The 272,578-nt window shown below is 53.0% G+C and overlaps 14 protein-coding genes and 1 non-coding gene across 34 annotated transcripts in view; 10 read left to right on the top strand and 5 right to left on the bottom strand.

Moving 5' to 3' along the window:
• Window positions 1–2,841: 2,841 nt before the first annotated feature.
• Window positions 2,842–18,542, top strand: C15H8orf48 (chromosome 15 C8orf48 homolog). Of its 5 annotated transcripts, XR_015773893.1 has the most exons (9): window positions 2,848–2,869; window positions 3,520–3,608; window positions 3,726–3,963; window positions 4,469–4,612; window positions 9,965–10,176; window positions 11,608–11,760; window positions 12,785–13,047; window positions 16,821–16,938; window positions 18,448–18,542. XR_015773893.1 is itself a non-coding variant. In XM_014256415.2 (7 exons), exons 3-7 carry the CDS (start codon window positions 3,735–3,737, stop codon window positions 12,893–12,895), a joined length of 849 nt encoding a protein of 282 aa, XP_014111890.2. In that variant the 5' UTR covers window positions 2,848–2,869; window positions 3,520–3,608; window positions 3,726–3,734; the 3' UTR covers window positions 12,896–16,809. The 5 variants fall into 5 exon arrangements, 3 of the variants coding, with proteins under 3 accessions (XP_014111893.2, XP_014111890.2, XP_014111891.2); XR_001331769.2 differs by lacking the exon at window positions 18,448–18,542 and having other exon boundaries at window positions 16,821–17,055; XM_014256415.2 differs by lacking the exons at window positions 16,821–16,938; window positions 18,448–18,542 and having other exon boundaries at window positions 12,785–16,809.
• A 27,388-nt stretch (window positions 18,543–45,930) lies between these two features.
• On the bottom strand, window positions 45,931–46,002 carry TRNAE-UUC (transfer RNA glutamic acid (anticodon UUC)). Its single transcript has one exon. It is a non-coding gene; the product is annotated as a tRNA-Glu (tRNA).
• A 330-nt stretch (window positions 46,003–46,332) lies between these two features.
• LOC102102093 (ras-related GTP-binding protein A) lies at window positions 46,333–57,042 on the top strand. The gene is made up of 10 exons (XM_005527382.3): window positions 46,333–46,455; window positions 46,901–46,934; window positions 48,772–48,871; window positions 49,805–49,871; window positions 50,492–50,714; window positions 51,141–51,236; window positions 51,969–52,091; window positions 54,410–54,501; window positions 55,309–55,424; window positions 56,574–57,042. Exons 2-10 carry the CDS (start codon window positions 46,908–46,910, stop codon window positions 56,669–56,671), a joined length of 942 nt encoding a protein of 313 aa, XP_005527439.1. The 5' UTR covers window positions 46,333–46,455; window positions 46,901–46,907; the 3' UTR covers window positions 56,672–57,042.
• Window positions 57,043–60,242: 3,200 nt separating this feature from the next.
• On the top strand, window positions 60,243–65,720 carry KLF8 (KLF transcription factor 8). Of its 2 annotated transcripts, none has more exons than XM_088062613.1 (5): window positions 60,243–60,275; window positions 63,325–63,871; window positions 64,468–64,594; window positions 64,699–64,832; window positions 65,005–65,720. In XM_088062613.1, the coding sequence occupies exons 1-5, from the start codon at window positions 60,249–60,251 to the stop codon at window positions 65,184–65,186; spliced, it is 1,017 nt and encodes a 338-aa protein (XP_087918739.1). In that variant the 5' UTR covers window positions 60,243–60,248; the 3' UTR covers window positions 65,187–65,720. The 2 variants fall into 2 exon arrangements, with proteins under 2 accessions (XP_087918739.1, XP_087918740.1); XM_088062614.1 differs by having other exon boundaries at window positions 64,492–64,594.
• Window positions 65,721–69,568: 3,848 nt separating this feature from the next.
• On the top strand, window positions 69,569–97,917 carry LOC102101725 (Krueppel-like factor 5). Of its 3 annotated transcripts, none has more exons than XM_088062611.1 (5): window positions 69,569–69,743; window positions 84,258–84,305; window positions 87,274–88,177; window positions 91,095–91,154; window positions 94,734–97,917. In XM_088062611.1, the coding sequence occupies exons 1-5, from the start codon at window positions 69,720–69,722 to the stop codon at window positions 94,910–94,912; spliced, it is 1,215 nt and encodes a 404-aa protein (XP_087918737.1). In that variant the 5' UTR covers window positions 69,569–69,719; the 3' UTR covers window positions 94,913–97,917. The 3 variants fall into 3 exon arrangements, with proteins under 3 accessions (XP_087918737.1, XP_087918736.1, XP_087918738.1); XM_088062610.1 differs by lacking the exon at window positions 69,569–69,743 and adding an exon at window positions 72,329–73,857; XM_088062612.1 differs by lacking the exons at window positions 69,569–69,743; window positions 84,258–84,305 and adding an exon at window positions 86,666–87,002.
• Window positions 97,918–116,165: 18,248 nt separating this feature from the next.
• Window positions 116,166–137,461, bottom strand: LOC102101542 (BTB/POZ domain-containing protein KCTD12-like). 3 transcript variants are annotated; one of them, XM_088062836.1, is made up of 6 exons: window positions 137,336–137,461; window positions 134,781–135,649; window positions 124,796–124,852; window positions 122,583–122,705; window positions 120,340–120,435; window positions 116,166–116,854 (listed from the first exon to the last, which is right to left on the bottom strand). In XM_088062836.1, the coding sequence occupies exons 2-6, from the start codon at window positions 135,625–135,627 to the stop codon at window positions 116,370–116,372; spliced, it is 1,608 nt and encodes a 535-aa protein (XP_087918962.1). In that variant the 5' UTR covers window positions 135,628–135,649; window positions 137,336–137,461; the 3' UTR covers window positions 116,166–116,369. The 3 variants fall into 3 exon arrangements, with proteins under 3 accessions (XP_087918962.1, XP_087918963.1, XP_005527436.1); XM_088062837.1 differs by lacking the exon at window positions 137,336–137,461 and adding an exon at window positions 135,894–136,006; XM_005527379.3 differs by lacking the exons at window positions 116,166–116,854; window positions 120,340–120,435; window positions 122,583–122,705; window positions 124,796–124,852 and having other exon boundaries at window positions 133,255–135,649.
• A 23,231-nt stretch (window positions 137,462–160,692) lies between these two features.
• On the top strand, window positions 160,693–163,513 carry GLOD5 (glyoxalase domain containing 5). Of its 2 annotated transcripts, XM_005527378.3 has the most exons (4): window positions 160,693–160,769; window positions 161,890–162,047; window positions 162,177–162,332; window positions 162,533–163,513. In XM_005527378.3, the coding sequence occupies exons 2-4, from the start codon at window positions 161,907–161,909 to the stop codon at window positions 162,683–162,685; spliced, it is 450 nt and encodes a 149-aa protein (XP_005527435.2). In that variant the 5' UTR covers window positions 160,693–160,769; window positions 161,890–161,906; the 3' UTR covers window positions 162,686–163,513. The 2 variants fall into 2 exon arrangements, with proteins under 2 accessions (XP_005527435.2, XP_087918808.1); XM_088062682.1 differs by lacking the exon at window positions 160,693–160,769 and having other exon boundaries at window positions 161,883–162,047.
• Window positions 163,514–164,773: 1,260 nt separating this feature from the next.
• LOC102107906 (cis-aconitate decarboxylase-like) lies at window positions 164,774–172,122 on the bottom strand. The gene is made up of 6 exons (XM_005527502.3): window positions 172,025–172,122; window positions 171,415–171,469; window positions 168,592–168,779; window positions 168,372–168,464; window positions 167,621–167,826; window positions 164,774–166,832 (listed from the first exon to the last, which is right to left on the bottom strand). Exons 1-6 carry the CDS (start codon window positions 172,043–172,045, stop codon window positions 165,914–165,916), a joined length of 1,482 nt encoding a protein of 493 aa, XP_005527559.1. The 5' UTR covers window positions 172,046–172,122; the 3' UTR covers window positions 164,774–165,913.
• A 353-nt stretch (window positions 172,123–172,475) lies between these two features.
• LOC106628390 (uncharacterized) lies at window positions 172,476–185,230 on the top strand. The gene is made up of 11 exons (XM_014256381.2): window positions 172,476–172,505; window positions 175,911–176,071; window positions 176,470–177,918; window positions 178,712–178,804; window positions 179,378–179,482; window positions 180,072–180,181; window positions 181,007–181,201; window positions 182,367–182,529; window positions 183,706–183,871; window positions 184,013–184,107; window positions 184,755–185,230. Exons 2-11 carry the CDS (start codon window positions 175,915–175,917, stop codon window positions 184,838–184,840), a joined length of 2,619 nt encoding a protein of 872 aa, XP_014111856.2. The 5' UTR covers window positions 172,476–172,505; window positions 175,911–175,914; the 3' UTR covers window positions 184,841–185,230.
• Window positions 185,231–194,137: 8,907 nt separating this feature from the next.
• Window positions 194,138–203,134, bottom strand: LOC102107728 (uncharacterized). The gene is made up of 9 exons (XM_005527501.2): window positions 203,039–203,134; window positions 202,066–202,179; window positions 199,303–200,988; window positions 198,602–198,701; window positions 197,838–197,986; window positions 197,558–197,670; window positions 196,958–197,047; window positions 195,831–195,953; window positions 194,138–195,662 (listed from the first exon to the last, which is right to left on the bottom strand). Exons 1-9 carry the CDS (start codon window positions 203,097–203,099, stop codon window positions 195,492–195,494), a joined length of 2,607 nt encoding a protein of 868 aa, XP_005527558.2. The 5' UTR covers window positions 203,100–203,134; the 3' UTR covers window positions 194,138–195,491.
• Window positions 203,135–206,111: 2,977 nt separating this feature from the next.
• LOC102101042 (putative glutamine amidotransferase-like class 1 domain-containing protein 3B, mitochondrial) lies at window positions 206,112–210,359 on the top strand. Its single transcript, XM_005527376.3, has 4 exons — window positions 206,112–206,245; window positions 208,054–208,225; window positions 208,443–208,644; window positions 209,625–210,359. Exons 1-4 carry the CDS (start codon window positions 206,138–206,140, stop codon window positions 209,815–209,817), a joined length of 675 nt encoding a protein of 224 aa, XP_005527433.1. The 5' UTR covers window positions 206,112–206,137; the 3' UTR covers window positions 209,818–210,359.
• A 683-nt stretch (window positions 210,360–211,042) lies between these two features.
• On the bottom strand, window positions 211,043–214,132 carry LOC102100678 (centrin-2). Its single transcript, XM_005527374.3, has 5 exons — window positions 214,083–214,132; window positions 213,676–213,834; window positions 212,834–212,962; window positions 212,117–212,254; window positions 211,043–211,770 (listed from the first exon to the last, which is right to left on the bottom strand). Exons 1-5 carry the CDS (start codon window positions 214,128–214,130, stop codon window positions 211,681–211,683), a joined length of 564 nt encoding a protein of 187 aa, XP_005527431.2. The 5' UTR covers window positions 214,131–214,132; the 3' UTR covers window positions 211,043–211,680.
• A 272-nt stretch (window positions 214,133–214,404) lies between these two features.
• NSDHL (NAD(P) dependent 3-beta-hydroxysteroid dehydrogenase NSDHL) lies at window positions 214,405–222,875 on the top strand. 2 transcript variants are annotated; one of them, XM_005527375.3, is made up of 8 exons: window positions 214,405–214,470; window positions 215,055–215,105; window positions 217,206–217,367; window positions 218,026–218,172; window positions 219,160–219,288; window positions 220,590–220,732; window positions 221,316–221,418; window positions 221,969–222,875. In XM_005527375.3, the coding sequence occupies exons 2-8, from the start codon at window positions 215,085–215,087 to the stop codon at window positions 222,302–222,304; spliced, it is 1,041 nt and encodes a 346-aa protein (XP_005527432.2). In that variant the 5' UTR covers window positions 214,405–214,470; window positions 215,055–215,084; the 3' UTR covers window positions 222,305–222,875. The 2 variants fall into 2 exon arrangements, with proteins under 2 accessions (XP_005527432.2, XP_014112009.2); XM_014256534.2 differs by lacking the exon at window positions 214,405–214,470 and adding an exon at window positions 214,567–214,595.
• Window positions 222,876–228,194: 5,319 nt separating this feature from the next.
• On the top strand, window positions 228,195–257,975 carry ZNF185 (zinc finger protein 185 with LIM domain). Of its 8 annotated transcripts, none has more exons than XM_088062741.1 (32): window positions 228,195–228,242; window positions 233,944–234,005; window positions 234,262–234,397; window positions 234,958–235,017; window positions 236,332–236,370; window positions 236,588–236,662; window positions 237,129–237,197; window positions 238,112–238,192; window positions 239,352–239,435; window positions 240,265–240,303; window positions 240,808–240,891; window positions 242,441–242,518; window positions 243,225–243,305; window positions 243,701–243,769; window positions 244,225–244,296; window positions 244,493–244,537; window positions 244,840–244,923; window positions 246,046–246,129; window positions 246,499–246,582; window positions 246,731–246,838; window positions 247,543–247,635; window positions 248,030–248,110; window positions 248,863–248,964; window positions 249,446–249,598; window positions 250,172–250,282; window positions 250,509–250,604; window positions 251,559–251,636; window positions 252,898–252,966; window positions 254,118–254,192; window positions 255,014–255,116; window positions 255,671–255,769; window positions 256,494–257,975. In XM_088062741.1, exons 2-31 carry the CDS (start codon window positions 233,981–233,983, stop codon window positions 255,767–255,769), a joined length of 2,457 nt encoding a protein of 818 aa, XP_087918867.1. In that variant the 5' UTR covers window positions 228,195–228,242; window positions 233,944–233,980; the 3' UTR covers window positions 256,494–257,975. The 8 variants fall into 8 exon arrangements, with proteins under 8 accessions (XP_087918867.1, XP_087918866.1, XP_014111855.2 ...); XM_088062740.1 differs by lacking the exon at window positions 228,195–228,242 and adding an exon at window positions 228,442–228,710; XM_014256380.2 differs by lacking the exon at window positions 228,195–228,242 and adding an exon at window positions 228,442–228,710 and having other exon boundaries at window positions 250,175–250,282.
• A 1,429-nt stretch (window positions 257,976–259,404) lies between these two features.
• Window positions 259,405–272,578, top strand: part of LOC102107372 (SLAIN motif-containing protein-like) — a 22,431-nt gene continuing 9,257 nt past the window's right edge. The window contains exons 1-4 of one of the 2 annotated variants that reach the window (XM_014256408.2): window positions 259,405–259,675; window positions 262,398–263,089; window positions 270,978–271,111; window positions 272,533–272,578. The exon at window positions 272,533–272,578 is cut by the window's right edge and continues 104 nt beyond it. In XM_014256408.2, the coding sequence (XP_014111883.1) occupies window positions 262,413–263,089; window positions 270,978–271,111; window positions 272,533–272,578 (857 nt within the window). In that variant the 5' untranslated portion in view covers window positions 259,405–259,675; window positions 262,398–262,412. The remainder of the gene's footprint in view (window positions 259,676–262,397; window positions 263,090–270,977; window positions 271,112–272,532) is intronic. The other variant, XM_014256409.2, reaches the window with a different exon arrangement.

Below are 272,578 nucleotides of genomic sequence, written 5' to 3' on the forward strand. Positions count from 1 at the left end.
GATGATTTATGGTGTCTGGGGGCTCCTTGGCAGTTCTTTCTGTGCTGATAAAGAGGAAAACCTTGACTGTACCTTAAATTGTCAACAAATGCTTTCAAATTTCCTAAGAGTTCTTGTGTTTGTCCTTCATATTTCCAGAGTTAAAAAAAGCATTCCAGCCTGAAACTGCCCTTTGTGACAGAATAATGCCCATGAGCATCTCATTATTGAGCCTCGTGAACTTCCCCCACAATCAAAATGTGCTTAATCCCACTGGCCTCACCCCGTAATTCCCAACTGGATACACAGCCTCATGGTGACAGCCCAATTAATTCTGCTGGCATCATTAATGAGAGGCTGATTAATTGAGAAACACACCTGGCAAGAGCGAGTTTCACGGGCTAAGATATTACAACTTCAATAGAAGGAGAAATCAAAAAGCCTTTGCCCACAGCAAGGAATTCAACAATTGTGTTTAAATTGAATATAACATGTGATAAAGAGTTGAGCTGCAGTCAGAGTCTGTCACTGGCTCTCACACAATTTTATTTATGGCTCTATATAGGCCCAGCTCCATGACTTTAGCAGGCAGAAACCTTAATACCTTGTGACACAACTGGGCTGAGCCATCTAATATCACCCACAAATCCTTGAAAAACAAACACTCCTTCAAATAATTATGCTGTTCCAACATATTAACTTCCCAGGCACTGATGAAATGTCCCTGTTTTAGGGAAGACCACTGAAAAGCCTTGTCTGTATCCCGGGCTTCACATCAAAAACCTTTAATATTAGGATCACACTCTGCTCTGAATAAATGTCAGAGAAATAAACTTGACTGAACAATATATTTTTCATGCTCTAAAATGAATTTTAAAAAGGACCTAGAACAGGAAACTACAAAGTCTTTAACCTCCAAGGGGAAAAAAAATCAAATACCACTCAGGTCACTAATAATCTAATGTCAACTCTTCCCATAAAAAACGGGCAATGATAAATAATCAAAGCATTTAGTGGGAGCTGTGGGGATCTGGGTTATTCTCAGTTATTCTGTGTTATTCTCTGTGCATGTTCATTAGAATTTTAAAGAAAAGGTAATGTTTCTCCCAGCCCTGTTTCCCCCCGATTTACAACCCAGAGCATGAAATCTCTCACTTTATTTTCCAGATCCTTCCAGACCCTGATCTCCCTCAGCCTGGCTGCCACGTTATCTTCTCGAGAAGGAAACACCTCAGAGCAGCCAGTGCAAGGTGAACCTCTGGGCTGGAAAGTTTTAGGACACAAGGGAGCTTTGGCTGATCTAAACTGCACAGAATTCCATCATTGCATAATTCCAGATTCCTTCCTCCATGAGCTCCTGGCATTGAGCTGACTCCCACCTCCTGCAGTGAGATAATTGCCCTTCCACTCACACCTCCCTCTGATCGCTGCTCTCATTTGTATGGGCAGAAAAGGTAAAAGAAATGTTTATGCTATGTGAATTATTTTAATTTCTTGCAGCAAACTACAAGAAAAGAGCCGGCCCCGAGCAGCCTACTCAGCAAACAACTGAATTTTAAACGTGAACAATGTGTAGGCAGAGCTGTTTATTCCACTCTGCTTTACACTCCACTGCAGCAATGCATTTATTACTCTCCTGCATCCATCTCACGCTGGCCAATCCTTCTTTGTGTTCAATGTAGAGATCAGCACAAGAGCTCTCTGTTCCGAGAGACACAAGATCACTGCACTTCATCAAATGGGAGAGAAGACAAAACCTCTGTCCTTCAGCCAGGCAGTCCAAACTCAGCATGAGGATAAAACCCCAGCGACAGACAACACACTCTGCATCCCAGGACTGAAGAACCAGCTTTTCTTGCCAAAAGAGACTTCACTGAAACAAAACAAACAAACAAACAAGTTGTATTAGCTAACCAGAAATAGCAATTTTAAAGCAAGATCCCAGGAGTTGCTTTTATCATGATGTAACCTATAGAATACCTGAAAATATGGGAAGATTTCATGCCCTGGAATATTTTTTGTATCTTATTTCCATGAAGTGTCACATCCAAAGCCATCCGCATTCATCTTTTTGGATGTAATACACTGTCCTAAAGGTAAAAAGGGCAATTTTAAAATCCCCATGTGTTTCTCTTGCCTTTTCTGTCCTTATGGCAAAGCAGAGCTGTAGCAGCACACGATATATTTCACAGAAGCCACTGTCACACCTCCATCCAGCCCTTTGTGAAAAACAAAGTTCACTCTTTAGAATTTTAAAAGTTTAATAAGGGATAAAAAGGGACAATATCCAGCACTGGGTTGGTTTTGGTGATCGGCTGAAAACCACACCGCTATACTGTGCACACATAAACTGATAGATTCTATTACATTATTATTATTATTATTATTATTATTATTATTATTATTATTATTATTATTATTATTATTATTATTATTATTATTATTATTATTATTATTATAAAGGAATTGTAAATTGCACCGGATAAAAATACTTATGATCAGTAACAACACGCAAAAACTAACACGTAAATGCGAAAGCCAGTATTATATTGTCACTTGTAAAACCTTAAAACAGTGTTTTTGCAATGTATTGCCCAGATCCTTGTGGGGATTAAACCTACGCATTTCCCTCAGCCGTTCTCAGCCATGTTCTCCCAGCCCTGAAACGCTCCAGCTCCCCAGCTCCTTTCCAAACCCAGGGAGCTACACCTGGGAATCCATGTGGGACAGAATTGGGGTTTGATGTGAGGGCATAGCACCGATCCTATAAAATAAATAATATAAAATATTTCGGGCCCGGATTTTCCGCCGCGGCCGGTCCGGGCTCCCCGCCCCGCTCCGCCCTCAGCGCCCGGGGCCGCCCCTTCCCGCCCGGGGAAGCCGGGCCGGGGTAAGGAGCGAGCTCCAGAGGCCGAGACGAGGAAAAAGCAGCTCCTGGAGCCCGAAGCTGAGGGCCGAGAGGAGGGAGGGAAGGGCAGAGCAGCTCCCGGCCCTGGCTGCGGGGAGTGACCGGGCACGGAGCTGCTGGAGCGGGGCTGGGGGAGGCCACGGAGCTGCGGCGGGGCTGGAGCCCTCAGAGCCCCTTCCAGAGCCTGAAGGGGCTCCAGGAGAGCTGGAGAGGGACTGGGGACAAGGGATGGAGGCACAGGACACAGGGAATGGCTCCCAGTGCCAGAGGGCAGGGATGGATGGGATATGGGGCAGGAATTGTTCCCTGGCAGGGTGGGCAGGCCCTGGCACAGGTCCCAGAGCAGCTGGGGCTGTCCCTGCATCCCTGGAATGTCCCAGGCCAGGTTGGATGTTGGGGCTTGGAGCAGCCTGGAACAGTGAAAGGTTTTTCCCCACTATCTCATCTAACCATACTCTCTTTCCATTTCAACTCATTCCCCCTTGTTCCATCACTATCTGCTGCTGCAAATAGTCTTACCTCATCCTTCCTGTAAGTTCCTTCTAGATAATAGAAAGGGGAAATTTTGCATTCATTTATTTCTTTATTTTTAATGAAGAATTTTATCCAAGCATTACTGTATTCCACTATAGGTTTGAAAGGAATGCTGCTCAGATTTCACAGCTAATGATCAGTGCTAACTGCTACTGTACATTTACCCTGTGGATCTGGATGTGCTTTGGTAATCACAGCTGTGCTGCGATTTTCCCCACCTGTTGTGGTGTGACAGCCCCATGTATATCCCGTGTTGCTTTAGGTAATCCTGTGACACTGACCTTGTTTTTGTTTTTATTTGCAGGGCTGCCCCATGGCCACTGACCCAGCAGAGAGCTCCGGGAGCCACGGGAAGAGGCTGGGGTTGAGCCAGAGTCACAGCAGCTCTGCTTTGGACTATTCAGGAGACACCTTTGAGTCCTTCAGCGGGGAGGAGGAGAGCGAAACACCTGGATCCAGGTGTCCCACAGAGGATTTGGAGGGGGAGTCTGTGTCAGAGGCGTTGCAAAGCTCATCATCACTGGCAGGCCAAAGTCCTGTAGGTAGGCAGAGCTCTCCCTGCTTGAGGCCTGTGTTTGACAGCTTCAAAAAGTGCAGTGGGGGCTTGAATCAGCAAAAATAAACACGTGAAAATTGCGTACAGTGTCCTTGCTGTGCAAAGTGCAGGTCAGATCCATGCTTCAGACAGCTCCACAGGGAGGACTTGGCCATGGAAATCATTCCTTAGTAATCCTGTGATGTTGAAATTCTGTTGGCATCTTAAAAAAACAATTCTCCAAGCTTTTTACTATGTATGAAAAGTAGCTGGGCCATAAAACAATTTTTCCATGGGATAGTTCCAGGATTTAATACTGAAGAGGGCTGGGTAGGACCTTAAAGCTGCATCAGATGAGGGATAAAGCAGAAGCTGGAATCTGTGGCCTCCTCTGTGGCCCAGAGTTTCCCCTCCCTCAACAGGGAGAACTGGCACATTCAAGTGGATAATTATTTGCCTCTCACTTTGCTTTCCTCACAGTGTGTGTTCAAAGTTGCCTTTTCTCCTTGCAGAGGAGGAGTCTGAAGCAGTGGATCCTGCAGCAGTGGAAAGAGCTGCCATAGGAAAATGGATGGATGCCATGGGAAAATGGATTGATCTGAAAAATAAAGACACTGGGATTGGGCCAGATCAGTCTGTGAGCAGAACTCCTGCTGGTGAGTCTGGTAACTTCAGCAGACGTTGTGTTTCTTTTGGGAGGAGGTGTAAACTTGACCTAAATTTTATTCACAGGCTATTAAATTAAGCCAGCTAATTAGCCTGGCTTAATTAGCCAAGTAATTAAGTACAAAGTTTCTCTTTTTATGCTTTCCTGGAGAACAGTTTGTGTCCCATATCACACGTGGCTTTAATGCTCCCCCCAATGAAGTGGTGATGCATTACCACCAAACCTGGGAAAGTACATTAAAAAATGTCCCCACATTTGACATTTAATTGTTTGATTTAATCCAGGTTTTTTCCTCTCCAGCTGTAGAGGTACTAGGAAATTTGGGCATTTTCCCTTCCAAGATAAACATGACTTCAGAATTTATGGCATGAAATGGGTTTTCCCCTTTGTTATTCAACAAATTACTGATAATTGAATTATTTGTTTGCCCTGTTTTAGTTCCCTTCCCAATCTGAGGGAGGCAGCAGGGCACCAGTTTTGGCAGGAACAATGGAGCAGCTTTACCCAAATAATGATGGGGTGTAGGGAGGAGGAGGAGAAGGGAAAGGAGGAAGGAAGGATTCATTTCCATGTACTGGTTATGCAAGGAACTGCAAGAACAGATGGTGGGATGCAAGCCCTGCTAAAGTCTGTCAAAAAGTGTGTCAGAGGTGCTATTTTTAATTAAGAAAAAAGAGCAAGAAAGCTGTAATTGAGCAAAAAAATAATGGGAGCAGACGGGGAACCTTCCTCAATCTGCATGTTGATGGGAAGTGAGCAAACTTGGAGTTTTGTAGGTCATTGTAGGACCAGTTAACCAGGAGATCCTCCTGCCTGGGCGCTTCATGGCACGGGATTTGTGTAGCAGCATCCTCAAAGCACCCATCTGTCCTGAGAAAAGCAGCACCTCAGGTCACTCCTAGGCTGTTGGGAATGGCAGAGCTCCTTCCCCACAGCCCTGGGTCAGTGCTGGGGGTTCCTGACTCATCTCCTGCATTTCCCTGTCCTGCAGGTGAGGGGAGGCAGCTTGTGTGGAGCAGCTCTGCACTGGGGAGGGCTTCTCCTGGCCTGCTCCTCCAAGGGAAACTTCCTGAAATACATCAGGGACCTGCTGAGTTCAGAGGCACTGAATGAATGATGAACCACAGCTGAAGGCTGAGGATGTTTTCCATCTCCTCAGGCTTTTCCCTTGAAAGTTGTGCTTGGAGGATTTCATTCATGGGATCACTTGCAGATCCTTGGAGTTCTGCACCAGGGAATGCTCAGCCTCAGGCTGGTGGATGTTGATGGCAGGGAGGGTCAGAGTGGTCACTGAGGCTGGAGCAGCCAGTTCTGTTCCATGATCTTGAGCTGATGGGTGCAGAGCTGGCTTGGCTTTGCTTGTCCTGTCCCTGCAGCAGCCTCAGGTACATCGGTGCTTCCAGTGATCCATATGAAGAGCCCAAAATATGGTTCATGCCTTTCTTTGATGCAAACACAGTACCCATCCCCAAATCAAGCATAATTAGCCATGCACTGCATTTTTTATTGCAGAACATTACCATAAAATGAGCCCAGCAACTTTCATCTTCTGGTATCTATCAATGCTTCTCTTGGACTTAATCCTTCAGCACTTGGTAGCTCCTAAATCTTGTATTGTTTTAGCAGCTTGGAGATTTATTTTTTATTTTCTTTACTGCAGTAGATGAGCTCACCTAGAAGTGGATTGCTGCACAGTGAGTCCCCTCAGAACACCCAGCTCAGTGAATCGAGTGCTCTGAGCACACAGGGTACTCTGAATTAGGGTTTGTTTTATTGCCTCAAGTCTTCACTTCTCATCTTACTGCTAATAGGGTTAAATGTGATGGGGTGAGCAAAATGTTTTGGTTTGCCTGTGGGAACACCCTGGAATGTCATTTTTATTTTTCATGGTTTTCTTTGTGGGCTGAAAGGAGAAAAACACGCTGGCCTCGGGAGAAGTGAGAAATTTTCATCTTTGTCCCTCCACCCCAGTGTTGTAGCATGAGCTGTTATTAGGCAAATGCATCACAACACGACTATAAATTCTCAGTTCCACAGAGATTGCTCCATGTTAGTCATCTTTAAAATGTACTCAGGAAACTGCAATTCTTCAGCTTTGATGTATCTGAAAATTCAGATGGGGCTCTTTAACCCCCTCGCTGGTGCTGTGCTCACAAAGTTGCCTCTCACTCCTGTAATGTGTCTCTGTGAAATGCTTTGCCTGTTTTATTTTTCTGCACCTCTACCACTGCACTGTTCCTGAAATTGTTCCCTGGCAGGGTGGGCAGGCCCTGGCACAGGTGCCCAGAGGAGCTGGGGCTGCTCCTGGATCCCTGGAAGTGTCCAAGGCCAGGCTGGATGGGACTTGGAGCAGCCTGGGATGGTGAGATGTGTCCCAGGGTGGCACTGGATGGGCTTAAAGCTCCTTCCAACCCAGGTTGTTGCGTGACTCTGGGATGATTCACTGTGCTGGAGGAGTTTTACTCACTTAAAATTCCCATTTGTGATGAACAGCCTGACATTTCAGCCAATTTCTCTCAGTTCTGTTTTATCTGCAGGGGTCTTTCTCATGCTCTTTGCTGGTCAGGCTGTCAGCGTGTTCATCTGAACTGTAAAATCAATTTATGTCATTATGAAGATGTTATCTGGAGCTGCAGAGGTAAAACCTTTCTGAGGAGCAGTTATTGATTATTGCCTTTCACAGTGATCTCTTTTGACTTTTTATCTTCTTTAAAATAGAGTATTGGTAGGGAATAGTAACAACAAAATGCCTGCCAAATTTCCTATTAAATCAGAGTTAGACATCAAAGGAAAAGGAAACTCAAAGATTTTCCTCTTTTACTCCCTCCTTGTGGATTTCAAATGTCAGGACAGCAAAACCTCCACAGGTCACTGAGTTCCAACCCCCTCAGCAGGGTTGGGGCTGCAGACATGGGGATTAGCTCATCTCTCCTGGGCTGCTGGAATCCCAGCAGCTTCCTGGTGTGCTTTGGGGGGCTTTGCTTCCTAAATATTCCACGTTTTGTGCCCTTCCTGCTGCGTCAGACGTGGCTCATCTTGATGAGGCTGGTGTCACTTGGGCTGCTCTCGTCACCTGCTCTGCCTTACTCCAATGAAGAGATTTGGATTTGGAGCAACCAAACCTGAGGAAAACATCCTTGTGGAGCAGTCATTGGCACTGGCAGGGAGGTCAGGGAGAAGGAGCATTCCAGCGTGCCTGGATCCCACGTGGAAAAGTTGGGAATAAACCCAACCCCCAAAGCAAGAGCTGAGATTCCCTGGGCAAGAGAACCTCCCACAGCTGGGGGAAATCTGGTTGTGTAAATACTTCAGTTACAAGACAGACTTTCCTCGTGGTTTTTTGGGTTTGTTTCAGTAAAATTCTAGCCCTTGATCCCTGATTCATGTTCTTGCTGAAGTTCCTGTTAAGCATGAGTTAATATGAAGAAGTAACTCCAGCACTGAGTCGTGCACTGAGGTTTAAAAATTCCCTTTGCCAGTGTTTCTGCTGGAGTCTGGAGGTGCAGATGAGCAGATGGGTGGGTGTGTGGCAGCACAGGATTTATGCATTATTAGAAACCAATTCTTAATAAAATTGCGCTTGTGGATGTCAGGAGAACCTTAAGTGAATTATTCGGGCTGGTATTAAACTGTCACTAAATGCTCAGTGGACCTGATGTGTTTTACTTCTCCCTTTGAGTACTCAAATGCTTTTGTTCTGGATTTTTCCCCCCTCACAATGGTAACTTTTAAAATCTTTTTATTCATTCTATCTTCAGCATAAATGAACCTGCTAGGAATATTTTATTAGTGTGATTAAACCCAGTAGTGGCACATAATTTCCACTTTTTTTCACGATTCTTGTAAGGAAAATCACCTGATGACTGAAATGGTTTCCACTGAGATATTTGTGATGCTCCCTCAGAATTTTTTTAAATTGACTTTCATTTTCTTAGGAGGAGTAAATTGCTCTGTGATGCTCAATTCTGAGCTGTGGTAATTGCACTTAAACGTATTTTCCATGTTGTCCATGAGGCCACAAAATTCCTGCTTTGCTTAGTTTTAATTATGGATTCCCTTATCCTTTATAAAAACTGGATTTCTGAGGAGATGCTCCATTTCTTTGCACAATTCCACAACTGTGTCTTGTGCACTCAGGACTAAATAAATCCCAGGGAATTTAGGGGAAGTTTTATATTCCCATTGTTCAGTGTTTCGAGGATTTGTGTTGTGGGACTGGAATGCCAAGTGCCTGTCTGGAAATTGAATTTAATCCTGAAAAAAGAGAATGTGGAGGGGTTAAGTGATATAATCCAAACTCCCAGCAGGAATTTTGGGTGTGAATCCTTGGAGTTAAACTGGCCACACTTTGGAGTCATCACCTGCCTGACTTTGGGCATGGAAACCTCGAGAGTTGTGGTGTCTCCACCTCACCCAGCCCCATCCCCTGCTGCTGTCCATGAAATACTGCACTGATTGTGCTCTAAGCCTCTGGAAAATCTCCCCAAAAGCCCTGAATGAAGTTGTAAATCCATCCCAACCCACCCAGCTGAAGTCTAATCTCTATTTTATTTATTTTTACATGCCACTGGGAAGGATAAGAGAAGATGAAAGAGGGAATGGTATTTTAAAAATAAGATCTTAGAAAGAATTTAGGAATGAATTGTTGAAGATTTAGAGGAAATGTATTTTCTAATTACGTTTCCTCCAAAAAAATTGCCTTTCTGTAGTTTGTGGAATTTATTGGAGGTATTTCCAGAGTGACTTCAGTGGACACTGCCTCTAATTTTTCTTACAAATTGCTCCTTAGAGTTATTGATCAAGAGCTCTCTTGAAATATTAATTAATTTGGGTTTAGCAAGTTGCAGTTTCAGGTAGTGAGATGCTAAATCTGTGTTATTGACAGCCAGTTTATTTAATGTCATAGTATTTAAGTGCTTGCTTTGCTAATCTATTTATCCTGTGCCATTAACCTTTTGTCTTTTTATTTCCTCCCATCTTTGGAGCCTGTTTTAGAGCCATTTATTGTGCAGATTCCTATAACTCCCATCCACATTTGGGTTTAAATTCTTCTTTTGGAGCTGTTTTAGAGCCATTTATTGTGCAAGTTCCTACAGTTCCCATCCACATTTGGGTTTAAATTCTGCTTTTGGAGCTGTTTTAGAGCCATTTATTGTGCAAATTCCTACAGCTCCCATCCACATTTGGGTTTAAATTCTGCTCTGCTGTTGCTGCAGGCTGGGCCTGACCCTGTCTTTGGGTTTTCCTTGGCTGACACGAGGTGACACAGATAAAGAGCAGCAATTCCCCTTTCCCTGCCACAGCCATTGATGCTCTTGTCCTGTTGATTTATACCTGGCAGGAATTCCTGCATTACCCCACGGAGAACTGGAGGCTCTCAGGTCTTTCTGCAGCAGGAGGATCAGCAGGATGCGGCAGGAGCAGGCAGAGAGGTGCAGGAAGCTGCAGTGGGGAGTCCCAGCCAGGCAAACTGGGACAGGAGATTCCTGTGCTGTTCCTGCCCAGCTGATGAACAGGATCCTGCTGGAAAACACCAGGGAGGCTGTGAGACAGGTACTGAGGGAGAGAAAGGGACATTTCCCCTAAATTCTGGGAGAACCACTGGAGAAAAAAGCCAAAAGAACAAGATAAAATCAGGCAGACCTTACTGATGCCAGGCTCTGGAGGAGGTTTTGGGTTGATATCACAGGATTTATTCTTCTCATTTCTTAAACACCACTGTAGAACTGTTGGTAGCAAATAACCATCATAAAATATTGTCTGCTGATAAAATCCTGATTTGTGTGATTGAGCAAGGCTGGGATCATCATTTATTTTACAAGAAACCCTGGATCAGCTGAAGGAAAAAAAAAAACAACTTTTATTTTCTGGTTGTATTTGCCCCAATTATTTATCAAATTATTCTGCATATAATTTTATTGTGAAGTCTTTGTGACTCCAGGATTAAAAGAATTCCAAAGGCAAAAACCTGCCTGTGCTCCCAGCTTTCTAAGGCATTAGATAATATTGATAAAAACAGTTCCAATAAAATCTTGCTGACCTCAGTCCCTCATTAAGAAGCCTCTAGCTCATCTTTACCCAATTCAAATCTCTTTTTTTGTCACCAGCCCAGTGGCTTTTTCCCACTACAGGATGGGTTTTATGCCTCAGCTCCTCCCCTCAGCCCTGCACCTAAAAATAACGCTTTAAAGTCAGCTCTGGTGTGATAATTATTTCAGGCTTCCTGTCTTTTAAAATGATTTTGACATTTCAGCCATCTGCTTTTTTGAATTTCTATTAATGCTAACCCACCTTGCAAGTTTTGTGGAATTTTTATTTCCTCTTTATTTATGTTACATTGTGGGAATACATTCCCTAAGAAAAGTAACTTTATCTGCTCTTCTGCTTGGTTCTGTCTGTAGCTCCACACAACATTTTTATCCAGAGGAGGTCAGGGAAAAGGGGACAGAGAGGCCTGGGATGGGACTTTCTTCGGTTGATTCTCCTGCTTTTGTAGCAATTTAATGTGTTTCTGGAGCCAGATGGAATCTGAGTCAATTAAATCAGATAAAACCATTGATATTTCATCAAAGCACAGACCCTGGGATTTGTGTAATGCTGTTAAATAAGATTTCATGGTGGATAAACTAACCTAGGAACCCCTGAGTAGCACTGATTATCTCACAGACAGAACTGCAGAGTCTGGGTTGGATTCTGCCTGTTTGAACTCATTGCTCCAGAGTTTATTTGCCTCTCAATTTATTTATAAAATGTATAAATATAATTTATATCATAAAATCATAACCCCTCTGGTTGGTGCTTAAGGTCTTGCACCCAGTGAGCATAGGAACAGTTATAGATGATGGAATTGTGACTCTGAATTATTTTACCACTGCCTAAAAAGCCAATTTTTGTCTTTAGACAGTACCTCTGTGTATTTTTATTAATTGTTCTCAAAGTTGCCAGGCCAGACATTGCTCATGGCATCAAAGTTTCCTCTTCCAGGTGACAGAAGCTGAAATCCACGAGGCTTCAACATGTCCTGACTGCCAGCAGAAGGAAGCAGAGCTGGCCAAGGTTGCCTTTCTCAGGCAAAAAAAGACTCTGCTGGAAGGTGCTTTACTCCAAGAAAAATTGGAAGAACAGTTTTACTCCAGAGTAAGCAAATATTGTTGAAAAAAATTTGTGCTGCATTTTATAGATGCTGTAATGAAAGAATCTGTAATTCAGATTCCCCCTGATTTATGGCAGTGAGATCAGTGCAAAACCAAAACAGAATTTGGGTCCATATTGTGAACAAAAATGCTTGGGGCCGACGTTCTCCTCAAGCCATTTGAGCTTCCTAATTTCTGGAAGCTGAAGGTCATTCCCAGGATGTCCTGGAATTGGTTTTGGGTCCCTTTTGATTCTCTCTCCCCAGTTTTTCTTTCTGCTGGGCTGCCCAAGCTGAAATGGCAAATTAAATGATGTGATAGGAGGTAACTTCCCATACTGGGATTCCTTGCTCATCCTTTGCCATGGGAATCTTGGAATATGACACTGCAATGTGTGATGGAGGCTGAGGCCTTGGGACACTCTGAGATTTCTTCTTGGAATTCTGTGCCAGTGTCCCAAAGACGGAAGTTTTGTAGTAAGAAGTGCCTCTGGAGCAGCTGGGGGAGCAGTGAAATGTGCAAAATTCCTTGGGTCTCCTGTGGCTGTTCTTCAGGAGGATCTTCCTGAAGGGAGAGCTCTCCTCTGCCTCCTTGGGAGGGGTCAGAGTGAAGGCAGGAGCTTTCCTGCACCTCCCAGCTCTCTTCCTGTGATGATGAGCAGGAGTTCGTGCTGCTCCACACATTTCTTTCTTCCCTAATAATTCCAGTCTCCAGAGTTTTGACTCTTCCTCACTCCATACCTAAGGTCTGAGAGCTTCAGGCTCAGGTGAGGCTTCACTTTTCCCCACTTTTCCCCCCTGCTTTCCTGCAAGACCAGCTGCTTTTCCCTGTCCCTCCTTAGGGAACAATCCTGCTTTTTGGGCCATGCTGTTGGACAGAGCTTTTAAACAGAATCCTTTCAAACCCACCAAATTGTGTGGATGGGTGCTGCCCACCTGGCTCCTTTCAGGGGCTGGGTGTGTGATACAGGCCATGAGAAATGGCAGGAATGCAATCCTGAATAATCCCATGTCTCCTTTCTGTTCCAGGACATGCTCACACTTCTAGGAGAAGCTCTCAGAAGCTTTCCCAAACCTTCAGAGGATCCCAGGGACTTGTGGCAAAGGCTGAAGGGTCAGGAAATGGAGAGCCTGGATTAACCATAACTCCAGTAGCTGAAGAACTGGGAGAGCCTCCTGTGGGCAGTCACCTCCAGAATTCCAATGATTTTGGATCTGAGCTGCTCTGGCAGTGATGGATTGGGTGCTGGTTAATATTCCTGCAGGTGGAAGCAAATCTGCCTGGCTGGGGTGTGAGTCAACCCTTTCTCCTTCCTCAATGCAAATGTTGCAATATATTGTAATCCATCTCCATAGGTTTCTCAAATTCCAGAAGCCAACACTTTCCATTATTAATCTGACAAGCCAGAAGTATTGTTTTTTTTTTTGTGGAATTGCTGTGGGATTGCAGAGCAGCTCCCAGCTGCTTCCATCCATAAGGAAAATAAATGATTCTGTTTGCCAGGGTAGGGAGGTGTAATTACTGCATTTCAGCTCAGTCTTTGCCCACTGTCTCATGGTAAATTGAAAGTGAGAGCCCCAGGTGGAGGACAAAAAGCAAAGTTAACTATAGAAAGCAGTAAAATGAAATGCAGTATTTATAGAAGGGAAATATGAGGCTCTAACAGAAATTAATCAGCAGGAGTGGGGATGCCAATGGGATGAGAAACGATAATAAATTAATCATGGAATCTATATAGGATAGAGAGAAAAAAACAACAGATTAAAAGTGGAATAAGAATTATAAGGAAATACTTTGGAATTTATTGTAATTTTTCAAGATGACAAAATCACTGTTGTTCAGAGATGGATCTGGGGTTCAGTCCACACCCAAATAAAATGGAATTGTGCTGGGAATCTTTGGGTTAGACAAGGAAATCATCCTCACTGTGGCCTCCAAAGCTCTGTGGGCACCTCAGGGCTCAGCCATGGCCTGGCTCTCCTCAGCCTCCCATTTCCTGACTTCCCTGCATTCACATCTCCGTGGAAATCTTGGAGGAATATCCCTGTCTGTGACCCCACACTGTGTTCTTGTGCCAGAGCAGAGACAATTAAATCCCCCTGTTGCATTTTCCTCCCCCATTCTGGGACAAGAACCCTCACTGCCGAAGTGGGGTTTGCATTTCATCTTTTGTTTATCAGAGTCTTTGAGGGCTGTTTAACCTCCTGTTCTCACTTCCCAAAATCCAGTGGAAAACTTGGAGGGAAATGCTGGGATATAAACAGAAGTGTTAGCAAAGTTCTGCTTTCTGCTGCTTAAAAATCTGCTCTGGGTGATTTCCCTGGGAGTGGATCCTGAGGAGATCAAACCCCGGGTGGGAACCCAACCCAAACCTGAGTTACTCAGTGCTGGCTGTCCTTGCAAACAGCTTTAATAATCCATCAAAATACTCCCCTACAAACATCCCCTTTTAAACCGTGCCTGCAGAGCACCTGGATAATGAATAAACCCTGCTTGTTCCCTCCTGTTGCTCTGGAATCCTTTAGAAATGTTCAAATCCCTTAAATCCCGAGCCTTCCAATCTCTTCATGGACACCCCACCTCTGCTCCTTACTTGTTAGGAGCCTTTGGAAGTCTCTGCAAACACTGGGAAAAGCACCCAGAATTTCTGCTGGAGCCCTGGAAGGGCTGTCAGGTGTAGGGGAGACAATCAGGAGCTGAACCCTTTGAAAATGTCATTTTGCAGCACAGGTTTCAGCCTTTGCAGACCCACAAAAAGTGACTTCCATGCACATGTTGATATTTTTGTTTTCAGAACATAGAAGCTTCCTAGAGCTACTGAAATTTCTTGGTGTCAAGCCTGCTGTAAATCCTGAAGTTTATTGTGAGTTATTTGGGTTATGTGTCTGACAGTATTTGTGGAACAGCATCCTGCTCACACACAGTGCCTGCACAGCTCTTGTTTGTTTGCATAAATGTTACAAACAGAACTCGGGTAACTCCTCAGGAAAATCAAAGCAGATTTTGCTGATGGCTGTTGGATGCATTTTCCTGCTGCTCACTACAGTTGTTTCATTCTTTTATCAGCAGTGAGTCTGAGTGTTTTTCTTTAGCAGCTCTTAGAGATAGGCAGTGGAATGAATTATCCTAGTCCTTAAATAATTTATTTTCTAATCCTGCAGTTTTTGAGGCTGGAGATCCAAAACTTTGCCAGGGATGTGGGAAAGAGGGTGGATGATGAATCTTCCTTTTTCCCCTTCCAGGAGCTCCTCCCTCCAGCAGCAGATTTTTCTTTTGATCCAAAGAAACCTCAAAACTCTGGTCAAGGAATATTGACTCATCTGCTGCCTGGTTTGTGCTTGCTGGGGCATAAAAGGAGCAGGGTGGCTCAAAAGGGATTCCTTGGGAAAAGCAGTGGCTGTGAAACAAATCAGTCTGCCTCTTCAAAGTGCTCTGCAGCTTTGCCTTTGTGGCTTTCTTGCCACCCAGAGTTGCTTGATTTAATCTTCTGGATGATTGCTGATGTGGTGGGGTTCACTGCTCTGAGCTCTGTGCTAACAGAGAGGGTTTCTCCCACCTCAGCTGGTCCATGCTCTGTGTGTGCTGATATTCGCTTTTGGGATATTTGGATTTTATAACTGACCCTTTGGAGAAACTTCCATTCCTCAAATTGTCATTAAAATCAGTTTCCCATGGCCCTCAGCACTGTAACTAACATTTAGCTTTATAAAAACCACCCTGCATTCCAGGCTCCCTCATTCCTCAGTCTCCTTTCCATCCATCTCTCAGGCTCAGGGAATTTGTATCTCTAGGAAAAACTTCCATCTCAATCCCACCAGGCTGCTAGCCCAGCTCTGAGTGGGAGTGAACTTTTAATGTCATTAATTTCCCTGGATGTGAGCTGGCAACAAAGCTAAATATTGACAAATGACCCGTTCTGGTGGAGGGTGGCCCTGCCCATGCCAAGGGATGAGCTTTAAGGTCCCTTCCCACCCAAACCATTCCATGATTCTGGGATATTTGAATTTGGATTTCCTGAGGAAATCTGTTGTGGTCCCAGTGGTCCAGTGTAGGATCATAGAAGAGTTTGAGTTGGAAGAGACCTTCCGAAGGCCACCTAACCCTGCCATGACAGGGACACCTCCCACTCTTCCAGGCTGCTCCAGCCTGGCCTTGGGCACTTCCAGGGATCCAGGGGCAGCCACAGCTTCTCTGGGAATTCTGTTCCAGGGCCTCCCCACCCTCAGTGTAAAATCCTTCTTGTATCTGATCTAAACCATCCCTCCTTCAGGTAAAACCATTCTCCCTTGTCCTGAGGGCCCAGGCCCTGCTGAGAGCTGTGCCCCATCTTTCCTGCAGCTCCCTTTGGGTACAGGAATGTTTCCCTGGATCCTTCCCTTCTCCAGCTGAACGCTCCCAACTCAGTTTTTCCTCACAGGAGAGGAGCTCCAGCCCTTGGAGCATCTTTGTGGCCTCCTCCCATTAATCCTGAACCTTTTGTCTGAAGTTACACAAGGATCTGAAATGCTCCAGGCTCCCCTGGGGTCCCTCAGTGCCTCCTAAGGAATTCCCCTCATGGGGTTGGGGTGTTGTGAGACTTGGGGTTTTTTTTTAGTTTTATTTTTTTACCACAGTCCATTTGATCAGGTTCCAAGAAGAGGAGCTGAACCCATTGATTCATAGTGGGAACTTGACAAAAAATGTTCAGCTGGTGGCACCAAGGACCAGGTTTTGGTGCTGGGAGGGCTCGTGTTGCCCTGTGGAACAATAAAACCCTGAGCCAAGTGCAGTTCCTTCAAACCATCCACGTGTCCTCCTGAAGAGCTGCAGTGCTCCCAGCTCTGCATTCTTCCAGCATTTTCCAATCTCCTTGCATTCTTCAAGCTGTAATTTTATTACCACTGGATGTGATTTTCAGAGAGTGACTTTGGATTGTGCCCCTGAGGAAGGCACAGGGTGTGTGCAGATCAGCCCTGCCTGCTTTCCTGGGGTTTAAATGATGGCAAAGCAGATCTCAATCCCACAAACACCACATTTCCATTGTTTTCATGCAACTAATTGTCCTTTTTTTCTTTCCCCCACAAGTGATTTTGAAGATTTTTGGCAGCACTGACAACAGCAGGATGCGGATGGGAGATGAGGGGGAGTGGATTCCTTCTGTCAGGATCCTCCATCTTCCAGATTACCTAAAGAACTGATCAGGGTACTTAAAAAAAAAAAAAAACAAAAAACCCCAAACATTTTCCAGCTTCTGGGCATGGATATTCACTGCTTATTTATTCATTTATTTATTCTGTAATAAAATAGTACTGTTCTCACAGACTAGGCTGTATGATCCATAAATACCCTTGTAAAATAGATTTGTAGCATGTGACAGAATCCTTTGGAATATTCTGTGAAAATTCTTGGGTTTTTTTTTGTTGTTGTTGTTGATAGCACTTTCAGAACATTTACATCCTTCATCCTGACATTTTGAAATAGAACATTTTTTTTGCCTACAGAGGTAAGTTTACAGCATCATCACAGTATTATAGCTCGTTTAAAAATACATACAGCAGTACTGGTAATTGCAAGCAAGCTGTAGACTCGAGCAGGGGGCTGGTGGCAACTTCACATGGTTTCTGCTTTATAAAACAATGACATTTACTAATATTACATCCATCACTTGGTTAGAAAAGATTACTTAGATGTGCTACTCACAATAAATCTGTCATTTCTCTGTGACATGGAAATAGAAACACACCGTGGTATGGGTGGTTTAAAAAGGATTCGATGCCTAATTAAAAAAAAAGGTTTAGGCTGTCTCTTCCCTTGGGAATTCAAGTTCCATTAGGACTGGATGTCCTTAATCCACTTTGTGGGGATGCCACGAGCACCTCTCAGCACAAGGCTGGTGTGAAGGGAAGGTTGAAATGTCTGAGCTGCTGCTGGGGGCATGAATGACCTGGCAGCCCCAAGTCCGAGTGGATTCCAACTCCTCCAGCCCCTTTGGGATCACTGCAGCACAACTCCCCTGGTCTGGATCGGCTGGGCTGCTTTGGGATACCCCAAATCTGCCTCTTCACCTTCCAGTGGGGTTTTGAAAGAGCAAAAGCAACAGGTTGAGGTTTACTGGCTCAGTAATGCACAGAAAATTGGGGTTGGGATGGACCTAAAACCTCATCCCATTCCACCCCTGCCACGGCGAGGACACCTCCCACTGTCCCAGGCTGCTCCAGCCTGGCCTGGGACACTTCCAGGGATCCAGGGACAGCCACAGCTGCTCTGGGAATCCGTGCCAGGCCCTCCCCACCCTCACAGGCACTGCCACAATTTGCCCAGCGAGGATTAAAACGGCAGAAGAGATTAAAAATACATCATTGCATTGGTTTTACTTGGCACAAATGAGACTAAATGTATAAATATATATATATATATATGTATAATAAAGCTGTAGGAAATCTCCAAACTGCTAACAACTCTTAGAAATGAGATAAAACAAAGATGTATTCGCTTGGAAATTTCAAATTCGCAGTTCTCTTGTGATTTTCAGGTAATTCAAGAGTACTTTGTGGTGGATCCTGGTTTTCTCTTTTTATGAAACGAGTCCAGGTGTGCTTTGGCAAATGCTCTTTTCTTGGTCTCTCTGATACTCCTCTTGTGCTTTCTGCAGTCTTTTCCCTCTGAGTTTCCACTTGTGGAAGCAGTAGGTGATTAGAGATGTCATCACCAGGGAGAAGATGATGACCAGCACGACGATGAGGGCGATGGTGGACGAGAGGGACCCCTCCAGCTGCTCGCTCTCCGTGTCCCTGGTGGAGTTCAGGTCAGCAAAGTTCTCATAATCTGCCGAGGCCAAAAGTGCAGCTCCGGGAGCCTCCTTGAACTTGGGCCTCATTGGGGCTGGGGAGGAGCTGTCAGAATTCCTGGAGAAGCAGAATTAGGGCTGTCCTGTCATCCAGGAGCCGGCTTTGCCCCCGGCTGCTGCGGGCATGGGGAGGCAGCGCTGGGGTGCACGAGCAGCAGCGTGTGGCACACAGTGCCCAGCACAGGGCAGCTTTATCCCGGGTTCTGAGCTCAGCAATGCCTTGTCTTCTTCATCAAGGGGCAGGGAAGGCTCAGCCAGCTGCCACTTTGGGATTCTTTGTTTTCTGCAAGAGATAATTGGAGAAAATTCAATCAGTTTGTGGTGGCAGAGCTTGTGCTGGAGCTGAAAGCAAAGCAAGTGCTGCAACAAGTGTAACTTTCTATCTGAGGAGTTGTTTCAGTGAAAGATTTTCTTTTTTTTCTTTCCCAAAATATTCCCAGAAGAGAGGGAAATCAAAGGCCTGTTCTGTACATTATACCCACATTAACAAAATCAGCTGCAAATGGGAGTTCTCACGTTCCTGAAGGGGTTTAATTTCCCCTCTTCTACTTATCTGCTCTTGGACTGGGCTTGAATTTGGGGTTCTAATCCTCTGGAGTTTTAGTTACGGTGGAATTGAGGAGGTTTCCTCGCTGATTGCAAATCTGGGACCTGGAGAAAGGTGCTGGCTGAAAATCCAGCCCGGATTACTGGAGAGGTGAGCTCTCCTACAGACACTGAGCTGTAAACTAGAATTTAACCCCAGACCTTCCCACAGTTCTGATGGAATTTCAAAGCCTTTTAAGTCATTTGCCTTTGATATGTGCTGTGTGTGACAAATCCTAAAGAATTCACTCATCTGAGCAGTTCTGAAGTCCAGAGCTGCTCTGCCCTCCCCGTTCCCTGCCCTGATCCAAATCCCATTTTGGATTTAAAGCTGAGGAACAAGGCTGCTCTGCTCTTGATTCCCGATTCCAAACGGGACAGGAGGATTTGCCCCGGGGTGTTTTCCTTTGAGGAGCTCCAAGTACCGTTCAGGGCTATTTATTTCAAATAACAGCTTGCTCCAAACCCCCTCCACCCTCCTCCCAAATGCTTGGAGGCCAAAATTAGGTTTCAGAGATCTTGGAGCATCGTTGTTTGGAGATGCTGTGTTTGATAGGATGCAGTTCATCCTCTTTACAGAAATAAAGCTCATCCCACTCAGGCTCACAGAGAACTGAGGCTCTCTCCTAATTAACAGCACATTCTGATTAGTAATAACCACTGTTTATACAGCTCAGCATCCTGTTGGTGCTAAAAGATGTAAATAACATTTCCTGCCAGTTTGGAACAATATGTTTGGAGGGAAATGGGGATTTTGAAGGAAGTTTAGAGCTCAGGTTTTGCTGTGGTTGAGGGAGAGCTGATTGAAATCTCATTTCAGGTGGCTGATGAATGTCTGCGAGTGGCGCTGCTGGAGGGGTGACAGAATATTTTAGTGCTCCTTGGCCGTGTGTTCAACATCTCTCTCGAGTAGCCTGAGGAAAGAAACTGCAATAAAAGCACTGGAGAAGCTGAGAAATGCCCCTCTGATTGATGGAGCAGCCAAGTGTCCTCCTCCAGTGCGAGTCCAGGAGGGGAAAATGTCCCTGGGGGAAATCTGATCTTGTCATTGTCACCTTAACCTGGATCTCATCTCATCTGTGTCCACAGCTGTCACATTCCCGTGGGGAGGAGAAAATAAAACCACCAAGAGCCAAAGCAGCTGGTTCTGGAAGGGCTGGGGTTTGTGATCTCCCTCGGGGCCGGGAGCTGGAGCTGCCAAACCAACCCAGGAACGCTTGAAAGTCTCGGATCTGCAAAGCTCGGCTTGGGCTTCAGCTGAGTTTAGGTAAGGACGAGGCTTTATGGCAAATCCCTTCCCAAAAACCTCAGGGCACTGCTCTGGCACTGCTGGGACCTCTGGAGGGGCTGGCACCAAACCTGTGTGTGACAGCAGTGTCACCTGTGATCTGTGTGTGACAGCAGTGTCACCTCTGCTCTGTGTGTGACAGCAGTGTCACCTGTGCTGTGAGTGACAGCAGTGTAACCTCTGCTCTGTGAGTGACAGCAGTGTCACCTGTGATCTGTGTGTGACAGCAGTGTCACCTGTGCTGTGAGTGACAGCAGTGTCACCTGTGATCTGTGTGTGACAGCAGTGTCACCTCTGCTCTGTGAGTGACAGCAGTGTCACCTCTGCTCTGTGAGTGACAGCAGTGTCACCTCTGCTGTGTGTGTGACAGCAGTGTCACCTGTGATCTGTGAGTGACAGCAGTGTCACCTGTGCTGTGAGTGACAGCAGTGTCACCTGTGCTGTGTGTGACAGCAGTGTCACCTCTGCTGTGTGTGTGACAGCAGTGTCACCTGTGCTGTGTGTGACAGCAGTGTCACCTCTGCTGTGTGTGTGACAGCAGTGTCACCTGTGCTGCCCGAGGCCAGGATTGCTCCAGGGTCATTCCAGGATTGCTGGGCTGGGCTGGGCTGGGCTGGGCTGGGCTGGGCTGGGCTGGGCTGGGCTGGGCTGGGCTGGGTGGGAGCCTCCCCAGAGCTGCCAGGGCTGGAGGTCTCACCCCGCCTGGTGCCAGGGAAAAGCTCTTTCCTGGGAATGTCTGGCAGGGCTGGTGGCCCCGGGGCTGCCGGGTGCAGGAGCCGCTCCTGCCGCAGTTCCAGCCGGGAAGGGAGGACAGGGACTCGGGGCTGGAGAGGAGCAGAGGAACCCCCCGAGGTTCCGGCTTTGGCGTGATCAGCTCACATCCCATCCACTGGAATCTCCCTGGCACCTCATCCTTCCCATGAAACCTCCCAAACCTCTTCCCTTGCCATGCTTCAGCTGAATTCCAAGAGCAGGGAATAAACAAAGCCGAGATTGTTTGGGTTTGTGGCTTTGGCCTGAGCCTTGCAAACATTGCAATCAGCAGCTCAGGGCTGGGCACGTTTAATTCCCATTAAAATATATTAGAAATACAATAGAAACATTCAAGTATTGACAAAAATAATGTGATTTTTTTTAAACCTGGAAATGTGTTTGAATAAACTCGTGCAAGCACATTGGAATATCTGGAAGTTGAATTATTTTTTAAAGCTTTTAATGAAATAATAATGTTTTGCTCTGGTATTTAAACAAGCTCAGGCTCTTGGTGTAGCACATCCTTGCCTTGGGATGGACTTTTCGTACCCTGGCTCACGTTCCCTTGTCTTTTTTAGCAAGTAAATAAACTTGAGCAACTTTATAAAGTAAAGTACAACTCGGTACAAGATGGGGAGGACAAAATCTGCTCCTTGGTTTGTAATATCCCTAGGACAGGCACTGTCTTCCCTTTGTTCTCCAAGTCTGACCTTTGAGGGCCTTGGAGAGAAATAGATTTTTGAGGTTTTTTTACAATTTTTGAGGGTGGAAAGTAAGAGAGGGTTGGTTGCAATTTATATGAGAGGAACAAAAGAAATGACAGTAAAAAACCCCAGTGTCTCAAGATGAATTCAGGTTATTGGCATCTGTCAAATACTGAATTACTGAAGAGAGATAAGAATGTTCATCAACAGCTTCTTGATTTCCCTGAGAGCTCTCCCTTTTCTGAAGGCAAACCTCGCCTCTGTTTGCCAGACTTGGTAATAATGATGTTATCAGCATTACATTCCAGACAGAAATGATGATAAAATCCCTAAAAACAAATTAATTAATTAGAACCCCAAAATACTGTGTGGAAGATCAGTTTTCCTGGACATGGTTTGGGGCTTTGATGCAGTTAGGAGAAGTCTGGTTTTGATTTCAGTGCCAGAGTTCAGCAGTGTCGGGGATTTTCAGGTTTATTGGAAGGATGAAGGGCAGGAATCCCACGGGAGCTGCTGCAGCTCCTTGTTCCAAAGGGAAGCTGCTGGCACATCCCTGACCCTCGGGAAAACTCCCCCTTCCTGCTGGGGCTGAGGAAGAACGGCTGATGAGGACATCAAAGGCAGCAGTGAGGAAAAGGAACACAAAATCAGCTTTCCAAAGGCAAGGTGACTGCCCTGGAAGCACAAACCTGCTCCCTGGGAGCTGATAGAAAAATCTCTTTGATAGCAGGAGAACCTTTGTGTCTCGTGTCCCTCCACTCACCCTGCTCTTCCCACTCTTGAATCACTCCCTGCATTTATGGAACCCTAAATATATATTGATTTTTATTTTTTAAGCATAGTTTCGGGCTTGCTTTCTTCCCTTTTGCCTTCAGCTTGCTCGGAACTCTCCCCGCTGCCTTTCAAATTGCCTCTTCCATTTTAATTTTGTTAGGGAAGAACGGAGCTTCTCTCTCTCTCTCTCTCTCTCTCTCTCTCTCTCTCTCTCCATTTGCATCTTTTTGATGTGGAAACACAGGGATGAAAGGTGTCCCTCATGCTTAAACCTGATATGGAAACGGTTCTTTCTCCTCCTCCCCCAGAGCTGGGCAGCGAGACATCAACTCCAGCACTTGTGCTCAGATAAAAGGCACAGTGGGAGTGGGAGCAGCGCAAGGAGGAGGAAAGGAGAGGAGGAAGGGATGGGAGAAGGCAGAAGATGCTTGGAAAAACAAACTCAGATGTTTTAGCCTGGCTGCAGCTCCTATAAATTCACAGGAACAAAAGGCCAGGCTTTGGGAGTATTTAAAATAGGTCCATAAAGATATATCTGTGTTTATTTTTGGAGGCTGAAAATACTTTTTGGGAATCTGCAGGTTTCAAGTCCCCCAAGCGCTGCTCAGTTTAATTCCTGGCAGGTTCTGGATCCTTTGGGATTAAAAACCACAGATTTACCTGCAGAGTCCTCACCTTAAACCTCTTTATGCCTCTTTCTTCTGCATTGCTCGTCTCCAAAGAGGAAACGTGATCTGGATTTGATTTTCCCATGTGCTCACCCCTCGGAATGTTCTTTGCCTGAGCCCCTTGTGATTACACCCAGTGCTAGAACTGGCACCTTACACAAAGGTTGGAGCAAGGCAATTAATCTTTTAATTAAGTGGACAAAACCCTGCTTTTATCCCAGTGAACAAGAAATCTCCGCTCTTCAGCGTGTCCTGGCTTTGTTATTCCTGAAGAAAAGAAAAAGGCTGGGAGTTTTGGGATCACTCATTCCAGCCCTGGCCAGAGCCACCAGCCAGGGGAAAGTTGTGTTCCTACAAAAGGATCAAAACCTGGTGGGATCCTGATTCTCCCCGGAGCTGCTCTGGGCTTGGATAACTTGGATAACAAAACCAGAGCAGAACCCGATCCCACCTTCCCTCTGCCTTGGAAGATCCTGAGCAAAACAATCCCGTGCCACTGCTGGGGACATTTTTGGGATGCAGAGGAGCTGCTGTGCTCAGCAGGGCCATAAATGCAAGGTGCTGCTCTCCTGGGCATTTGTTTGACAGCCACGTGAGGTTAATTGTGATTTTAATCAAGTAATCCTTGAAGAGTTGATTAATTAAAGCCACAGGTGTGTTTGGCTTCGGGCTCTCTCTGATTTCCCTCCCACTGATTTTATCCGTGGTCTCTGCTTGTTTAATGTGTTCATTCAGCCTAAGTGTGATTTGATAAACAGTTTTGATTTGATGAACAGCAGCAGCTTTTGGGGTGTGATCGCAGCCTCCTCGTCACTGCCTGTTCTGGCAGATCTGAGCTCTGCAAAGTCCAAATCCTCCGGGAATGATCCTGCTCCCAGGAGCAAACTGCGCTCCAGCCCCAGCTCCTGATGGATTCCCTCCTGGAAGGTGCCTGGGATGTTCACTTGAGCCTTCTTGTCCAGGAAATGTGAGGAAAGTTCTTATCCTGAGCGCTGGAATCCTTGGATGAGCGGTGAGAGGGAAGTTGATTGTCCTGACCTTTGGAATGTTTGGGTGCCACTTTTAGGGTGGTTTTAAATCTCCATGAAATGCTCCCTGAGGACTGAGCTGGCACAAACATGTGAGGAGGAGACACTGGGGCTTGTTCCTTCCACAGGAATAGTAATAAAAATAATCAGAATAATAAAAATAATAATAAAAATAATTTCTATCTAGGAAAGGGTCTGGATTTTTTTCCCTTTTAAGCCTGGAGAGCAGAGCTGTATCCAGGTGTTCTCTGAGCATCTTCCTTCCAGGTGTTCCCTTCCAAAGAGGCTCCACTGCCTTCTAAAAGCTCTGTTGAGGTTTTTTTTATTTCTCCAAGCAGCACCACAATTCCTGGCTTTGGAGGGTGGATTTTCCTGATCAGCCCAGAGCAGGTTTCCATCATCAGCTCGAGAGCCCACCCTGCAAAATGGGGATTTTTTGTCCCTTTGAAATGAGAATTTGTGGTTCACTCATTGCTGATTTAGTTCAGACTCGTTTTTTGTGCTGCTCTTCCCCCTCCAAAGTCAGGGGCAGTTCCATCCTTTGATTCCAGAGGCAGCCTGGGAATTTCCCCTTGTCCATATTTCAGATGTTATTCTGTGCAAACGCAAACCCTGGAGTCCCCAAACCTACACTGAGCTTAAATTGCTCAGTGATTTGGGGTTTTTTTTTCACCCATTTGGTGTTTTTAGGCTCAATTTTCCCAAAAGTTACAGGATTTTTGGAGCCAGGACAAGCAGTGCAGGTGCAGGTGGATGATTAATTGTTGAGTTAGGAGGGAAAACTGAAAGCTGCTTAGAGCTGAATTCAAATAAATTCAAATAAAAACCCCAAATCTAAGAACCCTCATAAAATGTAACCTTAACCCAACCAATGGCCTTTTTGTTCAATTCTCATTTTGTGTGCAGGTCAAGGAGGGTTTTAATTCTGGCCTAATTGTGAAGGGATGAACAAATTAAATCTGTTTTTGTGTCCCCCTCACTGTTTAATCTCTCCTTTCCCATTTTCCCTGCCCTACCACGAGCAAGAAAAGCCATTTCAGCTGGGACACTGCAGCCTCTCTCTTAGATCTAAAATCTGACTGAAACTCCTGCAGGGACAGATTTCTTTTTTAAAAGATAAAAAATGTAAAGAGCAAAAGATTGTTTGAACATTCCAGTTTTCATCCATCTCCTTTCAAAAGCAAACTGCTCTTGATGAGCAGGCCCAGTCTAGGACTGCAATAAATTCACTCCTCAGGGAATTTCACCTTTAAATTGTGCAGGAAAAGAAGAAGTTAAAGGGTGGGAGGGAGCAGGGGCTGGGAGGGGGAGTGATGAGTGTCAGTGGAGAGGCAGCTACTTTGCACATTTCTGCAATAAAATCACATCTCTTTTCCCTCAGCACAGACCGGGAATAGTTTCTGTGGGATTTGGGAGCTGCAGGTGAGCAGGAGCACCTTTCCCTCCCCGGCTGCAGCCAGGGCTTCCAGCACTGCCCTTCCTTCGAGCTTCCAATGCCGTTCCCGACGGGAGAGATTTGGGGATGCGCTGGGGCAGGGAGGGGATGGGGACACCCCGAGGGGCTCAGCAGCAGGAGCAGCAGCCGGACGAGCTCGGGGTGCAGGAGCGGGAGGGATGGGAAGGCTCAGGGATCCCTGGAGCCCCGGGATGGGGGAAGGTGCGCTCGGGGCTGCCCGGAGCAGCTGGGGGAGCTGGGGATGCCAATCTTGGGGAAAGGCGGGGTGCGGGAAGCCGGGGAGGGAGGATCACACCTGGCACAGCGGGGACAGAGCGGGGCCTCTCGGGCCGGGCTGGGGACAGCGGGGTGGGCACGGCAGCCCTGGAGCCTGGCACGGACCGTGCCAGTCCCGCACGCTGGCCCCGTGCTGTGCCAGGCGGGCCCCTGGATGTCCTGGTGCTGTGCCAGCCTCCACACCAGGGCAGTTCTGTCCTGCACACCAGGGCAGGGATAACCTGCACACCAGGGCAGTTCTGTCCTGCACACCAGGGCAGTGATAACCTCCACACCAGAGCTGTGACATCCTGCACACCAGAGCAGTGATAACCTCCACACCAGGGCAGGGACATCCTGCACACCAGGGCAGGGATAACCTGCACACCAGAACTGTGATAACCTCCACACCAGGGCAGGGATAACCTGCACACCAGGGCAGCGACATCCTGCACACCAGAGCAGTTCCATCCTGCACACCGGTGCCACGCTGCCAGGTGCGGTGCCGTGCCAGCCTCACAGCCCGGGTATCACCGTGCCATGCCAGCCTGGCAGGTTGGCACCACGCTGCCCGGTGCTGTGCCAGCCCAGTGCCAGCCCAGTGCCAGCCCAGTGCCAGCCTGCACACCGGTTCGGTGCCAGCCCAGTGCCAGCCTGCACACCGGTTCGGTGCCAGCCCAGTGCCAGCCCAGTGCCAGCCTGCACACCGGTTCGGTGCCGTGCCAGCAGCAGCGCCGTGTCCCCCGCGGGGGCTGCGGGGCCGGGATGCAGCGGAGCATCCCCGGGCTCTGCCGCAGGCGCTGCCCGTGCCCGGCGATCGCCGCTGCTCTCCGGGAATCAGCTCCAGAGGCGCATCCCTCCGGGAAGGGGCGGGGGGCTGGAGCCATTTGGGAATCGCCCCCTCTGCCCCTTCCCTCCGTCCCTCCCGCACCTCCCGCACAAAGGAGCCACCGCAGCCGCTCACTCACCTGCTCCGGCCGCGTCCTCCCGGCTGCCGGGGGCTGGCAGCCCGGACACGGAGCCCCGAGCCCGGGCGGTGATGCCCCTGAACCGGTGATGCCCGGAGCCGGCCGGTGATGCCCCGAACCCGGCCGGTGATGCCCGGAGCCGGCGATGCCCGGAGCCGGCGATGCCCGGAGCCGGCCGGTGATGCCCCGGAGCCGGTCGGTGATGCCCCGGAGCCGGTGATGCCCCGGAGCCGGCGATGCCCGGAGCCGGCGATGCCCGGAGCCGGCCGGTGATGCCCCGGAGCCGGTCGGTGATGCCCCGGAGCCGGTGATGCCCGGAGCCGGCGATGCCCGGAGCCGGCCGGTGATGCCCCGGAGCCGGCCGGTGATGCCCCGGAGCCGGCGATGCCCGGAGCCGGCCGGCGATGCCCCGGAGCCGGTGATGCCCCGGAGCCGGTCGGTGATGCCCGGAGCCGGTGATGCCCGGAGCCGGCGATGCCCGGAGCCGGCGATGCCGCAGCTGCAGCGAGGGTGGAACCGCTCCACACCCCCCCGGCAGCACCATCTGAGCCCAGCCGAATTTGTCAACTTTATTTAGGGGGAAGAATGGATCACATGGGGAGCCTCAGCGGGCTGGGAGGAGCGTGGCGGTGCAGAATCAGGTCACAGGCAGAAACCCGAGTTAGTCACGGCCAGCAGCGGCGAGAGGCAGCGAGAACAGCCTGAGACAAAGGCAGGGGACGCTGATGGGAATCCAGCCGCTTTTCCCCCTCCTCTGGCCATTAAACAGGGTAATTTCGCGCTCCTTTTATCGGTTGACTTTTCCTCATCAGGTAAGAAATAGAGTGGAATGTGAAAGAAATGTTTTCACATTCATCCTGTCGAGCATTTCCACAGCCTTTTCTTTTCCCGTGTCTGCCTCTGTCCTGCTGGGCTGTGTTGGTGCAGCCCCAGAGAAATGGGTGCTACAGACCCGTTCCAAAGCACCACATCCGATATTCCAGGTGGAATATTTGCCTCTGTGGCAGATCTTTCATTTGCATCTCCTCCTCAGACAAAGGCTGCAGGCTGCTGCCTGATCCCTATTGTCCCAGGAGCTGAGGAATCCTTGTGGAACAGCGTTTCTGCAAGGAAAAACACCTTTTCCTGCTCTTTTCTCATCCATTAACCGCCAGCAAAGCTCCCAAGCACAGGTAACACAAAATTTGTCCCCTGCTTGCTGCCAGGACCCGTGTGACTTTTAATATCATTGTTTATTTCATCACCACACACTCCCAAAGAGCTGTGATGGGTTTAGGTTACTCAGAGGCCAGAATGCAAGCGTGGATTCCCAAGTGTGGATCCCTAAATACCCAAGAATCTTGTGAAGGAGTGGGCCTGACTTTTATAGGTGCTAAGCAACTGTTCTTGTGCGTTTCCATCTGCCTTGGAGTCACATCCCACCCTCTCCACCTTCCTCATGTCCACACTCTGAGACAGAAATCAGCTTTGCAAAGTAGGCTGGCTCCTTCCTCTGCTGCCAGGAGCTTTCTGCCCGAAGGAAACCCCATCCTGCCCCACAGAAAATCCATCCCGAAGCAGGGATGGCAGGGAGGTGGGAACCGGGGAAAAAGCCACAGATGTGCCCAGGGAGGATAAAATCCCAGGGGAGGGCGGCTGCTGCAGCCAAAACCGGCTCCAAGAGCCATGGAACGAGCGGCAGCTGCCCACAGAGGGACTTCCCTTCCTTCAGCTTGCAGAAAAAACATCCAGCCTTGGCACTTAAAGGCTGGAACAGTCCAAATGTTGATTCTTGGCAACTTCTTAATGAAGCCTCTGGATTAGAGAGGATGTAAATGAGGATATCAGAGAGGGAAAACAGCCCTGGAATCGGAGAGGCAAAGCCAAGTCCCTGGGTGAGCAGAGCAGTCCTGGCTGGAGCAGAACTTCCCATTCCTCGCCTTCCTCTCCCCAGGAGAAGGGAGAAGCCGTCCCAGGCTCTGCTTCCCTTGGCTCCCAGCGAGGGCAGGAGGGAGAATTCAGCCCCAGGTTCTTTGTGGGGCAGAGCAAGGAGCAGGGAAAGCTCCAGCGCAGCTCTGCCCTGCTCCTGGCCCAGGGAAACGGGAGATTTCCGCAGGAAAACTCCGGGATTGTGTCCTGGAGACTGAGCTCGGAGGGGAACTTCCCTTTGGATTTCAGCAGGGGAAGGATCCACCCTCTGCCCAGCAGCTCCGGGAATTTGGGGCTGTTTTGTGACAATCTCTGCGTTGCCAGGGAGGAACAGACCTGCCCAAGGCTTGTACTCCTCGTTTATCTTTCATCCCAAAGTTCTTTCTTCCTTGCTGACTGAACTTTTCTGTCTCCTGCACTTCATGAAACTTTCCTTTTATATTTTTATACACTGCTTCTCGCTGAAGTGTCTGATGTCAAGTGAAAATCTATATATAATGTGTGTCTAAATGCATATTTATATAAATTCACCCATATACATATGCAAAGACCCTGGAATGCAAATCCCTCCCTGTTTGCATTGGTGCAAGGGGAGTTTTTCCTCTGCTTTTATTAAATTTCGCTCTCCCCAACACTTTCCCAATGAGCTAAACCCATAAAGGAACATCTGAAAAGATTCTAATATATTTTTATGCTACATTTAAGCTTTTCTTCAAATGCTTGCTCTTAATCCTCTGTGACTAATCCACTCCAATTCCTCACACCATCAGATTCACCATTTCCTGAATCTCCTCTGTTTTAAGGCTTGCAACAGGAATTGTATCAATAATCTGAAGATTGAGGCTCTCAGGGAGCTGCAGACCAGGGGCAGGGTTGAGATGGCACAGCTCTGTCTCCTCCAGGAAAACTCACAATTCCCAGAAAATCAGGAAAACCTTGGTTTCAGTAAGACTTTAGGAAGGAATTCTGGGGTGGGGAGGTCCTGGAATAGAATTCCCAGGGAAGCTGTGGCTGCCCCTGGATCCCTGGAAGTGTCCAAGGCCGGGCTGGAGCAGCCTGGGATGGTGGAAGGTGTCCCTGGATGCAGGTGGGTGATCCAAGGAGATGATTCCCAGGGAAATGTTGGTTTTTTCCATGTCCATGCTGTTGTCAAGAGCTGTGCAGAGCTTGGAGAAGGCTCCTCACCTTTCATGGGTCCCCATCTCCTCCTGGAGCAGAGAATGTGGCTTTTCCTAACCCCAACTGAGCAGGGAGGCACTAAAACCAGAATTATTAAAAGCAAAGTTTCCCATCAACGCCAAGCCATCAAATTCCTCCTCGCTGGATAAAGATATAAATATTGACTGCAGGGGAAGAGCAAAATTTAGAGGCAAACAGAGGGAAATGAAAGCTCCTGGTGCAGAAATTTTGTGTGGGGTTGTTGTTCCCTTCCATCCTAAGTGGAAGGTTTGGCTTTATTAGGAGAGATAAAATTGACTTAATAAAAAAAATCACTTAAGAGCTCCTAATGTAAAACTGGCTTAGCCAGCACTGCTGATCCATCAGTCTCACTCATTTTAATTTAAATTCATTTAAATTCAGCCTGATCATGAAATGTGGGATGAGGGCTGAGGTTTTCGAGGCACTGTTGGAATTCTCAGGCTGCTCCCCGAGCTCTGAAATGGCTCCTGAGGAAAACCAAGAGCTCTGGAATTCTTTATTCCAGGAAGGAGCGAGGCAAGGGGGGAGTGCTGGGAGCACGGAAAATACAGAAACCTGAGGGGGGAAGGCAGAAATTCCCAATTGCCAAGTCAGAAATTCCCAAATTTCTGCCTAATTTGGGGAGAGTAAGGAGAAAAGCAGAGGAATTGAAAGGTGTTACAGATAATGATAATGATAATAATAATAATAATAACAATAATAATAATAATAATAATAATAACAATAATAATAGTAATAACAACAACAACAATAATAACAACAACAATAATAACAACAACAATAATAATAATAATAATAACAATAGCAATAATAATAATAACAATAATAATAGTAATAATAACAACAATAATAACAATAATAATAATAATGACAATAATAATAATAATAACAATAATAATAGTAATAATAACAACAATAATAATAACAATAATAATAATAACAACAACAATAATAATAATAATAATAATAACAATAATAATAGTAATAACAACAATAACAATAACAATAATAACAACAATAATAATAACAATAATAATGACAATAATAATAATAATAATAGTAATAACAACAATAACAATAACAATAATAATAATAACAACAATAATAATGACAATAATAATGACAATAATAATAATAATAGTAATAACAACAACAACAACAACAATAATAATAATAATAATAATAATAATAATAATAATAACAGAAATGCACAGGGCACAGAATTCCCCCAGCCTTTCCAAACAAACCAAAGTTTGCTGCTAAATAAAATTGGATATTGAAAAATGAAAGAGACACTGAGGAAAAACCGTAAATTCCATAAGAATTAATAAAAATGAAGAGGGAGGGTTCTTCATTAAAGGGAAATCTGAGATATTCCAGGATGTCTGTGCCTGTCAAGTACCTCAGACTTTATAAATAAATATAAATAATAATAAATCTATATGTAAATAGAAATAAAATTAAAATATAGAAATAAAATAAAGATATAAATAAAAATGAAATCATTTTATATTTCTTTCTTTTATTTTTATATAATGGAAATTATAAATGATTAGTAATAATTTAATGCATCATCTTAACATTATAATAAGTAATTATTAAATAATAATAATGTAATAAGTAATTATTAAATAATAATAGTATTTATAATAATAATTAAATTATATAATTATATAATACATATTATATTATAGATAATTTTCTTCATCATCATAATGATAATAATGATAATAATGATGATAATGATGATAATGATAATGATAATAATAATGATGATAATAATGATAATAATAATGATAATTATAATGATAATAATAATGATAATAATAATGATAATTATAATGATAATAATAATAAAAATAATAAAAATAAATAAAATAAAATATAATAATAATAATAATAATAATAATAATAATAATAATAATAATAATAATAATAATAATAATTTTATTTTTATTCCCAAGTGCTTGCTGGGAATAAAACCACACTTTCCATCTGCTGGGTGTGCCCTTGGCTTGGGATTCACAATCCTGGGGGTGGAAAAGTCACTGCCCCTGAGCTGGAAAAATCCCTTTTTTTCCTGGTGTAGCTCCTGAGCAGATCTGTGTTAATTCTGTTACCCAGGAACAGGGAAAGCTGGGAGGTGCCCAAGCCCCTGTGTCAGCAAATCCCAGATTTTGTGGCGTTTGCTTTTCCCCAGCACAGTTTGATTGGATTTTGGCTGCTGCCAAAATGTAGATATTCCATTATTATTAATTAATTCCATTATTAATTACGAGTTCTACCGATAATAATAATTAAAATGTATATTAATACAATAAGATCGGGATAAATCCTTTCCAGAATGTACCCAGAGAAGACAGATCTCCTTTTCCCAGAGTATTTTTGGATGTCCTGAACTGGGATGCAGACCCAGAACTTTGCAGGGGAAGCTCCTGCAAACAAAGGTTAATGAGTCAAAAATAAAAATCCCTGTCAAAATTCCGCTTCTCAGGAGTGGTTTGAGGTTTATTGGGAGCTAAGGAGAGGTTTAAGATTTAAGATTTGAGATTTATTGGGAGCTAAGGAAGGCTCCATCCTGCCAGAGCAGCTCCTGGCCAGCATCTGCTGAGCACCTGAAATAAATAAATCATCTCCAAATTCAGCCCTGCCCAGCAGCTCGGGCCCTGCTCGCATTTCCCAGAGCCTTGGAGCAGTTTCAAGCCCTGATTCCTCCTGCCCCTGTCCAAATTAACAGCCTGGACACTAATTGGCGTCTCCCCGGAGCTGCAAAGAAATGAACTCTAGAGCAAGGCAGGGAGGGATGCTGGAAACAGGGAGCAAAGCTGCCAAAAACTGGGTGCAAACAACTCCCAACACCTCTGGAAGAGACACCTGGAGTGTGGAGAGGGGGAAATTGTGGAGAGTGAAATTGTGGAGAGGGTGGAATTGTGGAGAGTGAAATTGTGGAGAGGGTGGAATTGTGGAGAGGGTGGAATTGTGGAAAGGGTGGAATTGTGGAGAGGGTGGAATTGTGGAGAGGGTGGAATTGTGGAGAGGGGGAAATTGTGGAGAGTGAAATTGTGGAAAGGGTGGAATTGTGGAAAAGGTGGAATTGTGGAGAGAACGGTCCTGCCGTATCCTGATGGCTCAAAGAGAGGAGCTGCAGCTGTTTGGATTTTGGAGGAAAACAGTGGGAAAGCCTGGAACTGGCTCGGGAAGTTGAAAGAAGCTCCAGCCCAAGCCTGAGACAGAAGCAGGTGCCTCTGGCTCAAGAGGCAGCCAAACTCATTCCCGGTTTTCCTTTCCCAGCAGGAGCTGGGATTTGGCTTTTCCAGAGGATCCCGGGCAGAGCTGGCTGTGCCTGGCTCCCCTGTGCCAGAGGAGATTCCAGGCGGTGCCTCCTGTCCCGCACATCCCTGTCGGACTCATCCCTTCGTTCCTGCGCTCCCGGAATTCCAGGGCTCCTTTCCCTTTTCCCTGGGAGCTGTCTCGGAAGCTGGAGCGGTTCCTCCTCTCCTCGCCCTGCTCTTTGTCTCCGCTCCCTCTGGCGCTCCCGGGCAGCTCCTGGCTCTCCTGATCTGCTGCTGAATTTTGGATTTCTCTTCCCTGAGTTTCCCAGGAGCTGGGAATGCTGTCAGCTCTCCTGTCCCCCCTTTGGAGAGGAACCAGAGCAGCATCCTCCCCTTCCCCTCCTGGAGCCAGCACCCGAGGCCAACTCCAAACCCATTTCCCTTCCAGTTCAGATGAATTCCAAGTCATGAAATCATTCTCAGTTCACGGTTTGGGGATTTCTTTTCCAACCATTGAAGTTCCTTTCTAATTCAGGGAGCTGGGAGTTTAATGGGATGTGACACCTGGCATTAGAGCCACCAGATTTTGGTGCCATTCCAACAGCATCCATTGATCCTGAGCACCGTGCTCGAGTTCATTTGAGACTCAGTCTAACTTTGATTAAGCCCAAAAAAGCTTTTGGAGCTGTGAGATGTTGCCTGGAAATCAGAAAATCCAAAAGGGGGACCGGAGACCCACGTTGGAATCACGGGATCGCTGCTGCAGAGGGAAGGTGGAATTAAAAACACCCCACAAACAGATTGCTCCCAGAGTTTTAAATTTAAAAATTGTGTGTTAGTTCATAGAAATATTCCATTTGCATGAGAATATCTGGGAAAAAAAGCTTTGGGATCATCAAGCCCGATGTTCAACTGGCACAACCACCTCCGACCCCCATCCTCCAGTGCCACATCCTCGTTTTTTGAACACTTCCAGGGATGAGGATTCCAGCCCTGCCCTGGGTTCCTCACCCAGGGACACCCAGGGACAAGGATTCTTCTGCTTTTGCAGGAAGAGGGAAGTGGAAGAGCTGGAATGTGTTCCACGGGCTCCAGGAGTGGGTGAGTGACAGCTGAAGGCTGAGCCACGGAAAGCAGCACAGCTAATTACCACCTAATCTAATTAGCACCTCCCTCAGCTCACCCAGCCGCTTCCTGGAGGCTTTTTTGGGGTTTTTGTCATCCAGAGTTGGGCTGTTGCACAGCTCTGTCCTCCACGTGCTCATCCCACCTGGAACTGGATGCTCCAGGATGGAAAGCGAGGTGGTTCCCATGGGACTGGGGTCTCCAGCACTTCCCTCCCGCTGTGCCCTCGGCCTGGGGTCCCCAAGGCCAGGGAAATGGAGTGGGTGACGACATCCCCCAGCTAATCCTAAAGATTTCTCTCCAGGAACACTGGGAGTGTTGCTCCTGGCTCAGTTCCTTGGCGGCAGACGCTTCCTCACACGCAGGGAAAGGTGGAAAGCTGAGGCTTTTCCCCAATCCCAGAATATCCCCCCATGTGGCAGCCAGGAGCTGAGGGCTCGGGCACCTTGCCCTGCTGGATGGGGTTTTTTTAGTGCTGGGGTTCCTGCAGGGCCAGGAAAGGTTTTTGTGTCCCGTTAACCACGCAGGAAAAGCAGAAATTCCGTGAATTCCTTGGAGGCTGCACTGCAGGAGAGTCCTGGGAGGGAACTGGGAATGGGGATCCATAGGGGGATTGATTTCCAATTAATTCTGACAGAAACACTCCAGCCACCCCAAACCACCTCCCAGGAACTCACCCCACACCTGGAGACATCCAAGGCTTCCTGGGGGTGTCACTCACTGGGAATGTCCCTCTCTGCTGTCCCTTCTTGGGGCCAGAAATGTTCCCAGGAGGATAAACCTGGAGGGAAATGATTCCACCTGGCCAAGTGAGGCTGTTCCCACATCATCCTGCTATTTATTCCATGAGGAATTTCAACATTTCGGTTTTCTGCTCCAGTCAGGGCCAGAGGAAAGTTCAAGCAGGAAAAAGAAAAAATAAAAAGAAATCTGAAGTTGAATCAGATCTTAAGCCTGGATTTCAAATGGATCACATTAAAAGAACCAAAAAAAAAAAACCAAGAAAAGAATAAAAAAATCCCCAATTCTCCTCCTGATCTCCCTCTGCTGCATCCCTGTCCTCCCATCCACTCTTCCCATCACCTTCCCTTGCTCTGCTCCAATTATAGATCCTCCAGGCAGGGACCTGCCAGGTTTTCTGTCAGGGAAGTGCCAAGCCCATCCAGGATGCTTTACAAATAATCACAGGGATCACATATTTTGTGAAACATTGAAGCTTTTCCTGTTAAAAAAAATGAAATCTCTCTGCCATATCAGACACGATGAAATGTCAGTGTGCCATCCTTCCTAAATTAACATCCTTCCCTCTGTCACTCTCGCTTTGGCACATGGCAGCCCAGGATCCATCTCCTCCTTCCCACAGGGAAGAATTTGCTTTTCAATCTGAGACTCAAACTTGTACAAAATGGAACGTCTGAGGTGGGTAAGAATAAGGGAAAATCACCTCAAATCTTCCTTTGCTGCCTTTGCTTGCTGCCCTTTAACTCTTCATTCCTGAAATCACCCCAAATGCCTGGAGGATGTGGGAGCTGTGCTAAAGGCTGCAGAATTCCCCGTTTTCCCTCCTCTTTTCCAGGACCTGAGCGTGTCAGGAGCCTTGCAGCCCATCCCAATGCTTGACAGCCCTTTCCATGAAGGAATTATTCCCAATATCCAGCCTGATCCTCCCCTGGCACAGCTTGAGGAGCAGAGAAATCCACTGATGGGAAAGATCTCATGGAATTGGGAACTCAGAGGAGTTTCCCTGCCCAGGAAGGTTCTGCCCCCCGAGATGGGCTGGGATTGGCAATATTTGGGGGGAAGGATTGATCTCCTGGGGGCTGAGATGCTCCAGCTTTAATGTCTCAGCACTCTGAGTTTATTTCCAGGCTGGAAATTGTGCCTGGGATACGCGTGGCCAACAGGGATGTCGAGGATTTGAGGTGACAGCTGGGAAAGAAATCTGCTGCTAAAATTGCATTGGAGGTTATTTCCCTCTTTCTGTCATTTCTCTCTTTTAATTAAGAGCCCAGCCTTGTCCTGGGCTGGGATTGAATTATTTGCTTTCACCTCCAGTCTGGTGGAGGTGGAAGGAGCTCCACTGGAGCTGCCAAACACAAATCCCATCTCCACAGGGTCAAGGGGTAGAATTGTGTTTCTCTCAACCCCTTTTGACCAGAAAGTTGGGATTTGATCCCTCTTGCTCCTTCCTTGAATCTTGAATTGTCTCGGGGAGCAGAAGGTTCAGGGCTGTGGCCCCAAAGCAGCTCAGGCTGTGTGAACACAGCAACTTTCTGCAAGTTAAATCTGCTTCTATTTCTGTATTTGAAAAGGAGCTGAAATGCCAGTGGTGATGTAATGTTCATTTACATTTAGAGTCTGTTTCTATTTATTTTTGCTCCTATTAACTGCATCTTGATTCCAACAGTTGGGGGTTGGTTTGTTTTTTTCTCCACTGAGGCTCTCTTTGCCACGAACAGCTCATTTTTTTACCTAAAGCCTGCCAGATTTTGTGCCTTATTCAGTCCATAAATGAAGAAGAATGACAGGTAGAAAGGGAAATGGAAGTTTCCTCCCCAAGGGAAGGCTCCTAAATTTGATAGGAGCTATTTCTCTAGGAACTGCTGCCTCTGATTGCCCCTGGAAGGAGCTGGGAGGGGATCATTCACCTCGGGTCTGTCCTGGATGTGCAGAGCTGGGGAGATGCTTTGGGGCTGAGAGATTTCCTGTGCCCTCTTCCAAAAGCGTGGAGAGAGATGGATTAAAAATACCTGCAGAGCTCTGACGTGTGCAGCCTGTGGCTCCTGGCTCCCAGTGCTGCTCCAGCCAAGAGGTTTCTCAGCCCCAGAACAGGAGAAAAAGGCAGAAAATCCTGGAATCACAGGGTTGTTAATGCTGGAAAAGATATTTAAGGTCATCAAGTCCAAATGTCAGCCAGCACCACGGTCACACTCATCCATGTCCTCAAGTGCAGTGGATTTATCCATGGATTGCCAGCTGCAACAGTGCAGGTTTATTTTCCTCCCTGCTTTTATCTCCTTCAGTTTCTGGGCTGACTTTTGTTGATGCAGCCTTCTGGGGTGCCTTTAATTAATGTTGTTCAAAGGTTTCAGGGACCACTGCCTTCCCTAGTGTTTAATTTGTTTTCTAAAGGGTTAAATATCCCAGCGTGGCTTTTTGATACTGGCCAGAATTGGAGCTCTCACTGGCAGCAAGAATTAAACCACAAGAGTTCAGCTCTGCCTCCAAAGTGAGCAGGGGCTGAAGGATATTGAAGGATTTCACTGTTTCTATGGCTATAAAATCCTTGGGAAATACAAGCCAGCAGCTCTCTCGGTGCTCTTGCTCAGCAGAGCTGCAAAGAAATTCTCTCAAGCCCTTTATTTGTGTTGAACAAGGAGAGTGCAAAATTAAAGAGAGGCTCAGGATCCGTTCTGGAGCTGCTTTGGCCCCAGCAGATCCTGCATTTCACAGCTCATCAGCCTAAAAATGCCCCAGTGAACCAAACCAGGGGAGAGCTCTGCTGCATTTTCCCCTCAGGTGGAAGTTTAAGGTTGTCCAGGTAAGCCCAGCTCATCTAGAGCTGAGGAAATGTGCAGAGAAACATCCTGAAATCAGTTCTGTCCTCAAGGCTGGGCTTAACTCTCCTGTCAGGTGTAGCTGGGATTGTTTTTTTTTTTATTCCTGAAGGACAGAGCTCAGCTCCTTGATTGAAGATCAGGAGATAGGCCAGGCTTAAATCCGTGTGGGGAGGCAGAGCTGGAGCTGCCGGGTGCTGCTCAGCTCCAGCTGCACTTGGGGTGATAAATGAGTGGGAAATGCAGATCAGGGACGGGAGGAGGAGCTGATTTATCTCCCCCTGGTTTAGAACTGATTTATTTCCCTCTGTTTCAGAAGTGATTTATTCCCCGCTGAGGGTTCAGTGGATCAGCTCAGCTTGGAACAAGCTGCAGTTAAGAAGAGGGCAGGGAGGGAGCAGGAATGTTCCTCGAGGAGTTCTGCAGACCCAGGGAACCTCTGGCTCTGTTTTCCACAGGCTTGGGGGTCTTTCTTCACCCCACCCTGCACAATCATTCATTTATTCCCTATTTCATACATTTAACAATCTCTCTTCATCCCCACAGTGGGAGGGAACAGGATGAATCCAGTCCTGGAGCCATCTCAGAATATCTTTACCACATTGTCCTCTTTTGTCAAATTGTTATTTTTTTCCCCCAGTTTCTCATTTCATAGGTTTGAAGCTGAAGCTATTTCGAGCCTTCCCTTTTCCTTGCTTCTCTCTAAATATATTTTAGGGCTGCTTGAAAGGTTAAGGAAACACACAGACATCCCCTTATGGGGAAAATGGGGAAACACATCCCAGCCTCCTGCTTTTCTCTTTCCTCACAGCCACACACATTTGCCTTTTGCCATTATTGTCTGGTCATTGTGGGGAAAACAGAATGAAAACAGGCAAAAGAGAGCGGAACAATACGCTCCAAACCCACTTTTAAAAAATTATTTAACATGGCCATGGGAGCTGGAAGTTGTAGGAGAGGAAGGTTTTCATATTAAAAATGTATAAAAAACTGGGAATCTGCTTTCTTTCACACTTCCAGCAGTTCCCTTGGACAATTAAACCTGCAGCTGCATTTATTACATCCCTCATTTCCTCATTTGTGTCTCATCCAGGGGTGATTTTCATCAACAATTGGGTTTTTGCTTTCCTGGCCAGCACAGCTAAAGGAATGTAAATAGAAATATAAAAAATATAAATATAAATATAAATATAAATATAAATATAAATATAAATATAAATATAAATATAAATATAAATATAAATATAATTTTAATCCTGATTATTGCAACTCATCCCATTCAGATTTGGAGGTCTGGGGTGTTTTTGACTGGAGGAAAAGCAGCAGAAGGGGTTTTGCCATGGCCAGAGTTGTTCTCACACCGTGGGAATCAACAGTGTGCTAAAATATTTTCTTAAGGAAAAAGAAAAAATGAATAGAAAAAGGTAAAAAGAGGAGAGAGAAAGAGAAAGGGAAAGAGATGGTAAAGAGAAAGGGAAAGAGATGGTAAAGAGAAAGGGAAAGAGATGGTAAAGAGAAAGGGAAAGAGATGGTAAAGAGAAAGGGAAAGAGAAGGGAAAGAGAAAGGGAAAGAGAAGGGAAAGAGAAAGGGAAAGAGAAGGGAAAGAGAAAGGGAAAGAGAAGGGAAAGAGAAGGGAAAGAGAAAGGGAAAGAGAAAGGAAAAGAGAAGGGAAAGAGAAAGGAAAAGAGAAGGGAAAGAGAAAGGAAAAGAGAAGGGAAAGAGAAAGGAAAAGAGAAGGGAAAGAGAAAGGAAAAGAGAAGGGAAAGAGAAAGGGAAAGAGAAAGGGAAAGAGAAAGGGAAAGAGATGGTAAAGAGAAAGGGAAAGAGATGGTAAAGAGAAAGGGAAAGAGAAAGGGAAAGAGAAAGGGAAAGAGAAAGGGAAAGAGAAAGGGAAAGAGAAAGGGAAAGAGAAAGGGAAAGAGAAAGGGAAAGAGAAAGGGAAAGAGAAAGGGAAAGAGAAAGGGAAAGAGAAGGGAAAGAGAAAGGGAAAGAGGAGGGAAAGAGAAAGGGAAAGAGGAGGGAAAGAAAGGAAAGAGGAGGGAAAGAGAAAGGGAAAGAGGAGGGAAAGAGAAAGGGAAAGAGGAGGGAAAGAGAAAGGGAAAGAGGAGGGAAAGAGAAAGGGAAAGAGGAGGGAAAGAGAAAGGGAAAGAGGAGGGAAAGAGAAAGGGAAAGAGGAGGGAAAGAGAAAGGGAAAGAGAAAGGGAAAGAGGAGGGAAAGAGAAAGGGAAAGAGGAGGGAAAGAGAAAGGGAAAGAGAAAGGGAAAGAGGAGGGAAAGAGAAAGGGAAAGAGGAGGGAAAGAGAAAGGGAAAGAGGAGGGAAAGAGAAAGGGAAAGAGAAAGGGAAAGAGGAGGGAAAGAGAAAGGGAAAGAGGAGGGAAAGAGAAAGGGAAAGAGAAAGGGAAAGAGAAAGGGAAAGAGGTGGAAAAATTAGATGTAAAAGTAAAATTAAAACCAAATGTAAAAACGGGAAAATAGAAAGAAAAATTAAAAGAAAGGAAATAAAAACAGAGAGAAAAAGAGAAAAGATGAACAGGAAAAATAAGGTGGTAAAAATGATGCTTAAGTGTTATAGAATCTCATTTAATTTAAATTAGAAGTTTATGTTTGCTCTAGAGATGGAGCCAAGGGTAACAAATGGTGTCAGGTGACAGGAGTGGAACAGGATTTTCTGAGTGATCCCTGGTGAAGTGGATAAAATAATGGAGCAGAAAGGCAGTTTAGGGAATATCACCAGAAACTCCTCCAGAAGGAGGAAAAACCCTGACTAAATTCCAGCTTTGGGATGTTGTGAGGTGCTCCTGCCTCACTCTGGGCCGTGGGGTTGGACAGAGCCAGCCCTGGGCACCCGCTGAAAAGGGAATTTTTCACTAAAAACTGCTAAATGCCTCTTTTGGTGAGGTGCTGGGACATCGCCGAGCCCAGCTGTGGCCAGATGTGCAGGGCAGCTCCGGCAAAGCCTCTTCCTTCTGCTGCCTGTGCTCATTCCTGGCTTGGAAAACCCTTCCCAGACCCAGCAAGCGCCTCCCGGGCCTGATCCCGCTGCTTTTCCCGGAGACGGGAACAGAAACTGCCCGGCTTTGCCATTTCCTGCTCAGCAGTCACAAAAATGTGCCTGTCACCAGCGGTGACATCGAGCAGCACACTGCCTGCAGCACGGGGACCTCTGGCTGCCGCCGGGGGAATTCCTGCTCTTCCAGGAGGGAGGGATGGATGATGGATGGATGGATGATGGATGGATGGATGGATGGATGATGGATGGATGATGGATGGATGGATGATGGATGGATGATGGATGATGGATGGATGGATGGATGGATGATGGATGGATGGATGATGGATGGATGGATGGATGATGGATGGATGGATGGATGGATGGATGGATGGATGGATGGATGGATGATGGATGATGGATGGATGGATGGATGATGGATGGATGGATGGATGATGGATGGATGATGGATGGATGATGGATGGATGGATGATGGATGGATGGATGGATGGATGATGGATGGATGATGGATGATGGATGATGGATGGATGGATGATGGATGGATGATGGATGGATGATGGATGGATGATGGATGATGGATGGATGGATGATGGATGGATGGATGGATGGATGGATGATGGATGGATGGATGATGGATGGATGATGGATGGATGATGGGTGATGGATGATGGAAGGATGGATGATGGATGGATGGATGGATGGATGGATGGATGATGGATGGATGATGGATGATGGATGGATGGATGGATGGATGGATGATGGATGGATGATGGATGATGGATGGATGGATAGATGGTGTCCAGGGAAGGGAACGGAGCTGGGAAAGGGCTGGAGAATTCCTGAGGGAGCTGGGAAGGGGTTGGAGAATTCCTGAGGGAGATGGGAAGGGGACTCAGTCTGGAGAAAAGGGGGCTTAGGAGGAATTTCTGGCTCTGCAAAACTCTCTGGCAGGAGGGGACAGCCCGAGGGGTTCGGGATTTCTCCCAAGGAACAGGAGGAGAGGGAACGGCCTCAGGGTGGACATCAGCAGGAATTTTCTCATGGAAAGGGTGGTCAGGCCTTGGAACTGCCTAGCGAGGTTTGGAGCGTCCATCCCTGGAGGTGCCCAAGGAATCGCCTGAAGGTGGAGGTGGCACTCAGCGCTCCGGGCTGGTCCCCCGGTGGTGCCAAGGTTGGATTTGACGATCCCGGAGCGCTTTTCCAGCCCCAGCGATCCCTCAGGGATGTGAGGGGCTCCCGGCGCCGCTCCCGCCCCGCGCCTGAGGGGCGCCGGCCGCGGCCGCCAGGGGGCGCCAGGAGCAGCGCGCCTCACGCACGCGCAGCGCGCGCTCCCGTGCGCACCGCCTCAGGCACCGCACGGGCGGCGGAGGGAACAGCGGGAGCACCGGGAACGCCGCGGGCACCCACCGGGAACACCGCGGGCACCCACCGGGAACACCGCGGGCACCCACCGGGAACACCGCGGGCACCGGGAGCGCCGGTGGCGGCCCCAACAACCCGGAAGCGGCGTCGCTTCAGCCGCGGCAGTGAGCGGGCGCGCGGGCAGAAGCGACCAATCGCAGCCGGCGGCGCGGCGGTGACGTCACAGGGGCTGTGAGGGGGGGCCCGCTCCGGGAAGAGGCGCCGAAAGAAGCGGGAGCGGTTTTGGGGTCCGGGAGCGGTTTTGGGGTCCGGGACTTGCACCAGGGGGTCCCAGAGTGGCTTTAGTGGCCTTTAGGAGTGTCAGATGGAAGAGTCGCTGGTTGTGGGTGAAAGATCTCCGTTGAGGGACGTGCCGTGGGAGAGCCGGCTGCGGCCCTGTGGGTGTCCTGGAGCTGGGGGCAGCACGAAAAGGACAGAAAGCCGGCCGCAAATCCTCTCCAAAGGAAGAGTTGGAGGTTCAAGAGAAGGAGCTGCTCCAGGCTGTGATTTATCCATGGATGAACTTCCCCAAATCGTGTTCTGCTGCTGGCTGACAGCTGCTGCCCCTCTTCCCACACTTGCCAGCCCTGCCCCTGAGCTGGAGTGAATATTGTGCTGATTTACAGCCGAATTCACGCTGAGGCTTAAAGCAGACAACTCTGCTTGGCATCCGGATCTTGACAAGCTCATTTGCAGCTCTGTGCAAGCTCCACCTGCCCTGTGTAATCCTGACAGCTTTTCGGAAGGGTTCTGCAGCCTTCAAAGAGGGAGATAAGACAGGAATGTTGCAGGAAACGAGGATGATTAAGGCTGGGGACGCAGAAGAGGCACGCCTGGCTTTCCAAGCAGAGCTGGGAATGGAAGGGAATCTAATCTCCGTGTGCTCCTGGAGGCTCCCTCTGACAAGGCTCCCCCCTGTGCACACACCTCTGATCATTCCCCGATTCCCTCCTTTTCCCCTGCACACGCTGCTTGATCCTTTGGAGTTACTGCAAGACAAGACATGAAAGAGCTGAAAAGGGGATTACAGGAACCGTGAAGCAGCAGAGGAGTTCCTGTCAGCCTGAGCTCCCTGCACAGCTCTGTGACATTAGGGAATGCCACCCGGGCACAGTGGAAGGTGTTCATAGAACTGGATGAGCTTTACGGTGCTCCCAACCCAAACCACTCTGGAATTCCACAATTAATGATTTTGTGCTCATTATCCACAGCAGCGCTGGCACAAAGACTTCACCCCCTCAAGCCCACCTCATCTCCTTCAGAGGATTTTGCTGATTTTTGGGGCGTTGGGAGGACTGAGTGCTACACACAGGGGCTGCCCTAGATTTAAATAGCATTTTTTGATCCCCTGTAGTTAGGGTGGGGCCAAAGAGACAAAGCAAGGCCTGGCTGACATTTCTCCTGGTTTAAAATTCCCCAGAGCTCTAAAGGTGCCTCATTTCCCTTGGCATGGATAGGTGGGAGCACTGACAGCCTTTTGTGCCTGTGTGAAACACCCTCCAGCTCATTTCGTGGCTCTCATTTTCATCATAAAACACATGAAAATGTTCAGTGTGTGAAAAAAACCCTGCGGGGAGAGCTCTGGAACAGAGTCTTGGGGTTTGCTGAGGCCCTGAGTATAACTTTTACCAGAGAGCAGTGAACCCAGACTGCTTTTTGGACACATTTTACACAAAATGTTTCAGTCTTCGAGGTTTGGCAGCTGAATTTGGGGTTTTTCTCCTTGACAGTAACGATTCTGAGGGGTCACTGATTTATTTCAGAGCAGTGCTTCGGCAAATTAAACAATACCTGGTAATGAAGCTATTTTTGTCTTGTGGGCTGAATTTAAAAATCTGGATATTTTTGGGAATGAGCACAACTTCCTGCCTGCTTTCCTGTGGTGGTGCTGCTAAAATGATGGGCGTGCTGGTGCTTTTATCTTTTTATCTCTGTGCAAACAGCCCTAAATCCCAAATCCAGGGCGGTTTGTCAAGGAAAAGGTGGAGCTCCACCTCTTTCAGCTCTTTGTGGTCTGCCACAGTCATAAAAACAGGAGTTTGAAGTGCTCAGTGCTCCTTCAGGGGATTTTGCAGTTGGCTCCTGGAGCGCGAGGTTACCTCTGCACAGCCCCTGAGCTGCACTTTTTACAGCTTTTGGGTTGTTGAGTGAAAATTTGGCCAATAAAACTTCAAAAATGAACAGCTTGAGTGTAGAGGATATGTGAGCAGAAGGCTCTTGCTGAACAGGGACAGCTCAGAGCAGCTGCTGGCAGCGAGTGAATGTTGTCATTGTGCAGCTCACTTAGAAACCGAGTTCCAAAATTGGAGACAAGTCGTTCTTCTGCAAGAACATCAGGGAATTAGACAGATTTTATCAGAATATTCTGACTTTGGACCATTTACTTCAAAAATCTGCTTTAAAAATAGAGGAGAGGTCCAGAAGGAAGGGGGGTGGGAAAAAAAAAAACAACATTTTGTTCTCTTCCCCCTTCACAGCTCATCAGACTTGGATTTTTTTTCTGTTTAATTGGGATATCTGAGAGTTCAGCAAGAGGAACAAAGAGGTGAAATGGCTCCAAATTCTCGTGGACCTTGGCACAGTTTTAGAGGACACAAAATCATTGTCACAGCTTCTCCTGGGATTTGTTTTGCCTGAATATAAAATGAGCACACCCAGAGTCAGACAAAACCCTGCAATTTGGGGTTCAGGGTCTGACAAGGATATTTGAAAATGTAGATTGAAATGAGGGAGGGAGGGGATGAGGTGCCAGAGCTGTGGAAGGGGTGATGAGGCTCAGAGGGGACACAGAGGGTGACAAAACTCTTGGGGGGACACAGAGGGTGACAAAGCTCTTGGGGGGACACAGAGTGATGGCTCTGAGGGGACACCTGAGGTGATGACCCCAGGTTCTGTGGCAGCAGCAGCAGCTCTGGAGCTCCCAGGATCTCAGGAAATCCCAGCAGATCTCCGAGTCCCGCAGGTTTGGGGGAGCTGCCAGGAATCCCTTCAGCAATAAATGAGCCCCCATATGTATAAATCTATATATCATATATGGGTTTCTATATATGTATCTTCAGCACAATCCTATTTGCCTTGAGCAAGGCAGGGCGCTTTAAAACGCACCGTGGGACACAGGCAAGAATTTTCTTGCTTGTTTTAGAGAAGAAGCCAATTAACAGCATGTTAATTAGCTGGGGGCTCTGTGCTGCAAAGCGCTGGAACGTTTAAAACAGGTGGGAGGTTTAAAACGTTTGCAGTGGCAAAGCGCTTCAGGAGGTTCCTGGCGCCGAGAAATTTTGCCGCAGAGATGTAAAAAAACAAAGCCCGAAGGAGTTTTGAGGGAGAACGTGCGGAAAAAACGGGAGAGGAGGGCGGGGAGTTTCCTTATCCGGCAAGGATAAAAAAAGTTGAACTTCCCATACCGGGAGTCGAACCCGGGCCGCCTGGGTGAAAACCAGGAATCCTAACCGCTAGACCATATGGGAGGCGCTGGTGGGTAGTGTGCTCGCGCGCCTCAAAGCGCTACTGCCCGCCCTTCTGATCGCCAAACCGGCTCCACCGTTCCATGGGAGTCACCGGGAAACACCGGGACTCACCGGGAATACCGGGATTCACCGGGACCTCCCCCAACAAACAACCCCGGCCTTGCCAGAAAGGCGCTGCCCTCACCCAACATGGCGGGCGGGGCTTCTGGCGCGCGCGCGGGGCGGGCGGGGCGCGCGCTCACGTGACCGAGCGCTGGGTCCCGTGAGCGCGGGGGGCGGGACGGGGGCACCGCCACAGGCCCGGGACAGGCCCGGCCACCGCCCCCGGCCCCGCCGAGCCGGGCACCGCCCCCGCCTCCGCCCCCGGCCAGCGCCCCCCGACCGCCCCCGGCCAGCGGGCTCACACCGGCAGCGCCTCCCAAGCCGGCCCCGGGCCGCCCATCGCCGCCGGAGGTACCGGGGCGCGGCCCGGCCGGGGGGCGCGGGCGCTGCGGGGCCGGGGGCGGCTGCGGGGGATGCCGGGGGAATCCCGGGGGAATCCCGGGGATGGGGCTGCGGGGAATCCCGGGGGAATCCCGGGGGAAGGGGCTGCGGGGAGTCCCGGGGGAATGGAAGGACATCCCGGGAGAAGCGGCTGCGGGGAATCCAGAGGAAAGGGGGCTGCGGAGGGAATCCCGGCCCGGCCGCAGCCATCCCGCTCGGGCCGGGGGATCTCGGGAACGCCGCATGTTTCCCGGCCGCAGCGGGAGTTCCCCATGGCCCGGAGCAGGGGGAGGGGAGCTGGAGCTGTGTCAGCGCTTCCCCAGTACCGGGGGTGGGATTGGGACTGGGACTGGGGTCGGCGAGCGGAGCCTGTGCGTGCAGAAAGCTGCGATCCAAGATGGGCTTCTCTCGGCAGGTGTGTGATGCCAAGCACAGCCATGAAGAAAAAGGTAAGGACGGGGAGGAGGATCCTGCGTTTTCCTTCCCCATCCCCATCCATGGACAGCGTTTGTTGTATCCGTCCCTCGGCCTGGGGCTCCGGTGCCTCGGAAGCCTCTCGGAGTCAGCGCTGCATCCTCTGCTGGAGGTGCCAGGCGCTCAAACCGGCTTCATCCTGGCCTGGCCGTGGGCTGGGTTCGTGCAGAGCCTTCCCCGGCTCCTGCTGTTCCCCGGGCGCTGCTGGGGCTGTTGCAAAACCCTCTGCAAAACCCTGTGCACGGCCCCTGCTCGGGGAGGAGGATCTGCCCCAAGCCCTGTCCTGTCCCTGGGGCACCTCCCGAGGTGTTCTGGGTGCCCCAAACTTGCTCAGGGCTCCCGGGAGGATGAGATTTGACAGGTGGGGAAGGAGCAGCAGCTCTGGGAATCACAGGGGTGGCTGTATCCCAGCAGGAGCACATCCAGAGCTCTTAAAGGAATATCTCCCTGCTTTTCCGCGGTGAGGTGGGATTGGGTTCCCTGCTTGGCTGTCTGACCCCTTTGCAAGGCCTCTGCAGCCCAAACTTTGGGAATTGGGGCTGGTTTGGGCTGTGCCTCAGAGCGGGATCGAGTTTCTGCTTGGGATTTTGTGCTGGTGCTGTGAAATAAGAGCTTGGCTGTTCCCTGGGATCAGCTCAGGGGGCAGGACAGGACAGGGCAGCATCCTGGGGTGGCCTCCCCAGCCTTCCTGGATGTGGAACAGCCAGGAACTCTCCTTCTTGCTAAACCCTGGAGCCTGTGGGCAGCTTCCCTCTGGCTGGAGCTGCTGCAGGAATAACCTGGGCACGCAGGTCTGGGGAGTGAATTCTGCCTTGGTTTTGTCCCGAGGCTGTGGCAGCCCCTGCCCTGCTGTCCCAGGGTGAGGGTGGGAGGCTGGGCAGGCACTGTTTGGGCTCTTCTCCTGAAATCCCTCCTGGATGGGAGACTTGCAGGGCTGCTGCCAAAAGCTGGATTTGGTTTTGTAACTGGAACTTGTTTAACAGCTGGGTTTTGTGAGCAAGGCTGTGTTGGCTGCCACTGATGGGTTTGTTTGCTTAAATTTTTATTTTTAGATCACAATGTAAAGCTTTGCCTGGTGTGACTGTCTCCCCTCATCCCCACCCCCAGCATTCCCTATTTTTTGGCTGCCTCTCCTTTCCCCTGAGGTCTGCAGGGATGGGACATCATGGAGCCAAGAGTCTCCTCTGGAGAGGTGTCACTGGAGCCATAAAAAGTCTCCCCTGCTCTGGGGACCCTGTCCTGGGCTGTCTCATCTGCTTTTCCCTTTTTTTTTTTGGTCTTCTACCTGGAACTGGGAATGTCCCTGGTGTTTGGGGAAAAGAAAACCAGTCACGTTGTGGGAAGAGCAGTATTAGAAGATCTTCAAGGTCCCTCCCAACCCTGTCTGGTTAGGACAGAGTGTTTGGGGTGAAAAAATAGGGGGTGAGGGGTTGTGGCAAAACTGTTCCTCACCTTTAGCATCCTCTGGTGCCACCAAAGCCAGCAGGTGGGAGGGGCTGGGAATGGGCAGGCGGCTCCTGCTTTTCCTAAGTCCTGTCCATGTGCCTTGAGGAAAGTGTTGGATCTGACCATGGCCCAGTGACCCAGGACAGCAGGGCCGGGATGACCAAGGACAGCAGGGCTGGGATGACCAAGGACAGCAGGGCTGGGGTGTCTGTCCTTCCCACCTGCTCCTCTCTGCCTCTCTCAGCAGCTGGAATTCCCAGCTGGAATGTGCCAGTCCTGTGTTTCGTGCCTTTGGCAATAAGAGCGAGCTGGGAAGGACTCAGTGCTCTGTGGGAGTTCATTTTTTCCTTCTTTCCCTCTCGGCAGGTGCTGCTGATGGGTAAAAGTGGGTCTGGGAAGACCAGCATGAGATCCATTATCTTTGCCAACTACATCGCCCGGGACACGCGGCGCCTGGGGGCCACGAGTAAGGAATTCCCGACACAATTCCCGGATCCCAGGGCTCCAATCCTTCATTAGAGGGTCGGGTGTGTCCCTGCAGGTCCTCCCAGCTGCCACACCCCGCTGGAGCTTCGGGATCAGCCAGGGACAGGGAGGAAGTGGAGGGAAGGGAAAGGCAGCACTGGGATCGGCTTTGCTGCTTTATTGTTCAATTTTTATCCTCAACTCCCTTTTTTTTGGGATTAGGAAGGAGCCTTTGGTGCAGCTACACCACTCAGAGCCTCCTCTGTGTTGATGGAACATCCCTGCTGTATCCAGGGATCTCCATCTGCAATGCCCCCGTGGTTTTGGCAGGATGTTGCCCTGGGCTTTAATAAATGCCTTTCCTTTTTCCTTTTGTTGGGAAAGAGCAAGAAGTGATTCCTCTGGAAGAGGGGGATGAGTTGTTGGGATGTGGTGCTTCTCACTGGGAAGGGCCTGTGAGGATTTAATGTCAGGGATCGGTGTAAATTCTCTCTTTGCCATAAATTTGGCTCTTCCTGAAGTTTACATTCCCAGTGTTCTTGGTTTCTGTTTTTAAGGATGGCTTAAAGCCCTGCAGAGTCATTCCTATGATATCCCAGGGAGTGTGTGATTGAAGGGGAACACTTGCTGCACTTCTCAGGAGAGCAGTGGCCAGGGAGGCCTGAATTCCTCTGGGAAACGCTGTTTTTCTGGGATTTTACAAACTGGGGCTGCTTTGTGAGGAATGCCCATCCCTGGAAGTGTCCAGGGCCAGGCTGGACGGGGCTTGGAGCACCCTGGGATAGTGGAAGGTGTCAGAGGCTGGAATGAGGGCTTTAATCCCTTCCAGGCCAAACCATTCCATGATTTTGTGCTGATTTCCGTGATTTTTGGCTGCCCAAGCTCTGCCCCAGGTGTGTGGTGCAGTCAGTGAGCTCCTGCTGTCTCTTTGCAGTTGATGTGGAGCATTCCCACGTTAGATTCCTGGGAAACCTGGTGTTGAACCTGTGGGACTGTGGAGGGTAGGTACTGATTATTCCTGGCCTTTTCCAACCTCTGGGGGAGGCTGAGGGGAGTCAGGGATGGAACAGAGTGGATTCTCCTCCCCCTGGAATGAGGGAATGCCCCTTCTCATGCTGTCCTGAGGTGCTGGAACTGCTCATCTCCAGCTCCATCCAGGTGGGATTTGTGCAGAGAGGCCGTGCTGGAGGTTGATCCTGTGGCTCCTGGGAGCAGCTTTTTTCAAGGAATGCTGTCCCCTCCTCAGCTCCGTGGCCTCTGGATCATCTCAGCCATGTTCAGCCAGAGTTAAAGGAGATTTAAATCCCAGGATTTAAGGCTGAACTGATGCTTTGGGTCATGTCCCACCCATTCCTGCTGCTGTGGGGTTTCACAAACAGCTCCTTAGAGCCAGCCAGGAGCAGCAGGACACGAGGGAAGCTTCAGCTTCCTGTGGGACTGGGGGGGCTGATGCTCTCCAGGAGCAGCCAGCTTTCCTTGGGAACGCTCAGTGGGAAGTTCCTTGGGGATGCTCCAGAGTGGGAGCTGCAGTTCCAAATCCCAGCCTTGCCCTCCTGGCAGGAGGCCTTTCCCCCAAAGTCAGGAGCTGCTTTAAAGGAAGTCTCCTGCTCTGCTCCCTCAGCCAGGACACCTTCATGGAGAACTACTTCACCAGCCAGAGGGACAACATCTTCCGCAACGTGGAGGTGCTGATCTACGTGTTCGACGTGGAGAGCAGGGAGCTGGAGAAGGACATGCACTACTACCAGTCCTGCCTGGAGGCCATTCTCCAGAACTCCCCCGATGCCAAGATCTTCTGCCTGGTGCACAAGATGGACTTGGTGCAGGAGGACCAGCGGGATCTGGTGAGGAGCTGGAAGTGGCTGTGGAAATGTGTTCCTTGTGCCACGTGGGTCACAGCTCAAAGGCAGCCCCTCAGGGCTGTTCCTCGAGGGCTTTCTCAGATGTTCCCAGAGCTTTTCCTGCCTTTCTTTAAAGTGTGTCATCCTAGAATCCGGCAGAGAACAGCAGTGATGATTTTTAGGGACAAAAAAAAGCCTTTCTTGTCTGTTTCCAGAGCTCCCAGCACACCTTGGCTCCTTCCAACCCAAACAATTTTGGGATTCTGCAGCAGGACATCCCTGGCCCTGCTGCTCCCTGGGAGGGTTCCTGGCCAGTCCCCTGCTGTATCCAGAGATGCACGTGAAACTCATCCCATAAATCCAAACAGCAATCCACAGCACAGGCAGGAACATTTACACTCAATCCCTAAACTCTCTTTTGTTTCCCAGATCTTTAAGGAGCGTGAGGAAGACTTGAAGCGCCTTTCCCGGCCCTTGGAATGTGTTTGTTTTAGAACTTCCATCTGGGATGAGACACTTTACAAGGTTGGTGCAGCTCCCTCTCCACATCTGCCTTCCCACTTGGAGCAAGAGCAGGAGGAGGATCCCTGTAGCTGCTGCTGGTGTGATCAGCTCTGCAGCAGCTGCTTCTGCAGGCTGTCAGTTCAACCCAAATTAACCCTGGGTTTAATTAATTAACTTTAAAAAGTCAGGAGAGTGTGGTAAATATCAGGAACTTGCCAGACAGGCATCCCAAATATCCCCCTGGCTCTTGGGAAGGGTGAGGTTGGGCACGGCTCCACACCTGGGTCAGCAGCTGGGCAGGGAGGGCTGAGCTTGGAAAATCCGAGTGTGGATGAGCACAGATGTTGATCCCAGCGCCCCCAGTCCCTCCTGGGTTTGTTCCTGGCCCGTTGGGATAAGGTGGAGCTTTGTTGGCATCAGGGATGAGCTGCCAAGTGTCCATCTGCGTGCTGACCTTGCTGAGGATTAAAGATCTCTGGAAACTTGTGTGGGAGAAGGAGACAGAAGCATCCCCAAGTTAAACCAGGGATGATTTTGGTCCGTTCAGAAGCGATGCAGTTCCTCTGCCTGCTGGAGCAGAACTGGAGCCAGGGAAGGGCCTCCTCAGGTCTGGGCTCCCTCTGGGAGCTGGAGAAGCTTCTCAGCCTTGCCCAGGCTGTCAGCACCCACAAGGGCCAAAAATATTTCTGGAGGCACATTTCCCACAAGAGGCTGAGGAGGAGAGGAGTTGACGGGACCTTTCTGTGTCTCCAGGCCTGGTCCAGCATTGTCTATCAGCTGATCCCCAACGTGCAGCAGCTGGAGATGAACCTGAGGAACTTTGCTCAGATCATCGAGGCAGATGAGGTGCTGCTGTTTGAGAGAGCCACGTTCCTGGTGAGTTCCTGGGATGGATTCCCTGGATGGAGCCTCCCTTTCCCTCCCCTCTCCTCTGCAGCCAGGCTGGGAGAGCTGGGAATGTTCACCTGGAGAGGAGAAGGATCCAGGGAGAGCTCAGAGCCCTTCCAGGGCCTGAAGGGGCTCCAGGAGAGCTGGAGAGGGACTGGGGACAAGGGATGGAGGGACAGGACACAGGGAATGGCTCCCAGTGCCAGAGGGCAGGGCTGGATGGGATTTGGGGCAGGAATTGTTCCCTGGCAGGGTGGGCAGGCCCTGGCACAGGTGCCCAGAGCAGCTGGGGCTGCCCCTGGATCCCTGGAATGTCCCAGGCCAGGCTGGACAGGGCTTGGAGCAGCCTGGGACAGTGGGAGGTGTCAGGTTGGAACTGGATGAGCTTTGAGGTCCTTCCAAGCCAACCCATTTTGGGATTCCATGGAAGTTGGGAGGTGCCAGCCCCAGTGCAGAATGTCCTGATCCAGGCTTTGGGATTCTGAAAGCAGCCACTGGGACCCCCTGGGCCTCAGGACCATCCCAAAATTCCCCTGTGCAGCAGCTGAGCTGCTGAGGTTTTGTTGGGGTTTCCTCTTGCAGGCTCTGGGAGTGTTTCATGTCCCCATCGTGGTGGGACTGCCCTGAGAATCCCTCTCTGCACAGAGCAGGAACCTTTTGGAGTTTCAAAACCAAACTTTTCACTTCCTTCTTCTGGGGTATTTGAGCTGGACCTGATTTCTCTTGATTTTTGATGTTCTGCAAAGCCAGAGCAGGGATGGAGGATCAGCCATGGGATTGTGATGCTTTTCCAGGTCCTTGTGCTCCCAGTCCCTCAGCCAAGGTGCTGGATAAAAGCACTCTTGGTGCTTGTCCATATTCCTGATTGCTGGGCTGGGCTCCTCACACTTTGCACCAAACTCTTGCTGAGCTGAAGGAAATATTTGAATTTTTTTGGAGTGTTTTCCTTGCTGGTGATTTGGAAATGATGGAGGGAATTTGGGAAAGGAGCCATGACTTTTCTTCCTCCTTAAACTCTCAGAAACAAACACTTGCCATGCCTGGCAAGTTCTGCTTTTTGACCTTTTGGAGATAATAAATAGTTCCACCTTGGGGTGTGTGACAGTGTGATTGTTACAAGGACATTTCTAACTGAAAGAAATGATCTTTGCTACAAAAATTCTGTGCTTAATTTAAATGCAACGGTGACTTCTTAAAAAAACTCTTCTCTTTTTCTTTTTTTCCTATATTTTAATATTCCCAGGACTCTCTTCTCCTGAAGGGAAATCTTCCTGTGAAAATCTCTTTGGGAAATCTTACTCTGAAAAGTTTTTTCTGAAATTCTGTTTAAACTGTAGTGAGAAAACCTCATCTGGGAAGTTTAGGAAGGAAATTGAACACTGGGAATTGCACGTTTTGAATGTGGCTAAAACTGTGCTTGTGGGAATAATTGGGCAAGTTTAAAAAGTGATGGGTTTAAGGTAGTTAAGGGAAAAAAGAGGGGGAAAAGTCCCTAAAAAATCTGTTAAATGTGGCTCCCTGAATAGAGCAGTTTCACATCCCTCCTGTCACATCCAGAGAGAGCTGATTTGGGAATTGTGAAGAGCTCAGAGCAGCTGGCCTAAGGTTTTGGAGAGATTCCTGTCAGCTTTGCTGGGGATGGAGCTGTTTGGGCAGGAAACGCAGCTCTCGCTCCGTGTGGCTGAGGAAGAAAGGCCTGGGGCCACCAGCTGGGTGGGAATGTTTCTGGAGATGTTCTCAAGGATTCCTGAAACCCTTCAGGTGCTCTGGGTGCTGGCATCCAGGCACTCAGGGCTGCTCCTGGATCTCTGGGGAGGAAGAGGAGGGAACTGCTCTGAGCTCCCTCTGCTCTGACTGGAGTCACGGAGGAGGAATTCCCAAGGAATCAGCTGCCTTTGAGCTGCTCTTCTTGGGGAGGAACAGCTTGATTTGACTTTGGGATCACTGCCCGTGCAGGATGGGGAATATCCCAGCAGCACCTTAGGAGGGAAAATCTGTCACAGCACTTGGCACATTCCTGAGGTGATGGACACACTTTTTTCCTGTGTTTCCACCCTATTTTTGGATCAGGATTGAAATTGCTGCTGAGGTGAAGCTCTCAGCCCTCACCTGGCAGATCTGTGCCATCCTTTGTGTGCTGACCCTGCCACTGAGCTTCTCAAAGCCCCACAAGAGCTGCTGTAACCACCTCCCATGATCCAGTCAGCCCAAGGCAAAGGGAATCCTTTCCCTGCTCTCCAGGCAATCCCAGAATTGCTGTGGGAGAGCTGGGCTGGAATCCCTGACTGGCTGTGCCCCTTCTCCAGGTGATTTCCCACTATCAGTGCAAGGAGCAGCGGGACGTGCACAGGTTTGAGAAGATCAGCAACATCATCAAACAGTTCAAGCTGAGCTGCAGGTGAGCTGCTCTCATCAGCACTGGGGAGATCAGGGCTATTCCAGCTTTTCCCAGAGAATCCCAGTTTGACTCCTTGGCAGCTGGAATGCCAGGATGGAATATTGCTGGAAAACAAACCTTTAAATGTTAATTTAACTCCTCCTTTGCTCGTAGGGGGAGAGGTTTGGTGCTGTTTTATTCCAGGCCTTTTTCTCCTGGATCAGAGGAATTCCAGGGTTGAACTGATCAAAAGTGTTTCTCTTGGAAACTGGGAATGGCAGCTGGAGAGCTCTGCTCCAGCCCAGGCCCTCAGGGCTGGCTGGGAAGGACAGGGCTTGCAGACACTGTTTATCCTTATTTTCAGTGGAAAAGTGGGAAGCTTGGCTTTGCACAGCCCCAGGCTCCACAGTCAGGTTAATCCTGAGGGTGTGTGGAGCTGGATAGGATGGAGAAGTTTCTCAGGGGGGTTACAGATGTTCAGATGTCTTCAGGTATTCCCATTTTATGCTTATTTCTGCTGCTCAGAGTATCCAGCTGGGAATGGCTGAGCCCTGGTATCCATGGGGAGCAGGCCTGGTCAGGGGGGTTGTGTCTGGAATTTCCTTCATTTAATACACAATCAGCTGATATTGATCTCATTTGGCCCAAAGCTGAGGAATTTTGCCTTTAAAACCAAGCCCAGCCAAAGCCCTGCTGCAACCACACCTTGCCAAGTGGGAATTCCAGCTCCTCCTTGTTCCCAACAGCTCAGATCAGGGATTTTGGCCATGTGGGCACAAAAGCTCTTCATTCACTCTTTTTTTCCCCCTTTATTTCCTTGTTTTTCAGTAAGCTGGCAGCCTCTTTCCAGAGCATGGAGGTCAGGAACTCCAACTTCGCTGCTTTCATTGACATCTTCACCTCCAACACCTACGTGATGGTGGTCATGTCAGACCCCTCCATACGTGAGTCAGAGCCAAGAGAAACCTGCTTGGGACAAAAAACAAACCAGAAAAACCTCAAAAAAAGTGAAATTAGTCCAGCTTAGACCATGTTTCTCTTGGAAAATGAGTTTTTAGTTAAAAGAAGTGATTAAGAGAGGGGTTGAGGGGGTAAGCAGGACCCTGCAGAGGTGGTGGCACAGCTGAGCTGCTGTTGCTGTCACAGGGAGCCACCAAACCAGACCTGGCTGAGCAGGTCATGCCTAAAACCTATTTTGGGCAGTTGGGAGCTGGCAGCCCCGCTGTTTTTTGGGGAGGAAGCAGAGCTGGCTCATGTTTGGGTGTGCTCTGGCTGCCTGGGCTGTCTCGGGTGGACAGGCTCTAATTTTAGCAGCATCTATTTATCCCAAGGAGGAGCTGCAGCAGTGCCAGCCCGCAGCCCCTGGGAGCAGATCCCTGTTTACACAGCTCCTGGAATTGCTGCTGGGAGCTCAGGGGCTCCAGGGACACTGCCCAGGGCCTGCTGCTGTGTTTTCCCTGCCCTCCTCACTTTGGGAATTAGGGACAGTGTGGGATCCTGGGCATTGCTGGGCTGGGGAGCAGCTCTGGGATGAGCAGCTCATCCTGGGAGAGGTTTTTCCTCATTGTTCTTCTGGGATCAGCAACAGCCCAGACCTACCCACATCACATTTGCCCAGACCTTCCCACAGTAAATTCTGCCCAGACCATTCCATGCTGAATTATTCCCAGACCTTCCCATGTTTAATTTTTACCCATCCCAATTACATCTTGCCCAGACCATCCCACATTAAATTTTGCCCAGACCTTCCCAGATCAAATTTTGCCCTGACTATCCCACACTGAGTTTTACCCAGACCATCCCACATTCACTTTTACTCAGGCCTTCCCACATTAAATTTTTCCCAGATCAAATTTTTCCCAGATCTTCCCCCATTGAATTCTACCCAGACCATCCCACATTAAATTTTACCCAGCCTTTCCCACCCTAAATTTTTCCCAGCCCATCCCACTGTGGATTTTGCCTGGTTTGGGAGCAGCAGGGTGCACCCAGAGCCTGCAGAGAGAGCTGTTGAGGCCAGGCAGCCCTGAGGACGTGGTGGTTCTCACCCTTTTTAACTTCTTTTTATCTCCCCTGTCCCTTTTCCTTCGCAGCTTCCGCAGCCACGCTGATCAACATCCGGAACGCCAGGAAACACTTTGAGAAGCTGGAGAGGGTGGATGGACCAAAGCACAGCCTGCTCATGCGCTGATCCCAGGCACTGGGCCTTTGGGGGGAGAAAAAACAGATCGGGACTACTTCTTTTTAGGAGAATCTAACACTGTCCATGTCTTTGTTGGGCTTTGAAATGAGTGTGCTGCTTGTTTTTTCTCCTTATCACATTGGACACTAGAGCTGGATCTGCTGTGGACCTTCCCGGAATTTCCCTGGCACGGGAGGGTCGGGAAGGAGGCAGGACAGGTGATGTGGCCGCAGGAGGTGTGGCAGAGCCCTCGTGGATTCACGGCTCCGGGTGATGGGATGTTTACTGTATCCTTGGAGGGTTGCTAGAATAAGTTTATAAATTTCTCCTCGTCTTCGGTCATGGAAATAAATTTTTGCTACAAGGGGTTTCAGATCCGAGAGCTTTGCAAAGAGGGTTTGCTTTCTCCCAAATCCCGGGGCAGCTTTGGGAAGCAGAGCTGTAGGAGCTGCATGCTGGTGGTTTTGGGGGGGATTTGGCTGAAAGGCGTTCCAGAGTTTCACTGGGAATCGCTTGGCAGCATCTCCCTCCCTTTTTTCTCTCTTGCTGCATCAAATTACTGTGTAAAAAAGGGTGTGGTGCCTCCGTGCCTGGCTCTTCCCTGCATCCCTGCCCACACAGCCGCTGGGAGGGGAGAAATCCACCGGGATGAGTCGGAGGAGTGGGGAAGAGGAGCTGAAAGGGCTGGAGAACCTGGGGGCTCCGCACAAAAGCTCCCAGCCCTGCTCTGTCCTCCTGGAAATTCAACACCCGCGTCTCGCACCGCCCACCCGGCAGCTGCCGTGCCTCGGGCTGGGGGAGTTCCAGTGGGAATCACCCCCGTGGGAGAGGGGCTGTTCCCAACGGGAGCCTCGAATGGGCGCCTGGCTGAGGTTGTGTTTGCCGGGATGCAGGTGTGGAATACCTGGAGTGGGAATCGCGGACACAACCGCTGTTTCCCCGAGGAGCTGCCCCTGCTGGGAATGTCACAGCTTCCCACACTCTGACCCTGCCCTCGGAGCGAGAGGATCCGGGTGTTGAAGCCTCTGGAATACCCCATCCCAGTGGGAAGGGCTTCAGGAGAGGCTGCAGCTCCAGATGTGGGCACGGAATGCTGCCTCATTGCCATGGTGACAGGGGTTGCCTCTGGGTTTCCTCAGGGATGAAACGGCAGCACGTGGAATTGGGGTGATGTCAAAGGGGGAATGTGGGGTGGGGGGCAGGTGACAAAGGGCTGGGAGGGACAAGTGGCCGGAGCTGTCAGGAGCCAAATCCTGGCTGGGCTGGAGCCTCCTGGGGCAGTGACCCAGTGGGGGTTGGGGTAAAAGTTCTGCTCTTCTCCCGCTTCAGATCCCTTTTCCTGAAGTGCATGGATCTGGGGGCTCTTTGGGAATCAGCCTGGTCCTTTTGCTGTGGCCAAGGTGCCACTGTGCTCGTTGAGTGACAGCCTGTGACAAACACGGGTGGCTGTGCCAGAGCACCTGCCCTGCCTGCTCCGACGGCCCCGTTGTGTCCTTTGTCCCTTCCCAAAGCAGATCCCAGGCCTTTCTGGGAGCCTGGGCTTGGTGGCTGCTCTGGCTCCTTCCATTCCAAGCAGGGAGGTTTGGGAGATCAGGCTCAGCACCCTCATCCCACCTTCTGGAAAACTCTTCTTGCTTTTTCTGGCACCTCCTGCCCCCAGAAAAAAAAAAAAAAATAAAATAAAATATTGATGCCTGCTCCAGGTGTTTCTCACACAAACATCATCCCAAACCCGGATGAGGTAGCTGTGATCCAGCCTTTTCCTTCAGCACTTGACCTTGGAATGAGGAGAAACTTGATGCCATGTGTCACTGAGGTCCTGCATAAATCCCCCCTTGGCCCAGTTCCTGTCCCCTTGGAGCTGCTGGGGGGCCTGGGATGAGTTCCCTGGGTCAGCTGTGCTCCCTGGGGTTGTCTTGGAGCTACTTCCAGGTTTTTTGACCATTTATTTCTTGCTTTGGAGCATGGATGGCTCCAGTGGCATCAGCAACAGGATGTGCTGTTTAGGGTCAGCAATTCCTGAGGGTCTCCCTGGGGATGCTTCCACTTGTTTTTGCTCCTTAGTGGCACAGGATTGTCCCTGGGGGCTGCTGGGGGGGATGGACACGGGGCTGTGGTGGCCACACGCTGCTCTGCAGCTGGGACCAGCTCCTCCAACACATCCAGGGGGTCATGGATTCTCCAGAGTCACCCTGAATTGTCACTGCTGAACTGTGGCTCGTGGACACCTCGTGAGGAGCACCCGCAGCATTCCCTGCCCAGGGTCCAACCCCTCCTGCCCAAATCCATCCTTGGGACAGCAGGAGAGGGGACCTTGGGGGAACCCCTGCTCTGCTCCCCCCTCTCTTCTGGGGGTTTTGGGAGGTCACCTGTGCCTGCTGTCGGTCCTTCAGCTCGGTGACATCAGGGTGGGGGTGCCTTTGGGTGCAGGGCCCACTCATCCCCCAAAAGCTGGTCCCCAAAATCTCCCCAGGGGAGGTTGGCCAGGGGAAGGTCCCTACCTGAGCCTTTCCTGGGTGTTTCCTGGGGAGGAGAAGCGTTTTTTTTGCCAAAAGGAGGTCAGTTTGGTCCTGGTTGAGGTGTGGTGGCTTGGCAGAAGTGTGAGGGGGTCACAGGGTCACTCTGCACCCCTGGATAAGCTCTGTGTGCCACGCCTTGGTGGCCGTGACCTGCTCCTGGAGTCACCTCTGGCAGGGACATCGTGAGCAGGGGACACCTGGCTGAGTCCCCATCCCCAGGATTTCCCATCCCTGGGGATGAGGTCAGGGCTGGGGATGGGGGTCCTGCATTTGGGGGGTTACAGGGTGGTTAACCCAGCCTGGTCCTGCCCCTTGCACACCCAACGCAGGGTGGCCATCCGGGGACATCTCAACACTGGGGACAGCCCGAGGCTGGGGACACAGCGCTGGGAGCAGCCAGGTCCCCTTGGGATGTTGGAAAACTACTGGGATGAGCAGGGGGTGGATTCCCACTGGCAGCTCCAGGCCAGGGGCTCCCCCAGACCCCCCCAGGAAGGGGCCAGGGGACCCCCAGACCCCTCCGTGGTTGCAGCCCCTTGCAGAGGCTCCCCCAGCTCTGCCAGGACCACCCTGGGGGACCCCACATGTTTGGGGCGGCTTTACCTGTGTGGTGAGGGGGGCTCGGGAGGCAGAGATTGGCACCCGTGGGTGCTCGGATTTGGGGGTGCTCCACGCTCCTGTGGATGGGGGTGCAGGGGGACCACAGGACCCCAAATGGGGGGGTCTCTACTCCCCCTCATCACTGCCCCAAGGTGCCCAGTCCAGCAGCACCCCCCACCCCTATTTTGGGGCTCCCTCCGTGTGGGGGGGGGTGGGAGCAAATTGGGGGTCCACCCCCCTCCCCCAAATCCTGCGCATTCCCATGGCAACGCCGGATGCGAGGGGAGCCGCCCATTGGCTGCCGATGATGTCACCTCAAGGGCGGGGCACCCCCCCCCCCCAAAAAAAAAGAGGGTGGGGGAGGGGAGCTCCGCCCTACGCGGCCCCTCCCCGCCCGTGGGGGCCCCACCCCGCCCCACCCGGCACCGCCCCGGGGGCAGCGGCGGCGGCGGCGGCGGCGGCCGGGGATGCGCTCGGAGGAGGCGCGGGGGCCGGTGCGTGGGGCCGGGGGCGCGGCGGGGGCCGAGGGGGCGCTGGGGGGGCGCTGGGAGCGCGGGGAGCGGCGGGGGGAGAGGGAAGGGAGGGATGGAGGGGGAGGGTCCCGCCCCCCCCCACCCCGCGCCCCCTCAGGCCTCCCCGCCCCCCCTCGACCCCCTCACGCGGGGGTCGCGCGTGGGGTGTGTCCCTCCCCCCCCCCGCCCCGTGCGCCGCGCGCGCTTCCGGGGAGGGCGCCCCCCCGCGGCTGGGAGGTCCCACAGGGCGGCGGCCCCGCCCTTCCCTCCCCCTCCCACGCCCTTTGCTCTTAAAGGGCCAGACCCCGATCGGGCTCCGGACCCCCCCCCCCTCCCCCACGGGCAATCCTCCCCACGCTGTATTCCCTCCGTGCCTCCCCTTTTCCCCCGCCGTATCCCGAGCGGCCGCTGGCGGAGGGTGGAGCGCGGAGGAAATTCCACGGGGGGGTGTGACGGCGGGGTGTGACCCCCCCACGCCCACGGGTGGGGGACCCGCAGCGGGGGGAGAGGGTGGGGACACGCAGGGGACAAAGCGGGGGTGGGGGTGGGGGGCTGTGGAAGGCGTTTTCCCACGCTCCCCCCCCCCCCCCCCGCGCCCAAGGTCACCCGAAATCCCTCCTTAAGCTATTTAGGGCTAAAAGCGGGGGGCACTAATTATGGCACTAATTATGGCCGGGGTGTTGGGGACATGAAGTGTTGGGAGGGGTGCACAGCACCCCCAGATCCGTGGGTTTGAGGAGGAGCCCCCCCGAGCTCCACTCCGCACTCCTGGCTGAGTTTGGGGTGCACCAGGCTGAGGATGGAGGAATTCAGTTCACCCATTAATGGGGAGGGGGTGTCACCAGTGGTGGAATTTGGGGGACAACGAGCCCCACCCCCGCCCACTCTCTGCCCCATTCCGCACCTCCTACCCCCGCGGGGCTTTGGGGTGCAAAGGACGCCCAAATTTAGGTAGGGGAGGGTCCCACAGGTGAGGACAGGGCGTCCCTTTTAATCCCCCCCTCCAATGAGCCTGTTTGTGGGGACCCCCCGGGTGTGAGGGGCTGGTGCTGGGGGGCTCTGGGGGGACATTGGAGTCCCCAGGAGCGGGGGGCAGGAGGGTGTCCGTCTGGGGGTGTCCCCTGGTGTGTTTTTGGTGGGGGTCTCTCTGAAGGGGTTGCTTTGAAGACCTGGGGATGTGTTTGGGGGGGACCATGACTGAACGTGGGGTGTTTGAGGGGTGTCTCTCCTTGTTGGGCGGGTGTTTTGGGGGTCCTTGGATTTGGGAAGGGGGGCTATGGGGGCCCCTACCTGAGAGTGGAGGTGTTTTGGGGGTGCTGGTAGTTTGTGAGTGTGTGAGGGGGGTGTTTTGGGGGTCCTTGGCTGATTACGGGGGTGTTTGGTGGGGTCCCTGGCTGAGTGTGTGTGTTGGGGAGGGTCCCCCCAATATCGGCGTACTGGGGGGGGGGGTCTCTGTCTCTGTTTGGGGGTGTAACGTGTGTTTGGAGGGGGCTCTGTGTGCTGGGGGGTCCCCAGGTGAATGGGTGGGTTCTGGGGAAGGGGGAATGGCTCTGGCTCTTTTTGGGGTGTGTTTAGGGGGGCTCCCGGCTGTATCTGGGGGGGAGCCCGTGGTGATACGTGAGGGGCTGGGTTTGGGGGTTCCGTGGCCCCGTGCGTGTGTTGGGGAGGTGCTTTGGGGGGGTCCGGTTTTATGGGGACGGGGAATTCGGGGCACCGTGTGTGAGCGGGCGGTTCCGTGCCGGTGCCGGGGGGGTTCGGTACCGGGGACTCTGTACCGGTATCGGGAGGGTTCGGTACCGGGGACTCCGTACCGGTATCGGGATGGTTCGGCACTGGGGGCTCCGTGCCGGTATCGGGAGGATTCGGCACTGGGGACTCCGTGCCGGTATCGGGAGGATTCGGTGTCGGTGCCGGGGGTGGTTCGGCACCGGGGACTCCGTGCCGGTATCGGGAGGATTCGGTGTCGGTGCCGGGGCCCCTGTGCCGGTGCCGGGGGGTTGGGTGCCGGTGCCTTGGGCTCGGTGCCGGTGCCGGGGGTGCGCCGTAGCCGCCGCCCCCCCCGGGCGGGGCCGGGCCGTGTGCGCGGGGCGCGGCGCTGGGTGTGGCGGGGCGGGGCCGCCGCGCGAGGCCGGTGCGTGGGGGCTCCGCGGGCGGGGACGGTCCCTGCGTGGGCAGGTACGTGCGGGGGTCCGGGGGGAGCGGCGGGGGGCCCGGGGGGAGCGCGGGGGGTAGCGAGGAGCTCGTTGGGGCAGGGGGCCCCCCGTGCCCGGTGCCCCCACGCGTGCCCCGGCACCCAGAGCGAGGTGCGGTGAGGTCGGGGGGGATCCCGCTTGTCCCTCGGTCGTGTCGCGGTCCCGCGGGGGCGCAGCGCCGGCCGTGCCGCGGGTGGGGCCGTGCCCGGTGCTTCCCGCGGGGGCCGGGCCGGGCCCTTTAAGAAGCTCCCCCCGCGCCCGAGCCCAGGTGGAGCCGCGGGGCCCTTCGCACCTCTGTCGGCGCGGGGGGGAGATGGTGCTGCGGGCGGCGGGGGGAGTTGCGGGCGCGGTGGACACGCGTGGGAGCCCCGCGGGCCAGTGCGTGAGGGACCCCGGCCGGGGGGGCGCGGGCCGGGGGGGGTGGGGGGGAGGGCGCGGCCCCTTTAAGGCGCGGGGGGAAGGAGCGGGGCGGGGCCGCCACCGCCCCGCGCGCCGGACACGCCCCCGCCACGCCCCGCGCGCGGGGGGCGGGGCCGGGCCGGCACAAAGGCGCGGGCGGGGGGGCGGGGCCTGCGGTTCCCGCCCTCGGCGCGCGCCGCGGCCGCCGTGAGGGGCCGGGCGGGGCCGTGAGGGACGGGCGGGCCCGGCCCCGCCTCAGGGCACGGGCGGGCCCCGCCATGCCCGGCCCGGCGACCCCCGAGTGGCCCCACGCCCCGCCGGTGCCGCCCCGAGGCGCCGCCCCGGTCGGTTGGTTGGTGAGAGCCCGTTAAAAAAACCCCTTCGCCCCCGCCCCGTGCCTCAGTTTCCCTGGATCCTCACGGACTGCGGGTCTCTTGCAGGGCCAGGGGAAGGCGACGCCCGCCATGAGCTCGTCGGCGCTGCTGGCTGAGGGCCCCCTCGACCCACCGGTGCTGCTGGCCGACATCAAGACGGAGCCCCCCGAGGAGCTGCTGGCCAGCGACTGCAGCCAGCCCCAGGCCGAGCCCGTCGATCTCTCCCTCAATAAATCCAAGGTGGCTCCAGCCTCGGCCCCGCCGCCACCGCCCCCCACCTCGGTCCAGTCTTCCCCCATGCTGGTGGCTCCCCCGGTTCCTGCTCCCACCACCGTGTCCATCCCGCCCTCCGGTCTCAGCTCCACCTCGGCCATCCCAGCTGTTCTCTCACCCGGCTCCATCCTGGCCTCCACGCAGGGCAGCGGCGGGCAGCAGATCCTCCACGTCATCCACACCATCCCCTCTGTTAACCTGCCCAGCAAGATGGGCAACCTGCAGACCATCCCCGTGGTGGTGCAGTCCCTCCCTGTCGTCTACACCACCGTGCCCACGGACGGCGTCACCGCCATTACCGTGCCCCTCATCGGGGGGGACGGCAAGAACGCTGGCTCTGGTAAGGGCACCTGGGGGGAACCTTGGGATCTGGGGGGTGGAGGGTGTCTGTCCTGCCTCGTGGAGGGGCACCCTTGAAGGGGATCTTGTTTTTCACTGTGGACTGTCCCTGGCACCACCATGTGCCACTTTGATACAAAGCCCCTCTGCCCCCAGCCTGTGCCCCCCAGGGGACATGGGGAGGGCAGGGACACACAGGGCATGGCACTGCCTGTCCTCCACCCATCCTGCTTCTGGCAGCCTGCCCTGCCCTTCCCACTGGCTGCCTGCTGCCAGCAGCTCTGGTTTCAGCTCAGCTGCTCCCTGTGCCCCCCACAATCGCTTTTCCCAGGACATTCCCAGCTTCCCACCTCATCTGGGGTGGGGGGCCTGGATCTGCCCTGCTCTGGGCAGGAGCAGGCAGCCAAAAGTGGTTCCCACAAGCTGTTTCCTCCCTTTGGGGGTTCTCCATCTGCCCGGTTGGGTTTGGTTCTCTGGAGGGACAGACAGTGCCTGGAGCACTGCAGGAGCAGGGGGAAGGCTGAACCCCTGATGTGGGGTGGAGTGTTTTTGGGGTCTCTGTTCTGTGCTCACCCCTTGCCTCTGTGTGCCCTAAAGCTTTCCTTTCCCGGACCCCTCCAGTGAAAATGGACCCTGGCTCCGTGTACCCCATGGACATGAACAGCGACAGTGAAGACAGCGCCTCAGAGAGTGGCCCAGCACCTTTCCAGGACCTCCAGAGAGAGTGAGTCTCCTCCTGCCTGTGCCTCCCCACCCTTTATCCCCCTGAGCCCCCCGGGAGCTCCGTGGCTCCGGGGCTGTGGCTCCAGCTCTCCCTGCTCCCGGCAGGCCAGCGGCACGGGGGCCCAGAGCCGATTCCCCGGACCTGAAGAAGCGGCGCATCCACCAGTGCGACTTTGAGGGCTGCAATAAAGTCTACACCAAAAGCTCCCACCTCAAAGCCCACCGGAGGATACACACAGGTAGGGCTGGGGTTGGTGTCCCCGTATTCCCCGTGGGCTGGGGGAGGAGTGGTGCTGCTGTGTCCCTGGGCAGAGGGGCGGCCCTTTGGGAGTGCTGAGGGATTCCCCGTTTGGAATTCCTGTGAGGGGTTTGTTGTGGCAGCGCTGACCCCTCGGTGCTCCTCTGGCACAGGCGAGAAGCCCTACAAATGCACGTGGGAAGGCTGCACCTGGAAGTTCGCCCGCTCGGACGAGCTCACCCGGCACTTCCGCAAGCACACAGGCATCAAACCCTTCCGCTGCTCGGACTGCGACCGCAGCTTCTCCCGCTCCGACCACCTGGCCCTGCACCGCCGGCGGCACGTCATGATGTGAGCGGTGCCCGCCGGGCTGGGCCGCGCCGGGAGCCGGCAGCGCCTCCCTCCCTCCATCCATCCCCACCCCGCGGCTCCTGCGGGGCGGGGACTGCGGGAGCGCCGGGGCCGAGCCGCGCCCGCTGCAGGAGCCCCGCCGGCACGGGACGGCAAACAATGGATTCTGGACTGCTGCCCCTTCTCTCCTGTACCCAGTTGTTTTTAGTCCTGGGTTTGTCCTCGCCTGGAGGCTCCTTGGCTCCTCACCTGGAATGCACCCAGCAGCTGCCTCAGGCTCTTCAGCCCCTCGCTGTCCCCTGCCCCTCCCAGTGCCAAAATCTGGGAGCCGTGGTGAGGACGGGGGGCAGGGGGTGATGGGCCCTCGTGGAGAAGCTGTCCATTCCCTCTCCATCCCCAGACTGTCCCAGCAGGAGAGGGGACATCACCTCTGTGCATGTCCCTCAGCACGTGCTGGGCTTCATGGGAAGTGCTGGGGGCACAGAGAGCCAGGAGGAAAAGAGGAATCGAGAAGGGGGAAACACAACCCAACAATGACCCACAAACGAGACCATCACCACCACAAAAAGGGAAATTTTGTGGAACATGGAACTTCTATTTTATGGAATTCTACGAGGGGGTGGGACAGGGTGGGGGGACGAGGGCCAGCAGCTCTCGGGTTTTTTGGAAGACTCTGGGCCACTTGAAGTGTTTCTAAGTTAAACCAGCAGCTGTGGCCACACGCTTTGCTTTTTAATCATGGTTTTTGTGGAGTGTTTCTTCCATCCCCCTTCAGCCAGCCCCCAGGTTGCTGGGAGGGTGTCAGGATTTGGGGTGGGATGCTGTGAGCTGCTGTGTGATGGGGACCACGACACCTGCCATGCTCGGGGCAGTCCCTGTGGGGGCTGCTTGGGAGAAGCTGCCCAGACTCCCCCTGAGCTCTGGGGACACTTCAGGGACCTGTGCCCCCTGAGAACAACTCACACCTGCTTGGGAAAGTGCTTTTTCTCAGCTTCCCATCCACCAGCCAGGGTGTGCCGTGGGCAGAGCTTGTCCCTGGCCTGAGGTGGTCCCTGGCCATGACCACCCCAGCCAAGCTGCAGGCCTGGGGCAGAGGGGGCTGGAAATTCCCAGGTGGGGAATATGTGTTCAAATCGATTCATGGCAAGAGGCACTGTAGAAATACCATGGATTGGCGTGGTCAGGGTGAGGATGTCACCTTCCCAAGGGGACAGGGACAAGGCAGAGCTGTTCAAGGCGTTCTGTGTCCAGAGGATAGACCAAGGGGCTCCCAGTGCCCTGAGCTGGATGAGCAGGACTGCAAGAATGATCAGCTCCCTGAACTTGTGCAGGATCTGCTGTTCCAGCTGGATCCCTCCAAATCCCTGTGGGACCTGCTGGGATTCATCTGAGAATTCTCCAAGAGTCGCTGATGCCATCACAAAGCCTCTCTTGATCATTTTCAATGGTCTTGGGAATCCAGGAGGTCTCAGCTGGCTGGAAACTGGGGGCTGTTGTCCTGATTCTGACCCCAGAGCCCACAGTCTCATTTCAGTGCCCAGTAAAATCATGGAAAAGATTATTCTGGGAAGTATTGGAAAACACCTGGAGGACAACACGCTCATTGGTCACAGCTCCATGAGTGGAAAGTCCTGCTTGTCCAACCTGATTTCCTTCTGCAACAGGCTATCCCACCTGCTTGATCAAGGAAAGGCAGGAGATGGAATTTTTTTGGACTTCAGCAAAGCTTTTGATCATGTCTTTCTCAGGGTCCTTCTGGACAAAATATCCAGGCCACAGCTGGATAAACACATCCTGGGATGGGGGAGCAACTGGCTCATGGGGTGACACCAGCCTGGCACCTGTCATTACTGGGGTTCCACAGGGCTCCAGCCTCATCCCAGTTCTCTTCATCATCCTGGTGAACAACCCAGATGCAGGGCTCCAAGGAATATAAGGGAAAAAAAAAATCTCTAAATTCTTCAATTGAAGCTTTTTGGGGATTTTCATGAAAGCAAAAAAAAAAATTCCAGAGTGAAAAATTACAAAGATACAAATACTCCTTGCAGAAATGAGAAAAAAATATACTTTTGGAGGGTTTGGGAATTCTGTCACCTTTTGAAGGTCCCCGTGGCACTGCCTGGGCTCGACTGAGGGTGGAGCTGCTTAAAGGGCCTGGCCCAGCCCCCATGGGAGTCACTGAGGGACAACCGAGGGACAGCCGGGACCCCCAACCCGACCGTGCTCTGTGCTGGGTCCCAGGGCACTCATGGGGTACCCGGCCTGAGCCACCACGGGGGGACCCCAAACCAGCTCCTCGTCACCCCCGGCACTGCCCCAGGACCCCCCCGGGACCCCTGAGCTCTCCTGCACGTACCTGTGGGTACCCTCAGGAGTGTCATTGGGGTGCTGGCACTCCAGCCAGAGCCCGGGGGTCCCTTGGGGGGCACAGGGTGCTGGCAGTGTGGGTCAGGGCCGGGGTTTCCTCTGGGGGGGCTCTTGGGAGGTGCCCTTTGAGGGGACAGGGCGCTCTTTGGGGGTACCGTCACTCTGTGTTAAGGTTCAGGGTGGTGCTTTGGGGCACTCTGTGCTCGGCCTTTTGGGGATGCTGGTAGGCAAAGCCGTGTTCGGGGGGACCCTCCTGTCCTTGGTCCCCCAAGTTGTGTTATGGGGTGCAGCCCAAAGCCGGCCGGGCCGCGCTGCCGTCACCGCTGGCAGCGCTCGGGCACCCGGTGGCGCCAGCGGCCCGCGCTGGGCCAGGGCTGCCCGAGCATTCCGAGGGATTCCCGTTCTTTGGGAATTTCCCCGGCGGCCGCTGCGGCAGCGCTGATCCCTCGGTGCTCCCCCGGCACAGGTGGGAAACCCTAAAAGCGCCCGTGAGAGGCTGCACTGGAAATGCCGCAAGCCCAGGGGCATCAAATCTTCCGCTGCTCGGGCTGCGGTCGCGGCTTCTCCTGCTCCGAGAGCCCTCGGCAGGGACTGCTGGCACAGGGCTGGGCAGTGGGAACAGGGACACAGCCCCCAGATCCCGGGAGGAGCTGCAGAGGGTCGGGGATCACACAGGATCCTGTGTCAAATGCCCGTAACAAAGGGACATCGATGTGTGGGCATCACTCTGCGGCTGGAGAAGATGCCGAGGTCCTGCCACACAGGCAGCAGGTGCCAACCCCTCCTCAGGGGCTGGAACCACCATCCCAGGGGCTGGAATCATTATCCCAGGGGCTGGAATCATTATCCCAGGGGCTGGAATCATTATCCCAGGGGCTGGAATCATTATCCCAGGGAGCCCAGGCTGTCCTTCCAGCCCCCTCTCCTGGGTGAAGCCCTGATTGCTCTGAGCAGAGACCCCCCACCCACATTCCCGGACCCATTTAAGCTCAGCCTGGGGCCTCCAGCTCCTCGCTGTGCTGGAGCTGTCTCAGCCCTTTCCACGGACACCCCTGGCTCTCAGCTTGGACTTGTCCCATCCCTGTGACCTGGGACTGTCCTGCAGCTTGTGCCAAGGGCAAGGTGAACTCCAGGGAGGGCTGTGCCATCCCCGTTCTGGGGCCAGGTGAGCTCCAGCAGAGCCCCTCGGTGGCTGCCTGATCCCGTAGCATGAGGGGCACATCCAGCTCCACATCCTCTGGGAATTCTCCAGAGCCTGTGTGGGATTGGGACCCTATGGCACAGTGGGGACAATCCAGCTCCACATCCCCTGGGAATTCTCCAGTGCCTGCAGTTGTGCTTGGTGGGAGCCCAGAAACGCCTCCCGGTTGTTTTCCAGGCTTTGCAAATGCCCAAGGCTGGATTTTGGGGGAGAAAAGGCTGATACCATCCCCTTTGTCCTGGAAACGCAGGCCTCAGGCTCTTCTGCTTCCTCACCCCCCTCCTCCTCTCCCAGGAATGCCTGGAGGAGCTGCTCCATCTCCCCGCCGGGGGCTGTGGTGCCTCCCAGTGCTCCCGCACAGCCCAACTGGGGGCACTGGGGGTCTCCCCGGGGCTCTTTCCCCATCACCCACCCGCACCCTTCCGTGGCTGGGAGAGGAATTTCGCAATCCCAAGACTGCTTCCCTGCTGAACGAGCGGTGGCTGCGAGGGGCTCTGCAGCCTGCTGGGGGGCCCTGATGGCACCCCCGTGTCCCCGGGGTGGCACTGGGGTGGCGTGTCCTGCCTCTGGGATCAGCCGCGGTCCCTGCGGACTGTCCCTTGTCCCTGTCCCTGTCCCTGTCCCTGTCCCTGTCCCTGTCCCTGTCCCTGTCCCTGTCGGGGGTGCCGGGGCCTCTCCCGCCCGCCCGGCCCGCACTGCTCAGACTGGTTTAGCAAGTGCACGGGATGAGGCGGCTGCTTTTCCTTTGAAGGGCTCCCGGGAAGCATTTGGTGGCTGGAAAGCTCCCGAGGAGGAGAAAGGAAAAGACAGAAAATAGGTGGTTTTGGGTTTCGCTTGGGGGAGCGGGGGAGGCGCGGGGCTGCTCCGGTGGCTTTGCAGAGCTTTGTGTGCCGGGCTTGGGGACAGAAGGGTGTCCCCGTGCCCAGAGGGATCCCGAGGAATTCCCGAGGAAGCCGGAGCGGACTGGGGATGTCCACCACGGCCCCGAGAGAGGTGGGTGCTCCAGCATCGCTCCGGGGTGGCCGCGGGGGTTTGGGGTGGCAGCAGGACCAGGGACCCCCAGGTCTGGCCCCTTCCCCAGCCCCCTGAGTGGGGTCCCTCGGGGGTCCCTGAGGGGTGGGGGGCGCTGGGGGCAGGCTGGGGGTGCCTCATCAAAGGTGATTTGGGGAGTGGGAGCTGAGCTTTGCTTCCCAACCTGATCCGGGTTGCATCAAACTCTGGCGCCTCTCTTGCCTTTTAGCTCAAGTGTCTGTAGTTCGGGGTTTCACCTGCCTCCTGCTCCCTCGTGAGAGCAGGGCCTGCCTGTCCGTCCTCACCATTCCCACGGACCCGGCGTGCTGGGATTTGGGATCGGGGTTGGCTCCCCAGTTCCCCCCCAGCAGCCCCAGCCCCTTTCCCCTCCCTGCGGCCCCTCCATCCTTCCCTGTGCAGGTTCCCCCTTCCCGAAGCCACTTCAGCCTCTCTGTGTCGGCTTTTCAGAAGGGAAATCCGCGTGGAACGACGGGGGAAACGTGAGGAACGGTGGGAGGTGATGGTGGCCGGGTCACGGGGAGCTGCTGCTCTGTCCGTGCCATCGCGGGTGGCACTTGGGGACACAGTGGGACCGGCGGGGCAGAGATGGGCTCAGGGTCATTGTCCCTGGGCAGAGATGGGCTCAGGGTCATTGTCCCTGGGCAGAGATGGGCTCAGGGTCATTGTCCCTGGGCAGAGATGGGCTCAGGGTCACTCTCCCGGGGCAGAGATGGGCTCAGGGTCATTGTCCTGGGGCAGAGATGGGCTCAGGGTCATTGTCCCTGGGCAGAGATGGGCTCAGGGTCATTGTCCCTGGGCAGAGATGGGCTCAGGGTCATTGTCCCTGGGCAGAGATGGGCTCAGGGTCACTCTCCCTGGGCAGAGATGGGCTCAGGGTCACTCTCCCGGGGCAGAGATGGGCTCAGGGTCACTCTCCTGGGGCAGAGATGGGCTCAGGGTCATTGTCCCTGGGCAGAGATGGGCTCAGGGTCACTCTCCCGGGGCAGAGATGGGCTCAGGGTCATTGTCCCGGGGCAGAGATGGGCTCAGGGTCATTGTCCCTGGGCAGAGATGGGCTCAGGGTCATTGTCCCTGGGCAGAGATGGGCTCAGGGTCACTCTCCCGGGGCAGAGATGGGCTCAGGGTCATTGTCCCTGGGCAGAGATGGGCTCAGGGTCATTGTCCCTGGGCAGAGATGGGCTCAGGGTCATTGTCCCTGGGCAGAGATGGGCTCAGGGTCACTCTCCCGGGGCAGAGATGGGCTCAGGGTCATTGTCCCTGGGCAGAGATGGGCTCAGGGTCATTGTCCCTGGGCAGAGATGGGCTCAGGGTCATTGTCCCTGGGCAGAGATGGGCTCAGGGTCATTGTCCCTGGGCAGAGATGGGCTCAGGGTCACTCTCCCGGGGCAGAGATGGGCTCAGGGTCACTCTCCCGGGGCAGAGATGGGCTCAGGGTCACTCTCCTGGGGCAGAGATGGGCTCAGGGTCATTGTCCCTGGGCAGAGATGGGCTCAGGGTCACTCTCCCGGGGCAGAGATGGGCTCAGGGTCATTGTCCTGGGGCAGAGATGGGCTCAGGGTCATTGTCCTGGGGCAGAGATGGGCTCAGGGTCATTGTCCTGGGGCAGAGATGGGCTCAGGGTCATTGTCCCTGGGCAGAGATGGGCTCAGGGTCATTGTCCTGGGGCAGAGATGGGCTCAGGGTCACTCTCCCGGGGCAGAGATGGGCTCAGGGTCATTGTCCCGGGGCAGAGATGGGCTCAGGGTCATTGTCCCTGGGCAGAGATGGGCTCAGGGTCATTGTCCTGGGGCAGAGATGGGCTCAGGGTCATTGTCCCTGGGCAGAGATGGGCTCAGGGTCATTGTCCCTGGGCAGAGATGGGCTCAGGGTCACTCTCCCGGGGCAGAGATGGGCTCAGGGTCATTGTCCTGGGGCAGAGATGGGCTCAGGGTCATTGTCCTGGGGCAGAGATGGGCTCAGGGTCACTCTCCCAGGGCAGAGAAGGGCACTGCCTGGATTCCTCCCATCCCTGCAAGGAGAGGCAGCTCCACCTTGAGAAATCATGGATTGATCCCTGCTGGGCAGGAGCAGCCTGGTGCGAGCCCTGCTCCAGGAATGGGATTCACAAAGCTGCAGATGGGATGGAGAGAAAGGGAACTGTTTTTGGTTTTGTAATGGAATCATGGAATGGTTTGGGTTGAAAAGACCTTAAAGCCCATCCAGTGCCACCCCTGCCATGGCAGGGACACCTTCCACTGTCCCAGGCTGCTCCAAGTCCTGTCCAGCCTGGCCTGGGACACTTCCAGGGATTCAGGGGCAGCCCCAGCTGCTCTGGGCACCCTCCCCACCCTCATTATAAATTCCACCTCGTTATATATTCCTTCTTTCCACGTGTGGTCCTGCAGGGTTGGTGACACATCCCCTGTCCCTGGCACGGTGGTGACAGCAGCATCCCTGCGTGTGTGGGATCCTGCCTGGGGCACACAGGGAAGTGGGGAACCTGTCTGGGGCTGATTTGGGAGGATCCACAGAGAGGGGGCGGATCCAGGCTCTTCCTTGGGGAGGGGCTGGGGACAGTCAGGGCTGGACTATCTGGAGCAGAACGGCGTTTTTCCTTTTTAGTTCTTTGCCAGAAAGGTGATTTTTATTCCCTTGTATCCCTGGATCTTTACACTCCTTCCTTTCCAGAAGTGAAACCCAAACAGAGTTGCCTGGTGTCTCCATATGAGCCCTGTGCCCTCCTACCTGTCTGTGCTTTTCCAACTGTTGCTTTTCTTTTCCTTCAGGGTTTGTCCCTTTTATTCTTGATCCTTCCCTTTTATTTTTGATCCTTCCCTTTTATTTTTGGTCCTTCCCTTTTATTTTTGATCCTTCCCTTTTTCTCCCTGGGAATGAGAAATGTGAGCAAGCAGGAATTTCCTCTCAAAAATAGTTTTGATGCAAAATTGACCCATTCATGGAAAAAAAAGGCATTTTCTTATTGAAAACTATCCATGTCTGTCAAAAACTGGAATATTCACCTTGTTTCAGTGCAGGGGACTCTGTTTGGGGACAGTGGCCCAGCTGGGGGTGTTCCAGGCCTCAGGACTGGGGACTGATCCCTCCATCCTGGGGGTGCTGGGGCTGATGAGGCTCCTGGAAGGGCTCAGATTTTGGGATTGGGATTGAATCCTGGAGCTGGGATTTCCTGGGAGCATGGCTGGTGGTGGATCTTGGGGTTGGGGATCAAATCCTGGGCTGTGGGATCTTGCTGAGCTCCGTGTGGGAGTGTGGCTGGTGCTGGAGCCGCCGGTCACCTGCTCAGGGTTGGGATTGGGGTTAAATCCTGGGGTGCTGGGGATTCCTGAGCACTCTGTTGGAGCATGAAATTTGGGGTTGGGATTGGGATCAGATCCTGGAGTGCCAGAGCTTCCTGAGCTCCGTGTGGGATCACGGCTGGTGACAGAGCCTGGGCTTGGGGATCAAATCCTGGGGTTCTGGAGCTCCCCAAGCACCTTGTGGGACCGTGGCTGGTGACAGAGCTCCTGCCTGGGGTTGGGATTGGGATTGAATCCCGGGTTTGGGATCTCCCCATCAGATCACACCTGCTGACAGACCCCCAACCTTGAACTGGGCATTAAATCCCGGGGTGCTGCAGCTTCCCGAGCTCCCTGCGGGATCTCGGGGCCCCTCTCTCCCCCTTTTATTCCCGGCTGTCCCGGTGGAAGCTCTGCCGGGAGCCTGATTGGCTCCACACCCTGCTCCGCTTCCAGCTCGGCGTTTCCTCCTCCCGCGGCCAGGTAAAGCCTTCCCTCGGCCAGGTAAATCCTTCCCCACCCTCCACCGGCCTCCCACCAGCGCACCTCGCTCCTGCTCGCCTCGGGGTTGGTTTTTTTTCCCTTTCCCCTTCCTTTTTCCCCCACTTTTTCCCCACTTTTTTCTCCGTTTTCCGGGCCCGTCCCCGCTCGGGGGGATGAGCAGCGGGCTGGTGGACGCCGCGGTGTTGGCACCGCTCAAACCCGTCAGCATGTCCGGGGACCCCCAGGAGGACACCCCGGTCTTCGAGGACATCAAAGCCCCCTCCCGGCCCCTGGAGAACCCTCCCGACCTGGCGCAGGTAAGCCTTGGGAAGGAGCCTCTTCCGCCCGCTCAGGTGCCCGAAAACCTCCGGATTTGGCCTCAATTCTGCTTTGTTTTCCCCGTCCTTGCTGCGACACCTCCGTGGCTTTATCGGCTCCCGATTCCCCCTCGGCCGGGTTTTCTCCTGGGCGTGTTGGGTTTCGTTTGGGAATTTTGGTTTGGGTTTTTTTTTTTTTGGTTTCTTTTTTTATATCCTGTCTGCCGTCACAAACTCCCTGTGGGCTTTGCTCCCACTCCGGGGTTCAATCCGTCCCCCCTGGAATTGCCAGGCCAGGGGCTCTCCCACCGGGCAAGGTTTTGGGATTTGGATTGCTGCGCCTGCGTGTCCTGCTGGGGAAACAGAACCTCATTTGCCATTTTATTTTATTCTCTGTGTTTTTCCGCCACCACTGTGGGGAAGGAATGCTCCTTGAGATTCCCTGGCAGCATTCCCCCCCCTAGATAAAGACCTGGGTAAGGCTTTGGGATATTCCAGCCAGGGGGACGAGGCTCCGTGTCCCACCACCAGAACCTCCAGCCGCTCTTCCTGGTGGGAAGGAGGGTGAGGCAGGCCCGGCCCCACCCTGGAGCTGTGCTTTCCCCCTTTTCCTGCTCCGTGGGGCGCGGGGTGCCCGGGATAATGATTAATCCTGATCCCCACAGCCCCAGCGCCATTTTGATCCGGGCGGGAACGCTCCGGGCCCCGGCTCCAGGGACACGCTGGGACCCCCATCCCGGCCAGTGCTCCTGCAGAGACCCCCGGGAGGGAATCCTGGGGCTGTGTGACCCCTTCCCTCATCCCCACAGTGCCCGTGTTCCAAGGGCCATCCCGGGGCTGTGTGACCCCTTCCCTCATCCCCATGGCACCCATGTTCCAAGGGCCACCCTGGGGCTGTGTGACCCCTTCCCTCATCCCCATGGCACCCGTGTTCCAAGGGCCACCCTGGGGCTGTGTGACCCCTTCCCTCATCCCCACAGTGCCCGTGTTCCAAGGGCCATCCTGGGGCTGTGGCCTGCAGAAGGCCGTGTCTCCACCTCTGGATTTCCTGGAGATCCAGGATCCACAGGGGCTCGTGGATGTGGGGTCAAACAGGGCAAGCTGTCCTTCCCTCCCCTGCGCTGTTCCTGCTCCTCCCTGTGGGGTTTGGGGATCCCCTGGAGCAGAGCTGGGTGGAAAAATGGGGATTATCTGCGGGGGAAAAGCTGTCAGCTCCCTCCAAACCTTCCCCAAAGCGGGCTGGGGGAGGGTGAGCTTGGCTTTTTCCCTTTTTCCATCCAGGTGGGATGAGGCAGCGTGACCATGGCCAATGGGGCAGTGTGGCCATGGCCAAAGGGGCAGTGTGGCCAAAGGGGCAGTGTAGCCACGGCCAGTGGGGCAGTGTGGCCATGGCTGTGGCCAGTGGGGCAGTTTGGACATGGCCAGTGGGGCAGTGTGGCCATGGCCAGTGGGGCAGTGTGGCCATGGCTGTGGCCAGTGGGGCAGTTTGGACATGGCTGTGGCCAGTGGGGCAGTGTGGCCAAAGGGGCAGTGTGGCCATGGCTGTGGCCAGTGGGGCAGTTTGGACATGGCCAGTGGGGCAGTGTGGCCATGGCTGTGGCCAGTGGGGCAGTTTGGACATGGCTGTGGCCAGTGGGGCAGTGTGGCCATGGCCAGTGGGGCAGTGTGGCCAAAGGGGCAGTGTGGCCATGGCTGTGGCCAGTGGGGCAGTGTGGCCATGGCCAGTGGGGCAGCGTGGCCATGGCTGGCCCTGAGCCCCCTCTTGTCCCCCTCATGGGGACACCCATGGCTGGAGACCCCTTCACCCCCAGCCCATCCCTGCTGCCCTTCCATGGGAAAGTTTCCTCCCCGCAGTTTGGTCCCGCTTTGCTCTGGGGTGGCCTTGGAGTTGTCACCCCTTTGCCACTGACCCTCCCGTGTCCCTTTCTGGGCTCCTGGGAGCTGAGCAGGTCCCACGGATCCCCAAACCCACCCCACAGCCCTCAGGGAGGAGTTTTCCATGCCCTGCCTCATCTCCTGGTGGATTCCAGAGGCTGCAGGGCTGGGAAGCCTTTGCTCCAGAGGATTTTTATCGGTTTGACAAGGCTGGTGCCAAAGGCTGTGACCTGTCAGGCTCCAGCTCGGGGCAATTCCCGCTGCTCTGGCTGCCCAAACTTGGGAAGAGACAGCAGCAAACAATCCCTGTGGTTTCAAAGTCCCGTTGCCATATATCCCCCTAAAATTGCTTCTCAGGTGGGAGCTCTTTGCCGCCAGAAATTTTGTTGGATCTGACTCAGGTGGAAACAGATAATTTGTGGAATTTCCGATCAGTTTTTCCCTTTCCTTGGCTTTTCCAGCCGAAAAAAAAAACCCCAAGAAATGGAGAGAAGAGGAGGGAAAAGGGTTTGTGAGAGGAAAGGACTTTTCTTTCCTGATTTGAGTCAGATCAGCCAGAAAAAGCATTTTCCTTTTTAAACCTCCAGCAGCTGATGCTGAAGGGAATAATAATAATAATATTAATAATAATAATATTAATAATAATAATATAAACAATGATTATCATTAATATTTATTATATATTACATATTATATATGACATATTATATTTTATATATTATATATTAAATGTTATATACTCTATATTCTATATCCTATATAATATATTACATTTGTATATTTATATATTTTACATTATATTTTATTATAAATTATTATTTATTTATTATTTATTAATTATTAATATAATAATATAATGATAATTATAATGATGATAATAATATTTATTATAAATTATGATTTATGATTTATGATTTATTATTAATATAATTATAATGATAATAATAATAGTAATAATAGTAATAATAATAATAATAATAATAATAATAATAATAATAATAATAAGCAAAAGTAAGGCACATCCAGGGAAGATTTCAGGAGAGGAGGAGCTGATCCCTTTGTGTGGCTGTCGGGTCCCCTGGATGAGTGAGGGGCCTGGGGGATTTATCCCTGCTCCCGGCAGGAACTGGGTGAGCATTTGGGAAGGCAATCCCTGTCTCCCTCCGTGGCTCCAGCTGGGAATTGCGGTGTTGGAGCCTCCGGGGCTGTGGAGATGCTGCAGGAGATGCTGGGGAGAGGGAAAGGACAAACCCCCAGCGTGTCCCTCGGTTTAACCCCTTGCTGCCCGTGCTGGGGCTGAGCTCCCACGGCAGAGCAGCTCCAGAGCCCGCAGGAAACTCCGGCTAAAACCAGTGAGCCAAAACCCGGCAAATTCGGGGTGGGATTCATCCACAATTTTTGGTAATTTTATTTTTCTGGAGGCCTCAAACCCCGCCGAGTTCCCCGGGAGCGGGATGGAGCAGCTCCACGGAATCGCTCGGCCGAACTTTGCGCTGTCCCGCTGGGACAAAGGCTGATTGTTCCGCCCGGGGACGAGGATTCCAGGTGTGCTCGTCCTCCTCCCTGCCCTCCACGTGGATTCGCTGGAAAAGCGCCTGGTGTTATTTTGTTTTCCCTTTTTGGAAAGCTGGGAAAGGAGGGAATGAGCCGGGCGCTCCGGATTTCCCTCTCTCGCTCCTCCCGAGCCGTGTGCGGGGAGCAAATCCCGACCCCTGAACTGGCTCCCCGGGCTTCGGGGAATTCATTTCTGGCCCGAGCATCCCCGCCCGGGAGTTTTCCCTCCCTCTCAAACCTGTTCGGTCACCTCCCGGCTCTGTTTTGTTCTCCTTCCCTGCTCCAGTGAGTTCTTTTATCCAACCCATCCACTGCAAATAATCGCACTCACGAGCGTCTTGTGAGCTTGATTACAATGTTTGCTTTCCTCCTGCTCCATTGGCGAATTCCCGCAGTCACAGGGTCCCGCCGGGCTCTGGGGATTGGAGAACTCGTGTTTACAATTCAGATGTTCTCAGAACTTGAGCTAGCACGAAAACCCTCCAAAAAAACACCCCGTGGGCTGTTTACCACATCAAAGAGCTTCAGCCCCGGCCGAGCTCGGCTTGAAACTCAAACAAAGAATCTTTCATTGAGTTCAGAAATGCTGCGAGAATTCTTGGAAATTTATTATTTTCTCCTCTCGGGAGGCACCTTCAAGTTCCCACCCAGAGCAGGATTTGCAAGTATGAAAATGAGCTTCAGGACCTCGCTCTTTGTAGGATTTTCAGTGGAAGCTGGAGAAGGGAATGGCGAGGAATTCATCCCAGTGTAGCTGCTCTGAAAACACAGGTTTATCCCAAAAAAGCAGGATATGATCCATCCCTTCTCAGATTCCCTCACACCTCAGGTAATTTATCTCATGGATCTGAACCCATCCTTGGAGAGGCCAGAGGAGGAGGATGCTCTCCAGCCCATTCAACCATGTTTTTTTTTTTGTTGTGTATTTATTGACCCCAAACGTTTTTACGTTGTCTCTACGAAATCATCATTTTGCTGCTCCTCGGGGATATTTCAGGGAGGTAAACACAGGAATGGCTGGAAATATTAAAATCCCTCACAATGAACAGGTTTGATGTTCTTTAAACTGTGGAAAAAATCCCGAATTTGTTGGGAAAAATCAGGGCATCTCCCCAGCTGCTCATCCAAAACACTTCTGAACATTTCCTTCTGGGCAGCTTCCAGCATTTGGGAGTTTCGTGGTGCTGTGGCATGGGAGGAACTCAAATTTGGGGTTTGCCATCCCCTTGGGGGTCCCAGGAGCGTCACAGTCCTCGTGTTTCCCAGGGCTGGCAGTGCCCAGGCTCCCAAATGCTCCTGCTGGAGCTTCTCCAGGGCTCGGAGCCTTCTCCTGGGAGCTGTTACTGGCCTGTGCCATAATTAGCCTCCCTTAATTAGCAGCACTCGGGGATTCCTTAATGCACAGGCAAAAGGTGGAAGGCCCTGAGGAAACTCCAGATCTCTGCTCCCAGGAGCGGAGAGCTCCCTGCCCATGGCAGGGGTGGAATGAGGTGAAGGTTGAGGTCCCTTCCAAGCCAAACCATTCCACGATTCCATGGAATACGCAGCACAGGACACGGGGACAGGAGGGGACCTGCTCCAGTGTCCCCCACATCCCCAGTCCCTGTTTTGGCAGGATCTTCTTGGCCTGGGGATGTTGAGGCTTGGAAGAAGAGTTGGCCCAACACAACGTTCCCAGCTGCCTCAGGCTTCGTTTTGTTTCCTCAACCGCTCTGGGAGGAAGTTGGGGCCGCAGGGATGGGGGGAATTTGCTGTCTGCAGGTGAAACCTGACCTTGCCCAGGGTCTGCCCGGTGGTTTTCCTGGGAAGAACAGGATTTGTGGCCTCTGATGGGATCTGGATGCCAGGAGGGCACCACAGGCCCCGGCAAGCAGGCAGTGACTCATTCCATTGGCAGCCTCTGGGAATGTGTGAGCTGCCACAGGGATGAGGGAGGCAGAGTGAATCCCACCAGCTGGGGAGGATCCCTGGCAGCTCCAGAGCCTCTCCTGTTCAGGACTTGGGGCAGGGATCTGTAACTGGGGCAACTGGAAGGCTCAAAGACAATCCCAGTGTCCTGTGGCCGGGAGCAGGTGGATAAATTTGTCCAGGTAATCCTGGGACACCCAAGGGTCAGGGAGAGGCAGTTCTGAGATGGAGCTACAGGGACCCCCTGCTCCTGGCTAATTCCGAATCCAGCGCTGATCTGTGCCGTGTAACCCAGGGTTCCTTGAGTTCCGCCGTGTTTTGGCTGAGGCTGGAGCAGCTCCAAGCCTCTCGAGCTTCCAGGAAGCAAATCACATTAAACCATTTCATTTCCCCCCTAAAAAACCACCCAAGGGGCTGTAGCAGCTCACAGCAGGAATCGGCCCAGATCGACCTCCAGGAGCTTTGATGGAAAACCTCCCCTTGGCTTTGATGGAAAACCTCCAGGTGCTGAGCAGGAGCAGCTCAGAAATCACAGAATGGGAATATCCTGGAAAGCCTTGGAGGTCTGACTCCCTTGAACCCTCACGTCCTCCCGCCCCACGCTTTGAGAGCTGTCCTCACAGCGGGTGCAGCCATGGGAGAGGCCATCCCTGATTCCCACCTTCCTTCCAGCTCCATCCAGGGCTGAGGTGGCTCCTGGGGGTTCTGCAGGAGTGGGATCTACCCCAAAAAATGTGGATCAACCCCAAGGTCAACGTGAGGCCCCCTCACCCTCACACCTGGAGGTGCTCCTGTGTCATTCCCTTCCCGCTCCGGGCTCGGTGTCTCCAAGGCTTTGTTATTTTTCAATCCATTTATGGCTTTATTTTTGGAAAGGTTTCTGCTTGCTGCTGGAGCCTGGCTGTTCCCAGCTGCTCCTCTCTCTTCCAACCCCTTGACCTTGGAGCTGGATGAGGGTGTTTTCCCTGGCTCCCTTGGCCTTTGGGATTGTGGCACGATCCCGGTGATAAATACCTGAGCTGGATTGCCTTTGAGGGAGCCTTTATCAGCTGCCCGAGGGAAGGAATTGCAAACACAGCCAGCAAGTCTGGGAGTGGGGCTGCCTGGATGGAGATTCCCAGCTTCCCTGCTTCCTGGGGAGGCATTATCTGCTCGGGGATCACCAGCACAAGGGCAGGAAAGAACACTGGGATAACCCTCCCCATCTCCTGGGCCATCCATGGGCACAAACCTGGAGGATGAACGGAATTCCATGAATGATTTGGGAGTAGCACCTCAACCTGGAGCTGCTCTGAAGCCCCAGGTTTGGGCAGGATGGGGTCTCACATCCCTTGTGTGGCAGGAAAAGGGGAAATATCTGGAGTGGATGATGCAAACCTTAGACTTGATCACCTTAGAGGGGTTTTCCATCCCAAATTATCTGCTTTGAGAGCAGCCCCTCACCCTGGAGTTGCTGGGAGCCCCTGTGGGTCTGAGCGAGCAGGGGAGCCCATCCAGGGCCTTCCAGCACATTCCCACGGGAGCAGGGATTCCATCTGGGACACGGCTTTGTTGTTTACAGCAGCCAAACGTTGGGCACATGAAAGGAAGAGTCCCGGGGCTTTCTTTGCTAATCCCGTTTTGCAGAGAGTTCCAGGAGACTTGAGGAACAAACAGAAAATAACGTCGATCCAGGTCGGTATCAAACCCAAATGATCAGAGGAACAAATATTTACCCAGGTCAATATTTAACCAGGAGACAATAAATGCTGATATTGAACCAAATCTGGATATAAATACAGGCTATTTATAAAGTGAGCCTGCACAGGGGCACTGCCAGGGCCGTGCCAGGGGGGTTGATTGATGATTATCCTGCCCATTGTTTGCTGATTCCCTTGGAGGCTGCGGTTTCGTGCAGGTGCAGGAGGAGAAAGAGCCCGGGCTGGGTTGTTGTGGCACGACCGTTGTGCCACACCTGCGTTCCCGGGGTCCCCCCTTCCCCTTGGAGCCGTGTCCTGCTGTTCCCTCCTTCCCTGAGCCCCCACGTCACGGAATCATGGAGTGGTTTGTGTCGGGGGGGACATCAGAGGTCACCCAACCTCAACACCTTCCCCTGGCCCAGGCTGCTCCAAGCCCCATCCAGCCTGGCCTTGGACATTCCAGGGGTCCAGGGGCAGCCCCAGCTGCTCTGGGCACCTGTGCCAGGGCCTGCCCACCCTGCCAGGGAACAATTCCTGCCCAATATCCCATCCAGCCCTGCCCTCTGGCACTGGGAAGCCATTCCCTGTGTCCTGTCCCTCCATCCCTTGTCCCCAGTCCCTCTCCAGCTCTCCTGGAGCTCCTTTAGTCCCTGGAAGGGGCTCTGAGCTCTCCCTGGATCCTTCTCCTCTCCAGGTGAGCCTCCCCAGCTATCCCAGGCTGGCTCCAGCCCTGGGAGCCTCCTCTGGATTTATTCCAGCAGTTCCACATCCCTCTGGTGCTGGGTCCTGGGGCTGGATGCTCTTGGATGCCCGGCACGGGCACAGGTGACATTTTCCCTGCCCCTCTGTCCCCAGAGCTCTTTGCAGCAGTGACAGCACCACGCTGGGGGCTGGCTGTGAGCAGGGGCCTGGGATTCAGCAGAGCAGGAATCTCCCGTCTGGGAGATGGGATGGGAGCTCTGGGCAGGCAGGAGCGAGCAGGGGGCCGGTGAAATACCCCCCCAGCCCTCCCTGCGCCTGTTTAGCAAACACTGATTTCCCTCCTGGCCCTGGTGGTGACAACACCTGATGTTCCTTGGGCCGTTTGTCATTTGTCACCTGCAGATTAGGAGGTGTTTAACCAGGGGACAGCCCCAGCCCAGCCCCAGCCCAGCTCCCCGTGCTCGCCGTTAATCCGGGTTTATCTCGGGCCTGCCAAGAAATGTTTGTGTTGGACTCCGCCTGAATCGATCTCCACGCTGATAACAGCTCCCCCAGCCTGGGACACCTGATCCAGGGGTAAATCCTGCAGGATTTATGGGAACTGGCAATGGTGGAGGGGATCACGTCCACCCCTATGAACCACTGGAAAATCCTGCCCCTGGAAAACCCACTCTGGAGAGGTGGGATGGCATTGCTCACTTCATCCAGCCACTGGTTTTACTGGGGCTGGGGGTTTCACAAACTCCAGCTCTCCCAGGGGCTGCTCCCGACGTTATCCCATCCCCCAGGGAATTTTGGTCGCCAGGTTTGGGTGTGCTGAGTGCATCACTGCTGCTCCAGCGACACAAACTGGTGTCCAGTGGCCTCACTGGAGTGGACAAAGTGCTGGTTTGTGCCTTCTCCTCGTTTTTATTTTGCTTTTCTTTCTCTGCCAAGTTGAGGAGATGCTTCTCCAGGGTCAAACTTGGGTGACCTTTGGGGGGAAAATCCCCCCAGAGTTCAGGGCTTTGGCTGTGTGAGAGGAGTCTCTTGTTGGCTTTCCCTTCCTGGCCACATAAAGATGGCTTCAAATCAAAGAGAGTTTAGGTTGGGATATTGAGAAGGAATTCCTGGCTGGGAGGGTGGGGAGACCCTGGCACAGATTCCCAGAGCAGCTGTGGCTGCCCCTGGATCCCTGGAAGTGTCCAAGGCCAGGCTGGACAGGAGGGTGGAATGGGATGAGCTTTGAGGTCCCTTCCAGCTGAAAGCATTGTGGGATTCTGTGAAGGATCCCAGTCCCTCTGGACTCCCAGAAGGTTTGTTGGTGTTTCCCCTTCTCCCTGAGCTGCTGATCCACGGCTGGTGGTGGCTGCTGGAGCCCGTGGCCACGCCGTCGGTGTTATCTGGTGCCTCCTGCCCTCATCCCGCTCTCCAGGGATGGCAGGGATGGCCTGGCCAGTGACTGTGAGGGAATCTGGGCCCGTGATCCCACTAAAAGCCTGGTGGCTCTTCATCTGGAAGGCTCTGGGGCCTTTCCCCATCAGCTCACGCCTCGTGCATTGTTGGGCTGAGCTGGGCACCCTGCGGGCGGGATAAGCTCAATCCTCCCCAAAAAGAGCCAGGAAATGGTTCATTCCCTGGAGTGGAAGGGATGGGCGGATCATTCCAGGTCACTGCTGTCCCTCGGGAGGGGAACAGGCAGAGGATGTGGGGCCTCCAGCTTTGGGATCTGAAATTCTCCTGGAAGTGAGCAGGAGAAGGATGTGGAATGAGAATGAGCCCACAGGAGGCTGTAAACCCTGGTTTGGGATTTGGAGGAGTCCCAAATCTCTTCTGCTCTTGGAGCTGGAGGAATCTTGGAACCTTGGAGAAAGGATCTGGGTCTGAGGGATCTGGGAAGAGCCCTCAGCCCTCTGTGGGAATCTGGGAGAGGCAGGAGAAGGGAGAGGTGCAGGACATTTGTGAGCATACTCATCTGTGTGGGGATGACAAAGGGATTTCAGGTGCCGTGCCTCAGTCTCCTCTGGAGAGCTCTGGGCTTCCCATTTGTCCCTTCTTTCCAAAGAGGCTTCCCTGTTCCTCCTTGGACAGGCTCCAACCCGTGGTGGGCAACCATCAACGTGTGGTGGGCAACCATCAACCCGTGGTGGGCAACCATCAACGTGTGGTGGGCAACCATCAACCCGTGGTGGGCAACCATCAACATGTGGTGGGCAACCATCAACGTGTGGTGGGCAACCATCAACCCGTGGTGGGCAACCATCAACATGTGGTGGGCAACCATCAACGTGTGGTGGGCAACCATCAACGTGTGGTGGGCAACCATCAACCCGTGGTGGGCAACCATCAATGTGTGGTGGGCAACCATCAACGTGTGGTGGGCAACCATCAATGTGTGGTGGGCAACCATCAACGTGTGGTGGGCAACCATCAACATGTGGTGGGCAACCATCAATGTGTGGTGGGCAACCATCAACCCGTGGTGGGCAACCATCAACCCGTGGTGGGCAACCAGCAGCTGCTTCCATGTTACGGAGAGCGGGGTGGGAGGAGACACCACTGGCAGGGGGGACACCTGGAGAGCCTGGGGGGCTCCGGGAGGCTCTGGGGGTGCTGCCCTCCTTGGCCAGGGGAATTTGGGGAGGTCTTTGGGGTGGCCAAGCCGGGGAGGACACCCCACTAACCCAGCCCTGCCTCCCACAGCTGCACCCCATGAGGATGGACCAGCGGATGCCACCGCTCATCCTGGAGGTGAGTGCCTTCCCTCATCCCTTCCCCTGCATCCTCCCGCTCCTGTTGGGAAGAGGAAACGCAGAAGTCCCCAAGAGACTGAGCTGGGACATTCCCCACTCCCCATTCCCTCTCCCCATTCCCTCTCCCCATTCCCACTCCCCATTCCCACTCCCCATTCCCACTCCCCATTCCCTCTCCCCATTCCCTCTCCCCATTCCCTCTCCCCATTCCCTCTCCCCATTCCCTCTCCCCATTCCCACTCCCATCCACTCCAGAGCAGTGGGGCAGGGCTGGTGTTCTCCTGTCTGGTGACAGCCACTGCTGGCCCTTTCCCTTTCTCCAGGAGCCTGAAGGGGAATCACTGTGGATTTTTAATGGGAAGACCTGGAAAAGATTGTGCTCTTCAGGGAGGGGTGGTTCTGGGGAAAGGGAGAAACAAGGGCCTTCCATGGAAATTCAGGCTCTCCATGGAATCCTTTAGTTTGGAAAGGCCCTCTGAGCTCCACACCTTTCTCCATTTCGATTCCTGCCCGGTCCCCTGGGGCAGAAGGACCTTCCCTTGGGAACTGGAGGTGAGAAAGTGAAATGCCAGAGATAAAGGAAGTGTGAAGGAAAAGGCTCCCAGCACCTGGCCCTGCCCCTGCTCCTGCCAAGTGGGGCTGTTCACTGCTCAGGAATGCGCGGCATCCCGAGCTGATTCCCAAGGGAACCTGGCCTGTGCCAGCCTGGCTGCCAGGAGTGCCCAGGGCTGGGCTCCAAGGCTTTGCCGTGGTTCTCCCGAGGGAGGGAACCCGCGCTGGGCACCGCGAGGAGCAGGGAGGGACTCGGGGCTTGGAGCTCTCCTTGGGGGTGGGATGGAGGTGCAGCTCTGGGTCCCTTCCCGGCCTCCTGCTGATGCCTCGGGGCAAAGAGGGATGGGGGACAGGACCCAGGGGACAGCTGGAATGGTGCCAGGGAGGGTTAGTGTGGAGATCAGGGAAAGGTTCCTCATCCAGAGGGTGCTGGGCAGGTTCCCCAGGGAATGGGCACAGCCCGAGGCTGCCAGAGCTCCAGGAGCGTGTGGTCCATCAGGGTGAGGCTGTTGGGGTGTCCTGTGCAGGGCTGGGCTGGATGATCCTTGTGGATGCCTTCCAACTTGGGATGTTCCATGACTCCACAAGTGGCTTTAGGCTCTGCCTGAGTGAGGGCTCCTTCTCCAGAGGGGCTGCCTGAACTTCCTTCACCCGGGACAGGAACTTCCAGCACCTCCACGTTTGACAAGGACAGAAATGTCATGGTTGGACTCGATGACCTTAGAGGTCTTTTCCACACAATTCCCTGTTTCTGTAGGATTCCTGCATTCTGTAGGATTCCCCATTTCTGTAGGATTCCCGGGTTCTGTAGGATTCCCTGTTTCTGCAGGATTCCCTGTTTCTGCAGGATTCCCAGGTTCTGCAGGATTCCCTGTTTCTGCAGGATTCCCTGTTTCTGCAGGATTCCCTGGTTCTGTAGGATTCCCTGGTTCTGTAGGATTCCCTGGTTCTGTAGGATTCCCTGTTTCTGCAGGATTCCCAGGTTCTGTAGGATTCCCTGTTTCTGCAGGATTCCCTGTTTCTGCAGGATTCCCTGGTTCTGTAGGATTCCCTGGTTCTGTAGGATTCCCGGGTTCTGTAGGATTCCCTGTTTCTGCAGGATTCCCTGTTTCTGCAGGATTCCCAGCACACCACGTACACACACCAGTCCCATCCCGGCCTCCCTGAGCTCCGTCCCGAGTGGCAGAGGGTGGATTTGTGGCTGTCCCCGTGCCTGGGTGACAGCCAGCTCAGCCATGTGTCGCCAGCACGGCTCCCAGAGGTGCAAAGGCTCTTTGAATGAGCTGGAAGCTCCATGATCCTTTCCCTGGAAAGGGTGAGGAAATCTCTTGGCTCCCGCCCAGCTTTGTTCAGAGCCCTGAGGTGGCAGCAGGGCTGACTTTGGCCCATGGCACGGTGGTGACACAGTTCAGGGCTGGAAAGCTCAGCTCAGGGCGTGGGCTGAGCTCAGCTCCTGCTCCTGGAGTGCACCCTGGGCTCTGCCAGGGAAACCTGGTGGTTTTCCAGCTGCTCTCCATAGGAATGAGGGCTTTGACACTTGGAGAACCACGTAATTAAGCTCTGCACGAGAGCTTTAGTGCTGGGATCTGCAACCACAACGAGCAGAACCTGAGTCATTCAGCACCAGATGATGAATTTCCTCGAGGATTGCTCCATCAGGCCGCTGGATTTTTGGGCCTGGATCCAGTGGGGTGCCTCAGCAGGCAGGAACCAGGAGGGGAAGGCACCAGAGACAGAGGTTCTGGTAACTTGGAGGAGCCAGGCTTGTAAAAACAGCTCTGTAAAACCAGAACTAACCCAAAGGTTAGGCCAGGGCTGAGTCATTGCCCAGGTGAGGCAGGAAGGCAGGAACTGTTCCCATTTTAGGCTCGGGACACACTGAATTAGTGGCAATATCACTAATATTTCTAGGCCCAAATTATTCCAAATTAGTTAAAGATATTTTCCTAGAATTCCTCAGTTCATTAAAGAGAGTGTCCCAGAATAAAACACTCCTCAGGCTGCTGAGTTTAAAGGAGACCAGAGCCGGCACGTCCAAGGTGGGCTGCAGATCCTGGCTGGATTCATCCCTGCACTGCTGGTGCTCACTCCTGCTGTTGGTGTGGCCAAAGCTTCGTACCCAAAGCTTGTTTCCCTTTATCAGGTCTGATTTCTGTCCTACCTGCACCCTCTCCCGGCTGCCCGGCGTTATCAGGGCGATAGGGATTGGGGAAGCGGGGCAGAGGACGCTGATTCAGCCCTGGGGAGTCTGGCTGAGTCAGACCCGGAGCTAAATCACCTCAGCTCGGGTTCCTGGGCTGTTCCCGCTGCCGCCTCCATTTCCTGCTGGCTCAAATCCCCATCGAGCACTGGCCTGCCCCCGCTGGGTGCCAAGGTCACCTTTCCCAGCTCCCGTGTCCGTGTTTTCTCCGCAGGCGCGCTCGGAGATGGACAAGTACCTGTCCAGCGAGGTGCCGCCCGTGCCGATGCTCCCGGACAAGAAGTACCGCCGGGAGAGCGCCTCGGTGGTGGACGAGTTCTTCTCCACGGAGAAGCCCAGCTCCACTCCCTACAGCGTGAACATCAACGTCATCCTGCCCGACACCACCCACCTGCGCACGGGGCTCTACCGGCCCCCCAAACCCATGGCCCCCTTCCCGCAGATCAAAACCGAGCCCGGCACCGGCTTCTCCCAGCCCTGCTCGTCCTCCTCCGGCCCCACACAGACCCTGCCCGACTTCACCAGCGTGTTCAGCATGCCCCAGTCGGTGGCGGTCAACAACATCTTCATCAAGCAGGAGATGCCGGCCGAGATCCCCTTGTCGGCCCACCCGCAGCAATCCCAGCTCTTCCAGCTGCCCCTGGGCGCCGCTGGAGCCGACATCCCCACCCTGGCATCCTCCTCCAGCAGCACCACGGCCATCAGCTGCCTCAGCGGGGTCACCATGTCCACGGGCTCGGTGGCCAGCGTGGCACACAGACCCGTGCAGCCAGCGGGGCCCCTCAAGCAGTACCCACACGTGGCCCAGGGACAGGGAAGCTTTGGGAACATCCCCGGGCAGTTCTACCCCGCCCCGGGGGTGACTCTGCCCCCCTCGCCCCCCAACTCGCAGCCTGGCAGCCCCGAGAACCAACCCGAGCTCATCAACACCATCTCTCCCCCGCCGTCCTACGAAGCCACTTTTGGACTGAAGCTGGTCCAGTCGTCCCAGATCCCCCCAGGTCCCAACGGCGTCGGGGGCCTCTCCCAGGGCCACGTTGTGATGCAGCCCCCCAAGTACAACCGGCGCAACAACCCCGAGCTGGAGAAGAGGAGGATCCACCACTGTGACTTCCCAGGTGTGCTCATGGGGGGCTTCAGGGGTCTCTTGGCGCCCTCAGGATGGGTGGGAGCCTCCAGGGAGGATAATCGGAGATCCTTTTGGGATGAAGCTGTGGATGGAGCCCCAGGGAAGTGGGAGGGAGTAGGAGAGGTTGATCCCACCAGCACAGTGTGGTTCCTGTTTTGTCTCCTTCCCTCTCACTTTACACTCTGGCAAAAGCAACTCAGCGAGGCAGAGAGCTCCTGCAAAGCCAGGGATGCTCCTGGGAATCTGCTCCTGGGAATCTGCACTTGGGAATCTGCTCCTGGGAATCTGCTCCTGGGAATCTGCACTTGGGAATCTGCTCCTGGGAATCTGCTCCTGGGAATCTGCTCCTGGGAATCTGCACTTGGGAATCTGCTCCTGGGAATCTGCTCCTGGGAATCTGTTCCTGGGAATCTGCTCCTGAGCTGTTGCTTTGCTCTGGCCTTTCCCAACCCTGAGCAGCCATGTGAAGCCACTCTGCCATTCCCTTCCTTTCCCTCTCTCTCACAGTGGGTGGAAAACCAGTGAGGAATTCCCGCCAAGAGTTGGGCTCCCTCTGAGGGCTGTGATCTTCCCAAGGGGCCGTGAGCTGGGTGTCCCTGTGCCATCCTTCCGTGGCTCCCTGTGCTGCAGCGGGAGCTGTGCCAGGACCATCACGGCGTGGTTTGGGTTGGAAGGGATGTTCAAAGGCTGTGCCATCCATCCCACTCCTGCCGTGGGCAGGGACACCTTCCCCTGTCCCAGTTTGCTCCAAGCCCTCAAGCTGGGGATCAGCCCAGAGCAGCTGTGGCTGCTCCTGGATCCCTGGAAGTGTCCAAGGCCAGGCTGGACAGGGCTTGGAGCAGCCTGGGACGGTGGAAGGTGTCCCTGCCGTGGCAGGGATGAGACTGGATGGGCTTTCCTTCCAACCCAAACCAGTCTGGGATTCCATGGCACACACCAGGGAAGCAGATCCCAGTGAAAGATCCCAGTGAGAGCCATCTGAGGGCTTGGAAATCTCCGCTCCCGGAGCCAGGACACACCTCCCGCTTCCTGGGCTGATCCCCAGTGCTGACCAGTTGTGGATTAGCAAACATTTTTCCCGTGGGGTGTGTGTGAATGAGGAAAGTCACTTCCTAACCGCCTCCTGGGAGATTTACAGACTCTTCCCATGGCATGGGAGCGGCTGGAGGTCAGCCCAGAGGCTCTGCCTGCTCCAGATCCTGTCTCCAGCCGTGATGCCAGGAACTGCACAGGGACAGGACAGGTTGGGAGAGACCTTTCTGTGCTGACACCTTCGCCCTCGCTGGCTCCCTGTGGATCAGGGAATTGCCGAGCCAGAAGCTGCCAGTGGTGGATGGCTTGTGCTGCATTTTTTACCTTCAGCTGGTCATGGTGAGGACATGAAAGGTGGGATCTGAGACAGATTCCCCGTGTCTGACTGCCCAGAGGCTCATCCTGCTGGATTTGCACCGAGGCAAAGCTGGTTTTAGGCAGGATTTTGGTCTGTGGTGCAAAAACAAAACCACCCCAATCTGTTCTGAGTAAATCCTGGGTGTGGATGTGCAGAGATGGAGCAGGGATCCGTGTGATCCCTCCCTCGAAGGTTCAGCTGGAGGTGACTCCAGTCAGGAATAATGGCAAGGAATTCTCACCAACCTGGTCTGTGTGAGGAATTGAAAGGACCTTGGAGACTTCACACCTGGAACCAGGTGTACTTGGGAGACCCGTCCGTAAAGCCCCCATCCAGAGCATTCCAGGGCCTAAAGGGGATCCAGGAGAGCTGGAGAAGGATCTGGGACAAGGGATGGAGGCACAGGACACAGGGAATGGCCCCCACTGCCAGAAGGAATGGTTAGATGGGATATTGGGAAGGAATTCCTGGCTATGAGGATGAGGAGGAACTGGTTTGGAACTCCCAGAGCAGCTGTGGCTGTCCCTGGATCCCTGGAAGTGTCCCAGGCCAGGTTGGACACTGGGGCTTGGAGCAGCCTGGGACAGTGGGAGGTGTCCCTGCCGTGGCAGGGGTGGAATGGGAAGAGCTTTGAGGTCTTTTCCAACCCAAACCATTCCATGATCCCATGATCTCTCTCCCAAATATGAGGGGTTGCCAAAGCTTCAGAGCACCAGAAGCAAAACTTGAACGGGGCCACCACCCCTTGCTGCTCCTGCCCCACCCGAGCAGGACGGGACCAGGGGCAGGAGGCTCCTCTGGGCTGGGGGAAACGCTGGGATGAGAAATGTCCCCGTGCTGCTTGTGCAGGTCACAACAATTCAAATTCAGATTTGAATGTCCTCATCAAAACACAAAGCAGCAGGGCCAGAAAGGGCAGCAGAGGCTTCCTTAAGCTTTATCCAGCTGAAACTCTGCAGGAATTAAACCTGACTGGTTTTGAGACACCTGCTGTTGGAACTTCTCCCCAGCCACGGCGTTTCTGTTAAACCTTGTCTTTGATGAGAGCCGTTCATGCTGATCTTGTGAAAACCCCTGGCTCTGTTCTGGTACCTGGCAGCCAAGTTGTGCCTGTCCCTGGCTGTTGCCTGCTTCCTGGAACATTCCTACCACGTCTGCTGGGCCAGGGCTGTTACAAAACCCACCTTTGCAAAGTGATATCAGCTACGATGGGAGCCCAGAGAGACTGGAGCCAGAAATGGGGGGGAACTGTGTCTTTTCTTCCTGGTGGTGGAAGGGAGGGTTTGAACCTCCGTGCTTGACTCTCCCCTGCCTAATTCCCAGCACAGCTCCCATGGGTGGCAGGAGAAGGTGTTAAAGCCTGTCTGCCCAAGAGAAAATGCTCTCTAGTTAATGCCGAGCCCAAGCCAGGCTTATTTGCATGGCCCAGCTCTGCCCCTCCCCTCAAATATCCGAGTTTGTTTGAGCGAGGGCCCCTCTCTCACAGGGAAATTGTGCTTTTCTTCTGTCCCTGCAGGTTGCTCAAAGGTTTACACCAAGAGCTCCCACCTGAAGGCACATCAGAGGACTCACACAGGTAAGAGCAGCTCCAGGAAACGCTGCCAGCCTCAGGTACCAAATCCCCCCAAAAGGGCAGGGTTGGATGGGATATTGGGAAGGAATATTGGCTGGCAGGGTGGGCAGGCCCTGGCACAGGTGCCCAGAGCAGCTGTGGCTGCCCCTGGATCCCTGGAAGAGCCCAAAGCCAGGCTGGAGCAGGGCTTGGAGCAACCTGGGATGGTGGAAGTTACCATCAGTAGTGTGAGATGAACTTTAAGATCACTCCTAACCTGGTTTGTTCCTTGATTCTTTGATCTTTTTGTCACTCTTTGAGCTCTTCCCTCGAGATATCCCAAATCCTACCCAGGGCTGATCCTGCTGATCCTACAGGAAGGATTTGTAAGGCCTGAGTTTAGGATCTCTGAGGAGGAGACCAGGGCACCTCTTTAGTGTCAAACCCCCGTGGTGGCTCCCAGGGAGAGAGGGAGGAACCCCTCGTGTCTCCTTGGGCATCCCTCCCTCTGAACCCAGCAGTCCACGGGGGCTGGGCTGTGCCCTCATTCCCGAGGGTCCACGGTGCAAACGGGAACCCCAGCCGGGAGCAGCTCCCAGCACAGCTCCCCTGGGCTGATCCCAGCTCCGTGACACTCTGCAGTCAAGCCCCGGCGCCCTCATTAAGGCATTTATTATACCTGAAACGTTATCAGATCCCCAGGTAGTCCAGGAACCATCAGTGCCCTCATAAATCTCTTTTATAGGAGGGCTGATCTTTACTGAGAGCAATTAAGCCGGGCCCAGAGTTCACTTCTCTTTTTTATGAACAACGACCAAACCCCACTCTGCAGCTGGGAATTGGTTCTGGCTCTTGGCTCCGTTCCTTCCTCCTCTTATCAGCCCTTCAAACAAAGAATTTCGCTTTGTGCGTGAGCCACTGATATTTCTTTGGCAGGGGCTGGGGAGGAGGGGGCTGGGAAACAGCACGGAAGGGGTGGAAAAAGAGGAACAGGAAGGATGTTGTCCCAGAGCTGGGTGCTGATAGGGATTTATCACAGTCTGGAATCGGGGCTTTAAAATTAAATTAAATTAAATATCTCCTGTCCCTTCTGTGGGGCGCTCTGTGCCCAGGACAGGATCCATGAGTTGGGCGCCTCCTTACCTATCAGATATAAAGATGTACCCGGGAAAACTTGGGTGGGTTTGAAATCCAGGGAAACTCAGTGGGTTTTCCAGGTTTCCCAGTAACCAGGCAGGAAATCCAAGTGGCTTTGGCTCCTTCCCTTCCCCTGCTGTTAGAGGGAAGGGTGGAGAGGTGAGGGAAGGTGTGAGCTGAGGAGTCAGGAGAGCTGGTGGTGGTGTGGGATGAGCAAAACGCAGGGAATCCAACCCGGAACCATCCCACAATCCTGGCCCAGGATCTCTGCATCCCAGGATCTCTGCATCCCAGGATCTCTGCATCCCAGGATCTCTCCATCCAAGGCTTTTAAGCCTGGTGTTTTGCTTTGGAAAAGAGCTGAGAGCTGCAAGAGCAAAGGCTCACCCCAAATCCTGCCTCAGCCCCCTCACCCGCAGGGTTAAAAATGTCCCTTCTCCCATTCCCTGCCTGATGATCTGGGAACTCTTCCCTTGTGGTTTCCTGTTGCCATGGGCCGGGTGTTTCCCTCTCCCGGAGCCACCATTCATTTCCTGGGTGCCATTGTGAGGTTAAACATAAACCCCCGGGGCCGGGAATGCCACCTTGGATCCTTTGTTTGAGCCCGCCCTGCCGTGCTGTCCTGGGAGAGGCAGCCAGCTCCCGGGACAATGGGAAACCCGGGACAATGGGAAACCTTGGGTTTCTGTCCTGGAGATCACCCTGGCATTGTTTGAAGGCAAAGGGCTTCGGTGGGGTTGACCCAGCCAGGTGACCTGGAGGGGACAATGTCTGGGCTGCAAGGGGCAAATCCTGCCTTTGGGAGAATCTGATTTTGGGGAAATCCCACTTCGGGGCAAATCCGAACTTTGGGAAAATCCTACCTTTGTCTTGGCATGTCCCGAGTCCCATAAACCCCCCACCAGCTCCTTGTAAATCCTCTGCACTCAGTGTTTACCTGAGCCATAAAAATCCCCCTCCCTTTCCCGAGGAGCAGCATCCAGGGGTTTTTTGAGGAGCAGGATGTGCTCGTGCTGCTCTGCCTCCTCCAGGTTCTCCTTTCCATGGTTTTGTGGCACTGGAGACCTTCCACTTCCCTGGCCAAACGTGGCATTCCCAGCCCTGGGAATCGCTCAAGGCCAGGTGGGATAGGACTTGGATCTAGTGGAATGTGGACTAGTGGAACCTGGTCTGAGGAAGATGGGCTGTAAGGTCCCTTCCAAGCCAAGGCATTCCAGGATTCCCTGGTTCCATGGAGCAGCCTGTGGGAGGAAAGGCTCCCTGGGAAGCATGGAGAGGAAGGAATCCCTAGAAATCAGTGTAGGAATCCCTGGAAGTTGGTGGAACCTGGTCTGGGCAGGGCGGAACTTGAAGGGCTTTCCAAGCCGAGCTGTTCCAGGATTCCCTGGTTCCGTGGAGCAGCCCGTGGGAGGAAAGGCTCCCTGGGCGCATGGGAAGGTCCCCCTGGAAGCCTGGGGAGGAAGGAATCCCTGGAAGCACGGCAGGGCAGGGCACACATGCCCGTGCACGCGTGCTGCGTGCGGACGTGCGCTCCCGCCGCGCCGCTGCGCCCGGCAGTTGGCCCCGGGAAGGGTAAATATTTGAGGTCGGGAATGTCAGCACATTCCCTGAACTCTGCCTGCTTGTTCAGGCTGTTAAGAGCAGCTCTAATATTTGAGAGCACCACGCCCTGCGTGGGGACAGGGCTGCAGGCAGGGTTCAGCCCCGTGGCCTGGCTGGAAGCGGCCACCGGCTTTTCCAGCCCAGTTCCCAGCTGGCTGGGAAGGTGCCGGGGTGAATGGATTTCATGGATTTCGGTTGGGAATGGGTGTGTTTGGGAGGGAGGGGGAGAGGGCACGGGGATGACATCACCTGAAAGCTCTGAGGGAAACACAATACCTTGTGTACAGAGCTGCTGGCGGGGGAACTCGGAGGTGTGGAGCATTAGGTCATGGAATCCTGGAATGGTTTGGCTTTGGGAGGGGTCTTTAAAGGTTGTCTGATCCTTTAGGGACGTCTTCCACCAGATCAAGTTGCTCCAAACCCCGTCCAACCTGGCCTTGAGCACTTCCAGGGATGGGGCAGCCACCAACACTGGATGGGTGCTCTAAAACAATTCAGATTTTTTGTATTGAAATTTAGGTTTAGAGCCCTGTCTTCCTCCCGGTGCCTCCCCCCACTCACATCACACCCTCCTTAGGAATTTTTGGCTTTTTTCTTTTAAAAAAAAACCCAAACTAATTCATAAGTTGTTTTCAGCCAGAAATGCTCCAAAACCCAGCAGGAATTTGGAGAGCACTGGAAGGCAGAGTGGGAGGGGGTGAAGAAGGACAGGACCTGGCTGGTGCAGCTCAGTCCCCTGGTGCCTCTGGGCGGCATGCGCTGGGGCGCCCTGGCAGTGCCATGGAAGGAGGGCATCTCCAGAGGCCAGGGGGTGTTTTTGGGAGGCTGGGCACACGTGTGACCTGTGGCTGTCCCCCTGGGCAGGTGAGAAGCCCTACAAGTGCACGTGGGAGGGCTGTGACTGGCGCTTCGCCCGCTCGGACGAGCTCACCCGGCACTACCGCAAGCACACGGGGGCCAAACCCTTCAAGTGCCTGGCGTGCGGCCGCTGCTTCTCCCGCTCCGACCACCTGGCCCTGCACATGAAGAGGCACCAGAATTAGGAGCCTCCCTTCCCACTCCTCCGAGAGCAGCTCAAAGTCTTCCCTTCTCCCAGGGAAGGACCTGTACATAGGAACGACCCCGCGCCGCGATCATCCGAGGCGGCGGCAGAGCCCCTGCCAGCCCGGCCCCGACCCTGTCTGGTTTCACAAGAGACTGAAACCCACCCAGCTCATTTCAAACGGGCCCTGACTGCAGACTGATCTCCTGACCAGGCTCCTGGTGGCACCGGGGCGATGGAGCTTGCGTTCCCAAGGGCTTTCTTCTGGCAATCCTGCTATTTATTTGTCACTCAGGAGCAACTTCGTGTCTCAAGGACTTTTGGGATGGGTGAGGCCCGGGAGGATGTGACAGCTTGGCTGTGACTGGTCTCACTTGGACTCTCTTGGACAGTCCCATGGCAAAGCCATGGATGTGACACTGTGTGACCGTGGATGTGACACTGTGTGACCATGGACGTGGCACCTGTCCCATGGCATGGCCATGGACATGGCACTGTCCCTGTGGTGTGACCATGGATGTGACACTGGTACCATGGATGTGGCACCTGTCCCATGGTGTGACCATGGATGTGACACTGTGTGACCATGGATATGACACTGGTGGTACCATGGATGTGTCACTGTCCCCATGGTGTGACCATGAATGTGACACGGTGTGACCATGGGTGTGACACTGGTACCATGGACATGGCACTGTCCCCGTGATGTGACCATGGATGTGACACTGTCCCACAAGGTGTGACCATGGACATGGCACTGTCCCCGTGGTGTGACCATGGATGTGACACTGTCCCACAAGGTGTGACCATGGACATGGCACTGTCCCCGTGATGTGACCATGGATGTGGCACTGTCCCCGTGGTGTGACCATGGATGTGGCACTGTCCCCATGGTGTGACCATGGATGTGACACTGGTACCATGGACGTGGCACTGTCCCCATGGTGTGACCATGGACGTGACACCGGTGCCGTGCCAGCACAGGAGCCATGCTCAGGACTGTTGGGGGTGACAATCCCATCTCTGTGGGGGCACAGAAGATCAGACCTGTGACAAACTCACCCTTCAAACAAGGGGCAGCACAAAAGCAGGTGACAAAAGCGTCACCTGTGTCCCACTGAGCCCATTCCTGGCAGCCAGCTTGGGACTGCCAAGCCCTGCCCTGCCTGGCCAGCTTTTCATGGTTGTGTCCTTAGCATTTCTGCTTCCAAGAGGAATTTGGACTCCGGGTGTCGCTGGGAGGACCAGCGTGGGTTTGAAGCCACCCCAGGGGACAGCAACTGCTGAAGGTCTGGTGTCCCAACATCCACCAGTGGTGCCCTTCTCCATAATCCTCCCTCAAGGGCTCGGCGGCTGCCGGTCCCACCGGGCCTGTGCTGTTGCCATTCCATCCGATGGGAGGGGGAAAAAAAATAATAAAAAAGGGAAAAAAGCATGTTGGAAACAAATTCCAATAAATCCTGCTGTTCAGAGTGGAATCACATGACTACCTCACAGGTTCACCACCTCCTTCTCCCTAAGCTCCTTCCCCCCATCCCGTGGGATGCACAACCCTGTTCTCCAAAGCCTTCCAGGGGTTAAATTTAGGCACAAGAAGAGCCAGTTCCGAGACCAGCTGTGAGAGTTTTAAATAAATCAGGACCAAATAACAGGCCTGCCGTGTCCAGCAGAATATTCCTTTGTTCCACACCCTCCTCTCTTGTTTTCCCTTGGATAAATTCGGGTGGTGCAGGGATTGATGTGTGGGATGGAAGGCCACACTGGACCATGGTCAGGCTGGAATTTGGAGGCCACTCCTCTCTGATGTTGCCAAAGCCACTTTTTTCCCCTTGGATAAACAGAGCCAGTCCCGTGGGTCTGTCTGACAGGAGAGGAGGGCAGCAAGGATTTGGGGTCCAGCTCTGGTGACTCTTCCCTCTGGCTCTCAGGAGCCTCCCGTGCCACCAGGGAGGGTGGGAATGGAGTGGGGAAAGGCCATGGAATTGCTGGATGGTTTTTCCCAACAGTGGGAAGAGTTTTCCAGCCCTCAGCACCAACCTCCACGCTCTGAGCTGGCTTTTTGGGGCACCTCTTGTGGTTGAACCTCCCCAGGTTCCCCCCGAACCAAAGCACAGCCCCACCCATGGCCCTCTCAGAGGGGTCTCTTCACGCCCCTCTGCCTCTGGAGGAGGAAACCTCCTCTTCCCACCCCTAATTCCCAACCCTGTGATGCTAATGGAGCCCAAAACCAGTTTGCTAAAAACCAGTACAAAGCCAAACCCACCAACAGGCAGCTTGAAATCCGAGGGGAATCGGACATAGTTTTCCTGCTGACCTTGGGAATCTTTTTCCCTACAGCCTCTGCTTGTCCTCCCCTGGACTCTCTGTGTGTAAATATATAAATATATACATTTTTTTTAAAAATTCGATGAGGGGGCAGAAGTGTTTTAGCTCCCACCCACTGCTCTGTATGCAAACTCCTCACGTGAAAATCCTTCTCTATGCAACAATTTTCCGTTTTTAAAAATGAAAACCACGGCAAATCCTCGTCTTTTATTCCTTTCTTTTTCTATGGACGGAGTGGAGAGCTCTGGGTTTGTGTTGGTGAGCGAGGGCAGCTGTTTTTGGGGAGAAATCTGGGGAAAGGGGGGTGGTGCCGATGGAGCCACGTGACGCTGGTGACAAATGAAGGTCCCTCCACCCCCAGTCCCCTGGGATATTTTGGAAAAGCTTTGCAAGGAGCAGATCAAAGTCTGGAATGTGGGTGCCTCACCTCTCTTTGATAATGGGGAGAAAATCGCTGTAAATAGGCCAAAAGTGCTGTGTGACTTTGTGGGTTCTTCCAGGTGATCCTTTATTATCCAAGATGAACACAATGGGGAAGAAATTGGGACCTGGAAAACGTGTGGGGAGGGAAGATTTATTTTCCTGGGATGCTGTGTTTGTTACAGAACCCCTCTCCCCCACCAAACTTCCCCAGGAACATTGATCCATCTCCTATTTTGTAATAAAATTTTATCACCTGCACACCTGCTCTGGCTTCTGGTCCTTCCTGCTCCAGGAGCTTTTTTTGCCTTCATCCCCTGCTTTTCCAGGCTTCAGTAAAGGAGGAAATAAAGGGTTTTTTATTGGGAAAATGGGTGTCCAGACAGGGGAGGATCCATGAAAGGTGTGAGCCTGGAGTTGTCCCTGTCCCAGCACCGTGGGAAGGGGAAGGAGGGACACAACCCTTGGTTTTGACCCCCTCACCTTTCTGTGCTCCCATTCTTTATCCTGGAGGGAAATGGAGCATCCACAGCTCCAGGAGGGGAAGAGGGACAAGACACCTGAACATTCCGTGGCCCTGTCCTGTCCTTGGGGACACGGCTGTGCCCCGGGCTGCTCCTGGTGAAGCCCCCAGGACAGTGAATAACGGGAATGTCACGGAGGTTTAGAGGGGAGCTGATTGCTTGAGAACCTGAAGTGTCCTCCCAAAGTGGGGAAAACGCCAGGGAAGGCCTCGCTGGAGAGATGTCAGACCTGGCTGAGGTCCCTTTGGGCCAGCTCCTCCCTGGAACGTCCTCTTGGAGCAGTGGCAAATCTGGGACAGGGCTCAGAGCAGAGATGGAAGTTCAGGCTCACCCCTTGAGCAGGATCCCAAAAAGTCCTTCTCCCTTTCCCACCCCGTGGCTCTCACTCCCTGCAGTGTCCCCCCAGCACCGTCACCGTCCTGTCCTGGCCTCGTTTGTGCTGGGTCAATGCCGGGACTGTTCCTGCCGGGCTGTTAAAGCTCCAGGAATGCCAAGATTTGGCTGGTCAAGGACAGGGAGGGATAAAATCCTGGGGGGAGCCTGGAGGAGGCCACACGGTCTCACAGGGCACGGCCAGGAGGTGACGGCACCAACGGGAGACTCGGCTCTTTTCTTGGAATTCAGAAGGAAGCGAAGCTGCTGCTGCCACATCAGATCCAGGACCTGGAAAACACATGGAAGGGAGGGTGGGGATGGGAAACTCCCTGGAGGAGGCTCTGTCCTTCTGGTTCCAGAGGGAGAAACTGGAAGGTCCCACAGGATGGTGAAGGTCCTGCTCTGTGCCCAAGGTCTGGTGGGACAGGGGGAGAAAACCCAGCCCAGCTTCCCCAGGGATCTGGAAAGCCCCTGGAGATGCTCCCCCAGCCTGGCAGTGACTTTGAGGGTGGCTTTAATTTTGAACTTCGCTGTCCCCCGGCAGACCTGGGCTGTTCTGTTTGATGCGCCCGTGGCTGTAAAGTTATCCATTGACTCGGGAAAACACAGCTCCGGGGGGAAGGAGCCACCGGGAGGGTTCTGCGGGTGTTTGAGGGGATTGAGGGACACCCGTGGGGCTGCTGGAGGCAAAGCCACCCCCAGACCTGCGGGGACAAACCACACCGGCAAACAGCAGGGAGGGCTCCAGCGGGGTGAATTCTGGGGAAGGTGGCACAGAACGTTCCCAGCCCGGTGGGAATGGGCCGTGACAGCGGCCACGAGCGCTGCCCTTCAAACCCTGCCCTTATCTCCTGTGTCCCCAGGACTATCAACCCCTCGAGGCTCCCGCTGCAGCCCGAGCCATTCAAGTTAACGATTACCCCGAGTGAGTGTTTATTTGGGATAATCCAGGCCCGGGGAAAGTGAGGGGCGGGGGGAGGAAGGCTCTCGGTTCTTTCCTGTGAGATAGGGCCCGTCCTGCGGCGCTGAAGTGGTGCTTGAGCGAGATGAATGCTCAAATAACGCACGGCAAACACGGCCGGGAGCTGGGATGGGAGAGCTCCGGCCACCGGGACACTCGGTGCTCTCATTCCGTGGCATTCCCATTCCTTGGCATTCCCATTCCATGGGGACACTCAGCATTCCCATTCCTTGGCATTCCCATTCCATGGGGACACTCAGCATTCCCATTCCATGGCATTCCCATTCCATGGGGACACCCAGCATTCCCATTCCTTGGCATTCCCATTCCATGGGGACACCCAGCATTCCCATTCCATGGCATTCCCATTCCATGGGGACACCCAGAATTCCCATTCCATGGGGACACCCAGCATTCCCATTCCATGGGGACACCCAGCATTCCCATTCCTTGGCATTCCCATTCCATGGGGACACCCAGCATTCCCATTCCATGGGGACACCCAGCATTCCCATTCCTTGGCATTCCCATTCCATGGGGACACCCAGCATTCCCATTCCTTGGCATTCCCATTCCATGGAGACACCCAGAATTCCCATTCCATGCCATTCTCATTCCATGGGGACCCCTGGCATTCCCATCCCAATGGATCCCACTCCCCTCTCGTGGGGATCTTTGGTGCCCCCCAGCCCATCGGGGGCTCTGTCTCCTGCCAGTGCTCTCAAGCTTTCCCAGTTTTTTTGGTCATCTTTGGGGAGGAATCCCCCTTTTCCCAGTGATTTTTCCACTCTGTATCTCCATCCTGTCCCATTCCCAGATCCCTCGGCCGTGCAGAGGGAGTCAGGACAGGGAATATCCACATCCAGACCCTTCCTTGGGTCCTGGAGGGGCCTCACCCACCTGCAGCTCCAAACCTGAACAACCCCAAAGCAGAGGGATCCCAAATCCCACCCCTCCTCCAGACAAGTCTCTGTCTCGGAGTAAAACTCCTTTTTTCCCACTCCCAGATTTTTTTCCCCTCTCCCTGGAGGTGGGGAAGGGCAGGGACATCCCCAAAGATTTTCAGCACCAGGATCTGAGCCCCAAATGCGCCCCCAGAGCTGGGCAGTGGCACAAACAGGGTTGCCTGGTTCCCCCTGGGCTCGGAGCCGGAGCCATTCCCGGAGCCATTCCCGGATCCCTTCCCGGAGCCATTCCCGGAGCCATTCCCGGAGCCATTCCCGGAGCCATTCCCGGATCCCTTCCCGGAGCCATTCCCGGGATTCACCGGCTGGAGTGCGGAGGGCTCACCTGAGCTCTGTAATCCCCTAATCCGTCACCAAGGAGACCCAGCGTTACCCGGCATGTGCGACCAGAGGGGCCCCGCGGAGGGAGAGCTGCTGCTCATCCCGGTGTTCCTGGGATAGGGATGGAGCAGGGAACACCCTCCTCGCCACCCATTCCCGCACCAGCTCGGGATCTTTCCATCCCAGCCTTGTCCGGCACCACGAGGCGTCCCCTGGGCACGTCTGGAGAAAACGGGGACCCCAAAGCTGCAGCTGGGGGGGACCCTGGGGGTCTGTCTGCTCTGCCCCATCCCCACCGCGGCTGGCTTGGAGACACACGGGCATGGGAGCGACCAAACCGGGCGAAAATTCCATGAAAAATTCCCTTTCTGGCAGCGGGGAGAGCGCGAGGGCTCCGAGCCAGGTGGGGAATTGTCCCAGTGACCTCCTCGGGGAGGAACCCCGAGATGGGGAGGACCAGAAGGCACACGGGGGTGGGGGGTCCTGGCTTTCCTACAGCCACCTGGAGGGTCCCTGTGGGACCAGCAGGGGACAATCCAAGCGCTCGTGTCCCTCTGGTCATGCCGTGAGTAGGAAGAGTGAGGAGGGCAAAGAGTTTGTGCGAGAAAAGGCGAATTCCCGCAAGGAACATCCATCATTCCTGCTCCCAGCGCCTCCTGGAGGAGAGTGCAGGGCTGTGGGGATGCGTCAGCCCCTGCCTGAGCATCCTCAGGGTGTCCGTGGAAGCTCCCATCGCCTCCCGGTGGGCTCCAGTTCGGCTCGGACCTCGCAGCTCCTGCCACGGGTGAAGGGAATTTTTCCCAATCCGCGTCCGTGCCGGTCCCTCCCGCTGGCCCGGGCCCCGCATCCCCCGGGACTGCGGCATTGTGCCCGCCCGGAGTGCGGGGTGCGGCTGCGGGACACTGGGAATGCGGGGACATCCCGCTCCAGGGACATCCCGCTCCAGGGACATCCCGCTCCAGGGACATCCCGCTCCGGGGACATCCCGCTCCAGGGACATCCCGCTCCAGGGACATCCCGCTCCAGGGACATTCCCTGTCCAGGAACATCCCGCTCCAGGGACATCCCGCTCCAGGGACATCCCGCTCCAGGGACATTCCCGCTCCAGGGACATCCCGCTCCAGGGACATCCCGCTCCAGGGACATCCCGCTCCAGGGACATTCCCCTCTCCAGGACCATCCCTTCTCCAGGACCATCCCCGTTCCAGGCCGTGAGTTCTGGTTGTTCCTGGGGGATTTTCCCTCCTTCCCCCAGGACAGAGGCTCTGAGCACCCCGGTCTAGCGGGAGGTGTCCCTGCCCACGGCCTTTAGAGGTCGCTTCCAACCCCCAAAAACCCGGGATTCTACAAACTGTTTTCTCCTACAAACCATTCCTGACAGCTCAGGAGGAGCCGAGGCATGAGGAAGAGCAGGGGGACTCTTCCTCCTTCGCAAACCTCCCTCCAGCGCAGGGGATGAGCCAGATCTTCACCCCCGCATCCTTTGCTTTCCCGAAACTCCTGTGGCTCCGTCCCGCGGCTCTCCCGGCTCCATCCCGCGGCTCTCCCAGCTCCATCTCTCCCTTCTCTCCCGGCTCCATCCCCTCTCTCCCGGCTCCATCTCTCCCTTCTCTCCCGGCTCCATCCCTTCTCTCCCGGCTCCATCTCTCCCTTCTCTGCCGGCACCATCCCCTCTCTCCCAGCTCCATCCCCTCTCTCCCGGCTCATCCCCTCTCTCCCAGCTCCATCCCGTCACTCCCGGCTCCATCCCCTCTCTCCCGGCTCCATCCCTTCTCTCCCAGCTCCATCCCCTCTCTCCCAGCTCCATCCCTTCTCTCCCCGCTCCATCCCCTCTCTCCCGGCTCCATCCCCTCACTCCCGGCTCCATCCCTTCTCTCCCGGCTCCATCCCCTCTCTCCCAGCTCCATCCCTTCTCTCCCGGCTCCATCCCCTCTCTCCCAGCTCCATCCCCTCTCTCCCAGCTCCATCCCCTCTCTCCCAGCTCCATCCCTTCTCTCCCGGCTCCATCCCCTCTCTCCCGGCTCCATCCCCTCTCTCCCAGCTCCATCCCTTCTCTCCCGGCTCCCGCTGCCGTTCTCCCTCGCAGCTCTTGGGGCAGCAGAGCCCCGCGCTTGAGCCGGAGCCTCGTCCTGCCCAGGCCGAGCTTTACCCGGCTGAGCTGAATTTTGGCCTCTTCCACGCCGTTATCAGGAGTTTATCTACCCCAGAGCCCCGGGAAATGGCCCCGTTTTCCCTGCAGAGCCGAACATCCCGGAATTGCCGTGCCAGGATCAGCTGTGGCCACCGTGGCTCTTCCCGGGGCTGCGGGATTTTTGGGGGAGAAGGATTTGTATCCTCGCTCAGCGCTGGGAGGAGCCTTCCCCTGGGCTGGCCCTGCTGTGATCACCCCAATCCATCAGGAGCTGGGACAGGATTCCTCGGGAAGCACCATTCCACGGAAAAACAGCCTTGTGCCATTTTATTTTATTTTATTTTATTTTATTTTATTTTATTTTATTTTATTTTATTTTATTTTATTTTATTTTATTTTATTTTTTTCTATTTTATTTTATTTTATTTTATTTTATTTTATTTTATTTTATTTTATTTTATTCTATTTTATTTTATTTCTACTATATATGATGATATTATATATAAAAATATATATAATATAGTATTATATATTATATATTAATTATATATTATTTTAATAAATTATTATTTATTTTTAAATGGATAATATGTATACTATAATAATATATATTATAATATTATATATATTTATATTTGATTTATATTTTATATTTATTTATTATCTACTATTTATTATTATTTTTTAAATTTTAATCATCATCTCCAGGGCATTAATTGGTCACTTTTAATTGTGGATAATCCTTCCCGAGCTGATGGATCTCTCCAGACCTTTCACACTTTGCTGGGAGGGGAACGGAGCCCGATTTTCCTTGGAGAAAACTCCCAGGGGATGGGTGACAGACCCTGCACCAGCACCAGCATCCCAAATTCTGATCAGCAGTGTGGATTGGGATAATCCTTAATCCATCCCAAACCCATCTCTGAGCTCCCCGGTTTTTAAGGAAGGAGGGAATTTTGGAGACAGGTTCACAGGTTCCGCTCATCCTTCCCACCCCGGGGATCTGGCCGTGCTTTGGATGGATGAAAAACCCCAATCCCTGGAGTGCAGGGGATGAGCTCCACCAAATTCCCAGTGGCAGGAACTCTCCCCCGCTGCTTTCCACTAACACTGAAATATTAAAGCAATCTGCTTTTTATTTAGGAATTTTTATTGGATTTGCCAGGCTCAGGAAGCCACGGTGACAAACCAACCTGACAGAATCCTATTAGCCCCATTAATCACTATTAACTGCTAATATCTCTGTTCTCCCTCCTCGCTGATCTTAATTAGCACAACCAGAGAGGGGCAGAGCTCCAGCCCCGACCCTGGAGGAGCTCTCAGCATTCCTGGGAAAGGGCTGGGACTGCTCCAAGCTCCTCCTGACCGCCAGAAAATCTCCCACCGGCACCAGCCTAAAATATCCTCTGCTCTGGATATCCATCCCCAAAATTCCAGAGGCAACAGCTGCCCTGGTCTCTCCTTTCCTGCCTCCAGAGGCAGCCCCAGCAGCTGGAATAGAGGCTGTGTATTCCCAGGATTTGCTCTGCCTCCTGCAGCAAGGATGGAGCATCCCACAGGGAGAACCCTCTGCAGCCCCCCAAGGTGTTTTGGGGGGTTTTTTTTTGGGGTGTAGATCTGGAATTCCCAGCTCCCCCCAGCCCAGGCAGTTTTTCCTCACAGTGTAGGGGCAGAGCTGTCCTGTTCCCAGGAATTGGCAGGATCCTGGGAATTTAATCCCTGTGGATGTGGCACTTGGGGACGTGGTGGCCGTGGCAGTGCTGCAGGAGAGGCTGCACCTGACGATCCCAGAGGCCTTTTCCAGCTGAAATAATTCCATGGTTTTCCAAGGCCCCTCAGAAGCCCTGAGCAGCTCCAGCTTTTCCCTGGAGAGGTTTCCCCTGAGGAGAGGAGGCACTGGAGGCTGCAGCCTGCAGGGTTCCAGATCAAAGCCTTCCCAAAGCTTCATCCCAGCGGGAAGGAGAGCAGGGAGGGCACACGGAGCAGCCGCAGCAGGCGAGGTGACCTTTGCATCCCGGGCAGCGAAATGCCAGCCCCAGTGGGAGGGATTGAATCCCAGCATCCCCTGTGCCAGGAGCGGGGATTGAATCCCAACCCTTCCCTGTGCCGGGAGCAGGGATTGCATCCCAACATTCCCTGTACTGGGAGCAGGGATTGGATCCCAACCCTTCCCTCTGCCAGGAGCGGGGATTGAATCCCAACCCTTCCCTGTGCCGGGAGCAGGGATTGCATCCCAACATTCCCAGTTCCCACCCCACAGGAGTAGGGATTGCATCCCAACATTCCCAGTTCCCACCCCACAGGAGCAGGGATTGCATCCCAACATTCCCTTTTCCCACCCCACAGGAGGGTTTTCCATCCCAACATTCCCTTTTCCCACCCCACAGGAGGGTTTTCCATCCCAACATTCCCTTTTCCCACCCCACAGGAGGGTTTTCCATCCCAACATTCCCTTTTCCCACCCCACAGGAGGGTTTTCCATCCCAACATTCCCTGGCTCCTGCTGCTCCTCCAGCCTTGACCTGATCCTGCTCTTGACTTGGTTTTTGATTTATTTTTGGATTTGTGCAGAGGGAGAGAGCGGGAAATTAATAAATGAATAACTAAATTAATCAATCAATCAATCAACAAATCACCTCTCGCCCCTACCCCCGGCATCCCAGCTCCACAGGGGGATGGAAATCAGCTCCATCCTCCCTGCACCTCCTGCTTCTCCCTCTCCAAGGCATCCTCACCCCCTGCCCCAGCCCGGGAGCTCTGGGGTCAGAGCCAGCCCCTCCTTCCTCTTGTCCTGCTGATCCCAGATGAGCTCTGGAGGGACAGGGACAAGGACAGGGACAGGGACAGGGATCCACACCCCTGGAAGTGCCCAAAGCCAGGCTGGAGGGCGCTTGGAGCACCTGGGATAGCGGGAGGTGTCCCTGCCCATGGCAGAGGTGGAATGGGATGAGCTTCCCTTCCCTTCCCACCCGAAGCATTCCAGGGTCCGCCCTCAGAGGCTCCTGGCAGCTGCTGCAGCTCCCAGAGCCGCTGGAACCTTTCCCTCTCCTGCCACCGAGTCCCAGCCGCTGTCACTTCCCGGGAATTTATCACCCAGAACCTGCAGACTGCGCAGAAAACGCGGGGGGAGGGGGGATAGAAACCCCCAAAAAACCAAAAAAAACCCAAACTGGGAATAAAATCCCATCCGATTTTATCCGGAATAAAATCTTCCGGAGGGAAGAGGCAGCGGAGCGCTCTGCAGCCCCTTGGCTGTGCCTCATCCTCACTGCAGCTCCCGCAGGATCCCCGGGCAGCATTCCCGGCAGGAGCGGCCCCGAGCAGCCCAATTAAGCAGCGCTAATTACCTGTCCCGGGAGGGGGTGGCACTCGGCTGAGAGGTTTCTCTCTGACCGGAGCGCTCCAGCCCGATCTGAGCAGGGTTTGGGTGCGGGACGGAGCTGTGGGATGTTGTTTGTGCAGCTCGGGAATTGCGGAATTAATGAGAAAATTATTGATAGGAGCGGTAATTAGGGCTCATCTTCCCGGGGGGATGGGGACGGCTGAACCAGCAGAATTCCAGAGGCTGGGAGGGGACAGGGATCGGGCTGGGGTGACTGAGCCATGCCGGGGTCCTGTGTCTGGGACGCGGGATGGGGCTGGGATGATGAGGATGGAGCCATGGGAGAGGGGCCAGTGCCTTCCCAAGGGGTGGCAGCAGTGACAATGCCATCCCAAGTGGGTGGGAGAGGTGACAGTGCCATCCTAAATCTAGTAGGAGTGGTGACAGTGCCGTCCCAAGCTGGTGGGAACAATGGCACCGCCTTCCCAAACCGGTGGGAGAGGTGGCAGTGCCATCCCAAGGAGCTGGGAGAGGTGGCAGTGCCATCCCAAATCCACTAGGACAGGTGACAGTGCCATCCCAAGGCGCTGGCAGAGGTGACAGTGCCATCCCAAGGCTCTGGGACAGGTGGCAGTGCTATCCCAAGGTGCTGGGAGAGGTGACAGTGGCACCCCAAGCAGGTGGGAGATGCGGCAGTGGTACCCCAAGGCTCTGGGAGAGGTGACAGAGCCATCCCAAGGCTCTGGCAGAGGTGACAGTGCCATCCCAAGGCTCTGGCAGAGGTGACAGTGCCACCCCACGCAGGTGACAGCCCCAGCAGCTGCTCCCCTGCCAGCGGAGCTCGCCCGGAGCAGGAGGCAGCTCCATAAATCAGGGACTGCGGTTCCTCCGCTGGCATTTTCGGCTCCTCCCGGGAATGCTGCAGAGTCCAGCCCCGCTCCCGGAGCCTTCCCGGCCCCGCTGCTGCTGCTCCTCATCCCAAGGCTCCCGTTCTCCATCGGGAAGAGCCCCCTATGCTGTTCCCTGCCCTGGGCATGGATGGCTCCCCAGGGGAATCCGGGAATTCCCAACCAGCTCCCTTGGGAGCAGATTCCAGCAGGGGAGATCCGGTGATAAATTAGAGGAATGTCGGCTGTGGGAAAGGTGATACCGGGATAAAGGAGACAATATTTGCTGAGGGAAAGGCTTGGAATGTGCCCAAAGCTGTCAGAGATCCAGGAGAGATCCGGACACAGCCTGGGGTTAATCGGTGTTCCCTGGAATTATTAAATCCACAGAAATCCCTTTTGGGTACCGGGCTGTCATTAGAGCTTCCCATTTTTCGGGAATCAGGGATCTGTCAGGTGTTTATGGACTGATAAATTCCAGAGTTTTTCCTCTGGTTTAAAGCGACCCCGCCCAGATTCTGCCCCCAGGAGCCATCCCTGTCCAGGGGTGCTGGAAGTGGAAGGTCCCTGCCCATGGAAGGGATGGGCTTTAAGGTCTCTCCCAGTCCACACCATCCCGGGATTCTGGGATTATCCAGGACCGTGGATGTCCCAGGGTAAAGGGACAGGGCAGACCGAGCCATTTTCTGCAGCAGCTCAGCCACATCCTTCAACAAATCCACTCCACTTTTCCATCCTCCGAAAAGATCCTCAGAGCCAGACAGAGGGAAAAAAACCTGCCAACGTTTCCACGGCAGAAATTGGATTTTTGGGACTTTTTGCACCCCCGGGACAGGGAGGTTTTATTGTTTTGTGGGATGTCTGGGCACTGTGAGCACTCCCCACACACAAATCCATCATTTCGGGGCTCCCAGAGCATTCCTTGGAGCACGATCGCTTCCCAGGGAAAGAGAAGGAGCAGCAGACGGGAAAACATTTGGAAGGATGAAATCAGGCTCAGTCAGTCAGGGACGCCCCTGGTCCCGGCTCCGGGTGCATTTTGGATGAGCTGCTGTTTTATGGATGGGCTGGGGGTGCTGGAGCCCAGGAGCGTGAGGATGGAGCGGATCCAGCCTGGATTTGAACGTGGATCCCGCAGAGTCCAACGGAGCAAATGATTGAATCCATCCCATCAATCTTTCAGTGTCACAGGAGGAGCGTTCCTGCCTGGAAAATGTGTCTGCTCCCTCCCTGGAGCGGCAGGGAACGCATTATCCTCTGGAATCCTGGGATGGCTCCACCCGGAGACAGCCGGGAACACGAGAAGCCTCTTTTCTGCCCAGCTGTGGCTGTTTCATCCTGGAATTTGGGATGTGCAGGAGGCCACGCCTCCCAAAAATCCCGCTCCAACCTGCAGGGAACAGCCGAGCTCGTCCCGTGCTCCGGGTTCACTCCGGGGCTGTGCAGGGAGCTGTGTCCGGGAATAAAGTGGAGACAAATCTCGGGCTGGGAGCAGATGGAGAACAGCAGAATATCCCCGATCCCACCTGGAATTCAGCGGGTTTGGCCCAGAGCAGGATGATGGAAATCCCTGGACCTGAACTCCTTTGTTCACTAACACTTGGCACAGCCCCCAGAGAGAAATTTTCCAGTTCCATCATCCCAGAGGAGGTCAGGAATTCTTCCCAGCCGCGGGATAATGCATTCCCTGAGCAGGCAGTGGCCATCCATAAAGGCAGGAGCCGTTTTCCGGACGTTTGCTCTCCTTGGGAAGCTCATTTCCATCCAGAACTGCACCTTGTGCAATATTTTCCCAGGAGTGACGGCTCCAGGGAATGGCCCCCAAAAAAGGGGGAGGGAAAACGATTGATCCGGATCTGTTAATTGGGGAACACCAATCACCGGGGGCTGGGCAGGAAGAGCAGCATTCCAGAGCCGCGGTAACGCTCTCCATCCTCCCGGGAAAAGATGAGGAAGAGGGAGCTGCTCTCATTCCAGAGGCACTGGAAAATCGAATTATTCCAGCCTGGTAACTTCTCCCACCGGGAGAATGTGGGAGAGGGGCTGGGAAGCGCCAGGGATCACGGTCTGGGGGCATCTTCTGGGGTGGATGGAGCCCACACGGAGCCGTGTGGATTCTGCAGGGATCCCGGGCTCGGAGCTGGACACATCCCCCAGTTCCTCCCAGCAAACACCTCCAGGGAGCCCTGTCCTGCTCCCAGCACTTCCCTCGGCCCTCTGGAAGCAGCAGGGGATGGAATGAGAGGGTTTGGTGCAGGCTGGGGACGGCTCAGCTATTCCTGAGCACAGCCAGAGCCTCATCCCACAGCTGGAATGGGAATTCTGCCTCTGGAGCATCTGGCAGGGATGGGGAGCAGGGATAGGATCTCCGGGATGTGGGATCATGTCGACACTTCATCCCTAACCTGTGGTTATTAGGAAAAGGCAGAGTTTCCAGCTGCTCCCACCCCTTCCCCATTGCCCCGTGCTCAGGGCAATTCCTTTCCCCTTCCCCTTCCCCTTCCCTTTCCCCACGCCTGGAGCACACCCATTTTCTGATTTTCCAGGTTGTTTTCCAGGCCTTGCTGTTATTGTTCTCCCCAGGTATGGATTTTTCCAAGAAAATCCGTTGGATTTCTCACATCTCTGGCACAGGGCACGCCGTGCTCCGAGGCAGGAGCTGATCCTGCTGGAGCTCCGAGGAGTGCCAGGAAAGGTCCTGGATTTTCTTCCCAAGCCTCTGGAGCAGGGGGAGGTTTCCCAGACGAGCACAGGTTTGGGAAGCAGCAACCAAAGGGCTCAGGGTGGTTTCATCCTGTGGGATCAGCTCCAGTTCCTGTAGGATGGGAAGAGCTCTCTGCTCCTCTTTAGATCTTCAGGAGCACCTGGGTTCAGCCCATGGAAGAAATGTCCCAGGAAAGCCCCTCCCAAGTTCAGGCCTGGTTTAGGAGCAAGGGCTGCAGAGCAGCAGCCACAGGGGGGTTTTCCCTGGATTTTGGGTTTTTCCTGGGACAAAATATCTGGACAGAGGGAGATCCATGGATTCTGCTCTTCTCCAGGCTGAGCAATCCCAACACTCCTGTCCTGTCTCCAAAGGAGAGCTCAGAGCCCCTTCCAGAGCCTGAAGGGGCTCCAGGAGAGCTGGAGAGGGACTGGGGACAAGGGATGGAGGGACAGGACACAGGGAATGGCTCCCAGTGCCAGAGGGCAGGGCTGGATGGGATATGGGGCAGAAATTGTTCCCTGGCAGGGTGGGGAGGTGCCCAGAGCAGCTGGGGCTGCCCCTGGATCCCTGGCAGTGCCCAAGGCCAGGCTGGACAGGGCTTGGAGCAGCCTGGGACAGTGGGAGGTGTCCCTGGCCATGGATGAGGTGGAATGGGATGAGCTTTCCTTCCCTTCCCACCCAAAGCATTCCCTGATCCCATCAGGAGACAGGTCCCATTTCTGGATCCCAAACATTCCCAGTGGATCCTTCCAGCACCACAAACCAGGGCAGCTCCCAGGCCACAGCAGAGCTCTGGAATCTTTGCAGGGAATGCTTTCCCAGGGATGGTGGATGTCCCCGAGCTTTGTCTGCTCTGAAGGGCACCCATAGAGCTGATAAAGGATTTAATGGAGGAATTTTATCTCTCCTGATAAAGTTCCCAGCTGGGCTCAACGTCCTGGCAATTCCTCGTGTCCTTCCCACGCCGTGACTTTCCCAAAGGCCTTTTGGTGGTGCCGCTTTTGGCTCTTCCGTCCCAAATTCTTGTGCCCTGTCCCGGTGCCCTGGGACAGCCCACCTCCAGACACCCCAATCCCAAATCCATCCTCTCCAGGTGTCCCAGCTCTGCTCCCCAGTGCCTGGGAGTCTGCGATTCCATCTGCCAGGACCGTCCCAATCTCTGGAATATCAGCTTTGTCCCCGCCCCCATCAGACTTTTCTCTGTCTGGGTCACTCCTGAAATAAACCCCAACCTTTTTTTCTCCTGAAAATCCCCTCTGTGCCTTTTTCCTCCTGCCCAAAGGATTCTCTGTGGGGCTCCTCTCTTGTTCCTGCTCCCACCATCTGCTCCATGCCCTTGCCAGGGCAGCTTCCCGCTGGGAAGCCGAAGGATCTTGGCTCTGGATCCTTCCCTGGCACACTCAGGGCTCCTCGTTCAGGACCTGAGCTCAGACATTCCCCGTTCCAACATTTTCCTTCTGTCTTTGTTTTGCAAAATGTTGGGAGATTTCCTCTTTTATCTTAAAAAAACAAAACAAAACAAAAGAAAACAAAACAAAACAAACAATAAAATGGTTTTTATTTCCCAGGAGACCGAAATTCCATTTTTTCTTCATCTTGGAGTCCCGTGGTTTCAGGGATAATCCAGAGCTTGGTGGGGTTTTTTTGGGAACTGCTCCAGACTCCTGCTCCCAGTTTTCCTGCCAAACAGAGAGTTCTTTATCACTTTTGCCTGGATTTTGGTTTCTTCGGATCGTGGGATGAGTTTCTACCTTGGGAGCTTCCCCCTGAGCTGATTTCTGGTGCTGAAAACTCCCTGGCAACTTTTCCACGGCTGCTCCAGAAATGCTTCCTCATCTTCTGAGCGAGCATTATTTAATTCCTCTGCAGCGGGGCTGTCCCTGCATTTTAATGGCAGCCAGATCCCTCTGCACCTCCTCATCCTAATTTTCCTGGTTTTTTCCTGTGGGAGACGTGGAATTGCTGCAGAATTACACAGCATTAAGCAGGAAAATAATCAGGTTTAACCAGGATCCGGGGTCTCTGCCCGTCCTCAGTGGCTCTTCCCTCTGCAGGGATTTTTCCAGCAAGGAAACTCCTGAGGAGGAGCCATGGGAAACTTTGGGATGAGGCTCCAGGGGTGGTGCTTTTTTCCACAGAGAAATGGGGACAGCGAGGAGCAGGAATAAGGGAAGAGCAGGAAACCCTCTGGAGAAACAGAGGGAAGCTTTGGCCTTGGCCTGGTGAGGCAAATCCCGGGAAAGCAGGGCCGTTGATCCCTAATAAAAAAGCTTGGAAAAGCCACCAAAACAGTTCCATTTCCCTGCAGTTTTTAGACAGGGGCTCATTATAACCCATAATAAGTTTTCCTTATGTAGGCGAAGTCCCGCTGGATTTTCCGGGTGTTGATAAAGCAGGAATGAAGTGATTCAATCCCTTCCATGCAGACAACAAATCCCTCTTCCTCCTCTCCTGATGAGCTCCATCCATCATTCCCGGAGTTCCCAGAGCCACAGGGGCCCTGCTGGGCTTCCCCTCCTGCCGGCAGGTGCTGCTGAAAACTTGGGAATGTGCTGGAAATTTCTGTTCCCTGCCCATTTCCATGGCCCAGTTTGGGCTCACCGGGTTCTCCTTCCCCACCTCAGAGCCTTTCCCTGCCCATCTGGATCACATCCAGGTTTTTCCCTTTAACACAGAGTTCTTCCCTGATTTAGAGTTCCCAGGAAATCCATCGACCCTGATCTTCATCTCCCAGTAATTGGAAAAGAGACATAAATCAAACTAATTGCAGCAGAGTTAAAAATGGATTTATTTGCGGTAGCTCAGGCCGCAGATTCCCTCTGGGAGAGATCAATGAAATCCTGGGATGTGTTAAAGCAGAGATCCATCCTTTCCTCCTCGCTGGGACTCTGATCCCGTTCTCTGTTTGGACATGGGAATAAACCATTCCAAGGTGCTGTGTCCCGACCATTCCAGGGATTTCCTCTTCAGCCATTCCCGCTGTGCCTCGGGTGGCCCCGTGGAGAGGGATCCTGGGAATGGTTTGGGTGGGATGGGATCTTCAGGCTCATCCCATCCCACCCCTGCCACGGGCAGGGACACCTCTCACTATCCCAGGCTGCTCCAGCCTGGCCTTGGGTATTCCATGGATCCAGGGGCAGCCACAGCTGCTCTGGGAATTTCAGCCCAGACAAGAATTCCCAGTATCCCATCCATCCCTGCCCTCTGGCACTGGGAGCCATTCCCTGTGTCCTGTCCCTCCATCCCTTGTCCCCAGTCCCTCTCCAGCTCTCCTGGAGCCCCTTCAGGCCCTGGAAGGGGCTCTGAGCTCTCCTGGATCCTTCTCCTCTCCAGGGGAACATTCCCAGCTCTCCCAGCCTGGCTCCAGAGCAGAGAAGGACCCAAACCAAATTTTTCCTGGTTCCAGTGAGCCAGGGAGAAACATCCTCGAGGAAGGGTCTGAAGGGGATAAAACGCTGTGAAGCCGAAATTGCTCTCCCCGAGCCCCATCCCCAACTTTTCCTTCCTTTGGATGGATTTTCCTGCTGGCAGCTGGAGCTTTCTGGAGCCTGGAGAAGGGACGGGAATCCACAGGCAGCGTTAAAACAGCGATAAGAGATGAGAGGCAGGAGCTTGGCTCTGGTGGAGGCGTTTGGAAACAGAGATTATTTATCCAGGGGGATCCTTGGGGAAGATCAGAATTCCTTTTCCTGCTCCTTGTGCCCGTGTCTCCCCTCTCTGGAGCTGCTCCAGCCTTTCCTGCGGGTTTAAAATCAAATCTAATCCATTTCCAATCCCGGGCCATTAGGGCGCTCTGAGCACGGCTATTATCGCGCTTGGCTGGCAGAGCATCCCGAAGGATTTAACTCCTGCCGCCCCCCAGGATCCCTGGAAAAGCTGCGAGATCCCAGGGATGTCCCGTCCCCTCGGAGAGGCTGCAAGTTTGCAGCTTGTGGGGGGTTTTATCCCGGAATGCCGAAAAAAAGAAGGGAAAACTGGGTTTTATTCCAGTTGGAAAAGCAGAATTCCTAAAGGGAACAGAAGATCCAGCCCGGGGTGGTCTGGGGGGATTGCTCCTACACCAGCAGGTTGGGAAGCTCGGATCTGCTCCTGAATTTTGTTCAGACCAGGAAGAAACAAATTTTTTTTTCCATTTTCCTCCATGAAAATTCCACCAAATCCAAATGCTTCCCAGCCAAGCGAGGCAACCGCTTCTTTCCCCATGGAATATCCGCATTCCTCTGTGGAACCCCGTGAAAGGAGCTCTGAGCTGCTGGGACATTTTTGCTTGGGTGATGCCAGAGGGAATTTTTTTGCTTGGAAAGCAAAACCCCTCTGGATTTCCTGGAGGGATTTGGTTGGAAGGGTTTGTTTTCCTCCCCCACAAATCCCAAATGGAATAAAATCCTCCCTGTTTCCTTTGCTGGACAATTCCTGCTCATTATTATTTGGTCCAGGTTTGAATTATTCTGTCTCCAGCAGCCGATGGCATTTGCTGCGCGTCACGCAATGTTCCAGGTAATTAATTGGTGTTTAATTAATTAAGGGATAATGACATTCAATTAAGGGAACACTGTCACTGGGTAATTCATGGCTTCCTGCTGCTCCAGGAAAGCTGAGGAATTTGTGGGAAATCAATCCGGGGGGGGGGAAGCTGAGGGGTTCATCCCCTTGGGAAGGAGCCATGTCCTGGGGATCTCTGATTCCTGCCCTTTCCCAAATTCATGGGAGGGGGCTCGGCACGGACCTGTCAGGAGCTGTTCCCAAACCTGCAGCAGGTGGGAAACACAGTGGGAAATCTCTGGGAAAGAGGAAAAGAGCTGCCAGTGTTCCCAGCACCACACAGAGGATGAACAGCAGGAATTCCCGATTCCCAATCCCATGCCCAGGCTCTGTCTAAACTCGGATTTCCTCCCCGTGATGTCCAGGATCAAAGCCTGGGATCAAATGGGCCTCTGTGTCCCCTTGGCTTTGGAAGAAAGCGCTGGAAAAAGAGGAATTTCCTGGGACATGAAGATAAATGACAATAAATTCCCCAAATCAGAGGGAAGTTCTGAGCGAAGCAGGATAAATATTGAAGGATAAACAGGAATGAGTCACTTCCCAGCCGTTCCTGCCTGGGGAATGAGGTGGGTGTAAACGTTCCAGGCAGCACCTGAACGGGCACAGAGCCCTCCCGTGGGGATCCTGCTGCTCCTGGAAAGGAGAGGATCATCCAAGAAAGATTCCAAACTGTCCCACGGCTCCTCTCCAAGTGCCACTTGTGTTGGCTGCTGCCCAGTTAAGGAGGTGCTCATTTAATTTTAATTTTTGTTGAATTTTTGAGCCTGTGCAGCTCTCAGACGGTAAAATGCTTTTGAGTTCGGCGTTTGTCACCCTCAGGCACCGTGGGCACCATCCAGGAAGGAATCAGAAGGAATTCCAAGGCTTTCTGCCAGGAACCTCCATCCCAAAATCCAGCCTGCCCCTGCAGAGCTGCCCCTTGCAGCTGGAGGCTGCTCCAGGCAGGGCGAGCCTGGAGCGTGTCCTTGGGTGGGAGAAGCTGCAGTTCCCAAATCCTGAGGAGAACAGGGCTGCCTGCAGGTGCCAGATCCATCTGGGAACGTTTGCCAGCTCCTTTTGGCACCGGCAGTGTGTCTGCAGCTCGTTCTGCTGAGGAGCCTCCAGTGAGCCGTGGACAGATTCCAGATCCAACTGCGGCTCCGGCTCTCTGAGCCCCACGGCTGCCTGTCTCCCAGGAAATGGGGATCCTGCTCAGGGAATGATGTGGGATTTGAGCCTTTTCCTGGCTGCCAGCGCTGCCCAGGGTCACCTCACCCTGCTCTGCTCTCCTTGTCCCTGTGAAAACTTCCCCAAACTCTTCCCTGAACACTTCCCTAAACTCTTCCCTGAACACTTCCCTAAACTCTTCCCTGAACACTTCCCTAAACTCTTCCCTGAACACTTCCCTAAACTCTTCCCTGAACACTTCCCTAAACTCTTCCCTGAACACTTCCCTAAACTCTTCCCTGAACACTTCCCCAAACACTTCTCCAAACTCTCCCCCAAACTATTCCCCAGACACTTTACCGACCTGGCTCCATATAAAAGGAATAAAACCGTGGCTCTGGTCTCCCCTTTCCCAGCCCCAAAAGCCAAGCAATTCAGGAAACTCCAAGCCACTTGCAGAGTTCTGAAGAGCCAAATTCCCACATCTGCCCCGGAGCCACGAGGAGTCTGGAGTTCATTTTGGACACCAACTCGATTTTATTGTTTGAAACACCAGGGGAATTCAGTCTCAGAAATGTGGGAATTTCTGCCGCTCCCAAACATCGCCCTGGACATCCTTCCTTGTCCGACCCCCTCCAGCTGTGCCTGAGCCACTGAGCATCCCCTCGATGACCGTGGTGGGAACAGGCTTGTGACCCTTTCCACATCTGCCTGGGCTTCATCAGCCACCTCTGCTCCTCATTTTGGGAGCGTGGACAGCCTGTGCCACGGCTGGAGCAGCCACCCGGCCGCCTGGAGAGCCCCATTCCCGACGGGACAGGAGTGGGATCTGCTCTCACAGCTGGTACTTCTTCAGCAGCTCGCTCTGCCACTGCCGCTTCTTGTTGGGAAAGGCGTGCGGGATCTTGATCCTGCGGAATTCCTCGATGCACTTGCCCAGCTCGGACTGCAGAGCCCGGCGCTCCTCGCTGCTGGCCGTGCTGGTGGCCGGAGCGGCCTCCACGCCGTTCTCCTTGACCGCGGCCCGGTCGCTGCCGCGCCGCTGCCCCGCCTGCCTCGCCTCCTCCTGCTCCTTCCCGGCTTTGGAGAAGTCCAGGGTGTTGGGGCGCACCGGGGGTTCCTCGGGAGCCTCTGGCCACGGCGGGGAGTTGGTGGGGCTGGGATCCTTCGCCTCCTGAGGGTCTCTGCTGGGGATGGGCTCGCCCGAGGGTGGGGCTGGGATGGGCTCCGCAGGGCTGGAGGTTCCAAGAGAATTCCCGGGGTTGGATGGGTCCTGCCTCGTCCCAGGGTTCTCCTTCGGCTCCGCAGCGTCCTCGAGGGCTGGAGAGGAAAACAGAGAGTGTGAGGAGAGGGAGATGAGGGAGATGAAGAAGATGAAGGAGATGAGGGAGATGAGGATGAAGGAGATGGAGATGAGGGAGATGAGGATGAAGGAGATGGAGATGAGGGAGATGACGAAGAAGAAGAAGATGAGGGAGATGAAGGAGATGAGGAACATGAGGGAGATGAAGGAGATGAAGGAGATGAGGGAGATGAGGGAGATGAGGGAGATGAAGGAGATGAGGGAGATGAGGAAGATGAGGAAGATGAAGGAGATGAGGAACATGAGGGAGATGAAGGAGATGAAGGAGATGAAGGAGATGAGGAAGATGAGGAAGATGAAGGAGATGAGGAAGATGAAGGAGATGAGGAACATGAGGGAGATGAAGGAGATGAGGGAGATGAGGGAGATGAGGAAGATGAGGAAGATGAGGAAGATGAAGGAGATGAGGAAGATGAAGGAGATGAGGAAGATGAGGGAGATGAGGAAGATGAGGAAGATGAGGAAGATGAAGGAGATGAGGAAGATGAGGGCGATGAGGGAGATGAGGGAGATGAGGGTGGTGAGCATGGTGAGGGAGATGGGGGAGGATGAGGGTGCTCGGGAAGCTGAGGAAGCTGAGGGAGAGGAGAGACCTGCTGGGAATTCTTTTAAAAATACCCCTGGTGTCAGAGATACAAAACAGGGAATAAACAATTCCTGTTTAAAATCCCCCACCCTGCACTTTGCCCCCTGCACAGAAGCAGAAAATGTGAAAGGGGGTTTTATTTTTCCCTGAAGGACAGAAATTGGATTTTTGTCCCCCTTCTCCTTCCTCTTGTGTTTTGTTCTTTTTTTTTTGTCCCATTTTGACATTTGCTGAGCAGCTCCAGCTCTGCAGTTGCTGGAGGTGGGAAGCAGGAATGTCATCCATCAGCGAGCAGAACCCTTGAAGGCTGGATTTTCTTTGGCAGATCTCTCCGGGAAGTTACAGGGATGAATCTTTGCTCCAAATTCTTTGAGTGATGGGATGAAGCCTCGAAGCTGCTTTAATCATCTTATCTGTGAACCTGGGAGCTGCTTTTGGGAAATGTGGAGCTGAGGCTGGGGAATTTAAGCACCCAAATTCCCAGGAGGAGCCTCTGGCTGAGCTGGGGAATGAATTCAAATCCTTCAGTTCCTCTCCAGCGTCACAGCTCCCGGAGCATCCCGTGGCTGTGGCTGCTGCAGGATAACATTTATTTTCCCAAGTTTTCAATTTTACATCCCATTATTCCTGTCTGAGGCACAGAGAACTGTTCAGGTCACCAGGCTGAGAGCAAACCCAGGCTTCCAGGGAATGGCTCCTGAACATTCCTCATATCCCACCATCCTGACGTCCTTTGGGTGGTCTGGCATGGCTGGTGCCAGGCTACAAACTCACATCCCTAAAATTTCCCTGCTCTTAATCTCAGAATCCTGGAATAGTTTGGGTGGGAAGGGACCTCAAATTCCATCCCACCCACCCCTGCCATGGCAGGGACACCTCCCACTGTCCCAGGCGGCTCCAGACCCCATCCAGCCGGACCCTGGGCATTCCAGGGGTCCAGGGGCAGCCCCAGCTGCTCTGGGCACCTGTGCCAGGGCCTGCCCACCCTGCCAGGGAACAATTCCTGCCCCAAATCCCATCCAGCCCTGCCCTCTGGCACTGGGAGCCATTCCCTGTGTCCTGTCCCTCCATCCCTTGTCCCCAGTCCCTCTCCAGCTCTCCTGGAGCCCCTTCAAGCTCTGGAATGTTCTGGAAGTTCTCCCTGGACCCTTCTCCTCTCCAGGGGAACATTCCCAGCTCTCCCAGCCTGGCTGGGAGGCTCCTCTTTCCTGTAGTTTTGGACAAAATTCCCAGTTTTTCCCTCGGGTTTATCCTTCCTCACATTTTGAGCCCGTGTTTGGCATTGGGGGGGTGTCAGCCCCCGGATGATCCAAGGACACCCCACAATCCCGAGTGTCCCTCCCAGCTGCTGCTCTGGGGAAGGGGATCAGCCTGGCTGATCTTTCTGATCCTTCCTCCCACAGATTTCCCTTCCCCGGTGCCACCTGGGCCTCAGAGCTCCAATTAAATTCGGCAGCGACACTTCCGAGCAGCCCTGCGGAGCCGCTGGAATCCTGCTGGGGGCAATTACCGGCTCCTGCTCTGGTGGGAGGCACACGCTGTCCCCACGGCTCCGGGACAGCGCTTTGTTATTCCAGTTATTCCAGTGGCAGGGACAGGAGCTCGGGATCTCAGCACTGGATTTTGTGCTCTCCGACGCTGCTTCCATCCCCAGGCATGCTGGAAGGTCCCAGCATGGATGGGATGGGATAGGACATTCCTGGGTGATCCCAGATCATGAGGGATCTGCAGCTCACACTCCATCGGGATCCAGGATTTCCGTTCCTTTTCCCACCAATTGTTGCAGAGACCCGACTTTTCCCAAAATAAGCAGGGAGGGATTTTTTGATGAAGTGACTGGACAAGGGGGAATGGCTGCCCACGGACTGGGAAAGGATTAGATGGAATATTGGGAAGGAATTCCTCCCTGGCACAGGTTTCCACAGAAACTGGATGCCTGGAAGTGCCCAAGGCCGGGTTGGATGAGGCTTGGAGCCACCTGGGATGGTGGAAGGTGTCCCTGACCTGGCAGGGGTGGAACTGGATGGGCTTCAAGGTCCTTCCATCCCAAACCATTCCATGTTTCTCTTCCATGGGTTTATTCAAGCAGCTCCTTTCCCTCCTTTTCCTGGAAAAACCAGGACCTCAGCTGGCTTGGGCTGCACCAGGAATGTCTCAGTTCCTTTACAGGCTTCTTAAAATTCCTTCCAGCCTCTTAAACTGGGGTGATGTGGGCCAAAAAAAGATGGATAGAAGTTTCCAAAGGAGCTGGAAGAGCACATTGGGTTTGGGAAGTGTGGGAAGTGTGGGAAGGAGCTATCCAGGGTGCATCCCAAACACCCCTGTGCCCAATCCAAACCAGCTGCTCCCGTGCCAGCTACTGCATCCCGCCAATCTCAGGACTCGACTCTGCAAGAATTGTTCTGTTTTGTGGGATTAATCCAGCTGGGAACAGCACTGGGAGCTTCCCGTGCAGCTGGGCCAAAGTGCTCTGGCAGTGCCAGGTCTCCTGGCTGGATACCCAGGGAATCCTGATCCCTCAGCAGGAGGCACCAAGCTCAGGTGCAGAGAATTGTTGGAGCCCCAAACTCATGACATGGATGGCAGAAAGACTCTCCCTGGATTCTCCTTTTGTAATCCATTCCTGCCATTGGAAAAGCTCAGCGAGAAGCTGGGGAAAAGAATTCCGAGCAGCAAAAGTCAACTCTTGAAAGACCTTGGAGGCCTGGGAAGGTAATCCGGAATTTCCTTTGTCATACAGGTGCTGCCAGGAGGAGGCAAGGTGGGGTCAGGGATTTCAGGGATTTTTCTGAGGGATGAGTTTCCTTGGCGGGAAGGTGCAGCTCCTGGAGGTGGAGGAGAGCTGGACACTGGTACCTGCTGGCGTTGGTTCCGTGTGCTTCATGGATTGTCCGTTCCCTGGAGTGTCCCTTGGCGGGCAGGAGCTCTGATCCCCTGCTCCTCCCGGGTTCTCTGTGAGGAAAAGATTGGGAATTGCGTCAGTTATGGAGATGTGCTCACAAACATCACCCTGTGGGTATGGAGCTCACAATTCCATCTTTTATAGGAATCGTGGAGTTCCGGAATGGTTTGTGTTGGGAGGGACCTCAAAGCTCATCCCATCCCACCCCTGGCATGGCAGGGACACCTTCCACCACCCCAGGCTGCTCCTAGCCCCATCCAGCCTGGCCTTGGGCACTTCCAGGGATCCAGGGGCAGCCCCAGCTGCTCTGGGAATGTGTGCCAGTTTTATTAGGATGTTCGACTCTGCAGGATCTCGGTCCTTGGAGGAGATTGCAGGAAATGCCCTGGAGATCCTTCATCTAGATTAAATCAGTGTTCTCTGAGTGGATATCCACTCCTGCAGGAACGGCTGGAATGTGGGAATGCCTCCAGCCTGGAATCCTCGGCCACATTGCCTCATCCCTGGAAGTGTCCGAGGCTTGGAGCAGCCTGGGGCAGTGGAAGGTGTCCCTGCCCATCCCAGGGGATTAGGTGACCTTTAACGCCCCTTCCAACCCAAACCAGTCTGGGATTCTATTCCATGACTCCTGAGTGTGGGATGCGCGTTTCCAACCCTTTCAGCCTTTAGATCCAATGTCTGTCAGGACTGACAGATGGAGATCTAACTCCAGCCACCTTTTGTTATCCAGGACTTCAGTCCCTTGGAGCTGGAACAAACCCGTCCATGGTTTCTGTGCCTTTCATTCCCGGCCAGCTCCTGCCGGGATCTAAACCAGCCCTGGCCACCCCACCCCCTGAGCGAGCCGATATCCATCGGCACCTAATTATTCATCCCACAGCGCCTTTCATCTCCAGTTCCTCCCGATTTCCCTGATTTCCTGCCCTCCCTGGAGCTGGCAGGGCCCAGGCCCAAGAGCTGAGCCAGGGGAGGTGTTTGGGGCTGGAATTTTGGCTGCCTTCATCACAGTTGATTCCTGCGATTCAATCCATCCCCTGTGCAGCTGTTCTTGTTTCCAAAACATTCCCTTTTTTGTTTTCTGGGAGTTCTGCTGTCAGTTTTAGGCTGTTTCCCGTGGATCTGTGCAGTCCAAGTAGTTTTCCCGCTTATTTTTATCCTTATATATAAAGACACACATTTAGCTGTAGATATTCCCGGTCACTGATTAATTTAATATCTTCTCTAATCTGCGCCAGTTCTGGCATTCCCAGGAAAACAAGGAAAAGAACAACAAATCCCTTCTCCAAAGGTCTCCCAAATTCCCTCTCTGAAGGTCTCCCAATCCCCTCTCCAAATGTCTCCCAATTTTCTCTGCCTCCTCTCCATGGGCAGAACTTTTGGTTTTCCCAGAGCTGGGATCCTGCAGCTCCTTGCCAATTCCTTTGGGACAGCACATGGGATCCTTTGGGATTCCTTTGGGATGGGATCAGCGGGAGGAGCTGTGGGACATCCCTGGAAGTGCAGCCAGCTGAGGGGGAGTGATGGTCAGCAGCTGTCCCACACCAAGACTTTGCGTGACCACTTGATTCCCTCTCACTTTTACAGAGCAGCCACTCCAGCTTTACGGCCGGGATGGGAATTATGACAGATTCAGACACCAGAGGTCAAATTCCGGTGATGGCACAGAGCCCTCGGATGATGGGAGCCAACGGATCCATCCTGCTTTGCATCAGCAAAACATCTGGCTGGGATGGAGGGCTTGGGACCACGTGGAGCAAAAGCAGCTTTCCCTCCTTGCTGAGCCGATCCGCTTGGATAACCCTTTATTCCCCAAAAAGTTTTTCCAGGCCTGGCACAGCTGCCCAGGGCAGGGATGGAGTCCCCGTTCCTAGAGAGATTTAAAATGTGGCATTTGGGGACATGGGGAATTTGGGAATGGCTGGGCTATGGTCTTAGGGGTCTTTTCCCACGTGAAAAATTCCATGATTCTAAGACCTGCCTATTTATTTGGATTAGTGATCAGTAGTGTGGATGGCAAAGCTTTGCCAAGAAATCTTCCAAGAGGAGCAGCTCTTGGAGAGCCTGAGCTGCATCCGACCTGGAAGTGGTGGTTCCCACCTGGAAGTGGTGGTTCCCACCTGGAAGTTCTGGTTCTCACCTGGAAGTGCTGGTTCCCACCTGGAAGTGCTGGTTCCCACCTGGAAGTGCTGGTTCTCACCTGGAAGTGCTTCTGCCGTGTCTCCCTTGAGGTCCAGGATGGGCTCGGAAGAGGACATGGGTTTTTTGGGGCTCTGCTCCGGTTCTGAAGGCTCGGGAACGGGAAGGCTGAGCCAGGAGCTTCCTAAAAACCAACACCCAAAGGAGAAAATCTTATAAAGGAAATGATGCAGAGGGAATGTGGGAAGAGTGGTGGATGGGAATAGAATCCAAAGCACCTCCCAGAGGCCACGCTGGGTTCCCGGGGTGAGGAATGATCAGGAAAACTCCCAGTGCCTCCCGAACCCTTCTTGGGGTGATCCCTCAGCTTTGGGCAGTGCCTGTAACCACATCCCACATTTCCCACCAGGAATTCCTGTTCCTCATGCTTTGGTCCTGCTCTCCTGCCTTTTTGCTAAACCTTCCTATCCCTGGCTTTCCATATATTGCCTCGTTTACATGGATTTACAAGCAGGGAGGGATGCAAAGTGTTTATCCTACACTGGGGTTGTTGCTTCGGCTTTCCGTTATTTTCTTCCCTGACATTTCCACGCAGACACTTCCATTTGCCACACAGCCTGGAAGAGGCTTTGGATCCAGTTCCTGCCCCATCCAGGGGGATTTGCCTCTCCATGACAAAGCGTCGGAGCGGGATCATCCCGTTGGCACAGAGAGCAGCAAATCCCGTCAGTGCTCCAGTTCCCAGCAGGCAGACAGGGAATCACGGAATCATCACCCAGAAAGATCCTCCAGGACACTCCCACTGTCCCAGGGTGATCCAAGCCCAGTCCAGCCTGGCCTTGGGCACTGCCAGGGATCCAGGGGCAGCCACAGCTGCTCTGGGCACCTGTGCCAGGGCCTGCCCACCCTCCCAGCCAGGAATTCCTTCCCAATATCCCATCCAGCCCTGCTCTCCCTGAGGTGGATGAAGACTTTTGCCAAGGCCACCCCGTGGGAAGCAGGGGATGGAACTGGGTGCTCCAGCTCCCAAACCCCCACAGCTGAGCAGGATTCTGTGTCCGGTGGTTTCCAGAAACCAGGATAGCGGGAATTTGCCCAGAGACAGCCTGGCCAGGCTGGATCTCCACGATCCATAATGATCCAGAAGAAGGTGCAGCCTCCAGGAGATGGCAGCAGGATCCCAGCATGCCCTGTGCCCATTCATTGAGGTTCCTGAGACAATTCCTGGCTCTCCCCAAGCTCCAGCCAGGGTCTCCTGCTTCCCAGGACCACCAGCTTCATCCAGAGGCTCTGTGGTCACCGCCGGCACAGCTGGAAATGTTCCATTCCTAAATCCAGTTAATATCCCAGGGCGGCTGGTTTTGCACCCGGTGATATCCCAGAGCCCTGGAGGAGTCAATCTGAGCTGAATTCCATTCCAGGGGGGCATTCCAAAGCCTTTTGGGCAGAGCAACATCCAGACAGGACACGGGAACGTGGCTTGGAATGGAATTCCCAGCACATAATTATAATGGGAAGGATTTTCTGTGGAATAAGAACAACGCTGAGGCTCCCTCATTTCATTTGCACAGCCGAGCTTCTCCAGGTCTTCCCAAACATTCCAGCAGAGCTCCAGGCTGCTGGATTCCCACTTCCACGTGCTGACCTGCAGCCGGCGCTTATTAAAGATTTAAAGGCCAAGCTGTCAGCGCCGCTCTGGGGATGGACTTTTCCTCTTATAGCTCTATCCCTCTAATTCTAATAGGATTGGGAAGGGGAGGCGGAGTCTGGAGCAGTGCCAGGAGCTGAGGGAGGGTTTGTTCCTTCCAGAGGCTTTGCACACCTTGGCGCAGCTTTCCGGAAGTTTGTTCCTCTTCCAGCACCTCCAGGGATTTTGGGTTAATCCCTGGGGCAGTGGGAGCGGAGGAGCTGCTCTGTCCCGGTTTTCCCTCTTCCCAGGGATAACCAAACACCCTCCGTGTGCTGGCTGCCCGTGCTCTGCTCCACGGGGAAAACGGAATTAATCCCATTTTATTCCAAATTTCAGACGGGCTCTTGCTGCTTCCCAAGGTTTGGGAAGATTTCCAAGCTCCACTTCCGGCCTCAAATCCAGGCTGTCCAACAAACACAGCGGCTTTGGGGATATTCCATGGATGTGGAGAAGGGATGGAAGCCACCGGGGAGCCACCAAGCTCTGGGATACTTGGGAATCACAGCCACTGCTGGAACTCAAATGCTTGGGATTCTTCACCCACTCCCAGGTTTTTCCCAGGACATGGTTTTCCATGGATTTACCTGGAAGGCTGCAGTGCCTGGAGAGCTGCCTGGAGAGCTGGCCTCGCACAACGGGACCTGGAAACAAAGGAGAAGGTTTGGATCTGGATCCATGCTCCACAGTCATGGAATTCTGGTGACCTCCTCCACACCTATGGACCAGTCTGGATCCTGCTCCAAAACCATGGAATTCTGGTGTTCCACGTCCACACCCCCACTGGGGATGGATGCAAGGAAAACGAGCGCGGTGGTTCTGTCCCATGAAAAATCAATCCCTGGGATTTTCCCCTTGGATGTGCCATGGGCCCAGACAGGTTTTATGGTACTTTTCCAAAATATCTGGGCTCCTCCCAGCATTTCCTGCTTTTTTGGAAGTGTTCCAAAAGAGGAACCTGACTCCCCCTTAATCCATGGAAAAGTTCTCCAGCTCAACCCTGTCCCAATTTCAGCAAGAGATGCCCCTGCACCAGCAAAAAATGGGAATTGTTGGAAAGGGAGTTTTGATCCCAGATGTCCTGTAGGAGCAGGGACAAAGCAATATCCTGGTGCATCCCTTCCCTAGGATTTGGGATCAGATCGATGCCTGGGCATCACCAACAGAACCAAGTTTTTACCACTGGAAAAGCGAAGGAGCCACCCTTGTGCCCCTTGGAATCCCGAGGAATATTCCCTGCTCTCCATCCCGGAAAGCCTCAGCTGTAAAATGGGATCAACAACCTGTTTTCCGCTTGCAGGGATGGAGGGAAAGTCTGGAGTCATTCCCAAACGCTTTATTAATTCCATGGCTTTTGTTGGAAGCAAAGGGGGCTGGAATGAGGCAACTCTGCCTGGTTGGCGCCGGTTGCTATTGGAGTTTTCCCTGGAAACCCATTAACACAATGTGGAGAGGGAGGTGAAAATTACCCTTAATCCTGAAATATTGTTGGAGAGGGGGAAATCGGGGTGTTCCATTTGGGAGCCGCAGGAATAAACACATTTTTTACCAAAAAAAAGGAATTTTTTTCTGCGCTGTTCCCTGCCCTTCCTGAGAAATTTGCAGCTGGCTCTAATTAACCCTAAAGCTTCATTAATGATCAATTTGGCACCAGTCATAATTAATCCCAAATGCTCATTTTTCCATGGAATGAGCGGTTTACCTGAGCGCATTTGCAAGCTCCATTTAGGAGTTGTGGCTGCGTATTAATTACATTGAAATCATAATTAAAAGCAGAATTAAAACCCTTCTAATAAACACGGAGGGGAAAAAAAAAAAATCCCTTGGTTTTATGTTCAGCCCACAAATTTGTGGGTAAGGGAGAGCAGTTATTCCATTTTCCTGGGGGCTTTTGGATAAAGTCCATCCAAGAGGATTTTAAGGAAACTCTGGAGCCAAGGGGGGATTGTTGAACTTCCAGCATGGATTAAAAGCTTATTAAGGGGGAGAAAAGCAGGGATGGAACCAAGAGTTCATTCCCAACATATAAATAATGGAATAATGGGATGTTCCCTAGAGGCCACCTCGGGATGAAGGGCTTTTATTACCCGGGGAAGAGGGAAAGGGGAAACAGCCAAGAGGAAAATGGAGGAAATGGAATAATGGGATGGTGGAGGTTGGGGGGAAAGGACCTTGGGATCAGCTCCGATGGAGAATCTTCCATTGGGATGGATGGAATGAGAAACAGGACACAGGGATGTGCCTCGGGAATGTCCCCTGGATGTTTCATAGACCTTGGTGGGATTTAAGCCAACTTCAGAGACTCAGGAGAGAGCTGGGAATGTTCACCTGGGGAAGGGAAGGATCCAGGGAGAGCAGGGGCGAGGCCAGGAGGGCTTTATCCTTCTTTTGTTTTGTTTTGTTTTGTTTTGTTTTGTTTTGTTTTCTTTTGTGGGAGAATTAATCAGGAAATTGCAGCACTCCGGGCTTTAAGGTTGGAATTAAATCCTTTTCAATCACTGGCACCCGGCTCCTGTTTTTTAAATAATGGCTTGGGATTTTTTTTTTTTTTTATTATTTCATTTTGATCTTCGGGATAAAAAGCGAAAAGAAGAAACCCCACAAACAAAATAAACCAACCAAAAAAAAGAATTGAAATCTTCCAAGGATCAGCACGGAAGAGCTGCTCCGAGCACTCCCGAGGTGCTCCAGCTGTTCCCAGCCCCCTCCAGTGCTCTCATCCAAGATCCAGTGAATTATCCGGGAGCAGGAGGAGCTGCTGATCCCATCTGGGATGTCCACGAGCGTGGGAGGTCGCAGTGACCACTCCGAGCCCCAGATATTGGATATTGGGAAGGAATTCCTGGCTGGGAGGGTGGGACAGAATTCCCAGAGAAGCTGTGGCTGCTCCTGGATCCCTGGAATTGCCCAAGGCCAGGTGTGAGGGGGTTTGGAGCAGCCTGGGACAGGGGAAGGTGCCCATGGCAGGGGTGGAATGGGATGGGCTTTAAGGTCTCTCCCAGTCCAAACTCTGTAATTCCAGGAGGATTCAGTGGGAATCTTTTGGAGCAGGGCAGGTGGGATCAGCCCGGGGTGGGAAGGAGGAGATGCTCGGCCGGGAGGAACCGGCTCCTTTGGGATATCCACCGGCAAACCTGGGAACAAGGCTGGGAACAAGGCTGGGAACAAGGCTGGGAACAAACCTGGGAACAAACCTGGGAACAAACCTGGGAAGAAGGCTGGGAAGAAGGCCGGGAACAAGGCTGGGAATGCGGAGAGGATTCCTGGCTCCTGCCAAGGCTCGGTGTGACAGCAGCCAGGACAGTTTGTCCTTCATCCCCACGGCACTGCTGGATGACCTCAGCTCCAGAGGGAGAGGAAGGTGGAGATCCCTGGTGCCAAACCCTCATTCCTCATCCAGAGACAAATGAATCCCACTGGAAGGAAGCAGCTGCGCTTTCCAGGGGCTGCGCTTTGCCGGGAGCGGCGGGGGGGGCGCGGTGCGGCATTAAAATTCCCAATTTAATTAAAAAAATAAATAAAATAAAAATCCCGAATCCGAAATTTCAGGGATTGGGAGGAGTATTTGGCATCGGTGCCTTATCTCAACCCCGCAGTGGCCGCTCCTGCTCGGCTTTCCAGCCTGCTGGAAGTGCTTTCGCTGACTTCGGGAAGACTGGGAATCCTTCCAAAGCAGGACCTGGGGATTTCAGTTCCCCTGGAGCCAAATTCCAGTTAAAAGGCTGCTGAGTGCAGTTAATGGGGTTTGTTTTTTTTTTTTTTTTGTGTTCCCCTGGGGGTTGTGTTCAATCCCCTCCAGGCACTCAGGGGACAATAATAATTTGGGAATAAAACGGGAAACATTGGCTGCGCCCTCGCTTCCCTCAGGTTGGGAGCTGCTCCCTTACAGCGACTGGAGGCGGACGGGACATCCCCAATGGCAGGGAAGAGGAGCTGGGAAAGCACCTGAAAAGGTGCTGCAGGAAAAATCGGGAGTCCCGAATGCCAGGGAGGCTCTGCCCGCTCCAAAATCCCGGCTGGGATTTCTTGGAATGCTGGGGAGCTCTGGGACCCGGGGGAGCACCGGGCTCCCCCTCCAAGGACAAGGGAATTTTTAGGATGCCAGGATTGCTGCTGCACCCCTGGCGCTCCAAAGGGATCCCGTGGGAGCCGAGGCATCCCGGGATCCAGGGAAAAACCCTTTCCCGGGAAACCCTCGGGGTCCGAGGCGGCGGAGAGGAGCAGGGGAAGCTTTGGTGGAGAGAGGTTGCGAAATGATTTCCTGTTTACTTCTCTCTTTTCTCAGTTAAACGCAGACTCTGCTCCTGAAATGTCACTTTGAGCCTGTCCCTGTCCCCTGCCATCCCCTCATCCCTGCACATCCCGGCTCAGCATCCCTGCCGCTGGAAAAGGCTCCTCAATGGCATTTAATCCTCGGGCTTGATTAAAACTGTCCATTAACAGCAAATTAGGGACTAATGGGAATACAGATGTGCTCAGGGAGCAACTCCAGGGAGAGGGGACAGCACCGACCGAGCTCTAATCCCTTGTTCTGCCGGAGAGGGGAAGGATTTGGGTTTATCCCGGTGTTTTTTTGGCTGGAATCCTCAGCTCTAAGGAAGTGATCCCCAGGTGGGGCCAAGCAGAGAAACTCGGCGGGGTTTTGTTTATCCTGCCTGGTTTAAAACAGCTGGACTGAGAGGGGAAAGGGTTGGATGGGCCTTGGGAAAACCTGGGACAGGGGAGGGGTCGCTGCCAGCGGAACTGGATGAGCTCCAAGGTCCTTTCCAGCCCGAACCATTCCATGATTTTAAGGACAACATTCCACGGCTCTCTCGGTGCTCGGGCAGATGTGGGCAGGCTGTGTTTCACCACAGCAAGGATTTCCCCACATCCCAGAGGCGAGGGAGCTCCTGGAATATCCTTTCCATGGCTCCCAGGAGAGCTCCCAGGACACCCCAGTAAGGCCCTCGAAGGACTCCTTTCCTCACGCTGCGGCTGGGGAAACTGAGGCAGGGCGAGCAGGGCGAGGCACAAGCCCCACTTTGGGGTTGTTTTTGTTGTCCCTTTGGGTTCTCCAGGTCCCCAAAGCTCCCCTGGCTCCGTGCACTCCTCACCTGATCCCAATAAACATTCCCTGTCTGGCCAATCCCACAGCACAGGGCTGGGCTGAGGAAAACTTGATTTTTCCCCTTTTTTCCCTCCCAGTTTCCTTTATTTATTCTTTTCATCTTTGAGCCTTAAACATTTGGGCTTTGTTTGGGTTTCCGGGGCTGAGCCCTCCCTTGTCCAGGAAAAGGCCCCAAACCAAAGCCAAACAAACCTCGATCCCAGTAGGGGCCGTTCCCGAAGGGTTGGACTGGGTGATCCCTGTGGGTCCTCTCCAGTTCAGGATATCCCGTGGTTCTGAGTGAATTGGAACTCAAAAGCTGGATTTGGGGGGGAAAATCTGATTTTTCAGGTGGTTTCCCTTGTGAAATGGCCCCAAAATCAGCATCTCCTAGTGCCTGCTCTTGGTGGGAAGGGGCTGTTCTTCCCTGGGAGGAACATTCCAGGGATATCGTGTCCAGGGAACAAGGTGCTCCCTCTCCCTGCTTCCCACAGGGATCCTTGGAATGGTGGGACAGGACCATGACAAGGCTGGGCTCCATCTCCCTTCAAAATTCCAGCTCATGGAATCCCAGAATCCCAGGCTGGTTTGGGTGGGAAGGGACCTTAACTTTATTCCTGATAGGAGTTTTTAGGGGTGTGGGGGGTGAAGGAAGGGTTAATCCTTCAAGGATGCTGTTGGGTTCCGGTGGATTTATCCTGCTGGGATTTATCCTGGAGAAGGGAAAGGAGGGAGAGCGAACATTTGGGATGCAGAGGTTGTGCTTCGGCTGCAGAGTGATTTAGGTGGAATCTGGTTTAAGTTATTTGCAGCAACATCTTTCCCTCAGATCCTGCCCAGCTCTCCTGCAGCAGGGAGGGGGGAGGATAATTCCCAGCCATCCATCACCTGGAATGAAGGAAAACCTTTTGGGCTGCCAGAGCCTTTGAAGAAAACCACCTGGACGTCCCCAGGTCCAGCCTGCTCCAGCTCGGCACAAACCGTCAGCGCAGCTTGAACGAGATTCATTTGGCAAATTCTCCAGCACTCACCGGAGTCCAACGCTTCCAACGGCTCCCAAAACTTCCAAGAGACCCAAACACTCTCCTGCCTTCCCTCTCCTGCTCCCCACAGCCCCGGGAAGGAGGCCCAGAGGTCTCTCTGTGCTCAAAACGCAGCAGCTGCAGCTGCTGAACTTGAGCCTAAACCCTTGTTTTGTTAAACCCCTCCTAAACAAAGCTCCCAGGCTGCAGTTTCTGCACCAGGAATTGGAAAATCCTCCCTCCCCAAGGTGGTTTTTCCCAGTGCTGGATGCCCGTGTTGTTAAAGGGAGTTTTGGGGGTTTGTTTTAAAAATGAATGGGATTTTGGGCAGGTTGGAGGGAGCTTGGAGCAGCCTGGGATGGTGGAAGTTCTCCCTGTTTCTGGCAGGAGGTGGAACTGGACTGGATGAGCTTTAAGGTCCTTTCCAAGCCAAACCATTCCCTGTTTTTTTGAGAGAGGAAGAAGCTGGTTCCAACTTCCAGCTGCTTCTCCCCTCTCCCTGCTCCTCCATCACCAAATCCTTTCTATTTCAACATTCCCTCAAATCCCTCGGATTTTTGTGGCGTGCTGACCCGGCCTCCCACGGCAGGATGGGATTTCAGGACTGGGAATGGGATTTTTGTGTCCCCCTCTAACCTCTCTAATCCCCACAGGACCCTCCTTGTCCTCCTCCCAGTCCCGTGGGATTGAGCTGCTCCGTGAGGATGGGGAGAGCTCAGCTTTGGGACTCCTCTGCCACCAAAGGCTCCCCTTGGAGAGGGGCTGGAGCCAGAGCGAGGACACAAAGTGCTTCCAGATGTTCTCCAGGGGTGGCAGAAGATGGAGACAGATGGGATTTGGCTCAGTTTTCGCGAGGAGCAACCGGCAATTTGTGGGCAGGTGCCTGCGGGGAAGGCAGAGCCAGCCCCAGCTCCTGCTCTGCCTCCCTCCCACCAGGGCTTTTATTTTGGGATGGAGGATTTTCCGGGAATCTCCAAATGAGAGGCTGGGTTATTCCCAGTTATTCCTGGTTCCCCCTCGGAGGGAAGCAGCCGTGGGAAGCTGGGAGCTCTTTGTGGAAGCATTCCTTGGTGTGTGCCGAGCTCTGCGGTGAGAGCAGGCGCCTTCCCGAGGGATCCGGGCGGGATCTGCTGCCTCGACACCCCTTGGGACATCATTACCTTAAACCCCATCCCAAACCCCATCCCAAACCCCATCCCAAACCCCATCCCAGCCCCCAGCTCTGGCTCCCAGCAGGATGAGAAAAGCTGCCGAGTGCTGAGTGAAGGGCAGATTAAAATAATCCCAGGGATGCCTCCCGGCCCCGGTTTTCCCGGAGAACGTGGATAATCCCCCCTGGCACGTGCTCGCCACCCCTGCTCCAGGTGTGCTCTGCCCACGTGCCCACCCTCGGGGTGCCAGCATTCCCAGGGACCAGCTGGGGCATCCCAACCCTCTCCCCAGCCCTGGAAGCTCAGTGGATGGAGGGGATCTCCGGATGGAGCTCATGGAAAAGATCGGGATGCTGCCACCGGCACCTCCAGCAGCATCTGGAGCTTAAACTGGCTTGTGCTGGCAGAAAGCGGAGGAGCAGGGTCCTGTCCTCTTGGTGGGAAGGAAAATCCAGCTCCAAGTCCCAATCCAGCAGGGAAGGAGCTGGACAAGGCTGGATTTTCCCTAGGGACAGCCTGGGGGTGGGAGAGCACAAGGACGGGACAAGCAGAGCAGGTCTGGGTGGTTTGGACAAGCCCAAGGGACGGCCCAGCAGGAGCTCGAGGTCTGGGAATGACAGAAATACAGAAATATTCCCAGGAAAACCAGGCAACGTCAGGGAATTGGTTTTCCACAGTCTCCCTGAGGCCCTGAGGGCTCCCAGCTCACTCCAGCCATTCCCTGCCTCGTTGTTCCCAGCTTGCCAGGATTGTTCAGAGGAGGAGACCTCACTGTGATGCTTTTCCACGCCGCCATTCTCCAGAAAATTTGATCCATTTGGGGATCAAATGAGCCAGGTTCTCCTCCCAGCCATGACAAGGAGACTTTTCTTATAAATAAATATATGCAAGGAAAAGAAACAGCCCCAAATCTGGCGTGTTTTTGTGGGGATGGATCTCAACAAAAGGATTTTTCCATGAAGCCTCAGTTTCCAGGAAAACCATCGGGCTCTGAAAGGATTCAGGAGTAACCCCTGCTCGTGTTTCCTGCGGGGGATTGGGTTGAACAGCCCCAATCCCAGAACCTGCCACATCAAAACCCCCAGAATGATGACTCTGCCATTCTGGTTTCTCCCTCAGGCAAAAAAAATTCCTCCTCATGGGAGATCAATTTTTCAGCCCAGTTCCAGTGGGGAAAAACATCAAAACAACCCAATTTCTCACGAGGCAGCAATTTCTTTTCCCAGTCCTACTTAGGAAAATCTTGACTTAAAAAAAAAAAAAAAAATAAAGCAAATATGGAGTGCAAGTCCCCTCCCCCTTTATTTAAAGGTTTTCTTTGTGTGCACACAGAGCTCAAGTTCCTTTTTCTTGCCTTTTCTTAAGCCAGTTGTCATTTCCTCTTCCAGAGGTTGTTGGAATGAGGAACAGGACCATGAAAAAATGTCAAAATACCGTTTTTGCCTTCCCCTTCTTCAGGAGAGAGGGAGAACCTGGTTTGAAACTCCTGCTGGCCCCAAAGCCCTCCCTCCTCTCCAGGAAGCAGCTGCAAACCTTCCTCCCACATGAATGCCGAGCAGGAACGGCCCCTTGGATGCTGTCCAGCCAGGGAGGAGATCCTGCAGCTCCAGGAGCTTCACAGGGGCTGGGATGGGTGGAGGGAGCAGGGAGGGAGGGTGGGAGCAGGGATGGAGGGTGGGAGCAGGGGTGGGTGGTGGAGGAGCAGGGATGGGTGGAGAGAGCAGGGAGGGAGGGTGGGAGCAGGGATGGAGGGTGGGGACAGGGATGGAGGGTGGGAACAGGGATGGAGGGTAGGAACAGGGATGGAGGGGGGGAACAGGGATGGAGGGTAGGAACAGGGATGGAGGGTGGGAGCAGGGGTGGGTGGTGGAGGAGCAGGGATGAGTGCAGGAGCAGGGATGGAGGGTGAGTGCCAGGGATGGATGCCAGGGATGGATGCCAGGGATGGATGATGGGAGCGGATGGTGGATGTCATGGATGGGTGGTGGGTGCCAGGGATGGGTGGTGGGTGCCAGGGATGGCAGAGCACCAGGGACAGGCACAGGCAGCAGACAGGGACATCAGGGTCACCTCCCCTGCAGGCTGAGTGTGCCAGCGCTGGGGCTGGGCACCGCCCAGGGCTGGCCGTGGGGATGTGCTGCCCTGGGATGCTGCCCAGCAGGGACAGGAGGGGCAGAGCGGGGCACAGAGGTTCCGATAGCTTTGTGTTCCTTCCTTCCTTCCTTTCCTTCCTTCTCCTCTTGGAACCCCCTCAGCAAACCTCCCCGTGTCCTGGGCCAGCTGGACACGAGCGCACACGGCCACTCCGGGCTGTCCCTTTATTCCACATTGCCCACTGGGGGAGAGCAGTCCCAGGGCCTGGAGAGCTGGGGCTGGAGACACCTCCCAGGAGATCACCAAAATGGCCAAAATTCCCTTTCCTGGGTGAAGTTGTGGCCTGATGGCCACCGGAGCATTCCAACCTCATCTCCGTGATTCCCGTGGTGCTCCCAAGATAAAAATGAAGGGACTTTTTGGCTGACAGGGCTCCAAGGAGTTGGAGAGCTGTATAAGCATTTTACACCCCCGAGCACGTCAAGCCTTCCCCGCTCCCCCCCACCTCCCTCACAGAACATCTGCCCCTCCCACCCTCCCAAAAATCCCCCCCCCGAAATCCCCCCCCGAGGCATCCCGGAGCCGCGGGGATGTCTCAGCTCGGAGCTGCGAGCACAGGGGGAGCCTCTCCCCTTCCCAAGCGCTGCCAGTCTCAGGCTAAGCTGCTTACGGGGCTCCTGCCAATCCAGCCGCTCTGCCAGGCTGCGACTTTCCAACCCCCACCCCCTCCCCTGCTCTGCTTCCCACCTTCCCCATGTCCTTATCCCAGTGATTCCTCTCCCAACCCCCTTGGCAGGTCCCAGTGCGTGCGGGATGATCCCACGGAGCTGCACGGGACAGAGAGCCCAGTCCAGTGTCCAAGCCCATCCAGCTGCAGGAATGCCAGCCCAGAGCAGCGTCTGGAGTGTCCCACCCCTCCCACCCATCCCACGTCCGCAGCAGTGTCCGAGTCCGCACATCCAGGGAGGGTTGGGAGTTGCCAGAAGTCGGAGAGAGGGAGGAAGGCTGGTGGTCAGCAGCCGCTACAAGGAAGAGCTGGGCAGGTTCAGCTTGGAGCAGGGAGGAGGGAAAAAACCCAAGAACCAACTGAAAAGGAGGCAAAGGGAGGACGCCGGGATTCAGGGATGGATCTCTACCTTCTAGGCCACAGCCAGCACGGGACAGGAAAGGGACAGTCGGTGGTTGGTTGGCGGAGGGTTGGTTTTGTGTCACTCACGGTAGAAAACATATTCGGTGTAAGAGGTCCAGATCCTGTCGTCCGTCTGCTCGTGGGCGAAGGCACAGGTGCCCGTGGAGTTGCAGGCCACCATGTGGAAGCCGGCATCGGCCAGTTTGTCAAAGGCTTGCTCCAGGAAGGTGAATTTGAGGTAGTACCTGGACGTGTACCTCTCCGGGGGCCTGTCCGGGTCCCTGCTCTCGTTCAAGGTGTCCCCAAAGACCTCCTTGGCCAGCGAGGTCTTGCCGCACACCATGATCCGGGCCACCCTGCGGAACTTGGCGTCCGTCTGGCTGTCCCTGCCCAGCGTGTAGGAGCCGCGGTAGCCGATGGTGATGAACCCCGCCCTGCGGCCCTCGGCGCCGGCACCGCCGGACGTGGCGCTGGGCAGCGCGGCGGCGGCCGAGGCCAGGCCGCGGGTGGCCTCGGGGGACAGCTCCTCGGGGTCGCTCTGGCAGGGATCGTCCCCCAGGGAGTTCTGCTCGCTGAGCTTGGGCGCCAGCAGCTTCACCAGCTCCGGCAGCATGAAGTACTCGGCCTCGCGCTGCAGCCGGCCGCGCTCCGGGAAGTGCTCGGGCAGCACCAGCTGCTGGTCCCTCATGTAATCCAGGATGTAGCGGAACAGGAACCCGTCCCGGTCCACGAAGAAGCGGCCCTTGCTGTCGCGGGCCAGCGAGCGCACGTTCTTCTGGGTGAACATCTCCCAGAGCAGCGAGCCGGGCACGCTGACCAGCGTGGGGTGCCGGGTGATGTACACCTGTCCCCCCACGTTCAGCTCGATGATGTCAGGGAAGGGGTTGTTGTCCTCGCTGCCTTTGGCACAGCCCGCGGGGTCTGCCAGGGCCATGGTCGGCTCCTGCTGCTCCCACCTGCAGCACAAACAGGGCAAAACCGGGTTAAAACCTGTAGAAAACACAGCCCAGTGCTCTGATCCCAACTGACCACTGGGGATCCCGAAGGATCACCCCAATCCCACGTGACTAGAAATGATCCCAAGGGATCCCAAGCTATCGCCCCAGTCCCAAGTGACTGGAGAGGATCCCAAGCCAGATCACACACGGAATCATAGAATTGTTTAGATTGGAAAAGCTCTCTAAGATCACGGAGTCCTACCCAGCACTGCCAAGCCACCACTAAATGCCTGGTTTGGGTCAGCAGGAAGGGCAGGACCAGGTCCTTGTCTCTCCAGGAGTCTGGGAGTCATCTCTCTTCCCCAGTCCCTGGCTCTTGGAACGGGCAGCATTATCCAAAGCCGCCTCCCCTTCCGTGGCGCACAGCCCGAGTTCTGACCGTGCCAGCTCCACCTGGGCTCGCCCGGCAGCGGAGGGGCTCGGCCCCTCTGCCCAGGAAGATGCAGGGACGTGGGGCTGCTGTCAACAACAGGAAGGGCAGGGCTGTCACACCCTGGGGACCCGCCAGCCCGGCATCCTGCGGGCAGGAGCAGCTGCCAAGGGAGGAGCTCCCGGCAGAGCCGGGGCTGGAGGGGCTGTGGTGCCACGCAAGGAGCACCTCGGGGCTGGGGAAAAGCGGCACCAGCGCCCTGAAGGACAGAGGGACAGAGCCTTTTGGCATTCCTGCTCTGTCCTTGCCCCTGGAAAGTGTTCAGCACGGACTCGCAGCCAAGCTGGGAGATGGCAGAACCTCTCCAAGGGGCTGGGACCAAGACAAATCCTGGGCTGCTGCTACAGCCTCGGGGCAGATGCCACGGATTTATACATTTTCCAAAGGCAAGCCGGTTCTTGGATGTCTCTTGACACTGCAAATCAGCAGCTTACATAAACCTGGCTCAGCAGCCAGAGCCTGGATCCATGCCGTGCTCTGTGCAGGCATTTGGGAAACCACGGAGGGAAGGGGTTCCCTGGGCTGACCTCCAGCTCTGCCTCCTCCCTGCGTGATCTCAGAGCTGCCCTGGGTCTGCTCGGACCTTGGGACCCCCCGGGACTGGTCCCACACACAAGGAACAGCCCAAAGTCTCTCCCCGTCCCCGTGTCCTGCCGCAAAGATTCCCAGGAGCTGCTCCAAAGGATCCCAACACAAATTTCGGAGCCTCTAAAGGACAAAGACGGAACTCTGTGGGCACTTTTGGGCGCGGGGGCAGAGCTGAGCCAGCGTTTCACGGCCACACTACTCCTCCCGGCTCACAGGGAGAATCGCCTTTGAACGAGGGGTGACTTGGGCAAGGAAGAGACGGAAGGATGGCAAGAGGATCAGCTCGGTCCCGGCTTCCCAGTCCCCTCCCGCAGTGGCTCTGGGTCCCTTTCCCTGGCGATTCCATGCTCACGGCACAGCCCGGCGGGCAGGAGCCGCCCGTGCCCGGCGCTCGTATCCCTTTGTCACGGCTGGAGGAGGCTGGGGGGCTGCCCATGGTGGGCTGGGGGGTCGGGGGGGACAGGCAGAGCTGCCCCGCTGTCCCCTCTGCCCGCCCCAGGCGTGGAGCCGGCGGTGACAGCAGCGGGGACATGAGCGGGGACATGAGCGGGGACAGCCCGGCCCAGCCCCGGCAGCCGCCCCAGAGCTCCCCTGCCGGGGGACCCCGACCCCGCCGCCCCCGTTACCTCGGCAGGACGGACCGGCCGCTCCTCTGCGCTCCCCTTCGTGCCGGTCCCCTTCGTGCCGGTCCCCGCCGTGCCGGTCCCCTTCGTGCCGGTCCCCGCCGTGCCGGTCCCCGCCGTGCCGGTCCCGGCCGCTCCTCTCCGCCCGCCCGGCCCTGGCCCCGCCGTTTTATGGCCGGGAAGGCGGCGAGAGCCGTCCCCCGTTAGCCCCGGGACCGCCTTCCCTCCGCCTTCCCTCCGCATCCCTCCGCCTCCATCCGAGCGGCCCCCGCCGACCCCGCATCCCCCGGCCCCGCAACCTCCGGCCCCGCATCCTCCGGCCCCCATCCTCCCCGCTCCGGTACCGGGCGGGACTGCCGGGAATTCCAGGGGCACCCTCGCCATCCCCTGGGAATGCAGCGGGGCTTGTAAAAAAGAAGGGAGAGGGACTTCTAATGCGGCCAGATGGTGCCAGGAGAAGCGGAACAGTTTTAAACTAAAAGAATGGAGATTTAGATGGGATATTGGGAAGGAATTCCTGGCTGGGAGGATGGGGAAGCCCTGGCACAGGTGCCCAGAGAAGCTGTGGCTGTCCCTGGATCCCTGGGAGTGTCCAAGGCCAGGCTGGATGGGGCTGGGAGCAGCCTGGGATGGTGGAAGGTGTCCCTGCCCGTGGCACAGGTGGGATGGGATGAGCTTTGAGGTTCCTTCCAACCCAAACCATTCCATGATTCCATAATTCCAAATCTGTCCAGCAAAGACCTTACAGCAGCCAAACTCTTGCTATTCCCTGGATGATTTTATACTGTTAAGGGGACTGGAGGGACTGAAATTCCCTTTCCCAAGGCAGGAATGACAGCAGTGGGATCATACGGAGCTTGGGCTGTTGTGCTAGCCTGCTTGTCCAGGCTGGAAAAACCAAGCAAGGGAAGGGAATCCAGCTCTTTTTAGTTTACATGAAAATTCCAATTTTCTGTAAACCCAGGAAAATATGACAACTCCAAACTTCATCCCAATATTTACATGTTCCCTGGAAGTCCGATGAAACTTAAATCCCAACATTCTCTGACAGCAGAACTGGCCTGAGTTCATCCACAAATTTTTGTCCCTTTTAAATTTTGTAAGAGCAGAAGATACAATTCCTTCTTCTACCAATCCAATCCTCCAGTCTGGGCACTCACATCCAAGGAATTTTTCTGTTTGGGTTTCTCCTTGTTGTTTTCTTGTATCCCAGGGCTGTTTGATTATTTTCCCATAAACTGCAGGAACTCTGCCCCATGGATAATTTCTGGGATATATTTATAGATGGGGGAGGGTTATAAATGAGACCAATTGGATGATGGATGGATGGATGGATGATGGATGATGGATGGATGGATGATGGATGGATGGATGATGGTTGATGGATGGATGGATGATGGATGGATGGATGGATGGATGGATGGATGGATGATGGATGGATGATGGATGGATGGATGGATGATGGATGGATGATGGATGGATGATGGATGGATGATGGATGGATGATGGATGGATGGATGGATGGATGGATGGATGATGGATGGATGGATGGATGGATGGATGATGGATGGATGGATGATGGATGGATGATGGATGGATGGATGGATGATGGATGGATGGATGGATGATGGATGGATGGATGGATGATGGATGGATGATGGATGATGGATGGATGGATGATGGATGGATGGATGGATGGATGGATGGATGATGGATGGATGGATGGATGATGGATGATGGATGATGGATGGATGATGGATGGATGGATGGATGATGGATGGATGGATGATGGATGGATGGATGGATGGATGGATGATGGATGGATGGATGGATGGATGGATGGATGGATGATGGATGGATGATGGATGATGGATGGATGGATGATGGATGGATGGATGGATGGATGGATGGATGGATGGATGGATGGATGATGGATGGATGGATGGATGATGGATGATGGATGATGGATGGATGATGGATGGATGGATGGATGGATGGATGGATGGATGGAGATTTGCTTGAAGCATCTTTGAAATTGGCCTGGGTGAAAACTTAGCCACCATGATTAGCCACTGTTTGATTTTTGGGATTGGGATGAAATCCAGTGTGGCTTTGTCCCACTTTTCTGGAGGTCTGATCCAACGTAACTGCAAGTTCATCAAAGAATTCCCAGGGAATTTTCAGCTCTGTTGGTTCACAATTCCCTGGAATTACTCTGGAAGATGCTGTGACCCCAACCATGATCCAAGTTAATGGTCCATCAGCCTGGGCAGCTGTGCCAGGGCTGGGAAACATTTCCATGAAGAAATTCTCCCTAAATCCAATTTAAACCAATTTATCCTGGGGGCTGTGCTGGGAGAGTCGGGATGGGAGCCCAGGACAGGCCCAGTGACAGGAAAAACGATGACACTTCCTGTTCTTTTTTCCCTTTCCCTTTTCCCAGGTGCCTCTGTGCTTTGCCCTCACACTCCTGCAGCTCACGGGGAACAAAACTTGCACCCAAATTGGCACCAATATTCCCATGAGCTGATGTGGAAATCATGGAAAGCATCCAGGCCGCTGCTGATGTGTCCAGAGGCAACTGGGAACGGGATCTCCAGGGAAGGGAAAGATGTTTGGCACCATGGAAGCTCAGCTGAAGTTGCCAGGAGGTTTCATAAAGTCACTTTTACAAGTTCTTCCAGGAAGAGTGGAGCAGGAATTTTGGTCCCTCTCTGGCTTCTGGAGACTTTTATCAACCCCAAGAGTGACAGATGATTCATCCCCATCCCGAGAGAAGGATTTCACCAGGGTTTGTTTGTGTCCACTCTGGGATTTCACAGAGTGATTGCAAGGAAGGCCCTGGCATCATTTCCTGGCTGCTGTTCCCGTGTTTTCCAAGCTTGGACACAAATCCCTTCACCCCACGGTGCCTCATCCTCCTCACCCCCCTCCAGAGGGTCCTGCCTGCTCCCCAGCCCTGCTAAAACCCCCTTGTGCTGCCCCAGAACTCCTCAAAAGCTCATTAAATTTGCATTCTTAAGGACTGAGGAGTGCAAACTGGAAGTGAGACACAAATGTTTCCATCGCCTGATTTTTCCTCAACTAAAAAAGCCCAAAATGTAATAAATCGACTGTGAGCCGTGCTGGGATGAGGATCCCCTGACCCATCTCATTGCAAGGACTTTGTCCCAGAGCACTGGTGCCTTTCCATCCATTCCTTATCCAGAGAAAACAAAGGGAATTGCCTGTGGAGGCAGGAATATTTACCAGAGGAAAAATCCCCTAATTCATGGATGTCAGAAGGGTCCACACAGAGGTTCGGATTCCTCGGTGCCACGGCCGTGATTCACGAGCCAGGACTGGAGGCAGGAATCTTTCATCCTTAAACAAAGTGGAGCTAAAAAGTCCTAAAAAGGCAACAGAATCCCTGAGTGCCAGACTCCTGTGGGGCACGGAATTATTTTTAGGACATCTGGGGCACTGCATTATTTTTATAGGTTTGGGGCACTGAATTAAAGACATTTGGGGCACTGAGCTATTTTTAATCCCCTCAGGGTCTTCTGGCTGTATGTCCATCAGTGGGAAAATCCCCCTTTAAGCCATCCTGGTGCTCCCAGCTCTGTCTCCCTCTTCCCAATCCTCATTCCTCCTTCATTCTCCCCTCCCTGCGCAGGGTTTTCCTCTCTGGGGTTGACTAAAATCCCACCGTGGGATCTGGGGTGAGCTCAGCCTTGAATCATGACCCCATACAGCCTCCCAGGTTCCCATAAACCCACAGAAAACTCCCCCCAGCATCCCTAAACCCCATCTTTTCCTCTTTTCCTTCACCTCCCTCCTCCTGGAGCCCCCCAGGTCTGCCGGGAGCTCTGAGCACCTGAGGTTGAAGAGAAGAGACAGAAGCGACGTCCCCGGCGGGGCCGTGCCCGAGCCACCCCCGCGCTCTCCCCGCGCCTCCACCAAGATCCTGGGAGCTCCAGCTGCTGCCAGCTTCTATAAAAAGGGGTTAATCCACTTCTGCCTGGAGCTCAGGTGGCTTTGCCACACCCGTCTGACCCCGGCGGAGTCGGAGACTCCTTCAATAATTCACGGGCACATCTGATCTGGGCCATTTTTAGCAGCGGCTGCCGCCTCGCACCGCGGCTGTCGCGGCCTTTCGGTGACAGATCGGGTTGGACAAGGCAGGGAGAGGGCTCTGCTTAGTGGTGCACTTTAATTGGTTTTTCATTAGGGGAGCTGAGCCCGGGAGAGCGCGGGAGGGCGAGGACAGGGCTGGAGACTCCTCCCGGAGGAGCCAGGGTTTGGCGGCATCACCGCGGGAAGGTTTCCTGCCATCCTCTGATGGGACCGGAATTGTCACCACAGGGATGATGGAAATGCTGTGTCAGGGACCTGCTCCCATCCCGGGCGGGATTTGCCAAGAGAAAGGAGTGTCCATCCATCCCATCTCATTCCTGGATGGACACTTTGGAACTGCTCGTCCCTGAAGGGAGATGTCCCACCCAGACCTTTCCTTGTGACCTCTTCCAAGCTGGGGAGTTAAAATCTTGATTAAGGACCACAAACACCTCTGGATTTCAGGCCAGAGCTGTCAGCTGGAGCAGGGCTGGGAATATTTCAGAGGGAAAGGGGTGAGGAATGGCCTGGCCAGAGCAGGAACCTCTCCTGAAAAGCAGCACAGAGCCAGAGGGACGTGGGACACCAAGCCCTCCCAGTTTCTCTGCCTTGCACTCTCTGCCATCACTCTGGAGGATTTTTCCCTCCAAAGGAATTCTCCAGACTGAAATTCTGCTCCCACTAGAACCCAGTGAGTCCAACCTTTTCCTGAAGCAGGTCCCATGTCCTTTGCCTTCTCACTCCCCCACGGATGCTTGGATCCCTCTGCAGGATCCAGGGAAAGCTCCAGCAAACAAAAATTAACGGGTTAAAAAAAACTTGTGAAAGCCCCACGGGATTTCTGGGATTCAGATCATCCACACAGTGAGCTGGGAACGACCTGGGCTACCAAACTCCTCCAAAACACTTGAATTTTCACACCTGGAGGATTTATTTAGGTGCTGTTCAGTAAGAGCCAGCCGAGATGGGATGAGAAGGGAGGAGGTGGCAGGTGGGTGACAGGAGGGACCTGTGGGAGCCTGGTGAGGCCAATGTGTTCCTCAGGCTCTGCCAAGGCACTGCCAGGACAGGGAGATGCCACCTGGCTGCCAGAGCCAGCCTGGGAATGCTGCTGGAGCAGGGACAGGGAACAGAGGGATCTGTCTGGGCAGCAAGAAATCCCCCAGAGCAAACCCAGCTGTGCTCTCCCCACTCTCTCCTACAAACGGCAGGGATTCAGCCTCACAGATTTCCAGGTTTCCCAGCTTAGACCAGTTTGAGGAAAGTGCTGAGATCCTTCTCTTCACTCATTTCTTCCCAGGAAGGGTTGCCCAGCACTGGAAATGTCTTTCCAGGGCAGTGGTGGAGTCACATCCCTGGGGGGATTTAAAGGCCCTGTGGAAGTGGCACTTGGGGACCTGGGGCAGAGCCGGAGGAATGGTTGGATTTGATGGTCCCAGAGGGCTTTTTGCAGCCTCAGGGGTTCTGTGATCTCCAGCCCAAATGGGTCCATGGCTCGTCCTTCCCATGCCCCCCTCACCCTCTAGCACAGAGTCCCTGTCCCTTTGTCCCCTGGAACTGCTTTCCCAGCGTCTCAGGGGGGCAAGGACAAGTCCAGAGCCACCCCCAGCCAGGGCCCAGCCCAGCCAGGAGCTGGAGCTGTGTTGGGAGCATCAATTCCTCCATCCAGATTCACTGCCCGGATCTGCAGCTGGGCAGGGACAGGCCCAGGAGCACCCACGTCGCTTTGCCAGCCAGGGATGGATTTTGGAAGGCACATCCCGACCCCAGCACCGTGCCAGGGAAATTCCTTGTGCCTCATCCAAATCCCCGTGTGCCTCGGGACTCGGAGAGACCCAGCAGTGCCAGCGTTCCCAGGGACACGGGGCTGGGAAAGGAGGATTCCTTGTGCTTGGAAAGGGGTTTGGAGCACAGCTCCCATCTCCCTGGATCAGCTGCTCAGATCCCAGCCCAGTTTGGGATAACTCTTCCCCTGAGGGTGCTTTGGAAGAGCAGAGCCCTCCAGGGACTGAGCCTGGCACGGGGACAGAGCTCTGGAGCTTCCTGAATGGACAATTTATCCTTTCAAAGGATAAATGAGATAAGAAGATAATTGAAGAATTATAAACTATTATTATAATAATTATTATAATTATTATAATAATATTATAATAAATACAACAATTATAATATAAATATATATTATAATAATATAGAATAAATATAATAAAATAATATAATATTTTTAAAATTATAAATTATTATTATAATTGAGAAAAGGATCAAAAATCCCCAAATCCTGGATGGGAAGGGACCTTAAAGCCCATCTCAGTCCAAGGGACTCCCCTTGGAAGGGTGGAGGTGGCAGTGGCTGGGATGTGCTGCTGTCCCCGAGTGGCTCTGGGCCCTGCCCTGAGTGACAAAGTGACATTTCACACGTGCTGGACATTCCCAGGGGTGTTCTCTGCCACTTCTTTCAGGCCTTCAGTTCCCTGAGCCTGCCTGGCTCCTCCATCTCCTGTCAGGAGCGTTTGGAATTGAGGAAAGGAATAAATTTTGGAGAAGTGTCTCCCAGCTTCCCTCCCTCCTGGAGCCTGGGATGGTGAGCAGCGCAGGGATTGGGGATCTCGGTGGCCCTGGTGGATGGGAAGCCTTTCCAAGGGCTCCCATTCCCAGCAGAGCTTGGATTTGCTCCTGGCTGAGTTTTCCTGGAGGATGTGCAGCATCTCCCCCCAGGCGCTCGCTCCATCCGCACAAGTGACAGGTGACGTCCCTGACAAGGGACAGGGCGGGAGGAAACAGCCTCAGGTTGTGCCAGGGGAGGTCCAGGTTGGATAACAGGGAGGATTTCTCCACAGGAAAGCTCATCCAGCCCCGGAGTCCCCATCCCTTCAGGGATTTCACAACCCTGTGGATGGGGCACTTGGGGACACGGTTTAGGGGTGGCCTTGGCAGAGTTAATGGAGCTGGAGCCATTATTCCAATTTATCTAAAGACTCAAGGAGCAAAACCCATGGAATTCCAGCTGTGGGATTCCCAGCTGACAGGAAAACTCAGATGAGTCCCACTTTTCCCTGTGTCCAATTCTCTCTCCTCTCCCCCCACCCCAGATATAATTAAATTCAATTAATCTGATTATCTGTACAGTCTATCAGAAAAAGAAATCTTAATAGCCTGCTCGATGTGATGAATTAATAGATATTAATTAGAATTCATTACATTTATCACCATCTCACTGGGCTGAAAACTCTGGGGGAAAGGGGGAAAATTCTCATTTTTAGTTTGTAATTCGTGTGGGATCAAACCTTAATCTCATCTGGACGTGTTTCACATCCAAGTGGGGACACCACCTCCCCCCCCCCCCAAAAAAAAAAGGCCAGAAATGGCTTGGGAGAGGCTCTCAGGGACCGTGGGGTCACCTGGAGGTGGTCCAGAGATGGATGAATGTTCTTCAGTTCTGCTGGAGGTGGCCGGGGTGTGGAAGGGATCTCTTCTGGATGCTGAGGGATTTGGGAATATCCCAGCCTGCCATCCCCATCCCTCGCTCGGCCTCACTCCCTTTCTTGGTTGTGTTTACTCGAGGGGAAAAACGAAAAAAAAAAAAGAGAAAGGGGCCATAAACCAAAAGCGGTTTAAAGCTGTGACAGCTCTGGCTGTGCCGGACATAAATCGGGAGAGAGGGAAGCCGAGGGGAGGGAATGCGGCCGCAGGGATGGCCCAGGAGCAGGCAGAGCCTTTCGGTGATTCCCAGCACCCTCTAGTGGGATCTCCGCCTCTGGAGCATCCCAAAAAACCACCCAGCATCCCAAAAACCCGGCGCAGGGGCTCGGGATCCGCTCCAGGGCTCGCCAAGGGCTGCTCACGCAGAAAGGGGAAGGTCCTGCGGTGCCAGGAGCTTTTCCAGAGGGAGGGATAGCCCTGCGATTGTCCACATCAGTGCTCCAGGAGCTGGGTTCCTCCTGCCCCCTCTCCCTCTGCTCCCTGGGATGGTCAATGGAGCCGAGGATCAGATCAGAGCGCCCCGGGAATGCTCTGGGATGAAAGAGCCCCCCAAAAATCTGGGATGGAGCCAGGGCTAGTCCTCCAGGCGGTACGAGGGATCAGCCACAGGGTTCCAGGGTGGGAGATCCCAAATGCTGCAGCTTCCCTGCATCCCTGGGTGAGTTTCCCTTCTGGATGCACAGCAAGAAACCTGCGGGAATGGGGAATCATCCTGTGGGAATTTGCCATTAAAGGATACGAGGCAAAAACCATTCCCACTCTTCCTCCGAACAAAGCAGCGCCTTCTTGGCCTGATCATTTTGGAACAGAAAATGGAATCATGGAATGGTTTGGGTGGGAAGGGAGTTTGGAGCTCATCCCACCGCCTGCCATGGGCAGGGACACTTCCCACTGTCCCAGGCTGCTCCAAGCCCTGTCCAACCCGGCCTTGGACACTTCCAGGGACCCAGGGGCAGCCCCAGCCCATTTTCCTGGGATCAGTAATTCCAGCCCTCCTGGGTTATCCTTTGGAACACTCCCACCAGTTTTCCCGAACCGTGGAGCCATTTTTCCAGCTGGAATCCTGAGGCTGTGGCTTCCCCAGGACAATTCCCTGTGACCTAAAAAGCTGCTGCTTTTCGTGTTTTACAGCTTTGCCTCTTCATCTCTAGAGTGGCTTTTGTCCCCGAGCACTGAGTGGGGGGACAAATAATGCCCAGGGACTTTATGGGATATAGAACAGAACAAATGGCTTCTCCTAAAATATCTTCTATCTTCCATAAATCTCAATTCTGCTGCTTTATCCTTTCCTGACATGGAGCAGCTCAGAACCCAGAGAAAAAAAATAAAATTAAAATTGATTGGTGATGCTTTTACAATCCCAGGCGTAATTCCTGCATGGCAAAGACGGGAGGGGGGGAAAAATTCGCTTTTCTGGGTCTGCACATCCGGATCCCACTCGGCTGCTGCTGCCTCCAGCCGTCCTCTCCGGGAGAAGGGATGGGATCAGAGCAAGGCCCGGTCATGCCTCATCCATCTCCTGGCAGGGAGCTGCTTCCTGACCTGATTTCCCATTTCCAGCTGGCTCCAGGCTGTTGCTCCACAGCCTGCAAGGAATCCCCCACCAGTGGCTTCTCCACCGTCCCGCTCCTCACCCAGGGTCTGGAGGGATGGGCAGGAAAGCTGCAGGGTTTGTAAATCCAGGAATGTCAGGAGAAGTTCATGGGAGCCTTTGCACTCCCCCGGTTTGAGCTCTTGGATCTTATAATCACGGCAAGGTTTGGCTTTGGGAAGGAACTTTAAATATCATCTACTTCATCTATTTCTTTTAGCTTTTTATAGCATCTTTTACAGCTTTTCAGAGCTGTCTGCAAGGTGGTTTCACCCCGGAGAGCCTGGAAAAGGACATTTCTCCATCTCCTATTGGGTTTTACCAATTTATCCCCAGAAAATGGAGCTGGGACACCTCCAATCCCAAACTCTGCTCACTGCCAGCAGGGAGGAGGGGAGAAATCAGCTTTCCTGGGACACAGCCCCAGCACAGGGCCTGGATTTGTCTCCATGTGCAGGAGAGCAAACCGAGAGCTAAACACAAAGAGCCCCCTCGATTTCCGCGTGCGAGCGGAGCAAGTCTTCATGAAAAATGAAAGAGGAGCGGCGGAGATGAAGCTCCCAGAGTTATCTGGGGCATGAAGAAACCCAGCAGGCCAGAAAAATGTGAGCAGGGAGGTGAAAAAAAAAAAAAAAAAAAAGAAGAAAAAAAAAAAAGCGCGAGGCTTTATGTTTAATTAATCACCCTGCTCGCGTTTGAACGGCGGCGTCCTGCTGGGGACAGCGAGGGACACCAGGGACACGCCAGGCAAGCGATGTCCCGTCCAGTTTTCCCTTTTCCCTGATTTTTTTTGGGATGATCTAAATCAGTGGAGCCTGTTCTGCACCAAGGCCTTGGCGCTGAATCCGCCTTAACGCTAAATCCACCCAAGAGCGCGCGGGAGGAGGAATTGCCAGGGCTGGGATGGGTTTGGGACATCTGGGATTTTTACCAGTCTTCGGCACTGGGAGGTGAATTTTAAAAGTGGGGGGAAAAGTAAAATAGAAAGAAAACAATTCCATGCTTGCTGGGTGACAGGCGAGATCAGACGGAGGAACCATTTCTCTCTAAAAAGACTTAAAAGACTTTTTTTAACTAAGAAATAGGAAATGGTGGTGGTTTGACCCTGATTTTGACTGTTTTTAACCAAGAAAGATGAAATGGAGGTTATTAAATCTGGATTTCACTCTTTTTAGCAAAAAACCACAGGAAATGAAGGTGATTTTGACTATTTTGACCATGATTTTGACTGTTTTTAACAAAACAAAGAGGAAATGAAGGGAGATTTAATCCTAACTTTTACCCTTTAACCCCAATTTTGACTCTTTAACCAAAAAAAGAGGAAATGAAAGGGGATTTAACCCCGATTTTGACTCCAGTAACAAACAAAGAGGAAACGGGGCACGATTTCCCTTTGCTTTGCTTTTCTCCCGCTGCAGCTCCGATGTTCCTCCTGCACCTTGGGCATTTCCTGCCCCAGCCTCACGCTCAGAGCTCAGCTCAGGTCCTTCAGGTTTCCTGTTTTGCTCTCAGAGCTTTCATTTCACCCACAAATCATTTCCCGTTCTGAGGCTCCTCGTGGCTGATCCCCTCCATTTCTGCTCCAGGTCTTTCCCTGCTCTTTCCCTTTCCCAAGGTGCTTTCCCTGGATGGGTGGTGGGGGAATTTCAGGAAGCTTTCCCTGACATCTTTGGGTCTCGCAGGTTGGCTCTGGGTGATGGGAGGGGGTGCTCCTGCTCTGCCGCCGACAGCTTTCCAATTCCAGCCACGGGAAGCGTCGAGCTCCCCAAATTAACTCATCCAGCAGCACGGAGCCCTCTATTACTCTGCCTTTCCATCATTTTCCTGGAGTTCAAGTGCTGCTCTAAATGAATTAGTGTTGGGAAATGGGTGTGGGGAGGGAAAAGCCATTGGAGAGGCTGAAAACCTGACAGGTTAACCCAGAGTAACCCAGAAAGGTTCAAAGGGATGTGGTGGTGACAGAATCATTTTAGCAGTAAATTCCTTTTTATTTTGGGGTGGGTTACGGGCATGGTAGGAATTTTTAATAATTGGGGATGTGACTCCAAGCTCATTAAATGTGTGGCTGAGCTGAGGGAGTAACTGGGAGGGAGTTGTTGAGGGGTTCATTGCTTTCAGTTCACTGCAGAGCCACAAATTCAACAACAAATTCCTCCTCCCACAAATTCCCAGTGCTTGTTGTTGTTACTATTATTATTATTATTATTATTATTATTACTATTACTATTATTATTACTATTATTTTCATTATCATTATCATTATCATTATCATTATCATAATCATCATTGTCATCATCATTGTCATCATCATAATCATCATTATTATTATTATCATTATTATTTTATTTCTGTTTATTTTTATTTTTTATTTTTATTTTTATTTTTATTTTTATTTTTATTTTTATTTTTATTTTTATTTTTATTTTTATTTTTATTTTTATTTTTATTTTTATTTTTATTTTTATTTTTATTTTTATTTTTATTTTTATTTTTATTTTTAATTATTAATTTCCTGCAGTCTGTATTTTTATTTATCCCTGGTTCTCACTCGAATATTTGCAAAACCCAAGGTTTCAGCTGTAGCCCCTTGGCTTTTCCCCCTCCCCATGCAGCTCAGAGGCTTGAAACGATGGCTGTCGGTCTCCAGGTTTATCCAGGCCTTGGATTGCCAGGAATCCTGATATTGCTGGATCTGCTGAGAGTGGAAAATCATCCCAATAGCATCTCCCATGGAACGGGAGGAGCTTTAGGGTCCCTTCCAACCCAGCTTCCTGGGACCTGGGAGCCACAGAATTCCAGAGGGGTTTGGGTTGGAAGGGACCTTAAAGCCCATCCCATTCCCCCCCTGCCATGGGCTGGGAACCTTCCAGAGCCCAGGGTGCTCCCACACTTCCAGGGATGGGGCAGCCAGAGCTTTTATGGATCAACTCTCCATCCTGCTTGTGTTTTGCAGGAAGATGCCCGGCTGTGTCCAGGATGTTGGGGGGATGCTGAGGGATTTCCTTCCCTCTTGGATCATCGCTCTCTAATTTAGGAAAGTCAGACTGCCCAAATACCTGACCTGGCCAAACACCTGAGCGTGGCTCAGCGTTCACAGTCGTGCTCACTCAAAAGCTGGAATTAACTTTGGAGTCCTTTTCCAAGCCTATTCCACGATTCCCTGGTGATGCACGGACACAGCTCCCACGGAAAGCCCAGGAGCTCCGGAGCTGTTTGCAAAGCTCTGCTCTTGTCTGGCCTCCATCTGGCCATGGGGACAAAGCTCCTTGACAGACATCTCCATACGGGATTTACAGATTGGATTTACTGAGAGAGGGATTATGGAGGGCTGGAGTCGGCGGGAATTTGTGCCTTTAGGGCGACATTAGGGTTTTGGGGAATCACAGCTTGGATAAGGTTCTCCCTTTCTGCTGCTGGGGCTGGCAGAGCATCGTCAAAGTTGGGATAACGAGGGGTTTTATTAATGGGAATGTTCCAGAGCCTTTGGCAACACGCCTGGGGTTTCACAAACATGGAAATAAATGGGAAAAAGAGCAGCTTCCCAGTTTTACAGCCAGAACAAATGAAGTACAGCATGGCTGGCAGGAAAAATCCCAATGCAGATACCAGATCTGCTCTGATCCCTCATTAGCTCGCATCTCCCACACACAAGGAGCTCCCACCTCACCTGAGAATTCCTTTAGCAGGTGAGCCTGGCTCCTGCAACTGCTTTGGCTCCTCAGGAATTCAGAGTAGGAGACACCTCCAGGATTTTCAGTCTTTTCCCCCTCATTTGCCATCCCATGGGATAAACTGATCCTACCGATCTTAAATGTTGGTGTATTTTTGCTGACCTCCGGCCAGGAGGCGAAGAGAGAACCTGGTTCTCCTTGCTATAATTCCCAGCCTGTATTCCTGCCCCCATCATTCCCATTGTGCTGTCCTTTAGCTCATTGCAGCTCTTTGCCTTCCCAGATGTATTTTTAGATTGCAGCCTCCTCTCCTTTCACCTTCCTGCTGGCAGGATGAGCGGGACGACCTCTCCACATCCTCCCCTGCTGGTGCCAGGACACAGGGAATGGCTCCCAGTGCCAGAGGGGCAGGGATGGATGGGATCTTGGGAAGGAATTGTTCCCTGGCAGGGTGGGCAGGCCCTGGCACAGGTGCCCAGAGCAGCTGGGGCTGCCCCTGGATCCCTGGAAATTCCCAAGGTCAGGTTGGACAGGGCTTGGAGCAACCCAGAGAGTGGAAAGCATTGGAAAAAAATGGGCTTTAAAGTCCCTTCCATCCCAAACTATTCCATGATTCTCTGGTTGTCTCCTCCCCTCACCAGGCCTGGAGCCTCTTCCTTGCCCCTTCCTGGCTCCTTGTGTGCAGCCAGCCAGAATTATCCCTGTCATTCCTCCAACGGGACCTCCTCAGCAGCTGGAATTCAAACCAGGCTTTCCCTGGCACCAGCAGATGCTGCCACTGCAAATCCAGCCCTGCTAAATCTCCAGCTGCCTTGGCCAAAACATCATGAATATTCATGAGGTGATTAATTAACGTCTCCCCGCTTTAATAGCTCCTCACAAAATTCCCTGCCATCCCAGGGGCTGGCACCCGGGAGGAAGAGTCACTTCAAGGTATTTTGGAACAACCTGTCCGGGACTGAACACGTCTGAGGACTGCAGTGATCCCAATCAGCTCCCCAAGGCTGTGATGGTGATTAGTGCCCATAATTAGAAATCCTCCAGAAGGGTCAGGCTGTGCTGCAGAGCTGGGATGGTGCAGGAAGGAATTTCCAGCTGTGGGATATTCCAGGTTCAGCAGCCTCCGTTGTTCTTTCCACTTACACGAAGCTTAGTGGCAAAACTGCAGCTCCTGTGGCTGGAGAACCCCTCCAGGAGACACATCCCGTGGGAACGGGGAGATGGAAATGTTTGTATGGACGGAAACAGCATGAAAAATGCCAAAGGTGTTTCTTCTCTGTCCATTTTCCTTCCCCCGCCAGGAAATGGGATGCTGGGTTATCCAGGTGATCCCACCCACGCTGCCTCCAGAGGGATTTCAGGGCTGAGCTTGTGGAAGCCTTCCTGGGATTTCTCTGGGTATTCCCAGTCTGGAGTGAAGAGAGCTTTGAGATTTCAGCAGGATGGGGGTTGAAGAGGGAATATCTGCAGTGGGGGTGGGGTGGGTGCTGGATTGATCCCAAATTCTCACCTCCAGTTGCTCACCCTTTCGCACTCAGCACTTCTGAGCGCATTCCCACAGGATGCTGGAAGTGCCAACGCTCTGAATAATCCCAAAAACCATTAGAGGAGAGCAGGGACAGCAGCTCCTTCAAGGGCTGTTAAACACAGGGCTCTGCATCCAACCTCCAGCTCAGGGAGCTGCTGGATCATGGGATTCTGGAAGCTGCCAGGGAATCCTGAAGGCACCAGAACCGCGGGCTTGCCCTTGGAATGCTTTTGATCCCAAGCATCTATCACTGGCCCCTGTCAAAACTCATCATCATCCCCCAAAACTGCAGGGAAAGGTGAAGGGGCTTTATAATGTGGAATTAAATGAGCAGTTCTGGACCAGGACTGGTGGAACCTCGCTAATTGATGTGTTAATTACCTGTGGATATCTAGGCCAGCCTGGACTTTGAGCTTCACTTGGAGAAGCTTTACAAGTGGACTTCCAGCAGCTTGGAGGAGATGGAAAATCTTCCTCAGGTGCTTGTGGAAGCTGACCCGGCGCTGTCCCCTTTGTGAACATCCCCTCGGGTGCCCTGGGAGGCAATTAATGAGTGAATTAATTAATTAATGGCCTTGTCACACTCGGAGCCCTCTGAGCTTTTCGCAGTGTCCCCATCAGGGAAAGGTGAATACATTCAGGTGGTGAATGAGGGTGGTGGGACGGGAGGAGGTGGCACCTGGAGAGGGGAGCAGCAGGAGCTGGGTTTGGGTGTCTGGAGGCACAGCCATCCATTTATCCACTGCCCACGGATACATGGAGCCAGGCTGGGAATGGAAACAATTTATCTCATTTCCAGGGATCTCTGGATCTGGTTTGGGGAGGTGAGAGTTGGTAACACCAGGGCAGGAGCCTGGTGGCATCCCCTCATCACGAAATAAATCAGTTTGTGAATATAAAATGTATTTTATATATGTATATTATTTAAAGGTATATTTAACTCTACAACAGACGACTTTCAGTCCGTTTCATAGAAACACGCGGGTTCGGGTTGGAAGAGACCGTAAGGACCATGGACAGGGACACTTCCCACTATCCCAGGCTGCTCCAAGCCCCATCCCAGCTGGCCTTGGACACTTCCAAGGATCCAGGGGCAGCCACAGGTTCCATGGGAATGGGGGCCAGGGCATCCCCACCCTCTTTATCAAACCCTTCTTCCTCGTGTCTAATTTAAATTAGAGGAGTTCCTGATTTAAAACGAGGAGTTCCTTCACCTCTGGAATTTGTCCCAGCTTTGTGTGACACACCAGGGAGGCCCAACACACAACCCTGGAGACAGGAGCAAGGAAAATCCCAACCCAACCCAACCCCAACGTCTGCTGTGTCCCTCTTGCAAAGCTGACCCTTTATCCCATATCCATCTTTCTTTGCGCCATCCCGTGACCTTATTCCGACTGTGGGACTCATCCCTCGGCTTCCACTGGCACAGGGAGCCCAGAGCAGCTGTGGCTGCCCCTGAATCCCTGGAATTGTCCAAGGCCAGGTTGGAAAAGGCTTGGAGAAGCCTGGGACAGGGGAAGGTGTTGGAACAAAATGGGCTTTGATGTCCCTTCCATCCCAAACCGTTCCAGGATTCTGTGGTTTTCCATAGAATTGGAAGGGAAAGGGAGAAAATGAAACCAAGGAGCTCAAGGATCCCCTGCAAGAGGATCCTTCAGCATCCCTGGCTCCCAGCCCTGAGTGGATGGAACTGGATGGGCTTTAAGGTCCTTTCCAACCCCAACCATTCCATGAATTTAGACTTCTGAGCTTCACTGACTCCATGTGGCTTGCTGTGATTTATTGCATTTCTGCTGAGGAAATTTCTCCTTTAAGTGCTGGAAGAAAAAAAAAACAAAACCTGGAAAAGCTGCTTCAAGCATTTATCTTCTGCTAAAATATCTGGGATTTCATGATTGGTAAGCAAGGAAAAAAGGGGGGAAAAAAGCCAAAGGAAATATCCTAAGCCATACAAGAAACCACAAACCCTAAATCCAACCTCCTTTAGCTGCAGAGTTTGCTGTATTCCCATATATGATTTATTACACTTGGAAGTTAATCTGGAAGCCCAAACTCCTGAGGTTTGTTCCTGCCAGCTCCTGGCAAGGAATTCAAGCACTTTGTGACTGTTCCCAGCTGTAAAACACCCTGGGAGAGCAACAAATACATCTTTATTAAGTTTTTTTGAGATGAAAGGCGCCGTTGAATACATTATTTTAATGCCCTCTAATGAATAAATGTGACTTCCCACTAATACAAATTAATTAATGAGCATTTCCATTTCTGAGCCTTAATGGCCAATATTAAATGTTATTAATGCCAGCAAGTTAGAGCAGCACATGCATCCATTTAAATGTTTTCCCCACATCCCAGTGATAACACCTTGGCTTTCTCTCCCATATTAATCACCCTCCTGTAACCCAGCTGTTCTGGGAATCACAGAAATCCCTGCACTGGCAGCAAGGAAAAGTTGATTCCTCCAAAGGGAAGGACGGCACGGCCGGGACACCGGGAGGCCAAAGGCTCTGATTTGGACATTGATATTCCTCCAAAATTCCAGGATCCCAACACGTGTGGAACTGCAGGCAGCTCCCAGCAGCTCTGTGCTGCCCGCAGATGGATTGTATTCCTGTTCCCGGAGCCTCTGGAGAGCCTCTTCCAGCAGCACTGTCCCTTCCGTGTCACCAGGGACGCTCCCCGTGGTGGCAGCCTGAAGGAGTGGCAGGGACAGGCTTGGGGGAGGCTTCTGGCTCTAATTGAAGAACAATTAGTGAATGGGAAGTTCTGGGCAGAGCTGGTGGGATGGGAGGGGGTCCCTGGGTGTGGCAGGGAAGCAGAATTTGGGGCTTTTGGAGATGAGTGTCCATAGTTAGAGAGGCTGGGAGAGCTGGGGTGTTCCACCTGGAGAGGGGAGCTCAGAGCCCTTCCAGGACCTGAAGGGGCTCCAGGAGAGCTGGAGAGGGACTGGGGACAAGGGATGGAGGGACAGGACCCAGGGAATGGCTCCCAGTGCCAGAGGGCAGGGCTGGATGGGATATTGGGCAGGAATTTTCCCTGGCAGGGTGGGCAGGCCCTGGCACAGCTGGGGCTGCCCCAGGATCCCTGGAATGTCCCAGGCCAGGCTGGACATTGGGGCTTGGAGCAGCCTGGGACAGTGGAAGTTGTCCCTGCACATGGGGTGTAATGGGAAGAGCTTTAAGGTGCCTTCCCAACCCAAACCAGACTGGGAATCTCTGAAATCTCTTGGGATTGACATTCAGGTCCTCAGAGGACTCCACCACTTGTGGAGATGAGGGTTGGACCCTCCCTGCAGTGAGACACTCCCCGTGTCCAGAACCAGCAGGGCTTGGTGTTCTCTCCTGACCTACGGAGACTTTTCTGCTCATGGCCAGATTTTCCTGGGCTCTCCACAGGAATTTGCTTGCAGCTGGAAGTGCTCTGAGGGCACACCCTGCCCAGGGGAGGGTTCTGTGTGCCCTGGCCCAGGGGACAGGCAGGTGGCATTTGGCCAGGGTAGGACAGTGGCAATTCCAGGGACATTACAGCGACAAGGCCTGTGCTGTGCCTCAGGAGGGTGGAGGACAGGACATTTGACCCCAGGACTGTGACAATCATCCCCTGCCAAGCTCTGAACCCCACAGGCCAGCCTTGAGCCATCATCTCCTGGGAGCAGCAGGTGAGCCAGCTGATGAGCTCCATGGCCGAGGTGGCCAGGGTGGAGGAGACCCTGCAGGTCACCTGTGAGCTGCTGGGGAGCGAGGAGCAGCAGATGGATCACATCCACCGGGAAAAGTCCCGGCTGCACCGCGTGGCTTCCAACGGGACGAGGCTGATGGATGAGATCCTGTTCCTCAAGGTGCGTGGGTTTGCAAGGACATTTATCTTCAGCTGGTGAACCTGCTGGGAAAATCTTCCAGGGATTTTTAAACACTGAAAGCTCTGATTGGAGCTCCTCTGGCTGGGAAATGAGGGATGGTGTTGATAAGGTAAGGATGGACAGATGAGATAAGAGCTGGGATGTGCAGGACCCTCAGCACAGCCCAGAGGGGTCTCCAAAACTCCTTTTCCAGGCCAGGATTAGGAATGACAAAGCCAATTTGTAATTTAATAGCCAGTAATCATGACCTGGGAATAAAAAACCAGCAATTAACTAATTAATTTATTAATTAGAGGCGGAGCTTGCAACACCAGGCCCACCTCGGCCATCACTGTGCAGAACATTGGTTTTCCTGGAGAATTCCATGGAATTCCTGACGGACACAGCAGCTGAAAAAACCCCACCAGGTTTTCTCTTCCCTCCCCTTCACCTGCTCCAGGGGCTGGAGCTCCCCTCCTGTGGGGACACACTGAGGGAGAGGGCTCCAGGAAGACCCTGTAATTCCCCCTGAATCCCTGGAAGTGTTCCAGACCATGCCAGACAGGGTTTGGAGCAGCCTGGGATAGTGGAAGGTGTCCCTGCCCATGGCAGGGGTGGAATGAGGTGTTTTTTTGGTCACCCCTGACCCGAAGCATTCCCTGATTTTACGGTTCTATAAAGCCACGTTTCATGCAAGATTCCTCAGATGCTTTTCCCTGCAGGGGGAAGCCTGTCCCAGAAGACAGAGGGAAATCACAGCAATATTTCTGGGATGATTTCACAGTGAGCTGACTGTGGGGCTGTTGTTGTCCCAAGGTGCTCATTTCCACCAAATTCGCTGGATCTGACTCAAAATATTCCAGTCAGGTGTTTCTGAAGATAAAAAGAGAAACTGATCTGTCTCCTCTGGAAATTTTTTATGGCCCACAAGTCATATTTTCCCTCAGCAAAACAAAGGGCTGTAATGGAAATTTCCAGGCCAGTTTGGCCCAGTTTGAAGGTCAGACTGGTGTGTTTTGCCCATCAGAGTCAGCCCTTCCAGCTCTGCACTTCCTCCATCACCGGCGCCCAGATCCCGAGCCAGGGGATGGAGCTGAAGGAAGGGAATGGGGTTGGTGGCTCCCACGTTTGGGGTTCCTCAACACCCAAAACATCCCCACCACCCCCTCCAGCTCCTCCTGCCCAGCGTGGCTTCCCCTGGGAAAGACACTCAGCAGCTGGGAAAACAGGGGATCAAAACCCTGGGATCAAAGCAGGGAGGGGAGTGCTGACACAAACACCTGCTCAGCAGTCTGGGGTGAAAAAAGGAGGAAAATTTCACCTAAACGATCCTAATGGAACCTCAATGGCCAGCACTGGACCGTTAATGGAAATAAAGTTGCCAAATTAAACAAAAGGTGTTTAATGGGGCCAGTCTGCCACATTCCCTTCCATAAATGTTAAACTGTGGTTTCCTTCCAGTATTTTATCCATCTTTAAATCCTACACTAGTCAATAGAAGAAAGGAGAAAACCCTTGGCAGGCTACAAGGTGTTCCTGCTCTGGTAGAAATCATCCCAAAGTGTCTTCCCAGTGCTGGGGTTGCTCCACGGGCAGGACAGGGTGAATTTTATTGTCCTGGGGTGTCCCTGCTGCGCTCCAGAGGGTGAGGACAGGTCTGGGACATGCAGGAAGCCCCAGGCTGGGCTGGGGTTGTTCAGCAGAATGTGAGCAGAACATCGGAACGACATCACAGTTCGTGAGAAAAGGGGGGAATTTTTAGCAAGTTGTCCCCACAGAGGTTGCGGCACCTTCCCCGGGGCTGGCGATGTCACAGCCGAGCTTTCTGTGCCATCTCTGCAGTCCTGGGGGCTCTGCAGGGGAAGGTGACCCGTTCCCAGCTCCAGGACACTGCCACAATTCCCAGTCTGGCTCTGCAGGTGTGTCCTGCTGCAGGAGGTGGGCACCCCAGGGCTCTCCCAGCTCCCGCAGCCTCCTCCTGCTGGAATATTCCTGCACAGCTGGCTGCTCCCGGGCTGTTTTGCAGGGCAGGTTTGGCTTTGCTGCACTTCTGCAGGAACCTCATCCAAGGCCTTTCCTGCTGTTTGTCCTGCCCATGGACAGAGCCCAGGCTGGGAGGAAACCTGCCCGAAAACATCCCTCATCCCTGCTGTCAAAAATCCCTCATCCCTGCTGGGAAAAAACTCTTGACAAGAAGAGAGAAGCCAAGCAAAGGTCCAGTGAGCACATGGAGAAAGACATCACCACGTACCTGGGCCAGCCCCTAGAGAGGCTCAAGGTGAGTGCAGGGCCCTGGCCTGGGCCTCCAAGGGCAAGGACTCTTCCCAAAACTCTGGATTAACCTGTGTCCAACTCTCCCTGACCTGAATCCAGTCTGGGGTGACTTTACTTTGTTGTCACAGGATGTGAGAGCGCCTGGGTTTTGTTCTGCTCAGGGATTCCCAAAATCCTGGCATGGCCTTCTCCAGCTCTCCCGGTGTGAGCACGGACACCGAGGGAAGGTGCAGAAGGGTGTAAATAGCCCAGGAGCCCATTCCTGTTTTTTGGAAGCAGTCCATGAATTTAGGAACTCTAAATCCTTAGGATCTAGGGTGTTTCTCCACAGCCAAATTGCAGCAGGAATACTGAAACAGATTCTTGGGCCGTATGAAGAGACAGGAGGATGAAGGAAAGGATTATTCCCTTGTTTTACAGCAGATGTGGAATGTCCTGTCCTGTGTTCCCTTCCCTGACCACTGCTGGGTTTGGCTGTGCAGTCCCACCTCAGCAGCATCACAGGATCCCAGGCTGGAAGGGATCCCAAAGGATCATCCAGTCCAAACTTCACTGGGGAGGTTGCTTGGAGGAGATTCTGTAGCTCCTTGTCCAGTCACATCCTGAAAGCTCCAGTGGTGGGACTCTATCCCATCCCTGGGCAGGTCTGATTGATTATCCCAGCTTGTTCTCACTGGAAAAAATTCCTTCTACCCAGACCATGTGATCAGCCCGCTTTTCCCACAAGGAAGCCTTTCCCACTCCCTCTTCCTACTGACAATCCAAACCGTGTGCGGGTTTTTCTCATTTTCCTGCTGCCTTGTCCTCGTGCCCATTTCCAAGTGGTGGACCAAGACACATGGGGAGGCAGAATTCCAAAACATTGGTGGGGAGCTTGTTCCCCGTTTGTTCCCAGTTTGTTCCCATCCCCACTCCGGTTGCGTGCCGGCATCTGGCAGATCCCAGTTCTTTTTTTCACAGCTGCCTGGGCTGATCCATCCAACACTTCCCAAGTGGCCTCTTTGTTAACTGAGCTAAGAGCATCTGGCTCTGCTAACTCAAACAGACATCCCCTCCTTCCCGAGGCCGCGGCTCTTCCGCTCCTTCCCTCTCCCTAAAATGTCTCGCAGACGGAGCTCAGCTGGAATTATTTATGGGACCTGTTACTTCCAATTTATTTCCAGTGGTTGCTGTCAAACATTTGTTGGCTTGGCTGGAAAATCAGCTCCGTGTCTCTTGCCACCTGAGGTCTGCTATGGCTTCAAATCCTCAGCAAAAAATTCCTTTTTCCAAGGGAAAAACAATAATTTTATTGCTCACAACGAAGTGAGTGGGGTATGAAGGCACCTGAATTTCCCAAAATCCTGGCATGGCCTTCTCCAGCTCTCCTAGTTTCTCTTCACCAAGAGAAGATGCAAAGAGGTGCAAGTAACACAGGAACTGATTCCTGGTTCTTGGAAACAGTTCATACATTTAGGAACTCAAAATCCTTGGGATTTAAGCTATTTCTCCACAGCCAAGTTACAGCTGGAATACTGAAATGGATTCTTGGACTGCATGAACAGGCAGGAGGGTAAGGAAGGGATTATTCCCTTGTTTTACAGCAGATGTGGAATGTCCTGTCCTGTCCAGCTCTGGACCCATGGAGCAGGGGCTTTTCCAGTGGTGTGGCAGCCCATGGAGCAGGAATTCATCCGTCAGTACCAAGAGTTTGAGGAGCTCATCCAACGCTGCTGTGCAGGAGCAGGGCTTGCTCTGGACCTCACCATGGAGGACTTGCTGAGCTACTTCAACTCCATCACCATGTCCAGCATGTAGGGAAATCCCTCTCTGGATGTCGGGAGCAGCTCAGGAATTCTTGTCTACAGCCACACCTCCGAGGAGCTGAGCACAACACCATTCCCAAGCTGGATATTTGGGTTCCTACCTCGAACTTAATCCCAAAGTCCCTCGGACTTCCTGGTCCTGGACTGAACCTCTCTTGGGCAAGTGAAGTTGTCAGACCCAGACCACAACTTCCCTGCTCCAGGAAAACATTTTGCCGCTGGGGAATGACCCTCCAAGCCTCAGATTTCCACCAAAGTGAGCGCTGGTGCCGCAGCTCCTCAGCAGAACATTCCCAATGGAAAAACATCTTCTCTCCGAGGAATTTCTCCTTTTCTGTGCTGGAATTTCAGTGAGGCTGTGCTAAACCAGAGGGTTAAACCGCATGGAGACCCTCGGAGTGTGAGGTGTTCCCACATCCAGGCATCCCAACAGGCACCGCTGCTCCACGGCTCTCCTCTGAAAGCCGTCTGGCAGATGAAAGTCCAGAGCTGTAAATATTAATGGATTTATTGCTTTTAGCTCAGGTTTACTCACATCTTAACCGGAGTGGAGATATGTGTGGTTCTAGAGATTCAAACTGATCCCTCAGGGAATTGCCTGCTTTTAACCCGTTGTCATAGGAATCTTCCTACACCAACTCGCCAATATATTGTCATTTTTAAAATGTTGTCTCTGTTTCTTGGGATGATCACGAGGCTTACGTTCTCCATCACAATTTTCTTCCTAAATAACCAAAGAGTTTGAACTCCTTGATACTTGCCTCAGAGGACAAAGATTATTTTATTTATTTTGTGTGATAGAAAATAATCTAGGAGGTAAGATTCCCTGTCCATTGCCAGGGGGTGGGAGGCTGCTGTGGCTGCTTGGACAGCCCTTCTTCTCCAGGGACATCCTGGTTTCTTCAGTGGAAGCTTTAAGCCAGCACATAAACCAAATTTTCTCTTGTAAAGGGAAAAATCCAGATTATTTTTCTGGGATTTTTCAAGCAGTTGGCCTTTGGGTCAAGGTCCACCTCTGCAGGGAGCAATGTTTAGAGTTCCCGTTTCCAATCTCATCATCCCCTCCCTTTGTCCTGTGACGTGGCTGCTCCCAGCAGGAAGAGGACGGGCCTAGGAAACCATCCAGCACTGCCTTCCCAGCTCTTCGTCCCTCGGGGGGTAAGAGGAATTTTGCAGCCCCGTTTCCTTTCAGTTTTTGGCTCAGGGGCTCACCTGGGAGGGGAGGGCAGGGGTTGGGAGCTATAGGCTGAAGGTGCCGTAATTTGGGAGCACCCAGGAGGACCCCCAAGGTGAAGGGATTTGCAGAGGGATCGAGCCAGGTGGCTCCGAGGTTGTTGAGCACCAAACGCCATCAAGGAGGGGCAGGGGTTCCTCTGGGTCTGTCGATGGTTCCCCCTCAGCTGGTGCAGTCACCAGGCACAATCCAGGCCGTGCCAGGGAATGGGACAATGGGATCTTGCTCCAAGCAGGCTCCTCTGGCTGCAGTGAGCTGAGATCCCAGTGAAGCTGCACCTGGCTTTACGCTGACCCTGCTCCTGTGTCAGTGGGGCTGTGGGAACTCACCTCACCAAACCCTTCCCATGCAGAATCATGGAATCATTTAGGTTGGAAAAGCCCTCTGAGATCATTGAGTCCAACCATTCCCCCAGCTCTGCCAGAATCTCCCTAACTCATGTCCCTAAAAGCCAAGGGCAGTGCCAGAGGATCTGAACCCAACCTAAGGCACCAGGAACCTCTGTGACCCCAGGCTGGTGAGTCCCTACACCCTGGTGCTGTGCCACCCTGAGCCCCTGGCCTCACCCTCTGTCTGGTGGTGACATCTGGCAGCTTAAACGTCCCCAGATGTTTCCTGCTGCTGTGCCAGGCCCCAGTTTGTCTCCACTCTCTGCCTTGGCTCCACCTGGATGAGTGCCCACACTGGGAGGACACCCGAGGGGGCTGGAGAATGATCACACACATGGTCCCATCGTTGGTGCACACTTTGGGGTTTGTGTCTAGGGAGCTTGGTGACATCAGCCCTCGGATAGGTCACCTGGATTGTCCCTGACACCTGGCCCAGCCAGGGCCTCTGACAGGCTCGGGTGCCACCAGATGCAGACCAGAGTCCGAGGTTCTTGCAGGGAGGAGGATTTATTGCTTCTGTACTTGTGCCACCTGCAGGACGAAGGAAAACCTGGGTGATCTCCACTCAGCCCTCAGCTCCCTGGACCACTTTCCATTTCCCTGCACATTTTCTTGCATTTCCCTTACTTCCATATTCTCTGGTTTTCCATGCCAGTTCCCAGCCCTGAAAGCATGTCCTGGAAGAAGGAGGGCATGAGCCCACCCTCGTGTTTCATCCAGCGCCTGGACCACCTTGTGCTGACTGTGAAGAGCATCGAGGACACTGTGGCCTTTTATTCCAAAGTCCTGGGCATGGAGGTGGTGACTTTCAAGGTAACCCTAACCTGAGTTGGCAGGATCCCACCAGGTCCCCAGGGTTTCCAGGACTGCTCAGGGAAGTGGGTGCTGAAGGTTGCCAGCCCAGGAAGGCTCCCTAATGTTGGCCTTTTCCTTTGGGAACAGGGAAATCGCAAAGCTTTACGTTTTGGCCAGCAGAAGTTCAACCTGCACGAGGCTGGGCAGGAGTTTGAGCCCAAGGCTCGGCGCCCGGTGCCCGGCTCTGCGGATTTTTGCCTGATCACAGCAGAGCCCCTGGAGAAGCTGCTGGAACATCTGGAGGTGAGGCAGGCTCAGAGTGTCCCCAGGGCAGTGTCATCCCAGGGGACACGAGTCCAGAACCTCTAAACAACGCTTTCCTGGGGAATGTCAGGGTTGTCTCATCCAGCAGCTCAAGGGAACTTGAACCTGTTTTCAAGGCTGGGGGAGGAGGGCTCAGTGATGATGTGACCATCAAACCCTTGCTCTCTTGCATCCTCCAGGCCTGTGGGGTGGCGATTGAAGAAGGTCCCGTGGCCAGAACTGGTGCTGTGGGTCCAATAACCTCCGTCTACTTCCGAGACCCCGACGAGAACCTGGTTGAGGTTTCCAGGTACTGCATGGATGTGGCTGCAGAAACTGAAGGGGAACCCTGACCACAGCCCATACCCTGCCTGGGTCCCAGCAGGACATGGGGTGCACAGGCCAGGTTTGCCTGGCCCATTTAAAGGTCCGAGATTTAATTACGTAAACTTGGGACAAGCCTCAAATCATAGCCACAAAGTTGGTCTGCAAGGACATTGGGAGTTTTCCCAAAGCAGCCTGCTCTGCTCTGAGTGTGAATCCTGCTTTTATACATCTCCATCACGGAGACTTCATGGCCTTCTGGAAATTCCTGTCCTGTCACTCCTCTCCTCTTCAGAGTTACTTTTCCACAGCTCGAAATTTCTGTCTCACTCTCATCCTCCTGCTTCTTGTCTCAAGCTGCCTGTTGCTGGTGGCTCTCCCACCAAGCCAGAGGTTTAAATCCAGCTGTGACTGTCCAAACACACTCCTTGCCTGGGATTTGGGAACTCAGCCTCTGTGTGACACTCAAAAACTCCTGAAACTGAAGCTCAAAGTTTCATTCTCAGCTCTGTATCAATAATTGAGGGGTTTCTGTCACTCAGGAATGGAAAAAGCAAGGATGAGGAGCCTACATGAAGGACAGCGTGTCAGAAGTCCAGGAATTCACCTGGATTTATGCAGGGATTGAGGATGGTCTGACACAGAGGAGTCTGATGGCACCTCGTTACTTGTGGGACTGTCCTAAGTTTTCTTCTTCCCTTAGTTGTTTAAAAATCCATTTCAAAGTTATCTGAAAAGTATAAAGCAATGAAGAACCTGGGGATTCTCAAGAAGAGCAGTTCCCAGGCTGGCCACACCGAGGTAGCAGCGATATCCTCACGGGAACAGCGCTGGAAAGGAAGGAGGACTCTTCTGACCTCTACAGTCCAAATCCTCTATAAAATTGAAACAATCTCTGAATCGTACTCATTTTTTCCTTGCTGGAATTTCGTGGGAAATCCAAATTTCTTCATGGTGCGAAAACAGGCAAGGTCACAAAATACTCAGTGCTTTGGATGGTCAGTGGGGACGAGCTGGTTTCCATCGAGCCGTTTGTGGGAACTAAAGACAGGAATGCCATGGGAGAAAGCCACGGGCATCTCCTCACCTTTATCTGGTGAATGGAGATCCGGGAAGGGATCCCAGGGAGGGATCCCAGGGAGGGGCCCCCGGGAGCGGAGTCCCCTCGGCCCCGGTGCCCGCGGAGGATCCGACGGCTGCTCTCCAGGGTGCTGATGTGTCCCGGCCGTGTCCGGCTGATGCGGGACCACGCGGAGGGTCCTGCCCATGGGAGAGGATTGGTGCCCACGGGAGAGGGTCAAAGCCTATGGGGGAGGGTCAATCCCCATGGAAGAGGGTCAAAACCCACGGGAAAGGGTCAAAATCCACGGGAGACAGTCAATCCCTACGGGACAGGGTCGGTACCCATGGGAGAGGGTAAAAACCCATGGGAAAGGGGCAATCCCTACAGGACAGGGTCTGTACGCATGGGAGAGGGTCAAAGCCCATGGGAACGGGTCAAAACCGGTGGGAGAGGATTTCATTCCCTCCACTGGAGCCCGTCTTGGTTCTGTCCCACACACTGACCCCTGTAAGTGCTGAGCTGCTGGCTGGCCTGGGGGACACCGGCTCCGTGGCTTTCCCGTTTCATTGGAGGGTGAAACATGGAATGACACTTTTGGGGGTCTCACACCTGACCCAAACCACGGGAAACTCAAAACTTGTCGTGTAAATTTAGCAAGTATTTGGAATGTGTTGCTGATGGAGGGACTTCTCTTGGAGTGATGGTGTTGGAGCACCGGAGGCTTTGCTGGCTGATGATTGTTGTTGTCTCTGGGAAAAACAACTTGTGAGGCTCAATGTTTTTCCCTGGAGAAACCCCTGGCCACAGGCCAGCATTCCAGCTGTCCCTGTCCCAACCTCTGCTGGACTCCCCCTCTATTGGAAAAGCCTCTGTATTGTGAGTATTCCAATTAAAACCGACGGTTTATATAATGCAGCGTTAAATCTTTACTGAGAAAACAAATTTAATTCCGTTCTTTATTCAGCAAGATTCATTTTGAATATTGGACAGTAGGAGAGAGTGGATTAACAGGTGGGAAAACAGTTTTCTTCTGGATGGTTTGTTCCCTGCACAAACCAAGACCAGCAAGAGAAAAGGATCTTCCTTCTTGTCTGCTCCCATCTCATCCCTGTTGAACTCTAATTTCCACAGCAGATCCCACAGTTTTCCTATTGGAAAGGAGCTCTTTGGATCGGCAGTCCCACTGTTTCATGTGGGGAAATGTTGATCTCTCCATCTCACCGCTCAGGGAGGATGCAGGGGAAAGAGCCTTCCAGGGAATGGCTGCTCAGGAGCACAGATTTCATCCCAGCTGGAAAGATGAGTTAAGAGCCGAGTCTCAATGAGCTTCCCTTCCTTTCACAGGAGGGAAAGGGGAATTTCCCAAGTGGAGTCACAGTGTATGTGCTCAAGTCACCTCCCAGAGAAGCCCATGGGCCACCTGGTGAGCCAGCTCGGAACAGGTGCCTGGGATAGCCTGGGAAAGCCTGGGAAAACCTGGGAAAGCCTGGAGGAATGGTGTGGGACAGCCCTGGGATGGCCAGGGACTGCCCTCGAGGTGTAGGATTCCTCATCTACCAACCCTCTTCCCTTCAGAAAAGACATGCAGGTCTCAAGGGTCCTCAAACCATCCTTTGTACACAGAGAAGTGGCAAACACTGCCCACAGGCTGGAGAAACGGGAGGCTTTTACAGGAAAGGAAGATAATCCCTCTCTTCCAGAGAGTTCTGCAGGCAGGGCTGTTTGCAGCAAGGATGGATTTTTTCTTGTGGCCAATGGGACTGCCTGAGCCTGATCCCAAAAGTGCCCAGAGGAGCACTAAGTAAAGCACAGGCTCTGCAGCTGGACTTCCTCCCCTTCCCAGACTCAGTTGTCAGGTGTTCTGCACAGAAAAATCTTGGAATCCAGCTGTAAGGAATGCCTGGGCACCGTTTCTTTCTGGAGAACTGGATGATACCCCAGAATTCTCTGAGATTTCCATGGGAATTTTTTTATACTTGTGGTGGCCTTTCAGCACCTCAGCATCAAGCAGGAATCAAAGTTTACTCTGTGTGCTAACCCAGACACACCTCCTGCCTCGTGGGTTCCTTAGGAATTATCTACTGGAAGGGGTGGGAACTTCCCGGTCCTTGGGAATCAATAGGAAAGCACCAATGAGGAAAGGAATAGCAGTTTCACCAGGACACGCCCCTCACCAAGCCCCCTTGCTGTCCCCTCACAGGCTGCAGGCCAGCTGGGAGCTGTCTGACAGGTTCTCCAGGTTGTCCACCAGAGTGATGATGGCTTCTATTTTTTCTTCTGAAAGCACGTGGGAGGCGTTGGATCTAAACTTCTTCAGGAGCGACTCTTTGCTCAGGGGCTTCCTCCAGTGCCCGTAGAAAGTGTCACATTTGCCCGTCAGCACGTCCCCGCTGTGCAGGAGCAGGGCCACCTCTCCGTACATCTTGTCAAAGTTGGCCACGTTGTCTTCAGGGTGCTCCACCACCACCTTGTCCAGCAGCTCCCTGAGCTCCTGCCGGTGGATGCTGCTCTCGGAGAAGGAGGCCAGGCCCACCTCGCCATCCAGCAGGGCAGCACAGGCGTTGAACTGGAAGGAGTGCCTTGCCTGGTGCTCCGAGCTGGGGAAAGGCCGGTTGATGTACTTGGACACAGGGATCTTCAGCACAATGGTGCGGATCAGAGACGGGGAGAAGGACCCTGCGTAGTTGATGAAGAGGTTCCGGACGGACAAGGCAGCATCCACCACCCAGTGCATCCCCAGGTGGGCTGGGAACCGCTTGAAGGCGATGTCCTGCTTTTCCAGGAGGAACTCATGGTGCTCTCCGGGCGCGGACAGCGGTTTGGGGTGGTAGACGCTGTAGAAGGCGCTGAACCCCGAGCAGCCGGGGATATCATCCAGGATCAAGGGGTTGGCCTCCATCCCTCGGGCCGCCAGCAGAGCGGCCTCCAAGCCCAGGCGGGTGGCGTTGCCGACGTGCAGCGGCTTGGCCTGGGTGGCCGCGTTGGCCATGGGCGCCCCGGCGAGGGACGCGGCGATGCCCAGGGCGTGGCAGCACTGGGCCGAGCTGAGGGACAGCAGCTTGGCCGTGGCCGCGGCGCTGCCCAGGGTGCCCACCACCGAGGGAGGGTGGAACCTGCAGGGGGACGGCAGGAATGAGGGGCCCTGGCACAGGGAACACCAAAACACACCTCCCAAGGAAAAATTAACAGAAAATGAGGGGCCCGTCAGTCAGTGGATCTCCCTCATGGCTCTGGTGCAGGTGGGATTCACCCCAACTCAAAATTTACTCAAAATTACTCAAAAGTTTATTTAAATTTTAATAAATTAACTTTAAAATCAGAGTTTTACTGGAGTTTAGTTGAACCCTAAAGTTAGAGTTAATGAACATAAATTTAGTCTAAAAACAGCTTCTCCCTGAAACCTCCTCAGAAATACTCTGGGGTGAGCTCAGCATCTCCAAAAACCAATTTCAACTTCCTCTGGGAGGTGCCATGGCTTGTATCCACACAGCCAAACTTTCTATCCCTCAGACAAACAATTCAGCCCCGAACACACCCAAGGGAAGAGTTTCTGGTTGATTCCATCTCTTGGATCACACCAGGGCACTGCTGGTGGCAGCAGCTGGCCCAGGGGCTGTGCCCACCACCAAACTCTGCTTGGTTCTGGGCTCCTGCCCTGGCTGGGTCAGGTGATGGCACTGCAGACCCCCTGAGAGTCCTCCTGAGCGTTATTTTTGAGGCAAAATCCATGGAAATCACCAAATAAATCCATGGTGCAATTGCCTCTGGCATTTGGCTCTCAGGCTTTACCCTGGGGTAAAGCTAAATTAAACTGGACTTAAACTTGGCTTAATCTAAACTAACATCTTAAAACCCAGACTCGTCAACCCTCTTCATCCTCGGCCAAGAACAGGAGCTTTACCTTTTGGGAATGTCGTGAGCCTCAGTGGAGAAGTGCATGAGCCTCCCTTGAACTTCCAGGCCCACGTTGAATGCCAGCAGGAAATCCAGGCCGTTGGGTTTGGAGTTGGGAGGGAGCATCTGGGAAGCTGCCAGGAGAGCCGGCAGGACAGCCCCGGAGGGGTGAGTGGCAGGGTGCCAGGTGTCATCGAAATCCATGGAATGAGTCTGCCAGGGAAACAGAGATGAGGATGTGCTGGCTGGGGGCTGCCAAAGCCTCCACTCTTCGCCTTCTCTAAAAGCCAGGAGATTCCCGGCTTCTGTCCCCCATCAGTGACCACTCCTGTTTCCTGGAATGCCAATTCCTGGCACCACAGGAGGGCACGGATTCCCTTGGGAGAGCCAGGAACACAGAGCCCCCCAGAAAAAAACAGGAGAACAGATTCCCCTGGAAGAGCCAGGAGCACAAATCCCCCCTGGAAAAGCCAAGAGCACAGGTTCCCTTGGAAGACCTGGGAGCACAGATGCCCCTTGGAAGATCTGGGAGCACAAATTTCCCTTGGAAAAGGCGGGAGCACAAATATCCCTTGGAATATCTGGGAGCACAAATCCCCCTTGGAAAAGGCAGGAGCACAAACATCCCTTGGACAAGCCAGGAGCACAGGTCCCCCTTGGAAGATCTGGGAGCACAAACCCCTCTTGGAAGATCTGGGATCACAGATCTCCCTTGGAAAAGCCGGGATCACAGATCCCCTGGGAAGACCCAGCCTTACCGCCACGCCATTGGTGAAGGCAGCCAGCGTCGGGGAGAGCTTCACTCCTGGCTTTCCATAGACCGAGCTGATGGCCACGGAGGAGTACAGCTCCTGCGGAAAGGAGGGAATGTCAGGGCAGCCCTGGAGGGAGCAGGGATGGTGCCAGCCACCCGCAGCCCCAGCAGCCGCCGGGATCAGCCCCGGAGGCGCGTGGCGGTGGTGGCGGGGCTGTCCCTACCCGGCAGTAGCGCAGGGCGATGTCGAAGACCCGCGTGGTGCTGCCCACGAGCCCCACGCCGATGCTGTCCAGGATCATCCTCTTGCTCCGCTGCCGCACGGTCTGGGACAGGTGCTCGGGCTGCGCCGCGTGGATGAACGAGGCGAAGCTGCTGGTCACGGTCTCCTCGGGAGCGCTCTGGGCCACCACTGCAGTGCCGGGACATGGGGAGGGGACAAGGACACCGCTGAGCCCTGCGCTGGCCCCCGCGGCTCCGTGCCCCCGGTGTCACCAGGCTCGGGGAGCTGCACCTGCCCGAGCCTGGTGCGTCAGTTTTGGGAGTCCGGCAAGGGCGGGGAGCTGGAATTCATCATCCCCATGGCTCCCTTCCCACTCGGGATACTCTCTGGCTCCATATGTTCTATATACATAACATTTCATATTCCACGGGTGCTCTGGGCTCCACCTGGGGTGGCTTCCAGAAGGTTCAGGTGAAGAAACTTCAGAGCTCAGCCCCATCCCCTCACCCTGTGCTTCCACGAACCATTTTTTTGGGAGGCATCAACACAAATGATGTCCCTTTACCCAGAGGAAAGGCAGAGCAGGAATGGACCACAGAAATCCAAAACTTCCATAATTTTTTGGAAAGCAGGACTAGACCCAAAGCCTGAATTTATACAGATGTTTCCTTCTACAATGCCCTGAAGTGTCTTGACTCAGACAACAGAGCTCTTAAGCTCTATGTAATCCAAAGGATGCTAATCATTAAAAGTAGGTTAAAATTCTAAGGAAAATTCCCAGTTTGTGTCTATCGTATGTTTCAATTTCAGTGACAAATGGCCTTGCTTAGACTATAAATAGATCATTATTATATAAAAAAATACATGTCATAATTTTCATAATTAATATAGTCATTTATAATTTATAAAATTATTAATAATTCTAGAATTAGAATACACTACATAATGCATATAATTATATTATATCTTATTAATTATATATTATAATTATATTACATCTATTATATATTATAATTATATTCTACATTATAATAATATGATACATTATAATGATATATATTATTATTATATATATTATATATATTAATTATATTATATAATATATGTATTATAATATATATATTATAATGTAATATAATATATTGTATATATATTATACAATATATTATACAATATATTATACAATTTTACTTATATTATATTATATTATATTATATTCTATTCTATTCTATTCTATTCTATTCTATTCTATTCTATTCTATTCTATTCTATTATATTATGTATTATATATTATATAATTATATTTATAATTCATAGAATCAAAATTGTTATGGCCTGTTACAATTTCTACTGTTAATTTGAGAGCACACAGGAGAGCAGGAAAAATAAAATTCCATGTAGCCAACATCTGCAGGATGGCAAATCCATGCACTTGCTTATGGATGGAAGTGGGGGTGCACACACAGATGGAGATAAAAGATGAATTAATGTCCAAATTAAACGAATCACAGGTGAAAAAAATAAAAGTACTTTGCTCTAAAAGGAAAGTTCATCCAGACCGGCAGGTACACAAGAGGCTTTGTTTTTTGGAACAGCAAACATGGCAATTAATGAAATGACCATTCCCTAATTTCCATGGTTTGGATTCATCCCGAAATGTCACATCGGTGAGTCACGGAGCGCTGGCTCATGCTCGGGCTCACCTCGAGCCCAGCCTGTAAACACAGCTGGGAATGCCATCACCTCCTGAGTCAGCGGGAGAACATTCCGGCTCTTGGGAGCGCATTCCCGCAGGGACCCCAGCCCGGCTGCCCCCGGAGCAGCCCCGGCTGCCCGAGCGGAGCGCTGATGTCAGGGCTTGGACAGGCTGCAGGAAAATCTGCTCCAATCACCCAGCACCCAGAAAAGCTGGACCGGTTCCTCCCCGGCATCAAATGCTCTTTGTCACCTCCGCAGGCAACGGGGATTTTTAACCCTTCAGCTAAAAAGCGTTCCGTGACTCCGGGGTTTTCCTCCTGGCATGGCAGGACTTCATTAAAAAATTAAATTTGATGCAAGACCAAATAAATCCCTGTGGATTATTAATTCTCTTGTCCCCAGGTCTCATTAATCAGCATTCCTTGCATTTGTTGTATTCATAACTAATTTTTTAATTAAATTGAGATAATAGACTAAGAATCTATTTTAAAATGAGTTATCAAACCGATTATAAACTTACAATAAACCAAGAGCCCTTTTTAAAAGAAGTTAATAAACTTATAATCAACTTATATTAAACCAAGAAAACTATTAGAAGTTAATAAAAAGACCAAGAACTTATTTTAAGATCAGTTAATAGACAAACTTTGACCAAGTTAAGAGACAAAATAGAGCAAGTGTCTACACAGCCAAGTTGTGGTTAATTTACCCAAAGCTGGAGCCACAGAAACAGAATCTCTCCAGGCAATGCCCAGAGCAGGATCAGGTGTAATTAGGAAGCAGCGACAAGTGGAGGAGTTAAGGATCTTTCAACATCTTACATTTGTGGTCAAAGAATTTGGAAAGTCCTGTTCTAAACCAGTTAAAGTTCTGGTTTAGCGCAGGACAAACAATCCACATTTTTACTCTTGGCTGCTTTTCTCTCTGTCCTTCATCCCTGGGGGCATGAAGCACCACAGGATCCCCCAAACATTTGGAAGTTTTGCCTTCCAAAAATGTGAGGATTTCTCTGGGCGTGCTCAGCCCAGCACCTTCTTTTCCAGCAATGCCGTGATTATTATTACCCCATAATGATTATTTAGGGGTGCCCGCCAGGGAAGGATGGGGGATGCTGAGAGATACAAACCGTGGGCAGCAGTTTTGTGGACTTGCCGAGAGCTCGCCAAGAACTTCTGGGATTTCTGGAGGAGAGAGACAGAGAGGGAATTTGTCACCGGAGCTGCTGGAAGGTTTCTCGGAGCCGTTTTCCTGGTTGTGCCTCCCGTCGTGAGACACTCAGAGATCAAACGAGCGAGTAAAAGTAACGACATATTTAAAGGACAGGAAAAAATACTTTCCAAAGCTGAGTCCAGCAGGGATGCCAAGAACATCCAGGGAAATAAAACCTCACAGCTGAAGGGGCAGCAGAGCCTTTGCAGCCCTGCCACGATGGGACCAGCTGGGAGCGGTCCCATGGAGCAAACCCCACGGAGCACATCCCAACAACAACAACCCCCAGATGGCACGGTCCAGGGAATGCTCAGGACTCATGAAAGGAGCAGGATGGCAGGAAAAGGTCAGCAGCTGAATGAAGTGACTGTGAAAACCATCAGAATTTGTTAATTTTGGGGCAGGCTCCCGTTTAATGCCACCCTCGGCTGGACCAGCAGAGGAGCCGCCAGGAAAGAGACATTTCCTCCCCAAAAGTGCAAAAGGCGAGCTCAGGGATGGGGAGTGTTTGCATGGAAGAGTTTTACCTGGAAGCTGGAGTAGACCATGCTGGTGGCTGCTTCTCGCAGTGCCTTTCCCGGCTCGGTGTGCTCTGGGCGAGGGATGGCAGAGGTGTGTGGCTGGAAGGTGCCGGTGGCAGGGTTTATATCTGCGTCCAAAAGGCAATTTGCTTTCTGTTTTGTGCACTGAATTTCCAGGGGGATGACATCAGCCCCTGGGGAGCCAGAGGGTGGGGGGAACCTGTGAGGAGGGGTGGTTTGTCCCTGCTGGACAGAAGGGAAAACCCCCACCCCCCCACACACACCCCTTTCAGGAAATAAATAAAGATTTCAGACAATAACTGACAAGGTTCAAGGAAACTCCTCTCTTGAAAATGCCACAAGTGCCAATGGGTGAAGCAGCTGGCTCCAGACTCCTCCTCCTGAGCAGGACTATAAACGTGGGATTTACCAGGAAATGAGAGGGACAAGAGCATCCTCCCACTGAGCCGAAGTGTCACCAAAGCAGGTAAATCCCAGCTGCAGAGGCAGAAGTGAGGCAGTGGTGGTTTTCTTGGATGCTTTTCTTGAATACCTCCAGTGTTTGGGTGTTTGGCTGAGCCTTTCCCAGCTCTCCTTCTTCTCCATCTCCAGCTCTGCTGGGTCACTGAGCTGGGAGTTCACCCTGGAGCTTCCAGGGAGCACCGGGAGCCTTTTTTCCCAAAGCAATGTTTGGATTTTGGGGGAACGCCACGGCTGTCTGCTTTGTCCTGCAGTGGAACATGGGGACATTTATTACTTTGGGCAGAATAACAGCCTGGTGGGACACAACTTTATTTAAAATCAGATTTTTTTACTAACACCCCCATGCAGACCTTTGCTGTAGCAATGTATCCCTGGCAATTCCAGAGGAGAGGCAGGGTTGTGATGTGAAATCCAGCTGTGTGCTGTGGCTGTGCACTGTTCATCTTGCTGTGTGCTAATCCAAAACGAGTTTTGTTCTCTTTCCGTGTTTACCTGGAGAGGGGCAGCGTTTCCTCAGAGCTCTGTGAATGTTTGTTCTCACTAACAAGGTGGGATGGAGAACTGATGGCAAGATGCCACTGGGGATGGGTAAAAACGGGATGGTTTGGTGTTTGTCGATGTGTCCCAAGGCGTGGGGAGCCCTCCTGGGGACGGAACTCCCGTGCCCTGGAATATCCATGTTGATATCTCTCATGGAGAAGCAGCAGCGGCTGTCGGAGGCACGGGGTGATTCCAGACAGCCCGGTGGAAATGGGATGAGATGGGGATGACCTTTCCTGGAAGGGGGTGAAGGGAAGTTGCTGTGAGGACAGCAGGGAGGGGAGGAAGCGGTGTCCAGAGCCTGTCCCGGGCTGCTCCGATGTCACCGGGGGACGAGCGCCAGGAGGGAGGGAGGGAGGGAGGACCTCGCACTGCCCCAGGGTGAGGGGTGCCGGGGGCAAGCAGGGAGAGGAGAGAAGGTGGAGGGGCCAGGATGAGGGAGGGTGTGGCTTTGGCTTTGCCCTGGCTGCACGAGGGATTTGAGCAAGGGAAGGAAGGATCACCCCGGGCTGCCCCATCCCTCCGGGAGATGCAGCTCTCTGCTCCAGGTGCCTCCTGAGCACGGGGACATCTCCATCCCGCGGTTTCCTGGACAGAGGCTGTGCCGCTGCTCCCGGGGTGTGCAGAGAGCTGCTAATCCCACCTGGAGAGAGGGATTTTCCACCTGCTCCCCTGCCTCCTGCCCCGTCCCGCGTTATCCTGTCGCACCACCAGGGCTCTGTGGTGCATGCGGACAAACGGGTCCTTAAGGACAGTGACAGCACCCATGGGTGGGGTTATCCCGGGGCCAAACCAGGGCATATTTGATCAGGAAACCCTCCCGGGGGTTCCCCTGCTGAGCCTCGTTTTTCCAGGCTCGCTGCAGCCCTCGGCTTTCCGGTGCTGCTGCTCCTGAGACAACACCAGGGGCATTTTCCTGGTTTGATGTGTCCTGACCTTGCAGGAAACAGAGGCAGGGACAATGTCCAGCGGTGAACTGGTCCCAGGGCAGGGACCAGGAGTCTGGGTTGGTGTGTGGGTGTGAGCAGTGGGTTCAACTGCAGCTGCTTCCAACCCCAATCCCTCCTTTTCCTCCTCCTTTTCCATATCTCGGGCTGAATCCTCTCACATCCTTCCCCTTCACGCCTCCTTAGCCTGACAGCAGGTTCTGGTGTTTGTCTTCCTCCCTCCTCCCATGTCTGCACGGGAAGAAGAGGAAAACATCCCTGTGAGTTGTGTCTCCATCCATCCCTCCCCAGTCCCAGCTCTTTGCTGCGGGCCTGTTATGCAGAAAACACCAAGAGAATGAGCTCTGGCAAATTAAAAACCACTGCTGGGAGCCAAGGAGTCACCAGGCCAGCCCATCTCCCTCCCAAATCCCAGCTCACCCTCTTCCCGGGACCCGCTCCAAGCAGGGGCTCTGAGCGTGCCTTTGAGCCACTGCCTGGGCTCTTTCAGGGCAAAACATCTGGAGGAGCTTAATTTTGTGGCTCATTTCCAAGTGTAACCATTTAAACCAGACTGCTTCTTTATGCAGAAGTGTCATTTAAAATAATAAAAGAGGCAAAATCGTGGAATCCACAGGCTCAGCTCTGCCCAAGGGCACAGGGTTCCTTGGGACCCCCTTAAAGGCAGTGCCTTGATGGGAAAAGGGAGCATTCCTCCCTGGGAACTGGGATTGGGTGCATCTCCCCCCTCCCAAACTCAAAATCCCGACCTTTAGCACAACCAAGCAATTGAATAATTCATTGTTCCCCAAGTTTTGCTTGGAGGTTTTTAGCCTTTCCTTATTTGATGAGAGTTGATGTTGCCAAAGCAGTTTGGAGCTGTCGGAGTCGATTTATCCCTCATCTTTCTTCCTTCGGGGAAGTGACATCCTTTAGAATAAATGGAGAGAGGAAAACGCAGGGTTTTTAGCAGAACAAGAGAGTCCAGAGGGTACTGATGTTTGCAAAATGTAAATTTGTGCTGAGGATTTGCGGGATCCTGAGATTTAGGTTCATTATTATTCCCATATTATTTTTCTTTGGGTGGTGCTCCTTCCCTCCTCCTCACTCCCCCTGACAATAGTGGAGCTTTGCTCCCTTTCCAAAGGGTTCTTTGGAATGGCTGAGTGCAGAATACATCACCTTCTCCCTTTCCAGCTTTTTTACCTCACCAAATATTCTAAAAATACCCAAATAACAAGAACATTGCTGTCTTATTTTCATCTTTGTTTCCCAACAAAAGCCTCCAGAGAGAAAACTTCAGCTCCTGGTACCCAGGAGTGCCGAGGAGTGGAAATGTGGGGGCTGCCTGCAAACAGACGAGTTCATGGGAGAAATATGAAGGGTTTGAAAATAGCCTATTTAGTCACTGGGGCTTCAAGAAAGGGATGGAGCTGGAAAATTCCGTCTGGAAGGGAGACTGTGTGTGTGTGTGTGTGTGTGCACCGTGCCTGCCCTGTTTGTCTGCAACAGTGGATAAGAAACGTCCTGGAACGGCTCAAAAATACCTTGTGGGTTTCGTCTGGATGTTTGTTGGTTTGTGTTGGGCTCTTCACGCCTCTCCATCTCCAGCAGCCTGGAGAAGAGGGGACAGCAACCATCACCACCACCTGCAGCGCTTTGGGGCACCTAAACATGTTTTTGCCAGGAATCCTGCTCGCCTAAATAGGTTGTGTGTGTTTTTTCTGGATGGGGCTGCGGAAAGTAGGCACCTCAAGTGGTGCTTTGAATCGAGCCTTTGTCTGCAGTGAGGAACATGGAAACACCTGAGCCTGTCACCAGCTTGTCGCTGCTCGGGGCAGGGGCACGGCTCTGCAGCTTGGCCGGGTGCCCCAGCCCGGCGCAGACGCCGCTGCCGGGGAGGCTGTGGGGGCGAGGGCCGACTCTGCTGTTTTGTCTGGAAGGGCCATGGCGAGCGCCGAGGGTTTCGCCGCCGTCTTCTACAGCGAGCCAGGGGTGCTGGGGCTGCTCGGCAACGTGGTCAGCGCCTTCCTCCTGTGCCTGCAGAACTTCACCGTGGCCACCACCGGCCTCGGGCCTCGGGCGGCAGAGCAGATCCTGGCAGGTGGGTGCTGCTGCTCAGGGTGGGGCTGAACGTCCCCTGAGCTCTTTGAGGGTCATCCCCAGGGGCCAATGGACACCACTGGTGGGACAGTGGGGAAATGTGGGTTGTGTCCACTGTGCAGGTCTGCGTGCTCCTGGGGGTGGCTGCTCCTCCTTCCCCGGCCACCTGGCCAAATGTTCCACGTGCCATTCCCTGCTGGATCCAAGCTGTCCTTGGGGCCTGCTCACCACACCGAGCCAAGGGGCCACACACAGAAATTTCCCTTTAGGGTGGGAGGAGGCCACAGGGCTGCTCACTGGAAGGCCACGGGACCTGCCACGGGGTTTGACCTAGAGCTTCCTGCAGCTCCAGCCCTTTTGTGCTTGGCTTCACACCTGACCCCTTCCTGCATCCCTCAGGCGTCCACCTCATCCTGATCGGTGGCTTTGTCCAGCTCCTGGCCGGATTTCTCGCCTTCCGCAAGTACGACCACCTGGGAGGCGCGGCCTTCCTCACCTTCTCTGCTCTGTGGAGCAGCTATGGGGTCACACGGGTCCTGTCCGCCGCGTATCCTGAGAACACAACGCTTCCCTTCGGGAATGCCAGCCAGCTCCTGGACACCGGCACAGCCCCGCTCTCGGCCAGCCAGAGCGCCGTGGCCGGGCTGGTGGCCTACATCGCCATCTCCTTAATCCTGTCCTTCTGCTCGGCCACCCTCAACTACATCATGCCCTTCATCTTCGGGGCCATCACGCTGGCCCTGGCCTTCGAGGCGGTTGCGCTCTTCACGAACTGGGCCCTGGTGGTGTCCGGGGTCCTGGAGCTGGGCATTGTCCTGTGCGGGCTGTACGGGGCTGTGGCTCTGCTGCTCAAGGGCATCACCCAGAGGTACGTCCTGCCCGGCTTTGGGCACCCCCTCTTCAACGTCCTGCTGCTGGGCTCGGCGCAGAAAAGCTCCTCCAAGGCCCTCGGGGAAGAAAAGAAGAAGAACACAAAGTACGCGGAGCCGATGGCCCTGGGGAACATCTGCGACACCGTGTCACCCTTCATATTCGCCTTTTACTTCTTCGGGTACGTGAAGACATTCTGTGTGGGAGCAGCGTGGATCTCCATCATCTCCAGCTGCCAGCTGCTCTCCAGCTTCTACAGCTACCTCAGAGGGGATGGCTACCACACCACCAAGTTTGGTGTCCACAGCCTCTTCTGGCTGGTGATGTCCTGGGAGGAGTTTGTGCTCACCGCCTTCCTCGGCCTGCCCGCGGCACAGGACAGCAGGCTGGGAATGTTTGGAGCCTGGTTCTTCCTGGCCACTGCCTGCCTGCTGTTTCTGATGTCGATCCACAAAGACACCCTGGAGATGCTGCAGAATGCCTCCTTCATCGTCCTCACCTCAGCCTTCGTCCACCAGATCCCTCTGCCCGGCGCCCGGCCCTTCCTGGGGGCTGCCTGCAGCCTCTGCACCGCGCTCTCCCTGTACGCCACCTTCGCCAGCCTCATCAACTCCATCGGGGAGAAGGTTCTGATTCCCGTGGGCCCCCAGGCCGTGTCCAGCTCAGCTCTCCAAGCCGTGCTGGGGGCTCTCAAGGCCCGGCTCTGGAGGTCCAAGGACGTCCCCAGCGGCACCGGCGCTGCCGTGCCGGACGCTTTGTTCTACATCTGCAACGGCCTGGCTGCGGCCGCCGCCATCCAGGGCAGGCTGGGTGAGCCGGGCAGGCAGCAGCTCTCCATCCCCTCCGTGCTCATCCCGGGAGCCCTGGGGCAGCTGTTCGTGTGCCGGATCCAGGTGCGGGGCGGGAAGAGGTTCGGATCCGTGCTCCCCTTCTGCTACGCCGCCTTCTGGGGAGCCTGGACCTGGCTGCGCCTGGCAGGTAAAGCAGGGGATGGTTCCTGCTTTAAAGGGTGTCCCCAGGGAATCTCAGATTGCTTCCTCCAGTGGAATTCCTTCTGTCAGGAGAGTCAGCGACATCAGGGTTACTGATATTCCTCCCTGGAAAAAGATAATTCACAAATCACCCCAGTTTGCTCTCGGCTGCCATTGTTGCAGGCACTTGGTGCTCTCGGTTCCAGGAGTCCAAGTTGTGTCGTCAGCTCCAATAAAAGCCGAGATTTCCCTGCAAAAACATTGTGAGACAGGCCTGGCTCTGGGCTGTTATCTCAGAATAACAACTCAGGAGATGCTTTTAGGCAGTGGGAGACTCCAGGTTCTGGATTTCTCCTTCGGGAGCCTGCAGAAGTCTATCCCAGCCATGAAAGAAGCTCTCAGAAGCTGAGCCTGGCTTTTAAAAGCTGCATTTTGCTCCAGGTGGGCAGAGTGTCCACACAGCCTCCGTGCCAGGCACTCTTAAAATGAGCATCTGTGGGGAAAGTTAAAACTGTGGCTCTGGACGTGTGGCAGGAGCTTCTCAAGCATCCAGCCAGGCCCTGAGTATTCCAAGCTGGAGGTAAAACCCAGAGCTTTTTTTGGATAACCGTCACCAGCCCCACAGTTAATACCTGAAATGCTTAGCGTGGCAGAAGCGGCAGGTGTCGATGAGGGAGGGTTTTTGGGAGGCCACCATCCACCAGCTGGAGCTGTGGTCATCCCAGCTGAGGCTCTGCCACTCTCCTGTCACGCTGCTCGTCGTGGTTTGCTCATAACCAGATGTGCTGCTCCTGTTTCAGGCCACTTGCTGGACATCGGGGCGGGGAACACCGAGGGATTCACGGCCGGCTCCATCGCCTTTTTGGTGCTCAATGCTTTTTTAGTCATTTTGGGTGAGTCCCAGAAGCACGTGGGATGTTTATGGAGGGGCGTCTGGGGTCAGATGGTGAATCCTCCTGTGGCTGCTCCGTGGAGGAGATGCACCAGTGAGGGAGGCCTGTCGCTCTGATTAAGCAAGAGCGGAGATGTTTTGCCCACAGCCAGTAACAGAAGCTGAGCTGGGCTTAGGAGAAACAGCCCCGAGGGAATGGAAGAACATTTCAAAGAAAATAAAAGGATCAAATCAGGTGAAAGCGTTCGACGCTCTGGGCCACTGGCACCAATCCACAGCCACACTCCAGCCCAGCTGGTGTAAATCAGAACCTGCTTGGCTGCTGGGGAAGTGTTTTCCATGTGAGCACAGTGTCCTGGCAGATCAAGGGTTTGGCAGAGTGTCTGTGGAACCTGAGGGCTGAGCCGACCCTGGCTGTGCCTCTTTGTTCCTCCAAGGACAGGGAAATCAGAGCTGGGGCTGCTCAGTTAAATCAAACAAGCCTCAGTTGATTTAGGAACTCTTCTGCTGGTTCATGGACATTTTATGGGCTGTGACTGATGTGGGTCCCTCTTGTTTGTGTTTCTTTCCACAGCTTCCTCTTTTAACATGGTGCTGCTCTGCCTGACCTTGGCCATGGAGCTCTTGACCATTTGTTTTCTGCTCTTTACAGTGGAGAACCTCCCTTTGCCTTTTGAAAGTGAGTTTTACGGGAACCAGGACATTAAACCTTCACCTTCAGGGTGCAGGGAGTGGGTCCTGGGTTGGGGAGCAGTGTGGGAAGCTCAGTGTGGCAAAATCAAGCAGAGTGTTCCTGCTTCCTTTCCCTGGAAGTCTGGGGTGTGTGCAAGCATGACTAGAGGAGGAAATCTTTCCTCTTATCACACCCAGGGCCTTGAGCTTCCAAATATACCCAATGCTGCTGGATCAGAACACCTCTAGAGGCTCTGTCCAGCTCTAGTCCCCAGCAGATGTTCCCTGAGGTGTGGGATGAGCTGAACGTGCCACCACTATCAGTGGCTGCAGTTCTGCTGAAGCTCTGCCTTTGCTGCAAGTAACAATTTAAGTTTTAATTCCATGGGGTGCTGCAGCAAGAGGATTAGTGGGAGCTTTTCCACCAGGACTTTGTCACCACAGAGTAGAATCACAGCACCATGAAATCCAAGCGAGCGAGTCCGGCCATTCCCACAGCACTGACAAACCCTGTCCCACATCCACACTGTCAAATCCCCTCCAGGGATGGGGATTCAATCACCCTTCCTGCCTCTGACTCCGGGGTTTTTTTCCAGTTGTGGTGTTGAGCATCGTCAGCGTCATCTGCTTCTATGGAGCCACAGCCTCGCTCACCAACTGCATGTTTGGGAAGGACCTCCTGATGGTGGGACCTCCTCTGCTCACAGTAAGAGATGCTTGGCACGCTGGGGTAGCTTCCCTGCCCAGAGGGGATATTCTGGAGCCTTCAGATTCCTGTGGAATTTCACTTCTGCTGAATCCTTTAGTGCCGTTCAAAGTCCCGGTCACAGCACTTTTGTAGGGAGCTGTGAGCTGGAAATGAGCTCTCTTCCATTAGGAATAACATCGGAGAAAGGGCAGGGATGCTCACAGGACTCCTGCAGGGCCCCAAAACAGCTGTCTCTGTGCTCCTGGGGAATCAGCCATCCCCAATCTAAGAATTCCTTGTAGAATGGAGTTTTAAAGCCATAACCTTGGGAGCAGGGAGTTTAAAAAGTTTCCCAGACTGGACAGCAAGAATTCCCCATCTTTTCTTGACTTCAGACTCCTTCTGCCATCTGGTGTGTGTGGCCAGGGCAATTCCCCCTACCCAGGGTGATGGATCTGACAGCTCCGACTCCTGCTGCAGAGAAACATTTCCATTAGATCAGCATTTCATGGGAATGCACTTGAAACTCCATCCCTGCCTGGATTTGGGATTCCAGAAGGAATTCCTTAGGTCATTTTGGAGAGCAGCCATTTCTCCAGGAAGCTGTGCTGGGTGGGATTCATCTCCTCTAATTTTAAGCATCGGCAGTTGAAAGAGTTGAGTTGAGAGCTGCTCTCTTTGGCTTTAATCACTGGAATTCACCTCCCCTGCTGCGGGAGAAGCGTCCCTGGAGGTGTTTCTCTCCAAGGGATCGCGGCACGGTGGATCCCTGCGTTCGGGTGGATGCAATCCTGCCTTGTGTTCCATAGGTTCGCTTACTCGTTGCCTCCTGATTCCTGGCAGGTCCAGAGCTCCAAGGAGGACAGGGAGGATCCCCTGCCCTGTGTCTGCCCCAGGTCCCATCTCACGAGCGGCCTGAGGACCATCGCGGAGCTGCTGAACACGGGGGCCGTGTGCGGGGTCCCCACAGACACCGTGTACGCCCTGGCAGCCTCCTGCAAGCACCCCGAAGCCATCGAGAAGGTCTACAGGATCAAGGTGGGAATTCAGGGATGTCTCTGCTCACCTGGCTCTGTGTCCTGCCCGTGAGGTCGTGCAGGAGAAGGAAGGGGAGCCCCTGGTTTCAGGTTGTCCCAAGACTCAGGAGGTGGCCATGGGCAGAGCTCACGAGCAGCCACAGCAGAAGATCAGGGACCATTTTCTGATCAAGCCAGGGCACAGCCCCTCTGCTCCAGCCTGGAGCACTGGGAGTTCGGCAGTGACATCCCTGGGGATGGACAAAGCACAGCCCCAAACAGGAACAGCGGGTCCAGACCTGTGTTTGTCCTCTGTGCCTCACAAAGTGCTGAATCAGAATCCCAGGGCTACATCCCCCCAGACTTTTGGAGCCATTCAGTGCTGGAACCAGCCCCAGAGTTTGCACCTTCAATCCAGCTTTTGCAGCCTGGCCCTGTCTGTTGTCCATGAGGCAATTTCCTGGCTAGCCTGGAGAAACAACCATAACAGACGATCTCAGCTGGCCCCGGGCGCGAGCAGCGGCACAAAGGCCGTCTCTTCTGTGCTGCCCTGGTGCCAGTGCTGACCTTCCCTGCCGATGAGAGAATACAAACAGAATGTAAATACATGCCCAGTTCCTGAGTCATTTGGCCCCACTGAAGCTGATGTCAGTTGAGGACTGAAATGACACCGCTTTGTGAGCTTGTTTTATTTCCCCTCCATCTCCACTGCTGGTTTTACACTGAATTTATTTCACTCAGCTTCTTCCAAAGCGCTGGAGGGGTGATAATGGAGATGTTGGTTTGCAGGGGGCTGAGCTCTCCGTCCCTTATCCCATCACAAATTGGTGTGTTTGGCCTTGGTTTGCACCAGCAGAAGTTTGGAAAAAATCAGGCCCCTGGTGTGTAAGACCCCAAAAATGCTGATACTGAGTGGAGCGTCGCTGTCCCTGTGATGGATGTGCTTGAAGAGGAGGAATTGGATGCAGCCCAGGAGTTCCCAAGGGCAGGCCGCTGCTCTGTCTCCTTTTTAATTTGCACGTGCAGATCCAAGCTGGGGCATCCATCACAGCTCAGCACTTGTGCAGACACGGCATCTTCCTCGCCTGGAGCTCCCTGGGAAACACACAAACCAGAGTCCCAGCAGGCTTCGAGGTTCTCCAGACAAACTTTCCCTCTTCATCTATTTTCCCCCTGTTTTTTTTCAGGACAGACCTCAAGAGAAGCCCATCTGCATCTTCATTTCCAACCTGGAGCAGTTGCGAGCAGCTGCTCCGCCCATCAGCCCCCTGCTCTGGGAATTCATGGAAAATGTTTATCCCGGTGGCATCGGCTGCATTATCCGGAAGGGAGAGTGGCTGAAGAAGTTGGGTGAGATGAGCAGCACGACCCTCCTCTCCCCCTTTCATTTTTCCAGCATGGCAGGTGTGCAATCCCAGCCCCCTTTGGGATGTGATGGGGAGAGATTCCGGTCGCTTTCTCCCAAGAAATGCCCCCTGGAGCTCCCAGATGCTTTGGTGGGTGTTGAGCAGAGTGCATTAACCATCTGTAATGACTCACCAAGAGTGGGAGCCAGCAGGATGAGTTCTTTGACCAGAAACAAGGGAGGCTCCTTGGCCTGGGAGGGTCCCCTCTCCCAAGCCCCCCGCTGCTGACTGGGAATGAGCAAACCAGGGTGGAGCATCCAGGAGATGAGAGGGTTCCGATGGTCATCCCTTCTCATCGCCTCTGCCTTCCCACCCCGTGGGCATGGACACTGTGAGCGCTGGGATGATTCACCTCAACCCTGGCTCCTGGGAATCCATGGAAACAGCATGGAATGAGGGAACTGGAGGGGCTGGAAAACAAATCCTGAGCTGGGACAGGGGCTCAGCCTGGAGAAAAAGAGGCTCAGGGGGAATTTCTGGCTCTGCACAACTCCCTGCCAGGAGGGGACAGCCGGGAGGGGGTCGGGCTCTGCTCCCAGGGAACAGGGACAGGAGGAGAGGACACAGCCTTAATCTGCACCAGGGGAGGATTAGATTGGACATTAGGAAAAACATCTTCACAGAAAGGGTGATTGGACACTGGCAGGGGCTGCCCCGGGGGGCGGTGGAGTCCCCATCCCTGGAGGGGCCTAAGGAAAGTCTGGATGTGGCACTCGGTGCCATGGTCTGGGTGACAAGCTGGTGTTGGGTCACAGGTTGGGCTCGATGATCTCAAAGGTCTTTTCAAGCCCAGCTGGTTCTGTGATTCTGAGTTATCCATGTTCAACAGACAGAGGAAGGGTGGCAGGGTGGGCAGTGGTCACAGACTTTGGGATATGGGGAGATCCTGTGTCCGTGGAAGCAGCTGTGATGTCTCCAGTTGTGAATCGTTTCCTTTTTACCCAGTTGGAACACTAATTGTACCTCTGCTCTCAGACTCCTGCTCAGGAGTGGACACCCACAGAGCCACATTCAGTTGGGTGCATGGAGCAGGGTCACTTCCAAAGGAAGCAGGAGATCCCCCCGGTGCCACAACAGGGGCTGTGCCAGCTCTGCCAACGTCCTCTGCCTGTCCTTCCAGGGGTCGGAGCAGGATACAGCAGGGTGGGAACCCAGGACAGCATCATGATCCGAGTCCCTGACCTGACGGTCCTGGTGCACCTCATCGACATGACCGGACCCTTGGCCATCACCTCGGCCAACCCCAGCGGGGAGGCGGACAGCACCCACCACGACATGGTCATCTCGTGAGTAGCCGGTCACCGGCGGTGCCACCGCCTGCTGAAGTGGTGGCAGACCTCGGTTTGATGTCCTGCACCGAGGGGAGCCTCAGCACGAGGTCACAGCAAGGTCCTTGAAGGGTTGTGGCTGTTTTTTTCCCCCCACAGGCGCCTTGGCCATAAGCTGGAGGGTGTTCTCTGCGATGGAGAGTCTGACGAGGTGGTGGCGTCCACCGTGGTCAACTGCACGAAGATTGATGAAAGTGAGTGTGAGAACCGCCCTTCGTGTCACCCACTGCGCTTTCCTGGGAGGCTTCCATGCCTTTCCCAGTATCAATCTGGCAGCACAGAGCGCTCCAAGAGTAACAGCTCTTGAGTGCCTGGACATTTGCAAACATGTTGATGAAGAGAAGCAAACAAAAGATGTCCTGGGAGGACCTCTGTGTTGACAGGGAACAAGGCAGGAGGACAAACACAGCCGAGCAAGGAAAATCTGCCTTGTCAGGGTGAAAAGGCTCTGAGTGGGAGGGTGGGGGCTGCTGGAAGGAGGGGTGGGGGCTGCTGGAAGGAGGGGTGGGGGCTGCTGGAAGGAGGGGTGGGGGCTGATGGAAAGAGGGGTGGAGGCTGCCTCAGCCCACCACATCGAGGGTGGTACAGGAGATTGCCCACAGTGATGCAGCAGCACACACTGAGGTGGCTCTGGGCTGACATTTGAGAGGGGTTGATTAGTGGAAAACCAAACCCTTCAACAAAGTGTGAGGTCAGTGGCTGTTGGTGGTTTCACTTTCTGAGCAGTCTCTGGTCCTTCCACACGACTTTGAGTGGCTTTGCTGGTGCGAGATGTTCTTTTATACTCCTTTCTGTGCCCCTTTGGGGACTGTCCTGACTTGTTCCCTCTCCCTCTGGGAAGGTGGCATCATCATCGTGCGGGAAGGCTGCATCCCAGCAGGAAAAGTCATGCAGATCTTTGAAAGGGCGAAGAGCAGAGTGGTCTGAGCCGAAGGAACCTTCCCCGAGCAAAGGAACAAAGTCTGCTCTCCCTAAAAACATGAGGTGTCCCACGTTTTGCTGGAGCCTTGGGAGAGACATTCCTTCTCTGATCCAGCTCTTACCTCCTCGGGAAGAGCAGCACTTCTCCACTTGGGGCCTCTCCAGGGACCTTCCTGCAGTGATCTCTTGTTTATCCCCAGTAAGTGCCCGGAATCTCCAGGAGAGCTGCCCAGGAGCTGATGCTTTTCTTCAGGAATTCCCAGAGCTCCGGTGTTTCTGAAGTGCATTGGACTGTGAACGCAATGTTTGTGCATCCCCCTCCACAACACTCAGATCTGTGTATTTTAAATTTCTAAACCCCACTAAATAAATCCTCTTTTTGGAACGTAAGGAAAAGGCTTTGAGTTTTGTTTGATCTCCACCAAGCTCCTCATCCTCCCGAAGGGGCAAAGCTCCATGACTGAACACCAGAGGAAGGAACAAGCACAGGGAGGTGTGATTCTGACAGAGGGTTTACAGCAAGTAACTCACCCCATTCCTCCCCTGCCATCTTCCCAGCCACTCCCCAGCTCATCCCGGGGCACTCAGCTCCTTGAAAACGCGAAGCAACATCCGTGAACATCCATGGCCAAGCTGGGGGCTGCCGAGGGTTCAGAGCCATGGGTCGGCTCGGGTTGGAAGGGATCTCCTGTCAGGATCATCTCGTTTCCAGCACCTTGCCCCTGAAGGAGCGCTGCTGCCCCAGAGCTGTCCCCACAGCAGTCCCCGGGGCTGTCCCCACCCCTGTCCCCAGGACCCACGTTAGGAGCTGTGGAGGGGCAGTAGTTTCTGCCAAGAGCAGAGAACAGAACCTCCCTCCCTCCCAAAGCAAACAAGCCCCAGGGGGAGCCAGGGATGAGGGAATCCACTCGCTAAAAAAGAACCTCAACAAAGGAAACAATGAGTTAGACCCTAAGGCTTCAAAACACTGCGAGGTGCGTGACCGGTTGGAGGTTTTCTGTAATGTTTTTCCCATCCTGGAGGCAGTGTCCAAGTGGGAGATCTCTGCCAGTTCCCTACCGTTGTTCCCTCTCCTCCCTCCTGCTCTGGGCAGGGAGGTCATTCCCCTGGCACAGCCACAGTCCCACCTCCCACCGCCCAGGGGACGAGACCCTTCCCTTCTCTTGCTCCTTATCGTTGCTTTGGAGCAATTTGCTTATGGAATTCTCCCTCAGGACACACCCCACCTGCTGCGGGAGCTGGGCAGGAAAATCTGGGAGCCCTGGGGCTGGATTCCTCCTGCTACTGTGGGAGCTGGGCAGGAAAATCTGGGAGCCCTGGGGCTGGATTCCTCCTGCTGCTGCGGGAGCTGGGCAGGAAAATCTGGGAGCCCTGGGGCTGGATTCCTCCCACGCCTCGTTGCTGACATGTCAACACCAACTCCTGCCCCGAGTGCGCTCCGCTTGCTTTGGCGCTGCCGTTGTTGTCCAGCTGGTGCTGCCATTCCGTTTGCACTCAGAATCCACCATAAATAGCAGCTTTCACTCCTTCTCCAGGTCACGGCTGTTGTTTCATTCAAGCAGCTCCCCAAACTCCCGGCTAGAGATCCTTGGCAGGCATTCCTGGGGTGGAACACAGGCTCCCCTTCACCCCGCAGCCTCCTGACCCTGCAAACCCACTCGGGCACAGCTGGGCATTCCCAGCCTCCTGTGGTTTCCCAGCCCGTGCCAGCATCTGGAAGTGGAGCTTAGTCAGGCTCTCCTCCCTGCACATGTCTCAGGACAGCTAAACAACCTGGGCTGGTGGAAGGTGTCCCTGCCTTGGAACGGGATGAGCTTCCAGGTCCCTTCCAAGCCAAACCATTCCATGGTTGTGTGATAAACACTTATTCAATAAATGGAAGTTGAGTGCCAGCTGAGGTTCATCACCACCCAGCAGAGGCTTAACTTCAGGGCATGCGGTGAAGTCCCACAACACGGGACTCCTGTCATGTTTAAATACCTTAATGCTTGAAAAATGACTTGAACTTCCTGAGCAAGTCAGGTTTGTTAATATTGGCTATAAACTGCTGGAACAGCAAAAAAAAACCCACAAAGAAACCCCAAGAAAATAGAAAAGGAGAAAGTCCCTTCTTGGCTTGTGATCTGGGACTGTGTTAGACCATCTCCATGTTGGTGCCATGGGAATTGCCAGCTCCAGGGAAGGATGTGGAGTTCCCCAAGTGCCCCTTCACTGCTCACACCAAACAGCCAGGACGTGGTAAATCCAGACAAGGATGGAAAAGTCACCTCTGGTGCTCTGCAGCAGGTGAAGGGTGTCAGCCCTTGGGGAAAGCACTGGATGCACTGCGATCACAAATCGGGGTGAAAATAGAAACAGATTCCAACCAGAGCTACAAAAATCCAGAATTTAGGTTATAAGATAAGAAAACACCTGGAGTTCACGGCTTTATTTCAGGCAGAGCCAGGATTAGTGTTTCCTTGTACAAATTACATAAAGAGTCCCTTCCCAGAAGAGCACAATGATATCAATAAACTGTCTGTACTTACGGGCAGCCGAGAACCAGGGGTGTAAAATTTTATGCACTAATTGAGTTTTTATGATTTTATGATTTACTGAATAAGGAAACAAACAGGGTATCTTAGAGGGGAAAAAACCCCGCAATCACCATAGTCTGGGCTGCTCACTTTGGTCGTCATGTCTCATGGGTGTTCTGGTGACTCAGGAGTAATTATGGGTCAGAATATTTGCTCTGTATCTGTTTTCCACCATCAGGTGATAAAAATAAGGGGATTTTTAATTGACACAATAAATGGCACAATCATTTTGTTCCAGAAACAAGCTCTCACCTCTCTTTGCTGGAAAGAAGGAAGTAAATTTGATTTTTCAATGTTGCTGCTAAATAAAGCGGAGTAATTCCTTTAAGAAAACATGTTTGGGGGAATTAGAGAACCCTGGAATGGTTTGGGGCAGGAGGGACCTTAAAGATCCCCCTTTTCCCAATCCCTGCCATGGGACACCTTCCCCTGGACCAGGTTATCTGTGCCTTGCACACACAGCTGGGAATTTCTGACCAGCATCTCTGGAGGTTGTGGAGCAAAGATTTGCTGGTTGAGAGGCCATGATAAATCCCAGATAAACAGCAAGGAATTGATGTTATTGTGAAATGTAATTCGCAGCACTTTAACAAAAAAAGCTTTTTCATGGTAGGGATATACTGGAGATGCTCCATCTCTGGGAGCGTCCAAGGCCAGGTTGGATGGGGCTTGGAGCAACCTGGGATAGTGGAAGGAGTCCCTGCCCATGGCAGGAGATGATCTTTAAGTTGCCTTTCAACCCAAATAATTCTGGGGTTCTTTGGTTGTGTTGTTGGCTCTGTTTGAGCCAAACATAGGATGAAATTGGTTACTGGGCTCCGAGAAGTTCCCAGGACCAGCTAGGCTGGAAAATGGCTCAGTCCCATCCCCCGGGAGCGTGCTGGGACTTTGACACACAAACCCAGCACAAAAACCCGGCCGGGACCAGGAGCAAGGTCCCCATTGTCACATTCCCGCAATTCTTCCAAAGTAAATTCCCCAGGTCTCCACGGCCCCTGCAAGTTTAGAGGGAAACAAACACACCTCCCTTAGGTCAACAACAGGAGCCTTCCACTCCTTTAGTCGGGCTCTCTGAACACAGGGACCTTTCATCAGGGCTATTGCTAATTTTTAACGCCTCTTGTTGTGTTTTCCATCCTGCTGCACGCTGGAGAAGGCTCATTCCCAGTGGGGAAGGCTCATTTCCCAATGGAAACAGCAATGTCAACCAGAGTTAAGGGTAAAGGCTGCAAACCTTGTCATATTTGCCCGTAAATCTCTCCTGTGGGTGGTTTTATTAATTTCCACCCCCCTTCTCAGCTTGGTGTTTGCTCCAGAGTGAGCTGAGCTCCAATGAAATCATTTTCAGGGATGAGGACCAGGTTTGGCAGAGAGGGGCAGCCCCTTTTGTGCTCAGGGAGAGGGAAGGAGAGGCAGGGATGGGAGAGGAGGCTTTAGGTAACAGGACATTATTTTATTAATTCTTTTATTAAAAGAAACACGGGTGGAAAATGCTGCTACGAAGCTGCGTGTCCACATTGTCAAGGAATTAAATGGCACCAGTGCCAGTGGTGGGGCTGGACATTCCATCTGTGCTCCAGGAGACTGTGAAGGGAATATTGAGCAGTGACCATCAAGTCCTCCATGGCCAGGCCTGCTCTGGGACCAAGGGACCAATGCCTGGGGGTGACAGCACGTTTGGGCACCCCCAGGGCTCCCGTGCCTCTGAGGTGCCTCCTTTCTCAGGAAAGCAAGATTTGGCCAGCTCAGCTTCCCAGAAAACTGCATTTCCATCTCTGCCTCAGCACAGAGAACCAACTCATCCTCTTGCCTCTCTGATGGCAGCTTTGACCAACTCATGATTCAGACTAAAAATAAGAGAGTCCTTCCTAGGCCAGGAGTTGGTGACACCCTTCCTGGAGCTGTCCCACATCAAGGCCATCACGGTCTGGTTTCGGTTCTGCCCTGCCCATACCCGTCTCCTTCCTTCTTGGGAATTTTTTCACAAAGAACTCTATTTGCCAGATAATTTTATGAAGCAGGACAATGCATCTTCCTGGTGGCAGTTAGGTCACAGCTAGGTGAATTTGCATTTTATCAGTTTCAATGTTATTTTGGGCAGAGTTGGAGGAAAAAACAAGCTGTGAAGGCATGTACACAACCAACTCCTACCCTTCCACCAGGCATCTCCCTCCCTCAACAGACAGGAGGAATTGTTCTGGGCAAAAAACACTCAGAAAGTTCAAAAATCTCCAGAATCTGTAGCACCACAGACAAGGCAACCTCAAAGGATCCACACACTGCTGTGCAAAACCCATTTCAGTAATCCCAAAACTCCAGACTGGTTTGGGTTGGGAGGGACCTTAAATCCCATCTCATTCCACTCTCATGGGCAGGGGCAGCTCCACCAGGCCGGGCTGCTCAGTTATGAACCCCCCAAAATGCTGTTTCACATTAAGGTTTAGCAATGAAGAGAGCTGGACAAGGCCTCCACCTTCCCTTGACTCACATCTCAGGCCTCTGAGAGCGAGACCTTGGAAGTGAGATGGAGAATGGGATCACCAGGAAATGCCTGTGGAAAGCCCAGCTCAGCTCCTCCTGTGGCCAAGGAGCCTGTATCCCATGCCCCAGGAGTCATGGAGCCATGGACTCATTGAGGTTGGTAAGATCACCAGTCCAACCATTTGGACTTGGTTTCCTCACTCCCAAAACTTCAGCGAGCTTCCACATCTGCTCCTTCCTTATCCCTTCCTCGTTCCTCACTTGCCATTTCTAATTCCTGCTCTTCCAACTAGGACTCGTCTGGTTTTGCAAGGGAAGGAGGGCCTGGAGCGATTGTAGGGTTGGGAAGGAGGGGGAGAGGGGTCAGTGGGACCCCTTGGGTCATGTAGGATCTGATAACCCAGTGTGGGACAACAGGCACCTTGGGAATGCTGCAGACACAGGATGCCAGAGGTGGTTTGGGGACTTCTGGGAATTCTGAGGAGATAAGGTGAGTGTGGTCGGGGTAGGGTCAGTGTTGATGATTCTCACCCACCCTCCGGGTTCTAAAGAACTCCTGAAAGGAAACCAGGGCACATCCTGGTCCTTTAGGGAGGTTTTGCTGAGTGCACAGGGTCATGCTGGAACCCACAGCAGTGGGAATGATCAGTTGAGTCAACCCAGCAGATAAGAGAGCGATTGTGTGGTGTAAACCAGAAGTGAGATCAAAGGGTTCTTGCACTTCCAGCAATTGGTGCTGCATCAGGGAAGCAATTTGGGGCTGGGTATTTACTGAAACTCCTCATGAAACAAAAACACCTCACCTCAAGAGTCCCATGTTACTTCCTGCTGGGTGGGTCACACAAAAAACGGGGTGTGAGAATGGAGGTGCTCAGGTGGAGAATCTCCCATGAGGAGGTGATCACCTGGGTGAGCAAGGAATGCCAGTTATGTCTCTAAACTTGGGTTGGGAGCATGAGAATGGCACAGAGTCAAGGCAGAGAGATGGTCAAAGAACCTTCTTCTGCAGCAGGAACATGAGGTTCCTCAGAGGTGCCTGGGCCTTGGAGGGACCTCAGTGACTCTGTTCCACAGCTGCTGGGACAGAAGAACCTCTCTCAGGACAACAGTCCTAACCCTGACATCCATCCCGTGCCCAGAGCAGAAGAATTTGCTGAAATTCCTGGGTTTTGCTATCTAGAACGAGATCATAACATGAGTGAGATCTCTGTGTGTTTTCCAGGAAGGAATGGAAAGTTCTCACAAGAACTGACAGTGTTGACCCTTTAACACGAGATTTTCACTCAAGGAATTTATTGGGGCTGCTGAACTGGACGTTCAGGGCAGACCTCCCCATCCAGCCCCACACGACCCCCTGCCCTGACTGCTCCGTTATCCCTTGGGATCCGCTGGCACTGGCAGGTGGCGTGGGAATGGAGCAGGGGAATCCAGCGATCCCACAAAGCCACCAGTGTCTGCCCAAGGATCTGGCCAAGACTCCACCAGGTCTGCCACAAACCCTTTCCTCCCTCAGCCCCAGCTGGCAGAAAGAGGGGATGGAAATCCTCAAAGCAGGGGGGAAGCAGAAAGGACGAACACGATGGAGTCACAACTGGATTTAATTAATCCCATTAATTGGTGTTAAGTCTCAAGAAACTCAATTTCCAGAAAGCCGTTTTTTCCCCCAAGATTTTGTACATCATCCATCTGTTCCCTAGGGAGATAAGTTCTCTGCTGCTGTTCCACAGCAGGCAGCTCCAGCAGCACCAAGAATCACAACGAGGGAGACGTGCAGCGAAGGACAAAGTGTCCAAGGCCAGGTTGGACGGGGCTTGGAGCAACCTGGGGTAGTGGGAGGTGTCCCTGCCCGTGGCAGGGGGTGGAATGAGATGAGCTTTGAGGTCTTTTCCAGCTTCAATTCTGGGATTTAACAGCGGTTTCCTGCTTTGGTTGAGGGCCCAGCTGCTGTCACCCAGCCATCTCTAAACGCGGCGTTACCTCTGGCAGGAACGTGGGGTCTCCAGGGTGGCTCTAGGCCAGGCTGCTCAGCTGGGCACCACAACTCAGCCCCCCTCAGGTGTAAAACCCCAGCTGCTCTGTGGAACAGGTGAAAACCTGGCCCAGGTTTTGAGTGATGTTTCTCTGCTGTTGATAGAGATGATTATCTGGTGATTTCACACGAATTACCCCAGGCTGTTGCTGGGAAAGGGAGGAGCAGCAGGAAGAATGAAACGCAGTGAGCATGACAGGAACCCACTGTGGGCCATGTTTTCAGAAGCTGTGCCCTCAACCCTGTCAACATCACAGGGCTTGGCTTTGACTAAGGATGACACAATTAAGCAGGACTTTATTCCTGCCTTTTCCTCTACCCCATACCCCCATCACAAGCCACAGACAGACTTTGACTCTCCAGAAGAACCCAACAGGAGAGCCATAAAACCATAAAATCTATAAGGTTGGAAAAGATCTCCAAGATCACCAATTCCAATGTCCCCATCTGTTCTCCAGAACTCCCAGTTCCCACTTCTCCTGTAGGTTAGAAGTGGCCAAGAGACATTCCTGCCCATGTCCAAAGGCTTCTGCTGAGCTGGTTTGGCCCCAGCTGTGGCTGGGAAGCCGCCCTTCCCCTCGGAAGCGCTCTGCCCACCCCAAGCCAGGCGCACCCGCTCCACCAACACGTCCTGGGCGATGGCACTGAGTCAGTTCCTGTCCCTATGGCACCGCTCTATTCTCGAAGGGTGAGCTGGCTTTTTCCTGCCACTGGAAAATACACTTCTTTTACATCCTTTTTAAATCTTTTTTCCATTGACACGGATGTCTAGACTCCACAAAGGGCAGGAGGAAGGTGGGACAGCCCTTCTTCCCGGGTTGTTTCCAACCCCAGTGGGATTGGAGAGCTGGCTGGTTCACAAAGAGCCCCATTCATGAGGTTGTTTTGTCTCCCAGGCTGACCTTTCAGGCCTGAAGATCTCCTAGACATTGACAATGCAACCCAAATTGGTTTCAGAGGAGCCTCTTCTGGTTTTCCTCCCCCTGTGGTGGAGGTGTGAGGACCTCACCCCCCCCTTCTGTCCCCCTTATCCAGAACACGGGATGGAGCAGCTCCTTCCCCTTGAGCAGGACAGAAGGGCTCAGTGAGGGTCTCCCTTGAGGAGACCACATTTTCTGACCATAACCTCCACTTTTAGTGATGAAAATACTCTTGCTGATAGCCCAAAACAGTTCTGATCCCTGATCGTTCAGCACATGTACCCAAATAATCAAATGTTTATCTCAGCCCTTTCTGACTGAAGTGTTTTGGATTTGCCACTTAAAACAGCAACTTCTTTCCTCTCTCCATTTCTCTTCAAAAATGTTTTGCTTCCCCTTAAATGCTGGGAAACTGTGGAAATAGTAGAAATCTTTTTTTGCCTTGATTTAAGTGAAAGATCCCATTTAAATCTCCTTTTCCCTAAACCGTTCCTTTCCGGTTTGCTGGTACATGGGAGAGCTGTGGGTGGGCTAAAATCAAGCCTGAAATTAAACCTCTCCTTGCCTCACTTGAGCAAAGTGAGAAATGCTTCCCCCAGTGTCCTGAGACTGAAACCAGTGTTTTCTGTGAATAAAAGCCAAAAAACATGGAGACAAAGAGGAAGAATGGATCCAGATGAAGCACAAAATGAAGAGCACTTTTTTTTTGAGCCACTTTTAATTTGTGCCACACTAAAAAAAACATTATTTGCAGCACAGGGCAGCAGCACCCCTGGTATGTTTAAGCCAGGGCAGTTTTCCCTCACCAAAACGCTTTGTGATGTCTCTGCACCTCTCCAAATTCCCCACTTCATTCCACATTCCCTCAGATTTCGGTGTTTATGGGGTTTTTTTTAGTGGTTAAGGGGTTAATTAAGGAAATTCAGCCCTGGAGTTTTTGAGCTGGGACCAGCAGCTGCTGTGAGGAGTTATCTTCTCCCTCCCTCCTCTTCCCCACCCTGGAAGTGTCACAGTTTGACTCCCTCCCGAGATCCCGCTCGGATCCTGCCTGGCCAGGAGCCCCAGCACCCAGAACCTGTTGCCCCACAATGTTTCGTCACAGCCGCACAGCCCTGGGTGAGATCTGTTCACTGAAAATATTTTATTGCTTTCTAAAATCCAGTTTTAATAAACTCCAAGGAGATACAGGAAGTAGACCAGCAAAATTATTGAGCACACTGAATTCTCTGGAATTTTCTCTGCAGGAAGAGAGCCAGCTCTGTGAGGACAAGTTGAGGAGAACCCATTTTGCCAGAGTTCGTCGAGGTTGGGCACCTCCGACTGCACCACTTTTATCCTTAAATTCCAGCGCAACTTCAGGCGAAATCAATGATCAATGGATTGGTTTCAGCTGGAGTTTGATCAGCACCTTGCACCTGAGTCAGGTAAGAATAAGATCAGCAGTTTTTGGAGAGGGAACAAGCCGTAACTGCAGTGTTTGCCAAGGAAAACTCCTCACGAAGGTTTGAGACTCCTTCCCAACTCCTCCTGGTCAGCAGCCACCACTCCACACTGCCTGTCCTTCCCAAAAAGTCCGTATCTTCCCACTGCTACACTCCAGGGGCCATCCCACCATGTCCCAGTGATGCCAGTGAGGTCATGGGTGAGCACATCTCCAACTCCTCCCCTGTATTTCAGGACTTTGCAGAGAAGTTGGGCCCCTGGAGAAGACAAACGACTGCCTGGAGTGGCTGGAATTCCTTCCTCTGATCCTATGGAATTTGCACTCTGAAGGAAACTTGCTGTGAGATGGGAAGAGTTGGGCTGTAAGGCAAGAGACCAGCTCTTGGCATCCTCAAACACACGGAGACTGAGCTCCTGAAATCCATAACATGGGAAGGGAGGGTCTTCCCTAAAGCTCCAGCACCTTTAAGGATATAATATTGGATTCATCCAAACGGGAATTCCACCCTGACACTGAGAGTGAAATACAGAAATGTCCCCTCAGGTCACGGCATTTCTCTGGATTGTTGGGTTCTCCCAACAGAGGAAAGACCTCCCAAGTGGGGTGGAACACGGGTGACCTCCATTCTGCCGAGAACTCAGCAGGAGACACCCCCAGCTCTGAGCCCAGGCTTTGCCAAGACCATTGGATCCTCCAGCAGAGCACCTGGACACATCTCCCCTCCTCCTGTCCCACCTGGTGTGGCACTTGGGGACATGGGTCAGCGGTGGCCTTGGCAGTGCTGAGGGGGACGGCTGAACTCCAGGACTGGAAAGGTCTTTTCCCACCTAAAGGGTTCTGTGTGATTCAAGTTTCATGCAGTGTTTTTCCCCCACCACGTAACTCTGCACCACTTCACCTCCCTCCATGCCCCAAATCCAAGGGATTCCCTCCCAGTGACAGGGATGAAGCTCTGTAACTCTGGGGCCAGCCTGTCACCAAAGGAAAGCTTGCTTTGGTGGTGACTGAGCTCCAGGGAAAGCTGGCCGTGTCCCTAAGGGAAAATTTTCCTGCTGGGTGCCTGTGGTTTGCGAGGCACTGGGATATTTGAGCAGTGTCCGCAGAAAGACGAATGAGTCACCCCCACAGCGAGCTGGGAAGCCTCTCCCATTCCCCAGTTTGGCATTTCCCAGCAGACGATGTCCCGGTGAGCACGGGGCTGTGGGAGTCAGAAGCGAGTGTGACGCTCGGAACCAGGAGCCGCCGGGGCAGCTCTGCCCACCCCGTTGTGCACAGCATGGCCACGGCTCTGGAGCTCTGCCCAGCCTTTTGTGGGGAAAGTGGCACCCCCAGGGACCACCAGGTGTTTCTTCTGCACCTGCTCCAGGATCTGCAGCACCTGGAATGAGTAAACACAGCTGGGAGTCAGTTAGGAATTAGGGGAGAGCACTGATTTCTTCTCCGGCCGTTGAGATAATCCAATAAAATAATGGGTTGGAAGCGACCTTTAAAGGTCCTCCATGGGCAGGGAGAAAGGGAATGGAAATTGAATCCAGCAGAATTTCACCTGAGACTTGGGGATGATGCCGACTCGGAAGAATCCAATGTTCCCACTGTCGATCTTGGTGCAGTCCACCACGGTGGAGGCAATGTTCTCTGGAGAAGGCCCACCACAAAGAACTGCATCCACCTAAAAACAGCACATTTCCACATCAAATTCCCCTTGGAAAGGGAGAGTTTTCCCTCTCAGCAGCAAATAATTCTCATCAAAGGCAATGCTGCTCCTTCCTGCCCCACTGCAGCGGCACCAGCGTTAGATTTGGAGTGGATGAACCTCAAAGCAAGGACAGGGAGAGCTCTGTGGGGTCAGCAGCACAGCACAGGCAGGTGTGCAGCAGCTGAGGAGCTCTGGGGAAGTCCCATCCACAAAGAAAAAGCGTACAAAGTTTTGATTTTTGAGGAGTTAGAGGTGGAAGATTTGAAGGAAGGTGTTTGAAACTGCCATGATGACACAAAATGTAAAACCCTGAGAATTCAGCAGTGAAATTGTAGAATCATGGAATCATCCCCGGCTGGAAGGATCCACAGGCACCACCAACCCAACCCCTGGCCCTGCACAGGGCACCCCAACAATTCCACCCTTCCAAGTGCTCCTGGAGCTCTGGCAGCCCTGGGGCCATGCCCATTCCCTGGGGGACCCTGGGCAGTGCCAGCCCCCTCTGGGGAAAGAACCTTTCCCTGATATCCCACCTAAAAAACCAATGGAAGGCCACGACCGTGACACTCCCATGAAAGCTCTAAAAGCCAGGAATATTTTGGAGCTCGGCACCAGTTTTAGATGGGAATCCCTGAGTTCTCACAGCCCAATGCCAGCTGGAGCCCTGGCACATTCAGGCACCAGGATTTGATTGCTTGTAAGCATGGAGGAATTTTTTATTGCTCCCATTGTCCCATATTGGAATATGAACCGACTCACGTTGCCAAGCCATAACTGCACTGTGTAAAGCAGAAGAGTTTTGGTTTCACACCAAGACCTGTGTTTTAAAATCTCCTTTCTCCTTGACACCAGCATGAGGAGCATCCATGAGATTTTTTTTAAAATTAGAGGCTTTTCCAGATTCCTGATACCATCCACTGATTTTCCCTCCGGAAACAAAGCGGTTGCGTTTTTCCATCCCCACATCTCTTGGTTACCTTATCTCCCAGCTTGGCATACACTTGGTTGTGGTGCGTCGTGTCAGCCTCTCCCGTTGGGTTGGCTGATGTGACCACGATGGGGCCAACCTGGCGGCAGAAAAACGGGAGGCAAATCCTTGAGCAGGACTTTTGGGATGAAACAGGTGACTTGAGCTCTCAGCTTCACCTGTGGCTCTGAAGAGAGCTCAGTGTGGCTCACCCAGGTGAGGCACCCTCTTTGCAGGTAACCACAGTCCCACCAAACTGCTTTGGAGTGACCGGCACTGACAAATTTGGGTTTAGTGATGGTGGCCAGGAAATGACATCTAACTTTCCAGCAACAGCACTTGCCTAGACCTAGAACACCCAGGATATCACAGTTCCTGTGACCATTTTCTGCCCCTTCTGAAGTCATTCTGGCCTCAGAGAAGCCCATGCTTCCAACAGTGTTCTGCACTGGAAATGGAACTGTGCGTGTTAAGGGAATTCTCCTGATTTCCTGACCTGGTGGTTGCTCCTTTTCCCCTCTTTGCTGCCATAAAATCCCTCCCAGCTGCCTGCAGACCCCAGCCCTTCTCAAAGGGGTCTGGTCACCAGGGCTGAGGTGCTCTGACTCACCAGGTCGATGAGGTGTGTGGTGACGGAGCAGTCGGGGATGCGGATGGCCACACTCTGAGGGGTCCCAACATATTTAGCAGAGTCCTTCATTCCCAGGAAATCCACCCATTTACCTGCAGCAAGCAGAGTCACTCAGCTCTTATTGATTTACCTCAGTCCAAACACAACCATCGTAACAGGAATATCCCCATGGGACACGTGGTGTTGCAGGGGTTCGCTGTTTTAGGAATTTCAAACACAAAGCTCTCCAGAGAGCTTGGAATTAACAGCATTTCCTCACCTCTGGGAATGACCAAGCTAATGGGAGATGGCCAGGCAGCCTCCATGAAGTCCCAGAGGAGGGGAGTGAACAAATGCTTGGCAGGTTCCAGTTGCTTTAGGCTGGAAATCCAGAGGGACATGGGGCGATCCTGAGCCTGGCGCTTGGACCTGGAAAAGAGGGAAGGAAAGATGAGGCTGGAAGTAAGACAGGGATTTAATTTCAAGGAAAGGAAGCTGTTGGTGAGGTCTAGAGAGCTAAGACAAGGCGTGCAGGCCCTGCCCCAGGTCACCAGTCTGGAGTAAAAATAGAACTGTTCAACAACTGACTGGACAAAAAAGGGACATTAATGAGCATTCCCAATCAGGAACGTCTGTTCCGAATCAAGGCTCTAACTTCTTGTGTAGTGATGGGTAAAAATTCCAATGGCCCAAGTTCTGAGGAAACACCACAAACACGAGGGGCTTACAGCAAGAACCTGTTGTTACCAGAGGGGGTTCTGTGGTGACAACATGTACCTCCAAGTGAGAACAATAACCCCCTGCCCCATTTGCCACTGGCTTGGGTTTCTTGTGGTGTCCAAGTCACCCGGCTCCATCAGCCTTCAGGATCCCAGAACACATCGACAGCTCAATTCCCTCCTTTCCTCGCCTGGACCTTCTCCCCACCTCGTTGCTCCCACCGGGGCTGAGCTGCTTTGCTCTCAGCAGGTGCTGCAGCCAGCACTCAGCAGCAGCTCCGAGTTCTGGAAGGTTCCTGAGCCCAGCCCCGGTGCCAGGACTCACCGGTGAGCTTTCTCCACGGCGTCAGGCCGGTTGCAGGCGGCCACCAGCACGTAGACGGTGTCCGTGGGGATGCCGCAGGTGCCGCCGTTCCTCAGGATATCTGTTGGCATGGGAACAGGGCAGGAGCCCTTGAGTGGCAGGTGAGGGGTGTCATTCCCGGGGCAGAGCTGACACACAGCGTGGTGCTCTCCTCTCCTTTTCCCAGCTCTGGCAGTGCATTTTCCCAGCACTCCTCCAAGGGGGGTATCTGGCATTTGGGGGCGGTTCTGGGCCAGAGTGGAGACAGCAAGGACCAAGCATTTGCTCTGCTTTGCTTTCTCCGTGCAAAGCTTTGGGTGGAAGCCCCAGCTCAGAGGATTCCTGGGTCTCAGACCAGATGAGGACACAGGGAAATGATGCAGGAGACTCAGCCAGGAATTCACTGCCCGACTCAGCCCGTGGCTCCTGTAACTTGGCCCACTTTACCAAAATGTCACCACATCACCCAGGTTTCCACATCAAGGCCAGGTTGGATGGGGCTTGGAGCAACCTGGTCTAGTGGTGTCCCTGCCCAAGGAACAAGATGGGCTTTAAGGTCCTTTCCCACTCAAACCATTCTGTGGTTCTCTGATTGGGACAAAGTCCTTTTAGGAGCGTCCTTCTACAAAACCTCCCAGAATTTCCCCTCCGTCCCCACATCCTGCCCTCTGTTTTTCCCTTACCTGCAATTCTCTTGACTGAGGAAGCTTTCCTGGCAGGCAGGTGAAGGCACTTGGTGGCTCCTGCCCCGACACCACTGAGCTGCACCATGGGCCTCCCCATGGGCAAGGAGCAACCCTCAAAGGTGCTGCTGGACAGGGCAGCCAGGAAGCAGTAGAAGCTGACCAGCCCAAAGATGAGGGTGGCAGCGATGTCGTATCCCGCGGGAAGGGCATGGATGGCATCCAGCAGGAAGCTGACAGCGATCAGCATGTACGTGAGGGAGTAGAAGAACCAGGCCGTGTTTAAGAAGAGCGAGCAGATGACGATGAAGCTGTTGAAGAGCATGAAGGCAACGATGCCCACGGCTGCGTGGAAGCTCCTGGCGGCGCCGTAGAGGCCGCCATACCTGGTCAGGCCCCAGATGATCCACATGACGGAGTAGAGGATGAAGGCACTGCTCTCCAGGGTTTTACCCCGGGCAAAGGCCACTGAGCCTCCAAGAAGCTTCAGGATGCCACCAGCAACCACCACCCATGGAATGACAACGGTGGCAAGCGGAGCCTGGGGGTCTCCTGTGGCTGTTAGAGCAAAAGAAGCCAGGACGCTGCAGGCATAGGCAAGGACTTCTGCATCGGCATACTTGGAATAGCCCAGGTAGGGAGTGTGAAGGTCCGGCCCCTCCCGCAGCTTCAGGAGGCTGCTGCGAGCAAGGAGAGCCTTCACAGCAGCCTTGCCTGTCGGGATCTTGGCCTTTGCCCTCCCATTGTACAGGTGAATCAGAGCCACCAAGGCCGAGGCCACAAAAATGGCCACGTCCACGCCTTGGGGGCCACCTGCAAAAAACCCCCGGGGGCTGCAAGCCAAGGCGATGCAGTAGGCGACAAAAACCAGCAAGTACAGGCCATCCACGGGGCTCCGGAGGGAGAGGAAAAGAGCCAAGACAGCGAAAAGGATGGAGAAAACCACCAGGAATGGGGTTGGGAAAGACGGTTCCTCTGGCTGCCAGGCGGGGTACAGAAGGCAGTAACCTCCAGCAAATTTGAGGATGGCAGTGAAGCCAAAGGCTGTGGCCATGAGAACATCCATTGCACGGTAGGACAACACACAGATGCCAATCTGGAAGGTGCCAGCTGCCCACAGCCAGGGCACGTGGCCCAGGGAGAGCGTGTGGGTGACCCCCAGGAGCCGGCAGCAGAAGACGCTGGCCGACAGCATGTTCAGGAGCAGCCCGGGGGCTGCAAAGGGGTTGGTGCTGCCAGCGCCGCCCCAGCCCTGCTCCTGGGCCTTTTTCTCGGCGAGATCCGTGCCAGAGAGGACAACTTTCCCTTTGGTGAGGAAGTAGAGGATCCTCCCCAGGGCAAAGTAGCCCCCGACCAAGCAGACAAGGAGGTGGCTGCAAGCCACGGCCGAGGGGCCGAGCGAGGAGCTGTAGTGCAGGGCCACCTCATGGGCACTGGCCAGGGACACGGCGGCAGCCACCAGGGCCAGGACGGGCTCTCCGCACAGGAAACCCGCCACAGCCACCAGGAGCAGGGCCAGGGTGAAGGTGGCCAGGCCTGGCACCAGGGCATCGCGGGCGTCCCCCGGCTCGGGCAGCAGCCCCTGCCCTGCCTGGATGAGGATCACTCCATAGCCACTCCAGAGGGCTGACAGGGTCAGGCACAGGGACACCAGCAGGGAGGCATTCCTGAGGCTTCTCCGGATCCCTGTGGAACGAAGGGAGACAGGGCTGTGATTCCCACGTCCCACAGCAGGATGTGGGAAGCGGGAGCTGGGAAAGGTGGAAAGCAGGATCACTACGGAGCAAGGATCAGCACAGGCCCTGCCTGATGATGGATTTGTCCTGGAGAAAAGAAGGCTCAGGGGGACCTTGCCACACTCTCCAGCTACCTGGAAGGAGGTTGTAGTGAGGGCTCAGGCTTTTCTCCCAGGGAATGAGAGGAAATGGCCTCAAGGGGAGGTTGAGATTGAGTGTTAGGAAAAATTTCTCATGGAAAGAGCTGTCCAGCCCTGGCACAGCTGCCCAGGGCAGTGGTGGAGTCCCCATCCCTGGAAGTGTTCAAAAGACACGTGGATGTGGCACTTGAGGACACTTAGTGGTGACCATGGTGGCCGTGCTGGTTGATGGTTGGACTTGACAACCTTTAGGGTCTTCTCCAACCTGAGCAATTCTGTGATTTGATGACTCTGTGATCTCATGTTCTCACTGCTATGAGTTACAAAGAATGAATAATTCAACATTCATACTAGAAAGTGTGGATTTGGCTCTAGGCAGTGATTGTTTTCTCTCAGGTAGAGGCACCATCTCTTGGCATTAACCCGTGGACATTTCAATCCATGGGTGCTGAAAGCACTCTCAGAAAGCCTGGGAGAGAAATGGTGCATTCAGTGTGTTAAAACTCTGAGATCCTGGTAGAGCATTTGTTTAAAACAAATGGATTTAAAACATGGATTTCTTTTCTTGCCTATAGAGGAGAAATTTGCTGTGCTGACACCGAGCCATGGAATGGTTTGGGTTGGGAGGGACCTCAAAGCTCATCCCATCCCACCCCTGCCATGGGCAGGGACACCTTCCACCATCCCAGGCTGCTCCAAGCCCTGCCCAACCCAGCCTTGGACACTTCCAGGGATCCAAGCCACAGCTTCTCTGGACAACACACCTCTGGGAGAAGGGATGGGTGGTCCAGCGAGGTTGCTGGGGTTTGTATCCTGTTGGCAGAGCAGACCTGGATGTGCAAAGCCGTGGGAGGGAGGTTTTGGGCCTGGCCAGCCCCAGATCTTACCTGCATAGGCCAGGAGAGCCGACAGGATCAGCAGCAGGACCCCGAGAGCTGTGCTGGGGATCAGCGGCACGGCTCGGGGGGAGCTGTAGAAATGCACAGCCAGCAGCAGAGATCCTGCAGGACACACAGGGGGAAAGCACAAAGAGCTTGTAAACCCGGCCCAAAAACCTGGAGAGGATCAGGGTGGACAGGGCAGGGAACAGAGGGAAAATAACAGTGCAAGATCTGCAAAAAGGAAAGCCTAAAGAGCTGGGGGAGTGAGCCTGACTCGGTTTGTGCCCAAGGTCTTGCTCCTTTCTGGGTGCCTGGTTTGAAAAAGCCTGGAATGAATCACGTGAGGTTGCCCAGAGAGGTTGTGGGTGCCCCATCCCATCAAGGTCAGGTTGGATGGGCTTTGGAGCTGAGTCGAGGGCAAGGTTGGGATGGAACTGGATCATCTTTAGGGTCCCTTCCAACCCAACCCAACCCACGCTGGGAATGTATCAAGGAGTTTGAAAGTTGTCAAATAAAGGTAAAAACCCACGATTCCAGATCCACAAAAGGCAGACAGACACACACACCCTGCAGCTGATCCCTCCAGCCTCGTACTGATGGAAAACCAGCCAAAAAAATCCGGGAAGATGGGACACAAAGAAGGAGCAAGCGAGAGGGAGCAACACAGAAAACAGAGCAGCAGGGAGAAGGGCTGGAAAAGGAAAGGGGAGGAAACTGCATCCAAAGCGAGATGATTTACTACAGTGACTATGAAAAAGTTTGGATTTGCTTCCCACCCAGCGTGGAACGAGTACAAAACTTCGGGCCAGCCCTCGGGAGCCAACACAAATATTTTGTTGGCCGCCGAAGCAGGCGCAGGGATCGAAAATCTTTCCCCGGGCAGAGAAGCCTGCGGATAAACAGCCTCTTTAACCCCCTCGGAAAAGGGGGGGTGTCCCGGTGTCCCAAGCCCGTGTCCCGTGCCAGGAGCGGTCCCTACCTGCGGAAATTGCCAGGAGCCCGATGCAGGAATGCAGTGAGTCAGCCCCGCTGCCGCCCATCCCTGCGCGCTGCAGTCCCTGCACTGCTGCCTCTCTTTCCTCCCATGCTCTTTATACCCAAAGCATCGCCGCTGCCGCCGGTCCTCCCTGCTCTCCACCCCTTTTCCCTACAAACCTCTTCTGTTCCTGCTGCTCTCTGCATGCGGGAGGAAATGCAAATGAGCTCCTGGCTGCGGTAAATTTGGGGCTGTGAGTCAGCGTGGGCTGCTGGTGGCTCCCTCCAGGGGCCTCTTAAATTTACTGTTGATTAACCCTTGTTCAAAAAGACACTTGAAAAATAAGGCTGAGGGTTTGTTGCTCTTGCTGCCTCTTTTATTTGCTCCTGCCAGTGAGGAAATTACACCGGTTAAAATGAAGGTTTTTGCAAGCATCCACCTCGATGGAGCAAACAAACCCTCTGCAAGCCCAGCAGCTCCTCGGGGACCACTTGTTTCTCCTCACACTGACCACGGGCCTGCTGTTTGTCCCTGTCACAGCTCTGAATGCCTGGCACCAGCCCCCTGAGCTGGGCAGACTCAGTGCCATCCCCTTAAAAGTGACTTCTGTCCGTCTGTGGCCCCACATCCAGCTCCTCCAGCCCAGAGGGGCAGTGCTGGATCCCCAGGTGGGGAGTGAGGGTCCAGCACTGCCAGGATTGTGTCCCAAAGGGGACACGAAGGACCTGTGGGCAGCTTCCTGCTGCTTCCCATGGGGAATGCGTGGGCATCGAGGTGTTTGTGGATGGAGGGGAGGCTGCAGGAGGCAGTGGGCACTGGCCTGGGGATGATGTTGGGCCATGGGTCGGGTGGGAATTGTCGGAGAAGTATTAATTTGTTCCTCTGTCGTGTTGTTTGTGGGGATGGAGCAGGGCAGGGACTGCTCCCCGGAGGGACCCAGCTCCAGCTAAAGCAAATCCCACTCTCCTGGCAAGACAAAAGGTGCAGAACAGCGTGCAGAGCTTCTTGGGCTGCCCAGGGACGGCTCCTCCAGCAGCCAGCTCCGATGTTCCCCTCAGCAGATCCTGCTCTGTGATCCCCCATAAATCCTGCTCCACCAGGGCTGGAGGACAGGAAAGCTGCTGGGAATGGGGCTGGGAGCTGCACTGCTCACAGTCAGGCCTGTGGGATCATCCAAGCAGTGCTGGAGCTGTGACAGCTCCAGAACAACCCCAGAACATCAGGTACTGTCAGAGGACCCTGTTCCTCCTGCCCCCGAGCCAGCTGGATCCCAGCCCTGCTCCCAGACTTTCCTGGAGTCTCTGTGCTCACCCTGCAGGAGGAGGGTCCCTTCCCACCCCTCCTCTCTACAACCCAAATGCAGATTAAATCCACTTGGTGACAGCAAAGCCCCCAACAATAAATGTGCACAGCCAAGGGCATTCCAGGCTGGAATAACCCAGCTGAGAAATGCCATTTATCCCTCATCCCCTCATTGCAGGGAGATCTCCAGGGCTGACAGGTCTGTTGGGACAGATGTTTTTCCAAGGGGGAGGAAACAAGCCTGGCTGGTCCAGTTGCACCAATTATCGCAGAAAGGGGAACCAGCCCAGCCAGTTTACAGCAGGCAGGGGTAACTGATGTGGTTTGCAGCAGGCAGGCTGTGGGAATCCTCAGCCTCTGGCCACTTTGTTCCGTGGCTAACAGGACTGCCCCCGAAGCAGCTGCAGGAAGGAGAAATCACCTGCTCAGGTGATTTCAGGTGAAAAACTCGGCTGTTTTTTCATGCAAGAGGAAATAATACACCCCTAAACCATAGTTAGGATACCTTAGACAGCAAAACAAACAGCAGGTTTTGGGTGGTTTTTTTATGCCTATCTCGATTTAATTCCTGTTCTGGGTAGTAAAAGTAACTGAGAGGCACAGCCTGGGCTGGATTAGTGGGACTGCAAGGCCTCTGTCACACATTTCTTGTTCCTGCTCGTTCAGGTAGCAGCTGGGTGCCTGAAATCCCTCATTTGGGGAGAAACATGCCATAAATGAAGTCCCAAGCAGCAGCAGCCAGCCTCCTCCTCATCCTGCCCTGACTGAACACCCTGCCAAGCCACGAGTTCATTACCCACAGGATGCACTTCACGTCTCTCCCAAAAATGACAGAGCCCCAAGGAACGTGTGTTATAAATAACCCCAGAAAAACACCCTGCAGCCATGCTGTGGGAGTTTTTTGTTCTCTCAGCCTACACAGGGCTCAGTTATTTCAGCAGGGCCGGGCTGAAGCAGAGAGGAGCAGGATCAGCTCCATGTGAGCAGAGCCAGGGTGGGAGGAACGAGCTCCAGGGGCTGAACCAGGCTGAGCTCAGGGCTCCTCCAGAGCTCAGGGCTCCACCAGCTTCCCTGGAATTAAATAAATGGAGAGATGGTGCTGTTGATGAAGAATCCCATTATTCCAGAGATCAAGAAGTGTTTGGAAGATGCTCTCAGGCACAGGGTGGGATTGTTGAGGCCAGGGTTGGACATTGTGGGGTCCCTTCCAACTCTATGACTTTATTAATTTCTAAACTCAGGGTGAAAAAGCTGGCAAAAAAACGCAGCAAAGTGTAAAATATCCACTTTTTGAGAGATGGGATCTGAGGGAAGGAACATTCAGGATCCGAAAAGGAAACGTTGGTGTTAAAAACCTGAAGCAGCCCGGGCAGGGTTCAAAGAATGGGGCACAGAGGGGAGAGCACTTGGTGAAATCCTGGCTCTGGGCAGGTTCCCTTCGCTACCATCTTCTGTGCAAAGGTTTTGGTTGCTTCAGTCTGAACTGGAGTGGAAAATCAACAGCCGAGGAGGAAAAACACAGCTGCTCTTGTGAGCAGGGCACGTCAGCCGTGGCTGCTCTGGGCACAGGGTGCTGCGAGGAAGATCTGCAAGGGAGCAGCCGGTCGAGGAAACAAATAATATTTACACACCCTGCCCGAGGAACGGGAAATAAAACCTCGTTGCCAGTAAGAAATTCAGCCCAACCCTCCCGACCCCACCTGCTCGGGGGAAGGGCTGGCGCTATAAAGGGCTGCGGGCAGCGAGCGGGGCTCACAGCGCCCGGGGCTCTCCAGGGAATCGCTCTGCTCCCGAGGGAACATGGCAAAGAGGGTGGCCGTGGTGCTGGCTGGCTGCGGGGTGTTCGATGGCAGCGAGATCCACGAGGCTTCGGCAGTGCTGGTGCATCTCAGCCGGGAGGGGGCTCAGGTAAGAGGCAGCGGCAGCATCCTTTACCCGGCTCCTTCCCCCGGCTCCTTTTCCCGGCTCCTTCCCCCGGCTCCTTCCTCCGGCTCCTTTTCCCGTCTCTCTTTCCCGTCTCCTTTACCCGTCTCCTTTTCCCGTCTCTCTTTCTCGTCTCCTTCTCCCGGCTCCTTCTCCCGGCTCCTTTCCCCGTCTCCTTTTCTCGTCTCTCTTTCCCGTCTCCTTTACCCGGCTCCTTTTCCCGTCTCTCTTTCTCGTCTCCTTCTCCCGGCTCCTTTCCCCGTCTCCTTTCCCCGTCTCCTTCCTCCGGCTCCTTTTCCCGGCTCCTTTTCCCGGCTCCTCTCCTCCTCTCCGAGACAAACTCCCCCAAAACCAAGCAGCGGTGCCTGGAGTCTCTGGGAATGGAGAATTCCCCGCTCGGCTGGGCTGTACAAAGGGATTGGAGTATTGGGCTCTGTATCCGATGTATCCAAACTCTCCAAAAGACTTTCCCGGATGCCTTCTCTCTCTCGGCTTTTGGCTTGCACAGCTTCTTTTCTCTCCTGCTGTTTCTGTTTAAAAGGCAGTTTGGGCTCTTCGAAATTCAACTTTTTTAAAACCTTCAGAGTAGAAGTGAAAATCGAGAATCCCAGAATGGTTTGGGGTTGGGAAGGACTCGAAAAGGATGGAAAGCTGATCCATTCCCACCCCCTGCCCTGGGCAGGGACACCTTCCACCGTCCCGGGCTGCCCCCAGCCCAATCCAACCTGGAGACCAGACAGGGTTCGTGAGTTAAACTTCAGGGCTAAAATGGTGCAGCTGCTCTAAAAATCGGGAGAGCCGCTCCGTGGGACTGGGAAAGGAGGGAGGGAAAGGCTCTGGAACATCGAACTCATATGTGAACCTCCCTCGTGTCTGGGTGGGAGCCGCTCCCCTGGGAATGGGAATTGCTCTGCGGAGCACAGAGACACAGGTAGCCCTATGCCAGCCCCCCAAAATTCCGAACCATTCCAACCCTTCTCTGTTCGGCTCGTCGGGATGAGGCGTTTTCTCCGCTGTGGGTAATTTTGCCTTTTGCTGTCCCGGAGCTGCTGCAGTCGCTTCCCTCCTGCCGCATCCCAGCACTCTCGGAGCCCGTCCCTCCCTCATCCCTGGATCGGAGGGGGCCTCTAGTGGAGGAAACTCCACATCCCAATCCCTCCTTTTCTAAGGAAACAGAGCAGCCTCCAGTGTGGAATATTTCAGTTGGAATATTTTCAGTTGGAGCTCAGCACCTCTCTCTCCACGGGAAGCTGCCATGAGGTTGCCCCTCAACCTCCTTGTCTTCCCACCTGGATAATTCCAAAGTCCTCGGCTGCTCCTTCGCAGGACGTTCCTTCCAGCCCTGCCCTCCTCGGGACACCTTGGTGTTCCTTAAATCCTTCTTAAATTGTGGGGCCCAGGACTGCACAGGTGGTGCAGTCCCAAAATCTCTTCACCACCCTCCTCTCTTCATTTCTGCATTTGAGCTTGGAAGTGCTAAAGGAAGGGGAAGGGTTTTCCAGAAAAACTCTCTGGCTTTGGGAAAACAGCAGGTGGGGAGAGGAAACTCCAAGTGCTGTCCCAGTGGGAGATGGGGTGGGACAGCAGCTCTCTCTGGGTGGCAAGAGGGATTTATTGGGATATGGGTGGACTCTTCAGCCCCACAGACAAGCAGCTCTGGGCACAAATTACCAAAAGTTTCCTTCCTCCCTTCCCTCCTTTTTCCATGCCAGCTCTTCCCCAAGAAATCCCCTCAGCATTCCCAGGTCCATCCATCATTCCTGAAGGATAACAGCCCTTTTCCCTCACTCCAGGCCGAGGTTTATGCCCCCAACATCCCCCAGATGCACGTGGTGGACCACGTGAAGGGACAGCCGACGCAGGAGCAGCGCAATGTCCTGGTGGAAAGCGCCAGGATAGCCAGGGGCAACGTCAAGGACCTGGCCACGCTGGATGTCAAGGGGCTGGATGCCCTCATCATTCCAGGTGGGATGGTGTGGGGTCTGCCTGTCCACAGTTTAGTTATTCCATAGGTCTGGAACGCCATGGGAGTCGTGGACAGGCTGGAGCAGGGCTCGGAAGGAGAGCCAATTTTAATTCTTTTATTGACCTTGGACAAATGCTGCCAAGCATCCGACCCACCTGGCAAAAACCCTGCCCTGGGTGTAAAAATCTCCAGCCTGAACTGCTTCTCTTTCCTCAGGTGGCTTCGGGGTGGCAAAGAACTTGAGCACTTGGGCCACCCAGGGCAAGAACTGCAGCATCTCCAAGGAGGTGGAGGGCGCGCTGAGGGCGTTCCACGCTGCCCGCAAACCCATCGGGCTCTGCTGCATCTCCCCGGTGCTGGCAGCCAAAATGTTCCCGGGCTGCGAGGTGACCGTGGGGCACGACACGGAGTGTGAGCAGTAAGTGACCCAGGGAGGGGGTGACAGCCACGCCAGGGTGCCCACAACGGGCTGGCCAGGTGGTGGAAGTGTCACAAGGAGCTGAGCGTTAATTCGGAGAACTCGGCTTTGCCTTTGGCAATTCCAGCACTTTTGGGGACTTGACAGGGAAAAGCAGAAACTCTGGAAGGCTGATTTTATCATTTCTCAGCACGGCAGGAGGAGTGATGTAGCACCAGATCAATTTGCATTTCTGTGACTGGTTTCCACAACTCTGATGACTTTATTTTAAATTAATTTAAATGGAATTTATTGTTTTAGATTCAATATTTGCCTCCCTGATTCCCAGGGTAGGCAAAACCTTTGCTGACCCCAAGTTAAGGGGATCCAAGGCAGGATCAGGATGGTTACCCAAGGCTTGGGGTGTTAACAGAGGGAGGGACTGAAACTGTCTTCAGTCCCACAGGGAAGCTGTGACTGGATTCTCCCAAGGGCAGGCGAGGAATGTCAATGGCTTTTATAAGGAAGGAGTTTTTTCACTGATTTGGAGGAAGCTGGTGAAAAAAACCCACCCCAAACCTAAATCTAATTGTCGTTCAGAGCAGCTGTGGCTGCTCCATCCCTGGCAGTGTCCCAGGCCAGGCTGGACAGGGCTCTTGGAGCAGCCTGGGGCAGTGGGAGGTGTCCCTGCCATGGCAGGGGTGGCACTGGATGGATTTTGCGGTCCCTTTTCACCCAAACCATCCCAGGCCTCTATAAACAACACCAGAGTGGTACTGGAATTAGGTAGTGGAACATCCAAAGTGGAACTCCAGGTCTCATTTTGGCTTTACCTCAGATTTGCAACTCATTTGAGCAGGAGGTTTTTGTTGTCTACTCCTGGAGAAACTCCTCGAGCAGGGAGAGATTTGGATCCTACCGGGCAGGTTTTGTGCAGCGACCACAGAATTCTCCCTCTGGCCCTTCCCCAATCCCACTGCAGGTTTTTATTCCCCTTGCAGGTGGCCTTACGCCAAGACAGCTGAGGCCATGAAGGAGCTGGGCTGCAGGCACGTGAACAGCAAGGTCACCGAGGTGCACGTGGACACCAGGAACCGGCTGGTGAGCACCAGCGCCTTCATGTGCAACGCCCCCATCCACGACGTCCACGACGGCATCGGGAAAATGGTGCGGGAAGTGCTCAGGCTGGCCTGAACTCCCCCAGGCACGCGGCTCCTCTGTGGATGACATCCTTCCCACGGCAGCAGGGAAAGGGACAGCCAGCAGCTCTGTCCCCACACCTCTGGTGGCTGCTGAGGAGGGAGAGCCTTGCAGAAGTTGTGTTCTGCTGAGGGCACATCACCCATTGGTGGGAGCTGGCATGGGATCATGGGATCATGGGATCATGGGATCATGGAATGGTTTGGGTTGGGAGGGACCTTAAAGCTCATCTTGTTCCAATCTCCTCCCGTGGGCAGGGACATCTTCCCCTATCCCCGGGTGCTCCAAGCTGGCCTGGGACACTTCCAGGGGTCCAGGGGCAACCACAGCTTCTCTGGGTACCTGTGCCAGGGCCTGCCCACCCTGCCAGGGAGGAATTCCATCCCAATATTCCACCTATCCCTGCCCTCCCTCAGCTCGAGGCCAGGCTCCCACAGAGCTCAGGTTCAGCTGCTCCCCAGCCCCTCCCTCGGTGAATTGTGGCCAAAGGAAGGAACCCACTCCTGCTACCAAATAAAACCTGATGCTTCTACTGAGTTCTGAGCTCTGCCTCCATCTCTGCCGTTCCCTCTGGATCAGCACAAGCTCTGGGGCAGTTGGGAAAATGATCCAGGAGGAAATGCCCAGCACAGCTCCCCTCGTTTTGCTGGGAGTGGAGAGAGCCCAGACTGGAGCAGGAACGTGACACTGGTGAGAGCAGGAGCAGCCCCGCGTCACCGGCCAGCTCTGGTGGCAAGAGGTGAAACTCTCCTCCTGCATTAACAGAACCAGAGAATTCCAGGTTGGAAGGAGCTCAAGGCTCACCTGGTCCAACCTTTCTCGGTAAAAATGCTGTCCCAGCAGCCTGTCCTGATGGATCCCAAATGTCCAAACCTGGGGAATCCACCACTTCCAACAGCTGATTTCTCATGGTGAAAAACTCTGCTCTGGTGCCCATTCAGGATCCTCCCAGGAATAATGCAGATTATCCCTTGTCCTTTCCATAATTCCTCATAAAAAGGGATTTTCGTCCCCCTTTACAGCCACCCTTCAAATACCAAACATGGTGATGAGATCTCCTCTAAATCCGAGTTTCCCAAGGCTGAACGAGCTCAGTTCTCTCAGCCTTTCCTCACATGGGAGCTTCCCATCTTTGTGGCCTTCCTCTGGAATCCTCTCCAGCCTGGCCACATCTGTTTTTGGCAAAGTGGGGCTTAAAAAACTCTTTCCACAACTCTGATGGCTTAAAATAAGACTTTATTAGAAATCCAATCCCATCTGCAGCCTCTGAACATTCCTGCAAGCACAGAGGTCTCGGCAGCAGCACTGGAAATTTCCTTCTGCTACGATTTCTTTAGCCATGTGAACTGAACACAAGGTAAATTGCAGCAGTTTATTTTTACTTTGAGTTTAAAGAATGTCCCAAAAAAGGGGGGGAAGGGTTGATCCCCATAAAACAGGTTCTGAAAAGTTGGTCCCTGCAAATATGTCATAGAAAGAGTTCATTGTAGGGCCCAAACCAAGACATAAACCCAAAATAGATTTACACTGATCAACAGATTGACAATCTCTGGTTTGAGTCATCTCTTTACCAAACTGGAATCATTTGGACCCATTTGTTCAGTCAGAATTTGGTCCCAAAACTGTGATTTGTGTATTTAAAGCAGTGTAAACATCATAACCAGCAACCACGTTGCTGCCTGTAAACAGGGTGGTGCAAACTGCTCCCAAACACCTTTAAAACTTCCAACCAAAAAAAAATCCCCCACAAAAAACTTCAAACAGAAGTGACCTGTGTTTTCCTGCTGCCTCCAAAGGAATCGAGACACTACAAAAGCAAGGGAGGAATGAGTGCCAAGGAATAAATCCCACTGGGCTTCAGTAAAGGCTGGTCTTCTTCATGATCCTCAGGAATTCCTGCTCGCTCACTTCCCCATCCCCATCCCGATCTGCCTCGTCAATCATCTCCTGCAAGAGATTTGGGGCCAGCAGTCAGGTGTGGGTTTTATTGGGAATTACTGGATTCATGCAGAACTCCAGCCACTCTTTAGCTGTACTGGAGGGGGGAGTGTTGGTTGATTTCCTGAAATCTGTTCTGCTGGGTGTATTTATAGAGAAATCTGACCAGGAAATCCGATAGGAAAAGTCCAAAGTGCTTGGAGCAGAGTCCTGCAGAGCACTGCTGCTCCTCAGAACGGGATGATCCCATTCCTACACCCACAACCCATCCTTGAGCTCAAAACCCACAGATTCCAGAAATCCCTCCCTTCCTACCAGCTCCAGCACAGAGATCCCAAAACCACCAGGTCCAAACCTGCAGCTCTTCGTCTGTGAGGTTCTCCCCCAGTTCTTTGGCCACACGTTTGAGGTTTTTGAAAGAGATTTTTCCAGTTTCATCATCATCAAAGAGTTTGAAAGCTTTGAGAATCTCCTCTTTGGAATCTTTTTCGGCCTTAAGGAAGAAAGAACGAGTTTAGGGTAAAAACTGTGGTGTAGGTGATGCTTAAAATAAAGTTATAAAAGATCTGATAGACTGAGAAACCCTTGGGAACAAATAAAGGAGCCCAGCCAGCAGGAATTACACCTAAAAGATGAAAGGAGACAGAGACACAACCAGAATTCCAGGGATTTTTTTTCTGTCCTTGCCAGGCAGATATCTCTGGGATTTCACTGTCAGGATCTTCTGCTATTAAATATCTGAGTTTTGAAAAGATTTTTTTCAAACCAGAGCTTTAATCTGTAAATTAGAATTTATAAATGAGCTGGTTTTCCATCTGTGAGAAGAACTTTTTTCCCTTTTTTCCAACACAAAAATCACCTCTGGTTGTTAAAGAAGCCTGTTAATGATTTTAATTTTTCCCTGAAAAATGAGAGAATCCAGGAAAGGGATTACCCCAACTTTTGTACATTTAATTCTTAAGATTAAAATAATTAAAATTGTGCTTTAACCTCCCTCCAAAGCCAAAAGGAGATAAAGACTCCTTATCCAACTTCAAAATTCCCTTTGTCTGGAGCTGTAAAACATCCATACCATTTTCTGTGACATCACTGCCAGGAAGTCACTGAAGCTGATTTTTCCTGTCCCGTCCTTATCAATGTCTGAGATCATTTTCTTGATCTCTTCTTTCTTAGGTTCAAACCCCAGGGCCCTCATGGCCACCTGGAAGGACAAAATCAGTTAGCAATTCAACAAAATCAGCACCAAAAACCACAGGAAAGGGGGGAAAAGTGAATTTTCTGCTAAAAATTCCACGTCTCCTGGAGAACAGGGGCAGGCTGACAGTGAGGCTGCTCTGCACTCACATCAGGATGCAATTCCTCTTCTGGAATTATCCCTCAGCTAATCCAGGAATTTCCTACATTTTCCCCACCTTGAACTGGTCAACCACAGGGAATTGAAACAAGTTTATTTTTCATTCTGGTGATAAAATTCTTGTTGGGAAAACATTTTCCTCCTTTGCTAAAGGGCCAGATAACAGCAACAACAACAACAACAACAATAATAATAATAATAATAATAATAATAATAATGATGATGATGATGATGAAGAAGCATTAAATCCTCAACAAGAGGGGAAACTCCCACACACACCTTTTAATGTGCACAATCCCTTTTTTTCAATGTTTTATGAACAGAGGAGGAGTTGGGACAGAAAGCACATGAGTTTTGGGCAGCCTGGCCCTAAACACACTGGATAAGAGCAGTAAAGAGCTGCAAATAAAGAGGAAACGGTGCTTTTTGCCCAGCAGGTTTTCCGCTGGAGGAAGGAGGGGTAAACCCAGGCAACTCCTGTGCTTTTTGCGGTTATTTTAGCATTCACGGCCCTGCTCCTTTATAAACTCAGTGACTTCCAGCCGCAGGGAAACCCCGACCTTCAGCTCCTTGACATCGATGCTGCCGCTGCCGTCGGTGTCGAAGAGCTCGAAGGCCTCGCGGATCTCCCGCTGCTGCTCCTCCGGCAGCTCCAGCTTGGGATTCGCCTTCTTCCTCTGCGCCGCGGCTGCCAGCGACGGCTTCTTATAGCCGGAGGCCTCGGCACGGTACAGCGGGGGTCAGGGCGGGGGGAACGGGGGACGCGGGGGGCTCAGCGCCCTCCATGCCCTGAGCCCCCCTCACAGCCCCTGAGCCCCCTCCCTGCCCCGAGCCCATCACTGCCATGAGCCCCCACCACTGCCCCTGAGCCCCCTCCCAGCTTCTGAGTGTCCTCAGCCCCCTCAGTGCCCTCACCGGCCCCTGACCGCTCCTGAGCCCCCTCACGGCCCCTCACGGCCGCCCTCACCATCCCGCCGGCCTCACGCCTGCCAGCCCCAATATCGAGCCCTCCCATTGGCTGTCGCCCCCACGCCGCTGCTATGGCAACGCGCGCTCCTATTGGCCGGCGTGACGGCGGAGGCAAAGGTGAATGAGCGCGTGGGAGAGGCTCCTCCTTCCTGCGGCGATTGGTCGGAGTGGAGAGAGGGGTTGGACCAATCAGCGAGGGGGAGCGCTCTGGCGCGATGCTCGCCCCAGGGAAAGAGGCGGGAAGGGGATGAGTGGGCGTGGTCTGGCGGGAAAGCGCGGCGATGATTGGTGAAAACGCAGCCAGGGGGCGTGTCCGGGGCGTGGTCTGGGCTCCCTGAGGGGCGGCGGTGAGAGGGGTCCGGGAAGGTCCTGGCAGCCGGGAGAAGGTGCTGGGAACTGCGGGGATCGGGCTGGGGCGGTGGGACAAGGCCTGGGCTCCGTGAGGAAGGGCCTGGGGGAATGCGGGGCAGGAGCTGGGGGCTGTGGAAACGCGCTGGGAGCAGGGCAGAAGGTGCTGGGGCCGTGCGGAGGGTCCTGGGGGCTGCGGGTGAGGCCCTAAAGGCCGTGGGGAAAAGGGTGGGGGGCTCTGGGATGGGGCTGAAAGGGCTGGGGGGGAACTGGAGGTGCAGCAGTTCCTAAAGTGTATTTTGGAGAGGGATGAGGTGCTGAGGGATAGGGGAGTGGAAGAGGGAACAGCTGCAGGAGGAACATGCTGTGCCCCTGATTTAAACCAGCTCGGATAAATCCCGCCTCTTCTTGGCTTTTTCCTTGCAATTTCAAAGGGGTTTCAGAAAAATCAGTACCAAAGAGCCAGGCCAGCACCTGCAGTTGATGGTTTAGTTTGGAAGAACAGGGAGAATTAACTCCATCTCTTCATCCCTCATCAGCATAATGGCTTCAAACCTTGATTTCTGTAACTAGAAATGTGTTGTTTTATTGGGAATAAAAGAAGGTTCTCCCTTTTCTCAAGGATTCTGGTGGACAGTGCCTCACCCAAGCCATGGCCACACGTCTCAGATCGGTGAGTTGGGGCCTCAAATGGTGCTTTGGGAAGTTTTGTCTTGCAGAAACAAGTTCATAAACATTCTCCACATCCCTGGGAAAGACACGAGGCTGTTCCTGCATTAATGATAATTCTGGGGAGAAAACATGATTTTCCAAGCTATTTTGGATAGGTTGAATTCAAACCTTAAAATCAATATAGGCATCTAGCTTGGCTTGCCATAAATATTATACTGTTCAATATCAAATTATAGAGAGTTTATAATAAAATTATGTCTAACTGTGGCTGCCCCTGGATCCCTGGGAGTGTCCAAGGCCAGGCTGGAATAGCAACCTGGGACAGGGGAAGGTGTCCCTGCCCATGGAATAAAATGAGCTTTAAAATCCCTCTCAACCCAAAGCAGTCTGGGATTCTGGGATTGCTTTGGAGCCTCTGCAGTGCTCTGGGGTTCAGAGGCAGAGGGCAGCATTCTGCTGCAATAAAACACTTCAAGCACATCTCCGAGCAGTTTGGATGCTCTTGGTTCCTGGAGAGTGCACGGGGATCAGGGAATGCCAAAATGGTGTGGGGTGGAAGGGAGCCAATGGGAAAGGGTACAGGGAAAAGGGAAATGTCAGTGGAAGGGAGTGGCTGCCTTTGAGGGGAAGCTGAAACATTTCCTGTCTCCTCAGCAGCCCCTCTGACTGAATCCCCTCACCTTCTCTAGATCACATCCCAAAATGCCACAGCTGCTCCCTTCTGAGCACTTCCAGGCATGGGGACTCCAAACCTCCCTGGCCAGCCCCTTCCAAGGCTTGGCCTCTCTTTCAGTGGAGAAATATCCCCAATATCCACCCTGAGCTCCCCTGGCCCAGCCTGAGGCCGTTCCCTCTCCTCCTGTCCCTGTTCCCTGGAGAAATCCCAACCCCCCTGGCTGTCCCCTCTTTTCAGGGAGTTGTGCAGAGCCAGAAATTCCCCCTGATCCTCCTTTTCCCCAGGCTGAACCCCTCCCCAGCTGCTCCTCACCCTGATCAGACTCTCCTTTGCGTGGCCCATCCCAAATAAGGGGTTCAGCTTTGATGTAACTCAGGGAACTCCTCCAATTTCTCTCGTGGATCACCCAACACTTGGCAGCAGAACCTTTGCTTAAGGATGTGTCCCTTAAAGAGTTGGGAACAATCCTTGGCTTTGTGTGGCTCCAGGGGGTTCAGGCTCCCTCAGAGATCCCTGCAGAGGTGGGGGTTGTGTTACAACCAGGAGTAAAACTCTTCCCAGCCAGCACAGAGCATTCTTTGTGTGAGAGTTCCCTCAGACTCAGGGCCTGGACGTTCTGTGCTGGCAGTCAGGTCTTTGGTCTCAGTCCAGTCGGAGGAGTGGCCAGACTGAACTCTGTTAATTAGTGACTCCAATCATTGGTTTGCAAAGCTCGAAGAAAAAGAAAGGAGGAACTAATGGCTCAAAAGGACAGCCCCTGCCTTTACCTGGTTGTTTTCTTGGCTCTGAGTGTCACGGGTACTGGTAATGGTGATGGTTTTAATGTTCTGAATTAGCTGTGCCAGGAGGCTGAAGCAAATCCCAGAATCATCCCAGAATCATCCCAGAATCATCCCAGAATCCCAGACTGGTCTGGCTTGGGAGGGATCTTAAAGCTTGTCCAGTTTCACCCCCTGCCATGGCAGGGACACCTCCCACTGTCCCAGGCTGCTCCCAGCCCCATCCAGCCTGGCCTTGGGCACTGCCAGGGATCCAGGGGCAGCCCCAGCTGCTCTGGGCACCTGTGCCAGGGCCTGCCCACCCTGCCAGGGAGCAATTCCTTCCCAATACCCCAATATTCCATCCATCCCTGCCCTCTGGCAGTGGGAAGCTGCTCCCTGAGTCCTGCCTCTCCATGCTCTGGTAAATCATCTCTCTCCATCTTTCATGCAGCTCCCTTCAAAGTCTGGCTTTGCAGAGTCCACGGGGGCCAATCTTCTTTTTCTTCCCTCCTCCCTGAGCCTCTGGGTTGTGAGCACGAGGCAGAATCCTTCCACAGTCCCTCCCTGTGCCAGCCCAGAGCTCTGATGCCCGGATCTGGGTTGCTGTGGCTCCCTGGGGGGAGCTGGGCTCAGCGTGTCTGTGTGTCTGTCCCTGTCCCTGCAGGCTGCCAGGACCTGCACTGTCATCGGGGGCTCGGGCTTCCTGGGCCAGCACCTGGTGGAGCAGCTGCTGGCCAAGGGCTACAGCGTCAACGTCTTCGACATCCAGCAGAGGTTTGAGAGTGAGCAGGTGACCTTCTTCCTGGGGGACCTGTGTGACAAGGAGGTGAGGAAGGGCTGGGGCAGGTACCAGGCAAATGCAGGCCTTGCACTTTTTTCCTCTGAAGGAAACAGATCTGGAGTCTGTGCTCACAGATCAGTGCCTGCCTTGTGCTGAGAGTGGGAAAGAGCAGGGCTGGCTTGTGGCTGGTGCTTTGCATTACTGTTAGCTGGCACTCACAGGGTAATTACAGTCCCTGGGCTAATTGCAGGGGGCTCTCCCAGCCCTCCTCAGCTCTGTGAGAATGGCACAATCTGTATTCCCAACAGTCAGGGAGGGATGAGTGGGAGGTGACTTGGGGACAGTCACCTGCACTCAGCCAGCGCCATGGGGAACTTTAAACCTGCTGCTTCCTCAATGTCCCAGCCCCAGGTAGTCCTGAGCCTTGTACCTGCTCCAGGGAATTGCAGGGAGCTCAGCCTCCAGCTCTGGGGAAGCTCCCAGGATTTCTCTGGGGAGAAGAGAGGATGTGCAGTGTGGTGGGGACGGGACATAGTGGGGATCCTGGATGCTAATCCCATTCCAGCTGCCCAACTTTATGAAGGGAACATGAAATGCTGCTGTTTCCATGAAAGAAAGCTGTTTCATTTCCCTGCTGTTATTTTTTCCTGGTTTTCCACCGTGGCTGTGGCTCCATTCCCATCTCCCCCCTGCTTTCCTGCAGGCTCTGCTGCCAGCCCTGCAAGGAGTGTCCGTGGTGTTCCACTGTGCATCACCAGCCCCTGCCAGTGACAACAGGGAGCTGTTCTACAAGGTGAATTTTATGGGAACCAAGGCAGTCATTGAAGCCTGCAAAGAAGCTGGAGTGCAGGTAAAGCTGGAAAAGCCCTGGAGACCGGGAGGGGCTGCTGGACTTTGTAACATGCCAGGCCTTTTGCATCACAGACCAGCGTCAGCCTCGCTTGAGAGGGGGACAAAGGGCTGTGAGATACTCAATTCCCACTTATTCCATCAAAACCAGTGGGAGAGAGGCTGTGTGGGTCTCCTGCTTAGAGTAAACTCCCTGTTTACCACAGAAAACCACACTGTGATGGGAAAACATCCATCAAAATCTCCTACCTGGGAGTCACCCTGGGAGAGCAACACCTCACAAGTGGCTCTTTTCCTGCTTTCTTAAGGGACAGCCCCAGAGATGGCTTTTCCAGCAGTGGGAATATTCATGGCACCTGTTCCCTCCATGAATTCCTCACCATGGAATGAGGAGGAACACACCTGTGCCATAATCTCAGTGTCATTTGCTTTAGAAAGTCGATTGCCCGCAAAAGGAAGAGCCTGAGGAAGCCAGCCTGGAATTGGAGACTGAATTTTCTCCTTAAATGACTTTGCTATCCCCTAAGTTTTCATTTAAAATAGTTTGTTTCATTTATTTTAAATTTATTTATTAGATTAATTTCATTTAAATCACCAAACAAAAACATCCGAGGTTTCTTTTTTGTTGTTTTTTAATCCACTGTGATCCAAGATGAGCAAATCTTTCTTTAAAACCCCTGGGTGTGTGTTAAGTGTTCCAAGCCTCTGATTTTCCTGGAGATGTTTCCCCTGGATTGACTGCCTTGGGTGTTTGTTGGAATGTTTTCATCTCCTTTAGTTAGAATTAAATGATGGGACAGAATGGATTAAAAAAGGAGAGTTCACTTACCTGCAATTTCTATTCATCTTCTGTTAGACTGGGGTTATTTTCTGTAGGATCAGTTGGTTAAATATTATTATTATCATTATTATCTTTACTCAGCCTTTGTAAATAATGACCTTTCTGTTTTAGGCTTTAAAGAGCTGTTTTCTCCCCCATCTCTTGCAGAAATTGGTGTTGACCAGCAGTGCCAGTGTAGTTTTTGAGGGCACAGACATAAAAAATGGCTCAGAAGATCTCCCCTATGCACAGAAACCTATTGATTACTACACAGAGACCAAGATCCTGCAGGAGAAGGTATTTGCCAACGGTTGAATTGTTATTTTTTTGATGTATCCACTTAATAAAAAGAGAATAAAATCAAGCTGTGGCATGAATTGCCACGGAGGTTGAGTGAAGCCCTGCAGAGGTGGCTCCAGGACTGCCACAGGTGTCCCTGCCAGGGAAGAGCCACGGGATAATCCCAGCTCTTACCTGCCACAGCTTTGGTTTAGCAGCAGTCAGGGGAGGTTTCTGTCTTCCCTGCTTCTTTTCCTGATTTTCAGCCTGAATTTAGAGTTGGGAATGTGAAAAAGGCACTGAGGAAGGAGGAAAGGAGCTGGGAATGTGTCCTGAGCTAAGGGGCACAGGCCATTACTGAAAATACGAATGCTAAGAAAGATCTCCAAACATCTGAGTGTTCACAGCTTTGGACCCCTGCACACCACCAGTATCTGCTCTCCTCGTGTTCTTTCTGCTGCAGCATCTGTGGTTTAAATATGGGATAACAATGTTGTCATCAAAAGCAACAGACCTTTTTTTTGAGCCTTTTTCCATGGCTTGCATTTCAGAATCTCTGCTTTTTTGTGCCAAAAAGAATTGAGATTTCCTTCCACACTTGATGCTGACAAGTGTGAGAGCCTGGAAGGAATTTCCTCCACAAGAGCTTAATTAATCTTAATTGTGAAAACATCTGTTCCTTCACCAGCACTTTGCAGCAACTGATGAAGGGGGAGCTGAGGAGCAGCAATCAGGGGTAGCCCCAGTGCTGGTGATGATGGCTTTGTTTTGGGGGAAGCTGAAAGCATTTTGTCTGTGCCTCCTCCACAGAAATTCCAGCAGCTGCTGGAAATGAGGAGAACACGTTGCTTAGGAGCTGCCAGGAGAATGAAACCTGCTCCAGAGCTGCTGGATGTGCTGCTGGAGCTCCAGGGAGATGGGGACAGGGCTGGGGTGGCAGTGGCTGCTGGGAGGGACAGAAATGGAATTCCTGAGTGTTCTCCTTTGCTCCAGCTTGTGCACAGAGTTCACGGAGTGAGGGAGCTTGGAGAGCTCCTCTGGCTTCTGGGGTGATAAACAAGAGAAGCAAAGCCTTCCCTTCCTTTGTCAATTCGTTAAGTGCTCTACCATATAAACCGGGTTTTGTCTGGTTTTCTTATCAAGGAGAACTGGGAAAAGAGATGGGAACAAAGGAAGGATCATTTGGAAAGACAGGAGGGGATAATAATTCTTCCACAGGTTCCTTCCCAAGGAGATGGGGAGCCCCCAGTGCTGGGCGTGGGGCTGCATTGCTGAGCTCTGTTTTCCTTCTTGACTTTTCTTCTCCCCTTTCCCTGCAGGAGGTGCTGAGTGCAAACGACCCAGACAACAACTTCTTCACCACTGCCATCCGTCCCCATGGAATATTTGGTCCCAGAGACCCTCAGCTGGTTCCCATCCTCATCCAGGCAGCCAGGAGTGGCAAAATGAAGTTCATCATTGGGTGAGCAAGGCCCAGGCATTTCAGAGCTGGGGCAAAATCCATGCTGGATCTGCAAAGCCCTTTGGGAAGGGAACAAAAGGAAATCAGTTGTGTTGTTTCTTTTATTTTTCACTTTCCAGTTGTTTTTTCTTTCCTTAAAAATCCTGTGTTAGGGGTTCATTCCCTGCCACGTGTCCACAATGCCAAAGGAATATCCATGAGGAAAGCTGGCATGGCTTGAGCTGTTAAAGGGCTGTGCCATTAATGTGACACAGCTCAGGTTACTTGCTGTTAATTTATACCACTTGTGGTATAAATTGAGGTTCTGGCAATTAAAATCCCTAGTAAATATGAAATACTAAAAGTGTGGCCTGAAATAACCCAAAATCCCTGTTAAATATGAAATACTAAAAGTGTGGCCTGAAATAACCCAAAATCCCTGTTAAATATGAAATACTAAAAGTGTGGCCTGAAACTGCAGCACCAGAGCGTGGGAGAAGGGGAAGCCTGGGATGAATTTATCCTGGTGGAAGCCTTTCCTTTTGCCACGAGCAGATTTTCAGCCCAGCTCACCTGGGGGCTAAATTCCTTTTTCTGTGTGCAGGGATGGAAAGAACCTGGTGGATTTCACCTACGTGGAGAACGTGGTGCACGGGCACATCCTGGCTGCAGAAAAGCTGCACAAAGGCTCTCCCCTGTGTGGGAAGGTGAGGAAGGAGGGGAGGGAAGGGATCCCCAACCTCTGCTGTGGGATCTGTGCTGATTCCTGGGTGTCCTGGACATCCATCCTGCAGGTTTTCCATCTGTGGTGAGCTTTGTGTGCAGCCAGCTGGGCTGGATGGATATCCTGGAATTCCCTGCTCTAAAACCCCTTGTGAAGGGTGATCCAGGCAGAGCTGGGAGGCACACATGGAATCACAGAAGCTTTTGGGACACAGTTCAGAACAGGAGGAACTTCCCCTGGTCCTGCCGCGCTCTGGGCACGCTGGGGTGTTTTAACCTGGCTGTGGCAGCCAGTTGGGTTGACATTTATGAGGAATCCTGGCCTCTGGAGTGCTGATTTCCTTGGAAAAGCGGGGATTCCCCCCTCTTCACACAGAGGTGGGCAGTGCAAAGCAGTTTGTCAGGACAACGTGCTCTGGCCCAGGTCAGGGGGGTCATGTCCTCAGCATGAGCAGGAGAGAGGCCAGCTCAGAGCCAAACCTGGCAGACCCACCACGGTTTTAACCCCTGGCTTCTCCTCTCCCTCCCTTCCAGGCCTTCCACATCACCAACGATGAGCCAATTCCCTTCTGGACGTTCATGTCCCGGATCCTGACCGGCCTGGACTACGACCCTCCCAAGTACCACATTCCCTACTGGCTGGCCTATTACCTGGCCCTGCTGCTGGCCCTGCTGCTGGGCCTGCTCAGGCCCCTGGTGACCATCAAGGCCACCTTCACGCCCATGAGGGTGGCCCTGGCTGGGACCTTCCACTACTACAGCTGTGAGAGGGCCAAGAGGGCCATGGGCTACAGCCCCGTGGTCAGCCTGGACGAGGCCATTGCCAGGACTGTGCAGAGCTACCCCGACCTGCGCCGGCCCAGGGCCTGACAGCCCTGCCTGGAGCCCCCCCTACCTGATTTCCATCATTCCTGGCAGCTTCACGTGGAGCAGACATCACCAATTCCCAGGAACAAGGAGTTTTCCTGAGGTTTCTGCTCCTCCTCGCCGTTCCCCCGGTGTGGGAGCTGTGCTGACAGTTCGTTTCTTGGATGTGACTTGTTGTTTGGGAAGAGCTGCTGGGCTCTCTGGGCTGTGAATAAACACCCTGCTGTGCCCTCTTCAATCCCAAGCAAGCACACCAGCATTCCTGCTCCCCTCCCTCCACCCTCGGCCGTGTTTTGTTGCTCTGGTGACAGCAGCCACCCCTTCCCGGAGCTGCTGGGTCACAAACACTTCCCATGGCTCCCCTCTGGGCCTTGCCTTTGCTCTCCCGTGCCACAAAGGGGTTCTGCCACCATCTCTGAAATCATTGCAGCTCTTCTGATCTCCCTCCACGATCAGGGGGTGATTTGGCTTCTCCCTGAGGCAGCAGAAGGAACCCATAAGGATTCCTTTGTCCATGCAGGATTGATTTCTGGTCCAGAAGAGCCCAAATAAATCACACAGGGGTGACTTCCCAGCTCTGTGTCCCGTGTCTCAGCACAGATCCCTCTCTCAGCACAAACAGGATTTTAATTTCCCTTTTTTTTAACTTTCCCTTTTAGGGGCAGAGATCTTTGGGAGCAGCCCCAGCACTGTTTCACCACAGCTCCCCTCCCACAAGATCTGCGGTGCTGGGAAGATCCAGGCTGCTCCTCCCTGCCCTGTCAGTGCTGCTCACGGGGATTTTTGGTGCTCTCACCACTCTGTCCATGAAAAAACCTCTTTTCCACAAGGAAACGGATACAAAGCAATGGTCCCCGAGCTATTTCCTGTGACTTGTGTATTAAATGTCCTCTGCCCTCTAATCTTTCCAAGCACTTCAGTTCTGGTTTGGTTTTAAATGAGGGCTTTAGGTCAGAGCTGGAATTCCCCCCCTGTGCAAATTCCTGGCTCCCTGGGAGTTCTGGTGCTTCAGATCTCAGAAGGATGGGAAGCGCCTCAGCCACGGAATTACGGAATCCCAGGATGGTTTGGGTTGGGAAGGACCTTAAAGCTCATCCCATTCCACCCCCAGGGACACCTTCCACTGTCCCAGGCTGCTCCAAGCCCCATCCAACCTGGCCTGGGGCACTCCCAGGGCTCCAGGGGCGTCCACAACCTCAGGCACAGCCAGCCTTAACCCCAATGTGCTGCTCTAGTCTGATTAAATTTAAATTTATTGTAACTTCTGGCTGTTTTCTGGGAGGAAAAACAAAACAAAACAACCCACTGGGGCTTTTTTTCCTGGGAATTTTTATTAACTGGTTTTACCAAGCTTGGCCTCGCTTGCTCTTGAAGCAAAGGGTGGCCAGGTGCTTGGGCCAGCACTGGCCAGCGCTCCTGGCCTGCTGGGAGCAGGGATAACTCTTCCCTCCAGAGCTGTCAGAGCAGCCAGCAGAGGCTGTGAAGCAAAATTGCCATTATCAATTCCAAAATCCGGGATCAAATGCAGGTGCAGCCTGTCCCTGCCAGTGAGACTCAACAGGAGCTTCCCCACCACTTCAAAGAGTTCCCTGGAGCACTCTCATCCAAATCCTTATCTCCCTCTCTCTGCTCTCCTGGCCTCTCCTTGCTGCAGCTCCTCGTTTTGCTGAGCTGAGTCTGGTTCTGGCAGTGGGAGAGATAAAGAGAGATCTTCTGTTGCTTATCCTGGAGAAAGGAGAGGGAGGATTAGAAGTGCTTTTGCAGGTGGAGCTGAGGTAACCAAAACCTCCATTCCCCCTCTTAGAGAGATTGCAAAGGGGACTTGCTCAGGAGGGTTGTGCCTCGGAATGTGGGGGAAGCCCTGGCCCAGACACACCTCCAGAGAGGGAAAAGGGTGGAAATGGGTAAGAGGAAAAAGGGATAAAAGCAGGTGAGAAATGACCCTGCGTGTCCAGGGAGCAGAAAGGCACGGAGGGCACTGCAGGGGTGTGCGGGAGGTGTCCCAGGCCAGGCTGGACAGGGCTGGGAGAATCTGGGATACTGGGAGCTGTCCCTGCCCACAAGATGGGCCTGAAGGTCCCTTCCAAGCCAAATTTTGATGCAGTGAGGTGTGAGAGCAGTGTGGTGTTTGTACCCTGCACGCCCTGGGGGATCTGCAGAGCCAGGGATCCTGCAGGGCTGGAGCTCAGCGTTTTGGGAAGCTGGGGAAGGGGTGTTTTCTACCCCAGTACATCCTGTTACCCCACTGTGTCGATGCCTGGAGAAGGCTGACCCAGAACAGAAGGCTGGACAGAATTCAGAATAAAGCAGGGATTTATTGGAAGGCCCTAAAGGACACACCTTGGGCAGCACAAGAGCCTGGCCAGGGCTGCACCCAAGATGGACCAAAATGGACAACTGCTCACCAGGGCTCACATTTTTATAAGCTTTGGTCCATCTGCATAGCAGGGTTAATTGTCCAGTCACAGTTTCAGGTTTTGAAGTCCCATCCTTCTTGTTTCTCTCCTCAGCCCAGAGTTGTTTCTGCTTTTAGACATGAAACTTGTAACGATTGTCCTTGGTATCAATCTAGAAAATAAATTGTTTTGTCTGCCTGTTCTGTGCAGGGAGCTCCCTGACACTGAATATGAGACTCCAAACTGCACACCTGGGCAGGGCAGAATGTGGAAAACACGGAGGTCAAGCTGAAGGCCTGTGTGCAGAAGGCAGGGAGCAGCAGGGCGCTCCCACAGCTCCCAGCAGGATGGATTCCGAGTTTCGCCGCTTGTGCAAGCCCCAGGCTGGTGCCAGGCCCACGGGGGGAGAGTGGTGCAAGCCAGGCCCTGTCAGGGCAGGGGGAAGAGCAGCTGGTTTGCCCCGGAGCCTGCAGGGAGCTGGCTGAGCCGCTCAGGATAAATCAGAGCGCGTTTGGGGCGTTGTGGTGGCAGTGCCACAGCTCTGCCTGTGCCCTGGCTCTGCTGACAGCACCACTTTGTGTCAGTGCTGAGCCCCAGCAGCGTGCAGGCGTGTCCCTGAGCACGGGGAGATTGCTGCATTCCAGCAGGGAATACTTTGGGATACACAACGCCATGAGGAAGGTGAGGCCTGGCGTTCTGGCAGGGCGCTGGAACGACGCCTCGTGAAAAACCAGTTTGATTCCCCTGCAACAAAAGGGTGTAGTGGTTTTACAGCCTGCGACTCATCCCGGCTCTGCTGGGGCTCCGCTGGGCTCGGTGGCACCTGTGCCAAGCCCACAGGACTGCAGGGTTACTCACCTGCCCTCCCCCTGCAGCAGCAGGGAGGGGCTGGAGAAAGCGGTATCGGGGAAGCAGCAAAGGTTCCAGCTCAGGGCTCTTCAGGGGGCTCCGTGGCTTCCTCACAACCAGAAAATCCCAAAAATGGTGCAGTGGCTGCTCGGACACAGGCTGGGCCGTGAGGGTGTCCCTGGGCAGGATGCACCGTTGCCACGGGAATGGTTTGGTAGAACCCCCTTCCCAAAATATCGGCTGCCTGGATTTCCAGGGTACAGCAGGTTCCTGTTCCTGAGCTCTGGGCTTACAGCTGTCAGCACCCAGCTGCTCTGGAGGTGGCAGAGCGAGGATCAATCCGTGCCAGCTGTGGGACATCTTCATGAGAAAGGGGTCTTGGTGCTCTCCTTGGAGAGGAGATCCCATGGAAACCCATTTCCTGCTAAAGTCAGCTATTCCAGGCTGAAATTTACTTTATAACAATAATAATTTAACTGGAGCTGGGGGGGAAAGGCTCTTATTCCTGCTCTCCCATGTGCTGTGTGTGTCCCTGGAGAAGCTGTGAGCTGGGATGGAGGACAGGACCCCGCTCCTGCTCTGGGCTGGGCTCAGGCACAGCTTTACCTGAGCCTTGGCTCGTGGCTGAGGAGGGGGCCAGGCCTGCAGGGTGGGGCTTCCAGCCAGACCCTCTCAGATTTTAACCAGATTCAGTGGGAAAACTGAAAAATTCCCCTCTAGGATTCTGCTCAGGTCAGATGAGTATGAAGAGCTTTTGGTGTTGTTGACTTCAGCACACTCAGGTTTCCTCCAGAGGTGGGCAGGGCTCCAGGTGGGACCAGGATTGGTGTCCCAGAGCACCCTGCACCTGTGAACAGCTCCCTGCCAGAGACCTGGAGTCTATCCCGAGCCTCTGGTGAAGCTCTCAGCTCCTTCAGGCCCCCCAAGGCCACCCTGAGGTCACCCCAAAGCTTCCCCTCTCCAGTTGAGCATTCCCAGCTCTCCCAGCAGAGCTGCTCCATCCCTCTGCTCACCCTCCGGGCTCTCTCCAGCAGCTCCAGGTCCTTCCCGTGCTGGGGCAGAATCCCAATCCCTTTCCTGCTGTCCTCACTGTGGGAATGCATCTCCTCAACCAGCAGTGCCCTCCTAGGGTGCTGCTTTGGGAGCTCCTCATCCATCCCTCTCGGTCTGATATCGAGCTGTTCAGAACAAACACCATTTTTTATTTGTTTGGGTTTTTTTGCCCAGTTTTTGAGCATTCAGTGTGGAACTGCGTGTTCCCAGCCGGAAGAGCCAGAGCCCTGCGTGTCCCTGCCGTGCTTTGGGACCTCCTGTTCCTGCAGGGCTGGCCAGGCCGGGTTCTTACTCACTGTTATTTCAGGGAAGAACCCGGACAAACCTTCAGCAAACCCTGGCATGACTCAGGGCTTGCCGAAAATAAAGCTGCCCTGTCAGCTGGAGCCCCGGAGCAGAGGATGTTCTCCCGGGAAGGGTCTGGGCTGTGCTTTTCCAGCTGGCTTCAAGCAGCTCCCATTTCCCTGAGCTGGGCACCCCAGAGCTCAGGGCGCGGCTCTGGGAAGAGCCCGGCTTATCGAGCCGGGATCAGCGGCAGCCACAAAGCCAAGCTCAGCTGAGCCCGGCTCAGGAGATGGGAGAGGAAGATCTGGGGCTGGAGTAAAAATCCCTGATATCATCCTGGCTGTGCTGCTGGGAGCCAGGGCTGGGTTATCGGCCCTTTTCCAGCACATCCCAGTGGGGTGGGGTGGGGTGGGATCCATGGGATGGGATGGGATGGGATGGGATCCATGGGATGGGATGGGATGGGATGGGATGGGATCCATGGGATGGGATGGGATGGGATGGGATCCATGGGATGGGATCCATGGGATGGGATGGGATATTTGCCCATCATCCCACAGCAGATCCCGAGGGACACAGCAGGAGCTTTCCTTTCCAGCTGCTACAGGTTCAGCATTCTGGAATCTGCTGGAATTGCGGAGCAGGGGACAGGGGACCCTGCTGGGTGCTCGGTGGGGACTTCATCACCCCCAGGGCTGGAGGAGGCCCTGGAGCCCCTCTGGAGCCAGGCTGGGAGAGCTGGGAACGTTCACCTGGAGAGGAGAAGCTCCAGGGAGAGCTCAGAGCCCTTCCAGGGCCTGAAGGGGCTCCAGGAGAGCTGGAGAGGGACTGGGGACAAGGGATGGAGGGACAGGACACAGGGAATGGCTTCCCCAGTGTTAGATGGGATATTGGGCAGGAATTGTTCCCTGGACAGGGCTTGGAGCACCTGGGACAGTGGGACGTGTCCCTGCCATGGCAGGGGTGGCACTGGATGGGCTTCAAGGTCCCTCCCAAGCCAAACCATCCTGGGATTCTCCTGCTCTTCCCAGCCCAGGGCAGTGCCAGGCTGAAGCCCTGGCTCCAGGACAGCCCTAAACTCTGGGCCAGGCTTTAGGGACGGGCACAGAGCCTGTCCCCGGCCCTGGCTGTGCCAGGCTGTCCCCACAGCTGCCCCTCGGGCCCGAGCGGTGAGCAGAGCAATTAGAAAGGGAAATAAAGTGAGGACGAGCGGCAATTTCCCGTGTGATTATCGCACCTGTGGGCCCCGTTAATGAGCTCCGAGCACACACAATCAGTGTCGAGGGCTAATTACAGCCCCGCTCCCGGGGTACCACCGCCCCAAAGCGGTACCCGAGCAGCACCGGGAGGAATTCGGGGTGAGCGCTGGGGGCTGCTCCGGGCTGTGCCAGCGGCAGCCGCTGGAGAATGCCAGGAATGCAGAGGAGAAGCCTACAGGGAGGGGAGCCCGTGCCGCCGAATGGAGAAACCTGTTTGATTCCCCTGAAGGGCAAAACACACCCAAAGTCTCCTCCTCAAAACAAGGCTTGGCCTCCCGGGGCCGGCCCTCTCGGCAGGGAAGGGCTCAGGTGTGCGGGCTCAGGTGTGCGGGCTCAGGTGTGCGGGCTGAGCTGTGCGGGCTCAGGTGTGCGGGCTCAGGTGTGCGGGCTGAGCTGTGCGGGCTGAGCTGTGCGGGCTCAGGTGTGCGGGCTCAGCAGTGCGGGCTCAGGTGTGCGGGCTCAGGTGTGCGGGCTCAGCTGTGCGGGCTCAGCTGTGCGGGCTCAGCTGTGCCACAGCCGCTGGCCGGACAGATCCGCGTCGGGAGCCGCAGCCGGGGAAACGCGCAGGTACGGCCGGGACCCTCCCTTCACCTCCGGGAGGGCGAGGAGGAGGAGGAGGGGGAGGAAGAGGAGGAGGGCTGTACTGTCCTGTGAGGGACATGCCGTAAATCCTCTTGTTTCACCTGCCGGGAGGATGAAGAGCAGGAGGGTGAGGAGGAGGAGGAGGGTGAGGAAGAGGAGAGCTGCGCCGTCCGGTGAAGGACACGCCATGAATCTTCTTGTTTCACCTGCCGGGAGGGCTGAGGAAGAGGAGGGTGAGGAGGAGGAGGGCTGCGCTGTCCTGTGAGGGACACGCCAAAAATCCTCTTGTTTCACCTGCCGGGAGGATGAGGAGCAGGAGGGCTGCGCATCCCTGTGGGGGACACGCCAAAAATCCTTCTTCACCTGCCAGGAGGGTGAGGAAGAGGAGGAGGGTGAGGAAGAGGAGGAGGGTGAGGAAGAGGAGGAGGGTGAGGAAGAGGAGGGTTGTGCTGTCCTGTGGGGGACACGCCATGAATCCCCCCGTTGCTGGGGGCTCCAAGCGGGGCTGTGAGCTCTGCAGGGATGGGCTCCCCGCAGAACTCGGCTGGGGTTCGGCTCTGGGGCTCTGTCGCACCTGTCTGGGCTCAGCTCCCATCTCTGCATCCTCCCAAAAGCCTTTCCCGGCCGGGTTCGGGGGGCACGGCAGTGTGACCTACCTGGGACAGGGGTGGGTGTGGGCAGAGAGCCGGGAAAATCCCAGCCTGTGACCCCTGACAGCCTCTGGAGAGAGGTTTGGGGCAGCTCCGGCTCTTTCTGCCTCTCCAGCCCCTCCCTCCCTCCTGTGGGACGCAGAGATTTCTCCCTCTCTGCTGCTCTGCCTTGTTTTGTTTCTCCCTGAATCGCTGTGAAATCAGCACCTTGCGAAGGAGTGGCAGAGCTGGCACAGAGGAGAGAGCACCTCCCTCTGTCCTTGCTTCATCCCGGGAATGTCATTCCCTGTCCCAGCCCCTGCTCCAGGACAGAGCCCAGGCCGGGGGATGAGCTGGGTTCACCCGGGCAGGCTGGGGAGCAGGGATGTCCTTCCCCCCCAGCCTCACCAGGAGCTTTTGTTTGGGATGTTTTATTTATTTTATTAGAAACTCGGCTTATTTTATTCATCCAGCCAGCCAGCCAGTGTATTTCTTCCCAAAGAAAGTTACCAGGGCTTAAATGGAAGTCCCAATTTCCACAAGTGGCAGATTTTGGCTTTTTTTTACAAAAAAAAAAAAAAGTGTTTTCTTGGCAAAACCTTGTGGTGTCTCTGTGATGTGATGAGGCTTCAAGGAGCTTTTGTCCTGCTCTGTCTGTGGGTCAGTGGCACAAACACAAAGCTCCACCTTAGACACAAACCCCATTTTTCCTTCCTTTTTCCTTTCATCTCTGGACATCAAGGCTCAAGGTCAGCGGTGTGTGGGTGTGGTGAACGTCCTGCACATCCTTCCTTTCAAACCCAGAAATTAGCTGAGCAATTAGGAATTAATTCCATGTAATTAGAGCAATGGAACTGCACGCCCAGGATGGCGAAAATGAGCAGGGAATTGTTGGCAGTAGCAGGGGTGAGGTTTTGTGCTGGGGGTGATCCTGCTGGGAGCTCTGGGATGATCCCTGGGGATGGGCAGGGCTGGCTGCTGCTCTCGGGGAGTCTGTGCCACGCTTTCCTGGCTTCTTTAAATTTGATTCTTTGAATTTTTTTATTTATTTTTTTGGTGGGATGAGTGGCTGTGAGTGAAGGAAAGGAAATTCTGATTGTGCGTTTTCGGCTGTCCACGCTTTGTTTGGAACGTGTCTGCGTTGCTCCCGTTGGTGAGGTCTGGGCAGGATTCCCCACTCCAGGTTTTCATCCCTTTTCCCCTTGTTCAGGGAAAAAGAGACCTCCACTGTCCTGAGGTGATGGAGGGGAGATCCCAAGGGAATGTGGTGCTGGGATGAGGCTCCTCAGAGCTCCTGCTGCAGCCTCCAGTGGGGTCAGGACAGAGCTTCAGGATGGACAGGAATTTCCCCATGGCAGGGGCTGCCCAGGGAGGGATGGACTCCCCATCCCTGGAGGTGACACTCAGGGCTCCAGGATGGGGACAAGGTGGGGATTGGACACTGCTGGAATTTGATGATCCCAGAGCACTTTTCCAGCCTCAGGGATTCTGGGATTGTGAGTGCTTCTGGCTCACGGACCAGGCAGGCATGAGCTGTTGTGTTGCACAAACCCAGAAGATTTAAGGTTTGATTTAAGGTTTGATTTAAGGTTTGATTTAAGGTTTGATTTAAGGTTGCCTGGACTGTTTCAATTATTGAATTCCTGATTGTTCATAGCTTGACTTTAGAAATCTCCTGGTGCTTCTTAAATATCCCCAGTGTTTATGGAACAGCATCGGCGTTAAACATCCCTGCATGGAAAAAGGGAAAGGCAGGAATAAAAAACTGGTACCTCAGAGCAGCTGAGGTTGTCTAAAATCATGGAATCCCATGGGCTGGGAGAACCTTAAAGCACATCCAGAGCCACCCCTGCCATGGCAGGGACACCTCCCACTGTCCCAGGCTGCTCCAAACCCATCCAGCCTGGCCTGGGACATTCCAGGGATCCAGGGGCAGCCCCAGCTGCTCTGGGAATCTGTACCAGGGCTGGGTCTGGATTTTCAGAGGTTCCCTCGGAACCTTCCCCTCCAAACACGGAGCCCCTGGGTGCGGGAGGTGGGATGAGAGCCTCAGGTGCAGTTTGTGAGTTCCCAGCCTGGAGCCTGAGGTGGAATTCCAGCTTTCCCCCCAAGTGCAGGGAGAGGAGTTCCCATTCTGGAACATCAATCTGGCGGGGTTTGATGGGGACCTGGCAGGGTTAACGTGGATCTGGCAGGGTTTGATGTGGATCTGGCAGGGTTTGATGTGGATCTGGCAGGGTTTGATGTGGATCTGGCAGGGTTTGATGTGGATCTGGCGGGGTTAACTTGGATCTGGCGGGGTTAACTTGGATCTGGCGGGGTTAACGTGGATCTGGCAGGATTTGATGTGGATCTGGCAGGATTTGAACTTGGATCTGGCAGGGTTAACGTGGATCTGGCAGGATTTAACGTGGATCTGGCAGGGTTAACATGGATCTGGCAGGATTTAACGTGGATCTGGCAGGATTTAACGTGGATCTGGCAGGATTTAACGTGGATCTGGCAGGATTTAACGTGGATCTGGCAGGATTTAACGTGGATCTGGCAGGGTTAACGTGGATCTGGCAGGGTTAACGTGGATCTGGCAGGGTTAACGTGGATCTGGCAGGATTTAACGTGGATCTGGCAGGGTTAACGTGGATCTGGCAGGGTTCCTTCCAGCACGGTGCCGTCCCTTCCCAGCAGATCAGGTGTCAGGTGCCATCAGGGCACAGCAGGACAAGGTTTGCATTGTGTGCCGTGGCTGGTGCAGCGAAACTCGAGGCTGTGCCCTCCCAGGAGGCAATGCCAGGTCTGGATCTGCCAAAGGAAGAAGGAGAAGCCTTCTCCCCCTGCTCTCCTGCCCGTGGGTTTCCAAAAGCCAGGCTGGACCTGCTGAGCATCCAATTCCCAACTTCCACATGGAAGCGGAAGAGAGGCCTGGAGGCCAAAATCCCAGCAGGCTCGAGGAGGCTCACAGGAAGGAGCTTCAAACCTCTTGCAAGCTTTAAATACATTTTAATTTGAGGCTGGTGAAGGTCAGAGCAGGCATCAATTATCCTCAAAGCAGGAGATTTTTCCGCGTGACTGCCCTGGGTGCTGTTTGCAGCCGGGGGCCTTCGGGTCACGGGCCGAGCCTCCCTTGGTGCCCAGCTCCCGGGGGAGAGGAGCTCTGTGCTGGTGCCCGGGGCAGGGGAGCACGGCACAGATCCTTGGGGGCTCCAGGATGGGCTCAGCTGGGGGAGCAGAGCCTGGAGCCGCTGCTGGATCACCTCGGGTGGGACCCGGATCACCACAGGACCAGGATCACGTCGGAACTGGGCGCACAAGCGATGCCACGTGGGCTTTGGGCTGAGGGAAATGACCCTGGTGAGGGCCCAGGTTGGCATCTGTGGGTGCCCTTTGTGTGAGGAATTCCTCATCCAGGAATCCCAGAGCCATCGAGGCTGGAAAGGACCTTCAAGGTCATCCAGTGCCACCAAGGCCTTGCACGGGCAGGGAAGGCAGCAGCGGGGCCTGGGGGTTCCCATCCCAAAAGGGTCCAGCTGAGACAGGGATCAGCGTGGAAAAGTGAGTGTGGAGCTTGGGGCATCCCACCCCAGGGCCAGGAAGCAAAAAACGGGGAGCAGGACCTGGGACCTGTTCTCAGTGGCTGCATGGACAGCTCAGGAGTCTAAAGGCACCCGAGGTGCTCCCAGGAAAGGTGGATTTATGGGATCTGAGCAGCTCTGCCTCCTCCTCCCAGGGCATTCCTTCAGTCCTCAGGGCTGGGATCCAGCTCGTCCCGAAGCACAAGGAGAGCGAGGTGCTGCGAGGCACGAAGGGGCTTTACCCCGAGTGTCCTACAAACGCTGGCAACTTCTTACTAACACCTCCAAATCCCAGCTGAGCCTTCAGAGAGGAGGGTGGCTGGCAGGGCAGGGGAGCTCCCATCGGCTTGGGAAGAACAGCAAGTGTTTCATGTCCTGCGGGGTAATCAGAGCTGGGTGAGAGCTTTCCACGGAAAGCAGGATCCTTCCCGACTGAGGGGCTGCTGATTTCAGGCACTGGAAGAATTTCTGGGGGAGGAGTTGGTGTGGCTGTGCCTGCACCCCTCGGGGAAGGGATGGGTGGGCAGGGACAGGTCACCCCCTCAGGGCCACGGCCTTGGGCACAGCTGGAGGTGTTCCCTCGTTCAGCTGTGATCCATGGGTTCAGCTGTGATCCATGGGTTCAGCTGTGATCCATGGGATCAGCTGTGATCCATGGGATCAACTGTGATCCATGGGATCAGCTGTGATCCGTGGGATCAGCTGTGATCCGTGGGATCAGCTGTGATCCATGGGATCAGCTGTGATCCATGGGTTCAGCTGTGATCCATGGGATCAACTGTGATCCATGGGATCGCTCCCTGCCAGGGATGGGAGAGGAGTTTGTGGTGCTGGAGCCGCTTTCAAACTCCAGAGCCGAGGCAGGGACCCCACGGAGTGTGCTGGGCTGGGCTCTGCCCCAGAGCTCTCGGACATTGACATCCAAACAAGGCTCCAGCTCCCTTTTCCATATTAAATAGCCTGGAATTGCTTTTATGGCACAACTGATGTTTTGCTTATTCCCTTTTCCATTTCTTCCAGGGGGTTTTTGGCTGAAGGGGAAGGTGCTGCCGAGACCATGATGTCCCTGGGTGTTGCCAAAGGTAATTCCTTCCTCTCCCGGTTTTCCTCGGTCTCCTCTGGCCAGCTGGAGCTGCTGGGGTGTCTCTGCTGGGACAGGCGTGGGAACTCTGTGTGACCCTGTGATCCAGCGGGATGCAGATCCCGAGCTCTGGATGGTCTCCAGCTTCCATCGGAGCCGCTGGAAGCGTCACCCAGCGCTGGGATCTGACAGAGAGGGGTGGATCCCATCTGCCCCGGGATGCTGGGAGTCCTTCCCTCCCTCTCCTGTTCCCCCAGGAGGGCTGATCCCGCCCTCGGACGAGGATCGCCGCAGGATCATCCGGCAGATGAAGGTTCGCACCACCCTGCGGGGGGACAAGAGCTGGATCCAGCACCACAACTCCGACTCGGACGAGGAGAAGAGCAGCCCCCTGTAAGAACATTTCCTTCCCCTTCCCTCACCAGCACTCCCTGAGCTGGAGGAGGATCCCATCAGGATCACTGATCCCACCCTGTGCTCCGGGTTCTCCAGACACCTCCAGCTGCACAGGATGTGCTGGGACAAGTTGTGGGGTCCCCGTGGTGCCAGGCAGTGGCACTGCCAAAGGAATTGCTGCTCCTCTTTGTTCCTGATGAATGCAGGGTGGGGAGAAGCTCAGACAAATGTCTTCTGCTGGAGCTGGAATTCTGCAGCATGGATGGATCGGGAGCCTCAGGAGAGCTCCGGAGTTTTGTGAAGCCAGATTGAGCTTCAGCACCTCGGAGTGACAAACTCGGGGCAGGATGGATGGAGTTTAGGATGGAACAGGCAGGAGACCAAACATTTCCCTGGATGTCTCACAGTTCCAGGGAACACCAGCCTGCTCCAGCTCCTCTTTCCTGGGGAACAAACCCAATCCCAAATCCCTCTTCTCTTCCTGCTCTCTCCAAACCCATCATGGTTTGGAGATGAGCAATCAGTTGAGCCCTTTTTTGTGTTTCCCGTTCCCTCAGGTCTGGACAGGCTGGTGGTGGATCCACAGCCCCCAAAGCTGCGGCTCCCCAGCAGGACAGGTAATTCCTGGGGCCCATCCCACTCCTTCCCTGCTGTTCCCGGGGTCGGGAGGCTCTCGCTGTGCCCCCCTCGCCTTGGGGCGGGGCTGGGTTGGTTCCCCAGAGGTGCAGAGGGATGGAGGGATGGCTTTCCTTCGGAGGAACGGAGCCTCCGAGGCGCTGGGGCTGGGGAGGGACATCAGCGCTGTGCTGGAGCAGCCCCTCGGCTCCCCAGGGCTTCAGAGCACCAGGGAATCGGGGTTTCATGAGAGATGGGGCCGCTGGGAGACGTTTCAAAACGTGATTTATTCTTCTTTTGTGGTCTCCTGAAGGAATGAGTTCATCCTCACCTCATTCACCAGATGTTCTTAGTCAGTCTCACAAGACTCTGGGTCACAAGGTTCTTTAAAGGTTATTTAGCCAATAAACTAATGCTACAGAAGAATGTTTCAACTTTCATACCAATAACTAATTATTTTGCTTTACACATCTCCACCACAGTGCATTCTTAACCGATCATACAATGACACACAGAGCTGCTTCTTATACCTTAAACTCCTAATTACCTTTATGTACTTCTATATCTTAAATTTAAAACATTAAATAAATTGATTGATGAATACATATTTATAGGAAATTGATTGATAAATACGTATTTATAGGAAAGATTGAGATAGGAGGAAGGACAGCAGAGGAGGAGCCCGACAGTGCTTTAATATTAATTAAATAAATTGATTAATAAATATATATTTTTATATAAAATAAAAATTAAAAATATTTTAAATTAATTAAATTAAAATTTTAAAATCTAAAATAAATAAAAATATATATTTTAAATATATTATCTATAAAATGAAAATAAATTAAATCATTCATATTTAGTGTAGCTATGTATCATATATATTTATAGAAGTTAATTTTTTATAATATTTATCTATTATATACAAATAAGTATATAATTTGATTTAATATTTAAATAATAATGAAAATATTTTACTGATTTTGTTTTAGTCAATTTTATTTTAATTTATTGTTATTGTTATTATTATTATTGTTATTATTGTTATTATTATTATTATTATTACTAATATTAATTGGCTGGCTCTAAATTTCACTTTCCCTATTAAAAAAATCCTTTCTAGAGCCTGTTGTGATGATAATTAATTTTAAAGCATCCCTCCAGGCTCAATCCAGCTGTGGGATCCCTGCAGGCCTGCTTAGCTGGAGTTTTGCTTTGACATCCACGAGGACTTTCCCCCTCAGTCCCGGAGGTTTTGGTGCTGCTGCTGTTGTTTCCCCGTGTTTTTAACTCCCTGCTGTCTGTCCTTTGCACAGGTGCTCTGTCCCCAAGGCCCAGCCCGGATACCTCATCAGGTGGGTTTGGAACGGGAACGACCCGGGCTGCAGGGGGAGGAGAACTGGATCAGGAGCAAAAACACAAAACGAGGGAGTGAAAATGTTCCCTCCTGGGTTCTGTGAGCTGGGGCCATCCCAGCCAACATTTAGCCAATATTCCAGCCAGTCCTGCTGCTTTGAGCTTGGCTCCAAACATTTTCCAGCCAAAAACTCAAGGTGTTCCTTCCCTCCCCAGGGGGGTTTTCACCAGGACCATCGACAAGAGCTCGTCCGTGCCGGATTCTTCACCTTCCAGCCAAGCACAGAAAAAGTACGAGAGTGTCCCCCTGCCTTCTCCCCCTTCATGAAAAGGAGATTTTCAACTCTCGTTTCCAGCCATCCCCTTGCTGTGCTGGTGCTCGTGGGTTTCCAGAGCTCTCCCAAATCCCTACGAAATGCTGGAAGGTCTGGCTGTGCATTTCACAGACACGGGAAAAGAGCGGGTGTCAAACTCCCTGTTTTCCTCAGCACAGCTGGCTCTGGGAGAGCTCACGGGCTTGGGGCTAATTTGGGAACTGGTTTGGAGCAGGGGGGAAAATGCAAGCTGGAATGCTTGGCTTTGATGGTTTTGATGGGATTTTTGGAGGGTTTTTTAACCTGTCTTGTGCGAGGCGCTCACGTTTGATTCTCACAGGTCAGATCTGGGGTGACGCTGGTTTCCCCCTTCCTGCAGAAGGGGAGGGAGGTGGGAAGGGAAGGTCAGGTCACATTCCCAGGTGTGCTTTGTGTCCCCCCAGCACTGCCCTGAAGGGCCAGAGCCGCTCCCCCTCGGGCTACAGGATGACCACGGAGGACTACAAGAAACTGTGAGTGTGCCAAGGGAGCAGCTCCTGCCGTCCCTGCTCAGGGCGAGCCCTGGGAACACCCTGGGAGCTTCCACTGGGAATTCCAGGGGTTCCCTGTCCCTAAAGGACACGGAATGATTCACCTCAACACATCTCAGTGGTGTGACAGGAAAAGAAGTAACTTTATTTTTCTGACTCCAATATTTATAGATTCTCAACAATGGCCAGGGATGGGATAATTAAGTTACCACCTTCCCAATCACACTGCTCATGTGGAGCATCCATCAAAAGATGTTTCTTAGAAGGAATGTGATAAATAACTTATGTTTATAGAACTTTCATGGGAAAGGAACTAAAACTATGAAAACATTATCGGAAGGTGTGGTTTTCAGGGAGACATCTCACCCTTTCTTCTTTAAAAAAAGAAAAATGAACAGAGAAAATGAACAATATTTTAAACAATGAAAAAGGAAAATAACAAAGAAAATAAACAATGTTCTCAACAATCAGAAGGCTCCAGTTTCAGGGTGATAGTTCCCGGGTCTCCGTGGGCCAGGAGGAGCCCCTTGAGCTGGCACCGACCTTGGTGTGAGGGGATTTTAGCAGCAGGAAGGAGTGGAGGGTGCAGCCTGGAATTCTGCAGGTTTGGAGCGTTCCTGAAGCCTGGAGAAAGGGGGATGCCCGTGGCAGAGCAGCACTGTGGGCATTTCCTGCCCAGCTTCTCGTGTCCCAGAGCATGGCTCTGATCCAAAATGGGCTTGGGGCCTCTGGACTGAGGGAAAAACTCCTACAGGGAAACGTGCACCCCTGTGGAAAATACAGGCGTCTTCCAGGGTCTGAACCGATCCCTTGGATTCACCTCTGGCTCCTGCAGCCTCTGCCCCAGGCACAGCAGCGATTCCCTGACCTGGCTCTCCCTTCCCTCCCCATCCCAGAGCTCCGTACAACGTCCGGCAGAAATCCGTGGATGCGGACGAGGAGGACGCGCCTTTTTCCCCGGACGAGCACAAGAAGAGGTGAGGCCTGGAGGCGCCTGCAGGGACAGTGACAAGCTGTGCTCCATCCTGGAGGGGTGCTGGATGCGGGCATGGAGCAGGGCTGGGTGAGATCCAAGGGGAGCCGTGGTTTCTCCAGGAAACACGGGCCACCGCGCTCCCAACAGAGCGGGATTCAGCGCCTGACGAGATGCGGCCTGACAGCGCGGCCCAATTAACCCGGCAGCGGGCAGGGAACCCGCGGGATGCCCCGGGAAACGGGAATGTGCACACACAGCCAGCAGGGAACCCAGCTCCCCCTGCTCTCCCAGCAGGGCTGTCCTTCTCCGGGCGGGAATAGGCTCAGAGAATCATCCCGGAATGGTTTGGGTGGAAGAGACCTCAGAGCTCCTCATGTCCCATGGGCAGGGGCGCTTCCCGCTGTCCCAGGCTGCTCCGAGCCCTGCCCAGCCTGGCCTGGGACACTTCCAGGGATCCAGGGGCACAGGACAGGGATGGGAACAGGGCCGGTCTCTCTGGCTGCAGCCTTTGATGGAGTTTCCGAGGACTCTTTTCCTCAGCCACAAGACCTGGACAAAGGAAAACTTGGTCACTGTCCCCCGGGGTCCAACCACTCAAGGGCTGGAGAGGGGCTTTGGGTAAGGGGTGGAGGGACAGGGCACAGGGAATGGCCAGAGGGCAGGGCTGGACGGGATACTGGGCAGGAATTGTTCCCCGGCAGGGTGGGCAGGTCCAGGATCCCTGGGAGTGATCCCTTCTCCCATGGGACACTCCGTGGAGGTGTCAGCCACAGAGCCACACCCCATTCTTCTGTCCGTGGAATCCAATAGAGCAGCAGTCCAGCTCTGCGAGGGATTGTCCAGCCCTGGCACAGCTGCTCCAGTGGTGGAGTCCCCATCCCTGGAAGTGTCTGGAAACCCTGTGGCACTTGAGGACGTGGCTCAGTGGTGACCAGGGTGGTCGTGCTGGTTGATGCTCGGCCCAGATGGTTTTAAAGGTGTTTTCCAACCTGAGCCATTCCATGATTCCATGAAATCTGCTCCCCAGAGAGCAGGAGCCCTGCCAGGGTTAGCCCCAGTCTCCAGTGGGTTATTCCTCACTCATCCAAGGCTCCAGCCAGCTGGGAGTGCCAGGATGAGCAGGATGTGACCCCTTCCCTTCCTGCCTCCCTCCCCTCCAGGACTGAGGCTGCCAACAGCGTCCTGCGGCGCTCGGCCGGCCGGGAGCGCGCCTACGTCCTGTCCGCCGCCAAGAAGAGCAACGGGTGAGTTCCAGAGGTGGGAATGGGGCAGCAGCCAGGGAAGGGGGGCTGGAGGTGAAGGGAACCTCCCCAGCACAGCAGCCAAGGACAGGCCACAAAGGTGCTGCGAGGGCTGGAGCTCCTTCCCTGCTAAGAGAGAGCTGGGGGGGCTCACCTGGAGAGGAGAAGGGTCCAGAGAGAGCTCAGAGCTCCTGCCAGGGCCTGAAGGGGCTCCAGGAGAGCTGGAGAGGGACTGGGGACAAGGAAGGGAGGGACAGGACACAGGGAATGGCTCCCAGTGCCAGAGGACAGGGCTGGATGGGATATGGGGCAGGAATTGTTCCTGGCAGGGTGGGCAGGCCCTGGCACAGGTGCCCAGAGCAGCTGGGGCTGCCCCTGGATCCCTGGAATGTCCCAGGCCAGGTTGGACACTGGGGCTGGAGCAGCCTGGGACAGTGGGAGCTGTCCCTGCCATGGCAGGGGGTGGGACTGGAAAATCTTTTAAGATCCCTTCCAGCCCAAATCATTCCATGGGATCTGCAGGTTTCTGCAGAACTGGGAGATCCTCCAAGTATTCCCTCTCGAGAGGGATGAAATTTCCAGAAAACCATGGGAGTCCCTAATTCCCTAAGGGAATCAAGAGTCCCATTTTCAGCCTTAGTCCTCCAGCTGCTCTCCGAGGTTTTGTTGGATTATTTCATTGGGAGCTTGCCCAGCTGTGCCCGCCCTGGTTGGGGCCAGCTCTGCCCAGAGGGGTGACAGGACCTGGGGTGGGGTCCTGGTGGCTCTGCCCCTGCCCAGGGAGTGCCTTTCCCTCCAATCCTTTAACTGCCCCTTAATCCTTCCTCCGCAGGAGCCCAACTCAGGAATTCCCAGCCCTGTTTGCCAAGAGGTGGGTGCTGGGGAGCCCTGCTGGGGCTGGCTGCGTGTGCCAGGCTGGGACAGCAGATCCCGGGAGTTTCACGGCACAGGAAGAACAATTCCTTGGAAAAGGAATGCTGGGGGTTGGATCCCGCTGGGTGTTTTTGGGGAGAAGCGGTGTTGGAAATGCTGGGAATGCAATCCTGAGGGTGCTTTGGGTTCTGGGCAACCCGAAACTGGGGAGATTGAGTCCCAGCTCTCCTGTTTGCTGGGAAGCTGCTCCAGCCAGCCAGGAGAAGGCTCCCCAGGCAGGGCACAGGGAAAGGTGCCCAGGGCTCCCTCTGGAACCCAGGAACTCAGCTGATGCTGCTTGGAAAAGTCCCGCTGACCTGGCTGCATTCTGCCCCTTGGGATGCTCAGCAGGAGCAGCAGGAACAGCCTGCTCAGGAAACAGGGAAAACAGGGATAAACTGCCTGGAGAGCTGCAGGACCAGAGGAAATGATGTGGCACGTGTCTCTCTCTCCCTGTGGAAAGGATTGAGATAGAAGAGGAGGAAGGACAGCAGAGGAGGAGCCCGACTGTGCCGGCTCCATCCAGCTTTGCTCCGGACAGCAGCAGGTGGGATGGATATTCCAGCCCTGGGATAACTGCATTTATCAGCTGCACAAACACAGCCAGGCCTGCAGGGTTTGCAGAGCAGGGGAAACCCTGGGGATGGAAACGGCTCCCGCTGGGATAAACGGGGAAAAATCGGTCACTAAACCCGAGTATTCCAGCAGAAAGGCAGATGTGAGCGACAGCAGTGCCACAGAGCACAGGGACACTGCTCAGGCACCAACGCAGGAGCTCTGGGCACAAAGCAGCAGTTCTGCTCCCGTGGGAAAAGCTCCTAAAAGACACCTGGGTTAATGTTATTTTATTTTTATTTTTATTTTTATTTTTATTTTTATTTTTTTAATTTTTTTATTTTTTTTATTTTTTTTTTTAATTTTATTTATTTTTTATTTTTTTTTAGGTTTTATTTTATTTTTTATTTTTTATTTTATTTATTTTATTTTATTTTTTTATTTTATTTTTTATTTTATTTTTTATTTTATTATTTTATTTTATTTTATTTATTTTTTATTTTATTTTTTTATTTTTTTATTTTATTTTTTATTTTTATTTTTTATTTTTTATTTCTTTTTTTATTTATTTTTATTTTTTTATTTATTTTTATTTTTATTTTTATTTTTATTTTTTTATTTTTTTTATTTTTTATTCTTTATTTATTTTATTTTATTTTATTATTTTTTAATTTTTTTATTTTATTTTATTTCTGTTATTTGTTTCTGTTATTTATTTCTGTTATTTATTTCTGTTATTTATTTCTGTTATTTATTTCTGTTATTTATTTCTGTTATTTGTTTCTGTTATTTGTTTCTGTTATTTGTTTCTGTTATTTGTTTCTGTTATTTGTTTCTGTTATTTGTTTCTGTTATTTAGTTTTTGTTATTTAGTTTTTGTTATTTAGTTTTTGTTATTTGTTTCTGTTATTTGTTTCTGTTATTTGTTTCTGTTATTTGTTTCTGTTATTTGTTTCTGTTATTTGTTTCTGTTATTTGTTTCTGTTATTTGTTTCTGTTATTTGTTTCTGTTATTTAGTTTTTGTTATTTGTTTTTGATTATTTTATTTTTAATTATTTTTAATTATTTTATTTTTGATTATTTTATTTTTAATTATTTTTAATTATTTTATTTTTGTTATTTTGTTTCTAATTATTTTGTTTCTAATTATTTTGTTTCTAATTATTTTGTTTCTAATTATTTTGTTTCTAATTATTTTGTTTCTAATTATTTTATTTATGTTTATTGGTCTATGTTTATATACATTCTATATATAAATAATAAAATATTAATAAACATAAATACAATAATATTATTACATCAATAATGTAAATATACTCTTAATAATATTCATAATTAAAGTAATAAAATATGAATGATAGCAACAATAAATTATTATATATTGTTATACGTTGTATATGTTATATTATTTATTATTATATAAATGAATAAATAATAGAAGATAAAAATTAAAATATTTACTAAAATAGAAATAATTTTAAAATACTATATTTCTTTATATTAATTTATAATTGTTTTTGTGGGTTTTTTTTTTTGTCAGTGCTAATGGGCTAAGAAAAACCAGCCCTGGATCTTCCTGGGATGAGCCAAAGGCAGCAGCAGCAGCGTCTCCCTCCAGGTGAGAGTTCCAGCACAGCCAGGGTGGGTGGGACAGCTTGGGCTGAAGGTCAGAGACCTCTGTGGGCACCGCTCTGGGAAAGGGGAGGAACCAAATCCACCTTTCCATGGGAAACCTTTCCTGGGTGCAGACTGCTCTCCATAAAGGTTTTATGGCTGAAATCCGTGTCTGACAATATCCCGACGCAAGGGCTCAAAACCCAAAAGGAAAAAATCCCAAATGCAGAATCCTGGGATGGTTTGGATTGGAAGGACCTTAAAGCCCATCCAGTCCCACCTTCCACTACCCCAGGGTGCTCCAAGCCCCTTCCAGCTGAACCCTCTCTTGCCAAACAGGAGTAAGGGAATAATTTCCTGTTGTTTTCTGGTGTTTTTGACTGAATCCATGCCTGGAGGATAGAAAAGGTGGAATAGTTCTCGCTGCAAACAGCGCAAGAAACAGCTCCAAAAGGACAGCTGCCCTTGTCCTGCTGCTTTTACTGGTGTGTCACTGCAGAAAGTGGAAATTCCTGGCAAAATCAGTGCTTTGAATTTAAAACTCGCTCCTGAGAAGATGACTTTGCCAGGGAGTGGATCGAGAAGGGTGATGATGATTCATTCCCATTTTCTTCATTCCCATCAGGAACACTCCGGTGCAGGGCAGATTTGCTGCAGTTGGAGCTGCTTTGACCAGGAATGACAATTTTGTCCTTTTTCCTCCCTTGCAGCCCCAAACCAGGCAGCAGGAGCCAAACATCCCCATCCCTGAGTGACACCTCGGGGAAAATCTCCACTTCTGCTGAAGTCAGGTGGGTGTGGAGCCCTGCAGTGGCCTCAGGATCCCTCAGAGCAGGATGGGGAATCCATCCCTGCCTGGGGCATCCCCTGGAGACACAAAATCCTCCAGGAGCAGCACAGAACAGCAAACTCCACACAGGGAATTCCAGGCAAGGGGCAAAACCATCCGGGAGGAAACGTTCCCAGATGGAAGCCGAGGGCTTCCCACAGTTTGAGCATTTCCCAGCTCCGTGCTGGGAATGTGAATCCAAACCTGCAGCCCTTTCCATCGGCTCAGCTGATGGTTTTCCCTTTGATTTTTCCTCCCCTCTTCCTGCCCTGTTCGTAGCTCCCTCGCAGCGCCGCTCTGTGCAGCTCCTGTGGCTCCTCGTCTCCCTCCCTCACGCTCCTGCTGTTTTCCCTGCAGGAATGGTGAGGACAGACAGGCCCTGGATGGGAAACTCTCCGTGGGAACGGTGTCCCAGCGTGGGGATGGGTAAGGAATGGGCAGGGGATGCTGCTGGACCAAGGATTTGCTGGGGAACAGCAGCTCCCTGCTGCTGCTGCCAGCCCTGGGCTGCACTCCAAGAGCAGCACCTGCTGGCAAAGCTGCAGCCTGCCAGAGATCTCCTCTCTTCCCCCTCTCCTCTGGGATTCTCCTCCCTGCATTTTGGATTTTGCTGCTCCCTTTGCCTCCCCTGCCCTTCCCCAGAACTGTCCCACCTCCGAGGGCTCTGCTGGTCCTTGGTGGCCGCTGCTGGTGCTGGTCCGTGGTTCCGTGATCCGTGACCTGCAGCCTGGCCCAGCGCCCTGGGGAATGCAGCCCTGCCCATCCTGATGGAGACATTTAGCCCCATTGTGTTCCCCAAACAAATATCTGCACATTTCTCCAGGGTGATACCTTACAAAGGCTGACAGGTCCCATTTTCACTGGAATTTTCCTTTTCCTAGTGACAAAGCTCCGAAGGAAAAGCCTGAGAGGTTCCCATGGGATGAAGGAACCCCCAGAGCCACGAATGGAAGGTAGAGCCACTGTGGGATTCCTGGGCACTGCACAATCCACAAAACCCTCTTCTGGAGCTGGCTGGAATCTTGGCATGGATATTTACTGGTGGAAAAGCAGATTCCATCTGGGCTTTGTAGAGCTGCTCTCTCCTCTGTGAAGTGCATGGGGAAAGTGACTGCAGAACGTGGCTCAAGTTGTGTCTCTCTTTTCCAGATTTCCTGAGCACACAGAAGCCAATAACGGGTTTTACCGACCAGAGTAAGTGGAAAATTCCCTTTTTCTCCTTCATTTTAGGGCTGGGGGTGTTTCTCCTGACCTGGGACTGCCCTGTGGGTCTGACCCAGGAACTCCAAAGGCCTGGGATCTTCCAGCTGCTTTCCTCACACGAGGACGAGCGGGTTGGATTTGGGGCTCAGCCCTTCAGGAAATTCCCAGAGCTAAGCAGGAGGGAGGAAAAGCTGTTCCACCAGAGCCAGGAAAACCTCGTGGTGGATGTTCTTCCTCCTTGGTGTCCTCCTCTTGCTGAGCTTCCTGCTGGGACCAACCCCCTTCTCTCGCAGGTGCAGCTCTGGTTCCTGGGACAGAGCTGGGGATGCTCCGGAGAAGCTGCTCCGTCCATCCGAGCCCTCCCTGGGTGACACCAGGTGTGACCCTGCACGGGGGCTGGGGCTGGCACCCTCTGCTTCCAGAGGGAGCTGGGCTGGGAATAAACAACCTGTCCAGAGCAGAGCTGGGATTAGGATCCAAACTGGGCAACAAAGCAGCTGGGAAAGGAAAATCCTGCGTGGGTAAACAGCGGGAACGGCATCTTCCATTCACTGTTACACAACTTCTTCCCAGAGGAGCAGAATTCAGGAGGAATTTCTTCCTGGAAAGGGTTCTCAGGCCTTGGCAGGGGCTGCCCAGGGAGGGTTGGAGTGCCCATCCCTGGAGGTGTGCGAGGAAGGGCTGGAGGTGGCACCCAGAGCTCTGGGCTGGGGACAAGGTGGGCATCGGGCACAGCTTGGATTTGATGATGCCAGAGGGGTTTTCCAGCCTCAGGGGCTCTGGGAGCAGATCCAGCAGCTTCAGCACTGCCTTTAGTGCCTCCATCCCACACGGTTTTAGAGCCTTTGGTCCCCTGGCATTGCCAGAGGTGGGGGGTCAGGGGGGAATTGCTGCTGTTGGCAGCACTGAGCTCCCTGGAGCTGCTTCCCTCCCTTGTCCATTATTCTGGGATTCATTTCCATGTCTTGGCACAACAAAGGCCTTGAGGTGAGCAGATTTCAGGGCCAGGTTGGACACTGGGGCTCAGAGCAGCTTGGGATAGTGGAAGGTGTCCCTGCCCATGGCAGGGGTGGCACTGGATGGGCTTTAAGGTCCTTCCAACCCAAACCATTCCATGATTCCTGGATCCTAGGAAATGAATTCAGCCCCCTGAGCTGAGGTGAGGAGGGTGCCACTGCCTGGAGCTGCTGCTGGGGATGTGGGAATGTCTTCTCCAAAGTCATCCATGTTGTGCTTTGTCCAGGTGCTCCATCCTGGGACAGGACAGGAAATTCCTGTATGGAGATGTGTGGGAATTGAATCCCAGTAATCACCCCAGTTCCCCCACCAGCCTCTCCTCCTCTTGGTTAGGATGGAAAATGTTTTTTTCTGAGGGAAAATCAGTTCTCTTAGACACTTCTTTCCTGTTTCCTGGGCTGATACAAAGTGCAGCGTTGCTGTTCCATACAGATCCCCTGGGAACTTTTGGAAGCTCTAAATTCCCTGGGTTTTTTTGCCAGGTCACCCTTGCAGTCTGATGTCCCTTTTCGTGCCACTGAGAGAACCCCTGTGCACATCGAGGACACAGAATATTCCTTTAAAAGGTAAGAGTGGGGTGAATTTAATGGGTGCAGGAATAATCCTGAGGATTAAGGGAAACCTGAATGGGCAGGCACAGAAAGAGGCTCCTCATCCCGCTTTTATCCCAAGGATGGAGACAACTGAAACTGAAATAAACCAAGAGCTTTGTGTTGTATCCCCCTCCATCTCCTTTGAGACCAGACAGGTTTTTCCTCCTCTCGTGTTCTCCGTGGGGTTCAGTCAGTCCCTTTTCATTCCCTGATAATCCAGGGATGCAGCAGCAGCAGCACGGAGCTGGAAGCAGCTGGATCCAGGGTCATGGAGAGTCCTGGAGAAAAGCAGAGCAGGGCCAGGATCCACTTTTTAGGGATGTGATGGGTGTTGCTTTCCAGGTCTGTCCTGGGCTATGAGGAGAGGAGCAGCTCCACGAATCCTGAGGGCCCATCCCACCACCAGCCCTACTGGGATGAGACAAGGTGAGCACTGGGGGGACTGGGAGGTTTGGGACTGGTGATTTGGGATGTTTGGAATGGCTCTCCAGCTGCTCCCAGCCCGCTCCTCTCCAGGGAATGGGTGTCTGCCCATCCCAGCATGGATTTTCCCACTCCTGGCTCTCTGGTTTAGGTTCCTGCACTCATCCAGCCTCAGTGAGAGGGGCCAAGGAGCTCCTGGCCATGACGCCCCCCCAGAGCCCCCCAGGCTGAAGGATCCCACTGAGCCCAGCAGGGCCGGGTAAGGAATGGGATATTCCCCCCAGCTTCTCCTGTGGGATGAGGGTCATTCCTTGGGTATCTCATCCCCTGCTGATAAATATCCCCCCAGGTTCTCCTTTCCATAGAACAAGGAATTGTTGAAGCTGGAAAAGACCTTTGGGATCAAGTCCAAGGGTCAGCCAGCACCATCACCATGTTCAGCACCAATTCATGTCCCCAGGTGCCACATCCACTCATTTCCTGAACGTTTCCAGGCCTTTACAATCCTTTCCATGCAGAATTTTTTCCCAATATCCAACCTAAGCCTCCCCTAGTGCAACCTGCGACCTTTTTGTGCCTGATTCTAGTGCTGCTTCTGCTGGATGAACCTTTCACCACGGTTTTACAGGAAAATCTGGGAGGAAATATCCTCCTTGGCTGGAGCCATCAAATCCTGTCCAGCTGGAGCTGCTTCCTAGACTTTAAATTTGGGTCTCCAGGGAGAGATAAATAAAGGGAGAGCAACAAAATTTGGCATTAGACATCATGGTCTGGTTTTGAACTTCCCCACTCAGGGCTGGGTGTGCACATGGAAGGACTTTATGGACTGGTTTCCTTTCTTTTGTCCATATTTTCCACCTGAATTGGAAGAGCTGAGGCTCTTGGTGAAACTGGGCTCCCTCCCAGGTGTGTCAGTGAGAGCACCTTGGAGTCAGGGGGTGACCAGAGTGTTCCTCTCCCCAGGCCTGAGCTGTGCTCCCAGGACACTGCTGGCAGCAGGGACAGGGATGTGGGAATGTCATCCTGCGTGCAGAGGGAGGAAACCACGGCAGGAAGGCAAGAGAAATAATGGGGCTGCTTTTCCTGGTGGGGAATTTGGTGCAGGGAGCTCTGGGGGAGGCACTAAAGGTGCCGTGGTTGGGGTCCTTCCTTTCAGCTCTGTTTCTTAAGAGGCCTGGATTTTCCATCTGGGTTTTTTCACATCCCTTTGGGTTATTTGAGGACTTGGGTTAGTGCTGGGTGGATGCATTTGATGATCTTAAAGGGCTTTTCCAACCTAAACAATTCCGTGATTCCACGATTCTATCTGGAACATTTCCGTGCAGGGATATTGGACTTTTTTATTTTTTCCCCTTGAGGCAGGAGATTCTCCAGGGGCTGCATCTCCATCCCACAGGAATTCTGTGCTCAGGGTGCTTCCACAGAACATAAAGCTCTCATGTCTTGGCAGGTTGAGCTCTGTTCCTGCAGGAAGCAGCGTCCCAGCTCCAGAGATTCCACATGGCAACGAGTCTGAGCCACGCAGGGACAGGTACGGAGCTGGGCCACCAGGACATCCCTCACACACCTCCAGCTCTCCTTCCTGGCCTGTCCCAAGGCATCCAAATGCTCATTTCCTGGCTTAGGGAATTCAGGAGCCAGTACAGACTCTGCCAGTGCCACCTTTCACCCTGGAAGGAGCAGAGCACTGCAGGGATCTCCCACAGGAATTGTTGCAGCTCAGCATCAGGAGGATGTGGAGCTGCTGGAGAGAGCCCAGAGGAGCCACAGAGCTGCTCCAAGGCTGGAGCCCCTCTGGAGCCAGCCTGGGAGAGCTGGGAATGTTCACCTGGAGAGGAGAAGGATCCAGGGAGAGCTCAGAGCTCCTGCCAGGACCTGAAGGGGCTCCAGGAGAGCTGGAGAGGGACTGGGGACAAGGGATGGAGGGACAGGACACAGGGAATGGCTCCCAGTGCCAGAGGGCAGGGATAGATGGGATATGGGGCAGGAATTGTTCCCTGGCAGGGTGGGCAGGCCCTGGCACAGGTGCCCAGAGCAGCTGGGGCTGTCCCTGGATCCCTGGAATGTCCAAGGCCAGGCTGGACAGGGCTTGGAGCACCTGGGACAGTGGGAGGTGTCCCTGCCATGGCAGGGGTGGCACCAGATGAGTTTTAAGGTCCCTCCCAAGCTAAAGCACCCTGACACTGGTGCTGTGACAGGCACAGTGATCCTGCACTTACCCCCACAGTGGGCAGGGTCACATGCAGGTGCTGGAGCTCCTGACAGCTCTTTCCTCCCCACCAGGATCACTCTGGACTATGAGGGACAACCCAGTGCCAGCACAGACAGCCCCCGTGAGAGCCTGGGGGACTGGAGGCACAGCGAGCCCACCCCGGGGCCAGCCAGGTACGCTGGGGACCTCCCTGTGGTGGTGCCACAAGTGGCTCTCAGCCTCATCCTTCGCTCCTTGGAACACTCCTGGCTGAAGCAGGGAGCCAGGGAATTTGCCCAATCCAATAGCACTGACCACAGGAGTTCTGGGAGGGAATTGTTCCCCTGAGGGTGGGCAGCCCCTGGCACAGGTGCCCAGAGCAGATCCCTGGCAGTGCCCAAGGCCAGGCTGGACACTGGGGATTGGGGCAGCCTGGGACAGTGGGAGATATCCCTGCCCATGGCAGGGGTGGAATTGGGATGAACTTGGAGGTGCCTCCCAACCCAAACCACTCTGGGATTCTGGAATTCCCTCATCCTGTGATTCTGTTAACCTGTGGTGTCCCAGTTCTCCCAGGGGCAGGATCCACCCTCAGCAGACCCTGGACACTCATGTGAGCTGCTCAGAGCAAAGACTCCCCTTGGATTTATGGTCAAACTGGTTTTAATTCCTCAGCAGGTCTGAGTTCAGCTCCCAGGAGAGCGTTCCTGGTTCCCAGGAGTCCCAGCCCCCCGTGTCCCTGTTCCAGGACTGCCAGTCCTTCGGAGGCTCCGTGCCCAGCCACAGGATTCCAGGCTACGTGGACAGCCAGATGCTCAGCACCAGGAGGTGAGGGTTTGGGGGTGAAGGGTTTGGGAGTGAGGGTTTGGGGGTGAAGGGTTTGGGGGTGAGGGTTTGGGAGTGAGGGTTTGGGAGTGAGGGTTTGGGGGTGAAGGGTTTGGGGGGTGAGGGTTTGGGAGTGAGGGTTTGGGGGTGAGGGTTTGGGATGCAGACAGGGAAAGCTGCTGGCATGGGACACCTTCCACTATCCCAGGCTGCTCCAAGCCCCATCCAGCCTGGCCTTGGACACTTCCAGGAATGGGGCAGCCACAGCTTCTCCAGGCAATCCGTTTGGGAATGCTTTGGCTTTGCTCAGGTGCTGGGTTTGGAGCCTGCTCTCCCTGTGGAGCACAGAACCGGCACAGAGAGCAGAGCATGGGGAAATGATGCAATCATGAAGTTCTCGTGGCTGGGAAAGGCCTCTGTGACCATCAGCTGTCAATCCAGTGCTGTCACATGCTCGCCACCAAGCCACAGCCTCACATCCACACATTCCCTGGGTGCCAGAGCCCCGGCAGTGACTGTGAGCCCAGCGTGGGGACTGCAGAGATTCCTGCTGCTCAGGGCTTTGTGTCTCCTCAGCAGGCCCAGCCCCGATCCCAGAGGGAGCGCTTTTCCCGGGAGCAGCAGCCCCAGGAGCAGCTGGTATGACGGTGCCAGGGGGCACGGGGACTTCAGCCCCCCTGCAGGACGGTGAGTGCAGGGCTGGGATCCCAGATTCCCAAACCAAGGAACTTCCCACTGCCACACTTCCATCCAGGTGTCCTGATCCACGTGCTGATTCCCTGGGAGTGAGCAGGTGTTGGCTGGGAGGGGTCAGTGCCCAGCAGGGAGATTCCAGCCCAGATTCCCACCCCGTGTGAGGATCCCTCAGCTGCCCAAACTCAGAGCTTGAGACTGTTCCACTTCCTCTCCCCAGCCACGAGTCCCTTCCCAGGGATCCCACCATGTCCATGTCCCAGAGAAGCCACAGGGTGCCGTTCTACATGGACAGCTTAAACTGTAACAGCACCAGGTAAACGGGGAGTCACCAGGGCTCCGAGGGAAACTTCCCAGAAATTTATGGAATAGGAGCCAGCAGGCAAAGCCAAAGAGCTGAGAGAGGGAGGATTGGTTTCCAGGGAGTGGATTCATGATCCAGAGGCACAGACCAGCTCTTAAACCATTCCTAGCTAAAGCTGCCTAGCAGAGGATCTGGGATACATCCAGAAAAATCCCTGGAGATTTTTCACTGTGTGGGAAGCCAGAAGAGAGGAACAGGAGAATGGGGAGCTGGTTGTTGGTCTTTACTACAGGAAAACAGCGAGAGAGTCCCTGTCCCCAGAATGTCAATGGTTAAATGACAGAACTGCTCCCAGGACAAGGCTGATGGAAGGGGCAGGAGGTGTCCAGTGTGGAATACCATTATCCTGCAGTCCCTCCTGGCAGTGCCAGCCCGCCCATGTGCTGTCTGATGCTCCATGCAGCCACCAGAGCAAGGCTGAGGGCTGGATCTGTAACAATCAGTAGTTCTGGGGGTGAAGAGGGGGCACAAGATCCTTGGATTGGCTCCAGGAAAGGTCAGCCTCACTCCAGGTCTCATTGCTGAGCGGATGGACAGAGCTGTTTTCCATGGGGACAGGTCCACTGGCTTTGGGAATGTTCCCATCTCCTGCAATTCCTCCTGTGCCTGTTCTCCCTGTGGCTGCTCCCAGTCAGGCTCCCACTCACTCAGCCCATCTTCACTGGAAGATCTCGTTGGATCTTCTGTCTCATGGCCCCACAAGTGAGATTTCCCCAAATCCCTTCTCCAGGGAAGCAATCCTGTCCTGTGGCAGATGTAGAAGGAGAAAGGGATTGGTTTGGTCCATGATAAGGTCTGGCAAAGGGCTGTGCTGTCCATCTGCCCTCCCAGCAGTGGCAGCCGCTCCTCTCCTGGCTGCCAGCTTGGATCCTGCCGTGGCTCACAGAATTTTCCCTCTCTCCACAGGCTCCTCTCCAGTTCCAGTGAGAGGCTCTGCAGCTCCCACCACAGCTCTGGGTACCAGCCTGACTCCAGCACTGCCGGGTAAACAACCAAGGGGGCACAATGCCCTCGCTGCAGGGTGGGGACATCCTGCCTGGTGAGGAATTCCAGCTTTGGCACCTGCCTGGTGAGGAATTCCAGCTTTGGCACCTGCCTGGTGTCACCCACTGCGGCCAGCAGGGTCAGGGCAGTGATTGTCCCCCTGTGCTGGGCACTGCTGAGGTGGTTCCACGTGGAATCCCGGGGTCACTTCTGGACAAGGCAGACCCTGAGGGGCTGGAGCCAGGGAAGGGAGCAGAGCTGGAAAGAGGGTGGAGAATTCCTGAGGGATCTCAGAAAGGGGCTCAGCCTGGAGCAAAGGAGGCTCAGGGGGAATTTCTGGCTCTGCACAAGTCCCTGCCAGGAGGGGACAGCCGGGGGGTCAGTCTCTGCTCCCAGGGAACAGGGACAGGAGGAGAGGGAACGGCCTCAGGATGGGCCAGGGGAATTGAGGTTGGTGGTGGAAGTGTTCAGAAAATGTGTGGATGTGACACTTGGGAAAGTGGTTTGGTGGTGACCATGGTGGTGGCACCATGATGATGTTAAAGGTCTTTGTCAAGATTAATGATTCCATGATGTAGAAAGAGCCCGGGCTCAGTTTAAGTAAAAAGAAAAAGAGGTTTCTTTCCTTAGCCATGACAGGGCTTAGTGTAAGAAGGGAGGATTAATCCCAGCTTTTAGGCAGCAGTGGAAATGCACCATGGAAATGGAAAAGGCTGATTAATTCCTGTCAGAGCTGCAGGCAGAGGGTGGGGGGCACAGGGCTCCCCTTGGAGCAGGGATGGGGCATGAAATTCTGCAGCTGGGATTGGAAAGAGGCAGGAATATGCAAGGGAGGTATAAAAACATCCCCAACCAGCCAGCAGTGTCTGAAATCACTGGAGATACTCCAGAGGCGGAACAGCCCCTGGAAGCAGCGCTGTGCCACAGGGCTCGGTGGATCGGGGGAGCTGGGAGCTCTCCCCGTGCCCATTGTGCGCCTAATCCTGACGGGAGCTGGGAAAGATTTATCCCTCAAACCCCTGACTGGATGAAAGGGTTACATTATCCATCCCATTCTTTCCAATTAACTCGATTTGTTTTGCTGGGGTAATTAGAGGAGTTGTTATTTAGCAACAATAGGCAGGATTTATTGGGGAACAACAGCATCCCGTTCCGAGCCTCTCCCGCACGCGTTCCGTGTCCGGGGGCACTCCCGAGCCCTGCCCGGCTCTGCCGAGCCCCAGCCGCTCTTTTCTCATGCAAATGATTCCCGTTTTCCCAGGAGAGGGATCCTCTTTGTCAAGGAGTACGTGAACACGGGCGGCTTTGCAGCCTCGCCGCGCCACGGCAGGTACGGAGCGCTGGGGACAGCCGTGTCACCTCCCGTGTCACCTCCGGGTGGGACAGCCGTGGGACAGCCGTGTCACCTCCCGTGTCACCTCCGGGTGGGACAGCCGTGTCCCCTCCCGTGTCCCCTCCCGTGTCCCCGCCGCGTGTCCCGGCCGTGTGCCAGCCCGGCACAGGGAGAGGTGCTCACCCAGCAGGATGGGGCAGCTGCAGCTGATCGGGCCCGGGCGGGTGTTGGGAGGGCTCTGTGCTCTCCTCCCGCTGTGCTGGTGGCAGCAGAACTGTGTCCCACTGCTCCCAGGGGACAGGGAAGCTCCTCCTGGAGTGGCTTGGTGTCTCTGGGGTGGATGGGAGCACCACGCTGCAGGTTTGGCACTGGGAGACACCTGTAACCAAATGATTGGAGTGCGAGAGGAGAATGTGGAGGGTGAGGGCTCTCACTGGAAAAACTTCATTGTATGAGTTAAAAAACATGAAGTGGCACCATTTTCAAGCTTAAATCTTCAGTCCTTTGTGTTCTGCTCTGGTGAAGCTGCTCCAAACCAGCCCCAGCGTGACAAGACCCCCGTGCACATCATCCTCACGGTGATGTGGCACCAGTTCACACCAGTTTGGTGCTCCCTGCAGGCGTTTTCCTCCCTCAGCGCTGGGCTGACATCCCTGCAGGAGCTGATGACACTCTGTAAATCTCCAGCCTGTCCCAGAGCTCAGCAAAGCCGCTGTCAGCAGCCAAAGATAAACCAAATATCCAGGAACCTCAGGCAGAGAGGGAACGCTCAGCTGGATGAGGGATGAGACCAAGGATGTGCTCTGTGCCTTTCCCTGCATAACAGTGCAGGATTTGGAGCTGCAGCAGTGAGAAGCTGCTATTTGTAGGGGCCAAATGTAAACATTGCTTATTTATTTTATTATTATTATTTATTTATTGTTTTTATTTTTATTATGTAAACATTTGGTGAGGCCAGAGTTTTGCCTGGAGAGTCCCCTCTGGGGGTACTTAGTGGTTCCTCTTTGTGTCCTGGGAAGGCACTTTGAGGACCTTCTCCCCAAGGAACAGGTAGCCAGGATATTCCAAATCATTGGATTATGATTCTCTGAGGTTCTCTTCCCACAAAGCACTGCCAAGAGCTGATATTTCCCTCCTTCATTCCGCAGCCTTGTGGATTTGAGTGACCTGGAGAGAAGCAGCTACAGCCACCACAGTTACCTGTCCAGTGCTCCCCTGCACAGGTAGGACAGGGCGGGGCTGCCTTGCGGGGTTCATCCGATTCTCAATCAGAAATGATTTTAAGGGTTTGCTTTTTGAGGACACTGGGGTGTGTTTGGTGGAACAGCAGCACAATAAATGGAAATACAGCCAGGTGGGCTCCAAGTCAGAGTCCAGAGCAGGCCACCAAGGTGATGAGAGGGATGGAGCACCTCTCCTGTGAGGAAAGGCTGAGAGAATTGGGATTGTTCAGCCTGGAGCTGAGAAGCTTTGTGGTAACCTAATTGTGGCTGTCCAGTGCCTGAAGGGAGCCCGCAAGAAGAATGGAAAGGGATTGTTTCCAAGGGCCTGGAGTGACAGGACAAAAGAGAATGTCTTCTCACCAACTGAGGGCAGGGATGGATGGGATATTGGGCAGGAATTGTTCCCTGGCAGGGTGGGCAGGCCCTGGCACAGGTGCCCAGAGCAGCTGGGGCTGTCCCTGGATCCCTGGCAGTGCCCAAGGCCAGGCTGGATGGGGCTGGGAGCAGCCTGGGACAGTGGGAGGTGTCCCTGCTGTGGCAGAGGGTGGGACTGGATGAGCTTTACAGTCCCTTCCGACCCAAACCATTCCACGATTCCACAACTGTGGAATCTCAGGATTCTGAGATCTGTCCTGCCCCACTGCTGTGGTCTCTGCACCCCTGGGACAGCACAGTCCCCTGCTCTGTCACTCACACAGTCCCACGTGTGGGAGCAGGCTGCTCATGGACAGCAGTGCTGATGGCTGGGATAAAGCCCTGGCAGCAGGGCTGGGACTAGAAGCAGAACACCACAGAGGAACCCAGTGCCCTGTTCTTCCCAGGTCCAGTGAGCCCCTGTGCAGTTACTGCAGCCGGGAGATCCGAGACTGCCCCAAGATCATCATCGAGCACCTGAACATCCACTGCCACGAGTACTGCTTCAGGGTGAGCTCCAGTGCCTGTGCTGCTGGGAATGGTGGGGCTGGGAGCAGGGATCTTCCTGCAAATTCCATCCCCAGGCTTTCAGAGGGATATACGTGGGGTGTGCCAAATCCTTACCTCACACTGGGACAAAAAGAGTCAGGCGGCCACAGGTGTCCCCAGAAGGTTTTTCAGGTCTTTGAATAAATGTTAGAACAAGGAGAATTCTTTGTTATTGGCAGCACCCTCAGAACAGCCTCATGTCCTTGCCCCAGTGTCCTTGGGGCAGACTTGCTGCTTTGTGGTCTTTGTGCTCTAGTGGAGGCGGCTGAATCCTCAAACCCTGCAGGGTTTCCAAGGAAAGTGTGCGGGGATGTGGGCAGGGTGGGAGGAAGAGGGATGGGGAGTGTGGGAGGAAGAGGCCTGCAGGGACATTTGGCTGTTGTAGGAAAGTGCAGCCTCAAAGGTTGCATCCTCACCCCTTAATAAAATGATGCAGAGACCTCTGTCCCCTCCCTTGTGCTGTTCCTGCGTGGGGTTTTGGTCATTGCCCAACCTCCTTGTTTTCCCTTTGGCAGTGTGGAATTTGCCACAAAGCGATGGGAGAGCTCCTGGATAAAATATTCATCCACCGGGACATTGTCCACTGTGACAAGTGCTACGAGAAGCTCTTCTAGGTGGGTTTCCAGAGCCCCTTTCCAAAGCCATTCCCAGGGGGATGGCTGGGTGAGAGCTCAGAATTCACTGTGAAGGGCATTTAACCCTCACATTTCCAGGGTGAGCAGGCAGGGATCTTCCTGGGCTGCTGGCTGGGAAGCAGTGACCTTGTTGCAGCGTTAGCTGGAAACTCACTCGCTCTGTCCCGGGGGCGGTGGTTGGAACCAGAACCTCGGTGACAAACAGGCTGTGGTGGCTTCCCGGGGGTGACAGGCTTGAGTGATGACAGAAATGTCCCTCAGAGGTGGGGAGTCCTCTCGGAAGGCAGTTGAAGGTTCCTTGCCGTGTCCTGGGCTGACCCCGTGCAGGGACGGCGTTCGGAGCTGTGACATTCCCCTGACAGGGACACGGCAGCAGCTACTCCTTTACCTAAAGATTCTTTGAGGCGAAAAACTTTGGGAAAAGAGTAGAGTTGTGCATTCCAACACAGACACGGTTTGGTTTCGTCTGATTATCTGGAAGGAGCGGGAGGTGCCGTGGCAGTGCTGGGGCTGGGAGACCTCGAGTGCTCCCGCTGCCTCCCGGCACGGAGGAGGAGGAAGAAGAGGAGGAGGAGCAGGGAAGCTCCGACCTCGCTGCTCCCCGTTCCTGCTACTGGGATGTGACTGGTGCAGCGCCCATCCCCGCACGCTCCCGGCTCCGCCGCATTCCCGGTGGGATCAGCCGCTCTTTGTGTGCTTGCAGGGCCCCGCGGGGCTGGGGATGCTCTCCTGGGATCACCGCCGCTCCTGCCTGCCTGAGACTGCAGAATTCATTCCTGCTCCCGCTTCCCTGCGGTCCTTTCCCCTCTCGCCGCCCCCTGGCCGTGGATGAGTTCAGCACCTGCTGGCTGATGCTGTCACCTGCACAAGTGCGATGGGAACGAGATAAGGCAGGCTCCTCCTCAGAGATAACATTTCCCAGAGGTGCTGAGCCCCTCAGCCTGCCCTCAGCTGCACGAAGATTCCCGGTATTCCCGGAGCTGGGAGTCGGGCACAGCTCCTCAGCTTTACCCCGGCTAATCGCCGCCAGTCTCTCCTGATGATATTTGTATTTCTTTCCCTTGTGCAGCCAGGCTGGCACACAGGCACTGGGAGCCTTAAACACTAAATTTGGATTCTTAGGAGGGTTTGGATTTAGTCCTTAGCGAAAGCCTATTTCTGCTTCTTTCAGCCCTAAATTCAGCCTAGAAATAGCTTCTGCCTGATTTCCATTTGCTTTCCCCAGGATTCCAGGAGGACTTGCAAACTCTATTCTAATTGTGTGTCAGCTTTAATTCCCCTTCCTGCCTCTTCCCTGAGGATGCTGCAGCAGCACTTGTGGCTGCTGCCTGTTTGGGGAGATAAGTGTCCTTCCCCCGGTGTTAAACTCGGGCTCTGGGGCAGGTGTCTCGTGCCAGAGCACTGCCATCTCAATTCCCTCTCCTGACAAAGAGCTCTGCTCAGCTGAAATCCCAATTTCTCCCCTTGCCACACCTCCCAATGCTGTAAACTATTCACAGCCCAAATTCTCACTAACGCTGAACTTCCAGCAGCTGCTGCGCCCAGTAAAATCAGAATTGTTTTAGCCCTTAACTCAGAGCTGAGAGGTTGGGAATGCTGAATATTGAAACCTGGAAGTCAGGTGTCCTCCAAGAGTCCAGACTTATGATGGGAAGCATTAGGAGCCATAGAATGCCAGAATGATTTTGGGTTGGGAGGAGTTAAGGTTCATCTGTTCTGAAGTTCATGGGCAGGGACAGTTTCCCCTATCCCAGGTTGCTCCAAGCTCCGTCCAGCCTGGCCTTGGACACTTCCAGGGATGCAGGGGCAGCCACAGCTGCTCTGGGCAACCAGGGCATCCCCATCTTCACAGCCAAGAATTGATGAAAACCAAGCTTCTCCCAAAATCCTGTGATTACCTAGGGGAAAAGGAACCCTGATCCCCCCCGTGATGTTTTTGTGTTTGAGAGCAGCTGAAGGAGCTGGGAAAGGGGCTCAGCCTGGGGAAAAGGAGGCTCAGGGGTGACCTTCTGGCTCTGCACAACTCCCTGACAGGAGGGGGTTTTCCCCCTTAAAGACCTGTATCCCCCAAAAGAAACCTGCAGCTATTATAAAAATGTTATGCTTTATAAATTGTATTGGCCTGAGCTTTGAAGAATTGCTGACCTACCCTCCATGAATAAAAAACAAATGAATTATTCAAAGAGGTGAATGTTCCTGGTATTTGTGGAGAAGGGTCACCTGCACACAGATTTTTCCTACGTAATGGATGAGGTCACTCATTTTCCTTCACAAAAAAAAAGATCTTCTTTCTCTTGGGCTCCTGCTGCTTGTGGGGACAAATCTTGACCAGGTTATTTCATATGAAATCAAGTAAATAAATAAAGATATAAAAGGTATGAAATGTGCTGGTGGCGACTGAGCAGAAGTGGAGGCAAACCCATCCTGGCACAGGGAACTCTGTTTTTGGAAATCCCATCTTCTGCACAGACCAAACCTTCCCAGAGCACCTGAAAATTTCCAGCAGAGTGACAAAATTAACACTAGCCCAGCTGACACCAGGACAGGCCTTGGGCAGTGCCAGTGCTGGACGTGGTGTTCAGGCCAACCGGTACAAAAATGAGATTCTGTTCAGAGCACGTGGCCTTGGTGACTGCCAAACATCCAACGCTTCTTATCAGGAGGTGCCAGAGCCTGTGTGTGTGTCCAACACGCACATTTGGGAGGAGGATGTCAAAGAATGGCGCTGGTTTTATTGTTGCCTGATAAAGCTGTCCTGAAGAGACGTTACACTCACCGAAGCTTTGGGAGATCCCAGCTAAGCTGTACTTTGTGCATTTTTCTGGATCTCACACACACAGGGAGAGACCCCTTCCCTACTCAGCCCTTTTCCCCTTTTCCTTCACTTCCTCACCTTTCTCCCTCCTTCCCTTTCCTCCCCCTCACTCACCCCTTCCCCCTTTTCCCCATTTACTTTTTGCCCCTTTAAAACCTTTTCCTGCCACTCCTCCCTTTCCGTCATTGATCCCTACTCCCCTCATTCATCCCTTTTCCTCCTCACTCACCTCCTTCCCATCATCACTCCTTCATTTTCCCCTCATTAATCCCCTTTTTCCTCCTCTCACCCCTTTCCTCCCCCAGCTGCTCAATTTCCCTCTAATTCCCTTTCCTCCCTGACCCCTTCCACCCCTCTTAACTCTCCCTTCACCCTCTTACTCCCTTTCCGCCATCACTTACCCCTTCCCCTCTCCCTTTTCCCCATTCACCTTTCCCCCATCCCCCTTTTTAAACGTTTTCCCACCAATTCCCCTTTTCCCCTCACTGATCCCCATTTCCCTCATCCATCCCTCTTCTCCCTCACGTCCAGACCCCCTCACTCGCCTCCTTCCCACCATCACTCCCCTTCATCCATCCTCTTTCCCCCTTCTCACCGCCATTCCACCTCGCTTCCTTTTCCCCTCGCTCGCCCCTTTTCCCTTCGCTCGCCCCCTTTCCCCCCCCTCGCCCCTCTTCCCTTCACTCGCCCCTCTTCCCTTCACTCGCCCCTTTTCCCTTCGCTCGCCCCTTTTCCCTTCGCTCGCCCCTTTCCTCCTCGCTCGCCCCTTTCCTCCTCGCTCGCCCCTTTTCCCCTCGCTCGCCCCTTTTCCCTTCACTCGCCCCTTCTCCTCTCGCTCGCCCCTTCTCCCCTCACCGGGCTGACCGCGCTCCCTCCCCGCCCGCCGCCGCCTGAGGCGGCCCCGCGCAGGCGCAGCGCCCCCATCCCCCGTTCCCCACACAGGGGCGGGGGCGGCGCCTCCCGCCGTTCGCGGGCCGGGCTGAGCCGCCGGAGAAAGGCGGCACCGGCACCGGCACCGACCGACCTCCATCCGCCTGTCCGGCCGTCTGTCCATCCATCCATCCATCCAGGTACCGTCCGATGGGGAAGGGGGTGCCCGCCGCGCTCGGCTCTGCCGCGCTCGGTGCGGACCGGCCGCGCCCGTGCCCCCCGCGGGGGTCGCGTCCGCCGGTGCCGCACAGCGCTCGCCCCCATCACGGCCATCGGAGCCCGCTCGCAGCGCTCCACAGACCTTCAGCCCGTCCTTTGCCTCACCCCCACGGCTCTCGGAGCTGCTCAGATCCCCCGGCCACCACAGCCCCCCGGCCTCTCAGAGCCCTCTCGCAGCGCTCATGGCCATCAGAGCCCCCGCAGCTTTCCCTGTAGCTCTCACAGCCCCATGGCCATCACTGCCCCACAGAACCGCCCCCCCCCGGGCCATCAGATCCCCCACACAGCCCCCTCAAAGCCTCCCCCCGGTTCTCAGAGCCTCCCCCAGAGCCTGCAACCCCACCAGCCCCATGGCCATTATCACCCCTAAGACCCCCCAGCCCCATCGCAGCCCCTTGCCAGCCCCTTTCCCCACCCTCGCCAGCCCCTCCAGCGGTGGGAGCCCTCGCAGCCCCCCGGCTCTCCGGGCCCCCGTGGCCCCGGCAGACCCCGGCCTGAGGGGACCGTTACCCTCGGTGAGACACCCGGATGTCTGCTCGGCAAACTCCGAATTATTGTCTCCGACCCGCTCACGGCTGCCGCCTTTTTGCCTTCTTCTAAACGTGTTTTATCTCTTTCCTTCCCACCCCCCCGTTACACAATGAAATTAACTTTCGCAGGTTTGTCTCTCTTCCCCCGCATGTCTTTGCTGGGCTTTTTTTTTTGGGGGGGGTGGTTTTTAGGCTTAGTGGTTTTGGGGAAAGAGTGTAGGCTTTTCAGCTGCTCTTCTTCCTCAAGGTGTGTTTTTTGCTCACGTGAGGTTTTTCCCAGCTCTTCACCCTTGGAAGGGAACCGATTTTTTGGGTGACTTAATTCCCCTCCTTGTGCCACTGTTTGGCTTGGATAGTGGAACTCCTAGAAGTCCCCTCTGGTGCATCCTCAGAGTTGCTGAGCTTTGGGATATCTCTGGAAATCACACTCCCCTTCCTCGGAGATCCCCTTGGAAATCACACCGTGTGGGTTTGTAGGAGTGGGAATCCACGCAAGGAGCTTTTTGAACCCGGCACATGGGTGGGACTGGGATTGCTTGGTAACTCCACAGTAAATTTTCTTTTCCCCAAGGCAGAATGCTTTCAGCAGTGCTGCTCACAGGCACGGGTTTGGAATATGGAAAGTGCGCTCTGTTCGCTCACAGCTCTTCCTAAGGGCTGTTTGTATTTTTTATTAACTCAAGTGGAAGTTTTGAAAAATTTACATCCTGCAGATAGAGGACCGAAATAATAATAATAATAGAAAATCAGGTAACAAAGCCCCAGCAAAACAAAATGTATTTTTAAAGAAACGTGCCCAGCTATTCCTGTGACAAGTGCCTAAATAACAGTGAGATGCTGAGGTACCTATGGGGGTGTCTGTTTGTAACCTTGCTTTGTGTGACACTGAGTTTTTGTGGTTTCCTTTGCCCACTGGCACTTAAAAACAGATGACATTTTCAGGCAGCAAAGGGAGGGGGAAGAACATCCACAGCCACAAAAAGCCAGGATTTGATCGCAGTTGTAACAAGTACATCAATTTTTAAACTTTGAATTGGCTGTGTTGACTCACTCCCTCTTCTGTCAGTCTGTTTGCCCTCCTTTTAGAAAACAGAGAGGATTTTTGACTTTTAACCTATTTTACTGCTCTGTGGACCGTTAATTAAGGGATTTTCAGTATTAGGGGTTTTCAGTGAAGAGTCAGTTTGGAAACGAATGTGCCCAGTGAAACTGAAAACTCACGTAAATCAATTGGAGGGAAAAAGCAGTGTTTGCTCATGTTGTAAAACTAGTGTGAAATGCACTTCATGTTTTTTTTGACCTAGTGGAATATGTAATCTTAAGTTGGGATATATTTTTTGATTTTTTTTTTTTTGCTGTTTGCACCCCTCGCTTGTCACGTGTAACAGGATAATACACCAATAAAAACATGATTTTAAGCTTATTTTCACATAGCACAGTAACTGCAGTTCCTGTTGTTACTTTGATATAAGGTGATACAGAAATTTTTCCAAGTTTTTTTCTGCTTTTCCAGGATAAACCTGGTAATGAACAAAGGATGTTTTCACCATTTTCTTGACGCTGTTGTTGTCTGACGTCAGCACCTTGTTAATGATGTTTCCTGACTTTGCTCCATCAGTGCTTTTCTCAAGTGTTTTGTTGGTAAACAGATGGAAACTAAACTATTGTGGGGGATTAAATCAGCTTCCTTTTACTAAACTCATTGACAGCAGAACAGGTGCACATCCTTGCAGCTCAGAAAACAAGGAATTTTTGGGGCTTTGCAACGTTCAACCCTAACTTAAGTCGTTCTTTTTGGATTTGGATGAAATTCAGACACCTTCCACTGCAGCTGCTGAGCACAAACCAAACCTTCAGCTCCAAACATTCATTAGCTGTTAGAAGGGAAGGTTAAGTTTTTCTTAATGGAGTGGAGTTCAATGAGGTCATGGCATCAGCTCCAGCCTGAATTTGAGGTTATATTTAAAACATGGTATTTTCTTCTTTGCAAGTGCACTTTTAAAATCCAAATACTGGTTCTAACTTGATTAGCTGATGCTTATAAAAACCAGAATTTCCCGTGTCTTAACTCCATTTGCCTAAAAACCTTTGTGTGTCTTTGCTGTGTTTGCAGTGGGAGCCCTGGAGGATGGTGGTTCCCGGGAACGCGCCGCTGATCCAGCAGGACCCCGCTCTGGAGCCAGCCCTGGGCAGAGACGCCCCCGAGCACTCGGCCATGGGCCCGGAGCCCCCCGAGGACGTGGGGCCGGAGGTGCGGAAGCTGCGGGAGCTGGTCAGGAGGCTGGAGCTGGACAATCAGCACGCCAGGAGCAGGAGCAGCAGGACCCTGCTGGGGACAAACGTGCCGGGGGACATCCGTGCCGGGGTGGATAACCACGAGCCCGGCCTCAACGGGATGGAGATCAACAGCAGCATCAAGGCCCTGGCGGAGCAGCAGGAGTTGCAGCTGATGGCGGATCTGCACAGCCAGCTGAGCAAAATGAGGCAGGAGGAAGGAGAGAACAACTTCAAAAGAGCCCTGGATGTCCCCCCGGTGCAATACAGCTGCAAGAGTGTCCCCGAGGAGGTGTCTCCCCACGGGGAGCAGAGCCACAGCAATGGCCGGTGTCCCTCACCTGTGGATACGAGTGCCAGCTCCGAGCTCCTGGGCAGCCTGCTCATGGCAGGGATCCGCGCCCCCGCTGCAATCCATGAACAGATCCCCGGTGAAAAGGGCGCAGATCTAGAGGGGCTTCCGAGTCAGGCGGATCTGGATGAAGTCAAAGTGTTAGAACTGGAAAATTGCCCCGAGGAGGAGGATTGCTGGTAGGTATCCCCAGGCCTGGGGGAGAGGGACGTGCTGTGGTTAAGCGAGCAATTCATTTAAAGCAACAAACTGATTTCTGTACAGGACTTGGATTTTTAGCAGCAAGAATGTAGTTCTCATTAGTGACTGTTCTTATTTTTATGTCCATTGTGCCAGACCATTATTTTTTAAAAAATAAGTTTACCTGTAGGTGCTGTTTTTCCCTCTTCCTTCCAGCCACTGCTGCAGCTTCCTTTCCCTCTAAGTTTAGTTATATATAGCACAGGCAGATGAATGAATAATGGAGCTTTTAAACCTTGTACACAACTGTCAAATACCATATTTAAAATAAGAATTTCGCCAATAAGAATGCCTAGACCATCTGGAATTTGTGGCTTTTGCTAGGACCTGAGGAGACAAGCCATTCCCAGCTCCTGAAGGCTGTTTCTTTCCAGTTAAGCACCTCTTTTGTTCAGAGACATGAACTGAACCAGATCAATGATGTAATCCTTAACTGACCCGACTCTCTGGGACTCTCCCCTCCACCAGCAGCCTTGTTTAGAGCTTGTTTTGTAAATCAGCAGATTAACAGCCTTTGGAAGGGCAAGAGAAATGTAAAGCTAGAGTCTGATTCCAGCTCCTGCAATAGCTGGGACTTGGGATTTTACCCGGAGTTGTTAATTTGTAAGACCTGGGAGGAAAAGCCTCAGGGCTCTGCAAATTGGGTTTCAAATTTGTGTAGCCAGATTAATCTGGCAGCAAGGACAGGGCTGCTGAGCACAAACCAAACCTTCAGCTCCAAACATTCATTAGCTGTTAGAAGGGAAGGTTAAGTTTTTCTTAATGGAGTGGAGCTCAATGAGGTCATGGCATCAGCTCCAGCCTGAATTTGAGGTTATATTTAAAACATGGTATTTTCTTCTTTGCAAGTGCACTTTTAAAATCCAAATACTGGTTCTAACTTGATCACTGGAACTCTTCAATATTCCTAACCAGCATTTTGAGCAGATTTCTTATAAATAAATAAGGGAATGTATTTAATAAATTGCATATGGAAGACTGGCTTTATTATTTCTGGGTTAATGGAAGCAGCCAGGTTTATATTCACATTTATAGAGCCTGTGACAGGGGAGAGTCTTCAAATTCTATTGAGTCTCAGAGGCTGAGATTCACCCAGGCAGGGGATGCTGCCCAGTGGAATCAGGAGAGATTCTGTGCCTGGGAGTTCAGTTCTTTGACCTTCCCTTCAGCTGGTGGTTGGTAACGCCCTTCTTTCCCAGGTACCCTTCAGTCTGCACCTTGCAGGATCCTTGTGGGTTTGTTTCCTCTGTTTCCTTGCCAGATTTGGTTGGAACAGGGTAACCTGTGCTCCCTGAGGAGCTGGGTAAGGGTGGTGATCCTGAGCCCTTGTGCAAGTGCTGTTCCCATAAATTATCTTTGATAGTGCTGCATCACTTCCATCTGTTCCCTTTTCCTCTTGTCAAACAAACCTGCTGAAACAGGAAGCTGCTTTTAGTGGTGGCTTCTTGTTCTGAAAGCGGGGAGTGAATCCTGTGTGCAATCAATAGTGCCTCTGCTTATTGCCAAATATCCCAAACTGTCTCCATAAACACATCCCACATGCAGCCCCTGCAAGTGTTTGTGCTTTCCCCCAGCAAGAACCAGAAAACTGCTTGGAGGGGAGGGAGGATTTTCTTAAAACAAACAAAGAAACCAAACAAACGCCCCTTAATTCTCTGTGAGTTTAGGATCAGCTCTAACAAGGTGGTTTTGCTGATGGGGGGAATTGAGGGCTGCCTGGAGTGAGTAAATCCAAAGGGAATAGCTGAGTGTATTGTGTATTTGCAATCCTTTTTAAAATATTGTGCATCCTTCTTCCCTGGAAGAAGGATGGAGTGGTCAGAGGGTTTCTTGCTGTTCTCTGCAGGTGCAAGTGGAGTCTCAATCCCTGCTCTATTTTGGAATTCCCCTCTTCACTGAGCCGGAACTTGCAGAAGTTTCTGTGCAGCTCCCCTGGTTCAGCAGCTCTGAGTGGTGTTTTGGAGCTGTGTTTGCAGTGACTGAGCTGTGTGAAACCCGAGGCAGTGCCCACTCCCAGCTGCTGTAACTCTGCCCTGGACTGCCTGGCCTCTGACTGCTCCCTGTGCTCCCTTTCTCAAATAGCTGCTCAAAATTGTAAATATCCTGGACACCAATCCCATGGAACTGGGCACTGAGGAGCTCAGTGATGCTCACCTTGGACTCCAGCACAGGGCAGCTGTTTTGGGAAGGCTTTTATCCAAATTCCCCCTTACCCAGGGAACAAAACAGCTGCTGATGGCATTACATTGCTTGTGTTCCCCAGTGTTTGTCAGTCTGGGGTTTTTCCATGGGGTGAGGAGAAGAAGGAATCCCTGGCACTCAGGTGAATCCCTGAGTTGCTGTTCTCATTCCCAAAAGTCTCTCTCTCGACTCAAACTGGGTCATGCTGTCTTCACCTCAGAGCTGTCTCCTGCCTGAATCCGTGCTCAGCACAGCAAGCGGGGTGCCATTGAACTGCTGTTTGTAGGGAGCAGGAGCGTGGTTTGCTCTCAGAGATGACAGTGTGGGAGTTTCTGGGAATGTGAGTTTTCACCCTTAGCTCTGTGACCATTGACCTTCTCCTATATTCATGTTTAAGACTTTTAATTCAGTGTAATGGAGAAAATCATTGCCGCTTGTACCACCAGAGACAGGGAGAGAAATTCTGGAGACATTCCACCAGGTATGCAGCATATGATGCTGCACAAATCCAGGAGTTCTACCAGTGCAGCACCTTGTGCCTCTGACCTGGGGGAGAGCTTTACTTACAGGCTGTGTCTGTGTAATGCATTTAAACCCTTCACAGGCTGGGTTGTAGTTCCCCTGTGGTATCTCCTTGCGACAGGGTGCTGCTGACAAGATCTGCACGGCTCAGAAACAGCAATTTGCAAGGTCTTGTTTTCTCAGACTGGTCATTTTGTGAGGCGTTTTTACCACTGTTGCATTAAATAATGCGCAAGTGACTTCTCCAAACCTTTCCTGACTGACTGGTTTGTGCTGGCTGCAGATGGCCACGGGCTGGGTGACAACCTCTGGGTCCAGGAGCTGCTCCAGAACCCCAGTGCAGCTCTGTGGGAGCATCCCCACCACCTCCCTCCGCAGCTGAGCTGAGAAGCAGAACCTGCCTGGTGGTGACATCGCGTGCAGAGCTCAGCCTGGGAGGGGGAATTGCTTGAGAGGCCTTGGGAAGTGCTCCAGGCTGTGGCTGCTGCTCTTTACATTTCTGTAAAATGAGGGAAATCGCTCGGTGGCAGTGCCAGAGAGGTGGGGAGCAGCCTGGTGCTGCCGCTGCAGGAGCTGTGGACACCCAGCACCCCTCTGCAGCTGCACCCCAGTGCCCTGTGAGCACTGCATGGGCTGCTGGCTGGGTCAGGAGATTCATTTCATCTGAGCTTTAGAGCTGCTCTGACTTGGGGACTGATTTTTGGTGTTTTGTTCAGCAGGATTAGTCCCTAAACAGATATGAGAAAGAGTCTTTGCAGTGTCATTTTTTCCTCTCTTTACGATTTCTTAGGAGTAAAGCTCTGACCTCTCTTTGGGCTAACAGCAGTGTTTTTGTGTGGAGTGTTCTCCACAGGATTTTTCCCATTTTTTCCTTTTATGTTTCTGTCATTTCAGAACCTGAATAATATTGTTTCACAGTGGCTTTCTACCCCAGTCTCGTCTGTGTTAGGATTTCTGTTCAGCAGGAGTGTTTAGATTTGAGATTAGCACAGCACAAGCAGAGTACTAAATCTGAAAATCAGCTCTCTGAAGTCTGATATGTAAAGGAAAGGAAAATGAATGAATTACCTGTTTGAAATCCATGCTTTGGAGAGGAGTTCAGCTGCCTTTTAGCACTTGAAGGAGGTGTATCTCATAAACCTGAATTGTTCTGAACACTTAGAGCTACTTGAGGTCTCCTTGTTCTGTTGTATATAACTCAAAGGACTGAAAATCAGTGTTTGCCATTTTTGGAGCTGCTGCAGACACTGGTGCCAAGTGCTTTGGAAGATGGATAATAAACCCAGGCTGTGTCTTCAGAAATGGGCTTTGCTTTACGCTCAGTTTCATTTCCTAACACACTGCTTCTAGAGCCTTCTGCAGCCTGAATTCTGCTCTCATGATTTATAGATTTCTGCTGCAAATATTCTGCATGAGCAGGATCTAAAATACTCAGGCTTGCACACTCAGAACTGCTGTGATTTGTTATTCAGTGGTGAGGATGCTTTTTCTCAGTGCATTGTGCAAGTTGAGAAAAGTTGTTGTGTTTCCTGCATTCTTGGGGTTTGGGTTTGTTTTTTTTAAAGCAGGCATTTCAAAATTCAACAATAGTTGCCATTAACTCCTGTAAATCTTTCTGTGACATTGATTCCATAAGGGAAATAGCATCTCTGGAATATTCCTTTATTTTTAAATAAAAAAATTATTTTTAATTTAGTTTCAATTAGTTTAGGTTAAAATTAAATTAGGTTTTAGTGCTCTGGATTATGTCAGAATAAAGTGCAAAGAGTATCACAAATTTATTTGTGAATGGCTACAACTTAATGGAAGAAAAATCCTTGTGGCACTGGGTCCTTCCCAGAGATGTTTGTCACAAAATACTGTTTTACAGGGTAAACACAAACATTAGTAAGCAGAAACTAAAGATACTTCATTGTTGAAGGGTTTCCTTCTCTCTGAAACTGAAGAAAACCTCATTCGTATTTAATAATTTATACAACAAACCCCCAACACATCAAACTGGGAATATTTGCCCAAATGTTTACTTTGTGCATTTTGTATGAGGCCTTGTAAGTATCTAAATAAACGATTTTTATTTGCAGTTTGACAAAAGGAAAACATTCAGAGACATTTAGGGAGAGGAACGAACCGCAGGGTAAGGCTTGCTCCTGAGCAGGGCTGGCTTTGTCCAGCTCTGACTCTGGGCTGGCTCCTGCTTTCCCAGTGCTTCTGGGATTCAGCTGGCAAATCAAACAGCCTCAGAGGCTGAAAGTACCAGAAAGAAAAATTCAGAGTGTTTTTAAACAAAGCCAAGAGTTTTTACCTTTTAACACTAACCTTTTTCCAAGGTAAGGCTGTTTTAGCTCCCTGGATGTGAGGCTGGGTTAAGTCAGCCTCTGGTGGGTGACACTGGTCACCGGACTTTCCTGAGCCTAGGAAAAGGGGATTTCTGGCTCTTAATATGTCCAGAGAAATAATCACATTTACATATTTGAGGGGCTGATGCTTTTAGGTTAGTGCTGTGCCAGCACCTTGGGAGAAGTCAGGGTGCTGAGCCCTCCCCAAAGCTCCTGCAGAAGGAAAATGGGAACCCTGGTGCTGTGAAATCAAACCAGAATTCCTTTTTTTTTTTATTTTTTTTTAGGCTTGTCAGTGCTCTGAAGGATTGAGCTGTGTTCACTTAATTGGGTTTGGGGAAATTGTGAGAGCTTCTCTTGCCAAAGGACTCGTCAGCAGAAAAAAACGAGAGTCCTCTGATCCAGAGGACTCCACAGCTCTGCTCCATGTGGGAATGGCTCTGCCAAGCAAACAAGGGTTGCCATCCTCATCTGGGATGGTCCTGGGGGAAAAATCAGGGTGAGGAGCACGGCAGGAGCTGGGCAGAACAACTGCTGGAGCAGGGCAGGGTTCTCTGCCTTAACCTGGAATATGTGCAGAGCAGCCTGACCTGCCCTGAGGAGGCTGTTGGCCTCTTTTTTGTGTGATGGTTTTACTGCTCCTTTTGTGGTCTGAAGTGTACAATAAATCCAGGGAGAGGGAGCACTGTGCTTCCTGGGTTTGATGGGATTTGAGTGCTTGTAATGCTCATTTACCCGTGCAGAAACGCAGCAGGATTTGCTGGGGGGTCTGCCCTGAAAGGTACCTTTGGAGAGTCAGGAATATTTGCATTCATTCCTCAGCATTTATTTTGTCAAAAACGAATTTGGATTTTTTTTTTATTTGCATGTGGATTCGTGTAAAGCTTGGTGGGGAGAAGGTGTGTGAGTTGTGACTAAAGAGGCTGAGTCTGTTCCCTGAAAAAGAGGGCTCTGGCCAGAGGCAGAAGTCAGGAGGCAGAAAATTGGGAATAATGTCCTTCTCCAGGTTACAAAGAGTGTTTTGAGAGCTGCTGCATGCAGAGATTCTGCTTTCTGCATTCCATGTTATCCCTGCCTGGATCCAGGACAGGAGCCAGAGCAGTAGGTCAGGCAGACCTGTACAATATTTTAAATATCCAAGCTCTTGTTTATGCTGTGTCTTGGCCGGGTGTTGGTGTTACAGCCAGAGTAACACAGTGAGAGTCCCACAGTGTTTCTATGTATTTTAAACCTAGGTTTTCAGGGATGAGTGGGACAATGACTGACATTCCTGCTGATCTGTTGTGGAAATCAGTATTTTCTGGGTTGGATCTGAGCTGGCTGTGAGAGAATGAATATCTGGAGCAGAAAGGCTCAGTGTTTCTTGCTGCAGGAGTGGCAAAAGCTGGGAGAGAGGAGGAGGCAACCGAGGCAGACATCCCTTGAAATCTTAACTCCACCCTCGTGGCCGATTGATACTTAAATGTTGGATTTTGGCCTGGTGAAGGTGGAATCCTCTGGATACATCAGCTTTGGGAACGCCATAAACGCTCAGGTGTGGCTGTGGGTGGTTTGGTGGCAGCCAGGAGGGTTCTTTGTCACCTGTGAGCAGTTCCTGAGGTGAAGGAGCAGCAGGAGAGGGAGGTGCTGGTGGGAAAGCAGCACTTGTGTGAGTGTGTGCGTGGGACAGCTCCTGCTGGGGGTTCTCTGGTGCAGAGGGAGCAGCTGAAGGCTGGGCCAGCAGCTCAGCAGAGCCTCAAGGGAGGGGGAACCTGAGAGCCAAACCTGATGTCCACAAATCACAGAATCCCAGGAGGATTTGGGCTGGGAGGGACCCTAAAGACCATCAGGTTCCAGATCTAGGTCAAGGTCTCACTGCCTTCTGCACCAGGGTGTTCTCCAAGTGATGTGTGAGAATTAAAAACAATTTCACGTTTGGATGTGCAAGGTTCAGATTCTTCTTTCCCCTTACAAGTTTTGAATGTGTTGCTGAGCAGCAAAAACATGAAAAAAACAGGGAACTGCTTTTAGCTTTTAAAAAATACAAATGTGGGATGTGTAAATAAAATTCTGAAGTTGCTTTTAGATCAAAGGCTCTTCCAGCTTTGACCACTCCTCAGAGGAATGTTCTGCTTTGGAAATCTGGTGGAGATGCTGCTTTACACCCAATCCCTTGTAAATAATCCAGGAATTTAAGATGATTAAATCTGTCTATCCATAAGGCTAATCCTCGGTGTCCATGAAAAGCAATGGAGGTGTCAGAGATGTGGCAGACACTTAGGCTGGAGGAGAATTTTTCTGACATTACAGGGAAAATAAGGCACAGCCAGACTTCCTGCCTGTCTGGGAATGTCTGGGAGTGCACCTTTGGGTGTCTCAGAGCTGCTGTGAGGACACAGCAGTGCTGAACAGGTGGAACATCCAGAGGGTTTGAAACAAAAGTGACAACTCCTGGAAGGAGATCACCCTGCAGCTCGAGTTAGGGGCACCTCACACCCTCACTGCCTCTGAGGGGGCTTTTTTTGGAAGAGGGGAGTGGAGAGAGACAGGTGAGTATTCCAACAACTTCATTTCCAGCTCAGGCTGGCACCTTGCCTTGCAGAGCTGTGGGTTTCTGTGTGAAGCCACTGAATTTTCCTGTTGTGGCAGTAAATTTTCTTCCTGAGTCATAATATGCCATTTAAACTTGAATTTTAAATTTGGGTAACTGTCGGTTCCTGATGGCTACACTCTAGCAAATTCCACTTTGGTAGCTGTATGCTTTGAATTAACAAGCATTTCTTCCTGTCTCCTTTGAATCCTTGCAAAGGCTGTATGTGTCTCCAAGGAAATCCATGGATGAGAAAATAGCCTCTCCTCTGAAGTGGTGCCGGCAGGTGCTGGACAATCCCAGCCCCGAGATTGAAGCTGCCTGCAGAACCCTCATCAACAGGCTGGACCAAGGTAGGGCAGCTGCAGCCTCTGCTGCTCTGGGGTCCCTGGCAAATCTCATTCTGAGCAGCAAAAGCCAGCTCAGTGTTGTCAGGCTCTTGAATTTTTAAGTTTTGTTAATATTTAAACATTTTTAAATGTAAGAAAGGTGTAGAGGAAAAAAATGTGATTGCTGGGGAGTGGAGAGAGAGAGCCATGGAAAACTGTTCTTGCAGCTTCTTTGTGGAGAGGAGCTCCTGGTGCTGTGTGTTCCCTAGATCCTAGAGATGTGCTGCAGTCTCCTCTGTCCAGCTGGATTTGGGAAGCTCCAGACACAAAAGCTGTGTTTGAAAAAGTGCCATTTCTGGGAAAATCAATGTTTGGAAGCTCAGGGATATCCCTGAGCTGCTGGAATCCAACCCCAGCTGGGTCCCCACGCTGGTGTCTGAGGGTTTGTGGTGCCTGGGTTTGTCTCCATGGGAATGCGAGAATTCTGATTTCAGTTTAACCAGCAGTTTGAGCCCTGTGCTTTGGAGTCTGAGATCACTGTTTTGGGGTGGTTTTAGTTTTCATTCTGACAGTGTTTGGCACTGCTTGAGATCTCAGGCTTCTCTTGAGTTTAACCTTGGCATTCCTGATTAGAGATAACTGAATAGACTTTGAGAACAAACTTCATTTGCTTTCATAAACCATCTGTGCTTAGAAATGTGAATGAAATCTATTTGATTACCTCTCTTCTCTCTGAAATGTGTCGGGCTTCAGTTGTACTTAGTCTGACCTGGTAATATTTGTGGGAGAAATAAAAAAAAAAAAACCCATGAATACGGTGAATCTTCATTATTTTCTTAGCTGATCTTCTCACAGTAGGGGGAACTGAGTTCAGCAGCCCCTTGAGTACTTCCAGATCGTGGTGTGAGTAATTTCCTCAGTGTTGTAGCTGCTCATTCCACCTCCAGTAAGGACGGGGCACTTGGTTTTGCCACCTGCCTTATTTTGGTTCATTTATGAACATGTGAGTGTGTGTGAGCTGAACAAATTTAATTGAAAGAGTTGGTTTTTATATTGGATTGGCATCATTTCTGTGGTTTAATACTGTCTTGGTTCCATCATAAAAACTCAGAACAACACACATGTAACAAAGTTCAGTGAGTTCTCTAAAATGAAGGGGTGTAGAAGTGGCAGATACTGATGGAAATAATCATCTGGGAAGCCCAGCACTGGAACTTTGTGAAATGTATGACTTCTCAGGCTTGTCAGGAGTTACTCTTGGATTTCTTCAGAAGGGACAAAGCCAGTTAAAGGACACGAGTGGGGGACTGGGCACTGGTACCACCAAGTACCTCTGCTGCAGAATTTAACCCTGTTTGATACCTCTGTATCTTGTTCTTGATCTTGCTCTCTGTTTCCAAAATAATTTGCTAACCTTTGTGGCTTTTTTGTATTTTTCCTTCTAGCCAGTAGATGGAAAAACCTGTATTGCAGCCCCCTGGCATCTCCCAG

The sequence above is a fragment of the Pseudopodoces humilis genome, chromosome 15 (assembly GCF_049639895.1).
Source record: "Pseudopodoces humilis isolate 2021_Gansu_Grassland_sample_001 chromosome 15, ASM4963989v1, whole genome shotgun sequence".
NCBI lineage: Eukaryota > Metazoa > Chordata > Aves > Passeriformes > Paridae > Pseudopodoces > Pseudopodoces humilis.

What these genes read in the sequence shown, in the direction of transcription:
- C15H8orf48 (XM_014256418.2), top strand. Translation starts at nt 3,735, where the DNA reads ATGGCCACTGACCCAGCAGAGAGCTCCGGGAGCCACGGGAAGAGGCTG. An exon ending in GGCAGGCCAAAGTCCTGTAG is followed by an intron (nt 3,964 to 4,468) that starts GTAGGCAGAGCT and finishes TTCTCCTTGCAG; the next exon opens with AGGAGGAGTCTGAAGCAGTG. An exon ending in TGTGAGCAGAACTCCTGCTG is followed by an intron (nt 4,613 to 9,964) that starts GTGAGTCTGGTA and finishes TATACCTGGCAG; the next exon opens with GAATTCCTGCATTACCCCAC.
- LOC102102093 (XM_005527382.3), top strand. Translation starts at nt 46,908, where the DNA reads ATGCCAAGCACAGCCATGAAGAAAAAG. An exon ending in AGGAGGACCAGCGGGATCTG is followed by an intron (nt 50,715 to 51,140) that starts GTGAGGAGCTGG and finishes TTTGTTTCCCAG; the next exon opens with ATCTTTAAGGAGCGTGAGGA. An exon ending in CATGTCAGACCCCTCCATAC is followed by an intron (nt 55,425 to 56,573) that starts GTGAGTCAGAGC and finishes TTTCCTTCGCAG; the next exon opens with CTTCCGCAGCCACGCTGATC.
- KLF8 (XM_088062613.1), top strand. Translation starts at nt 60,249, where the DNA reads ATGCGCTCGGAGGAGGCGCGGGGGCCG. An exon ending in CGGAGGAGGCGCGGGGGCCG is followed by an intron (nt 60,276 to 63,324) that starts GTGCGTGGGGCC and finishes GGTCTCTTGCAG; the next exon opens with GGCCAGGGGAAGGCGACGCC. An exon ending in CCACCGGAGGATACACACAG is followed by an intron (nt 64,833 to 65,004) that starts GTAGGGCTGGGG and finishes CCTCTGGCACAG; the next exon opens with GCGAGAAGCCCTACAAATGC.
- LOC102101725 (XM_088062610.1), top strand. Translation starts at nt 73,714, where the DNA reads ATGAGCAGCGGGCTGGTGGACGCCGCGGTGTTGGCACCGCTCAAACCC. An exon ending in CCACCACTGTGACTTCCCAG is followed by an intron (nt 88,178 to 91,094) that starts GTGTGCTCATGG and finishes CTGTCCCTGCAG; the next exon opens with GTTGCTCAAAGGTTTACACC. An exon ending in ACATCAGAGGACTCACACAG is followed by an intron (nt 91,155 to 94,733) that starts GTAAGAGCAGCT and finishes CCCCCTGGGCAG; the next exon opens with GTGAGAAGCCCTACAAGTGC.
- LOC102101542 (XM_088062836.1), bottom strand. Translation starts at nt 135,627, where the DNA reads ATGGCCCTGGCAGACCCCGCGGGCTGTGCCAAAGGCAGCGAGGACAAC. An exon ending in CACCGAATATGTTTTCTACC is followed by an intron (nt 124,853 to 134,780) that starts GTGAGTGACACA and finishes CTTTGTTTCCAG; the next exon opens with GTCCCGTTGTGCGAGGCCAG. An exon ending in CACGGAACCAACGCCAGCAG is followed by an intron (nt 116,855 to 120,339) that starts GTACCAGTGTCC and finishes TTTCCTCTCCAG; the next exon opens with CCCTCGAGGACGCTGCGGAG.
- GLOD5 (XM_088062682.1), top strand. Translation starts at nt 161,883, where the DNA reads ATGCCAGTTCCCAGCCCTGAAAGCATGTCCTGGAAGAAGGAGGGCATG. An exon ending in TGGAGGTGGTGACTTTCAAG is followed by an intron (nt 162,048 to 162,176) that starts GTAACCCTAACC and finishes CTTTGGGAACAG; the next exon opens with GGAAATCGCAAAGCTTTACG. An exon ending in AGCTGCTGGAACATCTGGAG is followed by an intron (nt 162,333 to 162,532) that starts GTGAGGCAGGCT and finishes TGCATCCTCCAG; the next exon opens with GCCTGTGGGGTGGCGATTGA.
- LOC102107906 (XM_005527502.3), bottom strand. Translation starts at nt 172,045, where the DNA reads ATGGTCTACTCCAGCTTCCAG. An exon ending in TGGTCTACTCCAGCTTCCAG is followed by an intron (nt 171,470 to 172,024) that starts GTAAAACTCTTC and finishes TCTCTCCTCCAG; the next exon opens with AAATCCCAGAAGTTCTTGGC. An exon ending in CCTTCACCAATGGCGTGGCG is followed by an intron (nt 167,827 to 168,371) that starts GTAAGGCTGGGT and finishes TTTCCCTGGCAG; the next exon opens with ACTCATTCCATGGATTTCGA.
- LOC106628390 (XM_014256381.2), top strand. Translation starts at nt 175,915, where the DNA reads ATGGCGAGCGCCGAGGGTTTCGCCGCCGTCTTCTACAGCGAGCCAGGG. An exon ending in GACCTGGCTGCGCCTGGCAG is followed by an intron (nt 177,919 to 178,711) that starts GTAAAGCAGGGG and finishes CTCCTGTTTCAG; the next exon opens with GCCACTTGCTGGACATCGGG. An exon ending in TGCTTTTTTAGTCATTTTGG is followed by an intron (nt 178,805 to 179,377) that starts GTGAGTCCCAGA and finishes TTCTTTCCACAG; the next exon opens with CTTCCTCTTTTAACATGGTG.
- LOC102107728 (XM_005527501.2), bottom strand. Translation starts at nt 203,099, where the DNA reads ATGGGCGGCAGCGGGGCTGACTCACTGCATTCCTGCATCGGGCTCCTG. An exon ending in CTCAGTCAAGAGAATTGCAG is followed by an intron (nt 198,702 to 199,302) that starts GTAAGGGAAAAA and finishes CCATGCCAACAG; the next exon opens with ATATCCTGAGGAACGGCGGC. An exon ending in GCCGTGGAGAAAGCTCACCG is followed by an intron (nt 197,987 to 198,601) that starts GTGAGTCCTGGC and finishes CCTCTTTTCCAG; the next exon opens with GTCCAAGCGCCAGGCTCAGG.
- LOC102101042 (XM_005527376.3), top strand. Translation starts at nt 206,138, where the DNA reads ATGGCAAAGAGGGTGGCCGTGGTGCTGGCTGGCTGCGGGGTGTTCGAT. An exon ending in TCAGCCGGGAGGGGGCTCAG is followed by an intron (nt 206,246 to 208,053) that starts GTAAGAGGCAGC and finishes CCCTCACTCCAG; the next exon opens with GCCGAGGTTTATGCCCCCAA. An exon ending in GGATGCCCTCATCATTCCAG is followed by an intron (nt 208,226 to 208,442) that starts GTGGGATGGTGT and finishes CTCTTTCCTCAG; the next exon opens with GTGGCTTCGGGGTGGCAAAG.
- LOC102100678 (XM_005527374.3), bottom strand. Translation starts at nt 214,130, where the DNA reads ATGGGAGGGCTCGATATTGGGGCTGGCAGGCGTGAGGCCGGCGGGATG. An exon ending in GGCGTGAGGCCGGCGGGATG is followed by an intron (nt 213,835 to 214,082) that starts GTGAGGGCGGCC and finishes TACCGTGCCGAG; the next exon opens with GCCTCCGGCTATAAGAAGCC. An exon ending in TCGATGTCAAGGAGCTGAAG is followed by an intron (nt 212,963 to 213,675) that starts GTCGGGGTTTCC and finishes TTGTCCTTCCAG; the next exon opens with GTGGCCATGAGGGCCCTGGG.
- NSDHL (XM_005527375.3), top strand. Translation starts at nt 215,085, where the DNA reads ATGGCCACACGTCTCAGATCG. An exon ending in GGGACCTGTGTGACAAGGAG is followed by an intron (nt 217,368 to 218,025) that starts GTGAGGAAGGGC and finishes GCTTTCCTGCAG; the next exon opens with GCTCTGCTGCCAGCCCTGCA. An exon ending in GCAAAGAAGCTGGAGTGCAG is followed by an intron (nt 218,173 to 219,159) that starts GTAAAGCTGGAA and finishes CATCTCTTGCAG; the next exon opens with AAATTGGTGTTGACCAGCAG.
- ZNF185 (XM_088062741.1), top strand. Translation starts at nt 233,981, where the DNA reads ATGATGTCCCTGGGTGTTGCCAAAG. An exon ending in TCCAGCCAAGCACAGAAAAA is followed by an intron (nt 236,663 to 237,128) that starts GTACGAGAGTGT and finishes GTGTCCCCCCAG; the next exon opens with CACTGCCCTGAAGGGCCAGA. An exon ending in GAGGAAACCACGGCAGGAAG is followed by an intron (nt 247,636 to 248,029) that starts GCAAGAGAAATA and finishes ATGTCTTGGCAG; the next exon opens with GTTGAGCTCTGTTCCTGCAG.